Genomic DNA, 288,358 nt, shown 5'->3' on the forward strand with positions numbered 1-288,358 from the left:
TGATTCCTGGGACATCATAATCTACATGAGCATTGACTGAGTTTCCACAAAATGGTGGTGCTTTAGAGGAGCATCTTTATCTTTCCCTGCATCTCATCCAGTCTCGCAGGCTATGACAGTACCAGCGGACATACCAGCCTGGCTAACCTCCACCTAAAAAGTACTAACTAGTATAGGCAACCTACCCCCTCTCCATCCATTAGCCTCCATTGAAGTGCATGCCTGCTTCTTTATTTATTTTATTAGGTAGGGATTGAGGGGGACACTTTCTCTGAGGACTATGGAAATGTGTGGGTGAGGTACCGGAGAGGTCTCAGTTCCTAACTTTCCAGCTTAGGATTGTTCAGTCAAGCAATCCTCATTTATTATATGAAAAAAAAGTGTTTATGTGATACATTCAGAAAAACAGCAGAAAGAAAGCAAAATCACCTAGAACATTAGGAACGAAATACTCGAAGCAAGTGGGAAAGAACTCCCGCCATCCACAAGTCTCCAGACTCGATCATTGTCAGACTCACCTCCCAAAGGAGAGCATTGCTAAGAGTTTGGGGCAAAGCTCTTACTGTACGGATCTCTGTATCTATATCTACATCTATATCTACATCTACATCTCTAGCTCTATCTTTCTATCTATTCACATATATAGTTTTGAACACTTTGTACAAATACACAGTTATAAACAAAAAATGGGTGCCATTCCGTACGGCTGAAATCTTTTTCTCTTAATTCCACATTATGAAAATTTTCACTGAGCATATATTCAACAAATATTCAGCATCACTTATTCAGCAAATATTTACTGATCACCTACTATGTTCTAGGTGCTGTCTTAGCCCTGGGGACATAGTGGAAAACATGACAAAGTTCCTACTATAATGAGTCAGGCAATAAAAATGGACTTTATGACATAATATCCATTGTATGGAAGTACCACACTTTCACTTACCAAATGACCCACAGACAGGCATTTTAGACTATTTCAATTGTACCTGTTTTTACAAAAAAACATTATAATGTTTTGTAGTGAACATTCTCAAATATATATCTTCACATACTCAGGCTAATATTTCCGTGGAGTAGAAACTTACCCCTAAATTGAATTAGTAGCTCACTTTCAGCATTAAATAGATACTGCTAATTTACCATCCATGATATTGTACCAATATTTTTTCTTTTTCTTAATTTTTTTAATGTTTATTTTTGAGAGATTTGAGAGGCAAAGAGATCTTGAGCAGGGAAGATGCAGAGAGGGAAGGAGACACAGAATCAGAAGCAAGCTCCAGGCTCTGAGTTGTCAGCAAAGAGCCCGATGCAGGGTTCGAACTCATGAACTTCGAGATCATGACCTGAACCAAAGTCGGCCACTTAACCAACTGAGCCACCCAGACGCCCCCTGTACCAATATTTTTAATAGAGTTTGAATCTGCCCTCTTCACCCTACCCTCTCCTGCATTGAATGTTAGCAGCGTTGGGTTTTCTTTCCCCACCTTGAAGGTGAAAAATAATATCTCACTGTTGCTTTTATTCTTTAATAGTGGCAAGCCTGAGCACCATTTCACATGTTTGCTGGCTGAATGCATTTCTTTCCTGAATGGCTGCTCATGCCTGTTGCTTGTGTATTTCTTCTCATGACTTCATATTGAATCCCTGGTTTTGTGAACATAACAGATAGATTCCTTCATAGAGTCCCGCAGTCCAGCAGGAAAGACAGACCTTGGACAATGGTCAGCAGAAGCAGATCCCTGCATGAAAGTGTTGTATCAGTAGGGGCACATGACAATCTTGGGTGGGAGTCAGCAGGGAAGGCTTCTAGATAGAGAGGATATTGAATAGTAGATTTGGCCAAATGAAAGCATGTAACAGACTTAACTTTCAGGATAAGGATGCAGCAAGCATGATAGCAATTAGGAGCCTCAGGTTTGGCTTTATTATTTACTTACATATCTATATAAATATAAGTTCTTGTACTCACAGACTGATGAGACCGGGTGATATTAAAATTGCAGACTAGGGGCGCCTGGGTGGCTTAGTCGGTTAAGCGTCCGACTTTCGCTTAGGTCATGATCTCGCGGTTCGTGGGTTCGGGCCCCGCGTCGGGCTCTGTGCTGACTGCCAGCTCGGAGCTTGGAGCCTGTTTCAGTCTGTGACTCCCTCTCTCTCTGACCCTCTCCTGCTCACGCCCTCTCTCTCTCTCTCTCTCTCTCTCTCCCTCTCCTTCCTAGAAATAAAAAAAGAATTGCAGACTAATTAGTCCTCAATAATATTAATAATAGTAGTAATAACAACAAACATTACTGTCATCTAGTGATGTTCCAGCTTCTCCTTTGAGCACTTCTCATGCATTATCTCATTTAATCTTCCCTTAATCCCTCTACTAGGTACTATTTTATTATTCCCATTTCACTGATGAAAAAAACGGAGGCACAGCCAGGAAGCTGGGAGGTCTGTTCTGTGCACGTGTATAGTAGGCACCCCTTGAGTTGGGAAGTCTCTATTTCTGTTGTTTTCCCCTTTGGATCCACTTGAAGACCTGGGGCTTCATTAAGCTTCCATCCTAATGGAATGGTGATGTTGGGACCAAAACAGTGAGCTTTAGATTTTTCTTCTGTAAAATAAAAATACTTAATATATTAAGTATACGATAATGATACTTAATATTGACAGACCACTTTCTGTGTCAGTTAGGTAAGTCAGCTTATATTTCAATTTAAAAAAGTCTTATAATCACAAAGGGTTACTCTTGCTCATACTATATCATATATTGGCTGGGAGCTCCATTCCACATCTCCTCTCTCTAGGACTTTGGCTGCTGGGGGTCCATCATGGCATCGGTGTCCACGGTCCCTGCAGCAGGGGGAGAGGGCACTACAGTGTCTTCCACTCAGCAGTGGTGCCTATTCTTCCTCTTTCACTTCATTGACCAAAGCAAGTCATGTGGCCACACCTGAGCCCCAGCACTCACTAAGGGAGCCCAAGTCACATGCCCAGAGGGAAAAACAGGACCATGGATCAAGTACCACAATCCATGCACCAACTCTGTTTAAGTGTTTTACTGTAACAACCGACTTGCCAACAACCTGGTATAGTAACTGATTGCTGTGCCCATTTTAAAGATGAAGGAGTTGAGTCACAGAAATGAAACTTGGCTCTTAAGTGATAAAGCCAAGGGTCAACCCAAGCTGTCCGTCCCCAGATCCCATATTCTTAAATTTTCTATTACACTTACCCTACAGGGTTATTGGAAGAATAATAGATAGAAAGGACTCGAACAATGTAGATGACCATAAGGAGTATTTGCACTGTTGCTGCTGCTTCCACGGTGTTCTGGTCTCAGCAAATCCTCAGGTGAGGCAATTGACTTGACTCAGCCCCTTCTAGCGGTCTTCTCCCTCTCCACCACCCAACCAGAAAGACACAGACTTTTCAGGAAGCATTGCTGCCTTTGCCATGAATGAGTCCCGCCCAAACAACCCGGCACACAATCTTTTTCCAGTCCAAGGTTCCATTAACCTAAAAATCTCAGGCAAGTGTGGTGAATCAAATGAATAAATATCAGTCACCAAAGGGCCGGCTCCGTGAATAAGTCATGTAGCACAACGTAAAGTGGGATAACACGTTGTAAATTAATGTTGTTAAAATGAATACTTGATAGTAATCCCAAGGAAGGCTATTTACCATCAGCACTTGAAGCGACGGGAGCAGCATGGAAGCCAAAGCAATTTGCATCGCATGGAAACACTCAGGTTTGCCACTGCTGATGAATTATCAAACGCTTTGGCTGTTCTCCATGCAGCGCTGTTTAATGTTTACCTAAAAAGCAATGGGGCAGGGAGATGCTCTGTGTGCCTCGCAAATGGGGAATGATAGAGGTCAGTGGTAATGCATGAAGCAAAGCAAAAGAAATCTATTTGAGTAGCCATCCCCTCTCGCCTCCCCCCCACCCCACACACCCCTTGGGCTAACACATGTGGCTTTTATCCTCTCTTGAATTGAGTAGGACCAGTCCATCCCAGAGCTGCGTAAAAAGAGACACTGGTCAGGACATCACCTTTTCTCTGCGCTCTCTTTCCCAACCTCATCTTCCTGGTGTGGTTCCTCCAGTGAGCAGCCTCCACCTTATCAGGTTTCCATAGGCCTCAGCAGACAGCTAAAGGATGGTATTTTCTATTAGCATAAGTCTTGGGTAAAAATTATATGTGTCTGGGGGCACCTCGGTGGCTCAGTCAGTTAAGTGTCTGACTTCGGCTTAGATCATGATTTCAGGGTTCATGGGTTTGAGCCCCGCGTCGGGCTCTGTGCCGACAACTAGCTCAGAGCCTGGAGCCTGTTTCAGATTCTGTGTCTCCCTCTCTCTCTGACCCTCCCCTGCTCACACTACCTCTTTCTCTCTCTCAGAAATAAATAAAACATTAAAAAATTAAAAAAAATATATGTGTCTCTTTTAAAAATGACCCAGGATCATTTTTAAGTGTGAGGTCCAGGATCCCTGCACTTACCTTGAATGCCTCGGGTGCTGCATAGAAAACAGCACTTAGTGTTGTTGACCTTCTCTCCTCCATCAAAACCTAACATTCCCCTGTACCATATCCTTAGAGTCCTAATACTATGTACCTGGCTGATCCTTATGATAGACATACTTATCTGAGGAGCATTCAACTAGAAAGGAGGCAACAAAAAGGAGAAAAAGACAAATGTAATGAGGGCTGGTGAGCTCACCCACACATCCACTTCGCATGAGAGCTGAGACGATCTCAGCTCCTGCTGGCCTCTCCAATACATGCACAGCGCTCTCTACTGAATGTGAGGTCTAGCTTTACAGATAGAGTTTGTACAGAACACAGCCCTTGACCTCTTCTTAAGGGATTGCGAGGGCAATAACTGACTTGTTATCTAAAAGAGGTTGAACCTGCATCCCGTGGTGATGGAGGAAATTACAGTAACAAGTTAACACCATTTCAACCCTTTCTTTTAAACCTAACTTTCAACAGATTGGGAGTTGCACCTTTTGGGAGATGTACCAGAAAGGGCAAGTGCTCCTTCTCCATCATCCCACCTTGAAAGGAAATCCTTGTAGTCTAGAGAGGGTGGCCCATTGTTTGATTTCCCTTTGGTTGAGACCAGGATTGCCCACACATGAGTAAGACATAGACTCAGTTTAGAGGCAAGTAATCATCATGGACCCCAATGAGAATATACATTATTTTTATTAAAATGTTAATATATACATGTAAAATCAGATATAAAATTGTGTGCTTATTGTTTAAGCCAGTTATGAAACCAAAACATATTAGAACTTAAATACAGACATCACTGCAGATCCAATAAAATTCAAATTAAGACTATTAAATATAATGAATCGCATTCTTTGGCTGAAATGAATCCTCTCTTTGTCGCACTTTCATACGTGGGGTTTGGTGCTGGACTCTGATCTTTCTCTTTCTCATCACTTGGCATGAATTTATCATGTGATTTATGCATTGGATCCTTCTCTGTTGTTTTCTGCAGAGAACAAAGGCAGTTGTGCTTGGCACGTCCGTGGCTGTCAATAAAAGGTGCAAAACTCTTTTCTGAAATGGTGTGGCTGAACTTGATTAGAAGGTGGTCATCCAACGATGCGGGGTGAACCCACAATATGCTTCTATTGATTTCTTTTTGCTTGACATTGAAATTGCATGTGACCATAAAAATTTCTTTTAGAGAGAATAATGTGGGTGGACCTTTAGGGGCTGTGGGCTCTAGTTTGAGCACAGTGTTCTAGATGAATATTTGTCTAGAATTTTCTCTCCCTGCCAGCCATCTCCTTTTGCCCGACGCGCTATTGGAGTGTGTTCAATTTTAAAAATCCCAAGTAAACAATCAGGACAGTAGGGGTCTAGGTGTAGTCCTAACTAGTTTAGATCCTGGCCAAGTCTCCTCTCAGGTCCCTCCATCTCTACCAGCCCAAGATAAGCCACCATCATGTCCTGCCCCAGCTAGAATGGCCTCCCAACTGCTTCTATCCTTGGTCCCTGTCCCACCTACTCTTCATCTGCCTCAGAGGTTGATCTCCTTAGATTGCATATTAATCACGTCACTTCTTTGTTGAATACGCTTCCATCGGCGCTCCAATTTTACTTAAAATAAAAACCACAACCTACCAAACTGTATGTGATCCCATTCGCCCTCTCAGTTTCTGCCCACACTTTACTTCCCCGCACACCCCCATCATGACCCAGCCCCGGGCTTTCCTTGTAGTTCTTCAAACGGCCTCAACTCTTCTCGACATCAAGCTTTTAAATGGGTTTCTCTCTACACGGAACATTCTCGTTGCTTCCACTAGTCACCTTCTCTCTCTCTCTGGTTTCTCATTATCCTTCAGACTTCAGCTTAAATCCCTGCTGTTTTGGGTAGATCTTTTCTGATCGGGCTGCCTGGATTAAACTCCCACATTCTCTGTCTCCATCTTGGGTTAAACCTCAGCACACCACAATTTAGTTGTGTGGTGTGGGTGTGTACTTTCCTTTTTGTGTCTGTCTTCCTCCCCTAGGAGGGCAAGAAAAGCTGTGTTCCCTGTTATCCTGGCATTCTCCACACCCAGGGCACCACTGGCAGAGGGTAGATATTAAACTATTTAATTAATGTTTCTGAAGGAATGAAAGCCTTCTTTGGGATCATTTCTCTGGGCTTCCTTTTTTCCTTTTTTTTTTTTAGCTGTGAAGTGGAGCTAATAATACCTACTTTATTTGACATCATTCACTTAACATGGAAAAGCCGTGTTTCACAGTCAGACCACGTGCTAGGTACCAGGGACACAGAGCGTCTTGAAAAAGTTCAAGGGGTCTTAAGGAGAGTCAAGTGCTGGAGGCTTGGTGTCAAGAGCTGGGTAGGTGTGGAGTTGGGGCCGAGTACCGCCTGGAGAGCTTTACCTCTTGGGCACTAACAGCCCAGCACCCCAGGTGCCTTGTCTCCCTGACTCCTGATGAGGCTGCCTTTGATTCAGAACAGAACGTACTTTAAAAGTGCTTATTGAACGATCATGGCCACATACCTGGGAAACTCTTAAGTCTCTCTACTACCTTCTCACTTTGCCTCTTACGTAACCTTGCTTCTTGTATATCCTCTCCCCATGTTCATTCTGGAGATCTCAATGGAGTGAATGTAGTTTGGTTCATCAGTTCATTCATTCAGTGAACACACAGCGAGCACCTACCATGTGATGGAGAATGTTGCTTCTGCTGCCTCTGACCCTAACACAGCTTGGAGTTTGGTGTGCTCATTGCTTTTCTGAAACATATGTCCCTTGCAGAACGCTGTCATGTAATGACCATGGGATGAGGTGCAAAGGACCCTGGAGCACGACTTAGAAACTTTACCTTCTTACCTCGTTCTACGTTAACAGTGTGACCTAGGCAGGTCTCTTCAGCTTGCTAAATCAAAGACTTCCTCTTGTGTCAGACAGGTTATAAATTCCTGCTCCATCTAATATTTTGAGTTCCTTCCAGACTTGAAAAAGATAACGAATGTAAGGGAGCTTAGATGAAGTATAGAGCAAAATGAAAATATAATTAACCAAATTATCCATTTTATAACCAAATGGCCGTAAAATGCTAAGCAGAAGTAAAGAGAAAGAAATTAATGTGGATTACATATTTATTGTGTAAGTGAGGCTGCTCCAGCCACTTACATACAATACTGACACCTTCACACACCATAAATATCATTTTGTGAAGAGGAAACTGGGACCAAGAATATTTAGGTCACTTTTTCAAGACTGTGCAGATAGTGAGCAGTGAGGTCAATTTTCAAACCAGATCGGGGTGAGTATTAAAGCCAGGATTCTTACCACTCCAGGCAGTCTAAGGCAACCAAACACTGGATATCATTGTAGAGGGTCATTCAGCCTCTACTTAAATGTTTCCATATGGTTGTGGTCTGGCTTCTTTGACGTCCTGACCCCGAGGACAGGTAGGATGGGACCAGTCAGAACATCTCTTTATGGGTAACGTTAGATCTTTTGTCTTCCCTCAATGCAACTGGAAATGCCCTTTGGAAGTCATGAATTTGCAGGCAATGGGGAAGCATCTTGACAAATCAGTTTCTCCCTTCAGACAATCCGGGTTCCTCCAGCTCACTGGTGTGGGCTCTCAGGCTCAGACTTCCAGGAATGCCTCCTTCTCTGCTGGGAACTCCATCACATTGATAACTGCTTTCTGAATTCTGAGGACAGCTCCCCATTCCATTGGTTTAGGACTGACGGGGTCACGACTGCATCAAAGAGACAAAGCCTGCAGCAATTTGGTAGCTGCTAACACCCCAAATACCCCCAAGTTTCATCTGTATTCATTCTCCCCCAGTGCCGTGGATGGCTTCTGCAGGCTCGAGTTTATCTCAGCCTCAAAGCTAATAGAGTTAAACCAGCTGGTCAATTTAAACATGAACAGAACCAGTGAGATGTTACTGTATTCTGAGGCGGTGCTAATAAACTTTAATAGATTTCAGCTAACAATTTGGTATAAATTAGACATTGCACTGCTGCTGAGGTAATAACTTTTGGCACTAAATAACAGAAAATCAAGCTCTGTGATGTGCTTCAAAAGCACCTTCATTGAGCCTCCGAGATTCAGGCAGATTTCACTATTGATTACCGCTTACTCTTCCCCAAGCTTTAAGAAAACAGTAAAGTGCTCCAAAATGCAATCCCAAAGGAGCTCAGGCTTTTTCTCCCACTGGCTCAATAGCTCATTTTGGAAATGGTTTGGGAAAGGTTTGGAATCAAAATGGGGGACAAGATGGCTGGGGGCCTCTCATGGGTGAGTCAGGAACTAAGAGATTAGATGATCCTCTCAAGGACATGCAAAGTTTTGTTCAGACTTTTCTGGAATCTTTCAGAATGTTGAGCCTGAATTCATTTCAATTCGATCCTATTTAGCAATAGATTCTGTAATTAGCAAGCTCTGTAATTAGCTTGGGTTAGGCTCTCGTCAATTGGGCAGGTAGTAAGAGGTCTGGATGCAGCATTGGAAGAGCTTGTTCAGGTCCTGGCTATGGCACTAATTATCCATGTGACTTTGGGCAAGTTGGGTAACTCAACTAAACCTAGAAGCATTTAGCTTCCCTCACCTGCCTGGCTCAAAACATTGTGCTGAGGTGAAAGGAAATGTGATAATCCCTGTGTTGTAGGTGGGAAGGGCTATCCACACATTAGCTGTGAAATGCAATATGCCACACAACCTTACACAGAGGTTCTGAAGTTCAGTGGTACCACCGTGAACTTCAGAAATGGCCAGGGGCGCATGGGTGGCTCAATCAGTTGAGTGTCCAACTTCGGCTCAGGTCATGATCTCGTGGTTCGTGGGTTTGAGCCCTGCGTCGGGCTCTGTGCTGACAGCCAGCTCAGAGCCTGGAGCCTGTTTCAGATTCTGTGTCTCCCTCTCTCTCTGCCCCTCTCCCACTCACACTCTGTCTCTGTCTCTCTTTCTCTCAAAAACAAATAAACATTAAAAAATTAAAATAAAAAAAAAAGAAATGGCTAGAACGTTTCCTGTTATAGACACATTACCCTTGACCCACGGTTCTGGCCATCTACCATTCTCCCCCTCCACTCTGTACCCATGGGACCTTCATCGACACGGAACCAAGCTCAGGGCGAACGCCATTACTTCTGCGTTGGTCTTCACAGGAATCAGATTTCGCCAACAACACAACTCTGCATGAGGGCATTATTATTGAAACATTTGCCATATCTCATTGCATCTAAGACATGCTTTGTTTCCTCACACTTTAACATCTCTGGGGTGGGAAGCGTCTCTCCATCAGGTGTCAGGTCAGAGTTTAATTCGTATCTTTTTCTTTCTTAGTGGGTACACAGTGATGATGCATCTTACAATCGGGACCATCTTAAATGCGATGATATGTGGACTCCTGTGCCTGATAGGAGTGAAACTCTCTTCTGGGTGCTACAGGGAGTGGGGCCCGAGGCACTCCCTCAGGGTGTTGCCATCTTACCACAGTGGAGTGGGGCAAGCCAAACAGCCATCTGTTGGACAGGAGAAATTCATATAACATTGTTCTTTGGAACAACTCAACAGGGGAAAATGATGAAGAATGCCTAGGGGCTTGGGCTGTTATAGTGGGGATGGTCCATGAAGAGGTCTCTGGGGAGATGAGGCTAAGTGCAGGAAAGGAGGCTACATAAGATTTGGGATGAGAGCCTTCCATTGTGAGGAAACAGCCAGATGTGCCTTGAAAGAAGAATAAGGTTAATGGGACATTGTTGGCATATATGTCCCAAGTGTAACTATCTAAATGTGTGCAAATAAAAAAATACATGGGGGCACCTGGGTGATTCAGTCAGTTGAGTGTCGGTGCATGATCCCAGGGTCATGGGATCAAGCCCTGGGTCAGGCTAAGATTCTCTCTCTTTTTCTCTCTCTCCCTCTGCCCCTCTCCCCTTCACATCTCTATGTAACTTTAAAAAAAGTCATATATGTTCTCAAAGACCTTGTATCTCTCCTTGATTTTTTAAAAACAATCCTCTATCTTTACCTTCCTCAGGGACTGTACGAGTTTCCCAGTGCTGCTGTAACAAAACCCCACAAACTTGGATAGCTTAAAACAAGAGAAATTTAATCTTTCTACAGTTCTATAGGCTATAAGTCTGAAAACACAGCATGAGAAAATGCTGAATATGTTGTAATCAATTAGAGGGGTCTCGCAGGTACACAGGATAAAGCAGGGTCTGCACATGGGCTGTGCATTCCTTACCTCTGGACACTAGTCATGATATTCATAATGTATACCTCGTGAAGACAGAATTTCTCATTTTCCAGGGAGGAGATTCCAGGGCAGTTGTCAATGTTTTGCACATTCCCTGTTTTCTCCTCAAAGCTCATCATGGCTTCGTGAGTGTCATAAAATGGGATGCTCACTACTTCTCAGCTATTAGAGGAAGAAATATAGACAAACCCATGGGGATCTTCTTCTTGTCTGACCTCACTCCCTCCTGTTACCTTCATTGAAAATAGATGTCGGCATCATTTTTGCCCCCTGGGGGAAGTCCTTCTCCCTATGCTCCCTGGAGCCATCCTTTTCTCTCTCTTGCAGGAATTTGATGGCAATCATGCAGCCCCCTCCCCCATGTTTGGGACCTCAGCCTCCAGCAGATTTTTAGGCAGAAGAGGAGCACAGGTGTGGAGTCTCAGGATGAGCTCGTTTTGATGCTCCTGCCTGGGAAAACTGCCCTCAACAAACACATTTGTTGCTCATACATTATCCGTTGGCTATCTACCCATGTGCCCATCTGTTGAGATGGCAATGAGCCTGATCCCAGGCCCCAAAGCCAGCTCTAGTAAACCTATGTGCCAACCACCAGCGAGCTGGCAACAGGAGACTTCGCCCTCTGGGGGACCCTTTCTCCTCACCTCCCGTTAAGACTACTGTGCCTCCAGCGTTCTTCTGATGTTCTCACCTGGTTCCTGGCTGGAGGCACAGCTCCCTTTGGAGACCCCTGGTTGGGATGAAAAAGGCTTGTCTCCCGGATGGTGAGGCCCCATCTAAGTTGAGACTCTGTGAGGAAGGGAAGAGGTGGTGAAATTGAGTCATGGGCATGAGTTGGGTGGGAGCCTGCCTCCCTGGCCTGGGAGCAGAAGCGGATAAAAATGTAGAGTAATTGGAACTACATCCTTTTCACTGAATCTCGTGTGTGTGTGTGTGTGTGTGTGTGTGTGTGTGTGTGTGTGTGTGTGTTGGGGTAAGACTAAATTTATCCACCTCGTCAATGATAAATCAAATGTCTTTATTCCATTCCCTTGTTCCAAAATGGGTTTGAAGAGACAGAGAAAGTGCCAAGTATCTGTAAAACCTACTAACAAGGACACATTCCCATCTCCCATGATACATTTAGGCCCCAAAAGGCACCTGGCGGAGAGAAGGAAGATGATTAACTATGGGCTGTGGCTGGCATTATATCAGGCACATAGTAGACACTCAGAGAAAGCTGTTGAATGAATAAATGAATAATGGAGGTCTCCTCACAGAGTGGTGTGTGAATGAAATGTGATGAGCATGTTTACTTTACTTTTTGAAAGCCTGCTAAATGCCAGGCACCATTCTAGTCTATGTGGAGGTAGGTATGATTTGGTAGAGCTTATCTTCCATCAGGGAACAGACAAAAACAAACAAATGCACAATGAAAACTGCAGAGCTCGATAACTTATCTTTTGCTCCTGTGGAAAGCAGCAAAATGAAGGACCCTTGCACGCACGTATATGGTAAGGGCCATTCACCTGTATTTACTAGATGGTTTCCAATAAAACTCCCCTTCCATAAAGACATACTCATGCATATAAATGAACACAGTCTCACACAAACACACACACACACACACACACACACACACACAATTTTTAACCCAGAATGCTCTTGAATTACACATTATTTTTTTCTATAAAATCTGAAAGCTACACACCCATGTGGCCCGACCAGGGATCTGGTCAAGAATCCAGAGGTCTCAGTTTGTTTGAAGCCATTGTCAGGTCACTACTTCAAATCAGAGCATACGGTTATTACTTTTCAGTCCCCAAACCTGGGTCTGATTCTGGCCACATCTGGAAAAGGATCATGGTTTCTGGATCACGTTATACTATGTATCTGCTCTAGAAAGCTACAGAGATGGAGAATTATTACTATAGAATCAAGGTGTATGAAAGATGGACATTGGAGAGATTCCTACACAGGAGATGGGTTTACTCCATTTCCTCTATGATCTCATCTGCCTTAGAGATTCTGTGATCCCTAGAACATTCCAGAGCTCCGATACCCTTGGGCTGGTCAGGATGGTCAGGAGTCGAAGAGTGGACCCTTGTCCATATGGCTAAAGTTATTTAGGTGTCAGAGAGAGAAGACCATCTACAGTTGAGGGTCTCTACTCAGGAAAACCTCATCTCCCATGATGTGAAGACTGAGTCTCTTCTCTAGCATATTTGGACCACTGTGATATGTCTAACACCCAAATTAAAGCCCATTACAGGGTTGCCATGGTGACTCTTTCTCACTATTACAAGTAAGATTAAAAAAGACAATGTCTGTAAAGATCCCCATGGCTGATGAGGGAATACCAGTGTGAGAGAGAAGCAGATCTGTTTCCACAATGTACTGGGATGGAGTCAAATCCTGAGTGCAGACAGCCAACTATGTGAATATGGTGGAACTATCTGCTCCATGAAGACAGGGATCTTGTCAGTCTTATCCATCCCTATTTCATTGAGAGCTACCACAATACTGGTACAAAGTAGGTACTCAATATTAGATGAGTGAACAATGAATGGCTGCAACAGTAAAGGGAATGTTGAGGAGCATAAGTACGGCTACTAACCCTGGTGCAGAGAAATCGATAGTGTTGGTGGTGGTGATGGGGAGACTATACTCATCAGTCAACTAAAAGATAACACGCTGCCGTGGTGTAGGTTGCAAAAGTCCAGCACAGATCAAATTGTCAACCATAAAAAAAAAAAAAAGTCATCAGCAGTGTGTTGAGAGTCTACACAAACCACTTCCTGCAGGTTTCATAGACACACAATCTGGTACTGCGTCTCTGGAAAAGAATGTTGGAAGTAAGTTTCAAAAAAAATTTTAAATCTATGCAGTCGTTTGGGTGGGCCCAGCCAAACCGGTGTACATAAACTAGGTTAGCAGTGTATCCTAAGGATAAATCTGAGGATATGCATGAATATGTGTTTACCATGCCTTGTTTAACCCAGAAAAATGTCAGAAATAGCTTAAACATCTTACCATAGTGGGGTGGATGGATGGGTAAGTTGTGGTCTTTCCCTGGCCTGGAATGCCATGCTGCCATTTATATGATGTTGCAGACATGTTATTTTGTCAACACAGAGGCTTGTGCACTCATGAGGATTAGGGTAAATTCTAGTAACAGACAAAAAACTGTTTTAACAAAAGAGGAGTTAGTTTCTTTCGTATGTGAAAGTTCAGGGCTATCATGAGGCACTTTCGTCTTCTAGAATTGAGCTTCCGGATTTCTTCTGCATGAGGTATAGCTATCAAGGAGCTGTAAATAGCACACGGCTTTCCTCCACGTTGGTCTGTCTTATAAAGATGCCTGCATTTTTCTCAACAAAGTTTGGAGTGGTTCTTGTTTCTATGACTTGTACAAACTCAGGCAGTGCCTAAGACTCGAGACAAAGGTGTTGGGAATATGAGACTCCAGATGGTCCTAATGCTGTCCTGTTGATTAGGCTGCTTTAAATTTTTATTGGCTCTTAGGTGTGCCTGGGTGGCTCAGTCGGTTAAGCGTCCAAGTTTGGCTCGGGTCATGATCTCCCGGTTTGTGAGTTTGAGCCCCACATCAGGCTCTCTGCTGTCCCTCTCCCTCTCTGACCCTCCCCAGCTGTGTGCATGCTCTCTCTCTCTCAAAAATAAATACATTTTTGTTGGCTCTTTCACTTCTATTATATTCTCAATTAATAGATAGTCAAAGTTTAGGGAAACAGATTTTTTAAAAACTTTGATGCCACAATACTAAACAAAAGGTTTATGTGCGTGTTAAGTCAGGTTTATTTTACTATTTCTCAGCATCCCCCCAGTGTGATTATGGTGGGTGATCTCTGAGACATCAAGAAGTGTTTGTAAAGATTTTCTTTACATGCGCACATTTGCAGCCTTCTATGAAATAGAGGCAGCACTTGCTCATTAGGATGGACCCTGTAGCAAAGAAAACATCACCAGTCTTACTGGAACATTCAATTCAATCAAATTAGGTAGGAGAGCGGGACTTCAATACCAGCTTTGCAAGGCCATGGCCCCAAGCCAAAATAACTGGCAGTAAAGGTTGACTATGATTACTTCTGGAAGGCAACAGAGTTCTGGGAATCTGGGTGGGGTATGGGAAGTAGGAGGTCCCAAAGGACTGAAGTCCGTGGGAATATGGTGACATATTAACAGCAGGCAAAGCCCAAGTTAATGGGTAGGAAAGGCTAGGCACAGCACTGGGTTTGATGGAAACTGGAACAGTCTATCACTTTATACATGTTCCCCAGTTTTATTGAGATATAGTTAAAATGAAGTATTATTGAGGCGCTCAGTTGGTTGAGCATCCAAATTCAGCTTAGGTCATGACCTCACAGTTTGTGAGTTTGAGCCCTGCATCAGGCTCTGTGCTGACAGCTTGGAGCCTGGAGCCTGCTTCGGATTCTCTGTCTCGCTCTCTCTCTGCCCCTCCCTGCCTCAAGTTCTGTCTCTCTCTGTCTCAAAAATAAATTAACATTAAAAAAAAAACATTAAAAAATTTAAATTAAGTATTATATTAGTTTAAGGCACACAACATAATGATTTGATATATGCATACCACAAAATGATCACCACAATAAGTTTAGTTAACCTCCATCACGTCTTATAGTTACAAGTATTTTTCTTACGATTCAAACTTTTCAGGTTTACTCTTCTAGGGATGTTCAAATATACAATACAATATATTACCTATATAGGCACCACAATGCATGTTACATGCCCAGAACTTATTTATCTTATAACTGGAAGTTTGTGCATCTTGACTGCCTTCATTCATTTCTTTCACTCTTTACCTTTGGTCTCTGCCAATCAACAATCTGTTCTCAGCTCACAAATTTTGATAGCAAATCCCATTTATTGATTTTTCATAGATCCCTTACACATGCATTTTCACTAGAGGTGTTCAAACCCAAAATGGAGAGAAGCCAATGATGAGAGTGCTATATTAGGGGTCCACTGGGTTGCAAAAAATGGCAACCAAAGTGAGTGAGTTTATGTACAAAAAACCTTTTGTAAAAGAATCAAAAGTATCCTGTAAAACCCAGAGTAACAAGTATGGTCCGGCAACAAGAGACTGTTGCCAGGAATTGTAAAGCCATTAGGAGTCTGGTGAGCATGACTAGACAGCTCTCTCTGGTTGCTGATGGAGTACAAAATCCAAGATGGCTGCCACAAAATGGCCGCCCTGGCCACCCTTCAAGTCTATGGAATCCTACAGTTTCAGCACACAGAGTTAACTGATACTGTTTTTTTTTTTTAATGCTCCAATTCAGATATCTAAAAAAAAAATAGATTTCTGTTATGTGTCCATCTATTGCCCAGTAAGCTGTAGTAGAGGGAGGAGGATCATGTGGGGGTAAGGGAGAAGAGTCTTTGAGAAAAAAAAAAAAAAAGGACAAATGATTACCAGAGAAAATGACTTGCCTGCCTGCCTTCCTTCCTTCCTTCCTTCCTTCTTCCTTCCTTCCTGCATTTCTGCATTTCTAATATATTTGCCCAGAAGGAGAAACAAAAGTGTTGAGCTCAAAGTCTAGAGGGTAGATTCCTGAGAGACAGGAGTGCATAGTCTTATTTTTCCTCCTTGTGGCTTCTCCATTTACTTCTCTACCACTTTTCTAATTACTACCAGCAGAGAAATCAATACCAGGTTATCAACAATAGAGACAAGTTAATTAAGATGAGCAAATTAATCAGGTAATTAAGTGGCCTTTCCTGAGAAGGTGAGCCTGTTGAGGTGTTAGTGACATTAGGTCACATCAAATTGTCTTTATGCCAGTTCTTGTGAAAAATGGTAACTGTGGATCATGCCAGACTGAACCAAAAGTTCCTTATCTTCCTTAATGACCACACCATTTCTCCAGTCTTATTCACAATAAGTCCATATTCCAATACCAAATCCTAGAACCTTGGCATCATTCTCACTGTATGGGCCATTGGTTTCAACGGTAGACAAGGGTAGTTAACAATTCAATACTTAGTTTAAGGGGCGCCTGGGTGGCTTAGTCGGTGAAGCGTCCGACTTTAGCTTAGGTCATGATCTCGCGGTTCGTGGGTTCGAGCCCCGCGTCAGGCTCTGTGCTGACTGCCAGCTCAGAGCCTGGAGCCTGTTTCAGTCTGTGACTCCCTCTCTCTCTGACCCTCCCTTGCTCACGCTGTCTCTCTCTCTCTCTCTCCTAGAAATAAATAAAACATTAAAAAAAAATTCAATACTTATTCTTGCCTTTTACCCAATAAACAAAACTCCTGTCTATCCCTGGTGGCCAGCTTGAGGACTACATTTCCCAGCCTCCTTTATAGCTAAAAAATATCCAGTAAAATTAAATTTGGAAATCACTGAATTCTGGGGTTCTTTGAGGGTACTGACCCAGCTGGGAGATAAGCCCTTTCTAGTTCTCTTATTATATTTTTCAGTCTGTAATTTCCATTTTTTAAAACGTTCTTTGCTGAGATTTTCTATTTTTTTCATCTTTCAAGGAAATTTGTGGTTGATTATTAAAGCATTTTATTGATGGCTGCTTTATTTATTTTTATAAAAAATTTTAATGTTTATTTTCAAGAAAGAGAAAGAGAGAGAGAGAGACAGAGAGCAAGTAAGGGAGGGGCAGAGAGAATCACACACAGAATCTGAAGCAGGCTCCGTGCTCTGAGCTGTCAGCACAGGGCCTGATGCGGGGCTTGAGCTCAGGAACCATGAGATCATGACCTGGGCCAAAGTTGGACACTTAACCAACTGAGCCGCCTAGGCGCCCAGTGATGACTGCTTTAAAATCTTTGTCAGCCTGGGTGGCTCAGTTGGTTAAGTGTCCAACACTTGACTTTGGCTCAAGCCATGGTCTCATGGTTCATGGGTTCGAGCCCCGCATCAGGTTCTGCAGTGATAGCTCAGAGCCTGCTTGGGATTCTCTCTCTCTGCCCCTCCCCTGCTCTGTCTCTCTCTCAAAATAAATAAATACATATTTTTAAAAAATCCTTGTCAGATAATTCCAGTGTCTGATTCATCTCAGTGCTGGTGTTGGTTGTCTTTTCGTATTCACATTGTGGTTTTTCTTGGTTCTTGGGATGATGGTTTTCTATCATATACTGGATATTTTAGCTGTTATTGTTAGGAGACCCTGGGTCCTATTTAAACCTTTGATTTTAGCAGGTGGTTTAGATTCAGCACACAGGTCTTGGCCTGCTTTTGTAGGCTGGCAAGGGATGAAGTTGAGATATGATCTCAAGATGAACATGTCCAATAGCAATTTAATTTTCAGAGCCTTTGTGGAATTACTTTGATCATTTTATTTTTTTAATGTTTATTTATATCTGAAAGAGAGAGAGAGACAGACAAAGTGCGAGTGAGGGAGGGGCAGACAGCATCCAAAGCAGGCTTCAGGCTCTGAACTGTCAGCACAGAGCCCTATGTGGGGCTTGAACACACGAACTGTGAGATCATGACCTGAGCCGAAGTTGGATGCTTAACCAACTGAGCCACCCAGGCACCCCCTTTGTGGAAATATTTTGATTTGCTTGTTGTATCTGGTGCTGCTGGGGCTCCCATTGGTCTCTATGGAGCTACCTGAGGGTGCAGAGGGCTTTCCCCAGGCCAGCAGAAAGGTTGCACTTGACGGAGTAGGAGAATCTCAAGTTCCCAGACATAGAGGGATCCTGGGCTGGCCCACTTGTCAGGGCTGGATATCTCTTAGTGGGGTCAGGGAGTTTCAGGCCCTGTGTGAGGAAGGAGAACATTTCTCTGGACTGCTTATTTTTAGGGACAAAAAGATAGAAGAAACCTTGTTTTGCAGATTGGAATCTACCATACCAGCACTGGATTAAACTTCTTGACTCATTCCTTATGAAAGAGAAAGCAACTCATTTCAGCCACTGTTGTTTGTGTCGTCTGTAATATACTACAGGAGTTAATCCTAAGTGACATAGTATCTAAAGGAGGGAGGGACTGGGGCTCCTGGGGGGCTCAGTCGGGTAAACTTCCAACTTCGGCTCAGGTCATGGCCTCATGGTTCATGGGTTCGAGCCCTGTGTTGGCTCTGTGCTGACAGCTCGGAGCCTGGAGCCTGCTTGGGGTTCTGCGTCTCCCTCTCTCTCTGGCCCTTCTCTGATCACACTCTGTGTTTCTCTCTCAAAAATAAATATTAAAAAAATAATAAAAATAAAAAAGGAGAGAAGGACAGAACTGGTGTTCCTCAAAGTCGGCTAAATCCCATTCTTCCAGACAGAACAACCTGCCAACCCCATGTCTGTGACCTATGCTGTCCTCCTTGGTGACAGGCATCCTCTCCTCTGAAGAGCACTTTCTTGAGTGAAGGGACAGAGTGACCATGATGAAAGAGCTTAGAATCTGATAAGCTTGAGTCTGAATCCCAGCTCCATCACTTTCTAGCTTGGTGACTCATGCAGTCACTTGAGTTAAAACCATGAAAGAGGGATAAAAATCCCTGTCATTCAAGGTTGTTGTAAAGATTAGGAAATATAATGCACATAAGACGCCTAGTCCGATAGTTACTTGATCATCATCATCACCATTACCATCGTCTTCTAGCCACAGTAAACATTAAAAGTAATTTTCTAAGAAATGAGTCACATAAAATGCAGGCTATACATAATCAGAGCTAACATTTACAGAGTGCTTTCCATGAGCCAGACACTGGTTACACACCTTGTGTTCATTCATTGAATCCACACAAACCGATGAGGCAATTATCATAATCATGGCCATCAATACTCCTTCAGTAAGTTGAAGAGACTGGAGTTCAAAGGCTGAGAATTTTGAGCAACACAAGGGCAAGAGGTGGTGTTGGGACATGATCCTGGGTCTAACTCCGGAGTGAAAGATTTCATCAAGTTGAGTGTAGAACCAGAAGAGGTAGCTCAGCGTTTTGGGTTTAAACAATTTAATCATTCATTCATTCATTCATTCACGCAGTAATTCAGATAGCATCCACTGATTTCTTACTCCATGCTAGTTCTATATCAGGCTCTATACATACAAAAGACAAAGAATGGCCATGTCCTAAATGGGCTTCTGGTGTGATTGTAAAAGGCAGACATGTAAAGAAATATGCGCCCAAAAAACTGAGTTGTGCTGACATGTGTGTGTATAGGGTCGTTTGGGGGCACACAGCAGAGAGCAGTCTATTCTCGAGGAGTGAAGGAATGGTTTAGCCTTATAGCTCAGAGAGCCCAATTCTGCATTTCCCAGAAGGGCTGTTTGCTAATAGAATTTTGAAGGATCTCTATTTTTCTGCTTTGCTTGTGGCAAAGAAGCATGAACAGCACTTCCCAAATCACACCTGAAAAGGACTTTTGTTAGTTGTGAATGGAAGAAACTGTTTGCTGTCAGTCTGAAGCCAGAAAGTCCTAGAAGGTGCTTTAGCAGGCATGATGTTTCCCTTCCTAGAGGTCAGAGTATGTGCCAGGGTGCATTGGGCTTTGTTTCTGTTTTTGCTATGGCTTCCTGGCGGCCCATTTGCCTTTTCTGCTCACAGCTTTCACCAGTAGGCACCAGTTAGTTAAATTAATGAGGAATAGTGCATGAGACAAGAGAGAGAGAGAAATTGAGTCAAAAAAACCCCAGAGGGTAAGTTGAAATTGAAATGATCTTTGATGATCCTGAATTCTCATGAAACACCACCGGTCATTTCTTTTTACTTAAAAGCAAAATAAGTGTAAGACTTCTGCTTTTTGAAAGACACTGTGAAGAAAATGTAAAGAAAAGCCACAGGTGGAGAGAAAATGTTACAATTCATGTAACTGGCAGACATTAGTATCTAGAATATATAAAGAACTCCTACGACTCAATAATAAAAGGGGCACCTGGGTGGCTCAGTGAGTTGAGCACCTTAATGTCATTTCTGGTCATGATCTCACAGTTTGTGAGTTTAAGGCCCACAACGAGCCCTGTACTGGCTGTATGGAGCCTGCTTAAGATTCTCTCTCTCTCTCTCTCTCTCTCTCCCTCTCCCTCTCCCTCTCCCCCCTCTCTCTGCCCCTCCCCTGCTCTCTCTCTCTCTCAAAATAAATAAAAAGCTAAAAAAATTATAAGAGGCCAATATTTATGCAATAAAAAGTGAACAACAGACTTGAACGGGCAGTTCACAAAATAAAATCTGCATATGGCCAATAAACACATTAAAAGATACTCAGATCCTTAGCCAATAGGGAAATGTGAGTTTCAGCCTACAGTGACACACCACTGCCTATCAACCAGAAGGGCTAAAATTTAAAAGGCTGAAAAACCAAGTGTGGGGATGGATGTGGAGGAACTAGAATTTCCATCCATTGCTGGCAGGATTGTAAAGTGGTATAACCACTTTGGAAACCAGTTTTGCAGTTTCTTATAAAGTTAAATATTTACTTCTGCCATGAGCCTGCAATTCTATTTAGGGATATTTACCTATGGCAACAGAAAACATATGTCTCAAAAAAACCCCCACAAACCTTGTACAAGAATTTTAAATATTGCCTTTATTTATTTTTTAAGAGAGTTAGAGGAAGACAGTGTGAGTTAGGGAGGCACAGAAAGAGAGAGAGAGAGAGAGAGAGAGAGAGAGAGAGAGAGAATCCCAAGTAGGCTCCACACTGTCAGTGCAGAACCCGATGTGGGTCTGGAACTCACAAACCATGAGATCATGACCTGAGTTGAAACCAAGAGTCGGACACTCAATCAGCTGAGCCGCCCAGGCGGTCCTCGCACAGGAATTTTATAATAGCTCTGTTGATAATAATGCAAAACTGGAAAAAACTCTACGTATCCATCCATTATCTGGTGGATGGATAAACAAAAAGTGGTAGGGCCACACAATGAAATATCACCCAGCAAGAAAAAGGAATCGCCAACAGATTAGAGTAAATCGTGGACTAATCTATAGATTCACACACAACAAGGATGAATCTCAAAAACATCAAGACCAAATTGGCACAAAAGAGCCAAACATACATACTGTATGATTTCATTATATGAAACTCTTTTTGAAAAAAATACTATAGAGGTATGTGTGGGGCTCAGTCAGTTTAACAGTTGACTCCTTTGCTTCGGCTCAGATCGTTGTCTCACAGATTGTGAGTTCAAGCCCCACATCAGGTTGTATGCTCACAGTGCAAAGCCTGCTTGGGATTCTCTCCCTCTCTCTGCCCCTCCCATATCTCTCTCTCTCAAAATAAATAAATGAACTTTAAAAATACTATAATGTCTGTATTGGTTTGCTAAGGCGGCCATACACATACCATAGACTGGGTGGCTTAAACAACCAGAAATATATTTTCTCACTCTTTTGGAGACTTAGAAGTCTGAGATCCAGGTAGGGGCAGGTTTGGAATTTTCTGTGGCCTCTCGGTTTGTCGATGCCTTCTTCTGTCTTCATTCTGCGCATGTCTGTGTTCTAATCTCTTCTTCTTTTATTTCATTTACTAAATTCATTTAATGTTTATTTTTGAGATGGAGAGACAGAGCACTAGCAGGGGAGGAGCAGAGAGAAAGGGAGAGACAGAATCCGAAGCAGGCTCCAGGCTCTGAGCTGTCAGCACAGAGCTGGATGCAGGGCTTGAATCCATGAGCCATGAAATCGTGACCTGAGCTGAAGTTTGGACTCTTAACCAACTGAACCACCCAGGCGCCCCATCTCTTCTTCTTATAATAACAGTCGTATGGGGACAGTGCCACCCAAATGACCTCATTTTAACTAATCTGCCTCTTGAAAGGCCCCATCTCCCAATAAGTCACATTCTGAGGTACTCGGGGTTTGGGACTCCAACCTATAAATTTGGGACAGACACAATTCAGCCCATAAAAATGACAGAAAGTTACCTTGGAGCCAGAGGAGGTGAGAAGTTTGACTAGAAAGGGATCTGAGGAACATTTGAGGGTAGAAATTATGTAGTAATTCTATATTTTAACTGTTCTGTGTCTTAATTTGTCAACGACATGGGGTACATGGATTAGTCAAAACTCATTGAAATGAATACTTAAGACGAATGCATTTAATTATATGTAAATTATACCTCAAGGCAATCAATTTAAACTGAAAACCTACACAATATTTTTAGAATTTTGAATCCTAAAAATAATAGTTGTTCATTGTAGAGCATTTACATTACAAGTAAAAAACAAACTATAATTACCTAGAATTGTACCCTGCCATAATTTTGTTATGTCATTAAGATATATACATATTACATATTTGTACATATGGATCTTCTAATGGCAAAATATAACACTCATTTTTTTGCAACCTGTTTTTTCTTACTTGCCAAGATCAACGTTATTCACTGTCATCTTGAGTAATTTCATAAATGGCGGACGATCATTTAATTAGCTGGTCTCAAGTGTTTGATACTTAGGCCATTTGATTTTTCTCTTCTTATCATAAGCAAAGCCATGCATGTTTATGGTTAAATCTGTGCACAAATCTATAATTATTTTCGTATGCATTCTAGAGGTACAATTTCTGGGTCAAAGGTTAGATTTTTAAGGCTTTTGATATCTATATTTCATACATAGAAAATTGTTATCCGTGGCATCACTTCTTGTTGGAAAAACTTATAGGAAGTATAAAAAGTATAATTAAATGAAGTGTTTAGAAATATGTTTGCTAATTGAGGAGAGGAAAATGGTAGCCCACTGCCGCTCTGTCTGGCATTTCTTTGAATGCTTCCACCACCCTATCCTTCCGGTCTCAGCTATGAAGAGATTGGACTCAAAATTTTAACATGACTAAGTTCAAAGGATGGAGCAGGAGCAAAGATGGATGACTTCTGACTCTCCAAATCTCCCTGCCCCGGGGTCAACCTGCTAATATTGACTCTGACACTAAACAGATCCCCAGGCAAAGGGAGTTTCTGAAGCACATCCTTAGTTCAATTACAGCCCTGGCCAGTGGGTGGGCAAAATGCCTCCGTGCCCAACAATCCTGGCCCAACTCCAGGCCGTTAACACCTAGGGAAAGTGAACTCATTCACACTGAAGGGATATGAGCTAGTATGGCCGACACCCATTCCATCATCATCATCTCCTTCTCAAGCATAGAGATATATTAACACTTCCATCCCATTACTGAGCTCTCCCTTGGGGAATCCACAGCCGCAACAACAGCAAAAAGAAAAACATCGATAGTCAAGGAGCATTACTCCAAAATGAAGGAAGAGTGAGACCAAATAAATGCTTTTTATAACGTACAGAAAAACAAAGCACTAACTGGTCGGGAGAGGAACAGATTTTTCTTTTCTATAACATTCCAAGCTCTTGCTCATGCCCCTGACTTTTGCTCCACTTTCCTGATGGGGGGGAAAGTCTGTTCATCCTTCAGTCTGAAAGAAAACCTTGAGACTGGAAGTCTCCATAAAGGCAGAGCTCCTGGTGCCGGTAAAAGAACAATGTCATGTATTGTGAACATGAGAATTGATGAGGTCAGAACCACCCCAGGGACATGAAAATATATATTTATGTAAGAGGCAGTAAAATTTGTCTGCAATTAAGTTTTACCAAAACCCTCAAATCTGTTGTTTGGTTTTAAGCAGATGTTGAAAAGGTTTATCCTGGATTCTGTCTTTATTGATAGGATGTCTTTTGATCTGCAGCCAAATAAGAAATCTGGATGTTATTTTGGATTTGGAAATTTCCTTTAAATAAACATATTAGTTAAGTATGTAAATCTGCTTATCATCACTTCGGGCATATTGCCAGAGTGGGAAACATCTGGGGCCTGGTGTCAGCCGACTTATTAATTCACACTTAGAGTATGTTTCACCCACGTTATTGCTGAATAATGTTATCTTGATTGCCTAAGTCAGCTGCATCTTGACAACAGTTCGTTGCAAGTTGGAGGTTTAAATTTTGACTCATGAGAAATCCACCAGGCAAGGCCTGTCTGGGCCCAGCGATTTGGGCTTCCAGCCCCCTTCAGGATTGATTTCGGAAATTAATTGTTAACATTTTGGATTATGAATGGTGGAGATCTGTGTTATTTATCTGAACTGGCCAGCATGTAATTCTGGGAAGGGATTATATGACCTCCTCCTGATAAGCACTGAAGTGGGGTCATTAATACAACTTTCTGCTGTAAAGCTCTTGCCACTTCATGGAAGTGCCTTTCCCTCCAGTTAAAGCGATACTCTGTCGACTTCAGCCTTTAAGTCTAGAGTGAATCATTTTGTCTGGTGGGCTGGTGGATGATGAACGGCTGCAGCCCAGCATTCTCACTAATACAGGTAACAGAGCGTATAAATCCAGAGAGTGCTGGGATCCTCACACACTTCCAGGCCAGGAAATGAGCACCAGGGAATGGATGTGTTTGGAGAGCTTCCTAATGAATGATGACTTTGTGCTCAGCAGAGAAAATGGTTCTAGTCATTGGTTGATGGAACAGCTGGAATTCATGTTCCAAGGTCCAGGAGAAGTGAATTATGGGAAAGAGGAATTTCAGAGAAGCTGTGATTATTTGTGCCTTCTGGTTGGTCCTTCCAAACCATCGGCAAGACTTCCTTGGTGTATTAGCTAGGGCAGGTAGTACTAGCTACTGTAACAAAGAGCCCTTCAAATTCAACAATAAAAATAAAAAGCTTATGGGAGGCAGCAAAAGCAATAGTAAGAGGGATGTTTATTGCAATCAATGCTTACATTAAAAAAGAAGAGGGGCACCCGGGTGGCTCAGTTGGTTGAGTATCGAACTCCTGATTTTGGCACAGGTCGTGATCCCAGGGTTGTGGGATTGAGCCCCGTGTTGGGCATGGAGCTTCCTTAAGATTTTCTCTCTCCCTCTGCTCCTCTCCACGTGCTCTCTCTCTCTAAAAATTAAAAAAATCTTAAAAAAGAAGAAAGTTATTGAATAAAAACCTAACTTGACAGCTCAAGAGCTAGAAAAAGAAGAGTGAACTAAGCCCCAAATTAGCAGAAGGAAGGAAGATGATTTTAGCTACTGTGAAGTACAATGAAGGGGAACATTCTAGAGTAGTGAGGTAGGAAGTGATGGGCAGGGGCAGGCCTATATTGGGTGAGGCGACCAAGGATGACCTCACAGAGGAGCTGCTGTTTGAACTGAGACTTCACAGATGGGGAGGAGCCTGCCATGACAGGAAAGAAAAAAAAAAGCAAATGGCAAGAGCCAGAGGCAGGAACAAACCTGACATGGTGGAGGAAATTAAAGAATGCCTGTGCAGCTAGGAATAAGGGGGAGCCCTTCTAGGGAAGAAGTTGAAGGGACAGGGGGTGTCAGTCACACAGGGTCATAAGATCATGTTATGGAGTTTGCATTTTATAATACAAGAAAGGGTGCGAGTGACAGGAAATAAATTGAAGCTCTACACTACTTCGTACCCCCTTATCACCCGAGTTTTCGTTACTGCCTCCTTTGCTCTGTCACTTTCATGTCCAGTAGCTTCAAGCGACTGTTCTCCCTCATACACAGATTTCTGTTTCTTCAGAAGGTACCTGCCCCTCTCCCTTCTACCCTGTTCATTTATTTACCTTGTGAATGTCTTCTCTTTGGCATCCAATTTCCCAATATGGTGTTTTCTCTCCTCTGAAGACTTGCAATCTAATGAGGAAGGAAGGTTTGAATGGTCCGGGCCTCATTCTGACAATTGGCAATTGTCAAACACCACACGAGTTGTCTAGTTGGAGGAGATCGACCAATCGAGCCCATGTCTTTCTTTTCTCATGAATGGCATTCAGTACCTTGGACTTTCCCTCTAGCCTTTCAGGGGAAGAGATGAGCCTATGAGTGAGGAGGAGTGAGAAGGAAGAAAGGAAAGATTAGATGCTGGTGAGGCCTGGGAGAGTTTAGAGAGAAGAGAAAATGTCAGCCAGATATGCCCTCGCCCGACCTCTGGGCTGAGAGAAGTTATCTCCGGCCACTGAGTATATTTCTCTTTTCCATCCTCAACAGGATCTTCCTTCTGACCTTTGTCCGTGGATTATAGGGGAAAAAAACCAACAACAACCATTTAGGAACTTAAAATGTAAACTCACTTAGGGTAGAGAAAGTCCGGTTATCCTTTGATTAAAGAATAAAAATAATGGTGTCCTTTCTCTCTGTACACACACACACACACACACACACAATTTGTCAATGGCTGGTAAGAATTGGTTGCTGGATTTCACTCTGCTATAGGTCAGGTACATTCTATCCTTTTACTGGAGTGGAATGTAACGTCTCTGGGGTTTTCACTTTAGTCTTTCTCTTTCTTTCTTTCTTTCTTTCTTTCTTTCTTTCTTTCTTTCTTTCTTTCTTTCTTTCTTTCTTTCTCTCTCTCTCTCTCTCTCTTTCTTTCTTTCTTTCTTTCTTTCTTTCTTTCTTTCTTTCTCAAAGAAAATAAATTATAGGAATAATGCAGCAAGTCATAGCAAGGAACGGATGGAGTCCTAGAGGACAGGAAGGGTAGGTGGATCTGGGCTTCTTGCCTAGAAAAAGTACATGCCTTTTATCTTAGAAAGAAAGAGTTGACACTTAATTTCAGGTTTCTATAGCAAGGAGGATAGAATCAGCCCCAGATTTTTCCAGATTCCCTTGAGGAAGATGGCTCAGTGTGGTTTCTTACATGCTGAGGATACCTTAGATACTCAAGCTTACTTGTTTTCACCTATTGAGATGGTCGGAGGTGCCTCTTACAAAGTCCTGCTGAGGAGTTAGGCCAAGTGAAGCAAAATCCCCATACAGATGACTTCGGGGACTCAAGAACAAATATAGCCTTTGCTCTTCAAAACGTGATTTGAGAAGCAGCCAAATATTATGCAATCATTAAGGATTTATTGATCACCCACTCACCATTGGATCCATATCAGACAGATGGGATCCCTAACAATGGTATATCTAGCTGAGGAATGGAGGCACAACTTTGTTGTGTTAGGATTCCTTTCATCTCAAATGATGGAAAACCCAATCCTAACTGACTAAAACAAATAATAATAATAATAATAATAATAAATAATAATAATAAATTACTGATATGCATAAGTGAAAGACTCAGGGTTAGGGTTGTGTGTTATTAGTTAGTTGTTGATGAATGATAGCTCCCCTCAACATATAGTAGCTTAGCACAACTACTTATTTAGCTCAAAATCTGTGGGTCAGCAATCAAAGCCGGGCTCAGTTGGATGGCTCCTCCAGTCTCCACTGGGCTCCCTCATTCATTTCAGTCTCCACTGGGCTGGTAGTTGTGGATGGGCTTCTGACGGCTGGCTGGGATGCTGGGCTGTCTGCCCCAACATCCCTTGCCTTCTAACTGGCTCTCCCAGGTCTGGCTGCATGGCTGCTGGATTCTGAGATGGAGGGGTAGCACACACCCTCACTTACGCTGCATTGCATTGGCCGAAGCAAGTCACGAGACCAGCTGGATTCAAGGGGGTGGGAAAAACATCTCCATCCCTCGATGCTCTCAGTGAGAGAATGCACAAAACCACAAGAGGTTTGGAGGCAAAGTGTAGAAACTTGATTATATTTTCCTCCAATCTATCTCATCAAGGTTGGCTTTAGGTAAGGTGGTCCTGGGGGCTTGAGCAATGTCATCGTTCTACGCTGTTGACTTCAGCCCCAGGCTCCACCATACCTGTAGCAGTTCTCCGCTCCCACATTCAACTCTAGGGGAGAAGGACAGCCCATCCGATCCTTTACCCAGTCTCAGTCTTATCAGTTAACTGTGCACGTAACTAAACGAATCTGGGTGGCCGATGCATTGCACTGCATTGATTGGCTTGGGCCTGGTCACGTGTTCCATCCTTGCACTGGGGATGGAGCCCTATGGAGCATGTAAAGTCTTCAAAACTGGTGGCTCTTGCCCAAGGAATAAAGGGTGCTGTGGGTGATAGTGATAAGGGTGTAATGAGAACAGACATCCATAGCCTGCCCATCACTGAACACGATACATTTGCTGGAGCTCCATTTGCTGTTCTGTAGGATAATGCAGAAGGTTAGAAGTTCAACACATCCACATCTGAATCCAGATCTTTAGATACCAAACCCTACATTTTGGCCTGAATTATTTTTCTCCTCAACACAGGGCATAATTCTACCTGATGATGGTCCTGTCTGGAGGGGCTTTTACTTTGTAATAGAAACATCACCCTGATGGCAGCTTTGGCTTTCTGCGATCATCTTCTACATGTCGTCGGATCAATACACTTTCAAACACTTGCCCATTCACCAAGGCATTATCTCCCCAAACTTCTTTGTCCCTGCTTATATTTGTCAACTTTACAATCCTTTTATTACCAGCAAAAGCTTTGGGAAGCAACAAATAAAAGCAGGGATTATAAAAGAATTCTTATTAAAGCATGCTTTCTTTGAGGCATAGAGTACAATGGCCTCCGTTCTCCCCTTGTGAAAAGATGTGTTTTCTTGTTTAATTAGAACAGACCTCCATTCCATCAGAAGAGGACAAGTAGGGCAGCAGCATTGAGACTCGGGCCCCAATAAAAAAAAAAAAAAAAAAAGGTTTATTTATTTCAGCTCCAGCTCCAGCCAACTTTAAAAGCGTATTGTAACTTGGTGAAATATTCCATCATATTTGGGATGAATGAATACATGTAAAGCACCACATCCCTGCCACCTAATAATCGGTCATAGTCCCCCCTTTCTATTGTTGGTTTTGTTGTTGTTGTTTTTCCTTTGCAATTAGAGCTTGTGTTGGAGAAATGCAAAGCCAAGTGCATCAATTAGGGCCCTAGCAGGAAACAGATGGCACACTCAATTTGGATAATTCGAAAGGAGCTTAGTAAAGGAATTATCTGCAAAGATGCGAGCAGGGTTAAAGGAAACCACAAGGGACAGTGCTGTACCCCAGAGTTAGCAGCGTGGGGAACTGTCACACTTAGGGCAGGGGTTGGCAAACTACAGCCCGTGGACCAAATCGGGCCCACGACCTGTTTATGAGAATAAAGCTTTATTGGAACACGCCTATTGTCTGCAACTGCTTTCGCAGTTCAAACGCGGGGTTGAATAGTTGCATCAGAGACTGTTGGGCCTGCAGCACCTGAAATATTTACTCTGGCCTCTTACAGAAAAATGTTACATCAGGATTGGACAATGCATGGACCCAAGAGTCACAGCTTCCTTAACTTTGGCAACTAGCCACCTAACTTGGCTTAGTCTGAGCCTGATTTGCTGATCTTGGGTGCAGAGAGTAGTTATACAGAGAAGGCCGCTTGGCGGGAGCTGCGACTTTCTAGAGAGAGACGCAACCAGTACAAGGCAATGGTGCAGATGAGGAGATGGTGTAACAAACCGTACAGTCTGCCTCCAAACCCTCAAATGGCCTCATTCGCTTGGAAGGAGCAGGGCCAGGAAGCCGATTGATGGGGTCCATAAAGATCAGTTTCCTGGGGAGCAGGGTAGGTTGACGAAGGGTGCAGAGCACCTTCTGGGGCAAACCTGAGGACAGGAAAGAAAAGAGGTAAGTGGGAGAACTTGCTCCAAATCCTAAGGGGTCCCAATAATCATTCTGCCCAAAGAAACTGCACTAGCAACACATCTATACAATCGTTTTGAAATACACAATATACACAATTTTGATTTGTAAATTACACCTCAATAAAGCAAGAAGCAAAAAAAAAAGACTGCATTAAAAACTGGAAGGGAAGCTGCTGGCTCATTTATTCAAACACTTATTTTACCCTTCCAAAATAGGAAACCCATCCTAGTGCTGAGTTATATGAAGACAAGGTGAACCCTTTCCTCTCCAGCCACGCATCATATGTATCATGAAGTGACAATTCTGTGACTGTGTATTTAAAGTCTGTTTTCCCCACTGTGGGCTCTACCATTCACCGATCTATCCCCACACCGGGTCCGGGGCTTACCATACAGCAGTAGTTCAATAAACGTGTGTTGAATCAGTTCACTGAAGACAGAATATGTCAAATACTTTGCACCTCAAAAGGATAGGATGTTTACGGGATGGAGGGTATATGGGCAAATGGCAGACATGAAAAGTAGTAATGTGAAGATCCTCTTATCAGAAGCAATTGGGACAAACAGGTAAAGTTGAAATTTGGAATGATTAAAAAATACATTCCTTAAATTCCTTAAATATTTAACATTTTCTCTCTCTCTCTCTCTCTTTTTTTTTTTGCTTTTTTTCGAGCCCTGTGTCAGGCTCCACGCGTAGAGTGCCAAGCCTGCTTAGGATTCTCTCTCTCTTCCTCTCCCTCTCTCTCTCTCTGCTTCTTCCCACTCGCACACTCTCTCTCAAACTAAATAAATAAATTTTTTTTAAAAAAGAAATGATACGTGGAGAGTCTTTAGGAACAAAGAAAATTGACAAATGTCTATTTCCTGCCTCAGTTCCTCAGTTTCTCCTTTTTCTTCCCTCTCCACGTTTCTAAACTTTCCCTGAAAGAAGGGTTGAGAGTTTCAGGGTCAAGTGTGGGGCTAAAGAGAGAAACTATTTCTGCCTGTCCTACATCCCCTACTCCCAGCCATATCGGGTGATATGCCAGTGGGAGCCGGAGTGAACCCTGATCACTCAAGGTCACCTCAAGGTCATCTCAAGGCCATCTCAAGTAGTTGCTATGAGAACTCCAGAAAAGCATCCCCCTGGGGGACTTGTCTAAGTCTCTGCAGGAAAGGCAGTGTGATATCCAGCCGGGCCAATTCTTCTCAAACTTCAACCTGCATCTGAATCACCAAGGGATCTTTGTAAAATGCAGATTCTGATTCTTTAGTTCTAAAGGGGGGTCCAAGATTCCATACCTCAAGTGATCACAAAACTGCCTCTCTTTGGACCTTACTTTGGGTACTGAGATTCCAGGGGGCGGGGACATGAGGATATTGGGACCGTGGACATAAGTGACAATCCTGGATCTACTACCGGGGGACTTTCAAAGCTTGGGCAGAATGCTCATCGATTCAAAAACTCCATTTCCTCATCGATTGAAGCAGCAACAATAATCATACCAGCCCCCGCGATGTTGTCACAAGACTTAAATGAGATCATACACGCGAAAAACTTTGTTAACCAGAAAGCACTGCGAAGTATAAGCTGTTCATAGCTCTTCCGACTGAAAACGCCAGGCTCTCTCTCTCTTTCCAACAGAAGAGAAGCATTAAATCTAGACCACATACACGTATGTGTGGGCAGAGAGCTTGATGGGAGGGTTGGGGGTGTCCCCAAAGCTAGAGAAAGTAGGTGTAAACGGTCGGTGTGAAGGCATCTTAACCAAATAGAACTTGTTAAACCAGGCCACAAAGCAGTGAGACCCTACTTCTTCTTCCGGGATGCGGTGATAAAGAAATTACATAGTTATTTGAGAGGAACATAAATAAAGATTAATAGGTTAATGAGTTATTTTCCTTTCATTACTACACTATTGTACTTTATTATAATTGCTTTGCACTCATTTAATTAAATTTGAACTGGGGCCAACACAAGATAATTTGTTTTCCCTGCACTGAACAATGAGTATGCAGATTGGATGTACTGAAGCAGTAATCAGCCCTCTGTTTGCAACACTTTCCTACTCTGAGTAGACATTATAATTGATAATTTGATTGTTGCAGCACTCTGTGCAATATATTTTAAAGCAACATTAACATAATGGAAATTATGTTGTGAGCTTAATCTCAGTTTTTCACTGAGCGGCTATCTGGCTCCTCGTATAAACCAGTGAGGGTCTGACAGCAGCAGATCTAAGTCTGTCTCTGTCTCTGTCTCTCTCTTTTTCTCTCTTCCTGCCTCTCTCCCTCCTTTCTTTCTCCTTTCCATTCCCTTCCTTCCTGCTCCTTCCTCCCTCCTTTCCATCCTTCTCATTCCCATACTTCTTCCATTTCCCCTTCCCTTCCTTTCTATTCCTTTCTTCCCTCCTCCCATAACCACATCCACCTCCTTCACTTTCTTGGTTCTCTAGATCTACCGAAGAAGGTCGAAGGATGACATGGGGGGTGCTGAAGGCTGAATTTCCCCAGCCGCATTTCCTAATTTTGACGCTTGCACACGTCTGGAACATTCAGGAAAAGCACACAAGGGCCTTTCCCAGAAACAACCAAATGAGAAAGTATTCAAGGTGGTCAGCGTGAAAGCCAGCCTTAGACTCTGTGCTGTTGATGCACGTAATGGACCGTTCACAAGGTGGCCGTGCACTCTTTGAGGGCATTGCAGCAAGTTTGGGCAGATCTGGGGGAAGAGCCACTGACATTCCTAAAATCTATTCTTCCCTCGGAGCTGCAAACACTTTCTTCAAAAGATGTAGCATTTACTCTTACGAATACATTCTGGGAACTCATTCTTTCCGGCCCAAGGGCTTCCTGTCCCACAATGGAAACTAGGTGTGACATTCTGTTTAATAATCCCGGGCCAGATAGCTTGAGCACAGGTGGGGAAGCCCTGTGTCCAGGTGACTTCTGTTGAATTTTCATGACTCTGTAAATGTTTGTTTCTGTGTTTGTTCTGGGATGAAAAACACCTGCAAGTGGTTGGAAATGACCGCGATGGCTTTGGAAGAGCCTCAGGAGGGGAATCTGAGTGCTCTTTGTCCTCCTCCAAACTGTCCGGGGCCCTGATTTTGTTACAAAAACCAAATCTCTTCGAAGGCAAGCCTGCTCTTTAATCTCCTCGCTCTTTCTAGGGCCCCTGCACACACACTCTGGTCTTCTTTTATATTTTGAAACTCCCGGTCAGTGTGGAGGCAAAATGCCATACCCGAGAGCATGTTCCTTTGGTGTGGGCACCATTGTGGAGAAGGCAGACGTATCTCTGTAATGCATTCGCCATCTCCAGTGAACGCTGAGTTTCAGCACGGACTCTGAGTGTCTTGTGAGGGTTCCCCCTTCTCTTTCTGTGTATTTATTTTGCACAAAAACTTGCACTATTCACATACCAACTACCCAGTTCAGAAGGAGCACTCCTAAATTCTATTTTGCGCTCACTGACTCCTGATGTGGTCTGAGAGGGCATCTTATACATAGTCTCTCATTTGCGTGAGATGGACTTCTCTTGGTTGGGTTTACTGTTCTAATTATTACTATTGGGTTTTTTTATGTTTTTTTTTTTTTTTTACAGAAAAGGGGGCCAAAGACTGATGTTTTTACATTTCACCCCATTAAAAAGAAGAAGGAGGAGGAGGGGGGGGAGGGGGAGGAGGGGGGGGGGGGGGGGGGGGGGGAAGAGGAGGAGAAGGAGAAGGAGAAGAAGACACAGAAAGAAGAGAAAGCTCCAATTTGCCTGCATGGAGTGTGCTTCCTCTCGTTCAGATGCCGTGTTTACGTGGTGACAGCCACACGTGGGATGTGGCCCCAGCCTAGAGACACAATCCTGGCTTCTTGCATCAGCCCACCCACAGCTCCCAGCCTCCAGGGACATTGCTAAGGAAGCCGGCTCCCAAACAAGGACCCGTGGGCGGATTCGTGGAGCGCACATACCAGGTCTTCAGGTGGGGGGCAGTTTCCCACTATGAGAAACCAGGGCAAAGGGGCTCTCGCCGGGTCCTGGCCATGGATCCTGGCATCTGCTGCCTTTGCAGACATCATAGCGCCTTGGGTTATTCAGCTTGGCTCCTCCGTTTGTATCTCTCATAATTTGGTTCCTAAGACTAGGATTTAACTGCAAGGAACTTCTTTGGAGATGATCCCAGTGCACACCAGGAGGGGAATGAGGAATTGCGACAAGACAGAAGGACGATCAGTGAATGATGTGTCACCAAGCCAGTGGGCAAGTAGGGCTCAGTCCTGTTGGGGAACCCCAGGAGCACTGCAGAAGGGGCACTGTGGAGTTATCCCACTGAGGAAGAGGGAGCAGGCGGCTATTTATACAGATGCTCTTGTCAATTGCTGGTCGAGGGTTATTCCTTGGGTGGGGGCAGGGGCGAGGGGAGCCATTCATTCTCTGAGATGTGTGCCCTGCTGAACACGGGGGTAGGACGGGCTCTGGATGCCTGAGAAGTATCTCTGGGGAGATGCATATGACAGCAGTTGGAAGGTGGGCCATTGCAATGCACACAGGACACAGGGTGGGTTCTAGTAGCCTCTGCTAGGGCTTCGCTAGGTAACAGCTCATGTGTATTCTGCCTCTGCTTAGATCGTACAGTAATCCCCCACCCCCACTCATCCGCACTCGCTTTCTGAGTTACCTGTGGCCAACCGTGGTTCCGAAGCATATGATGCTCCTTTTGACGCAGATTCAGAAGGTCAATGGTAATGCTGCCTCAGGTCACGTGCCTACGTCATTCCCCAACTGCATCTCCTCATGTAGGCATTTCATTATCTCATGTCATCGCAAGTCACAGCAGGATGTGCGCTGTAAAACAGGATGTTTTGAGAGAGAGAGACTACATTCACTTATTACAGTAAATTGTGATCATTATTCTACCTTATAGTTATTATTGTGAATCTCTTCTTGTGCCTGATTTATGAGTTACACTTTGTCATAGGTATATCAGTATGGGAAAAAACATAGGTTATATACAGTTTGGTACTACCCTTGGTTTGTACGCATCCACTGGGGGAGCCTGGAACGTACCCCCCACACGTAAGGGAGGAGTCCTTTGCCTAGAATGACAAAGATGTGCACTGAGCTCACGCAGCTGTGTTCCATAGTGCCCACCTGGACAAGAATATTTATCATCCGTTCAGCCCTCATGGGTGGATGTATGCTAAGTGCACCACGACGTCAGCCCCCTCAGTCTTCACAACAATGTCACAAGGTAGGTACCATTATCTACACCTCACACATGAGGAAGGTGTCGAGCAACTCGCTGAAGTGGTAGAGGCAGGGTATTCAAACCCACAGCCTGGCACCAGATACTTAGCCTTGGGTAGCTGTGCTGGACTGCCTCTCACAACTTTCCGGTTAGAATCTAGAAGCTCTGGAGATCATGGCTCCCCCAACTATCATTTATTGACTACATCTCCTGGATCCCGTCCTCTGGTAAAGGCTTTACTTTCGTTATTTTGTGTCGACTTCCTCACTGAGGCTGAGTGATATGCATTGTTATCCCCATTCTAGAGCTCAGGAAAGTGAGGTTCAGAGAGGTGAAACTGCACAGCTGGGGAGTGAAGAGTCAGGGTTCAGAGAGAGGCAGGTGCACACCTGACCCCCGAGTCAAGGCTCCAAGACGATGCGCTTTTCACCTGGGCCACTGCAGCAAAGGCAAACAAGCAAGGAAGGAAATCGAAGAGAGTAGCACCCCCTGACTCGCCTCAGAGCAGGCCCAGGGGTCAAGGGCCAGGCAAGAAATGAAGATCATGAAGGAAATCAGAGACCCTCCCCCCACCCCACCCCTATCCCGAATGTGGCATAATGAGGCGAGGTGGTTGCTATTTTTTAACCAAGCTTGATAATATCCAAAGTGCTTTACAATCTACTTCCCTTTCACCTGGCACACCAGCCAGACTACCGGGATGGAGCTGAGCCCGCCAGGCTGTCCGAAGCCACTCCTCCAGCACTTTTTTGAAAACCAGGAAATCCGGACCCCTGGCTGTAGAGCCAGCAAGAAATGAAAGATGCCTCCTCCAAGGCAGGCAGCCCTGGCTCTGTGTGTCTGTTGCCAACCAGCCAAGCAGCCGCCTTCTTCTCTCTAGATTTCAGCTTCCAAACTGTAAGCACAGGGAAGACGCACTAGATCAGGGCTTCGGCCTATTTGAAAAGACAATTATTTCCGATTGTTCACAATTACAGTAAAACCTTGGTTTGTGGGCATAATTCCTTCTGGAAGCTTGCTTGAAATCCAACGCACTTGCCTATCAAAGCGGACTTCAAGAACTATTGGCTCGGTTGTGATCATGTGACATTCGGGGTCGTGTAGTACTCGTATTGCAACACATCGCTGGCTAATCAAGTTAAAATTGATTAGAAACGTTTGCTCATCTTGCGGGATATGCGCAGAACAAGTTACTCACAGTCCCAGGTTTTACTCTATTTTTGAGCCTGTACTTTTCAGATAGTTCATTTTATGGTAAAAAAAAATGTCGAGATTATTAACCTTCCTTGAAAAAATAGATCTGTCCACACTGGGCATATGGTCTTCATGCTAGTTGTGTGTTGGCACTGAGTTCCTTTGCCTCTTTTAGATGGATCATGTGTTCACCACCCAGAGCTCACAGTCATTGGGTCTCACCCCCACCCTGCTTCTGGGTTTGTTAGAGGCTGGGAAAAGCTAGAGCCCATAGGCACCTCAGACACTCCTAAATATGCACATGGATAGGGAATTTCCAGGTCTTGCTTTCTGTGTGTGAGAAAGGCTAAAAACAAAACAAAACAAAAGGCTGGCCTAACCTGACAACTGAGCTCAGCCGGTGGCGGAAACGCTGTGTCCTGCGCAGTTGCACAATTTTCAAGGTGTCTTCACACATGCGGAGCTCCGGGATTCTCCGACCTGGGGAGGCGCAGGCGCCAGGTTCCTGCGCTGCCCATTGCGAGATGAGGGATCTGAGCCACGGGGAGGGCAGGGGACGCGCCCACAGTCACAATGCAGCTATTGTCAAGGGCTGAATCGAACTCAGGTTTGCTCCCTCCTGCCCTGCGCTCCTGCCCCTCTACCGGGAAGTCTCTCTGCCTCAATTTGAATACTAGCTGTTTCTTCACTACGTTATCCATTTGGTTTCTCTAACAGCTCACCAGGTGTGCCCGGCAGCTGCTACTAAACACATTTCAACAGATGAGGAAACTGTGGCAGTGTGGTCAGTGGCCTAAAAGCAAAGCAAGAAACTCTCCCTCTGGTGTAATCGGAAGGAGAATAGGAGGGATGGGTCTCATTCTCTCCTCTCCCCTTCCCCTTTCTCTCTCTCTCTCTCTCTCTCTCTCCTGGTGGGGGAAGGAGGGACCCTATTACTTTAGGAAAGATTAAAAAGTACCAAGCACCAATCTTACTCACTTTGCAAATTTGGAAATGGCAGTCTTGGATTCTTTTCTCTTTACCTTTCCTCCCTTCCTTCTTTTCTTTTTACTATGAAAACAAAGAATTATCTAACAGCATTTGAGCATTTCAAGACCCTGCATGGATTTCTCAGTGGTTCTTACCCAAGTAGGTAAAAGGCAGAGTGGGATGATGGGTTGTACTTCCCAGGTTAGCATACTGAATCCGTGATACAATGAACAAGTCCTGTTTCACCCACTGGCTTAGAAACGACGCTCAGAGGGAGCTCCGGATCACTTGGGATTCTAGAGCGAGCCAGGCTAAGAAGACGAATTGTTGCTCCGGTTTGGGGAACATCTACAAAGTGCCAGGTATCTGCTAGGTACTTTATAGACAAAAATCTCACAAATCCACACAATATTCCCAGGAGGGCATTTGTTATCTCCATTTCCCCCACTGAGGAATCTGAGGTGGGCCAAAAATGTCTCGAATGCTGCCCAAGGTCATCCCATAAGCCTGGGTCTGACTCTAAAACCTACACTACCTCTACCACACTGAGTTTGCAACAGGAGAAAAAAATGCTCCCCCTCTACCAATAATCCTGTGAGTCGGGGCCTTTCCTAAATCTTTTTATCCCCAGTGACCCTTCCTGGGTGTTTGGGGGCTTCCTAGAGGCCCTTTGGGGGTTGTCTGAAGGATAGATCATGTTTGGGCTATTTAGCCATCAAATAAACTTCAACAGTATAATCAAAATCCTGTAGAGTAGCCAGCAGTGTACTGGAGCCAGCTCTTAATTCTCCACCCATTTCAGGCTGGCACTTTCAATGTCCCTTTGGAAGGGATAAAGCCAGTTTGAACTAAGTAACGAACATTCAGGAAGCAAAAAGCCCATGCCACACCCTTGACATGGTGTACTAGGGAGGAGGGAGTAAACATTAACCAGAAAGCAAATACGGAAACATCAGAGAGGTGGTGCAGGGAGCAAAAAACAAGCAAAACCGGGTAACAGTAGCTAAGCTCATGGACTTGGAAATCAGCCAAAGTCTGGGTTCAAATCTCTCCTTTGATACTTACTAGCTGCCTGGTATTAGGCAAATTACTTGACTGATTTTAGCCTTAATTTTCTCTGTAAATCTGGGGTGATAATGATACATTCCTCTGAGCCTTGTTATATAGATTAAATGTTATAATGTATAGAATATGTTTGGGAGAGTGCCTGGCATTATTATTATGGGCTCAATCTTATTATATACAATCAAACTGCAATTAACCTATTTTCAGGTTCTCTCCTCTCAAATTTCGTTGCTATGTTCATATTTCAAGGAAAAGGTCACATCGAGGTTTTATTTATTATACTATTATTTTAAAATAGTATAGAGCATGTTCTGTTGTCAGTACAGATTTGAGCTAAATTGCGCACAATATGAATATTCGCCGTAGCAGTAAGAGTGGCTCCTCAATGAAAAGCAGGTGAGACTCTGTAAGCACAGAAGAAAGAGAGCGATGTGTCCATTGGACTCAACCTGTGGAGGAAAGCAGGCAGGTAGGAAGCCAACAGGTTTTGAGAAATATATGCAGAGCAGACTTTCGGGAGAAGGCCAACTATCTACCCACTCACGCCTAAGTCCTGTGTGGGGGTTCCCCAGTCAACTGATATCACACAGAAATGGAAACTGGCAGGGATTGGAAAAGAGCAGCCACAAGACTTAGAGAAAAATAAGCCCCTGGTTCATCAGAGGCAGGATGAAAGCTGATACCAGTCCTTCCTGAAAAGAGAAAATGAGGGTATCCAATAGAATGGTGCGTGATATCTGCAATCAGTGCAGCGACTCTGGCTGGGCACAAAAGTCTACTGTGGCATTTTGGATACCCTATTATGAAAAGGATACTGTGCCCTTAGTGAGGCCCAGTGCAATAGAGCCCGAGTGATCAGGGGGCACAAAGATCCATGGATATTTTAAAGGGGAAGTGAAACCGGGCTGGCACTCTCCAGGAAACGAGACACAGAGAGGTGGGGATTCACAGAGGGACATGGCATTTGGAAGTGAGAACAAAATAAAAGCTAAAAAGGATATTGGAGTTCCTTGGGCTATCTCCCTGCCTAACTTCTGCTTCCTCTGAACCTATGTTAAGGCAGGACGGTCCGAAAGAGGTCTATATTAATGAGGGCATTTAAAAAATACTAAGCATTGCCCTGGGAACCAAACAGAGAACAGACAGGAGGAGAATGATGAGTTATGGAATTAAGGAAAGAAGTACCTACAACAGCGCACCTGGGTGGCTCAGTTGGTTGAGTGTCTGAGTCTTGATTCTAGCTCAGGTCATGATCTCACGGTTCGTGAGATCAAGCCCCGAATCGGGCTCTGTGCTGACAGTGTGGAACCTGCTTGGGATTCTCTCTCTCCCCTTCCCCACTGTTCTCTCTCTCTCAAAATAAATAAACATTGTTTAAAAAGTGCATTCCAGTGACTTTGGAATAGCATTAAAGAGCTGGAGAAAAGGAGAAAGGAAACCAAGAGATACTGAGCAGTTGCTATGCTTCAGAACTGGCTTTGAAGTCAAGCACCCCAACCCTCACTCAGTAGCTGTAGGACTTCGGGCAAGTCCCTCAACTTCTCTGGGCCTTGGGAACAATGCAAGCCCCAACTTGATTGCAGTTTTGTGGACATAAAAAATAATAATGTGTACGAAACACCTAGAATAGGGCCCACCATGGAATGGGCCCCCACAAAGTGGTGGTCATTGTTACCGTTATGATCAGTGTTGCTCTACGCAGCACCCCGGGGAGAAGGGCCATGTTTTACATGTGAGGGAATCAAGGCTCAGAGAGGGTAAATAATTTGCCCCAGGTCGCACAGGCAATAAATGGTGGAGCTTGTACTTGATCCCTGGTTTGTCCGACACACTCTCTCCCTTCCTGCCCCATGGCACCTGATAAAAGGAAAGATGAAACCCTTGCTTAATCCATGCTTCCTCCACAGCTGATACATTTTCTAGGAACCTAACTCGTTGCCACATATTTATATGGTTTCTACAGCTCTGAGGGCTCTGCAGGCCTCAGTGAAAACTTGACTTATATTTGGGGGATCCTGGGGAAACGAACATTCCCAGAAGCCTAAATGGGTGGGGCAATGGGGATGGCATGCATTACAAGTGGATAAAAATAGCAATTAAGACAATGGTTTGGAGACAGAGGGTTCAGTTATTTGGAAAGTGACCATATAGCATCTCTGAAGACTGATACAGCTTCTGTGCACATGGCTGTGTTCCTGCCTTCAGCAAGCTTACTCTCCCTATGGGACCTCTCTTCCTCTTTTCTTGCTTCCCAGCTCAGAGCCTAGGTTTTGTTCAGGACAGTTGAGCTCTACGAAAAGATCATGCTTGGCCTCAAGCAATCTGGACAACTCATTCTCCTTTGCCAGTGGCCATGGTCTTTGCTAGGCCATGGATGGGTGTGTGGCCCGGTTTTAGCCAGGAGATGTAAGCAAATGTCTGCATGAAACTTCTAGGCTCTCTTTCTCTGGTGAGAGAGGCATGGGAGAAGCGTTCTTCTGCTATGCCTGCCTTGTTCCTGCTTGGCATGCTGGTATGAAGATGTGATGCTTGGAGCCGCAGTAGCTGTCCTGCAGCCTTGAGGGGAGACATTACTGATACATTGAGAATCGCTGATCAGGAAGACAGAATGAGCCTAAGTTCTTGGTGACATCCTTAAACTGCTGGGCCAGTCCTGGAACCACTTGCTTCCATATACTTTGCTCTGTCAGTAAACTAATTTTTTTATTTATTATTTATTTATATTTATTTATTTATTTATTTATTTATTTATTATTTATTTATTATTAAGAAACAGAGAGAGACAGAGCATGAGCAGGAGAGAGGCAGAGGGAAGGGTAGACACAGAATCCGAAGCAGGGTCCAGGCTCTGAGCTGTCAGCACAGAGCCCGACGCAGGGCTTGAACTCACAAACTGCGAGATCATGCATGACCTGAGGCAAAGTCGGATGCTTAACCAACTGAGCCAACCAGGTGCCCCTACATGTTTTATTGCCTAAACTACTGCTAGTTGGCATTTCTATTACCAGACCAATAAAATGAGAATACCTCAGGATGGGACCAGGTTATGGGTGTTTCAAATATTCCCACATCACCCTAGTAAGGTTAGGGTTCAAAACCACTTTTCTACCCCCCTGAAAAGCTTAGCATCGTGAGAGGTGTTCTAGCTATTCAGAAGAGGTAGAGACTTCCTTCTGGGTGGATTATCAGTGAAAACACTGGGGAGAAGGTAGCATTTGGTTTGACCTGGGCGGGATGAGTAGGATCTGAGCCTATGAGGATAAAGGAACATGGTGCTCGAGGGAGCAAAGCCCTGAGAAGCACGGGCTACATATGGGGAGGCTCAAGTAGCTCAACTTGGCTGTATCACAAGGCATGATAAGTAGGAGATGAGGCTGGTGAGACGGTTTGGGGCTGGCCTGGGTGTTGGGTGGTGGTTTTATGCCATGCTAAGGTCTTGATGCCCAAGACTGAGCTAGTTGCTATAGACGATGAAGGAGAAGTTTAAGACCTAGCCTGGACCCTGAAATGTGTCCAAAGTAGTTGAGATGTCAAAGATTATTCATGTGAAACTCTCAGGAAAACAGATGTGCCACATGTAATTAAGCTCCCCAGGCGATAGCACAGAGAGAAATAGCCTTAGGATGTCAGAGTCAGGAGAGAACGGCGTGGGGCAGAATAGAATCATGAAGCGGTAGGATGTTAGAGGTGTAAGGATACCTTACTGGCCCAGTGTCTCACTTTGTAAGTGATACTGGAATCCCATCTATGCCTCTCCTGGGAAGTGAGCCCTTGGACTCTGTATAACTAACCTCTTCCGGCACAAAGATTTCACTAGTTGGGATCTATTATTAGACAGTTTCAATGATCATCCAGTTTTTTATTACAACATACCAGAATCAATCTTTTTAAAACTTTAGCCCACTGACCCCCGTTGTGCTCTACCCAGTCTAGGGTGAGATGAGTTTGAATTATTGGTTCTACTATTCTCTAATGTTAATGAGTTCAGTCCCTTCCCACAGTCTCATGGTGAGTAAAGTATATTTTCCTGACCCTTGACTTTAAGATGGTTCGATTCGAGCAATTGGGATGCTGGTGGATGTAATGCCCCCAGAGGCTCTTCATGTGTGTGTCCATTTGGGAAAGCCCTTTTGTACTCTTCAATCACCATGAGAAAAATATTCCCGGGGGCACCTACTGATTTCCAAAGAAAAAGAAACACATGGAATAAAACCAACCCAAACCATGACCTGGATCCAAGCACAGCAGAGACTGCATCGGGTCAAAGTCCAACTCACCTGTAGATATGCAAGAGGTAAACAGATGTGGTTCTAAGCATGCATGTGGCAATAGCTGACTAAGACATACAGTGACAAAGAACACATTTGCTTCCTTCACACCAGAATGCTCTTCAAATAGATGGAGGTCACTATCATTCTCCGAAAATATTATCATTTTGTTCTCATATATCCCAGTGCTGATAACCATTTCTTGTGTGGCTTGCCTTCCAAACCTTCCTGAATGTAATTGCTCACTCTTTCGACCAGAACTGAGCACACAGTACTCCAGACGTAATATGCCCCTCGCAGAACCTATTAGGATCATCACTGCCTTTCAACTGAAAATAATACTTTATTACCGTGCCTAAAATTGCTTAAAAAAGAAAAAAAAAAACTTCCATTGTTGGATCACATGGAGTTTTGGGTTAATTAACCCTCTGATCTTTTCTGACTCAATCACTGTCAGTCTGGCTCTCTGAACCTGTGCTTAACATGGCCGACTTTTTCTGATGTTAAATGCAGATTCTATTACTCTTAAATTGTAGATGGCCGTTTCCGACCTAACCATGTGGTCTGTCAGTACAATTCGAATTCTTATTCTGCCATCAAACCTATCAACTGTTCCTTTCTTACGTAGGCCATCCGTAAGTTTGGTAAGTAGGCCTGCTATGCCCTCCTCCAAATCATCACAAGAACGAATATTGAACACAACAGTGGTAAAACAAGAACCTTATGGCATATCTCTAGAGGCTTCCAGGTTGAATACGAGTAGGTTGGTTGACATTCAACAACAAATCCCTTTTTAACTGTACAGTCGCCCTATCTGTGTTTTGACATGTTGCCTACAAGAATAGCATGAGTGACGTGGCCTGAAGCCTTGCTTAGATCAGTATATTATCAGTGAAGTAACTTTATCAGAAATGGAAATTGGTTGCAACAGCATGATCTGCTCTTGGAGAACTGATAAGGGGTCTTAGTAATTTAGCTCTTTCTTTTCTGTGCGCTTATCAACATTGTTTAATAATTTCTACCATCTAACTGTCAGGAGGCAACATTGGAATAATATCTCCAGTCTTGAGAATCTATCTTTAAAAGTTTTTTAATGAAATTTCTCATTGATGAGTAGTGTAATTTGGTACAGTGTAGTCTGTGTTGATGTATCTTATCAGGACACTCCCTCTGGACTTGACCCCATCTTTCTCATTGTCTTGGGGACCCAAGGTATTGTGCACCATCCCAAAACCAACCTGGCCTTGCTAGCAGCCGGAGGGCCCCAACCTAGACATGTACTGTTCCCACGGTTATGAAGCCAGGTTCCTAGAGCTTCTGCCGTGTTATACACGAAAGCCCTGCCCCCCCCCCTTTGGTGGTAGCTACAGATTCAGGAATATCAGGCATTTCCTCCCCCCACCCCTATATTATGCATATCCCATATCCTGCCCCCGGGTTGCCATTAAAGTGCAAGACCACCACGACCACCAGGACATTACTAGGCACCTTCTTTCCTCCTTGCAGAGGGATGGTGTGGAGACGAGGCCGTTTCCCATGGTCCCCAAGAAGACATCCAGCAAGACAAAGCAATCATCTTGACAGGAAGAATACACTTCCCTGTATGGCTTCTCTCCTTTGCTGCCTCATACGCTTTTGCCACAAGCTTTGCTTTCTAGGTTAGCCAAAGCTCACAGCCCCCTGTCTGTGGCCCCTTAGCACTCACTTCCTCTATCTGCTGACAACTTCCTACCACCAGCACTTTCTCTTGCGTCTCAGCCTACACGTCGGGAAGACTGGATGCACTGGAGAACCGGTGTCCCCAGAGAGCAGAGGATAAACCCTTATGATTCCTCCCACTTCAGGTGGGACAGTTCTGAAGCATGTTCTACCCCGTGTCTCAGAGGTCCCCAGTGGGACTGAGCCCCAGCTGCCTGCAGTGCTAACCCCTGACCCATGTCTTATTGATTCCCTTCCCTTCCTTGTCTCACTTCCTCACGCCTGTTTTTGGTGCTTCCTGGAATCATCTCCCAAATAAGTGATTTCCACTGAAATCCTTGACTCTGGATTTACTTTTTTGGAGACCCAACCGAGGCACCAGGAGACCTGAGATCTTCTCCCCTGATAAGAACCCTTTTCCCATCAAGGTCTCCCATTCTGATGGGATGAGTGACAAGGGTATGCATTAGCCAGATAGATTTCTAAGTTTTTCCTATATTCTTGTACACTATTTCTATGTAAAATTTAGCTAAAGACTTAAATCATCAATGTTAACAGAATAGTGTGTTACCAGAGCATTGCAGCTTGTTATCTGCACCATTATGTTAGTAGTTCTAAGTTTTGTGTTGTGTTTTTGTCAAAATGTTAGTTCAGTGGTTTGAAAAGGTAATAAATGGGAACATGGTAAAAAAAAAAATATATGTGCAAAGGGATGGATAGCGAAAGTAAGTTTCTCTCCCTCATCTTAAGTCTATTAGTCTGTTACTAGTTTCTTCTGCACCTTTCCAGAAACATTCTATGCATCAACAGTCACACACACTCATGTTCGTGCACACATGCTCACACGCAGGTACACATGCTTATCTTCCTATAGGACAAGTGGAATCCTGTACTGTGCTCTGAGGATTCTTCTGAATGTTGCTCTCTCATATGAGAGTAAGTTTTGGTGGTCATCTCATGTTAGAAAGCCTGACTTGCCCTATTCCTTTAATAGTGGGGCTGCTGTTCCATTGCACACATTCGTTTCTGATGCTGTACCTCAGTTTCAGTGGCTTTTAGGTAATCTTGCTCCTTTACCATCATCCAGATACTAACATCATCTACAACCTTTAAACAACTGTTTTATTTCCTCACAATTCTACAATGTGAACTGAGCTCGCCTGGGTAATACTTCTGGTCTTGCCGGTGGTTGTCCCTGTGGATGCGTCCAGCTTGGCAGGTGGATTTGGGGCCGGGATGGCTGGGTCCCTTGCTGTCATTCTGTGCCATCTCAGCGTCTCTCTCTTTCCTTGGGAGCTCTAATGGCCTCTCTACATGGTCACTCCAGTAGAGGGACTGGGCTTATTATGCAGCTCTTCAGGACTCTGGAAGCTGCCAGCCTTCTTAATGCTTAGGCCAGAAACCGGCCTGTCCTCACCTCTGTTGCATTCTATTGGTTGGACCACGTCATGGATCCAGCCAAGATTCAAGGATAAGGGACATCACAAAGGTGTGGACATAGGGAGACATGGTTCATTGGGGGTCACCAATCTGATACTACAAGGAACTTCAGGGGAAACTAACTAATTAGGGGATCAGGGATCACAACGGGTTACATCTCCTTGATGGGACGTGTGACATTTTGTTTGAAAATGTGATTATATAACTTTTAGTAATGGTAGCACATCACCAATTTGTATCATGGAATTGTAAGAGGATTTAAGGAGATCATCCAAGCCTTCTCCTTCATTTGGCCAATGAAAGATCTAAAAACCTGAAAGGTTAACAGTCAAAAGGATGACAGCATTCCCCTGACTCGTCGTCCCAGAACCAGCCCCAATTCTTTATCTCCGTCCTTATTCGTCGTGCCCTCCATGGAGTCCCCCTCTGTAGGCCTCGGCCCATTCAGTTCCTGGTTTAACAAACATGTATTGAGTACCTGCTACATACCTGCTGGGCACTGTTCCAGAAGGTCATCATTTCAGAGATGTAGTAATTTTAGCCTAACATAAGTGGTGGCCTAGAGCTGGCTTGAACCATCACTTGAGACCTGCTTGTGTGCATCTTCAAGTCCACGTTTGGAGACATCATGTTGGTAGCTTGAAATCAGCCATGCTGGGAATATTTGCAGCACAAAACTTGAGAGACACTACAATTCAGGACTTTTCTTTTCTCCCCACAGAGTTGTTTCTTAAACATTTACCAGCATACCCTGGACTTAGTCTTAAACCACACTCTCTCTTAGGCTAAGAGGGGTTTCTTTACCACAGTCCAAGCTGACCTACAGGTCTCTGATTTGTCATTCATGGATTCACCCAATCAGTAAATATTAATTGATCAACAACCATGTGATGGCCTTGCATCAAGAAGGTGACCTCTGTTCTTTATCAGATGATTATCTGCAAGCAGGAAAGCAGGCCTGGGGTTGCTAGATTTGCTTTAGAAACAGAAGTTAGTAATCCAGATATATATGTGGAATTGCTCAAATTTTAAATGTAAGCAAAAAATTCCAAAAATTTACAACTGGTGTCTGGGCCAAATTAAACATATCTTTAGGTTATATTTGTTATGAGGGCCACTAGCCTATAACCTCTATTCTTTTATTATTATTATATTATTTTTATCTTAGAATGAGAGAGAGCACACAAGTGGGTGAGAGGGGCAGAGGGAGACGGAGAGAATCTTAAGCAGGCTTCACACTCTGCCCAATGTAGGGCTTCATTCCATGACCCAGAGATCATGATCTGAGCTGAAATCAAGAGTCCATTGTTCAACCCACTGAACCACCCAGGCAACCCTGTAACCTCTAGTCTAATCCTCACAAAAGTGTGCGACATCAAGGCCTGGACTCCCCACCTCTCCACGCCCACCGCTCTCGCTGGAGTTAAACCACCTGGAAATCCAAGCATATGCAGGGCACTCCACCTCTCCCCGATATTTAAAATAAGATCCTTTGCTTATGGGTCTTAGTTGTGTGGCTGCCAACTAATCACCATTTCTTCGGGTTCACATTTCACTCTCTACTCAGCTACACTGGCCTTCTTTTAGATGCTTGAACAGCCCATGCTGCCTTCTACCACAGGGCCTTTGTACCTGCTGTCTCCTCTTCCTGGAACACTATGCTTTCACTTCATTAACTCAACACAAAGACTATTTTCTCAAAGAATCTCTGTTCTGTATTTTTAATTATTATTATTATTTTTAACATTTATTCATTTTTGAGAGACAGAGTGTGATTGGGGGAGGGGCAGAGAAAGAGAGCAGGAGACACAGAATCGGAAGCAGGCTCCAGGCTCCGAGCTATGAGCACAGAGCCCAACACGAGGCTCAAACCCATGAACCGTGAGATCATGACCTGAGCCGAAGTCAGACGCTCAACCGACTGAGCCACCCAGGCGCCTGGAATCTCCATTCTTCTAGACAAGCTCAAGTCCCTATAATTGATCTACCACTATGACCAGAGTATGATCTTTTGTAGCATTGTGATGGCCACAAGAATGCACTTCTTATTTTTTTTGTGGATGGGAGTCTAATTGACTGATAACCCCAGCTGCTCTTTCCGGACCACCACCCCTCTCTGGGGCCATACTTCCCAAGGGCCGCTCCTAGCCCATAACTGAGCATGGCAAGAACTCTAAAGCAGGTCTATTCATCAGAACATGAGACTCTTCTGGTGGGTAACTTTGGCCTGGCCTGGATTCCCTTGGAACCACCCTGCAGAACAAAACCACCATCTCTCTCCTCCCCACACCTGCTTCACCATCTGAAGATTGGTGCCCCCAGTCTTCTCTGGCCTCCTCCCTATTCTCACTCACAAATAAATCTCCTGCATGTTTAGTCCTGTCCTACTCTCTGCTTCTTGAAGGGCCTAAACTAGCGCAAGCATCTATTACGGGGATAAATTTAGATTTATAAGTGCAATTACTTGATGCTTGTTTACCTCCCAGACTCAACTGTGAAAGCAGGGATTAGTTCAGAGATATATTTGTCCTTGGCTGCCCGCTAAGTCCCAGCCCTTCCCCCCAGGGCCTGGCGCACAGTGGGAACTCAGTAAACACTTGCCAATTTGACAAAAGAATGAAACCACTGAAAAAAAACAGTGAGTTTTGAAAATGAAAGGTCTGGTTAAATGTAATGTATGCTTGTCCTAACTATAGGCTGTACTAATTTCAACATAGAAACTGGAATTGGGGAGTGCCTCCTGGAGAATAAGGTCAATGAACGTAAGACAGATTCAGCCAGTCCAAGTAGTTCGTGTGGTGATTTCATGTCAGATGGGATGGCATTTTGATGCATTTGCTGAAGGAACCTCTGGTTTCTCTCCAAGGCATGATAGTTTGGTAAAGGAGAACAGGCTAAAAGAATCAATTCAAATACCGCCCAAGATGGACAACCTCAGAAGTGGCACACAATGAAAGCAGTTGACAAAGGGCTTTTCAGAGCTGACGAGCTTGTAAACTACAATGACCTGGCTAAGCATCTTTCTCTCTCCAGATTTTGATGTTTCCATCTGTACCATGAGGGGGTGGCTTTGGGGACTCGGGAACATTTCTAGCTTGGGCAAACCCTGCATTCTAAGTGGAGTGGAGAGATATCTACCAAAGGGTCTGGTACTCAGGAGGCTCTCAATAAATCTTGCTCAAATGCATTAAGGAAAACATGAACGGAAGACACCCCCTCTTTCTCTTGGGTACACAAGGTTTTGGGGCCCCAATCTGTGTTAGCAGTGGAGGCAGGAAGCAGCTGTTTACCTTGGAGGGAGCGGCTGGGTGATGTGCCTGTGCAAACAGCCATTTACCCGGGTGTCAAGAGGAGGGACAGAGAGAGAACACACATTTATTCCTTTCCTCACGGTAATGATCCAGAAACCCAAACCTGACTCTCTGCATTTTTCCAGGCAGTGCTGGAGTGGGGGCCTGTTGTTTTCTGACCAGGCTTGGGGCCAAGAAAGACTCCCTCCCTCGTTATTCCCACTTGTACTCTAAGTCACTCTCTCTCCAGCAACACTCCAGGGCAAATATCAGCAAGCAAAGTTATCTTATTATCGGATGTTGTTTTCTGCTTGCTATCTGTATCCCTCCACTGGAATAGAAGCACCTTGGGAGTGGGTCATTTGTCTTCATCATTGCCCTATCTTGGTAGCTGGAGGGGTGTCTTGGACTTGGTGGGTCTACTTAGTAAGTAGATGTTGACTGAATGATGGACTGGAGAGGTGTGCTCCAAGCCTGGTCCAGTGAAATCACCAGGCTGGAATTCCCACCATTAACATCACCTCATTGGGCACGTCAGCATCCTTGGGTCTATCATGACGATCATTCTCACAGTGTCTGGCTTACTTCCTACTCTTACTTACATTTCTTACTCAGTATATTTCTCTAATTCATCTCTTCTCTGTAATTTAAATAAATTTATCTAAACTATACATTGTATGTCATGACTATAAATGGAAACCAATATCACTTCCCATAATGAGAAAGTAATCATAAATATGAGTACAATGATTATAAACCTCAGTGCCAAGGGGATGGCGAATGAAACACTATTTCAACATATTTCATCCTTTGTAAAACTAGGCATTGTATTGTATGCATTTACCAACCTTATACTGATACAGGGTCCATAGGCTTCATCAAACCTTGTAAAGAGTTTATGTCATCTTCCTTAAGAGCCCTGGAGAAGAGATATCAAGGTACAGTCTGCCAATGGTCCAAGTTTGAGGTCTTTTCTTTTCTTTTTTTAATAAGGAAAATCCAGCCATGTTAGGATAATGTGAAAGACATGTTAGCCCTGAGCTGAGACCCTCTATGACATAAGGACTAAAAGAAGACAGAAGGGAAAGGACTTTTGAGATGTAACTTAGTGTCTGTGTGCCACATTAAGTCATCTTAGTTTCCTTGTATGAAGGTAGGGTCTTCAGAAATCTCAATAAATTGTGCAAAAAGTATTTAGTTTTCAATTTAGTCACACACAAATTATTTAGGGTCAAATTCCAAGCCCATTGCTTTGGATTAATTTATCAGTTCATGTCGCTAAATATTTGTTGTATGACTATTATTGACAAAGCTGTGCAAAAGGTCATGTACTAAATAGCCTCTGAGTAATTGGGGAAGAATGGTTATGTATATATGTGATATATATGTATAATACATATGATAACATTTAATATCTCTCATGGTAGGTGAATCCCAAGATGCCACAAGACTGATGAGAAGGTAACTCAATCTGGTGTTGGATGGTGGGGCTGAGAAAGGATTCCTGGGTCAGTAAACTTTGAGCCAAATCCTAAAGGAGAGGCCCTCTTTCTATTATTCAAAATTGCCTGGTCATGAGAACTCCCCCTGGGACTTGTTAAAATACAGATTTCTGGGCTCCATTTCAGACCAGCTAGACCGGAATCTCCAGTAGAAGGACATGGAAATCTTGGAAAAAAAATAAAAAGTACCCCAGGTGATCCTTATTAGACGAATTTGGAAGCCAATGTGCTACCTAAGTCAGTGGCTTGCAAACCTGCCTGTGCATTGGTAGCCTATATTTATCTTGTTTGAGGTCAAAGTCCTTCTTGGATCTGTGGATTGAAGTCTTTTATTTGTCATGAAAACTTTTTTTTTTTTTTTACAAATAGTTTATTGTCAAATTAGTTTCCACATAACACTCAGTGCTCATCCCCAAAGTGCCCTCCTCCATGCCCATCCCCCCTCCCCCCCACATCCATCAGTCCTCAGTTTTTGTCAGCATTCAAGAGTCTCTCATGGTTTGCCTCTCTCCTTTTCCCCCACCATTTCCGCCCTTCTTTTCCCCCTTGTTCCTCAGTAAAGTTCCTCCTAATCCTCATATACATGCAAACATATGATATTTGTCCTTCTCTGCCTGACTTATTTGTCATGAAAACTTTTTAGTCATTGTTTTTCATGTATTATTTTCCACCCCGTTTGCTTTTTCTTCTTCTTTTGTGATTCCAATTACATACTTTTCAGAAAAAAAAAATGTCTGTATTATCATAGACTCTTAACTGTGTTCGTCTTTCCCTCTTTTGCTTTAGCTCAGCTATTTTCTTCTCACATAGCTCCTTGTTCTCTCTGGCTAATCTACTCTCAAATTAATCTGATTTATTAATATCAATGAGTTTTCAGTGATAGAGGTTTCATTTCACGTTTTTATAGTTTTCAGTTTTCTGCAGAAATTCCCTATATTACAAGTCAATTTTTTTTATTTTTAAAAATGTTTATTTACTTGAGAGAGAGAGAGAGAGAGAGAGTGCGAGAGAGCGAGCAAGAGCAGGGGAGGGGCAGAGAGCGAGAGAGACAGACACAGAATCCAAAGCAGGCTCTAGGCTCCAAGCTGTCAGCAGACCTGTCAGCACAGAGCCCGACATGGGGCTTGAACTCATGGATCTTGAGATCATGACCTGAGCCAAAGTCAGGTGCTTAACTGACTGTAATACCCAGGAGCCCCAACAAGTCTGTTTTTTAAGGTATTAATCATGGATATTTTAAAGCCCAAGTCTAATAAGTTCAATATCTGTTTCTCTTTCAACAATTTCCATGTAGTTTTGTCTCCTAAGATGGATGCTAGTTTAAAAATAGATGCCAGATAACATAAATTGACCTTTGAACAATGGAGGGGTCAGGGGTGCCAACCCCACACAGTCAGAACTCCATGTATAACTTTGACTCCCCCCAAATGTAACTACTAACAGCCTGCTACTGACCAGGGGCACTACTAATAACACAAAGTCAATCAGTGCATATTTTTATGCTATATCTATTCTATACTGTATTTTTATTCTTATTCTCACAGTAAAGTAAGCTACAGGGGGTGCCTGGGTGGCTCAGTCGGTTGGGCGTCTGACTTTGGCTCAGGTCATGACCTCACAGTTGGTGGGTTCAAGCCCCTCGTCAGGGTCTGTGCTGAATGTGTGCTTGCAGCCTGGAGCCTGCTTCGGATTCTATGTCTCCTTCTCTCTCTGTGCTTCCCCTGCTCACGCTCTGTCTCACCCTGTCTCTCAAAAATAAATAAATGTAAAAAAAATTTTTTTTAAAGTAAGCTACAGAAAAGAAAATGTTATTAAGAAAATACACTTACATTGTACTGTATTAATTGAAAAAAAATCCACAGATAAGTGGATCTATATAGTTCAAACCTTGTTATTCAAAGGTCAACTGTGTATATATAAAATTAAGATCACTTGAGACTCTGGGTAACTTTATTCTCTTACAAAGAAGATTTACTTTTACCTGTAGTAATCAGGGTAGAGGTAAATCACCGAATCCTACCAGAGATTGAGTTTATTCAAAACTGGACTTCCAAAAAAAATTACCTTGTGGCACCTGGGTGGCTCAGTTGGTTAAGTCTCCGACTTCGACTCAGGTCCTGATCTCATGGTTTGTGGGTTCAAGCCCTGCATGGGGCTCTGTGCTGATGACTCAGAGTCTGGAGCCTGCTTCGGATTCTGTCTCCCTCTCTCTCTGCCTCTCCAATACTCATGCTCTGTCTCTCAAAACTGAATAGACATTAAAACATTTTTTTAATTAAAAAAAGTTATCTCTTCAAAGAAAACAAACCAAAAAAATGGACTTCACTCTTTATGAGGGTTGGTTTATTCCGGTTCACTCCCCTTTCTTTACTGGGCTCCATTTTCCCGTCAGTGTGGCAAGATTACCAGAAGTATTGCTCGATTCTCTTGCTCAGTCACTGCTTGTGACCCAGATAATGGTCTTGAGGGAGAGTAGGAGGAATGCTGAGCTCACTGGTTTGCCTTTTCTCAAGAATCTTACCCCCTTAAGTCCTAGAAGTCTTGGTAGCCCTTTCATGCCTTCAGAACTAATCAAATATTTTATCTGGCTTTTCTAGTTGTCCTTGGCTGATGGATTGGTATACAGCAAATAGGTCTACCATTACAAGCTCTAAGATATATAATTACAACGGAAAACAAATTTAAGAAGAATACGTATGTGGAGTGCCTAGGTGGCTCAATCAGATAAGCACCCAACTCTTGATTTCTACTTAGGTCATGATCTCACAGTTCATGGGATCAAGTCCAGTGTCAGGCTGTGTGCTGACAGTGTGGAGCCTGCTTGGGATTCTCCTTCTCCTCTGTCTGCCTTTCCTCCACTCATGCTGTCTCTCTTTCTCTCTCAAAATAAATAAACATTTTTTTAAAAAGGAGAAGAATATGTATTTGATCTCATATTCTTTAAAATAAAGATATTGATAAATTGTTAGAACAGAATGCATAAGAATATCATCTGAAAAAGGAGTCGTCACCTATTTACATTGGTTACATGCTATGCAGTATTTCATTTTCTATACTACGTATATTTATAATGTCTGGACTCCAGTTTTCAATGAGGATATATTCATATATAAGAGGAAAATAATAAGGTCTTTTCAAAAAATTGAAGAAATAGTAATGGCATAATAGATAAAGTAGCTGGAAAGTGAGCTTGTCTTTACTTCTGTTCCCTAATTTGGGAAAGCTGAGCTTACAGAATATTCACCTATATATAGAGAGATCATGGTTAGACTTATGCTGTATTTTAGCAAGTTTCCCCTTGGTAAGCTTCATTACGGAGGGGTTTCTTAGTTAAGAGATTTTCCAGGTTGATGAGTTACCTGTGGGAACCTGAAATTACTTACCAGGTCTTGCTATCTACTTGATCTGCAAATAAAAGGGCAACCAAAATTATAGGAACCCTCCAACTTTAGGAAAACATTTACTTAACCAAACTAACTTTAGCACACAACGAATTAAAAAGGAATTTCTTCTTGGGAAGGGAAGATGCAGATTTACAGACTGCTACAATTTATAAAAGAACTCAATTTGGAAACTCCCCTCCCCCCCCCATTGTTTTGCTGGTGAACACTGAACTCCAAACTTGGGAGTTAATACTAAGCTGAGCTAATTCTCATCCTATTCATTCTACCCATGTTTCCAGACTTTCACGATCATTTTGAGTCTGAATTCTGTCTCCAACTGTATGAAGCGACACTTCCATCATTTTATCAACTGAAAATTCAGTAGGTATGTCTTCTATGTTCTAAGCTAAGTTATTTATTAAAATTTTGGAAAAATAAAAAAAATCGGAATCAAGGATGACATAAAGCAAGAGTTTACTAAAGGCTTCTCTGCATGTTGTCAATAATAAATCAATGCCTTCTGGGTATGACTGTTTTATTTATTTCAAATCCACCTGATACTGTATAAAGTTATCCATATTTTCTTCATTCCGCTAGGACTGCCAATTATTTCATTCCCATTTAAATCCTCTCCTTGGTGAACTCACTTAGTCACAGCCCCTAAAAGCTAGCCCTTATGTACCTGGCCACATTAGTTTGGACCAAGGGTGAACTAATAAGCCAATCAGATTTTCTATCTTAAGAGGTTGGTAAAGACTTGATAAGGGAGTAGATCTTAAAAGTTCTCATCATGAGAAAAAAAATGGAACAATGTGAGGTGATGGATGGCAAGTAAACCTATGGTGGTAACCATTCTGAAATATACACATAGATCAAGTGCTTATATTGTGCACCTTACCCAATTGATACAATGTCATATGTCAATTACATGTAAATAAAACTGGGTGCAAATGAAAAGAGAAATGTGACATGCAGTCTGAGTCTGCTGGCTATAGGGAGCTAAACAGGGGGGTCATGTGACTTAGGGGCTGGGGCCACCATCATGGGGTACCATGATGGGCCACGTACAAGCAGAAGAGTAGGGGCTGATCCGTAGGAAGAAAGAAAGAACCAAAACATACACACTGAGAGAAACAGAAATTTGAAACCAGAAAGAGGGAAAAAGATGAAGAGAGTAGCTGTCTGTTGGCTTCCCAGTTCCCATGAGGTGTCTAACTTTATAACCCGTACTTTGATTCTGTGAGTTTTTCTGTAGTTTTAAAATTAACTCCCTTTTTGGCTTGAGCCAGTCTTACGACTTTGTTCCCTCCAAAAGTCATATGCCGAAGCCCTAACCCTCAGTATCTCACAATGTGACTGTGTTTGGAGATAGCGCCTTTTAACACGTATTGAAGTTAAAATGAGGCTGTTGGGGTGAATCTTAACCCAATCCGACTGATATACTCCTGAAAAGAGATTAGGCCAGAGAGAGAAACCAAGGGATGAATGAGGCCAGAAGGATGACGACAGGAAAGTGGTCATCTGCAAGCCGAAGAGGGAGGTCTTGGGGGAAATAAAACCTGCCGGCACCCTGATCTGGGGCTTCTGTCTTCCAGAACTGTGAGAAAATATATTTGTGGTGCTTAAGCACCCTGCCTGTGATATATTTATTGCATGGAAATCCTGGCGAACTATTACAGCAAGTTCAAGTGAGTTTCAGTGCTTTTAATTGTATGAAGACTTAGACCTAATTGGATCCAAGGATAAGAACATGTATTACTTCCCATAACTAGAAACCAGGAGGAAAAGAGCTCCGGGGCTGGTTAGTTCAGAGACTCATGACATTGGCAAGGATCTATGTTCTTTGCATGTTTCCACTTCATCATTCTCATGGCGGTATGTCAGCTCTGACCTGGGGCCGGGTCCCTTCATGTTCACAAGACAGGCGCATCATTGCCAGACGTGATATTGTCTGGAAGAAAAAATTATTATGCCTTTTTGAATGTTTGTTTTTAAGAGCAAGGAAACCCTCTCAGAAGCCCTGCTATACTCTTGTTTATGTCTCACGGGCCCACGATGCATAACAGCCAATGAAAATGGGGCTGTCATGATAGCACATCCTGAGTGAATATGGCCCCATGGAGGGGGGTGGGACCTACATAAAATGGAAGTAGTATTGCACAAAGAGAAGGGAGAATGAATTTGGAGTGGGTAACCAACAGCGTCTTCCAGGTTCCTTTTACCAAGATTTCCTAGACAGCAATTATATGCACAAGACTATCACGGAAAATTTTGACAGACGTGTATGGCTGAAATAGAGATCCTTTTTTTTAATATCGCTCAAATGACTAAAGGTCACATGACCCCTGGCTTACATTAGAGATATAAGGCAGTAAGATCATAGAAATCCAGGGTCAGATTATGAGGACCTTGAGTGTTAGGGGGAGGGAGGAGTTTGAGATTGAAAAATATCTAGTAAAATCTTAATCTAATATGAGGCAAAGATAATCTAGGAAGATTGATCGACCACTGATTTCGGAAAACAATTCACAGGTTGCTTAACTAAACAGCATACAGAGACCAGGCTCCATTTTGGATTCATTCACTTTCCTTCCGCCAGTGTCTACGGAGCCTATGCCATGTGGTAGCAGCCGCAGAAATCAGGGAAAGATATGGTGTTTCCTTATGTCACTTCATGTCAGGGGGATCTGTACTGATCTGGATGAAGTAGGCTGCAGTAACTAGTAAACACTGGTATCTCCGGGCTCCACACCATGGAGATATATCTTGGGTCATGTACATTCTGAGGCTTGAATGGCTGTCCTCCGTCTTCTACCTATGGCCTCTGGACTATCTGGTCACCAAGGACACCACAATAGGACAAGAGAGGTGCATAGAGAAGATGGAGGAAGCACACCAGCTTTTAGTTGTCTCTGCCTGGAAGAGAACACACGTCTGCTCAGAGTCCACAGCCCAGAATGGGTCCCATGGCCACTCATCTCCTGGCAGGACAGATTGGGAGATGCCTGGTGGGGGCTGGGGAACATTTACTAAGCGACTGTCTCCACCACAGGATTTTATAATAAATATCTTGTTTCTTCTTCATTCACTTCTGAAGTTGTACTAAGCAAGGGGTGGTTATAGAAACATCATTTTAATGACGAGTTCTGCTTGAGGAGAAAAAGGATCATGTTAACCTCGCTTTCAGACAGTGGGTATTAGGAAGAGATAAAGAATAACAGGTCAGTACTAAAGCAAGGTGACACTTTTATTTCTTTGCCCTGCAGTGATGCAGTGGAAAGAGGAGACCTCAATTTGCATCTCCGCTCCTATGTGTCACTTTTGTGTCCTTAAGCGAGTCCATTAACCCCTGTGAGTCCACTTCTTCAACTGAAATAGAAGGGGAATACGATCTATCTCATAGACAAGTCATGAGGATTAAAATTAAAAAATATATATATGCATATGCAAATGTCTCCATTGTACCTCAACTGGCACAGGGTATAAACTTGTAAAATGTTAATGAATCTACTGTAGAGGAGTGACAGCAAACCTGAGATCAGAGCACGCAGCTGTGCTTTTCGCGTCCTTCTCCAGCAAATCTAACTCGGCTGCCTGGCCCTCAACACTCCAACATGCTTCTCAGTGTCCTACGATCTATTCCCCAGACAACTTCCTGGCATCTCATTTCACCAACCCCTTCTCTTCCACACTCACTCGCTGCCCCAGCTAAACAATTTGACTAGTTTTCAGACTTTCGTTAGGGTTCTAAAAACAAAACAAAACAACCAACGCAACAACGACAGTAATAACCAAACCTCTTCCCGTGTCACTGACCGCATTCTTGCAAAATACAAGCCACTCCCTACAGGGGGATCATCCTTTCTGCCCCACTGGCATCAGGCTTGGCCATCTCACTGGCTTTGACCAGTGACGGGGGTGGGAGCAATGTGAGCAGACACTTGGGAGCGCCATGGAGTGCTTTCACAATCGCTTTTTCTTCTGCCACAAGACAGCTTCGGTCCTGAGATGAAAGTGTGGAGCAGGGCGGCAGAAATGTGGGTGACCAACAGCCCTTGGTAGTGGTAGCCCACTAAGGTATTAGGGGGCATTTGTTACTGTATCATAATCAGTCCAAGAAATGGCCAATATGACCTCATATCCCCTACATCCATATGACCTCTTCTCTTAGTAACTGTGTTGGAAACCTCTCTTCCCCCAGGGCACTTTTTCATCCCCCTTGCCTCCCCTAAATGCTTTTTACTTTCAAATGTCTTCTCCAGGAAGCTTCCCCTGATCATCCTGATCATAAACGATCTCTCCTTTCTCTATGCAACATCCCAACATGTCATCTGGAATACCCATAAATAGATGTTTGCTGACTCCATCAAGGAAGGACTGCTTCTGCCATGACATGAGGAGAAAATTTCATTATTATAATACTTTCCACGTGTCTTAAAATCTTCAGGGTAGACAGTGATCATGCTTTTTCTTTTTCCATCCTGGAACCCTAGCGCCACATCTTACTCAAAGGTAGAGTCAGAATGTGTTGAACAATAACTGACATGAGTTTCAGTTTTGGGTAAGATGGAGGAATCACGGGCTTAGACCCTATGTCTCCCATAGCGGAAAGCAGCTATAATACTTGGTACGTCAAGCACAACAGTGGAAACTCATTTGGTAATGTTTCTAGATTACAGGCGCTTAATAATCTTTCAGTGAAACAATAGTGGACATGTGGCTACAGACTGCAGAATGGGTTTCTTTAGGCCAATTAAATGCAAAACCTTCCTTCTCTGGGCCTGAGAATTGGCCAGTCCCATAGATGTTAACCAGAAGGTTGGACCTTTAACGGTTATAATTTTGTTGTGTTGGGTATGTGAATGACCAACAAGACTTTGTAGTGATCTCTCCAGGTTTCTGGCTGCAGCATCGCCAGTGAAAGGTGGGGAGGGGCACATGATGAAAGATCCCAGGGGGTCAGAAGGAAAAGAAAAGGTGAGGAGAGTTGGCCAACGATGGTCAGGAGAGTGTTTGCATGGCATTTGGCATACCTTGTGAAACTGGCTTCATTTCAGTGAAAAGGGTATTTTTGAGGAACAGTAGAGCCATTCTTGAGCAAACAGTCATGTATTCCTGGAGAAAAATAAGACAGTTAAAGACATGGTAGCACCGGACAGGTAGGAAAATACATGAACAACTCGAGGAGAAAAAAAAAACCCAACTACCTGTAGATTTTATTTTATTTTATTTTATTTTTTTAACGTTTTATTCATTTCTAGGAGAGAGAGAGAGAGAGACAGCATGAGCAGGGGAGGGTCAGAGAGAGAGGGAGTCACAGACTCTGAAACAGGCTCCAGGCTCTGAGCTGGCAGTCAGCACAGAGCCCGACGCGGGGCTCGAACCCACAAAATGCGAGATCATGACCTAAGCGAAAGTCGGACGCTTAACCGACTAAGCCACCCAGGTGCCCCCAACTACCTGTAGATTTTAATTTAAGGACTAGAAGGATCCAGGACGCTCATGGAATGTGTTGTGGGGGGATGAAAGAGGAACCCGAAAGGGGAAAAAGAAGGCAGTAGGTAGTAGCAGAGGCCAACCTTAGGACCAGCCACGCAAGTTATAAGGGTGTTCCTCGTTCCTAGTGATTCTACCTGAAGATGTTTCCGTAAGACACTGGTTCTGAAGAGTTGCGCAACCATCATGGTTTTCACATCCTGCCCTCGCTGGGTTTCTGGACTGTGTGGATTGATGTGAGCTGGGGGACTGGAGAGGGAATGACGGGACTATTTCAGTGCACAACTCTAGGGGGCACGATCCACACTGCATTTCTGTAACATAAGGAAGTTGTATCCTCCTTTCCCACAAGTAGCGTACACAACTGGGAAATATGATGTTTTCCCTGAACCACGTGCCAAGCCCACCTTTTGATTTGAGTTCTATTACACATTTAAGGAATCTTGGGGCATCTGGGTGACTCGGTTCGTTGGGCATCTGACTCTTGATTTCGATTCAGGTCATGATCCCAGGGTCGTGCGATCGAGCCAAGCATTGAGCCTCACATTGAGCCCTGCATCGGGCTCCTTGGCGAGTGTGGAGGCTGCTTGCGATTCTTTCCCTTTCTCCCTCTGCCCCTCTCCCCCTCTCTCTGTCTCTCTCTCTCTCATACATAAATTCATTTTTTAAAAAGGCATTCTTCAATTCCCAAAGCTCCCTTACAAAATCTTAAATATTTTCCTTTTCTTCAACAAGTTGTTGACACAGGACACACGGAGTAGATAAAAACTACGTGATTTTACGGGCTGGCTTTAAAAAGACAAGCTCTTTTGCTAACTAGCCCCACTTCTCTACACATGCTCTTAAAAAAAGCGCAAATCCTCTGATCCAACTTGTAAAACATTTAATATTTTGTATATACGGCTTTAATGACCATCTAAAAGTCAGGCCGGCTGGATAATGGGGAAGCTGCTGGAGTATTATTCATCCCTTTACAAAGCCATGAGGTGGCTCTTTCTCCTGGGTCAAGAGGTCAAGCTCCACAGCATTAATTTCGCTGAGTTTCTTTGTTATAAATAACAAACAAGGTCATTTATTTTCATTTTCTTGTTTCTAATTGCATGCATGTACTCCCAAGGATGAACTCCATAAACAGGTGGCGGGAATGCTGAGGAGAAAGCTCGAAACTGTTCCAGAAAAAAAAGAGGGCATGTCCTGCTCTGGCGAAACAGTTTGATGAGTTAGAGATTTCGTCACTGCAGGATACGCACCTGCACTGTTACTCGAAAAGCAAACATTCATCTGTTTGGCACGCACAGATCTATGTAAATTAGGGGAGATTATTTTGCTGCTAGTCCTTGGCTGTCTTGTGATCAGATGCATTGTTTCTCATTTCTTAAGAAACAGAATCTCTATTAGGCTCCATTCTTTCCTCGGTTATTTTGACCATTTTATTCTTTTCTGTGGTTATTAATAATAACATGCCATATGAATTAGGCCTAGAAACACGGGTCCCTATCAAAGAAAGGATGTCGTCAGAGGCTCCAACTATGAGCGATATGTATGAGCAATGGTAGACAGACCTGTCATGGGAAGGTTTAATTAATATCTGCTTAGTAATTTTCTCCCCTTAATGCTCCTTTAGCTGCACCTTGGTGAAGAATAAAAAAGGGACCCCCCCCCCTTCACCCATTGCTAAGAGAGTCCTGACCCTCAGCTTTCATTGTTTGGCAGTGGTTTTTGTGGGCCATACTGCAGGGCCCCTTCCTGCTGGGAAAACTCTGAGCTTCCCGATTTTCACTCCTGTATAAACCTCCTCCCCCATCATTACCTTTGTCTCTTTGGGGGTGAAAAAAGGATTTTCACTTGAGCAACATAAAAACTACCCCGTGTTTGTTTCTGGAGTGTAATTATAAACTTCATTGTACATTCTTCCTGGCTTTGATGCTTATCTTGAAGAGTTCAGTGAAAATAAATTGTTTTTATGAAAGCAGAGAAACCATTTGATAAACACGCTGTCTCTGAAAATTGTTCCTGCAAAAGAGGTCATTCTTTCACTTCAAAAGAAATAGAATATATTTCAGAAAACAGGCAGGACAACGGTTTAGGATTTCTGTGAATACAGGATATTTTTTTAAAGGCAGGGTGTAAACACACTGAAAATTGCACACCTCCTGATTGTGTCGAGTGTATTGGTTTTTAAAATAGCTTTATTGAAGAGCTACTTAGGTCACGAGCAAATACTTGCTGCATTTCATATTTCTGGGAATGAATTCTCAGCTCAGTACGTTTTTGCTACCAGGGGCTTGGGGGGTTAGCATTCCATAATTACTATATATCTGTCAGAACCTATGGGTGTATCTATTCTTAGTAAAAGTAAGAGTCAACTGAGAAAATGACTGGTTTTTCTAAAGCAGTTCTTGTGCCTGGTAGTACAGAGACCAATATGTCTAAACTTGGTGGTAGTAATGTGAGAAGCAACCTCATGCACGTATACATATATACACATATATATGTATTTATCATATATATGTATTTATATATACACACATATATACATATGTATATACGTATATATGTATATACGTATATATGTGTGTATATATAAATATACATATAAATATAAATATAAATATATATACACACACATATATATGTATTTATCAAGTGAGCTTATTTTTTCCCCCAGTTTGCTCATGTTTCTATATTTTTTGACCTAGGTAAAAATATCAAAATAGTTCTTATTTCCAGACCTGAAAAGTTTGGATTCACTGAAAACTGAGGCTAACGATGACAATGAATGGGGATTTCACCCCATTCTCCCCCCCCCATAGTTCCCATGTAGAACTCTCTCCTGGTGATTAGTTGTAGAGCCTGCGCCAGAGATGTGTATTGAGGGTCCAAGGCCTCCTGTATACCATGTGTACATTCACTGTTGTGAGAGCCTTGGTAGGTCTTGACTTGATTTTATCTGCAGCTGATTTAGGGTATGAATGTCAAGTGTCGATTCTCTGACATGAAACTCCAAATTTCACGGAGGTGAGTTATACAGATACTAAGAATCCATGCTGGATAGAAACGCTATGCTTTATGACATGAAGCCAGATTCAGACATAAAACCAAATATAAAATGTTTTACCAATATGATACATTAGCTGTTACTATGGGAATAGGAAGAAGAAACTTGAGTAGTTCTGGCCTTGTTAATTTCCATTTGGAGCTGCTGTTAATTTGGCTGCATTACATATTGCAAACAAGGATCATAATATTTGGATAGGGCTTTTCATGACCAAAAACTCAAGAAAATTACCCTGTATATAATGTTTAATGGTATCCTCACCTCATCTGATCAAGAAACTCGCAGAGGGGTTAAATTACTATTCACAGATCCCGAAAAGCTGGGGTCTCAGAATGATCTTTGGGTATAAAGTTCGGCAGGTTTAACACAGTCCTCATGGGAACTTTCCTAACGTGGAGACAGATAAAGTAGAGAAAGTTTTTGAGTTCTGTCAAAACGTGAGGTAGTTTTCTCATGCTCTCTCTGCTTTCATAAAAACAATCCATTTCCGTTGAATTCTTTAAGATAAGCTGGTTAATTCCTCCCCCCCATAGTTTTAGAGGTTCTTCGATGATACCTACTGTTCAGTTGGAAACATCAAGCTAATAAGACTGACGGTTCTGATCCAAATCATATGAAAACCCGACAGAGATTTTCTTATGCCTAGAAGTTGAATTTGGTTGTATAATTGATTCTTGTACTGCCCTTCTAAATCAGTAACTGTTAGCACTGTTCAGCATGAATTCAAAGCATGTTTAAGATACGTTCTCGGAGAGTTCCTTCAAATTCAAGGCTAACCTAGTACAAAGGAAACCTTTGTGGCATTTCAGAAACAAATGCTGACAGACTGAAAAAGGTGACACCCTTAAGAATGACAAATAGCATGGCAGTCACAATTGCATCAATGTTTTTAAAAGCCTCATTCTAAAGTTTTTAATGGATGGGTTTCAAATCCGCTAGAACCCTTAAAATTAAACGGTAGTCTGGACGCAATGGAGAGTTGACTCAGATCAGTCTAAGTGAAATAACATATAATTCCAGTTGTGTTGTGTATAAGAGATCGAAAACAGCAGGGCGCAGAAGACCCCGTCTGCACCCCCACCCTCCGCACCTGCAGGTAGTTTGTTCTTATTCACATGATAGGTCTTGGGTTCCCTCTTCCCAAATCTTCCCTTAACCAGGTTCCCTGGAAATGCTTTTCTATTAAAACATTCATTTTCCCTCCCCCTCTTTCCCTTTCTCCTTCTCACTTTCCCTGCTTAAGTAGATATTAATTTATCACCAACCACCTAAGTACCAAGCATGGTCCAAGGGTCTTGGGATACAGCAGTGATCCAGCTCTGGCTCTTCAGCGCTGTTACAAAGAACCATGAAGGCGCATCCCCTCCCCACTGCATGTGAACTCGTTTGTTTATCAGATTGCTTCTCTCCATAGCAGCGGTGGTTGTGACAGGACTGGATCGCCGGCCAGGTGAGTGGATGGGAGAGGGCATGTGTACATGTGTGCATATGAATATGTGTGTGTGTTCGCGCATGTGTGTGTGTGTGTGGAGTGTGACAGGTCCAAATCATGTAGCCTCCTTTGAGGATTTCCACGTGTGTCATCCAGGGATCCTCCCTCTCATTCGCAAGTGCCTAAAACAGTGCCTGGCACAGAGCAGGCAAGCAAAGAATAGCTGCTGAGTGCCTGGAGGCTGTGGGCAAAGCCGTCAGTCAGGTTGGCAGCCTTCTCGAATGACCTGTTTCTGCGCTAGGGATCTTTTTCATTTGAAATGCCTCAACATATGTTATCTTCGGACTCCTCAGTCCCCCCCACCCCCGCCCCGCCCCGCCGCTTTAATAGAGATCTACACTCGGAAACCAGTTATCTAAATCGTCATCCTAATAACATAGTGACTGATGAATATTGTCTCCTTCTCCAAGGTATTTGCATCTTAACGGGGGGAGGGGGATTTTACGAGGAAAGCCCTTTGAAAACAAGGGCCAAGACGTAGTGTTGGATAGCATCCAGCATGCCTAACTCCTGGGAGCCTCCTGGGAGAAGGTTCTCGCTTCGCTTTCTAGTGTGTACAGCTCGGGGCTCCATGCAACTCATCAGCCCACATGCAATTCCCATCTTGGCAGCTAGTGGGGTTTCCACTGTGAATTTTTGTATTCTTGATGCTCAAGGTCTGATTACAACTTCAGGTTTAGTCTCTGTGTAACTTTGATTATGACTTTCCTCCATCCTGTGTAATCAAGCTCAGATTGCCCCGGAGGCACAACAGTGAGAAACGGGAGTGTGCAAAGAAACACTCTGCTTCCTAGCCTTTTGGGCTCCTGTTAACTATCTGGGAAAAAAAATAAATAATTTCCTTTTTGGTACCTCAGATCGGCAGGTCGTCCCTCTCCTGTGGCCAGAGGCTGCGCTATCCGCCATTGTTAAGGACTAATAGTGAAACTTAAAAGATGTTCTCTTGCGAGAGACAACAGGTGGCCACTGCAACCTCTCGCTCTGATTGGTGGAAAGGCCACAGGCGCCCAGTGGCCCAGAGAAAGGGCCTCCACTTCTGCGTTTCAAGAACCTTCTCAATGGGGTGTTGTCCTGATAATATCTCAGCTCGCTGCCAATTTGTGCAACCCGCTGGGCCATTAGGGAGCGCCGCTGGGTTGTCAGCGTTAAATGGAGACCTGGGAGAGAGGACCTAAGCTTTTTTCCGGGGGGGAGGGGGGGACTGGAGTCAACCCCGGGACAATGTGAGCGGTTGTTCCTTTCCTGAATACACACGGCTCTCTCGGGCAGTATCCAAACACACGTTTCGGCTAAGAGAAGAGCAAATACACAAACTTCCACCTAAGTGACGTTTATTTTTCCTGCTTGGTTCCAGAAAGATAATACTGGCGGAAGGTCCAGATGGAGGTGTCACCAAGCCGGAGGGGCTGCTTTGGAGAACAGAAGAAATGAAAAGTAACCCATTTGATGCTTGTCTGAAAAAAAAGTTCAGGCCCTGGTCCAGCCAAGTGTGATCAGGGGAGGGAAGTGTTAGTGAGTGTCCGCTAAAATATTTGAATATTTCTCCCTTCCGGTTGAAGCAGCTTCTAGATAACCAAATTGGGGAGGGTGGGGGGGGGAGCAAATCTCACCGCCTCTCCCTCACGTTCTCATCTAGCAATAAAGTCACTTCCCTTCGCCAAGGCTGAGGGCCAAACTCTCAAATTAACCCGAAGCAGTAAAGGGGGAGGGGGGATTGGAAGGAGGGAGGGAGAGGGTGAGAGAGAGAGATAGCTTAACGAAAGAGAAAGAAATAAAGAGGAGGTGGGTGAGTGCAGTCTGAGGAAGTTTAATCACCCAGAACCTTTTAGGAAAATGGGGACATTTTCTCTCCGAGGGCAGTGAATGATCCGCCTAGATCCAGTTACTCAAATGCCTTTCGAATACAAACAACAGCAAAGGGACTACGGAGAGAACCGACACGAGGCTTAACCCGGGAAGCTTCAAGTCTGCCTACCTGTGAAAGGTCAGGCCCCAACACCCCTTCTGGAAAATACCACAGGTGTACATGGGGTCCCGGCTCCCGGGGGTGGGGGCTGCAGGTTAGCTGCCAGGATAGGTACCTCCAAGCAGAGGACATTCGTGAGGGAAGAAGAGGAGGGTAGACGGGCCGGAGGGCCCGCACCACGAGGGACGAACGGGGCGGGGGGGGGGGGGGGGGGGGGGCAGGAAACCCATGGAACGAGGGGTGGCAAGGGTACGGACGGCGGGGGGATGCCGGTGGCAGGGGCCGGGGGCCGAGGGAAGCGGGGATCGGAGAGGGGGTTGGGAGGGCCACACCGGGCACCGGGCTGGCTGGCGGCGGGCCGGCCGGAGCGGGCGAGGAGAGGAGGGGAGCGAGGAGCGCTCCGAGGCATCGGGGACAAAGAGGACCGGAGGGGGAAGGGGGGCGAGGTGGGGAGAAGAGGGGGCCCCGGGAGGGGGAGGCCGCGGCGCGCGCGCCGGGCACCGGAGGGGCTGCGCGAGGCGCGGGGTGAGCCGCGAGGGGCCGCGCGGGGCAGGGGCCGCGGCGGGGCGGGGTCGGCGCGCCCGGGGGCGGTCCGGGCCGAGGAGCGCACCGGCGGGGCGGGCGGCGCGCCAGCTGCCCGCGGTGGGAGGGGCGGAGCGGCGGCGGCGCGGGGAGGGGACCGGCGGCGGAGGCAGGAGGGGGAGAAGGAGGGGAGGGGCCGGGCCCCTTGTCTCCGCGGCTCCTCTCCTCAGTCCGCCCGGGGAGGAGGAGGAGGAGCGGGGCCAGCGCCGCCGCCGCCGCCGCCGCCGCCGTCCCAGCCTCGCCCCGCGCACCTGAACTCGCCGCGCCGCCCGGGCCCCCGCGCTGCGCCCCGCGCCCCGGGCGCCCGGCCCGCGCGCAGCGCTGCCTCGGTGCCCCAGCGGGGCGCGTCCCCCGGGCCGCCTCCCGCTCTCCCGCGGCTCGCGTGGCCGCGCCTTTGTGTGCGGCGGCCGCGGCTCCCGGGCTCCTCGGGCTCCGGTCGCGGCGCCCCTCCGGCCCCGAGCCCCGCGCGCCGCCCCCGGGCGACCCCGGCCGGGCGCCCCCGACGGTGGATCTAGCGGCTTCGAGGAGACGGGCACCGGCCCCGGCGAGCCCTAGCCCCGGTCTCCCGGCCCCGGGCCCGGCTCCGGCATGGATGTGAGGTTCTACCCCGCGGCGGCCGGGGACCCCGCCGGCCTGGACTTCGCGCAGTGTCTGGGGTACTACGGCTACAGCAAGGTGACTGGGCCGGGGCTGCGGCGGCGGGGCGCGGGCCACCTCCCCATCCCGGGCGCGCCCCGCGCCCCAGCTCCCGGCCCGCTGCACTTTTCTCTTCGCTCTCTACTCCTTTCTCTTTGCGCCCTCGTCTCTGTCCAACTCTCTCGCTCTACTCTTTCTGCCCCCTTCCCACCCTCCTTTTTTGTCCCTCTGCCGGCGCTCCAATCTCTCTCCCCCCAGCCCCCCTCCAACCCCGCCGACTCTCCTTTGCCTTCCCCCAAAGAAGCCGAGAGCGGCCCAAGGACCGAAAGTAGGGGGCACGCTTGTGATTCTTTGTTGTTATTAGTAAACACGATAGCAGCGCCCCGGAGTTGGGGGGGGCGGGAACGCAGCAGTGCGTGATCTCGTGGTCCGACGACCTCGCCGCCCCCCGCCCCCCCCAACCCCTCTTACCTTCCCCGCGCACTCGAGAGCTGGACCCGGGGCAGCTCGGGGAAGGAAGGGAACAAACTTTTGAGCGTGCCCTGGGTTGTACGGAGGTGGGGGGCCGCGGAGTGTTGGGACCCCCGCAGGTGGCCTTTGCTGCCCCCTCGCCAGGGCGCTTTGGGCCGCCGGGCCCCTCCCTGGTTAGCGCCAGTGGCTTCTCATCTTTCATTTTTTGGGGAGGGGTAAGTTTTGCATATCGGGGAGATCAGGCTTGGAGACCTCCACGCCACGCCCTGGGTCACCCTCCCTCCCGCCCCTGCGCCAACTTCGAGGACCGAGCGTTTCAGGTGGGCGAAGGTGGGTCTCAGAAGGGCAGCTGGCGCAGCTCGGACCGGCGAGTCGGTGCGGGAGTCCCAGCCCTTGGGCCAAGGCGGCGAGGTCCCCCCTTCTCGGTCTTTCCTGAAGCCCCCAGGGCCAAGCTTTGGAGGACACATCCCCCCGAGGGCGATGTTCCGAGAAAGAGCAGTGCTCTGGATGGCCTGTGCCTTTTGAATGTGGTTTTTCTTTCTCCTTCCCCCTGCTCCTCCCTCCTCCCCCCTCCCCCTTTCTTTCAAATCGTAGTTTGTTTATGATTGCTTGGATAACAGAGGAAATAGGGAGCCGCTGAAAGAAAGGTGCTATAGAAAACTAATGAATAAATAACAGGAAGAGAAGGAATTGTATCAAGAGTGAGGAACAGTTTGCTGCGCCCCGTGGCTGATGCAGGCTTCTGTTCCTTTCTATTTGTTTACACTCCGTTCCCAACTCCAGGGCTGAAGTTTGTGAAAGACCATTGGGGTCTCTCTGCCTCACCCGTGTGTCCTCGGCGTCCAGCCGCGCGCCTGGCACCGCGGGCCTCCCCACGAGTATAGAATGAAGGGACATTATTCAGTGTGCCTTAACCCTTTGGTGGTGCTGGGGGGGGGGGGTGCGGGACGGAGGGCGTTCTTGCTCTCAAAATTCCAAGAGTGGTACATTGAGCATTGAACGGGAAGAGGAAAAAAAAAAAAAAAAAAAAGAAGGCGGCCTATGGCGGTAGCCAGGGTTAAGGTTTTAGTTTCTGTCCTCTGATTTTGGATTTACTCAGGTTATTAAATGCTTTAAAAAGTCTCCCTTGTATGCTCGGTGAGGGACTTAGGCAGCCTGATTAAGTACGTCGTGTTTCTGAGAACCCACCTAATTGTTCCGGTGGGGTATTATTTATCTCCTTACAACTTAGCCTGTGTACGGGAGCCTTGGATAACTGGGCATGCTCTGATTTTTGGAAGCCATTACCTTGCTTAGTGTAACTACTTCTCTCTCTGATTTAAGATCAGCAACACTCCAATGACACCAAAATAGAAACCTTTTGTACTAATCCAGTCACTGCAATGCGTGGCAAATCTCTCTGTTCACTGAGATCCCAAGGGTACTTCAAGGGACCAGAGGAAATTGTGGGTGTTGTGTGTGTGTGTGTGTGTGTGTGTGTGTGTCCTTTTTTTTTTTTTTGAGAAAAGCTATTTTGAGTCCATTTAAACTCAGAGCATTTACTTCAAGGGAGGGCATAGAAAGCTTGAAAGCCTATGTTACTTATTGAGATGCTTGTTCAACTTCAGGAGTGAGGATGCAAGTTGGTTTGCTCTCATATTTTCTTAATGCAGCTTGTTGCCTGAAATAAGTTGTTTTCTTAGTAAATCAGCAATTAAGTGCCCTGTGTACCCAATTTGCGAAAGTTAGACACCGCCCCAGCCCTTCGTATTGGTAGAAATCAAATTGTACTCATTTTAAGGGATGTTTGCATTTAATCCCTTGCAGATAAATGTATAGTAATCTTTCATTTGAGCCCCAGTCCTTCATTTCTTACTCTTAATTTCAGCAGCGAAAAACCCAGTTTATTCCCTGTAATTTTTCTTTATAGGGAGAATGTAGTAGAAGACGATGTATTAACTTTATGGATATAGAACAGCAAGTGCTAATTAAGGGTTTATAGCATTTTGTTTCACAGCTGACTTGTGTGTTTGAAGTGGTGCTGTTGAATATAGATCTGTATTGAAAATGTAAAAACCAGCATACAAAGACCTACGTTTATTTCACTTGGAAATACCTGCAATTATTAATCTCTTGAGACTTAACTTCTGATATCGTGTATTATCATTCTGGATGGGAAATGATAGGTTTCAAAGAAAGCGTGTTTCTGCCCTTTCTTGTTTTAACGACCATCTGGGAAACTTTAGAAGAAATACAGAACCCTTTGCTCCAGGCTTAACAAGTGAAGAGTTAGTGCTTATCTTTAAATTTATTTACAAACCGTGAATAATAGGGGTTCATTCATTTCTGTCTTTAACAAACGACCAGAGTCCTTTGTATAAATTAGATGTGTGTGTATTATCTTTACATTCTGTGAGTATATGGGTCCTTTTTAAATGTCAGCGCTCAGAAAGTGTACTGTCTACGGAGAATGGATGAAAGAGTTTTGAGGGTTCAAAAGTCCTTGCAAGTAGGAGAGTAACTTCAAATAAAATATAGCCAGGATCATTAAAATCAGTTAATAATTCATGAACCAGCCACTGATGTATAAACTTACAGTCATCTCTGTTTTCTAAGGGCTAATTTCCATTTTAATTTCAAGTGGAAAATCTACTGTTTGAACATTTCTTTTTCTGATGTGGCTAACAAATGAAACTGACACCTATATTTTTTAAAAGGGGAGGGGCCTTATGTTACTCAGGCAAATTAGTGACCCATTGTCTATATGTCTGGAATTTTTCTTTCCCTGGGTTCAGTTTGTCTTTTCGCCAGTAATAAGACAATACGCAACAGATCAGTTAGCATGGCATCAGAAGTCTGCCACCCAGAAATAAACTATTATATTTAAGGTGGGTGTGCGCAAGGAGAAATCACACAGTGGGTTAATAATGAAGTTGGACCAAACTCAATATTTCATAGCTTTTTCTGCATATTCTCAGGTGAGTTTTTTTTTTTTAACCACCCCCCCCATTCAAAATCTGGCTGTTGACTTCATGTCCTATGCAGAGTCTTTTGTTGTTTTTACTCCATCAGTCCTGAACCTTCCTTTCTAATTACTATATGTGTTATTGATCATTCTACTTAATTAAGACGTTCTGATGTGAGTGCTTTCATTTCACCTCCTTGGACTGGCCTCTACCTTGGCTAGCATGAAGAGTGAAGGGTAATTTGTCATTTGTCTATCTGCTTCAAGACCATGGTTCAACTTGAGCCTACACTGAGAGGATTTGACTGCAGCTCTTCTTAAGTTGATACCTTGCACTGGCATGAGAACTAATGATTTAATTGTAGGGCCTGCTGTATGGGGGTGTTGAATTTTGAGAGCAGGTTGAGAGATTTTTTTTTTTTAAATATAATGTATTGTCAATTTGGCTAACAAATAGTGTCTACAATGTGCTCTTGGTTTGGGGGGTAGATTCCCATGATTCATCGCTTAGGTACAACACCCAGTGCTCATCCCAACAAGTGCCCTCTTCAATGCCCATCACCCATTTTCCCCTCCCCCAGGTTGAGAGATTTCCATGTGAGGTCTTCAAACAAGACATTGAAGCCACATTGTGAAAGAGATGTAAGGTTTTTCTAAGGACCTTGGACAAGGGGTCATAGACTCAAAATGCCCCTCGGGACAGCCAGTTTAGGCTACAAGGTAGGGTTTGTGATCTAGGGGAGAACATGCCCCATGTAAAGGGGCAGCCTTGTTCAGCATTTGGGGATTGTTGCCATGCCAACATTTGGGCCCAGTATCTCCACATTTTGCAGTTATTTTTCTAAGAGAATGATAATCTGAGATTTATGTGAGATATCCTGAATTTTAAATGTTGGCAGCAAATTCACACATTATTGAAATCCTTACGTGGGACTCTTAAAACATGCTTGTGGCTTGTGTACTCCTTCTTTGCGGTTTTTGTCTTAGGTAAACTCACATGCAGATGAGGTTAAAAATCAATTTTTAATAAGTCATTTATGGTTTATGGTCAACTATGTGGACAGTGTGGACCATTCCACTCTCCTGTCCGAGCATGTGGACAGTTCAGGTGAGTGAGCACAGGAAGTAGAATTCAACCACTTTTAGCGTACTTCTAATTGAAAAATTTGAATTCTATCATTCATTAATTTTAGGCCTCAAGTCAGTGGAATAGTTCTAGATCAGAGGCTGGCCAATGGTGGCCCACATGTCACATCTGGCCCACTGCCAGTTCTTGGTTGGTTTGTGAGTTAAGAATGGTTTTTCTGTTTTTAAATGGCAGAAAACCCAAAAGAAATATAATCCTCATGACTGAAAATGACACGACATTGACATTTGTGTCCATAAATAAAGTTTTATCAGAACACGGCCCCACTCATTTGTTTCCATACTGTCCATGGCTGCTTGAGTGCTCCAAGGTGAGTAGTTGTAACATTTAGTATCTGTCCCTTTACAGAAGCAGTTTGCTGACCCCTGCTCTAGAGAATCAGAGCAGCAGATGGTTCCAGGATTTTCCTTTGTTCCAAGATGTGGTGGGAGAAGGAAAATCTAGTTAACAAGATGGTATAACTAGAGAGATTACTATTTCAGAGAATGTTCCTCAGAATGCTTCTAAAACAGTGAGAGTTTAGCCTTGACTCTACTCTAGTCCTAACTGGTGGGAGGAAGCTTGGAAGAGATACTCCAGCTCAGCCTTACCTCAGACCAGCTCAATAAGAATCTTTGGTGATGGGAACCAGGCAGCAGTGTTTTTAAATCTCCCTGGGTGATTCCAATGTGCAGCCATGGTCGAAAACTTTGTTTTAGGCTAGGGATCCTCCTTTAGAGTAAGTAACCCCGAGGGGCAGTCGAACTGGGTAAAGACGGTTGTGATTGCTACGAAGTAGAAAAGACTTAATGACAGATGGTTGGTTCTAGGTTGACACTCAGGGCCTTTTCAGGACCTTGGCGGGTCCTAAGCACTGTTAATCTGGCTCCCCTCCCCTCCCTAGCAGGTGTTAAAATGCAGCATCCGTATCCTGCACTTATTGTTCTATGATGAATTAATATACGATATCTGAGTTGATGCTGATTAGTTGACTTAGTTTGCATTTTGTCAGCGTCTGTTAGTTTTAATTTTGTAGTGTGTGCATGTGTGTTGTGTGGCCAGTTAATTTTTTTACCTCACGTCTTAAAACATTTTTGTGTGCCCTTGAGAAGCTTGTCTTTCTAGGTGACCAGTCTTTGGTGACTCATGGATAAAACAGTCCAGCTGACACTAATTAAAGGTCCCCAAACTTACCATTTTGACACCCCAGACAGTGGAATGTTGATGAAAACCTTGTGCTCAGTAGAGACTGGTACACAGTAAGCCAAAGACCATTACTTTTCGTTGTTTTAGATGAAGTCAATGATGGTATGTGGCCATGACACTCAAAGTATGCGTGGCTGTTGTAAGAGCTATCTGTTTTGGGTCACAAACTGTCAGAGGGATGCAGAATCCACTTGAGGACTTGCTTTATCTTATTTGTACGGATAATTAAAAAAATTCAATAGTTGTCTGTATCTAAAAATCTTTGCATATAAATCTGGATTTTCAGCCTTTCCTCCCTCCCTCTCTTCCTTCCTTCTTTCCCTCCCTCCCTCCCTCCTTCCCTCCCTTCCTCTTTCCTTCCTTTCCTTCTTTCTTTTAAGAAACAATAAATTTGCTAATCCTGGACCTGTTCCCTTGCAGGGAAAATGTTCCTCTCCACTCTAATGTCCTCATATTCTGCCCTTGGTATTCCTCTCAAGTCTTTGAGGAGGCTTTGAGTTTGAAAACTTCAAGAAGAGACGAAGTTAAACATGCGACAAATGTGATGGTCAAACCAGTGAAGTGAGGTTGCTGTCACTGGAGAAATATTCCTTATGGTATATAGGGTAGTAGGTGAATGGAGGAAAGTAATTTGTGATCATATTATCAGCAGCGTCTCTCAAGCCTCAGCAAGCATGGGAATCACCTGGAGATCTTTTGATAACACAGACTCTTGGACTTAGCCCTAGAGATTACGAATCCTGGGGTCTAGGCTGGGGCTCTGGCGTGACGCCCTGTGAGTAGCACATCACAGAGGGCCTTCTGGTGGTGAGGTAAGGAGTTTGTTCTTTGTAAGAGTTTGTTTGTCAGAATGCGTTGGGCTGCAGGAAACCGAACACCCAAGAAACAGTGGCATAAAGCAGAAGGGCATTCGTTTACTTACAGAGAAGTCGTTAGTTAGGCAGGCTCAGGCCATTTTGGATGAAGGCAATCATGTCTTCAAGAACCCTCTTTTCTTTTCATTCTGCCATTCCTGAAGTTTTAGCAGTCTCCTGAAGGTCGCAGCCTGGCTGCTGTCGCTCCAGACATCACACCCTCCCATGATAGCATGTAAAATGGGAAGCAAGGTAGTGGTGGGGATGGGACCGATAGCAAAAGTTCTGCTCTGCTGTACCTCTCTTAATAAGAAGGAATCGCTTTCCTGGGAACAGTTCCATTGGACTCTTGTTATTGATCAGAAATAGATCACATGCCCACCCTGAGCCAGTCATTAACAAAAAGGGAGATTGCCGCGATCAGCTTAGATCCATCCCATGTCATCCCATGTCAGCATAGATGATCTTTTATGCTCTATTAGCAAGGCAGAAGGCCATTGGAAAGACAGCCGGCTCTACCACTGAGCGTATTTGAGAACTTTGGAATGGGCCAGTGGTGTGGTTGGAGTTGTACATTGTGAAGTTGGATCTGACCTTTGGACAGATCACTGTAGGGCCTGCCAAGAGGTAGGGGGACCAGGGAGGATGAGACTGCCCAATTGAGATAAAGGCGTGTGAGGATGTGACCCAAGGTGATGGGAACATGGATGGGAGGGAACTGAACAGAGCATCTCTGTCACTTAGCAGGGAGAGAGAGAAGGCAGAGGTGACTCAGAGTGTTTTTGAACTTGGGCGCCGGACACATGGGAGCAGAAGCAAAGAGGTCAGAGGAGAAGCTGGTTTCGAAGGAAAGATAAAGCTGATGTTGGAGATTTTGGTGGAAGAGCCCCACAGACATCAAGTAGGCACTTGGCACCAGTGCCCTGGGATTCAAGAGAGAGCTCAGGAGGGCCAAGGGACCCAAGTGGGAGTCCTCCTGTGTGCAGTGGAGGGATAGAAATGAAAATGACTCCTCCTAGAAGGGGGGAGACCTTGCTGGGACACCTCCTTGGTTTGAGGTTTCCTTGGTGTGGTGTTTGCAGACTCAGCTCCCCAGGTAGCCGGGCAGTATTCCCGGAAGTAATGTGTGGAACTCAGAAAACTTGGAAATCCTGCCGTACCAAGACGGTGGTATAAAAAAGGAGTACGTGTGGGCGCATCTCTGTGCGCGCGCGAGTGCATGTATGCGCATGAGTGTGTGTACGCGTGCGCATACATGCCTGATGGTATATCCTTTCTATCTCAAGAGTTGTTCAGAAAGACGTTTTTCAATGGTTGCTAGTAAAGGGAGGGATGACGCAAAATTTATAATAATGTAATTTAAAACCGTATGAGCATTTATGAATGAAAATATTGCGCGTTTTCTTCTTTAAGTAAAAAGTGCAATTTCAAGTTGCATTTTATGACGTGTGAGTGAGGTCGTGAGTATCTTGGAGAATCTGTTTTGGTTGTGCTTAATAAGGAAGGACAGGATTTTTGCTAAGTATGCTTATAAATAAAATGTTTTGAAAGTAGGTTGAGCTCTCTAAAAAAAATCCCAGCCAAAACCCTATTTAAAATAGACGTAGAGGCTGGTACTCAAGGTCTGCAGGAGCTTCTGATCAGTTTTATTTTCACCCTTTGTAGTGCATTATTTTCTTATCTTTGGTTCCTGGGTTTGTATCTTTACTCCCTTCCTCAGGCAAGTAAAGTGTTCTCTTAAATATGTTCTATGCTTGTGTAAAGCACATCAGCCTTTGGAAAATGGCCCTTCTTGAAGGACTAACATTCTGTCTTTAATCTTAATTTGATTTTACTTCGTTTATAAAAGAATCATTTGAATGTCTCAATAATCCAGAAGTCAAACAAACTGGCCGAGACCAAGAAGTATTTGGATTTCACTCTACATACATATTCGAATGATATGGATTCCTTCTTTTGGAGAAGATATTTTTTAAGCTGGGCCTTTCTCTTCCAAATGTTGGAAGGTGAATGTGGCCTTGTCTACATTAACTGACTTGGTTTTATGGGAGAATTATATTAAATGTGGTGTTGGAGGTGAGTTTTATGAATATTTCAAATTGAGGTGATGCCAGTGACTGTATCATATTGTGAAAATTTGCAGCAGTTTTCCACCCAGTTTGTAATGAGCAAGGGATTTGATGTGCTGTTGAGCAGTAATAAGTCTTACATTTCGTTTTATTTTTTTTATTTTTTATTTTTTTAAATTTTTAAATGTTTTATTTATTTCCAGGAGAGAGAGAGAGAGAGAGAGAGAGAGAGAGAGAGAGAGAGAGGGAGTCACAGACTGAAACAGGCTCCAGGCTCCGAGCTGGCAGTCAGCACAGAGCCCGACTCGGGGCTCGAACCCACGAACCGCGAGATCATGACCTAAGCGAAAGTCGGTCGCTTAACCGACTAAGCCACCCAGGCGCCCCTTACATTTCGTTTTAGAAACCATCTTCGTACAGGAAGTAGAAGTCCCTAATGCGGACCAACTAAAAAGTTCTCTGAAGTTGGTATGGTTGGTTGTAACTTGATTTTCTTGAAAGGAGAAAAAAAGATGGATTAAACTTTACTAGCAGTATTGGACACTTAAGGATACTCCATCGGTTTTGCTACTTCTTTATGCATGTGTGTCTTTAATGAGAAACTCAACCCTTATGATTTGGCTTTTATATAAATTCCAATACAAAACGTTTAATGGAAAAGCAGTTAAAACTGCTGTATTAGCGAAAATTCTTTTGATTGCAAGTGGGCAAACGTCCTTAAACTGACTTAAGTGGAAAAGGGGTAGTGGGGTTTGTCTCCGGCACGGCTGGGCCCGGAGTTTCCAGGGCTGTTACCAGCACTTCCTCACAGTCGCCCTGCTCTCATCAGCTCGGTTTTCCCGTCCGGCCATGTCCACCCGGTGGTGGGAGGCTGTCCAGCAGGAGCCACAAGGCACATCCGCACAGCTCAGCCTCCCCGCGAGGGACAGTCTCTTTCCTCCTCGTTTCGGAAACTTCTGTGGAATGTTGGACAGACTTAGGTCTTCCGTCCAGGCCCAGGGCCGCACACCCATCTCAGGGGTGGGTACTGCTGTCCCCACAGAAACCACGTGGGCTGGAGGGATGCTTCCGCACAGGGAGAGCAAAGTGCTGGCCTCACCGGGTGGGGCAGTGGGGGGGGGGGGGTGTTGGAGAAAAAGTTCACTTAAATGCTAAATGAAATGAAGCCTGCCGATTTTGATGATTTCTGAGGATATGTTGTCCGTGCTTATTATTATTCTTTGTGGAAACCAGAAGTAGCCTGTGCTTATTGAAGATATAGGAGATATAATAATTATATATGGGATCTAATAACTGTCATTTGTTAAGTACTACTTATTAGGAATGTTCTTGTTAGGGTTGACATTAGATGTGGTCCACCTTTAAGAAACCTCTAGTTTGGTAGGAGAGCAGGTGTGTACACATGAGTGCTCATGCGTACACGAGTGTGTGTATGTGTGTGTGAGAGAAAGAGAGAGAGAGGGAATATATGCGTACCTAAGGGAGATACTCAAGTAGGTGAAAGTGCTCCGGGAGCAGATTGGACAAGAGCAATGGTTTCTGAGGGGTGGCGTGGTCAAATTCAAGGGCTCACAGAGGCTGTCAGGCTTTTGGAGAGGGCAGGAGAAGGAATTCTGGGCACGGCTTCTGCATGAGTGGGACACCCTTGGAAAGGTTGCCATGGAGGCCAATGCAGGATGATCCCATGGGGCCACGTACAGAGGAGAGTTTGCATCCGTGTAGAAGTTTTTCTTTTGGTGGGAGATGCAGGTGGGGAGGCACTAGTGTGTCCGGTGAAAGACCTGAGGTTTTATCCAGCACATACTAGTAAAGTATGTGTGCATGGGTGCGTGTGTGGGTATGTACATTTGCATGTGCTTATATGGATGGGTTTCCGTGTGTGCGCGTGTGTGCACCGGTCTGTGGGTGTGTGTCTATGTACGTAGGGGGGACTGTTTGAGTGGAGGGAAGGAGGCTAATGAGGAGGTATTTCGAACACCTGAGAATGTTTGAAGGCGAGATTAAAGGGGCACAAAGTGAGAGAGCGATGTAATGTTGAGCGGGATGGGTGGTCAGTTGGTGTTGGAATAAAGGCTGTAGACAGAGGGGGATTGGCCTTGAAAGTTGGGTAACCCTTTCTCTGAGATAATAAGGCAGAAAGAAAAGATGGCTGAAGATTCAGTTATACATTTTAGTGACACAGACAGTGGGGGAGGGAGAGAGAGACAGAGGCAGAACAGGAGGGAGGGAAGGAAGTAGGGAGAAAGGGAGATGAGACTGTGGAGGAGGAATGGATGGAGGAGTTGACTGATAGGCCCCAGATCCGTTCCTGCCTGTTTCTCCCTCACTTCTTGCCCTTCCCCCCTCCTGTTGACTTTCTGTGTCTTACCAGAGGAGAGTGGTCTGATCACTTAAAAATATCTGAATGTTTCAAATCTCCCCCCCCCCCAGTCCTCCAGTCACTATCTCGTTATTCATGGCCTGAATCCCTCTTTGAAAAAAATTTAAAGTTTCTTATTTATTTTGAGAGAGCATGAGTACGGGAGGGACAGAGAGAGGAAGAGAGAGAATCCCAAGTAGGCTCCGTGCTGCCAGTGCATGAGATCATGACCTGAGCCGAAATCCAAAGTCGGATGCTGAACCAACTGAGCCATCCAGGAGCGATCCCCGCTCCATTTGAATTTTTTGTTTACTCATTTATTTATGTGTTTTCGGTTTACTTCTTTCCACTAGTATGCGAAACTCTGTGAAGGTAGGGACGTTTGATGACCCTTTGATGACGCTTTGCACAGAAAAGAAAATCCAATAAGGAGTGAATTAGAGATGAGTAAAAATATTGCTGAGTAGATCTGGTTCCAGTTTAATCTTTGAATAAACCCACGTCGGACCTACTGTGTGCCAGATACTCAGAGGCAATGAGAGTGCAACGGTGACGAGTCAGTGTCCAGATCTTAAGGAACTGGCCTGGGGCTGTAATGATGATCCCTGTTCGATGTTTTTAAGTTTACATTTCATTTCACGTTTTTGGATTTCATGTACTTCATGCACTGCCAGCAGGGACCGGAGCAATGGGTGTAGGGATGAGGAAGTGAATCTTGCTCAGGCAGGAATAAGAGAAGAGGGGTGGAGAGAAGGGGAATTTGAAATGACTGTTTTCAACCCAAGTATGCAGGCTGGTCAGGGGAAGGTCAAATGGCCGAGGACCGGGAGACCTCGGTAAAAGGCAAAGAGTATGTTACTTAGGGTTGGCCAGCAGAAAAGAATAACTTGAGTAGCAATGGTGTAAGTGAGGTAGATGTTCATCTCTCTTTTCCCGAATGAACTCTAGAGATAAGTAGTCTAGAGCTGTTACTGGGGCTTTGCAGACAACTGGGGGCCCAGCTTCCTCCAACTTTCTTGTAACCATTGACCCTTCAGGCTAGAACACCAGTCATCTTCCCTGGGCCAACCAGGAGTATGGTGGTCAAGGCGAAAGGGAGGTTTTCAGGACCTGCCATGTAACACTTGCTTATTTCTCACTGACCAGGACTGAGATGTGCGGCCATGTCTGTAACTTTAAGGGGTCCAAGAAGTGTGATCTCTATTGTGGTTTGCAGGTGTGTCCAGCGACATACTCCATTGCTATGGAAGAAGGGGATGAGTGGATAGGCAGGAACAGAATAAGCATTTTAGCAGGTGCATGGGAACGGATGATGGGCGAGGTCCAAGAAACCCTTCTTGGATACTTCCATGCTTGAGGTTTTCGCAAACCAATTACAGCACTCCGTGTTGGTAAACCTTATTCAATATTTCAGTTTGCATTTGCTCTTTGGAGGGTCCCTTTTAGGCAATGTGCTGTGATAAGATAGCTTTTCAAGCTTTCACTTGGGGGGTTTTATTTGGGGCATGCTTAAAAATACCGTGATTTATGTTCGTCTTCGCAGGATCTGCAAACCTGTATGTCCTGACTTTAATTCATTACCCGTACTTCAGGCCCAAATTTCTCTTCTTTTTCTGAAATACCTCTTGAATTTTTACACCATTTCTCAAGTTCTGACTGTTGGTAACACAAGTTTTGAGTACAAGTCAGTCTTAAGTCAGCATTTTTAAACTAGACTTTTTTGGCGGCGCCTGGGTGGCTCAGTCAGTTATGCGTCCGACTTCGGTTCAGGTCATGATCTCACGGTTTGTGGGTTCGAGCCCCGCGTCGGGCTCTGTGCTGACAGCCAGCTCAGAGCCTGGAGCCTGCTTCAGATACTTTGTCTCCCTCTCTCTCTGACCCTCCCCTGCTCACGCTGCCTCTCTCTCTCTTTCTCTCTCTCTCTCAGAAATAAATAAAACATTAAACAAAATTTAAACTAGACTTTCTCTTTTAATTGACAACTTTTCTTTTTGGATCAAACCCAGCTTACCTCTGACCCTTCGTATCCCTGCATCCACTGGACCGTCTTCCCTAGAAACATGAAGTTCTTTAAGCTCTTCCCTCCTCATTTCCTCCCCTGGCCCATCCTTGTTAGACCCTGACCCTTCTGCAGCCTTGGCTGCAATGACATGTCTGCTGTCCTCAGTACCACAACCTCTCCAGCCCCCTTCCCTCTCAACGTGAGGGTTGCTGAACACGATGAACGCTGTTGGGGGATACCTGGGCCTTTGCTGTGTCATCTTTTTGTTTATCTTTGGATTCTCTTGGACCTTCTCCACAATGGACAGCCCAGGACTTGTCTGGCTGTAGTCCAGCCCGCCCTACCCTCATTCCCAGAAGACAGCTCTGATCTCTCAGTTTATGGGGAGCGTTGATAATTTGCGGTCCTCACTTGTCTGGAAACCAGTTCTCTCGTTCTTCCAGACCCACGGGAGCGCAGTTCCTTGGGACAAATCCTTCCAACGGTGCCTGTCCCTTTCTGCCTGCTTTGTATTCGTGGCTTTACAGACACCTCCCGTCTCCCCTGATTTGTTCCTTTCTACCTACGGATGTGCTCACATGTCTTCTGACACCCACCACGGATTTTCTAGTCTTTAGCTTCTTGAGTGCCACCTCCCTCATGGCAGCTTTTGCCAAGACCTCATTCCATCCACATTAGGATACGCTTCATGTTTTTTGTCTAACTCCCATTTTTTGCCCCAGTAGATAAATGAAGAGCACCCCAAATGGAAAATCCTGTCACTTCCCTTACAGAGAAGAAAATCCTGAAAATAAACACAAGGGGAGTAAACACTTATCACCAAAAGCTCCCTGGAGACCTCACTTACCTAAGGCTTTGCCCTCTGTTTGTTGAAGGGGAGATTTGCAAGTGTGCGGAAGGTGTTGAAGGCCCCTTAGCACCAAACTGAGACCGTGTCTTTGATTTTCTCTGGGGTGGGAGGAGGGCTGGAAAGGGAATTCAAAACAGGACGACTTTCTCAAGATGCCATGAAAGGCTCTTTGGGTTGTTGTGTTGGTGCCTCCTACAGCTGTGCTTCTCCAATGTGGGTGCAAGTCCACTGGGCTTTTGGATACAATGCAGGTCCGTGGGTCTGGGGTGAGCCTGAGGACTGGCATCGCTCACACGTTCCCAGGGCATGGTGCTGGCTGCCAGCCGCTGGCCTCACTCAGAGCCGTAGAGTCCGAAAGAAAGGACCACGTACCTTCACATGTTTGCCTGACCCCTGTTCTAACCCGTCTTTGAACAGTTCCTCAAACAAGAAATCTTTACCTGGGGCTCCATGGCTTTCCCACCCAGGCTCTCCTCAACACCCTGCACGCTACTTCCCTTCTTCGTTACATTACCAAAACTATCTTTCCACTTTTCCCCAGGGAGCTCCGCCTTGCCAGACTGGACTCCATCCATTGTTATGCAGGCCTATGGAGGGTCTGTTTAGGCTAGATACTGCCCTAAGCCCTGGGGTTACACTTTTCTGATGACTTCTTGAACTCCCCTATTCCCACCCCATCCCTGTTTCCCTAACCTCCAGTACCGCTGATTCTCTAATATCGACTGTCTGGATGCTTCTGATGGCTTTTGCTCTGTCATCTTGTCCACTCTCCCACCCCTTCCCGGCACTGGGGCTTCCAAAGCTTGGCTTCTTACTCCTTTGGCTCTGTATTCTTTTCACTTTGTGTGTGTATCTTGTTTTCTGCCTTAAGCTATTCCCTCTCTGGGACTGTTTGTATCAGTCATCTATTGCTATGTAACAAATGATGCTTTGAGGCTTAAAACAAACAAAAGCCACATTTCCCTCGTGATTCTGCAGGTCCACAAGGTAGGCTGGGTTCCCTTCTGAGTTTGCAGTCAACTGCAGGTTTGATTTTGCTTCCAGATCTTGGCTAGCTCTCTCTGGGACCCCTCGTTTCTGCTGCACGGACCCTCTTGTCCAACATGCCACATACGCAAGAGCCGTCCTGGTGGCAGCATTCCAAGGGGTACACTAGGGCCCTTGAGCCCAGGTGCAGACCTGTCACTCTTTCTTCTACTACATTCTACAGCCCCAAGCAAGTCTCAAGGCCAGCCCAGATTCAAGGGGAAAGGAAATAAAAGATTCCATTTCTTCCAGAGAGGAGCTTCAACAATCACATTACAAAGGGGCATAGATACAAGAAGATGTTAAGAATCGCCTTCCTTTTTCCAGTTTTCCCCAAGGCCTCAAGTCCTCACTCCTCCCTTGATCTGTACCTCTCACCTCCTAGATGGCCAGTAGCTCTGTGCAGGAGGCTACCCCTTCATGGTCTGCTGCCGGTTCAAGTCCAAAATGAGCCCCGTGGCAGCTTGCTTTCCTTCCACTTCCAAAACTCATCTTCAGGTTCTTGCCCTTTCTCTCAGTGCTCCCTGTGATTTCCAGGTACAAAAAATTAAATTTGATTACTTGTCCCCTTTCATTCCCTTAGTGCAGTGAGTCTTCATATTGGCTTTATTCTGCCTTCTAATGATCTCTTTTGTGTCTGTCTTCCTGCGTTCATGGATCCCTTAAAGGCTCTGCTGGAGCCTTGGGGTCCTCACTGACTTTCTCTACTCTGGATTTCTCGTATCTCCAATTGAATCTATGCCCCAATTCTGCTTTAATCCTCAGGAGGATATCCGTCTAAGCTATCATTCTCCTTCTAGAAACACTTCCAGTCACTTGTCTTTGTTCATGGCAGTGCCTCCTCAGACTTACCACCTTCATTTAGGCCACGTCTACTCATCCATTTATTACTATTTATTTCAATTTGTTTACATTACTCATTTTTAAATTTATATCACTGTGGCCTAAGGCAACCTTGTATGGCTCACAATATATAAAAATAACCCATATAATAAATGCATAACTATTAAAATTTTATAAGTCTAGTTATATATGAATTAAATTAGGCCGGCATGCATAATACTGAGAGAATTGGCCTACAGGATAAAGTTGCAGTGTCTCCAGTTCGATATTGAGGACCCTTCATATCTAACACTAAAGTTACTACATTAAGGAAAAATGAAATTCTTTAGCAAAAAGTGAGTGAATTTTCTTAAATTTTAGAGTTCTGCTCCAGGTCATTGTAGTGGTTATAGATCAGCACCACAAAGTAGGATTGCCTGCCTTACTATTTTTGCATGGTGCTAGACACATTAGTTGCTTTGAAAATATTAATTTGAAATGGTTATTTTTCCTGTCCCTCAAAGCCCAGTTGTTCAAAATAAATAACTTTCTTTGTGACATAATAGCCTTGCTCTGTCTTCATTAATTTGTCAGATGTCCTCTTCAATTCTGGCTTTGGCTTTAACAGGTTTCTAACTGCCAGTGGGCTAAAATCATGTACTACATATTCCCCCTTGTTATGCCTTACCTCAACCTTAGATTCCTAGAAAACACTGTAGTTGTGATATCTGCTGCTTTGATAGTCTGGACTTCTCTTTGTAATCAGGCACTGTGAAAATACTGGCACTTAAGCAGGTATATAATGGTGGTTTACAGTTACCATTCCCCTCCCTCGGCATTTCTTGACACTGCATGCTTATGTGGGAGACACTTGTGGAAGATTCGAGGCAGAAACCAAGGGAAGCCCAAGTTAAGTTAAAGGAATTCCAATAGACTAATAAGAAGAGTGCGAAGTGATAACAGAAGACAAGAATGAGTGACAACAGGTGAGAATGCTCTAGAAGATTCTTAAGTAAGGGTGAGAGATAAAACAGTATCAGTTGTGGAGAGGCAAAAGAGATGGTATATTTTTAGGAAATGAGGTCAATTCAACCTAAAGTGAGCAGACACTTTACCTGACAGTCTGCACCTCCTTGCCTGGTTATGGTTGCTTAAAAAATTTCCCAATGTGACATAACCCATAAAGGTTAGAATTCAGCTCCCTGGGAAATTTTTTCCTGATGATAAATATTGCCATCATTCCTAGTGGTTGACACAGAATTTTTGTCCTTTGGTTTCTTATAGCAGAAATTATGGTCTTAGAGACTGCTGCTCAGTCCTTATTAAAGGTAAGAAATAATGTATTTATGGAGAATGGCCTGAAGAAGATGCAGTGCTTCCGTTCATCCAGATAACCTACTCTGATGGGAAGCTTCTTCCAGACTGAGAGCTGAATGCTCCGGATGGTGCATTGTTGCAAACACCCCTTCACACTTGCCTTTACTGGGTCTCTCACATGTATGGAATTGGCACAGTCCCTTTGCAGTGAGGGAAATTATGAGTAATAGTTTTGTGTACATCCTTTTTTTTTGGGGGGGGGTTCTGTTTAGATACAGCCTCTTAAATATCCGAGTGTCCATTTTTATGACAATTTACCAAAGAGTCATCTCAGTTTACTATATCAGGAAGAACTGAAAAAGAAAATCACTTCGTTTTATCTTATGGGTATTATTAATCTTGTCATTCTCATTTATTTCTTGGCATCACCTTCCAAAAAGCTTGGAGTCCAGTGTGAAACCAACATGTAACTGACCACAAGATACATACGTTCTTGTCCTCTGACCATCGTGGCTTTATAGCTTTCTTAATCTCATTGTTTTCTTTGTGTTAATCCTTATGAGTCTTACCCCTCCTTTTAGAATCAAACATACTTTAAAAATTGACCCCCGATTCTTCTGTGGAGAAAAGCAGGTTGTGAATAAATACTTACAGTACTTGTAAATGCAATGAATATGTTTGTATAGTGTCAAGGATACTTTGCTTATCTTTCTACAAGAGAAATTTCCACTTAAAAAAATTTAAGTCTACTTGTGCCAATATTATAAAGCTAAAAAACTTAACACTTCCTCTTTTGGTCTTTAAGGATGAATCTAACTCTCAATTTATAGCACTTCCTTGAATTTGTTTCTTATAGGATATTTCCCCTGGTATTATGTAATCTACTGATATGACAGAAACTTGAGAAATTGGTACACTCCCCAATCCTTTAAATTAACGTGTGAACTCTCTTATTATTTGAAAAGTTCACTTCGCTCCACAATCGGCATCTATCTATCTATGCAGAGTCAGACGCTAAGACTGAGCCAAGATGAGCCTGGCATTGGGGGCCCATCGATTGGAGCAGTTAGTCATGCACGCATCCCAAGACCCATGAGCTGGCTTCCCAGTGGTTGGAAAGAAGTTTCCGCACTTACCCAAGGCATTTGTCCTTTGAGGAAGCACTGATGGCTTGGCGGGGAAGCCTGCCTAGGGCTTTGTGAACCCAGCTCAAGTTAAAAGAAGTAGTTAACTTCTTGTAAAACCAGCCACCCTCTTAGATTGCTTTCAAGTGACTCAGGGCAGTGCAAATAGTCTGCACCATTGTCTTGGGGCGACTGTTTTGTTTCAATCCGCTTCCTGAAAAGTGGAAAATTTTATTTTGGTAACTTTGGAAAGCAGCCCGATTGATTCTCGCTTAGGTTGTTGTTGGTTTTGTTTATCTAAGGTGAGGCCCAAGAGGGGCCATTGGATTTCAGTGACTTCACATATCCAGTGGTTGGCAGGCTGGCGACCACAGAAGCCTGGTTTGAACCAGTTTCCATCACTAACTTATTGGCTCTGTGATCTCCAGCACGTTCCTGAGCCTCTCCGTGTCTTCGTCTCTTAAATGGGTGTTTGACTCTGCTGGGTGCCGCCGGATAAACAGTGGTGAATGAAACAGAGAAAGTCCCATCCTATCACGTTTAGATTCTGGGGAGTTATAAACCCACCTCCTACATAGGATATTATCCCTGTATGTCTAATAAATAGGCTTACTGTGCAGAGAATCATAATAGTATTTATAATATAGAATTGTTGTAAATATCAACTAGAAATCTCTGTACAAAGTGCTTCATTAATGTTAGTTACAGTCACCATCATTATTATCCTAAGATCAGGTAAATTTCTTAACATAATGGATGGGTTGCTGAACATAAGACTATTGAAAGAAGAATCATGCCTCTGAACTCTTTGGGGGACTTTTCACCTTGAGCATTGATAGGCAGACCCTCCTCTGTTCTTTACCTTAATGTGTAACTTGAACAAGATTTCTCAGCTTCAGCACTTTGCCGTGGGGGCTTTCCTGTGATTGGGGTATGTTCAGTGGCACCCCTGGCCTCCACCCACCAGACGCCAATAACATCCACAGCTATAACAACCAAAAATGTCTCTAGACCTTGCCAGTGGCCTCTGGGGACCAAAATCGCCCCTGCTTGAGAACTGCTGAGTTAAGGGATCTCTTGGAAAACTTTCTGGTCTTGTCATTTAGAGAGCGCTAACTGGAATGCGTTACTCCTTCGTTACAAAGGGCATCTGTCTAAATATAGGCCAGTTATTTCTCTAGGGTCCAATGGAGCTAAAAGGAGCCACCATCACTGTGTTCCTCAGCACAGCTAGGAAGGCCGGCATCCAGGGAAGGAGGCTCCAGGACCAAGTATACGAATCTACGCCTGTCCTGGCACCTGCCAACTGTCTTCTTTCATTTTCCTTCTCTCGCTTTCTGTTTGGGAATCTCTCTGAGTTATTAACAGTGTCTTGAATTTTTAAAGCTGTGTGATGTAGAGCATTAAGAGGAGAAAGTCTGCGTATATTAGAGGGAATAATGGACCATCAACTGGGGAATGGGTTCATTAAGGGTCCACCTGTATCTCTAGGTGCTTGAACTAAGTCAGCCCCATAACTATTTGGGATGAATTTCAAAAACACCCATGACCAGCTGGTGACCAGTTCTGTGCGATGATTGTCTTAGAATAACAGACAGGACCTGGATGTCAAGAATTTTAGCTTCTCATCCTATCTCTTTTCATTTGGGGACACACCCCGGTTGATTATTTCCTGTGTTTGGCCAATCCCAGTTTATCTGCTACTAATTTTTTATTTTATTTTATTTTTTTAAGTCTTGAGTCACCTGAACCCTAAGCAAGTCTCTTCTTCATTTCTTCCTCAAATATTTATGGAATGGCTAGTGTGCGTGGTATGGCATGCATAGAAGTTTAAGAAAGAGCTTTGGCCTTGAAGCTGGCTTCCAGAGAGGAGTGACCATTTCTGTTTTGTTCCGTGCTGTCTTCAGTGCCTCACACTGTGCCTGGCATGAAGGACATTTTCAACATAAAACCAACAGTAAGATTTTTATGCAAATATTCGGTGCCCCTTGCCTAACGGTTTCCTAGGCTGACTACACATTTTGTTTTCGACCACTGGCAAGATGCCTTAAGGAAACCGTAGCAATATGTTTGAAAAGACAGATTCCAAAGAACACATGGGTCCAGCATTTCCCAGGCAGTAGACTGCGAAGTCTACCTGGTTGATCTTTCCCAAAGCAGTTGTCGCCATGACCCCTTCCCTTTCTACCGCGCCTGGTATTCCCAGAGGAAAGGGGGAGCGCCCGCACACAACAATGTCCACTCTCTGGCTGTGATCAGAGTTTTATTGTCAGGAAATCCCCCTTTTCAGGGCCTTCATTGTCCGCATCCTCTCGTCAGCCTGCTCCCATCCCCCCAGCCCTCCCCCCCCAACCCCAGCCAACGATTTTAAAGGCTTTATGGAAATGAAAAGTTGCTCTTCTTCACAAAAAAAAGATTGGAGAAGATAAAGTGATTAACACTTATTTTGTTCAGGAATCCATCCGAGCTACCATCCTTGAACACTCATTTGGCTTGTTGGAAGGGTAATCTCTTTCAGAAACATTGGACAGAATTGACCAATTCATTATGTATGTAAGTCTGCTTAAGAATGTTTAATTCAGTGAGCCCTCATCTCCTGGCTTCGTAATCTCCTGCCTTGGCTATTCTGTTCTCTTTGAGTTTCTGCAACTCATTTCTCCCCTGATTATTGAATCTTTCCCTAGACATTCCAGGCTTGGTAGAATCTCAATGAATAGATTTATGGGGAGAAAAATTCCATACTCTTTCAGATGGTTGTTGGTGACTGAATTGTTCCGGGGTAATTAAATTTGGAGAACTACAAATGTAGGCAGAAAAGTAGGAGAGAGTGCCCCGGCCAGCGGGGACGTTGGAGAATGTTTTAGAGGTAGTGGGAAATTTTTGTAAAAAGTAGCTATTTGGGGCCTCATGGGCAGTTTCTGTAGAGCCAGTTCTGGATCTAAATGAAAACAAATCAACATATATCTCTTTATGGCAGACCAATATTTTTGCTATTTAAAGGGAAGAACAAATAAATTCAGATAATTTCATGGGTATCTTGCAGTGGGATATATTACACATTTTTATGTATTTTTTAAAATTTTGTGTGTTTATTTTGAGAGAGAGAGAGAGAAAGAGAGAGAGAGCATGAGTGGGGCAGAGGCAGAGAGAGAAGGGAGAGAGACAATCCCAAGTAGGCTCCACACTGTCAGTGCGGAGTCCGAGGCGGGGCTCGAACTCACAAACCGTGGGATCATGACTTGAGTTGAAATCAGGAATTGGACACTCAACTGACTGAACTACCCAGGCGCCCATAGTACACATTTTTAGATTTTCTCTTCCTTTTGGGTTTGCCTGGCAGGTACATATCACAGTATTACTGCCTCATCCCCAGCAGAAAAGAAAGGAGTGGGTAAAATATAAAAATACTGGAAAACATTGTTAGGGTGTGTGTGTGTGTGCGCGCGCGCGTGCGTGTGCACGCATGCACATGCTCAGGTACCTGCACTCCCTGGGACTCACATGGACTTCCTAGTGGGGGGGAGGGCGCACGCAGTGAGGAGCAAAGGCTGAAAAGAGATCCTGCTTTTGGTTGCTGCCTTCGTAATCACTGCCCTCACTATCTCTGATAGCAGAGAAACAATGAGATAAATTCATAAATGCTTGACAGTAGCCACTGATTTCAAATTAGTGTTTGCCCCGTAGTAGCTGGTAAAGTTACTGATGGCAGAACGCACGCCTCTTAGCAAGGGGCTGGGATGCCTGAAGTAGAATTTGATTTATTATTTTATTTTGGAGGTGCTCTACTGTCTTAGTAATTTAGGTAGGTACGCTGGGCTCCAGATTAGTTTTTCCTTTTTTTTTTGTTTTCTTTTGCAGTAGGAAGGCTTCAGGCGAAAGAACAAAAGAAAAAGAAAAAGGAAGAAATAACCCCGCGAATGTATTCAAACTTGTGAATAGCCCCTCCCCAGCCATCAGCCACTGCGTTCATGGGACAGATTCTCCGGTCACTTTATCTACTGCATCTGCTGTATTTACAGCGTGTGCAGTGAGATCAGCAGAACCACTCCCATCAGGTCCTGCAATTTTATTTAAAAAAAAAAACAAAAAAAAAAAGGGGGGGGGTTTCCACTCCTCAGATCTCATCCTTTTTAGATTTTTTAAATAATTTTTTTTAATGTTTATTTATTTTTGAAGGACATAGAGAGACAGAGTGTGAGCAGGGGAGGGGCAGAGAGAGAGGGAGACACAGAATCCAAAGCAGGCTCCAGGCTCCAAGCTGTCAGCACAGAGCCCAACGTGGGGCTCGAACTCATGAACTGTGAGATCCTGACCTGAGCTGAAGTCAGTCCCTCAACCGACTGAGCCATTCAGGCACCCCAAGATTTTTGAAACCAGCACAGGACAAAGTAGAATTTTTCTTTTATAATCATCACTTCCACTAAAGCATCTAGGGGAAATTTTACCTCCATGGAAGAACATCAAGGTGGGTGTGCCAGCAGCATCATGCAAGGCATGGGGACAGGAAAAGGCAAAAAGGGGGGAGGTTCTCAGAGAGGAGGTCGGGGAAGGAGTGTTGAGGCCAGATTTTGGACAGCCTTGGGCTGCCATGGATTCAGAGTTTAGGTTTTATCTTCCAGGGACGTTTTAGCTCAGTGGGCATCAAGGGTCATGCTTCGATTTCTCTTTTGGAAGACAGGAAGTGGGGTGAGGAGCACATGGGAAAGAGGAGAAGAGAGGGCGGAGTGGCCGTGTTCTTGTCCCAGGAGCCAAGGCCCTTTTGGGCCTCTGTGGGAGGAGGAAGGGCCTGGAAGGCTCCATTCCCTTTATGTCTTGTTCAGTGAATGTCGACGTCTTCTGAAATCTCATTAGGAGACTTTGTGATCATGCCCACGTACCCGTGGTGATTTGACATCATTTGCATTTACTGCTCCATACATGTAAATCATAGTAATTTTAGGAAGAAAAAAAATTGCAAACATCTAAAAAATTCATTTGGATTCATTTCCAAATTCCATCATTAATATACCCTTCTCTTTCAGGCAATCTAATGTCCTACCAGATTGAAAAAAAACAAAACAAAACTGAAACAGACCACTTTTAGGCCCTATTGCATTCAGCGAGTTAATAAATTTCACATCATCCTAGGTTTATTTTTTTCTGATGCCATAGTTCAAGATAATGTTTTTTTAATACTACATGCAGAATTCCAGAGATTCATAATAGCTTATGACATCTTAATGTCCACAGTGACATTCCACTGGTCATATCCAACTGTGATAAACAGCTCTATACTCCATAAAGACGACAGTCACTAAGTAAAATGCAGGAAGAGGCAAATAGTCCCTCAATCTTATGAATAACGTTACAGATCCTGAATGTTAATTTTGAAGAAAACACATACTTAAATTTAAAGTTTATGCCTTCAATTCATAGTCCTTTTCTTCTTCTAGGGGGAAAAAATATCAAGCAGCTATACTTTAAATGAATTTAATGAACTGCAAAGACTGACATTTTCACTATAAAAGTCACACTTCATTTAATGAGTAGTTAAATATTGATGCTATATTAAAATACAGGCAGAATAAAAATGGCACAATGGATTTCAAGATAGGAATTCAGGGTTCTTTTATGTTGAAAATTTCATGAACGGAAAAAAAAAAGTATCGTTCATCAGAATGTCTTCATAAACACAAATATTCCAGTGCAACTGCATAGATGCCTGTGGTACATAAATCCCAGGGGAGGAGCTGAGGTCAGTCTTTCATTTCAACTAGCTTGTTCTGTGTCAATCTTTGTTGCTTAAGGACCCTATGACGTTAAATGTGTTTTTGATGGGCAGGATGCTGGAATTCTAGAAGGGGTAGAATCTACTTTCCATGAACTGATTTGGATATGAAGAAAAGACAACCATATGTTGAGGAATATTCTAGAAAAGCAATTGGGCTAGCTACTGTCAGTCCTGTTACTCCTCTGCTCAGAGCTCTCCAGTGGTTCTGTTTCGTCCACAAGGTCAAAGTCTACATGGAGGCTTGCGCAGCCTTACCTTGGTGACTGCCATGATGTCCTTGACCATGACATTTCTTCTAGGCAAGGCTCCCTCTTACTCTTGCCACATGTCGGCCCCCTTGTTGCCACTTGAAACGCTAGGCATGTCCCCTACCTCAGGGTCTTTAGTTTACCTCTGTTGGCCCCAGACCTTCTTCTTCAGATATTTCCATGTCTCCCTTCCTCATCTTCTCAGGGTCTTTTCACTGGGAGGCCTTTTATGACCACCCTGTCCAAAATTGAACTCTTTTTCCTTCCCTTGATATACTCCACTCCCCTCCTCGCCTTCATTTTTTCCCAGGTACTTGGTCTTAAAACATACCCTGTATTTATTTTATCTCTTCCATGTTGGACATAACCTTGTGAGGACAGAGATCTTTGCCCCTTTTCTTTGTTGCTTTATCCCTCTCGCCCAGAATTGTGCCTGCCATGGAAGAAGCATTCAGGCGTTGATTGTTGAATGCACAGATGAATGGAGGAAAGTGTTTTGGGGGGCAAAAGCGGGATTTGCAATGGAAATGTTCCCCATGGTAGTTGGAAATGGGGCCCAGAATGCCAGGAGGGACACCTGAAATATAGATCCGGTAACCATATGCATGGGTGGGGGACTGCTGTGTTCTGAGTTTCTTGCGACTTGCCCAGTTTTAGCTTGAAAGACCCATGCCCGGGGAGTCCTTTCGGTCTTGGGCAGGGTGGGACAGTTGGTCACCCTGTTCACAGAGAGTATACCGGAAACTGTTAAGAGTTTGCAGGAGGGCAGGGCTCACAAACCCACGGGTCATAGACACCAAGAAGATGATACGTGGCTGCCATTGACCTGCTTGTGTATGAAGTGAACAGGAGGACACGGGCCCCTCTGAAGGCAGTGGTTGCAACTCAGGACGACAGTAGCTCTGGGGGATCGTAGGCTAGTGTCTTCTGAGCTCCTTAGTTTTTAAGAAGAATACATTTTGATTCTGTGATAGTTTTTAACTTATGAATGTTGGCAACCAATCTGGACCGGTCTAAGGATTACATATGGCCTGAGGGCTGTGCGTTGGCCACCTCTGCTGACGTAGACCTAGCCTTCAGTTCGTAGGAGAGAGGGCCAGGGCCTGTGAATCTTGATTTTTAAAGCAGTTGGGACGCCTGGGGTGCTCAGTCGGTGAAGCGTCCGACTCTTGGTTTGGGCCCGGGTCCTGGTCTCACGGTTCATGAGATCGAGCCCCACATTGGGCTCTGTGCTTACAGCATGGAGCCTGCTTGGAATTCCCTCTTCCCTCTCTCTCCACCCCTACACTGCTTGTGTGCATGAGCGCTCTCTCTCTCTCTCTCTAAAAAATAAACTTAAAAAGTGTTTTAAGTGATAAATTAAGAAGATAGTTATTAAATGTCTGTATTGTTTGGAGAAAATAAATGTCATTATTAAACGTAGGTAAAGATTTTACGTAGCTGCGTGGAAGAATAATGAGATTTGTGGAATATTTCCAGGATCTGTTCTGAGCACTGTTATGTGTATTCGTAAATTTCATCCTCAACAACTCTGAGGCAAGTGCTAGTAATGTCTCAATTTACAGATGAGGAAAGAGAGGCTTGGCGAGATTAAATAACTCATTCAAGGTCACAGGCTAGGAGGTGCTAGATCTGGGACTTAAACCCAACCTTCCCAGGGCTGTGCTTCCCCACCCTACCCTCCTCCCTGCATCTCAAATTATAATGAGCATCAGAATCCCTCAGAGGGCTTGTTACACTCCGGAGTGCTCGGGCCTGCTCTGCCACTCTTACTCATAGTTTTTGATTCAGTGGGTCTGGGGTGGGGCACAAGAATTTGCATTCCTAACAGGTTCACAGATGATGCTGATGCCATTGTCCTGGGATATCAGTTGGAGTACTGCCGCTGTGAACCATGCAGAGGCCTCCGAGGGGCCTGAGGACCATTGCACAGAATATACTGGCGTCCACAGGAGCTGTGCACACGAAGTTGTTCTCAGCTGCCACTGCATATTTTGGGACTTACGGTGTCTTCCACACAGGCAGCCACAGGCAAAGGCAAAACATATTTAATAGGCACCAAATGGGTTTTATGTGAAATGAAGCACTTCCTGGTTCCGTGTGGCCTTACACACAGGTATACTGAATACTGGAGACTCTGGGAGTGTTTCTAAAGGTCTGACAGAGAAGGCCGGGCTGGCCAGGGTCATGAGCAAGCATTGCGATGCATGGTGTAGGGGGAGAGGAAGGGAGGTCCTGTGAGCTGCTACCATTGGTAGTGTGTGGTTTGATTTTTAGCTCTAAGGACGAGTCATTTAACCATATTGAATTACATAGAAAGTGTTTTCTTTCCCTTTCCCTTCCAGTCTCTCTATTACATCAACGAGAAAAATCTCAGTTTGGTGCCAATATGTCTTTAACACCTAACACTTGCTGATCTCTTTTTTCAACAGAGAGATTGAGAGACAGAGGAAGAGAGATGAAAGGGAGAGAGGGAGGGAGGCTCTGGAGAGAGAGAAGGAGAGAGACGGAAAGAAATGAGGGAGAGAACACAGGACTTGGTTACAAATCCCTTCTGTGGCCAGTAGTTTGGTAGAATGAAATAGATTATTTTACTTTTATTGTATTTCTTTTGGTGATTGTGTTCTATTTATGGTGAAGGATACTGTTTTTTTCCACTTCAGATACCAAGTTTCTTTTTGTTAATAAAAAACACAATTATTTTTATTCAAATGGCTGGCTTAAAGAGAAATAATAAATTACAAAATTCTGAAAGTTCTGAGAAACAAAGTTTAAGAAAAAAATAAGTTTATGGTGACACATTTGTAGCAAAACCTGAGCTGAACTCACATGAGGCTGTTTTTGTTCTGTATTTATCCCCCTTTGTGCAAATATTGAGACATTTTGCCTCGGAGATATTTGTGGGTTATGGAGTGCTGCCGTAGACCACTAGAGGTATTATATGATAGATGGGGTATTGACCCTGTATTACTTTCCTAAGTCTTAAAAAAACTCTAAACTGTAAAACATATTCTGACCCCAAGGTTTTAGATAAAGAAGGATGTGGATCTGCTTTAAATTTTTTTAAATGTTTTGTTTATTTTTGAGAGAGAGACAGAACATGAGCAGGGGAGGGGGCAGAGAGAGAGGGAGACACAGAATCCAAAGCAGGCTCCGGGCTTTGAGCTGGCAGCACAGAGCCCGACACAGGGCTCGAACTCACAAACCATGAGGTCATGACCTGAGCCGAAGTAGGACGCTTAACCAACTGAGACACCCGGGCGCTTCTGCTTTAAGTGGCAAAATAGAGAAAGGTGACGTACAGATAACTGAAATTGGGCAGACACTGATCTAAGGTGAAGAGCTGTGATTTGAGGTGAATATATTAACATGAATGGAACAGCGACATCTGATAGAGTACTAAGCTTTTGGTTGCCATAAACAATTGGTCGTGTTTGCATCTCTGTGTGTTAGAAGATAACTGTCTTCTGCATATGATAAGGTGCTAGTCCTGCTACTAAAGCTGATCTTAAAATAAAAGCTTTTCAGAGAAATTATAGTATAAAAAATTATACTGCTTTCATTGGAAAACTGAAGACATTCAACCAAGAGGCAGTTTTTAAATAGATTTAGAGGTACTATCTCAAGGTGTTTTGTTTTGTTTTGTTTTGTTTTTGTTTTTGTTTTTATCTGTTAATACACTGATTTCTCTTATGAATCTTCTTTTTATGTTTGGATTTTAAGACACCAGTACGTTATACAGTTGCGTATATCTAACATGTGATATCTGCATCCATATTTCAGTCTCCATTGGCCATTTTACTACCTCTTACTTGGTAAGAAGTGCTCTCAGGGGGGCGCCTGGGTGGCTTAGTCGGTTGAGCGTCCGACTTTCGCTTGGGTCATGATCTCGTGGTTCGTGGGTTCGAGCCCCGCGTCGGGCTCTGTGCTGACAGCCAGCTCAGAGCCTGGAGCCTGCTTCAGAGTCTGTGATTCCCTCTCTCTCTGACCCTCCCCTGCTCATGCTGTCTCTATCTCTCTCCTAGAAATAAATAAAACATTAAAAAAAAAAAAAAGTGCTCTCAGGTATTTAAGCCCATCTTCTTACCAGAGAAGAAAAATGGCTGATTGCCCAACCATCTCTTCCTTTCGTCTTTTGCTCAGCTAGGATTCACTTCTTTCACCCAATGCAATCCAGCAGAGGGACAGAAGAGGCAGAAGTGGTAGAGAAGAAAGACTCAGATGCTCCCAGAAGATACCGGGAGGGCTGATTGCCTAGCTCAGGGAACACAGCATGTTGACGTGAGCCTTGGTTACCTGATAACCACCTATCTGATAGCGAGACCAAACCTTATGGTAAGGTTGGCTATTGGATCTTGGTGGGCCCAGTGGCAGTGTGTTTTATCAGTTTGCGTGATGAATGGACCGGCCCTTACATTTCTAGTTTCAAGAAGATGAAAGTGATTGGGAGCAATAAGGTATACATTTCAATAAAACCCGTGGGAGCTAATGTCGATTTCGTGGGCTTGAAACAGTTTGTAGCCTCCAAAATATTTGTAGATAACTCAAGACAGCTTAGCCCATCCATCTGCCATGAAGGACATTCAGTGCTAGCAGACGCTGGTTTTACATGCCTCGAGTGATACTGTTTCCCTTTGATCTTCTTGCCTATAGTTGTCCTCACTGCTAGGAAGGATTTCCTGATAACCGACGTTCTGCCCTTCTGTACTGTCTTCCTGTGCCTAAATCCAGGCTCATCAGTCATTGTCCTTTGTGTTTATGCTCCAGTGTAAAGTTTGGTAGGAAAAAAATGAAATGATTTACTCAACCACAGAATATTAATGACCAGAGAAATATGATTCAAATCAGAAACATCCTACCATGGAAGAGGATGTTTGGGGAAGCAGTTCATTGCTCATTATGCTTGAAATCTCTGAGAAATATATCAAGTAAAGTGGTTGTTCTTTTAGTTTATATTATGCAGGTGAACATTAAGCATCCTAACTTATTATAAGGTACTTTTCATCTCTATGCCAGATAGTATTGCCACTGTTGCCTTTTACCAGAGTAAATGTGGATATTTAAGAAATATGTTGCTGACGGTTGCTGTAAATATTAGAATTCTGTGTGGGAATATTGATATTAAAGCTGTATTAGGACTGATACCATTAGCAGCAATATAGAGAAGATGTTTTATTAAATACTAATTTCATATGTTATTTAACAAGTAGCCGGCTTTGAACACATTAATCTCTCTTTTTAATTCAAGGTTGATGGTCTGGGTCTTACATATTGTATCCCTGAATAGGCCATTCAATAACTATGCAAAATATCTATTTCTCCCATGGGTATTTGTGCTTTGATATATTCTGATCCTTATTAAATTTAAACAGGATCAAATTTATACAGCTCTGGCAGAGATTTATTAAAATACACTGAATGGACAGCTTGTGGGAGTGCAGTGTACTGTAATAACATATGCCTTTTACCAGAGAATAGTAATTATTGAGAATCAAATAAATCTGTAGGAGGTTAAGTATATATGGAAAAGATATCAATTGCAGATCTTCAAAACTGGCCTGAAATACTATTTGAAGATGTGTTACTGTACAAAATAACAAACCTTGTCCTTTTAGACTCTAAATATTTAGCAATATTTGAAATGCAGGTTTTTAGGGCTGTTGGAAATTCCAGAAGCAGGGGGTAGGGTGGGGACTTGGAATTATCAGAGGGGTTGCATGTGTTTAGCACACTCCATCTGTAGAGGCACCTGCTTTTTACTTTGCCCTACTTTTTATTAAATAAAATTGAAAGCACATGTATCATACAGTTTGTAAAAAAACTATTTTTTTTTTTTTTTGGAAGCAGAAATCTGTGTCTCCTTTCCTTGGGGGTTTAGAAGAGGGATCACAGATGGATGAAATGCAAGTGGCTTCTGACTCTTAGTAGTTTATCTTCTTCAAACATGATATATTTTGTTACTTTTGTGTTTTCCTACATACTTTCAAAGTGGTCTTGGGTGTGTTCACTCTGACTGAAGAGATCACGGTATTCCCAATTTGTTAGTTTTTGTGGCGGCACTGTAGAGAACAGTTAGATTTTTAAATACTGAACTTGTACATAAGACACATGTAGCCTCTGTTCTTCCACAGCTCCCCGTGGCTCTAATATTTTATCCTTCATAAATTATTTAATTACGTTACAATAGTCATTATTAGTGCTCTTCTCTTCTCCTTTATTTATAGACACTCTTGGGGGCTGGCGCAGGGCACCTGCAAGAAGGGAGTGATCAGTGGGGGCAAGAAGAGATTTTGCCATAATCAACCCTGCCATGCTACTACGTCTTTCTCCTTCGGCACTGGCATTTCTTTCTCTGCCTGGCCCTTACTAGTGTAGGGGTAGAGGCACAGGTATAGGTGAGCCACTCTGTTCCCTGGTCAAAATAATTATGAGCGTCGAGACTAGACAGAAGTGTCTGGAAACCCAGAGAATCTTTGAGGGGTGGGTATCTAGAGAAAGTGAGTTAAGACACTTCTGGAAATCCCCCCAATTCTGCCCTAAATTACACTGAATATTATTACGGAGTAGTTTGGACAAGGATTGGGAAATCTGTTTTCTGCTCTGTATTATGGGGTCTAACTTAATGTTTGTACTTATTACCCCTTAACGTATAATGTGTGTGTAGTTTTCCAAGAGAACACTATTTCCTTTATGCATGCTTTGTAGCATTACTTTGGGTCATAGTATTTGTGTGTACATAATGTTCTAGGTAGATAAACCACAGAAATTATTCTTAGGAGGGTAGGGTACCTCAGGGTTTGGGATTTGGGGGAAGGCGTAGGAGTGGAATTCAGATATATTGAGATATTACTTATGTCTGATAAAACTTGCCAATTTTAAGGGTGTAGTTTGATAAGTTCTGACAAATACAGTTGCGAACAACCGCCACCGTGATAAAAGAACGTTCCTATTGCCTTAAAAAGTTTCCTTGTGTCCTACGGCTTACCCCCAACCACTGATCTGCTCTCTGTCTACATGGTGTTTGTGATAAACACTTATGCTTAAGCCAACTCAGTTAAGCCAATAAGTGTGTAAATGTTTAAATATATCTATATTTGTAAACCTTTAAAAAGTTTAGCATATGTTTTATTTCTTCATTCTCTTGCTACTTTTGGTAAAGTTGAGTGATTATCAGAAAGAAGAAATGTCAGAAATTTTAGTGAAGAGTTTATATCAATTATAGAAGAAAAGATTTTTAAATGTCCCACGTTGTTTGTCTCTTGGAAAGTAAGGATAATTGTCTCCATTGCCAACCTTTCTTTTTTCATTATTGCTGATGATTGAGATAGATTTTTCTAAAAGCATGTAAGTGATGCATTCAGGTACCTTTCTCTTATAATTATAAATTTTCATTTATATATTTTTATATGGGGAAATACTATAATTTTTCTATTATAGTCTGTTGTACAGGGCTAGAGAGATCTAGTTCCTGAAATTTGAAAACTGATAAAAAATTAAAGGAGATGATATTTTAATCTAAATGTGTTAATGTTAATAATCATTTGGCTGATTTCCTTAACTGTTATATCCATGACCATGTTACACATCTGTGAAATCTGAAAGTTATTTTACATTTGAGATAATCTGCAGTCCTGAGTTTGGACCAGATGAACTCAAATGCCCTTTCAGTCCTGAAATATATAATTCTATGAGGGTTTTTCCCCCAAATATGTGTGTGTGCTGGATATGGTGTGTATATATACAGACTCCCCCGCCCCCATACACACACGTGAATAATAAATGAGAAAGAAAAGAGAAAAACCCAAAGCCATTGTACTGTTGGTATTTTAGAGATATTGGTTTAGAAGATTGATTATAAAAATAATTAAAATAGTTTAAAAACATTCTAGACGTTGATTGTGTCAATGAGAAAGTGAAGAAAATGGAAAGCTAACTAATATAGTTTGCTATAGGTATTCTTACTACCAAAAATAAGGAAGTTATAAGGGCAAAAAGAAAAAAAAAATCAGCTTAAGCTACCCTTCTTTTACCTCCTTCAAATTGAATGTAACATGATCACTAGCTCCATGAATGCCAAGCTCTTAAATCCTTTGCAGTAACAAGGGCATGTTTTAGTGTTGTCAGAACTTTTGTTTGCACCTGGTGTTACACTTGATCACTGAATAATTGAGTGATAATGACTGTTATTTTTAAACTGAAGTATAACATCAGGGGAGGATGAGAAACACATACCGCCCAACTTCCCAAAGGGAGTAGGGAAAATATTTATAAGTACAGCATGATAGAAGTGTTGAAAGTACATGCAGCCAGCAATGCAAACTAAGAACAGAAGTCAGGGAATGATTTGTTCTACAGCTCAAAAAATCAGATTCTTTTCTTTATTTCATAAAGATGAAAAATCAAACTGAAAAATCTGGTAGAATCTGGACACCAGTGAATTGGGATTAGGAAACAATCCTGTCTAACCAAACACCATTATTCAGGACCAAGGACAGGGACACAGGCAAGTCTCTTCACTTAAAAGTTTTTTTTTTTTTAAATAAACTTCATAGCTGTGCTTTTAAGTTATTTATTTATCTGCTTCATTTATTTATCCAGCAATACATAGTGAGTATTTACTGTGTGACCAAACAAGACAAAACTCTGCTTTCATGGGACTGCATTATAGTGTGTCTCTTTATGAAGTTTGTTCTTTTCTATAATTATATATGCTCATTCTCTTTTTCTGGGGCTTGGCTCTTCCAAGGTACTTCGTATCTCCCATATTAAAACCTGTTCTTAGACTCTCAATCTACTTGTCTTCTTCCAGCATACCTATCCTCTCATAGGCTTCTAGAGCCTTCTATCTCCAGCTCTTTTGAGCTTGCTAGAACCATTCTTACCTCAACTTTTACAACCATACTGTGAAAACAATACCTGTTTCCCCTTCTTTTAAGTGACTGTTCCAAAGGTGAATGAAATGTGCTATCAGCAGTGTAGGGTTTAAGCGTCAGTCTGGATCTTGCTGAAGACCAGTCATGTGGAGTTAAATTAGAAAGCAGTGGCTCTTTGATTTATTGTTGCAATGATACCCAGAAACACAAAAGAAGACATAAAGTGTTTCATTAAAAAATATTTATTTAGGTCCCAATCATTTGGAATTTGTTAAATTTGTATGTCTGAGAGGCGATCTGATATGGCAGACAAACGCCTAAATTTGGAACCTAAAAACCTTATGTTTGACTCCCATGGAGTTGCCACTTACTGGCTTTGTGCCTTTGTTAACCTTACTTAATATCTCTGAACCAAGATTTCTTCAGAAGTAAGGAGATTGTACTACTCACCTCAGTTCCACTGCAGAGTTTAATGTATGTAAAGCATCTAGAAAAATATATGTAAATTCCCTGCCCTTCTTCTAAGTCGTTTTAATGAATCAAATAAGTAGCAAACTTATTTGGAATGTTCTACATTTTAGATTTTTCAATTTTAGATTGGCCTTTCCATTGCAGTTCTAGGTTACTCTGCTTTTACTCAGTAGAGTTAGCTTTAGAACTAGAGCAGAAGCAGTACAGAAGAAAATCGTGTCCCTTTGATTTTGGAAAGGAACTAACATTTACTGAACCCTTATAGGATCTTAGGTACTCTGCTAGGCGCTTTGCATATATTATCCTATTTTAACTACAAGAGAAATCGTTTTCAGGGTTTTTTTCAATTTCTGTCTCATCTAGGCTTCTGTGATTTTCACTCATGCCTTTACTCCTGCAACAGCTCCAGTTATGTGCATGTTTGGGAAGAATGTGCGTGGTCCTAGATATTTCTGTATGTTGAGCATACAAAGAGGAGATGGTTATTTATCATCCTTGTAAGGAATATACCGTAAATCTCTGGTATCAGAACACAGAATGTTTGTAGGACACAGGTACCATTGTATATATATCTGATTACTTGGAAGGTTACTGGTAGTGATGGCTCTCAGTAGGCATGAGTGAAAATGGAGAACCAGTTTCCTTTTCTATAGCTTATGCCCTTACCAGTGTTTGCTGAGTAGGGTTGTGATTTATTCAGCCTTTTGTATTGGTGTCTCCACCTCTATTTTCTTAAGCCCCTAAAAGAATCAGTTGCTGTCTATGTGTATTATAGCCATTCTTTCCTTTTGATCCACTGCTATTGTACCCAACGTGATATGATACTACATAGTGCTTGGAATTGCAGAAAGAAAATTAATCAACTTTTGGATGTTAAGAGTGATATTATTTATTCTTTTTGCTTGCCTTGCTTATATTAGGCTCTTTAGTGCCTTCCTTCCTGCCTGTCTGAGCTCAAGTCATAATATTCCCTGGCATTCACTTTGCTGAAGCCATGTTAGTTTCCCTGCTTTACTTGCTTGCTTTTTTTTTTTTCTCTTTCCTTCCCTTCCTTTCCCCTCCCCCTTCCCTCCCCATTCCCTTCCCTTCCCATTCCTTCTCTTCACTTCCCTTCCCTCTCTCAGGCACATTCATTCTTAACTCAGGGCTTTTGTACTTTTTCTTTCTTCTGCAAGGAATTCTTTCCCCAGCTCTTGGTTAAGGCTGTCTCGTATGTGTCTCAGTTCAAAGTGTCACCTCCTCCAGGGAGCCTTTTTTATTCCCCTTTCAAAAGTATCCTTCTACCAACTCAGCTTAAGTAATACAATCTTGCTGTATTGTCTTCATCTGCAGTTCTTATTGTTTGTCCTCTGTCTCTGCTGTCCCCACTTGTCAGGCTCAGGGACATTGTTCTCTTTTGTCACTTGCCACATCTTCAGCACATAATAGCACCTGGCATATGTTGTTATAAATGGGCATATTGAGCAGTAGATATTCTCTGCGTAAATAGAAAACAGAGGGCTTCATGTTGGTTGGAATATCCCTGGAGTAAAGTTCTGGGTTCTAGAGCATTTGGGGTTGGAATCACTTTGAGGGGGTTGACCACAGTCTGTCACCTCTGTAGTGTTTCCTTCCAGAACCTTCCTGGCACTTGAGCAACTGTTCCTGAGGCAAATTTTTATCCCTTTGATTCAGTCAAAAGAAAATCAATTGGAGCTAATATTTATCTTTTCCAGAATGAGCCCTGATTTCTGAAGCATGGTAATAGAAAATATCTTATTCTTTTCATGGTCAAACTATCTCCAAGATGAACCAACAAACATAGTCAAACAAACACGCGCCGCAGGGATTGTCACTTTAAATACATTATTTCTCATTTGATTCTCTCGTTTTCTCTGAGCAGGGAAGCAGGGCAGGCATTAACGTTTTTGTAAACTGGGAAAGAGGTAGAGTGGTGTTTGAACCTGGACTATCTGATTCCAAGTTCTCCCCTGTGCTCTGCTGCCTCCCTCAGGAGTTCCGTATTTATCCAGTTAGTCACTGTGTTGCTTGCTTTTAACTATTCTGTGAAATTACAAAGTCAAATGGGATTTTGTCCTAAAGAATTTATTTTTAAGTACACCAAATTGTTTCTTTGATGTTTATTTATTTACTGAGAGAGAGTGTGTGTGAGCAGCAGAGAGGCAGAGAGAGAGAATCCCAAGCAGGCTCTGCACTGTCAGCACAGAGCTCGATGCGGGACTTAATCTCATGACCTGAGCCGAAATCAAACGTCGGATGGTCAACCAACCAGGCGCCCCAAATACACTAAATTTTTAAGTCATGAGAGGGTGGATTAAGAGTTCTCAAACTTCTGACTTTTTAAGATCACCCTTTCGACTGTTGCTGGGAGTTGAAGGCATGTTTTCTCCGAACATATCTTACTTTTCTGGAACTATTGGGATTACTAAGCGTTCTCGTATTTGTTCTTTTGTACAAACATAACATAATGAAAAAGGCAGGTCTATACTTTATAAAGAAGCAAATGCTTGATAGAAGAAACAACATTCCAAATCTATGACCCCTTCACCACCGATTAAAATTTATTTTAAAATACTTTCTTATCCTTACTCTTCTTTGTATTACAAATAACCTTTTTGGTGTACTTTAACTTTTCTATTTTTTTTTAAATTTTTTAATGTTTTATTTATTTCTGAGAGAGAGAGAGAAAGACAGCGTGAGCAGGGGAGGGTCAGAGAGAGAGATACAGAATCTGAAACAGTCTCCAGGCTCTGAGCTGGCTGTCAGCACAGAGCTGGATGCGGGGCTCAAACGCACAAACCCACAAACTGTGAGATCATGACCTGAGCCGAAGTTGAACACTTAACCTACTGAGCCACCCAGGCGCCCCTAAATTTCCTATTTTAGTATCCTGAACTCCGAGCTTTTTATAAGATGTACCTGTTGTGATTAATTACACTCCATATTCTTTTTTTTTTTTTTAATATTTTTATTTATTTCTAGGAGAGAGAGAGAGAGAGACAGCATGAGCAGGGGAGGGTCAGAGAGAGAGGGAGTCACAGACTCTGAAACAGGCTCCAGGCTCTGAGCTGGCTGTCAGCACAGAGCCCGACGTGGGGCTCGAACCCACGAACTGCGAGATCATGACCTAAGCGAAAGTCGGACGCTTAACCGACTAAGCCACCCAGGCGCCCCATAATTACACTCCATATTCTTAACGCTGCTTCTCACACAGTCACAGTGCGAGCTGTGGGACTTCCTCCTTGGCCCTGTTTGTCAGCATCACCCGCCCCAGGCATTCCTGAAAGCATTTTTTGTTTTCTGAGAACCATGAGAAGTTCCACTCAGTCTTGATTTTCTTCTGTTCCAACACTTGGAATCCGCTATTCTCTGAGGAGCTCGGATTCTTTTGAGTAGAGAAGAGTATTAGAGCCCCAAGTTTGGCTACTGTTCCAGTCAAGTGCTTCTGGAAGGAAGAAATGACTTCTCCATTAGGTCATTTTAAGGAGAGAGCTGAAAAGATCTTTTTTTTTTTTTTTTTGTTAAGGTCACAAGTTCAAACAGCTATTTTCTTTTCTTTTCTTTTTAATATTTTTATTTATTTCTAGGAGAGAGAGAGAGACAGCGTGAGCAGGGGAGGGTCAGAGAGAGAGAGAGTCACAGACTGAAACAGGCTTCAGGCTCTGAGCTGGCAGTCAGCACAGAGCCCGACGCGGGGCTCGAACCCAGGAACCGCGAGATCATAACCTGAGCGAAAGCTGGACGCTTAACCGACTAAGCCACCCAGGCGCCCCTCAAACAGCTATTTTCAATTTAAAGCCAGCATTACTAAATCCATTTTTTATTTTCTTCTAATATAAATGTTTATATATATATAAATATATATGTATAAATAAATATATACATATATATTTATATAAATTTATGTGTATATATATGTTTCTGCTCAGCACACCTACTCTAGATATGTAAGGCCCTCATGCTAAGCACTTTTATTTCTTTCTTGCTTTCGTCTTTCTGTCCTGTGTATCACTTTACGGACATAAATATTTTGAGATTATCTCAGGTTGTCATAAGAGAAAAGGGAAGGACACGTAAAAGAGAACCTTGAATATTATCTTGAAAGTGGCATCATTTTTCTCTTTCTTTCTTTCTTTCTTTCTTTCTTTCTTTCTTTCTCTCTCTCTCTCTCTCTCTCTCTCTCGCTCCCTCGCTCCCTCCCTCCCTCCCGCTCCCAGTCTCCCTCCCTCCCTCCCTCCCTTCCTCCCTCCCTCCCTCCCTTCCTTCCTTTTTTACCAAGGCTTGTATCTTTGTTCTTTCTTTTGGAAATGCAAGTATATTTTTTGAGGCACAGGGGGAAGAGGGTGGGTTTCCAGAGATTGGAGGAATATAGCTGATTTTGTACTTCGAAGCTCCTTCCTCACTGTAACCAGTGACAAATATCTCTGGTTTCTGGGAGGGGAGAACTGGGGGGTTCTTTTCGATTTGCAAATACCATGACTCACCATTACAGCATGAGCTGGGGAACCGTAGCTACGGACCTTAGACTTTGGACTTGCCAATTCACATTTAAAGGTTAATTTTATTAATAGAACTGCTACTATCAATCATTATTATCAATGTGTAGTAGGTGGTATGTTAAAAATCTATTTGTTTGACCAGTACCTAGCAGTTAATGTTTCTATGTATCTAAGCATTATGTGGGCTGTGTGTGCACACGGATACACACATACACACGCACATTAGGCCATGCTGCATCATCTGGAGGAATTGTGCGTGGGTGTGTGTGATTGGCAAGTGTGAAATTGAATTTAATATGAGATTCTCTGTCTTAGGTAAAATATTTGAAAGAACGTTGATAGCATAAAGCTGTCTAGCTTTGGAAAAAAATGGCTTCTGTGTTTTGGGAGCAAGAGATCTGAATGTTAAAATTGCATTTAGCTGGCAAAACACTTCCAGGACTAACTGAAGAATTTGGCTTTGGTGGGAAAACTTTAATTTGCCTATAACATGAGGTACAAGTTATTAATTGCACCAAAGATAACACACTAATTAAAAGGTTCATGTATAGTTGTCAGAGGTTACCAGTGCACACTGACAGACTTGGAATAGAAACTAATTATATTATGTTCTCTAAACGGAGTATTTTTACCCGCTAATGTAAGATACCTTATTATAGTGCTGTGTTTTTTTTTTTTTTTTCTTAGCTTGGAAAGAAATCTTTTGGACCTTCTTTGTAATAAAACTGCAATGATAAGCATTCAAACCAATGATGAAGCTGTATAAATAGCTTTCCTTGCAACGTTGGCTTCAAGCATAGTTATAGAGATAATCCCAAGTAAACATTTATTCATACTTGCAGCTCAGAAGAAAGATCCACAAAAGTGGAACTTTCCTGAACTTGCTTGTCCTGGGTTGAAGGAACATCACAGCAACCAGGATTTTTGGCAATACCCTAATGCTTCTTTTTTGAATTATCTTCTCTATAACAATCGTCTTTTGATTGTTAGGATGCCACAGATTTGGGCTTGTCCACTCGGCTTGCGTTTTAAGCCTCTTAATTGTTAACATCTGTAATATATACATGTATACAGAGCTATACATGTGGATTTAAATAATGAAACACATTTGATACATAAGAGTACATTTAATGAGAATATTTAAAGAACAATAATAAAATGATCACCTGTTTACCCAGCACCCAACCGAATTGGAAGTTGTCAGGGATTTTGAAGCCCTTGAGGGGTCCTTTTCAGTTGCAACTCTCCCCATCCCCACCCCCAGAGGTGGTCACCCTCCTGAATTTTACATTTCTCATTCCCTTGTTTTTCTTGATGATTTGGCCAGACACCTGGTGATCCCTCGACTATATGCTCTCTGGTTTTGCCTACTTCTCCTCTCCGTAGCAGTACAATTGTACCGTGAATTTTCTTCTGTGACTTGCCGTTTTCCCCTCGGTATTATTATTGTGACACTCTAATTTGATGCACGTGGCTGTGCGTCCTTGGCTTTCACCGCTCTGTAGGATTCCCTTGTATGAAGACACCACCACTACTGTCAGGGGGCACTTGTTTTGTTCTGAACATTCTGCCATTAGGAACAGCGTCCCCACACAACATGCAAGAGTCTCTTTCGCCTCTTTACCAAGGGGCAGAACTCCTGGGCTTTCGGGCAGGATCACTGGCTTAGATAGGTCATGGTGAACTGTTTTCCAGAACGGGTCTACTAGTCTGCACTCCCACCCGGAACCTATCTGTGCTTGACATCTCGTCCAAATCAGTTGCCATAATAACATTTCCAGACATTTGTGGGCTTGCTTATTTCTCTAATTAAATCAAAGGGAAACTTCTTATATAATGGAAGCTTAGAGGAGGTCTGCCTTCATGGCATATTTCTTTGCTTACAGTGCGTAGTCAAAAGTGCTCAATAGTTTTGATCAAATATTTAACATGTTCTGTAACCAACCTGAAACTTACAATGTTGTTTTAGGTACGCAAACTCCATAGCTTGTTGGGATGTAGCTGAATCATAGGATTGACTTTCAGTCTTTCCTGGGCTTTCTTCTGCCACACAGTGTGATTAGAAGTCACTGTTTTCAAAGAATACAACCTGGATACCAAAAAGAGTGAAAATGAAGATAGTGTTAGCCCTTGTAAAATGTAATTAAGATCATAGATAAACTGTGAAAAGTCTGATGTATTTCATTTCTTAGGGTATGACTTCTGGACTTCAGTACCGGTTCCAGATTAACTCATCTCTTGGGTTATCGGTGGCATTCCTTTGCTCCACTAACATGGACATACTGAGTATATATCATTGTCCTTAAAAAATACTCTTTGACATCATATTTTTCTCACTATGTCTTTTCCTTGTTTATGGCTTCATTTCTTACTACACTATGTGCAAACAATTAAGCATAAATGTTGAAATGAAAACGTCAGTGACTTCTGAAAGATTCACTTTCCTGACCTTTATCACAGAAGCTCCCATGGTGACAAAGAAGGTAGAGAATTCATCTTCTTCAAGGTCACTCAGTTGCTCAGCAATTCTTTATTTTTAAAAAATTTTTTTAATGTTTTTATTTATTTCTAGGAGAGAGAGAGAGACAGCATGAGCAGGGGAGGGTCAGAGAGAGAGGGAATCACAGACTGAAACAGGCTCCAGGCTCTGAGCCGACAGTCAGCACAGAGCCCGACGTGGGGCTCGAACCCACGAACCGTGAGATCATGACCTAAGCGAAAGTCGGACGCTTAACCGACTAAGCCACCCAGGCACCCCGCTCAGCAATTCTTTAAAATTCCCTGTGTTGCTGTTGTTGTTTTTTAATGCAGATTTTGCATCCTTTTATGTAGTGACTCTGTGTTCACTATAATACACGAGCCATGATTCCCTAAATTGATTCTTTGGGAAACCGTCACGTTTAGTCCTTACCTCTGAAAATGGCTCGTATGTATCCCAGGTGTCTGTGCACCACGGTAGTGGAGTGCCTCACATCACATGTTTCAACAATAAATAGGACCTGTATGAGACTCATCACCTTGAGGGTCAGTGGCCACTTTTTGGGAAGCTTTGAACACTGAGCAGAATTCACATCGCTGTGAGTGACTCTAACTAGGGCCCCCAGCTACTTATAGTCTCCATGATCACCTCCTTTGAGAATCTTGACACAAACAATACGACACTATAAATGGTAGCACTTCTTAGATGAAGTAGATTTAGAAGGACATTCTAAAGAAAGGCAGAGTTCTAAAGAGGAGAGTGTTATGAGGTGACTTAGTCATGTTCTTGAATCTTTGCAGTGATTGTAAATAGCATCTCATCATTGGAGTCCTCTCCAGTCAGCCTTCTCCCCCGTCCCAATAAGAGTCTTCTCTCCTGTATCTTGTTTATAGCTTCTAAAGGGTCCTTGTTTCTTTATGAACCTGACTGGTATGCTTATGGTAATGAGCATCTTATGGTAGGGGACTGGCCACCATGAGCCTGTGGTTATACCACTGTCTAGAAACCCTCCTTCTTCAAAAGAAGAACTATGAATTCATGAAGCCCTTGAGCTGTATACAGCAGCCACTCTATAAAGCCTCTAATCCTTCTACAATCCAGTTTGATATATTACTTGGTGGGTTGGGTTGAAATGAAGGCACCAATGACTATGTGTTTTGAATTCTTACCTGTAAGAAGTTGTTCACCTTCTTGTTCCAGCCCCTTTCTTCACCTTGGACTTGACTTCTACCAGCTGGGGAAAACGTTCCTCTTTATCTGTTCTGTTTGTTATTGTCTTTGGTAGCTAAACCTTTCGGTGTATGGGTATTAGAACTTGAGCATGCAAGTGCTTTATGCATTGTTTTTAGCATGAGAAGTTTGAATTACACTGCTCCCTAAGCTCTTAGATGTAATTAAAATAGCCTAAGAGTTTAACACTAAGACCCTTCTCCTCTGGTATTTGTAATTTTGACCAGAAGTATCAGTTCAGGGCTAAGTTAATAAAATTTATCATTGAGGTTTCAGATAGGGTTAGATAAAAACTGAGACCTTTCTGGAGATTCTGAATTCTTATTGTGATAAGAAATTATTAGCACATTGAATGTGATTTTGACTGTTTTGCATTCTCCAGAAGGAACTTGGGGCTTATCCATGAGGCCATTCTTTGGACGCCAAAGCAGTTAGTGATTTTTGTGGCAAAATCCAGTCAGCAGCCTCATGCAAACCCAATCTAGTTGTATTGTCTAGCATAATCTGTAATTATTCCCGTGCTTCCAAATTATCAATCAATTTGTTTAATGCTTAGTTTGGAGACCCTGGCATTCAGAATTTATTATAGCTAAGGAAACAAGCAAATAAGTAATCCCTCTGAAGCAGGAGATCAGCCAGATGATGATAGTTGTTTGAGAGATTAATAAAATCAGAACTTTTGGTGGCATCTATTAATCATTATACCTTAGCGCATTGACTAAAATGGCTACTGTCATTTTAGTGGTAAGACTCAGGGATTCCTATCCGGGCCTTTTCTTGCTCACATACTGCCCTCCTTACCTGATCCTCACTATCCTGCTTCTTTCAAGGTTTTACATCTTTAGTACATTACCAGGGACTACTGTCATCTAGACTGCTTTCGTCTCCTCTTCCCATTTCCCTAGATCGAGCCCCTCGTCTTGCCTTGGCCATCTCCACAGATGTTTAGTCCCTTTATTCCCTCGTGAGGCAAACCACATGTCTTCCCCTCTGCAGATCTCCCCTGGGCTTTGAACTGCTGGCATGCGAGCAAGAGAGAAAGTAGAGCTGAATGTGCCCTGTAGCTCACGTGTGTACATGGGGGGCTGTGGGCACATTGACCTTTCCTCATGCGCCCCATTTTAGAACGTGAGCTTACTAAGGGAATGTACTTTTTCATTGCTTCTCAACAACAAAAAGGATTGCACAACTCGGTTGACCTATGCTGGCCTCATGTTCAATTTTGCTAGAAGAAACTCCTTAATCCTTGTGTTTTCCTGACCTGTTACTTGTTAAATATCTCATCTCGTGCTGCAGTGAATAGGATAGTGGTGATTCTGCTGGGGAACAAATACCAACATATGACCACTTGATTTGAAAATCAACAAAGCCAACTTCAGAGCGATGTGTAATTGTTGGGCACGTTTGTTCTTGGAGTATCACTTTGTGCTGCTCCCCCAAACGCAACATTTAGTTCAGTCCTGTTGTGATATAGCGGCTCTGTTCATTTACTTTTTATGTCTTCTTCGGGTGTGTGGGAAAAACAAATTGTATGGAATTTTCTCTAGAAAACCCATCGATGCAGTTCAGCCATTAACTATTATTTTCTGTTGTCTTTCTCTTCTGTAAAACATTAGGAGTCTCAGGTTTTATTTCCATTTGGAAACTAAGGCCAAAATTTGCCACCTCCCTCCCTGCTTTTACCATTTTCATTTGCTTGCTTTTTGCATCTGAGTACATCTCTGCTTAGTTATGTTGGCATTGGGCTGGGTGTTTTTTAATATAATCAGAGATAAGTTAGAAGAAAATTGATGGCAGTAGTTGTGATGGGGTGAGTGACGGGGTTATGCTTTCCACATTTACTTATCTGGTCCTCACCATGAATGATACAGGATGGTCATCATCTCGACTTTCTAAGTGAGGACAGTGGCACTTTGAGATGGTCACTAGCCCGGGTTCACACAACTCGTGTGGAACCTCGCCCTTTGTTTGACGTCATAGTCCAGAGTTCTTTCTTCATCCTGCATTTTTCTACTTTCCAAATTTGTTAATGAACAAACATAATTTTTATGATGTAAAGAGTGTGGTAAACATTAATCTTTAAAAGAAACTAAATACCTATAAACAATGGTTTAAACAATGGGTCAGCCAACTAGGGCCCAAGGGCTAGTTTGCCTGTTTTTGTCAATAAAGTTTTATTGGAACGCTGCATGCATGCTCATTCATCCATGTACCATCTGTCTTTTGTGGTTGCTTTCATGCTTCATCAGGCAGAGTGGATGGCCCACAGAGCCTAAAATATTGACGATTTGGTTCTTTAAGAAAAAGTTTGCCAATCCTATTTAAAGTAATATGAAAAAATGCATTGTTATCTTTATTAGAAGTATTCATATTTTACCAGCAAGCCAATGTTATACTTAATGTAAGAAACACTATTGTTTGACAGTGTTTTCAAAACAGTGTTTTCAAATTCCCAGAAACTGAGTTACTAAGATTAGTCTTCAGTAAGATATCATGGAATTCTTAAGTTGGTTTCTCAAGAAAAAATTTTTTGTAGTGATTGTAGAATACTTCCTCTGCTCTTAGTTTTGTTAAAAAGCTGCATTTGAGAGCTCTTTGTAAAGTTCTGCATTTTGACTACAGTGTAATTAATTTATTTGGTCAAACTTCAATACTAAAGATTTTCTTAGAAACCTCACTGTTTTTCATTAAACATGGCAGCATGGATCTGAAAATTGTTTCCTTTTCTTGAAGATCTGTTCTTGGAGGTTTGGCTTGTATTTATTGCTGCTTATCTTATTGGAAACTGGCTTTCTGGCTAATATATAAGGGAAGACATTTTAGAAATAAGAGTTAAGCTTGAAGCATGGAAGACTGGGGCTTTTTCCACTAATGTTAGATATTTTCTCCTAGTTTTTACTGTGAAATCTTGTTCCTGAATGATTATCGCTTTTGTTTTTGTACTCCTGGTACTCCTCATAGGCTGGCAAACAATGGGCACTCGAGAGATGCTTAATTATTTTGTCTTATGGAGGGTTGGAAGGAATGTTCAGGAAAAAATGGACTTGTAGTATCTCAGGATATCATGGATTGATAAACCACCTGGGGGATGATTTCCCCCTCTCCCATCGCTGATAGGGCCCAAATAGTATTTGGGGGGGATTCAGATGACAGGAAACTGCAATATTCTCTTTCCCTTTTCTGTCACTTCCGAACTCAAGTAATTGTAGGATTTCAGTTGAGAAGCGTCCATTCTACCCCAGGAAGGAAGGCTGAGGGTACCTCGGTTGGTGGCATGATCATTTCTTACAGATTATTCTAAATAGGCGAGGTTGTCAAAAGGACTCCGTTTAGATGAGTGGCTTGGGACAGTGGTTTCCCCAGTTTGGTTCCTGGAGCACAGGGGGTGACCTTTATGACTGGAGAAAATGTTAGTAATTCTGTATTTTCAATCATCCTTTCTTATTACAATATTTGAGGTTTTAGAACATTTACCAGAGGATAGCAGTTGTGTAGAGAATTGACAAATAAATCTGCGTGTGTTGGGGGTGGATGCCCAGTTTTGAGAGAGCCCATACAGTGGCTCACAAGAGTGTACACTGTGGAGCCCACTCGTTCATATTACCATGCAGCTGTGGCCAAGGTGCTCAGTTTGTTCTTCTGTAGAATGGGTATAATGACGGTACCTGTCTCCTTGGTGGTTGTGACGAATTAATGAGTTGCCTGTGGAAAGGGCTTTGGACTGTGTTTGGCACGATGGCAGGTAATACGAAGGTGTTAACTATTATTATTTATATGAATGTCATTAGTAGAGGCATGTAATGAAAATAACTGGAGACTACTTATTTAGAATTTAGGATGTCAGAATCCAACCGTGCCTAGTTTGAGCACAGAATTTCTTTGTGTGTGATTGTGAACAGGTGACTTAACCTCTCTGAGCTTCGATCTCTGAGCTTTAACTACAAATGAGAATAGCAATAATAATAATAAAAATAGTAAAAATACCATATTTCATTGACTAAGGCCCACATTTTTTTTTTCACATTGTAACATGTCTTTAGTTGGACTTTTATCTTACAATCAATGGTGTCTTAGATTTTGTGAAATACGATAGTTTCTACCTCCTAAGATACTGGTAAAGGGTAAATTAGGAATGGGAGGTGATTCACACAATGCTTAGTGTACAGAAGGGGCTAAGTAAATACTGTTATTAAGACACATTGGCACATGGATTATTCTAAAAGGAAAGTGCAAAAGCAAAAAGCAGTGGCAGTGAGTGGAGGGTTTCGGAGATCAGCCCTTGATGTCTAGTAGGAGTGTAACTCTCAGCCTTCACGACTCTTGGAAATGCAGCTGCGGTGCCCTGCATGAGAAAGTTGGCAGCATGTAAATGCTCCTGAACTCTTAGCATTGGTTCGTGCTGATCAAATACTGCTGAGATAGTACCAGTACCAGTCAGTTAGCACGCTATTTGTTGATGACAGGGCTGCGTCAGGAGTTCACTGCCTGTGCTGAGCGGGTGATGTGCATGGGGTGTACCTGTTTTATTTATGCAGTCCTTGGTTTTTGTTCACGTTGTGGTGCCGTCTCCTCCAGGAACAGATGTTTATATTTTTTCTTAAATAGTTTACTGTCAAGTTGGTTTCCATTTAACACCCAGTGCTCATCCCAACAAGTGCCCTCCTCCATGCCCATCACCCCCCTTCCCCTTTCATCCACCCCCATCAGCCCTCAGTTTGTTCTCAGCATTCAAGAGTCTCTCATGGTTTGTCTCCCTCCCTCTCCCCAACTGTATTTCCCCTTCTTCTCCCCCATGGTCCTCCATTAAGTTCCTCCTAATCCACCTATACGTGCAAACATATGGTATCTGTCCTTCTCTGCCTGACTTATTTCGCTCAGCATAACACCCTCAAGATCCATCCATGTTGCTAAACATGGCCAGACTTCATTCTTTCTCATTGCCATGTAGTATTCCACTTGTATAGATAAACCACATCTTCTTGATCCCTTCGTCAGTTGATGGATGCTTGGGCTCTTTCCATGATTTGGCTATTGTTGAAAGTGCTGCTATGAACATTGGGGTCCATGTGCCCCTATGCGTCAGCACTCCTGGATCCCTTGGGTAAATTCCTAGCAGTGCTATTGCTGGGTCATAGGGGAGTTCTATTGTTAGTTTCCTGAGGAACCTCCACACTGTTTTCCAGAGGGGCTGCACCAGTTTACATTCCCACCAACAGTGTGGGAGGGTGCCCGTTTCTCCACATCCTCGCCGGCATCTAGAGTCTCCTGATTTAGGAACAGATGTTTAAACACGCAAAGGGAATATGCAGATACAGGGTAAAATTTGATGTGATGTGGCTTCCTTTGCTAGCTGAACATTAGCAAGTTATTTCTCTTAGGTCTCTTAAATATAGCAGAATCTCTTTTATTGGGAGAAGGAAAACATGTCCTGCCAACCCTTCTCCAGTTCCAGAATGTTCTGTCTTTGCAGAGGGGGAGCACTTCTGGCCTACATAAAAGTATTCTTTCTTGAGTTAAGCCAGAAGCAAAAATTCAGTTGTCACTTTGAAGCCAGTGCCTCTTGTGTTGAAGCCAAAGATTGATGCTTGCCTTGGTTTTCGCCTGTCTTAGACATCTCATGCACCCTCAGAAACTGGAAAAGAAGTGATTCGGGAAGAGCTTTTGTAAAGGGCCTTGCATCTTTATCTCCTACATGGGAGGAGGGGGAGAGGGACAATAAACATGGTGTCCAGCAGCTTCTCTGCCCACGACCTCTACCTGGCCAGGCAGGTCTCTGTTTGCAGCACTAGGGAAAGTGTATATTCAGCTCGGTAAACCCTCAGGTGCAGGTGCACGCTCTCTGCCTGCTGCACGTATCCTGAAATGGGTCTTCAATCCTTCCAAGACTGCAAGGGAGGAGGTTGGTTTAGAAACCATCATGAGGTTTACACCCTTTTCGTTTGGGGTGGAGGACAGGGAAAAAAAAGTGGGGGCGGGGCTTTGACCAGAATCCTGCAGGCAATTGGACTTCATCATTTTGTTTATTATGGATTTTTGGAATCCACCTGGTCCTCCCTATCTGGTTCCAAAATTGATGGATCCTTCATACTTACCGTAGCGTTCTGTCATTTATGGCGCTCTTTGAATCAGAAAGCGGCACACTGACGCTACCCTCGAATGTGGCTTCATTAACACCGTGAGTCTTTGCAACACAAGCCATCAAGGAAAACGAAAGGAATACCTCTCCAATAATTCACAAGCACTGGGTTTGGGATGTCGATCCAAGTAAATGCCGCCTGGCTTCGTGTAAGCAGCTGCCTGCCTTGCTAAGACTGGTGAGAGGGAGCCCCCTGATTCCCTTCTTGCCTACTGGCTTTCTAATTTTTCCCCTGTGATCGTAGTTATAAAACCTAATTTCCAGGGGGTCTTGTGAATCATATTAGTAGCTTTGTGTTATAATAGCAATTTTATATTGCATCGGTATTCATTTTCACTATTACGGAATAATCAAATCAGCACCTCTCTTATTATGCCGTTGAAATAGAAAATAATGGGGCTGTAATGTAAAACTGCTAATGTGATGAAACCCGCTCATTGTGTTAGGGTAAGAATGCCCTCCTTTCTTGTTCCAGCTCACTTGAAACTGTGATTGAGGAAGGAAATGGAAAGCATTTCTACATCTGTGATAAGGCCCGCATATATCCCTTCATTTGGATACCTAATTTTCTTTTTCCCACCCCACCCCGCCCCGCCCCGCCCCGGCCCAGGGGATGCTCATCCATCGGTCCCCTCGGAGGCCTCCCCTGCCACCCTGGCCATGAGCTGGCGAGCAGGGAGCCGCACGGACCTGCCTTGCAACCGTGGTTTCCCTTTTAATCATAAGTAACGTTTGATGTCTCTTTGCATCCAGAGGAATTGTTCGCACCCTCTTTCATGCTCATTGAGGGCCTTCTTCTGGGTTTAGGGGAAAAAAAAGAAGAAGAGCACGTTTAGGCTACATTGTTAGAAAGTACAACAAGCCCCCCAAAGGTTCTGATTTGACAGGGATGTTGGGAGGCAGGTCAAGTGACTGCCTAATGAAGATGAATGAAGAAAATTGCTGGTACCAGGATCAGGCGGGGGCTCCAGCCCAGGTTGTTGAAAGTGTGATGGAATCTCATCGCTCCATTTATCAGTGTCATATTTGGGCTAAAAGTGAGCAGTATTGTTCTCATTTCTCCCAGATGGATAGGTCAACTTTAATATTTATTGCTCTTGTAGAACATTTGTTTGATGTATTTCCATTAGCTAGGCAATAATAGAAAAGCAGTGGAGAGAAACATAAAACAGTTCCCTTCCTATTCAGTTGAAATACAGCGTACACTAATGTGTAACTACGGCTTGAAGTGCCATTGATTTCCCCCCTTTTGGTTGATGACATGATTGTATATATTAAAGATTCCCATGAAAATAATGGGGAGGCAGCATGAATGTAATATACATTGAGAGCAGCTGGCGGGGTATAAATTGTGTTGTCTTTTGATTTTTCACGATTTGGCCATATAATTGGTGAGTTTCTCGTGGCTATATATTAAACTCGTAGCCCGCCATCATCTTTTAGGATTGGGAATAATGTACAATAGATCGCATCGTCCTCCGGATTCTACGGCGAATCTCAATAAGGCCCGTGTTTTCTTCCCATTACTGAGCGAATTGTTTTCGGTCTCTGAATTAGGTTGATTTTTTCTTTATAGCTTTGGAGGAGAAAACCACCCTTGTTGTAAAGAGTATTTTCCCTTATGTTTTGAATACATTGAAGATAAGACCCTGAACACGCCAAAGAATTGGCCCTGCAAGGACATCTACCTCCGAATCCGTTAGCTGAGGCTCACGTTTTGCAGGAATCTGAACATTGGGGTATTATTTTATACCACGGAGCAAACCTAGCTCTTCGTGAGGAAGGTGTTGTCTTAAGTGCAAAGCAAACATCCTAGCCATATGTTTCTATAATTTAAATTAATTTGGTACAGTCATACTGTTAATCTTCAGTGACTTGTTGATTGGCATTTTGCAGACATATTTCTGGAAGGCTCCCAATACCATTTTCTGCAGCCTTCCTGGCAGTAGCAAAGAGCAACATTTCCACAAATTGGAATCTTGTACAGCACTGGGAAGCGAGCCAAGATTTAAATTAGACAATAACCTCTGCTCTGTATATAGCTTCTATTCTCCAGCTTGAGGCAGAGTGATTTGTTAATACAGTCAGCCCTGTAGCATATAATAGACTGATATATGAGTCACTCCTTGGCAATGTGTGTTTCTTAAATTTATATAGATTGAACAACTGGTTGGTAATGTACTTGGTTACAGTTGTACAAACAATAACTATTAGCAGGGCCAAAATGGGCCCGGAAAAGGCTACGCCGGGCCGGTGTGTGCGAGGGTGCTGAAGCATTGCCGAATTTCAGAATAATTCCCCTTTTGAGGCTAAGGGAGACTCTATTTCATAAACATGAGTGTGCTTTTTTTAGCAAAGTAGCAATAAAAGTTTTATGTTATAGTTTTCCTGTTTCTCATTTTCTATTTGTTTAAAATTGAATTGGGGAACCCAATTTGCTTCAAAAATTAAAGTTAACATCAGTTTTCGTGGGACAGGATAATTTGGTGGCAGCGTTCATGTGTTTGTGCCTGTGTGCCTGTGTGCGTGTGTGTGCGTGTGTGTGCGTGTGTGTGTGTGTTTAGCATTCTCCCTTTCTTTTAAAAGAACATCGGTAGAAATGCGGATTCTCCATCCTCCCCACCCCCCCAGGTTGGACTGGTGCTGGCATTAACTGTTTGCAGGTTGAAAGAGATTTTTCTGGACAGCAGCGATCTTTTCTTAAGGGAAAAGCTTGTGCTCCAAGTTCAGTTCATGTTTATTTAAAAGATTAAAATCATTAGACCAGATCTCACTTTTTTGTCCCCAAGAAAATTGATTTTGCTCCCTGTAAAAGTGGGATCTGAAAGAGGATATTCAGGGATACGCAAATAGAGGCGATGTCGAAATCTGTTTGTGCAGCTGAAGAGCAATTCTGTTTTTACCGCCGAACATTTACTTAGCCTTGGTGTGAAGATTTCTGGACAGAATCGGCACCTGTGTGTAGAGAGCACTTCTTTTCGAAGGCAGAGGAGATCGTTTTGATCTGAAATGTTCTAATGTCTTTTTTTTTTTTAACTTATGCCAACTCGAGCATTTATAAAATAACACACCCTGTAAATATTGAACAATACAAAGACATCTTTCAAAACAGTTTATAGTATGTTGCGTGTGCTCGGTGGAAACCAGGCAGTCGTTAGTGGCAAATGATATGCCAATCAAAAATTATTATTGCGAGTATAACCTGGTATAATGCAGTATCTTATCTGGAAGTGTCAACTTGATGTAAGCCAACTCTTTGTCTTTTAAAGTTAAGCTCTTGTTTGCCCTCAGTTAAGTCTGTTTCCCAAAGGCTCATTTGAATTGCATAAAGGATAATCTACTTGACAGTTTTATACATTTAAACAATCTTGATTATATGGTATTTTACATGTTTTTTTAAGCTCCCAGTTACTATGTTATGTAGGCTTTTAAGTCTTCAGTTAAAAAGAATGAGAAAAAAACCTCATAGGTAGGATTCCGTACTCTTTTGTGAGCAGCATTTAGTAAAACGGGGTAGAGGGCCTCTTTCCACCAGCCTGCGGTTCACGGTGGGACTGTCTGACCATTGTTGATGATGGGGTGCGGGTCGTTGGCAAAGTCTCTCGGGGCAGAATTGTAGTGAGAATACATGGAAGAGTGTGATACTCAAGTTTCACTATACTGAAATAGAGATTTATGCATAATCTTCTGCCTTCCTCCTCCTCCCCCCCACCCCCCCATGACAATCTAGAGAATTTCTAGGTGAATTTTGGGAAAAGTTTTAGGACCCAGTGCCTTGCTGCAAGAATCTGGAGATCATAGATGTGCCAGCTGGGCTCTGGAAGGGCAGGGGTGCATATGAACACGGAGGTGGTTGTGAAGAGCGCACCATCTGGCAAGAGACAAGCTGCCTTCAGTCACATGCGCGTGTGCTGGGTGACTTTTGAACAAGCCCCTAAACTTCTCTGAGAATCCGCTGCATCTGAACCAGGAGAGGTAGTCGTACTTCCCTCATAGGGCTGTGGTCAAGGCACAGTGTCCTGAAACTTGCCAATAAACGTCGCCATTTGTATGGTCTCTCCCTTAGATGTTTTAGAGCCAGTGAGGTTTGGAAACGCTGATTCCAAGTGCGAAGTTTGGTACCTAACCTTCCTGTCTCTGCCAAATGATTTGCTAATTATTGGTGAAGAGTCACATGGCTATTCTCCGCGTCTCCGACAAACCTGCTCTTCAAATTCATCTCCAGTGCATCCTGAAGAGAACTAAGGCCCCCAGGAACTACATTTTGAGGCCTCGGAAGACCCCCCCCCCTTTCCAGAAGCACTTTCTCAAGTCTTGACTCATTGGAAAGACCGTATGATTGACGTCTTCGAGATACAGGGGGTTTCTTCTCATCTCTTATCAGCTGATGGGCAACAGTCTTGTAAGGCTAACTTCAGTATTAGCTCTATTCCATAGACAAGGAAATGGGAACCCAGAGGATTTAAGGAACTTGGGAAGAGCTTAGGTCTCCCCAGCTGGCAGGTAGGATTTGAACCCGTGTCCCCCAGACTACCCACCTTTTCAACCACAGAAGGATTTATTAGCTACCGCTTCTTGTAAGGTACTAAGGACGACGTCGTCATAAATGAGCTAATTAGACCCTGTTGGCCAGTGGACATAAACTCTCGCACCCACTGTCATGTGACCCAGGCAGATGGATTGTCCCAGGAAGTGAAGCCAACTAAAAATAACCTCCGCTCTCCTCCAGTTATCCTGTGATCAGGTTGGCAGAAACTTTGCATCTGATGTTAAGTACTGAATAAATATTTGCCGAGGGAGGGATCGAAAGATTGATCTAACCCGATGCAAGCGAATGGCAACGTAAACAATATATGTGTCCAGAGGATGATTTTCGCTGGCAGTTTTTATTAGAGAGATGAATTTGGCCAGAGACTTGAATGACATGAAGGCCACAGGATGATCTAAGTAATGTAGAACCATTGGGATGGCCCCAGAACGTACGAGAAGTAGGAGTAAACAGGAGATGGCCTCCCCGTGGGAATAGCCCAGTGGCTGTAACAGATAGACCCCAAATGGGTAATGAGGTACGCATAATAGAGGCGTATTTCTCATCCACGTGTACAGTTCAAGGTTGGTCTGGTTGGTGGTAAACCTAGGCTGATGGAGGCCCTGCTTTTTTCCCACCAGCTGGGATGGAAAGTGGGAGCCACCCTGTGCTTCTCAACTGCTTTGGCCCAGAAGTGCCGCACATCCTTTGTGCCCACACTGCAGCGGCAGGAGTGTGGAAGGGAGCTCTTTGCACGGCCTCACCACAATGCAAGGGGCTCGCCAGTAGTTCTGCCCAGTGGACCGCGAGGAGCCTGACTTTCAGAAAATAATTAGCTGTGGCCGCCACAAATGACAAGCAGATTTGTTTGCTAGTGTTAGAGGATCCTTTGGGGAGTTGGGAGAAGAGACTGTAAAATTCTTCCCAAACCTGTGGATGGAAAGGTTCTCGGGGAGTTTTGGATTATCAGTCAGGAACTGTCTGCACTCCTAAGATAGAACATTCAAGCCTTTCCGTGTTGCTGGAGATAAATGTTTAAAGAGCACGTGCCTGCAGGGAGAGGCAGAAACACCAAGAAAGCATCTGAAGTATTGACATTGACTAGAAGGGGTGTGGCGATGACTGAAGGGCCCCGTGTAGATAATTATGCTCTTAAGTGGACGGGAGTTTGGGAGATATTTACCGCCTTTCTTCCAAATTAGGGGGAGGGCTTTGTAAGAAAGGTGGGGTTTCAAGAGGCAGAAGCCAAGGCGTCGGGTGTTTGGAAAAGAAGGCAATGCTGTCCAACCAAGGCACAGCTGTTAAGAAGATTCCCTGGTGGACCGGGATGAAAATACAACACTGAGGATGTTTCCTTGGGAAGAAAAGAGGGGTTGAGAAGGACGAAGAGAGTATTTGAGGTTGTCCAACATGGATAACCAGGGGTTTCTGTTTATTCCTGCCAGGAAGGAATTCTCTTCAGATGATATTTAGTATAAAATGTGCTTACTGCTTTTCATCACCCTGTCGTTTACTGATAACGTATATTTTTTAACCTCTCCTGGGAACCCACCATTACTACTTTTACTTTATGGTCTACTTTACGGATATGCTGAACGTGTAAAGATTGTAGCTCTCACTCTTCCAAAGAGCCGGGTTCTCAGAGGGTCGGTGGTGCATGTGGGCTTGAGTGTATCGGGGTGTCCAAGGTTAAATATTTCTTAATGTTTCCTTAACATTTGTTTCTTCCCCTGCACTTTATTCTGCGTGAGTTGCCGGGAATGCGGCTGCTGAGTCCCTGTCCCTTTTGCCCCAGTGAGAAGTCACCGGTTTACGTCCCCTTTTCCTTTGCAAGTCCGTGCTGTGCAGGTGTGAGCATTTAACGAAGCATCGAGAAGCTCGGTTCTGTCCACTTGTTCTGTGTTCAGTGAAAGTACAAAGTACATATTTGTTTCGCTTGTAGGTATAAAGGGGAAAAAACCCACCTGTTTTGCCTTCAGAAAAATTCTTTTGATCTGACTGCTCTCAGAACAAAAGCTGGGGTGAACTTTTTTTTTTTTTTCTCCCGGTTGGGTTGTCTGATCTACCTTGTGCCTCTCATGCAAACAAAATTGAGAGTTGAAAGACTCCACTCTCGAGGAAGAAAAAAAATGAAGATGCTTTTCATCATTCTGCAAATCAGAAGCAAAGATACGGCCTTTTATTTTTCTTGTCATATCCGATAACACCTGGTAACGTTTGGAGCCCCGACTCAGTTGGGAAGGGGAAGAGTGACTTAATGTTGATTGGCCATCTGTCTTTGGTCCCAGATACAGTATAGGAAAATGCAGCTTCTCAGGAGTGTTCTACATCAAAGGAAAACTAAGGATTTTTTTTTTGGTAGTTTAAATTAAAAAAATGTTTTTTTAACGTTCACTTATTTTTTAGGGAGAGAAGGAGACATAGCACGAGTGGGGGAGGAGCAGAGAGAGAGGGAGACACAGAATCTGAAGCAGGCTCCAGGCTCTGAGCTGTCAGCACAGAGCCCGACGCGGGGCTCGAACTCCTGAACCGCGAGGTCTTGACTTGAGCTGAAGTCGGATGCCCAGTCGACGGAGCCACTCAGGCGCCCCTTTTGTTGCAGTTTTAAAGGTGACTGGCGTCAGTAGGTCCTTTAAAATGTTTTGAGAATATTGCCAGAATAATTTGATACCCAAATTCATCATACAGATCCATTGCTCAAAATGGCTCTGATTATAAGCCGGGAACAACTGAGGGAGTAATATTTCAAGGACAGTCTTTGTCATGTCAAAGGAGCCTCTCCGAGCCGTTCAGATGGGGACTCTTTCAAAAGCTGAACTTCCTATTGCTCCCGGCAACGTGGCACACAGCCCTGAGCACAGCTTGGCATATGGCCGTGGGTGTCTTCTTTCGTGAGAGACCAGAAACATTCAGAGAAGTTGTTAGGGGGACATTGAAACATACTGGCGCGTCATCGGATTTTTGATGGGAAGCCCCAACCCAAGCGTTTGCGCTTCCGTTTCCCCTCCTGAAGGGTGAAGATTACACTGTTAATGGCCTCACGGGGTCATTTGTTCGTTTATGCAGGAAATATTTATGTGGCACCTACCACGTTCCACCCAGCGTGTCTGGGATTCAGAACCGAATAGCGAACAAAAAGGGAAGCAGTTCCAGTGTGACATTTACAGCCGACGGGGAGGGGACAAGCGCGTCAGGCAAATAATTATCCAAGAACGTAGGAAACCACAACTGAAGCTCAGACAACATCTGACAAGGCACATACTTACCACTCAGTTCATTTGAGCTCTTGTTATAGTAAGTATTACATAGTAAGTCCCATGCGGGGGACACACCCAGACGAGAAACCACTGGCCCCACTTATTTGACACAGATGTGAGTCTTTAGCTGTGCAGAAGATGACGCGTCTCATAGAAGGGCTCACACGCTAACCAGGGAAATGGACACACAGTCATAATGTGAAAAACACACCTGGGCATCTGGGCAGCAAGATCTGTAAGAGGGGAAGGCACTGGTAGAGGAGGGACTAGCAGAACCAAGACGTGAAGGATCATGGGAGTAGAGGGGGTAAGGTTGACAGCGGGGGAGGGGAAGGGAATGAGGCTGTATAGATAAGGTGATGTCAGTTCGTGAATGGCTTTTTTCCCCTACTGAGGGAAAGAGCTTGAAATCAGTAAGCCTTGGGCAGCCTTTGGAGGATTTTTTAAAAATAATTTTTTAATGTTTATTTGTATTCAAGAGATAGAGACAGTGTGAATGGGGGAGGGACAGAGAGAGAGCAAGACAGAATCCGAAGCAGGCTCCAGGCCCTGAACTGTCAGCACTGAGCTCGATGTGGGGCTCAAACTCACAAGCCGCGAGATCATGACCTGAGCCGAAGTCGGACACTTAACCGACTGAGCCACCCAGGCGCCCCTGGAGGATTTTTAAGCCTCACAAGGATACCCATGATCAGATTTCCATTTTGGAGGACTAACCCTACAGAGAACTGATTATGTGAAATATGCCATGCCCAGGCCTTGGCATACCCTGTAGCTGTTAAAAGTCACATCTTTAGGGGCGCCTCGGGGGCTCAGTTGGTTAAGCGTCCAACTTCGGCTCAGCTCACGATCTCACAGTGAGTGGGATCGAGCCCCCGTCGGGCTCTGTGCTGCCAGCTCAGAGCCCGCTTCAGATCCACTGTCAGCCTTCCCCTCTGCCCCTCCCCTGCTTGCGCTCTGTCTCTCTCAAATAAACTTAAAAATAAAAATCGCATCTTAGAAGGTAACAGCGAGGAAAATGGTTGGGGAATATCTTTAAGTCTAAAAAGTACTAAATAGACACTTTGGTCCCCATTTTACTTTCAAGATTACGGTATACATTGTGGAGAGGAGAGATAAGATACGCAAGCATTATGTGAAAATATTAAACGGTCCTACTGGGCGGGGGTGAGAAATGCTTTTTCTGAGAGTCCTAGGCTTCAGTATTGTCCACTGTTCTACCATGCGATAAAAATGTCTAGAAGATGAATTGAGAGAAAGGTAACTGCAGACAGAGATTAGAAGGGATCTAATCTGGACTGGAATCTGAGGGCTGGGTGGCGCTGGGAAGTTGAGAGAGCGGTAGTCACGTGAGGAGAACATGTCTGCGATTGGTCAAGGAGTCTCTGCTTTGGGTTTGTTGAGTGTGAGCTGTTGGGTGTGAGTGTTGAACGCCCGTGGCGGTTTTCAGAAGGAGTTGGAACGTCGCAACTCAGCACGACGACTGGTATTTAGACTGGAAGAGATCTGGCGGTGGTTGACACATCGGCCGTGATGAATGATCTGAGCATGTGTTAAGAAGAAACTGAGAACCCTTCAGGGGGCTAAGAAAACTGTCTGCGAGTCACTGGTTCCAAACGAAAATACTCTTTCATAAAAGGGATGGTTGAAAATGTCAGAGGAGGAAAAGCGACCGTTCGAGACCCGAGAGATTGCGGGGAAGTGTCCGTGGGATTCGGTAGTTAGGAGTCCACGGTGTGCTTAACGACACGCAGTTCATTAAACGGAGGAAGATGGATGGCAGGAGGGGTAGGGGTGAATGAAAGATCAAGGTGTGGAGGTGGAGCTGGGTTAGTGGGGATGGGGGAAGGAGGCGGGACTAATGTGGGAGAGACCCAGTGGTCCCCGTGGTTCCCCCTCCCCCCGGGGATGAACAGCGTTGGAACATTTTTGTAGACTGAGGGAGGAAGCAGCCGGGTGGGAGAAGCTGAAGAACCAAACGAGAGGTGAATTGATGGAGCCTGTCTAGATGGGGGTGGGACTTCGAGTAGCCCTGGAGGGACGCACTTTTCCTGGCAAAGGAAGGAAAAGGATGATTCCGGGTGCTGGTCTGGGGGTGACAGTTGAAGAACTCAGCTGATGGCCTCTGTATTTCCCGGTGAGGGACAGAGTTCTTTAGCGGAGGATGGGACAGAATGCTGGAGGGGAGGCGGGGGGGGGGGGGGGGGGGGGGGGGGGGGGGGGGGGGGGGGGGGGGGGGGGGGGGGGGGGGGGGGGGAATTTAGTAGAGCTGCTCTAGGAAATGCATAGGAGGAGTTACAAGGGATTGCCGAGTGCTCGCCGGGGCTCTTCTGAGATCAGAAACCTANGGGAGGAGAGAATTTAGTAGAGCTGCTCTAGGAAATGCATAGGAGGAGTTACAAGGGATTGCCGAGTGCTCGCCGGGGCTCTTCTGAGATCAGAAACCTAATAATAAAGAGACAGATCATGCCTTTTGGGACATACACATTATTGGTGCTCATGTCTCCAAGGCTTATTTTAATCCTTTGCGTGTATATATACGTGTGTGTGTGCATGTGTGTGTCTACTTATATATTCTGTAACGAAGGCTCAGTGCACCTTTGTCAAATCAATGCGTCAGTTGTAGATTTGCAGACCATTTGGGGCAGGGAGGGGGTCTCTTTCCTGGAACCCAAGTAATATAATGTTAAGACTCGAATCCCTTTCGCTTGTTACGTTTCATTTCTATGACCTTTCTTTTCTTTGTCTTCAGTCGGTATTTCCTCTTCCGCTTGAAAAAAAAAAGTTCACGGAGAATGAAAAGATACATCCAAATGCTTAAATTGTGTCCCTCTGCTGATAAAGCATTGTACGTAGTTACTCCCCGCCAAGAGTCCCCGGGGACAAGATGGTCCTTGCCCTTAAGCTTCCAACGTAGTGGGAGACGTGGGTGGTGGGGGGACGCCGAGGAAGAATTCCTTATAATCAGCACATGCCACAAAAGAGATGGAAAGGAAGGGCTTTGAAGATTCTAAAGAAGGAGATGGCAACTCTGGTGGCCTGAGCTGAGAAGGATTTCTGCAGGAGGAGGTGTTTGCATTGCCTCTGGATGAATGCATGGAATTTCAACTGGGGGCCCCTGGCTGCAGGCAAGGGAGGGTTGCATTGGGGCTGGGAAGAAGCATTTCAGGGAGCTTGACGTCGGGAGAATGTGGGGTATGTTGGAGACAGAAAATACAGAGCCGGAGGCCACATGAACAGAAAGTATAGTCTGCTATTTCCTCAAGTTTAGAGGGTGGAAATTTCTCCTCTTCTTAATAGAGCCGACAGGACAGCAGTTGAAAGGGAAAGAGTCCGTGTGGATGAATTTCATTCTTTAGACAGATCAGAGTCAGGGGTGGGTAGAATGCACTTTTTCCTATTAATCATTCTTTTTTTTTTTAATATATTTTTTATTTATTTCTAGGAGAGAGAGAGACAACGTGAGCAGGGGAGGGTCAGAGAGAGAGGGAGTCACAGACTGAAACAGGCTCCAGGCTCTGAGCTGGCAGTCAGCACAGAGCCCGACGCGGGGCTCGAACCCACGAACCGCGAGATCATGACCTAAGTGAAAGTCGGACGCTTAACCGACTAAGCCACCCAGGCGCCCCACCTATTAATCATTCTTACTTTTTTTTTCTTTTTGACTTTATTTCCATATTTTCTTCATCATTAAGTTTTTCGTTCTTAAAAATTGTAGACTTGGAGAAATTCACATGGCCTCGCAGGTTTAAAAGTAGCCCCAACATGAACAGTAACCAAAACAAATTGCTTTGTGAGGAGTGAGTTCAGATTTTATTAGAGATTTCCTCAAATGTTCACAGTTACTATTTCTTGCATTAACCCTAACTGCAAAATCTAGTCTGACTCTCTTGTTTTTCTGTTTTTTTTTTTAAAAACGATGTTGAGGGGGTGCCTGGGTGGCTCCGTTGGTTAAGCGTCCGACTTCGGCTCAGGTCATGATCTCACAGTTCATGCGTTCAAGCCCCGTGTCGGGCTTTGTGCTGACAGCTCAGAGCCTGGAACCTGCTTTGGATTCTGTGTCTCCCTCTGTCTCTGTCCCTCCTCTGCTCATGCTGTTTCTCTCTGTCTCAATAAATAAACATTAAAAATATTTTTTTCTCAAATAGATAAATAAAACCATGTTGAGAAGACACGTGGTAGCGAGTTTCTGGCTTCCAAGTCTGTGTGGCAGAGACAGACAGTGCTTTTAATCCTGTTTCTTCTAGTAGATGTCGGTTTCTTCTGAACACACTGTGGACGTTCCTCAAACTTAAAGTCAATAAAACTGGAGATGAGAGGTATTTCTTGGTAACACCTGGATGTAGCGTATGGATGTTTAATTTTGAATTGATTAGTATTCAGTCTTGAGGTTGGAGTCAACCTATAATACCTTTTCACATATGACCCTTTCCTCGCAGTGAAAGAGTATTGGGAAAGCTCTTCTTTGTCCCTTTTGTGCCACTATGACGAAGGGGGTGGCTTTTTCTTTGTCCTTATTTGTCATCTGTGACTCAGCTACTCCAGTGGCCCCTGATAATCCAGGCAGTGGGGAGGGATGTGAGGTAGCTGTGTGAGCACAGAGTGGCCCTGTGCTTATCACCGTTGGAAACCAACCAGTTTCCAGAACATACAGTGCTTACAGTTCATAGACAAGCAGGACCATTCCACTAATCCCAAATGGTATATCTCTGCTTTATTGTAAGAAAATCTCTTTTGTCCATTTGTTCTAAGGAATTTTCCTGTTCAGACATTTTCAGACTCTTATTTATCTATTGAGGATAATTTATATGCTAAGGGCATAATGTCTTCTCTCCCATAATAAAGCAGGATCATGGAGCTCCTGGGTGGCTCAGTCAGTTAAGCGTCCGACCTTGGCTCAGGTCATGATCTCACAGTTTGTGAGTTGAAGCCCCGCATTGGGCTCTGGGCCGACAGCTCAGAACCTGGAACCCGCTTCGCATTCTTTGTCTCCCTCTCTCCCTGCCCCTCTCACGAACACACTCTGTGTCTCTCTCAACAATAAGTAAACATTAAAAAAATTAAAAAAATAAATAAACAAATCAGGATTATATGATGGGTATTTATATTTCCTTTATAAAGTTGACCCTTGAACAATGTGAGTTTGAACTGTGTGAGTCCAGTTTTAGTGAATTTTATGTGAACACAATGTGTTCAGAAGAAACCGACATCTACTAGAAGAAACAGGATTAAAAGCACTGTCTGTCTGTGCCACACAGACTTGTAAGCCAGAAACTCGCTACCAAGTGTCTTCTCAACATGCTTTTATTTATCTATTTGAGAATTACAAATGTCTTAGGATTTTTCTCTTTCTAATCTACTTTGTTTTTTAAGAGTTTCTTAGAGAGAGAGAGCAAGCGAGTGAATGTGAGTGGGGGAGGGGGAGAGAAAGGGAGAGGGAGAATCCCAAGCAGGCTTCTCGCTGCCAGCACAGAGCCCCACACAGGGCTCGATCTCACAAGCCATGAGATGATGACCTGAGCTGAATCAAGAGTCGGAGGCTTAACTGACTGAGCCACCCAGGTGCCCAGACTTCCTTATGATTTTCTTAAGAACATTTTCTTTTCTCTAGCTTGCTGTGTATGTTGAAGAATACAGTATATAATACATCTAACATACAGAACACGTATTAATTGACTGTTGGTTGTCGGTAAGCCTTCTGGTCAACTGGAGGCTGTCATGAGTTAAGTGTTGGGGAATTATTAAAGTTATGGGGATTTTTGACGGTGCAGCAGTCTGTCCCCGTAACCGCCACACCGTTCCAGGGTCACCTGTATGTGTGACTTCTCCTTGGCCACAGTGTGCCCTTTTGGCTCCTCTACTTTTCTGTCCTTCCACCCAAACTGGAGATACTTAAGTATTTGAGTTTCTCTTGGATACGGTTCCGTGATGTGGCATGGACGTCTATTGTGTCTTCACAAGTCCCAGGGGGCCTTGGGTCCTGTCCCTCCCTTGTACTTCTGTTCTGTGCTTTTTGTCAATGGCAAAGTGTCTTGGTGTCGCTAAAACAAACAGATGGACTTCAGCCTCATCACACGTCAAGTTTTTTCAGTATCTGACATGCCTCATCCCTCTCTTCTTCCTGAGGGCTTCTCCTAACGTCAGGAATTCCACCCTCTCTAAGCTGCCTCTAAAACCCTTGTCACTTTCACAGGCTCCTTTCTGGATCTACATCCGGGTCCTTAAATACTGAAGTTCCTGTGGATTCTGCCCTAGACCTCCTCTCGCCCCACTCTATATAGTCTCTCTCCCCAGTCTCATTCATGCTCATGGCTTCATCAAACATCTGCACCCATGCCTCACACGTACAAAATCTCTATTCCACACTGTTCCCGTAAACTACAGACATCTCTTGGTGCCTCAATCCCCACACATTGAAAAGGCACCCATGATGCAGCCCGCCTTCCCTCAAGATGAATTCTTTCCTGCTGACTCGCATCCAGTTATGGAAGCTCCAAACCCAGCTCTCTTCCCTGGCAGTCCCTTCTCGCTCTCGCCTCTCGACTCGTCAGCTCCTCCACGGTCAAAATCCCAGGACTCCATCCACTTCTGCACTTTCCTCATCACTTCCTTAATCCATGCTACCGTCATCTCTCACCTGCTCTGTTGCTGTATTTTCCTAGCTGGGCAGCCCAGCGCGCATTCTAATCCATCCTGCACCCTGTGTCTTTCTTCATGGCATACTTCACAGGTGACGTTTCACTCTATTATTTTTTAATTTTTAAAAATATTTATTTATTTTTGAGAGTGGGAGGGCTAGTGAGGGGCAGAGAGAGAGGAAGACACAGAACCCAAAGCAGGCTCCAAGCTCTGAGCTGTCAGTACAGGGCCCGATGCGGGGCTTGAACTCACGAACCGTGAGATCATGACCTGAGCCAAAGTCAGACACTCAACCGACTGAACCACCCAGGTACCCCTTCACTGTATATTTCTATAATCATTTGGTTGTTTTCTTCTTTTCCTGCTCAGGGCTGTGTGTTCCATGAAGGAAGGGACTTTTTTTTTTTTTTTGACTACGTGGTATTTGTCCTACTTGAGCAAACTGCCTGGCAATGTAAAGGTTATCAGAATATATTTGTTGTTAGAATGAGTAAATGCATGAACAGTAAAAATTGATTATTGCTGTGTTTTTATTTTCAGGGTTTTTATATACTTACGTGCTTTATGCTGCTAGAGATTAGGGAACTCCTTTCTGGGCAGTTCCATTGTAAATATTTTTTTTCTGATTGCAGAAGTACTAGGTGCTAACTTTAGAATGCGTACAAAAATAAAAGAAAAATTCTGCCACACTGTGTATAGTTTTGAATCATGGTGTATACACCATGTCCATTTTCCTGTGTCATTAAAACCGCTTCAGAACCATTTCAAATAAAATCAATAGGTTCGAGACATACAACCCTTCTAGCGTGTTTATACCTGATGCTCTTAAACTCCTAGGAAGACCTTGCCCAGCTAATGAAGTTTCTCTCCACTACGGGAGTCTGTAAGGTTTGATGAACAGTAGGCACTTGTGAGAATGAGCACTGGGCGTTGTACGTAAGTGATGAATCACGGGAATCTACCCCCAAAACCAAGAGCACACTGTATACACTGTATGTTAGCCAACTTGACAATAAATTATATTAAAAAATAATAAAAATAAAATCTATACATATTACATTGTGTTTAGTGTCAAAGATCCCTTTTCTACGTCATTGCTTCTGCTACTTTGTAAAACTCCCCTGTTCTTACCCAGACCTTCCATCATGAACATCTGTCAAGAGCAGGGTGTTGATACCTCGGCCACTCTTTGTCAGAAAGCAATACTTTATATAGTTCCAGAGTGGACCCCATGAAACATCAGCGTCAGGTTCCGCCGCTAGAAATTAAATCTCATCTCTCTGGTAAAGTTAACTTTTCTTGTATTAAAAACTGCCCGGAACAACTTCTAAAAACTTTTGGCCAACAGTAGATGCAAAGGTCCCTGAGGGTTGGTTTCTTTTTACTTTTCGCTCCTTTTCGACAGGCACACGAGGGGAGTTTATAATTGTTGGATGCTGGAACGAGATGAGAGCTTGGTATTTTCCCGAGCTCTTAATGGTCAATGCAAGGGTCAAGAATGTTGACTTGGGGGGGTGATGGGCATGGAGGAGGGCACTTGTGGGGATGAGCACTGGGTGTTATATGGAAACCAACTTGACCATAAACTATTTAAGGAAAAAAAATAACGTTGACTTTATATAACATATTCCCTGTTATCTCTGGAGGGTTTATTTTTCCTATTGGGGAAATCTGATCTTTTACATTGAGTTCTCCTCTACATGTGCTTGTTTTTTTTTAACCAGTTGTCCACTAGACTATTATCTTTATCACCTGAAGAAATTTATTAAACCATAAGAGTGAAGCAGTTTGGGCAGTAAGCATGGTTTTTGAGGGCATGGTCTTTTCTGTGAGCACTGACTTTTGGTATTGAGTGTTTGCACAGCCCATTGGGGAAGGGAGCCACTTCCGGCCAGTACCAGATGGGCCTCCCTCCAAGAGGCTGTTACTTACCTCAGGAGACCCTATTAGACAGGGTTTGTTTTCTGTATTAATCTTGATATGAAAGCAGCTGCAGTTCTTTTACAAAAAAGATCATACCTCTAACTTATTTTTATGATGGCTGAAGAAATTTATAGATAGGCTTTATAGATGGATCTTACTTTTTCCCCTCCGTTATTAACCAGCCCTGTGAAATGTGGAGCAATTTTTTCCTTTGTGCCATATATATTCTTCCACTAGTAGCAATGAGGGGGGAAGAAAACAAAAAACAAAAAAAACCCAACATCCCTTTCTAGGAATAAATGGAGTCAGGACCAGTTGGTCATGCATGCACTTTGTAGAGGAGTCCCTATAAAATGGCACTAACGTTTTATTTAAAGCTAAGCAGTTTGTCCTAAGCCAAGCTGTCCTCTCCAAATAGGTTGCATTTATAACTGTGGCACAGTAAGAGGTTGATCAGGATTTAGGTAGTATTCATGTACCTTAGCTTATGACATTTAGACATTCATATATGTCTTTGACTTAAAAGGCAGCTCCACTAATGATTGCGTTAAGATGTTTGCATCTGTTTTATCTCCTTTTCGGTCACTCTTGCATTTACAACTTGATCCAGTTTTCCTTCGCATAGTCGAGTTACTCCTCTGGAACAGAATTGGAGTTTTGCTGAAGTGGGTAAAATTTGATATATGATTTAAGAAAAAGAGCTGCTTACAAATTGCTGTATAATCACGTATTTTTGAATTCATGCAAGGAAATGTTAAGGTAATCTTGAACGTATTAGTCAAGAATGACTTTTTGGGATTCTCAGAATAAAATGCCTCTTTTATTTAGGAATACTTGAATTCATGGGTATTTCATATAACATGCTAAAGTAAGTTTGAGCTGTAGACCAGATTAACATCGACATCTTGACTGAATCCCATTTTTTTGTCTTCAGGATGAAAGCCAATGGCCCCTCCTTTGAAGGGATTTTATTTTACGGTTATGTTTAAGAAACCATTAGCCTCCTACTCAAAAGTAACTAAAATATAAGTCTACGGGGGAAACCCTCTCTCTTTTTTTTTTTTTTAAAGTAAACATGTTATGAAATCTGAAATTACAGATTTTGGAAGAGCTAGTTGGGAGGAATGTAATTCTGCTCTCTCTTGCCCCCAGACCTTATCAGAAGTGGGATTTAGGGTCTTGGGGGAGCCCTTTCCCAGTACAAGATTTTAGATTAAAAAACAAACATAACTGGTGAGATACAGAAAACTAATGAAAGCAGTACGATCACCCATCTGGCAAAATGTTGTCCCTGCAGAACTCAGGCAATCATAAAAGCACAGAAAGATGTGCGTAATCAAGATATTCTTGCAGTGTGAGCAAAAGTTCCCTGACATTAGGCTGTAAAACTCTCGGCCTGGCATGTTTCAATAGCCAGATCAGTGTTGGTGGTTTCTTCCATTATCATCCTTATCAAATATCTGAGTCTTGTTCTTAAACTTTTGGAAGTGATAGATGTGAATTCATAGACATTAATCCTGTTGGATTTAAATGATTATATTTTATATATGTTTGGAATCTTCTTATCGCTGATGATTTTTGAGTGAAGCACCAAGTATTCGGTCATCAAGTATGATGGAGACTGGAAAATAAACACATGAAGTCGTAGTGCGTCAGGAAGAATTTATAGGTTTGTTGCTCTTTTTTTAAAAAAACAGTAGCCTTAGAATAACATGCTACACTATTTCTATTTCTTGATTTATTTGCAGCAGGAAAAAAAAAGTAACCGAGTATGTAAATGGAAAGCTTCCTCACTGACAACCAACTAGCTGATACATATTTGAAGACACATTTAAGACAATCCTTGGTTGCAGTAAATAATCTTAAAAGTAGGTCTATCTGAAGTCAGCATAAGGCCCACATGACGACAGAACTCTGATTGTGTTTGGATGGCGCAGAAGCAATAATCGTGTAATATTTATTTTAAAACACTTCAAATATCTTTTGTTTATGCTTAACGTACGAATTGGTCTATATCAGGGCTTCTCAGTCTTGCTACTATTGACATTTCGGACAGGATAATTCTTTATTGGGGAGGCTGTTCTATTGTCGGATGTTTAAGAACATCTCTGGCTTTTACCCAATAGATACCAGAAGCATCTTCTAGTCAGGACAGTAAAAACTGTCTCTAGACATTATCGAATGTCCCTTGTGGGGCAGAATTGTCCATGGCTGAGAATCCATGACCTGCCTATCTCTCTGCTTCTATCTGCATATCTACATCTATAGCTTTATCTGCATCTCTGTATTAAGTAGCCTATTAGCACCTGAACATGATACTGTTTAAGAGCACTACGTTTTATACTTCAGAGATCAAAGAACGGAAGCCCAATCCTGGGACATCATCGATGCTTTGAAGGAATTCATAACAAATCATAATTGGAGGGACTGAATTACAGAGCACCAAGAGTTTTACTACCGGCGAGGAGAGTTTAGTTACGAACTCGAGAAATGCTGGGGTTGGTTAAGACATTGCCATTGAAAAATACTCAGGGCTATTCGGCCCTTTTTCACATTTGAAATTTCATACGGTTGTGTAAGAAGGGAGGCCCAGGAGACTTACTGAGGGTATTCGGTATAAATAGGTTATGTCATTAGAGACCTGAAAGTTTGTTTTCAGTGGAAAGTCTCCGAGGTCCTTAGTCACGTGATTGTGGCATGAACTACAGAATCTGGAAGTATGAGGATAACAACTCCCGATTTGATCTTCTGTGACTTCCCATCTCTGTTTTGTTTTAGGCTGTGCAGTACTTTGGTGGACCATAGCAATGGTTCCCCTGAATTCAGTGTGGACTGAATCATGCGGACAGAAAAATAAATAGCTTTGTTACACGTTTTTCAAATCACACCGAGCTGCCAATTGCAAGTACCCCTGAGCCCGGCCCTGGGGCCCTGTCTTATCAGCTGAGTACCTACTGTGTGCCAGGATATGGTGCTACAGAGGTCAGTGAGGCTTTTACAGCCTCTGCCCTCGAGGGAGAGATGGATGGGGAAATAGATCACTTTAGCACCGTGCAGAGTGACACACAGACTGCTCTGGAGGTTGGCGGAGGAGAACCCAGTGCAGCCAGAGGTGGGCAAGGTGGTGCCAAGGAGGGCTTTTCCAAGGTGTTACTTTCTGACTGCCCTTGCAGATGATACCTACAGTATGTATCCGTGGATCTACTTACTGTAAACGAGTTCCCACTGAAGTGCCCTGAACAGATGAGAGCTAAGTTGTTATTCCTCTCAGGAATATTGGAATTTATCAGGAGACACAGCCCTTTCTAAACCCAAGTGACGTACGGACTGCTGGTGATGGAAATCTGCATTTGAATGTCAAAACTTTGGGGGCCAGGGGAAGGGGTCTTTCTGGTTCTGATACTGACATCAAAGAAAGCAGCCCCCTTTTCCATCCTGACTAATAACTATTAGCAATCATTTCAGCGCTTTTCAAGAAACCAAAGCAGACCACGCACCACTGTTTTACAAGTTGCTGTCATTATATAAAAGAAGACCTCAGTTTGCCGAAAACCATAGAAAACACACAGGATAGACATCGTTCTTACTTTTTGGAAGTTACGCTTTGAATCTTCTCTTCTGCTTATTGGCGGCTGATCTTCCTTCACTTTTGTGTTTTCTCTTTCCTCCACCTACAATTGTACATGTCGTAGGTCTCCTTTTATCCATATAGCATGTTTGAGCTCAACTTCTCCATAGTGTGGTCTGTAAACCTCACCAAAGTCCAAGTGTGTACTTGCTGGCTCCCATTTCAACCCTCCCTCTGTCCTCTCTGCCAAGAAGGCTTGTGTCCCAGTTTCTAGGCCAGCCAGGCCCACTTTGATGACAGTAGGGCTTTGCCAAGTAGTTCTCTCTCCCAGAATGCTCTTGTCTCACAGGCAAGCTCCTACACATCCTTCAAGACCCCACTTAAATGGCTCCTCTTCTTTGAAATCTTCTACTGATGTTTCATGGGGAGTGTTTTGCATATATCCATACAGTAGCACCTGTTATGTATCTATCTTTCCCATTTGAGCCCTTCTTAGATATAAACTGAATCTTCCTCACATATTTTTACCCAGTATCCACCATTATCTCTTTCATACTATAGACATTTAATAAAGACTACATAAAATGTAGTCTGTGACCCAGTTATTTTTCTCAGGTTATCAAATTCCTACCTTTGCAGGCTCCTCACTCTCAACTTCCTGACATTTACCAAGTGCCTCTTCCATACAAGGCCATTTGCTGAGGAGCGGGAGGGGGGGCGGCTTTGTGTTATCTCCCTCCTCAAGCAGCACCCCCCCCCGCCCTCAAAGCTCTATTCTTTCGTCCTTAAAAACGAAGAAACAGAAATTCAGAGCGGTAACATGAAGCCACTCGTGATGATATCGAGCTCCTAAGTGTGCTAGAGCTGGGATTTGAACTTGGAACTCTCTGGCTCATTCCCTCCCTCACCCATTCAACAAATAATTCCTGAGCACCTATCTTCCACGGGCCACCCACTGTTCCAGGGCCAGAGGAAACCACAGGAACCAGACGTGAAGCAGAACCTGCGTAAAGCAAGGAGAGTGGAGGGAGCAGTCGGGGTCAGGAGGATGGCAGGTGCAAAGGCCCAGAGGAGAGTGGGGAGGAGTCAGGGCAGTGCTTGGGGCCTAGTGCGCAGGAGCGACCCTCTGAGGAGGGAGTTTGGAAAAGCAATGAGCAGCCAAATCCTACAGGAACTTGGATTTTACTCGAAATATCCTTGGGAGCCACTGGCATTCTTCGAGGAGTAAAACTAATTCTCGTGTTCTGCCAGGAGAAGCCATGACAGCCTGTGAAAGAGATCATGCATGGTCTGCTTTGGTTTCTGCAAGGCTCGTTGAAATGTTACATAGCCATTAGTACAGATAGAAGAGATGGCCCCTTAGGTACAACCCTATTTAGTCCTCAAACCCTCCCCTTGGATGAGGCAAACTCTATTCTTACTCTCTTATCGTCGATGGGGGGACTTCAGTGCACAGAGGCTCAGTGGTTTGTACAGTTAGGGGATCAGCTGGGACTTGAACTTGCACTTAAAGACAAGATAGACAACTTGCCTACTATCCCGCAGCTAGCGTGGCAGGACTGGAGTTCAAAGCCAGGTTCGTTCGACTCGAGATGAAGTGCTCTCTGTATCCAATTCTTCCCACTCCTGCCTCTGCCCGGTCTGGATGCCTGGAATCTCGTGCCAACCTTCAAGTGCTCTTAACTGGTCTTGCTTCCGGTTTTTCCCAGTACCGACCTATCTTGTCCACCTCGGACTCTCCGTGACCTCAAGCGTGGCTTTTACATCTCTCTCTACTTCTTCCCTCCAACAAAATCCTTTACAGGCTTTCCGATGTAGTACATTTCAGGATGTTTAGATTGGCCGTCAGGGCTCCCCAGAGCCTGGCTGCCGACCATCCCCCCGAGCTTACCTCCCCTTCTGTCAAACCTGGTGCCTCTCTGCAGCCACACTGGCCTCTGCTTCTTTGAATGAAGCCTGTGCAGCTTCATGCACTGCCTCCTTTCTGACTGGACACCCCCTCCTTTTGCCCCCTTCCTGGGTTCCGGACGTGTTCCCCAGAGTCACCCTTCCTTTTTGGATCCTCTCCCGAAAGTGTGCACCCCTCCCAGACCTGGCCCTTAGGCTCAGAAATGTTCTTGCCCCATCACCCTAACTGGGCTGTCATCCCTTAAAAGCAACAGCCCAATCTCCTACTTCTTGACGTCTTCGGAAAGTTAGATATAGTCCCCAAACATACCCTACCGGTTGGCATCCAGTAGGTGCTGGGTTCAGGGTCTTAAGTAAGGCTTTGGAAGAAAGGGGAGAGATGGGCCAGAATTACACAAAGATGTGGCCACTTAACAGCACGTGCATTACCATTGGCTTCTTCTCGCGGGCGTGTGCGTATGGTACATCAGGGCTTTCTTTTGAATATTGGTGACGCTTGCTTGCTGGGCGGGGCCCAAGGATGGCTCCATTTTTGTTAAAAAGAAAACTTGATTTGGGAAGCTTAGTATCTTCCCCTCTGCTTCTATTTGTTTTCCTGATATTAAACAAGTGCAGTTGGGTTTGAGAGGGTGGGGTGTGTGTGTGTGTGTGTGTGTGTGTGTGTGTGTGTGTTTCTTTTTGCCGCCTCTAACGAGTCCAGATGGTTATGCAATTTGCAGACTCAGATGCGTCCAGATCATGAAAATCCAAAGGCCTCTGTGTTTGAGTAGAGGCCATATATTTAGGCATTGTTGTTCCTTGTGTGGGCCCACGGAAGTTGCTGAGAAATCTAAAACCTGTATTCTAGAAGTCTAGAGTATTCTAGAAGTGTAGAACCTTTATTCCCTCCTTGGTCCGACGTAGGACATCCCTGTCCTTCCTTCTGCTCACGAGGGTGGGAGAGGGGCCAATGGTGCCCTCGTGCGTGTCTTCTGTTTCCTGAAAGTGAGGAAGATAAGAAGAGATTAAGAGATTGGAAACAATTGAGCCAAGCATGTACTGCTCTGAACAAAAACGGCTTGTGCTCTTTCAGCGTTTCAACCAGATCATCTTCAGATGTATGGAAGGCTTTATTAAAAGAAAAAAATATCTGCGTTAGTCCAGGATGAACCAGGCTAGTCGTTTTCAAATGTTAGCGCGTTGTAGAATTCCTGAGAAGCTGGGTAAAAAAACACAGATTTTAGCCCCCCCCGCCGAGAGTCTGCTACAGTAAACTTTGGAGAATCAAGTAATCTGCATTTTTAAAAATTTCATCTGATGAGTCGGTGGCCCCTAGCACCACACTTTGAGAAACTCTGACGGAGCTTTTGAAGCAAAATTTAAAACCAGAATATTTTAAATCAGAAAAAAAAATTAACTGTCAGATTTAATGCTCAGATTCTTGGTCCCTCGATGTTAGATTATTGGCTTTCTCTTCTCCAGGCTTTTTGCCTGCAGGCCAGAATCGGTGTTTTCACCACAGCCTGTTTTCAAACCCCAAGGCACCCACCCTTAATGCTCCGCTCCCACCCACCCAGGCCTCTGTGTCTTTTCTATCAAAGGGCTAGTGCATTTTCTAGAATGAAGCATTTTTTTTCAAGCGAAGTATCTCTAACATATAAAATATTAATTTTATTAGAATCTATAACTCTTCCCATCACCCCTTCGCTCCCATAGGTGTGGCTTGTGCAGGACCCTGGTGATGGGTGCTTGGTTTCTTCTTTTTTTGCTTGAATTTCAAGTGCTTTTCTGGTGCCCTCCTTGGCTTGGAGAACAGTTCTGCGTACCAGCTCTTCACATCTCGAAATTAATTTATTTGCTCATGCATTCAACACAGATTTGTTGAACACTTACTATTTATCAAGCTCTCCTGGGCACTGGGATGTCAGTGTAAACAGTAGATGACACATACTTATCCTCACCAAATTTACATTCTAGGTTGGGCGGAGGGAAGACAATAAATATGTTATGAAAAATGTTATGAAAAAAATCAAGGTGGGGAAGAGGGCTAGAAAGTGCTGGAGGGGGAAGAGGGCTGCAGAGAAATTTTAGAGAGTAGTCAAAGACTCGAAGGAAGTGAGGGGCGCCTGGATGGTTCAAGTCAGTTGAGTGTCTGACTCTTGATTTTGGCTCAGGTCATGATCTCAGCATTCGTGAGTTTGAGCCCTGTGCTGGGCTCTGTGCGCACAGTGAGGAGCCTGCTTGCGATTCTCTCTCTCTCTCTGTTTCTCTCTCTCTCTCTGTCTCTCTCTCTCTCTGCCCCTCCCAGGCTCACATGCATTCAAGCCCTCTGTCTCTCTATCTGTCTCTCTATCTCTCTCAAAATAAATAAAAATTAAGAAAAAAGGAGAAGGAAGTGAGCGAGAGGCTTGAGGACATTACAAGGAAACAGCCTGTACAAAGGCCCTGAGGTAGGACTGTGTCTGGGGTATTGGAGGAACAACAGAGAAGCCAGCAGGTTAGGGGAGGAGAAGAAGGGGGAGAACAGTGGCCAAGGGTCAGAGAAGAAACATGGGCCCATTATGAGGCCTTGGCTTCTTTCCCAGGGAATAGGAAGCCATTGGAAAATTCTACTCAGAGAAGGGATATGGCCTGACTTAGGTTTTCAAGGGCTCTCTTTGGCTCTGTGCTGAGAATAGATTGGTGGACAGTGTGTAGGGCCAGTGAGATTTGCCAGGAGGCTGCATCATTGACCCCAGGAGGGGCTGGGTGGCCTGGGCCTGGTGAATCCAGTGGAGGGAGTGGACCAGTGGTCAGTGGTGGGTTTAACTGGATTGAGGAGCCAGCACAACCTTTGATGATATGATGGCAGAAGGGAGAAAGTGGATTCAAGGATGGCTTTGGGCCTGAGTCACCAGAACTGAGTCATCGCCCCATCAAAGGAGTTCGTGAAGGCTGTGGATGGAGCGGGTTTGGGTGGGGAGAAGATGAGGAATTCGGTTTTGTGCATATGATTGGGACGCCTATTGACATCCCGATGCAAATGTTGTAGGCTGTTGGGTATGGGAATCTGGCGCCCCTGGGAGATAATTATCTAGGAGCTTTTAGCATATGGAAAGGCAAATAATATTTTTGAAAGTTTATTTTCTTACAAAAATCTTGCTTTATATTTGAACCTGTTAATATATGTGTGTGAATGTGTGTGTGTGTAATTATACATATGTGTGAACATAATCCTCTCTCTGTATATAGTTGCATATACATAATTAGCAGAATTGTGTGTGTCTGTGTATGTGTGTGTGTGTATACTCCCTGCTCATTATATGTCTTAGTCCATTGTTTCCAGTGTTTTGTTTCCAGACTGTTGAATGCGTAGCTTTTGGTATGGACTGTCTTTATTCGCTGCATCATTCTATGTTCTTGATACGGAGCTCCAGATCTACCCCTGTTAATCACCAGTATTTATTGTCACTTGCCATATTGGGCTTGTGTCCCCTCTTTGGGACTCTAAATCCTGAAATAGATTACCACTGCTGGAAATGGTTAAAACCCGATTATCTTTGGTAAGTTCTTTTCCACAGGGTCGTGGCCAGAGCCTTTAAGAGTGTGCAAACTCGGAGGCCCCGCCTTCTCATCATGTGACTGTCCTTTGGCACACTTGATCCATGATGGGCACAGTTCATCTGTGTAGGCAACTTGACAGATGTCCTTACTGAGACATCAAATTGGACGGTGTCTGCTAACAAACCTAATGGGAACAAAGGAAAGAGAATTCGAAGGAATTATCTTTTTTTTAAGGGTTAAATTTGTGCCATTTAGCTGTTTGATGCCCTATAGTTATTGCTGCTTTATGAGAAGCCTACATACAATTCTTTACATGGGTGTCAAAATAAGTTCAGTGCAAATGATGTTGTGTGGTGGACTCACCACACCGAAGCATCCGTTTTGTGATTACAGACGGGTTTTGTTGGCGCTGGTCTGCTTTCTTCCAAGCCTCTTGCCGGACAGGCTGGAATGAACAACCTCCGTTAATTTACTTCGGCACCTCACATGGTGAGACAGGCCACGAACATGATGGTCTTTCATAAATTTCTTTCAGCAGGCCTGCAATGGCCCTTTTTAATTGATGCCCTTCATAAATTGTATTTGCCGAAGCTATAATTATTCACCAAGCCCGCAAAAGCAAATCTACCTCCAGGTACAATGAAGATGTTCTTTTGTGAAATCAGGAAGGTACAGAAGTTCGACATGCAGAGTAATTTAGTTCTGCTTTATAATTATATCTTTGGGGATTCTATCTTTGGGGATCACATCTATTAGAGCCGATCAAAGTGGAAAGGACCGATCATCACCAGTGTACTTCATAAATGCCCCTGCCTCGCAAATGACCATTCCGCCAACGTGTAAGCTCTTTGAAACCGTTGAATTGGCCGGTTTCTTTCTTAATGTCTTTATATGCTCTTCGCAGTAGGTAACTCTGTTTCACCCGATGTTCCTTTGGTTTATTTGAAATATTCTGCGTTGCCTCCTGAAATCACGTTAAAGGCCCTTACGTGGTGGTATTAGGGGCTTCTCCAAGGAACATCAGTGGAAAGCTACCGCCTAGAAAGCTTGGAAGTCGGCCAAATTAAGATGACCCAGAACAAGTGATTTAGAAATTCTTATTTAGGCGATTCGTAAAATGCGTCAACTTTAGCATGGGGCGAAATGAGGATATTAGCTTCTTGTAAGAAGTATTCAGGGAAAATAAAAGACTATTGTCAATAAAGAGTTTGGAACAAGGTTTCCCAAGGTGTTCCTGCAGACTGTTGTGAGGGAAACCAAAAGAGGTGTCCCGTGGAAAATTTGGGGGGAGGGAGGAGGCTTGCCGTCCCCCGCTCAGAGAAAACTGTAAGCTCCGTCCAGGTTGGAGCTTTGTCATGTTTCTCAGCATTTTGTTGCCAGAGCCTAGCACAGTGCCTTGCACATAGTAGGCACATAAATGAACGTTTGCTGAATGACTGCGCTGCAGGACTTCTCAGAACGTTTCACCTGGTGTAGAGCGCACAGTGACTCATAAAAGAGGGACAGTGGTCTGCAGCCTTGGGCTTTGCAACTCTGCACCTGTTTTCTTGGGGTGCATTCTGCTAGACTGAGGTAGCTGGAAACACCACCAGGGAGACCGTAGCCTCGAGTAAGATGATAAAACGATAAAAATCGAGCTTTAAACTTGAATTCATCACTGAGTGAAATATGCAAGGTTCCGTGCCTATTGAAATGTAAGTGATCAGGAGGGGTGCCAGATTCCAGGGCTGACCTGTATGCTTAGGGGCATGGAGCCCTCGAAACCTCAGACTATTTATCTATAAAATAGGGCTACTAATTTTTTTCCCCCTAACTTGTTTTTGGGAGAATAAATTACATTTAGTCCCGCTTGGGAGAGTTAAATGAAAAAATAATGTATGTAGCAGGCCTCTCGGGGAAATTACTATTATTGCTATCATTATCATTCTCGTTATCATCATAAAAAAATAAGTGATGCAATCGCCCCAGTTAGGATGGGTGATTACGAGACAATGAAGTTAAAAGTGTGATCAACCTTTCTCCCCTTCCCTCTGTCTTCAGCAAGTGTTGGAGCGCTTATTACGTGGCGGGGGAATCGTTGCTAGTTTGGGGGGAGACAGCGGGGAACACAGGGAAGGCCCTTTCCCTCGTGGACCTGGGGATTTTTTTGTAATATATTGTGTTTACCAATGTCGCCGTCTCTTAGAACATAAAGTAAATTTAATTGTACACAATTCAGTTAAAGCTAATTGTTCGGAGGTCATTATATTAGAGATCTGCCCCCAAAGGATCACTTTTTCTCTCAGAATCAGATCTGTTCTTACACAGAACGAGTAAAGCAGGATTCATAGGTCACATTTTAAAATAAAACAAATTAAATTAAGCCAGCGTTACGAGATAAGGTAAATCAAATGGAAAGTGGCATCCCTGTCATTGTGATCAATTTAACGATGCTGTAGGGTGGCCAAATTTAGCAAGTAAAAATACACAATAGCCCGGTATAGTTGAATCACAGATAAACAGAGAATGCTTTTTTCTTTTTTAAGTATAAGTGTATCCCAAGTAGTGCATGGGACATACTTATACCTTTAAAGTTGTCTATTTGAAAGCCACATTTAACTGGACAACCTCTATTTTATCCAACCACCCTACCATGCTCAAGCAGGGACCCAGCCACCTGTGCTAGAGGAAGCCCCTTCCCTGCACCAGTCAGTATGTGAGGCCAGCTTTGTAGGGGAGATATTTTACCCCCAATGGGACGGCAGCCATTGGCTTCCGTTTGAGATGATATATAACTGTTCCCGCCCGATCGCCAAGTGTTTCCAAATGAAAAGCCATTAATTAAGGCCCGCTATAGATACAGAAGATATGGAAGGAGTGCTTTGTAATTCCAGCTCAGTACTTCAGGTGAGAGCTTTTCAAATTACGTGGACCAGTGGAGCCACGTGCTTGACTAAACGCAGCGTGGCCGGCGCGTGGTTCACGGGCACACCACGGAGCCAGCATTCTTACTGATTTTTCTCATTTCTCCAGGGCAAATACTAATTAATGGATACAATTCACAGCTGATTAGCTGTAGTTTCTCCAGTAATTACATTCGCATCCTAACTGTTCAGAAGAGGATTTCTAACCCAGTTCTTATTTTACTCGAAGCTTAATTTGTTTTTTGAATTGTTTAGGCCCTTAGTTTAATAGCCATTTTATTTTTCTTTGTGGTTTTAGGTGCTATTAGGTAATAAGTGAGTTTAATCTTAAAAAAAAATACTCTCTGATAATGAGCTGCTCTCCTTAAATGGATTTCTAATTCCCCAACAAAACGTACATTTAAATAACGTTAAAGCTGGGTTGCGGGCTGCGGGTCGCTTGCTGGAGGCATAGGAGGAGGGGAGCCTGGAATGCACATCGGGACCCAAGTCCTCATGAACATCCAGAAAGGTTGGTCAGCATGGAGGCCCGAGATGTTATTCTAGGATCATTAATTCATCAGAAATTCCCAGCCAGAAACCTATGCTTTGGCTTGCACGTGTTTAATATTGTAGGAAAAGGTGGGGGGAATATGTCTGTGGATGTGGGCGGGGGGGGGGTATGGGCCATTTTTTAACTTTAAAACTATTTGAAAAGCACTTTATTGAGGTATGCTGGACCTACAGGTGACGCCTATTTGATGTATGCACCATGATGGGTTGGGACATAAGTATATGTTGGCGAAACTGCCCCCACACGGGTTTGGTACCCCATGCCTTCGAAACACTAGATAAAGGTCTCCTTTGATTGCTAACAGGTACATCTTTCAGAAATCCTTAGAAAGATGTTTATCCAGAGCAATCTGTGGGCCCATTGTGTGAGTGTGTCTTTAGGAGTCATTTTACAGGGTGGGATTTTGCTTCCGGAGACCACAGCCCCACTCTGGAACCATTCGAACCTTCCGCGTGAATCCGCTTAGTGCTTGGATCCTGGTATGATAGATAAAGTGTAGCGTGTCAGTCCAGCGTCTGTGCACGAACCCAACAAGTTCAGAGCCAGGGGCCCAGAGCGCCCTGGAAGTAAGTGTTGGCAGGTTTACTATGAAGAGGATTCTGTGGATCTTCCATATCCATGTGTGTCTATTTGTTTTCTACATGCATCTCTCTGTATTTCTCTTCTCTCTCTCTCTCTCTCCTTGGGGAAGTTATGCCTTTTACTTTATTTTTCTAAAAATTTTTAAAGTTTATTTATTCTGAGAGAGAGCAGGGGAGGAGCAGAGAGAAGGAAACCCAGAATCCTAAGCGGGCTCTGCACTGTCAACACAGAGCCCGACGCGGGGCTCGAACTCCCAAACCATGAGATCATGCCCTGAGCTGAGATCAGGAGTCGGGACGCATAACCGATGGAGCCACCCAGGCGTGCCCCGCCTTTTAGTTTAAATAATTAAGTAGCTCTATTTATATGAGAGAATGGATGTCTACATTTCACCCTTTGGATCCCAAGCCTGTGTGTTATTTTGATGCACTAAAAGGAAGAGACAATACACAGTACAAAAAGACGGGCGTTCTTTTACCACTTCATAAAATTGTGAAAATAATATAGCTCCAGATAATTAGGCTCACAGAGCCTTTCCATATTGCCAGACTGATAACAGAATGTTTAAAGCAACAAAACATGCCTCCTTATACCATCTGAACCTGAAAATACGTTCTTGGCAAAATCCGAGTTTTACATTTTGATAACAGGTCTCCAGCAGTAAAGAGCTTACGCCTGAAATGCTGATACAGTCTTATTTGCGATGGTATGAATGGGCTATTGTGTTAGGGAATTAAGTAAAAATTGCTGTGTTCATAGGATTCCGCTTATTTTTCAAACCTCTTTGCACTTAATGTTACATCGGGAGATTAAATATCACTGTTTTCAACAGCTCTGATGGATACAGATACCGTTTTCAACTCTGTTTGGAGATTTGAAAAATATCCTTTAGTCTTATTATTTATTTATATCCATGCCACACCCCATTCACTAGAAAATAGAATTCGAGGCCCGGGAATTGGATTCTATTCCCTTTAATTCACATTTTAACCTACTCACACTTGTGACATCTGTTCTTGAAAAGTAAGCTATGAAATCTCAACATGCTGTAAAAAATGTGTCAAGGTGATTTTCTTGGAAACTTTTCCTTCTCCCCTCTCACAAATGCCAGTGCCACTAGTGACCGGGGTGGGGGGAGCAAAGGTTCGCAGTTGCCTCCCTTCGCTGTTCGTCTTGATGAGAAACAACCCCGTTTTCCAGAATTATCAAGTTAGCTCGGCTCTGTGCTTTATTTTCCGAGGGAAGCAGCCGACTCCATGTCGCACAAAACCAGTCACAGTTCACATTCGGTCCGAGTGAAACTACCCTTTTAATTCATGACCCCAGCATTCCGTACAAATCCCGTCCGAGTTTTCAGCAAACCAGCCGGGATTCTTGGTCTGTCTGCATATTAACGTAAAACAATCTCTTTTCTTTCAGTTTGGGAACAATAACTACATGACCATGGCTGAGGCCAACAGTGCTTTCTTTGCAGCCAGTGAGGTAGGCATCTGTCTTCATGTGTCCGTTCATGTTTCGTGTGTTATTTAGATCATTTAAAAGGCTGGAAGGGAAAAAGCAAAGTATCGAATTTATCTCTCTTACGTGGCGCAAGGTAACGACTTCGGAGGAGAAAAACCTTTTGGAAAAGAAAATGACCTGACAAGTCTGTCACTTATCCGGAGGCTGTTACGAACGTTAGTAATTCACACGCATCTCTCGATGAAAAGAAATGTATATGCCAACAAAAGTAAATGTGTAAGACAGCACATAAAATCTATCTATCCAAATTGGCATCGAAGCAACTAAGTGGTTATTTTGGAAACTAGGGGGTGGAAGGGACTTTTAATAGAAAGTATTTCCACTCCACAAAGCTCCGGGGATAATTTCATTAAGTTGCCATGGTTTGGGGAATGATGAGGGAGAAGAGTATTATGGTTTCTTTGGTCTTCAGTGGAAGTGATGTGAAGTGAGTGTTTTGTTTCCTTGTTAGATCCCCATAGACTTTTACAGTACCTGGCACATAGTAGGTGTTCAGTAAATATGTAGAGACTGAGTGAATGAAAGGGCATGCTCTAGGGCTTGGTCATAGCAGGGCAAACTGGAGGATGGCTCTGGGTTTGTCTACAGTTTTCTGGTACAAATGGAAAAGAAAAAAACAAAACAAAACATCTTCTTGTTGCTGTTTTACTGCATTCCCTCCTCACTGACTTAGGGCTGCTGCCCGAGCTCATTGGCCGCCCTCCCAGAAAAACCTTGCCCTTGATTAGATCAAGAAAATGGTTTCCTAACACATGGCAAACTGGGAGACTTAAGATTCTAGAACAAGAACAAACAGGTGAAATTGGTCCAAGTGGAACATTTCCTATTGCGGTCCCCGTAATAAAAAGTCTTCATTTTCCAAATACATTCACATATAGGCAACTGGACTCGCTCGGCCCCAGAGGATGGAAACCGTCATGGCTTTGTAAATGATCTTGGAACAGGGAGGCAAGTGGCATGAAAGAAATGCGGTTGGCAAAATTATTAGGAAAAACAGGGAAGTGAGAATCAAGGATATTCATAGATTAATCATCTCCGCAATGGCCATCGTCTCTCTAACCAGAAAGACCGCCTACACCAGGGATATTGTCTGGCGCTCGCTGCCGTGTTGTCTGTGATAATGAACACAGACCCCCATCTGTAAGGACAACATGATGCGTCATTCTGTAGGATTTTTTCCCTACATTTGAATCAAACATTGATGAAAGCTCTACTGCCAGCAGCTGTTTGGAGACAATTTAATTCCAGCTGTGATAATTCACCGTGTCAGACGCTGGCTGTTATATGTTGATACAACAGTTCTCCAGATTTGCATTTTTATCAAAAGGAACAAATGTTTTGAACATTTCAGTACAGATGGTATTTAACCATGTACATGCTATTTTACCATGTTCAAGGTAAACACTGAAAAGTCAGTATCTGTAAAAAGTAATCATCGGAGGCTCTAAACGATTAACCTGATATCAGTCAGACGGCAGAGTCACAAAAGCCAGTGTCTTTTTTGTTGGTACTGGTGCGGCGCGTGGTTATTTTTATAATCTCAGATTTATCCAGGGTTTGGGGTTACTCTTTTCTCTAAGGAATGCTTAACTATATATGTGCACATATACACACACATACATATACATACAGATATATATTGATCTCTCTTTTAAAAGGAGTTTATTGCATTTTCTTGATGATTTATTATAATGTCATTTTATTAGGTTATGCTCCAGCAATATACTCAATTCTAACTTAAAATGGAATTTGTTTTTGACTCTTTAAAAGATGTTTTATTTATTTTTGAGAGAGAGGAGAGACAGCGTGAGCAGGGGAGGGTCAGAGAGAGAGGGAGATATAGAATCCGAAGACAGGCTCTAGGCTCTGAGCTGGCTGTCAGCATAGAGCCCAATGCAGGGCCCGAACCCACAAACTGTGAGATCATGCCCTGAGCTGAAGTCAGATGCTTAACCGACTGAGCCACCCAGGTGCCCCGAATTTGTTTTTGAAAAAATTACACTGTAGGGACATATTATTCATAAGACAATGTTCCTGAACAAAATATAAAAGTGAAAGCCCCCTTAATTTTGACCGCCTAGCATAAGACATGCTTTACATTAGAGTTTAAGAGCTAATCTTTCGCAGTGATTTCACTGTACGTCTTTTTTCGAACACAAAAATAAAGCCCAAGTAAATGTTAATGCACCACATTACAGCGTGTGCCTAATTTCCCAGTCATTGCGTTAAAAGTAAATTTATTTGGTTTTTTAACATTTTAATGAGTGCAAACTACTTCAGGAAGACTTTAGGTTTGAATGCTGTGAAGTCGAAATCGTGCCTGAAACCAATTCCCTTCCCATAGATATTGCCCCGTAGATAACGCCACAGGGACTGGAAGATTCGGAGTTGGAAATTCACACATTTGCTTTATGTTTTCTGTCTGTGTCCTGATTACCCTGACCATTTTTAAAGTACTTTAAATATTTATTGAAATAATATTTCAAGTGTTAATTACAGTGGTAATGAAAACAGCAAAATGCCACATATCAAGAATGAGTGTTTATCCGTATTGTTAATGTGATATGTTAGATTTCATTAAGCAGTAATGGGGTAGCAAATGAGTCACAAATTACAGTTGCATCTGTTACTAGACCACATTAGTGCCAAAATAACGGCAAATGCAGCCATAGGGTTACATTCATTAGCCAACCACGTTTGTGGCCAACCCGTCCCTTTGTGTTTGAGCGCTTGGGGTACCACGGTAAGAAATTGACGTCTTTGGGGCGTCGGTATTAGAATCAATACGTCAGAGAACCTAATGCTTCATTCTAGGTTTCAGGTATGTTTTTATACTATAATGTTTTTGCATATATTGAGTCTGCCAAGAACTTCAAGATGTTCACCTTGTCCGCCATAGATTCCCATAACATGTGACCTCTTTATTTCTGGCGAGATGCCGTTAACAATGGACAGGTTCTATTTGCACAGATTTTTTTTTTCCTTTTTTTTTTTCCTTCAGTTTCTTTTTTTATTTTTTCTGAAGTGATTATTATGTTCTATATCATCATCGATAGTTTGAAGAATGATGGTTTTCCGTTCTTAATTAGTTCTCTTAACCAATTACAGCAGATTCAAACGATCTTGCACCAGTTAATTCTTCAAAAAATACTACGAATAATGAACTAGAACTTTGATCCTCTGAGCTGGAAAAAAGAATATCTAACACCTTCACCCTACCAAAAAGAGTATCCTAGACCTTGACCACGCCACCCCCATGAAATCTGAGTTCTATTTTAAGAAAGGTAGTTAGTTTGGTAGACAATGGCAGCCCTAATTTACATCAAAAGGCCTCATTTTAAAACACTATCTTTAAGGATCTAAGTCGCACTGACAAAAGTAGTGCATTATTTACTTAGGTCTTGAGAGATAGCATTTGCTTAAGTAAGTGAGCAACAGCAATAGCTTTCCTACGTGTATATCAGTGTATCTCTGTGCTCATTCTGTAGATCATCTTTCGAAGTTGAAGACCCCTAGAAATGTTCAGATAAAAACGTATTAAAGTCATCGTAAAAGAGAATCCCTCTCCTTACAGTTTAGATAAAAGCACCAGGACCTTTTAATATATGCTCTGACAAGCCTTATATAAAATTTTACATTAGGAACCTTAACAATTTCCATAGAAGCGTTCTCTGCGCCTGGGAATATACCAGTAAGGAAAGTAAAACGGCAAAATATTAGGCGTTTGATATGTTGCGGCAGAAAGTAAACATGTGTACTGTTCACTCCTGGATTAATGTTGTGTGTGCGCACCACAAAATCGTCAGCACTTTATGCAGCACGTGGATAATGTAAGCGGTTTGAGCCGCTTCGCTAACATATCAATAAAGTGGCAATTTGTTATATAGCCAAATCTAATGTCGCTGGTGCGCCAAGTAAGAACGAAGACAGATGTTGCTAATTAAGTACGCATTAAAAAACTGTTAATACTGATACTCCATTAAAACCATATGATAATGAGACTTAAATCTTTAATCAGAATGATCAGCAAAACTTTATATATGGAAATCTGTGTTTAAGATGTTTTCATTTGAGAAATAAATGTTTGGCCTAGCTATGCAGTGTTTTCATGCAAAACCTTCCTTTTTCCCCTCCGAGAGAAATAAGAGACTGGAACAGAACGTGAAGACGTCTCTGTTTTGTTTCCTTTTAGCAGACGTTCCATACGCCAAGCCTCGGGGATGAGGAGTTTGAAATCCCACCTATCACGCCTCCTCCGGAGTCCGACCCTGCCCTGGGCATGCCCGATGTTCTTCTGCCCTTTCAAGGCCTCAGCGATCCGTTGCCTTCCCAGGGAAGTGAATTCACCCCCCAGTTTCCCCCTCAAAGCCTGGATCTTCCTTCCATCACCATCTCAAGAAATCTCACGGAACAAGATGGCGTGCTTCATAGCAGCGGGTTGCACATGGTAGGCACTACATTTATTGCTTGAAAGTGTTTTTTGTTTCAGTCGTTTGCACTTCTCACGGTAAAGACCGAGACTCTATGTTCTGAAACGTGCTTCTTCTGCCCATCTACTGATGGACGTGAGGTTTGTTCTTCCTAATGCCATTTTAGTGCAGGGACCAGAGAGTTATGGGTTGGTTGATGATCACCTAAAGGAAGACGAGACCCAGCAAGAGCCTTCCTGATTTGAAACGGTTTTCAATGAGTCTGATTCATTGGTTTGGAATTAGCCGATCTCCCCTTGGCTGTGGTTGACCACAGAGATGTCCTTGAGTTAAAAGTTTGCCCAGGAGAGATGTTAGAAACGGAGGCCCTTCTATGCCTTTGTTGGATTATGACATGATGTTTATGGTGGTACATGTTCTGCCCGTATGTCAAATGAAATCTCAGACTGTGATACAGAGAAAGGGAAGGCGAATAATTGCTTATACCCAGCAGAGGAAAATAGAGAGTGGGTTAGTGTGTGAAATATACCTAATTGTGTTATTTATTGTCATAAACATGGAAGAAAGCACTCCAGAGAGGCAAGATCACTAATGTAATCATTTCGATTCCATTTTTCTTAGTGTGCAATTATTGTCAGCAATCACCGGAGTAAATCTGCTTAAGTATTTTAAACTATTCTGCTGGGATTGTTGGGTTTTTTTGATTTTTTTTGTTTTTGTTTTCATTTTTGTTTTTGTATTCCCATCATAGTTTATAATACATTTGTGTTGATCTAGGTGAGGTACTAAGCAGACATTTTAAAACAAGATTAATAGTTTAGAGGACTTTTTTTTTTTTAGCCCTGATAAAATGAAACAGATGTGTTGGTATAACAAAAAGCAAATCCTACTGCTTGTTTACATATTTCTCTGCACATTAGGACCATGCCAGTGATGTTTTTTGGTTTCGTTGTGAATTCCCCAGATAGCAACAGTATGTACTGGATTAGCGGTGTAAAGATTCAGCGTGCTCTCTGAAATATAAGATTACTTTCCCAAATAGGATTGACGCGGCATCATTTTCTTTTGCTTGTGATCTCTTGTGTTGGAGCTGAACATCGGGGTGTTTAGGTTTCCTTTTTTGTCAGAAAAGAATGCAGGGGACAGTCGGGAAGTGGTCATTAAGTATTCATAAATGTGCCTCGCCATCACAAATAATTGTTTCCTGTGGACTTCCTTACTTTTTTTTTTTTTTTTTTTTTGTCCCTTTGACACTGGAAATGGAGGGTTCTGTCCTCTGTTCCTCTACAGCCAGGCTTGCCGTGCTGTTTCTGGAAAGCCATAAAAATAAAAAGGGTGTTTAGTCACCAAGGGAGTTTAGCAGGGCTCACCATTATTCACAGACGCTCAGCGAGGCCGATTTAAGTTGCAGAAATAGTTAAAAGGCCATATAATGCATGCTAAAATGTGTATTTTATTAAATTGGTAAATATTTATTAATAATATAAGAATCTGCCTTTAAATTAAACATCTGATGAATTACCTTGCCTTAAAGCTATAAAACTGTTATTGCTGCTATAAAAAAGTGTAAAGGAGGCATTTTGACTATGAAATTTCATTTCATGGTCAATTGAATTTACTATATTGGAAAGAACTAAAGATGGGATCATAAAATAATTATGATATTCACATACACTTAAAGAACAATGCTTTCACGGACTGGCCTTGGGAGAGAGGACTCAATTTTTAATGCTTCTTTTGTAATGTATTGCTAATCACTAAAGCAGTTGAATTATTTCATTGATTTTTAAAAGTATAAGTACTTTAGCTAAGTGCAGGCTGTTGTCATGGTATTTACATGGACCTCATCACATTTACTGGTGCCTTTCTGAAGTTTTGCTGAACCTGAGTGATATTTATTTTGGCTCGAAACACACTAATCTTGTTGAAAATTCTAGTAGAATTTCACCTTGAAGAAATGTCATGGGATCTTAAATCACAAATGTTGGAAAAAATAAAATGTACTTGGACAGAATTATGATGAATACAATGTGTCGTTGCCTTTGTTCTATGTACTACCTGACATGTTCACCTATAAACTTGAATTCAGAATCGCCAGAGGCATGGTTAAAAATAGGCTATGTCAAGGTTCTTCTATATCTCCCTCCGGGTACCGAGTTGGCTGTCTACATCATAATACTCCACAGCAGCTCCTCAGAGATTTCCCTTTGGAAGGTCACCAGCAAAATAATAAATAATAGTTTATACATCACGCATTCGGCTTTTCAGTGTGCGTCGGTTCTTCCACACCTTATGCAAGTAAGAAGTTTTATTATCCAAATGAATATGGCTGTCTGCTAAGGTTTGCTGTGGTGAATTAAGACTCATAGAAGAAGAAAAGCCAGCTTGTTTATGTTGTATCGAACCAGCTTTTCTTCAGAGCTTCATTGCTTTTCCTTTAGAAAAGACTGACAGTTTTGTCACGTTACTGATTAGCCGCATTTTTGTTGGCAACAAGCACGACGTGTTTATCTTCCTTAAATTTATGCCATTATACTTAAAAAACAGAAAGCATGAACAAAAAGGAGGGATTAAAAGGAGTCCGATGATTAGCATTCACATTTCCAAATATGCAAATAATGCCCTCGTAGTAGGAAGCAAATAGTTGAAAAATTGAACGTCGGCGCATTTGTGAGTTCAAAGCACAACCTTGATTTGCTTTTGGCGGATGTGTCTACTTTCCAACAGGATGTGGTTGGCAAGTCAAAACCAACAGCATTATTTCGGTTAAAAAATCTTTACCTCTAAGCGTTATTGTCAGTTCAGATGATCATCTGGAAATTATTTTAATCTACAAAAGATTGCGATTCAAAAAAAGTCTACAACCTGCGCTCCAAAGGGTTGTGTTTTTTTTTTTTTTTTTTTTTAACACCTCTCTATAATCTGCCCAGCCTGCTGAGTAGCATTGACATCAGTAGTACATCAATTTCAGAAAGTGGATTATTTTTACTCGACAGCTATTGTGACATATTGGGTCAGTCATAAATGAAAGATATTCATGCAAGCATGCAATACTTGTAATGAAGTCTCACTCTGACCTTCTGTATGATTGATTCTGTAATTTAGTTTTCTCAGGCAGTGCCTGAAATGAAATGAAATCATGTTGAACAAGTTTTGAATACCCACAGTGCACTAGGAGAAGAAAAATCTGCAGCCCCAGAGGCTTGAGAGAGAGCAGCTGAACGATTTATCTCTGTGCTATTATAGCCTTTGCCAGCGTTCAACATTTCTTCTTCTTTTTTTTTTTTTTCTTATTTGGCTTAAGTACTTAATTCTGCAGGTAGCTGTAAATGGGAAAATAAAATGCTGTTCAGATTTAAAATGACAGGACAGGAGTATGTGCAAGGGACTGATAAAATATCTTGAATAGAACTGACCTTTCATGTAGCTGAAAGTTACTGGGGGATTCATCCTCATAATTACCATATAGATTATTTTTATTTCTTTCCTGCAATGAAACATTTCAGAGAGCAGTAGTGCTGATTGAATGAAAATTGAACTTGTTAACATTCTTTTCAGCTTAGCCTGTTGTACATAACAGAAGGTTAGCTTTGATGAATTTCAAAATTCTCTTTGATATCCAAGAAACAGACAGTAAAATAATTGTCTCTAGTCTGATAGTTTGTATGCCCCCCAAAAGAGAATTTATAAAACACACTGATAATTCATATACTTTTTCTTCATACATTATATTTCATGTTTAGAGGACTGACATTTTCTGTTTGATACTGCTTTGGATTTAATTGTGATACTACCTATTTATAGAAAATGCTACTCTGCTCGCTCTGGTAGTATCGAACATAGTGTGATGGAACTAAAAAGGATAGAAGAAAGGGAGGTATATTTGAGCATGACAGTCTCCATACCTGGTAAGGAAAAAGAAAGAGAGGAAAGCCCTACGGAAGAAACGCATGCCGAGGAGAAAATTAAAGCTTTTAAAATATTCATAAGACTCTGAGGTCACACTCTAGACAGATCTCATTTTTGACCAGAGAAATGGGAATGTATCAAAAAACAACACATCCGAAATTACCAGGCTTATTTGCAAAGTTTTGCTTTTGCACGCCATCGTTCGTTATGGCTCTCATTTCGAAGTTGAATTATTTTTGTTTTTACGAAATGACGTTCATGCCATTTGTATACTTTAAAAAACCTTACATTTCGAGAAATAGCAGACTTTCAATTAATGCATTGTTTTAGCAACGTTGCCTAATGTGTTACAGATAAAACAGTTATTTCATGGGTCATTAATGTGTTTAATGCGTGGAACGTTCTATTAAAACAAGCCCTTATTATTGTTATGAACATGTTCATTGCCATTGTCAATAGAGTCGCAGAGCTGTAGTCCACAGGATGGCCTTGCAGTCGCTGGAGGGACCTACAGTCTCATACACATTGAATGATGGCTTCATTTAAATTTATTTTTGGTCAAGCGATGGTCCAAAAGGATTCTTATTCTAAGTTAACTTAGAAGAGGCACAACTTACCTACGCCAAACACTCACTTTGAGTGGAACTATTTAAGTCCAGATTGTAAAACTGAAACGGTGTGAACCTCTAACAGACAGTTGCTGAGACCCACTGAGTGCCCTACGTTGTTCTTAACCGTTAGAGATTGATGACACTGTTTATAAAGTTGTTTTCTTGACCACCAGTGTCTCTTCCATGTAATATGAGAACCAGAGTCTGATGACTGTTTTACAGATGTTTATTGCCCAAAGTCACTTTAAAAAATTTTTTAATGTTTTTAATTATTTTTGAGAGAGGGGGAGAGGGAGAGAGAGAGAGCACAAGCCGGGAAAGGGTGGAGAGAGAGGGAGACGCAGAATCCGAAGCAGGCTTTAGCCACCAGCTGTCAGCAGAGAGCCCGATGCGGGGCTCGAACCCACGAACCGTGAGATCATGAGCTGAGCTGAAGTCAGTGCTTAACCGAATAGGCCACGCAGGCGCCCCCAAAGTCACTTTTAATTTAGCTGTTACTGCACCTTGACAGTTGTCTGCCAAAAATGCACAGAGCGCACACGGTTTCATGGGCTGCCTTTCTCTGTCGAGCAAATAGCCTTGTACCATACACAGCTTAAAATAAATACTCTTTCTTCTTGGCCTGTACTTACTGACCCTGAACATGCGAGTGCCGTCTTTAAGGTCTAGTTAACTTTAGGCTCATCTGTTGAAAGAGGGTCATGTCCCAAACTTTCCCGCCAAACCCGCTTAGCTTGTGTGAAATGTGACACACGACCACTTGTTTGATTTATAACATTCAAGGAAACGTGGTGTTAGAAAGTTATACTGTCATTTATTTCCCCGCATCTGGGGTTTCGCAGATCTAATCTATAGCCACCTACTATCCTGCGGTATTGCCAGTACCTCCCAGTGGGTCGGCGACAGTAAAGACACCACTTTCCATCCCTCAGATTCCCGAATAAAACTGGCTTGATGGCTCAAACGTTTTTTTCAGAGGGATGAGTTTTAGTCTTGCTGCCGTCCTTTGACTTGTGACACCTGTCGCCCTTTGAAATAGCCTCATTTGCTCGTTCACATCCTGTCCCCTCTTGTGTGTGCGATGTGGGCTGCTGTCAGGCTCGGACCCGGGACAGGGTCTGGGCTGGAATATACTAGGTTCTCAATAAATCTGTTATTTGTTGGCTATATGCGTGAATGAGAGAACAGTGAAAGAATATTTGCTCTTAAGGGCGTACCTTGACCACTAAATAAAAAGTGGAAGAGAGGGAGTTTGAAGTCATAAACAGCCGTAAACAAGGAATTCCTCTTTAAACTTTTCATGTAGACCTGAATAAAATAAGCAGGGAGCCGACTCCTTGGTAAAACAAAGGAGTAGCAGGGTGTATTGCTGAAATACCATTAAGTGTTTTATGGTAAACTCTTGGAAATTTTGTTTTGCTAAGAAACCATTCATTAGCTCTTGGGAAGGCTGTTTTTCACAAAACATTCATGGGTAGGTATGTTTGATTATAACCCTGAGAGTAGCTATTAAGGAAAAATTATCTATTTTGGCGAAGTTCAAGTTTGTGGTGTGAAGGTCTGTAATTAGCATTGGTATGCATTTGTCATACCTGTGTTTGTTTCAGGGTTTGCTGGGGTTAGGAATACACGAGCAGAGCTCTGCGTGGCAATTGCTCTCTGTTCACTTAGAAACAAAGTTTTAACATCACAAAGGACGTAACTTACGTAATTGAGCATAAAATTACCGGACCTGAATTTCATATTTGTAGTTCTCTGATCTTTAATAATACGAAGCAATTTTTTAGCAAATCTCTTTAAAAAAATTTTTTTTAATGTTTATGTATTTTTGAGAGAGAGAGACAGAGCATGAACGGGTAGGAGGCAGAGAGAGAGGGAGACACAGAATCTAATCCGAAGCAGGCTTCAGGCTCTGAGCTGTCAGCACAGAGCCTGGCGCGGGCTTGAACCCATGAACCATGAGATCATGATGTGAGCCGAAGTTGATCGCTTAACCGACTGAGCCACCCAGACACCCCTACGAAGCAATTTTTATTACTGATAATTGTTTAATTGCTCCATTTCTCAAGAAATACTGACTTAAAAAAACCCACCACGGTGAAAATGCATTTAGTCACACTCACTAATATATTTGGGTTATTTGTTCCCTAATTAGATGCTATCCTCTATTATGAAAACTTGACATTGGATCATTACAGAGAGTATTTATTTGCATGGAAGGTGCTTATCAGATGTTTGGAAGCCCTTTATGATGGAAACCAACTGGACAATAAACTATTTAAAAAAAAAAAAAATCAATCCAGACAGAAATCAGCACCACTGGCATGCGTAAAAAGAAATAAAACAGAGTAATAACATGTGATTTTTAAAACAAGGTATCAGTTTGAAAGCATCGATCTTGCATTTGCACAAGACCCCAAAACCCAATGCTAGAGGATGTGTAGGCATGTACTGTTGAGTGAGCAGCACAGAGATAAGATAATAAATACCAGGCATGGGAGGAAGAAGAGTCCCTATTGATGCACCAAGAAGATGCCATAGAGGGTCCAGTCGGACCCTTGCTACAGGCCTGATAGGATGAGTCAAGACAGATTTTAATATGTAGAGCAGGGAGAGTTTTGTTGGCTGAGCAAGTCTGAGCAAACTGCCTGTTCCCACCTCCACCCCCACCCAGAATCCCCACATATCTTTACATGAAGTATGACAGGGGTAATATCCCATCGTGATAGGGCATTTTTCACCTTGCCAATCTCCTTCAGTCTTGATTAAGTCTTGGTTTGGGGCTTATAAGTCTTTCACACCTCTTTTATCATTTCTAAGCGAGAGAAAAGCAAGGCTCAGCCTTAGGCATGCCCCATACTTTGACTGTAAAGGTGAGGTTTGCTTTTCTTGCTATTTAGTTGGCAGTCCATTGATCCGGGTGTCCCCAGTTTTTAATTTACGCTAGGGAATCCAGAGTTTCCTTTTGAACCTATATTATTCAGACTATAACGGGTCACTCAAATAGCTAATGTTCAACAATAGACTGGAGTTCAGGCAATTTAAGAAATTTGGGGACCCCTACCAGAAATCTCCATTCCTTGGTTTCCTGTATAAAAAAAAAAAAAAAAAGACAAGAGGCTCTTTTATCAGGTGGAGGGAGGAGCGAGTCTTCGCTGAGCACTCTGGGTACCAAGGCCTACACAGGCCACGAAGCCTTTGTTGAATTGTACTTCCGGGCAAATAGAAGACAGTGCGCCTCCTATTATTTCGTGACGTCCTTGGCCTGCCCATTCAGAAAGAATCGGGTACGCTTCCAAACGTAGGTTAAAGTGTTAGGATATACATTTCTATTTATGTTGTTTATATTACAGTCAAATTGCCCCCCACCAGTTTCGATGGGTTGCCCATGAGGTGCAATCAGTTACCGTCTGTTGGAATAAATAATCCCCCCAGAAAGATACAATGCGTTTAAATTTATCACGACATCCTTCTACACTGCGAATAAAATCCCAACTTCCTAGCATAGACTATGGGACTTGTCACGTTGTGGCCCTTCCTTGCCTCTCCAGCTTCAATGCCAATCTTGCTTTTCCTGGCCTGGTAACACCGGCCTCTCCTTTCCTTCCTCAGGCGCCAGGCCTTTGCACACATTCTGCTCTGCCTTGGGTGCTCTTCCCTCTTTTCTAGCTTAGAAGCTTCTCTTCTCCCATTACACCTCAGCCCTGGTGGGTCACCTCCTCAAGAAGCCTTCCCTGATTACCTCTCCTCCCCGCACCATCTGGCTCCTTCCCACCTCCCCAGTCCACCAAATGTCATCTTCATCCTGTCTACGCTGCTCCCATCTGCACTGGCATCCTTTCCATTTCTCAAGCGGGGGAAGCTCTCTCCCACCCCAGACTTCGCACATGCTGTTCCCTCTGCCTGGAACATGATTCCCTCCCCCTCCTTTCCTGGCTCGCCCCTCCTCAGGCTCCAAGTATCCGCTCACATGACCTCACCAAGAGGCCTTTCATTACCGACCCAATCAAACGCAGACCTTATTCTTGTGACAACTTATTTTCTTTAGCCTATTTATTTTCCTCACAGTATTTATCACGATTTCTGTCTTGTTTATGCAAACGTTTTCTATTCTTACAGGCAAGACATAGGCTGCGGACACTCCCTCCATAACCAGGAAGATGGTTCCCATTATATTTGTCTAATGAAGTAGTTCTCCAGTGAGGGGGGTTTTGCCCACCAGGGGACATTCACCAGTGTCTCGAGACATTTTGGCTGTCACAGCCCGACTGGGGAGTGGAGGCTCCTGATATCTAGTGTGCAGGAGCCAGAGATTTATTTCTAAGCCGTCTACAATACACTGGGGCCCCCTCCCCCGACAAAGAATTATCCAGACCACAGTGTCTGGCAGTCCTGCTGAGGTTGGGAAACTCTTATCTAATAACATCAGAGGACAGAGTGAGACCAGGAAGAGAGAATGAGTTTTTCCCAAAAAATGAACTGTTTTAGGAAATGATACAAGTGAATCCTGGATATAAAGTGTAATTGTGAAAGCTACGAGCCTTCAGCTCGTATATAATCGTGGCAATCTCTAATAACCTATTAGTTTCTTGGCTTTCAGTGATCATTGGTAAGACTTTTAAGGCTTAGTTTTAGAGGTACCTGGGCAGCTCAGTCGGTTAGGCGTTAGACTCTTGATTTAGGCTCAGGTCATGATCTCACAGTCCATGAATTCAAGCCCCACCTTGAGCTCTGCACTGACAGTGTGGAGTCTGCTTGGGATTCTCTCTCCGTCCCTCTGCCTCTCTCTTGCTCCCCCTCTCTCTCACTCTCAAAGTAAATTAAAATATTTTTTAAAAATTTAAAGAGACTAATTTTAGTAAGTGAGAGGTAATGATTTTCAAAAAAGCATTAAATTTCTTAGGGCTGTATCTGTGGTTATACATTTCCTTTTTGTGTCGTGACTACCAGGAGAAATAGCAAGCTATTTTTGAGGAGTATATATGAATTATTCTTGCCTACACTTTGTCAGAGTACATTTATTAATCCATTCTAAATCTTGTTTAATTTGGGTAATGCTTAAAAGAATCGCATGCTAGTTTTCTAATTTTTAAGGATCTGAGCATTGGTATATTGTTTTCTCTGGCCTGGCACATAGCAGGTGCTTAATAAATACCTTCAGACTGAGCTGACGTCTTTCTTTTTTTAAGTGGGAATCCTAAGATCAAAGGAAGTATCTTTCAAAGGGTACCTTTTTTTTTTTTTTTTTTTATGGAAAATGATTGGAGCTGTTAAGAACCAACAAGTTCTCCAAGGCAGTTGGTAATAATTGGTGGCCCTAAAGGAACTTGAATTTCTAGAGACACTTTCCCCACTAATCTTCTTGTTCCATAGTCCTCATACATAGGAATTTATTACGGCATAATTGTGGACCATGGCAAATGCTAGCACATTTTGATGCATCAGTTATGTGGTTTGGGGGTTACTTGAAAATGTTTTAGAGGCCCTTGGTGCATTGTGCTGTGGGAGATAAGAAAGATGGCAGGCACCTACATGTTTGGGGATCTGAAGGCTATGTGGATGGCTCTAAGTTTTGGCAAGGCTTGGTCCCCACCACCAGTGTGTTTCAGGAGTAGTCTTCTCTCTGTCCCCATTGCAGAAAACCCCTGTTCTCTCTCTTTCGCTCTCAAGTGAAATGTTATGAGCACTCTCAATTTATAAAATAAATGAATATATAATGCTTTCATTAAAAGGGGGGTGATGCTAGTAGAGAGCCTGGGGCCCCACCCCATTCATTTCTTTCTGTCACCGTTCTCCTATCCAGCTTGCTCTGTGACACTGCAGGTAAAATTTAGAAAGAGCCGACGAAGCCAAGAAAAGTTAACTTCTTGGCCTTCTGTTTGACCAGGAGATCCAGTTGAAATGCCGTGGATGTGGGATAAGTCAATCAATATCTGTATGTGCTGAATTTCATAGGCATTGGAGCAAAGCAACTTCTCTGTTCATGAGAAAGTTGCGTAAATTAGAGAGCATCATATTTCATGGTCATGCCAGTTAGCTAATTTGTTATTTTACAGTCAGCATTAAGATACTTAATTCAAATGTAATCTGGAAGTTCCTTGTAAATACTTAAAACATCTAGATTTAAATAAGTCTGAAAGGACTTTTAAAATGCTTTCTGAAGGACACATATGGAGAGTGGAATTAAGAATAAGATCGCTTGGGCGCCTGGGTGGCTCAGTTGGTTAAGCGTCCAACTCTTGATTTCTGCTCAGGTCGTGATCAAGATCTAAGTTGGGCTCTTTGCTAACAGTAGGGAGCCTGCTTGGGGTTCTCTCTCTCCTTCTCTCTGCCTCTACCCTGCGCACACTCTCTGTCTCTAAAAATAAAGAAAGAAACATTAAAAAAAAAAAAAAAGGAATAAGATAACCCAGTCGTCAGTAGTTGGTGGGTAGAAGCGACATAAACAAGCAATGGCGGAACCTTAGAAGAGCATGGAAGAGCAGGTAGGCGGCTCGAATTTTTTAGGAGGAATGGCTAAGTGAGTGGTGGAATGCTAATCCAAAGAAAAGAATTAGGACACACTGATACTGTAAAATCCACTTTTGTGATACAGGTCTGCAGAGGGACACCTGCCAGTAGATAGAATGTAATATTTTAGGATATTGTCAGCGAGACCAAGAGGTGTGAGATTGTTCTGGTAAATGTGACACATTTGTCCAGGATTCCACAGCAGTTCAGGAACTCAGGAATTATTAAGAAATGGGATGATTCTACATTTAAGATAAAATCCTAGCACTTGGCCCACTGTTTAAACCACTGTTTAAACCACTCAGACCTTTTTAGCTTTTCCTCACTAGTATGTTTGTTCTGGTTTTTTCATTCATTTTGTTTTGTGGTTTTATAGATAGAAACGTTTAAGATGCTCTTCTCTTCCCCTTCCAGTTCTTTCTCTTATAATGCAAACATCGTTAAAAGTTTAGATGATACTTAAAAAAGGGGAGGGGGACTATACTCTGTAATTATTTTACAACTTGCTTTTTCAATTTCTATATCTTGGATATCCCTCTAGGCCAGTGGTTCTCAGGTAGGAGAAATTTTGTCCCTCAAGAGACAATGTCTGGAGATATTTTTGCTGGTCATGACTGGAGGGGAGAATGAGAAGTTGCTTCTGGAATCTAGCAGAGGCCAGTGTTGCTATAAAAGTCCTATAATGCAAAGGACAGCCTTACAACAAAGAATTATCTGCTCCAAAATGTCAATAGAGCCAAGATTGGAAACCCTGTCCTAAGTCAATACACATAAACCTCACTCATTATTTTAAAAAGCTTCATAATACCTGTAGGATGCTAGATCATCATTCATTCAGCTAGTTTCCTATTGATAGTAATGCCTTCTTATTTAGTGATATTTATATATTTAACATTAAGAAACCAAATGCTCCAGTTGGGATATTTACAACTCATTTGTTTCTTTAAAGAGCAAAAGTCAGTCTTCTCAGAAAGACTCAAAAGAGGAGCAGTTAAGAATTTATAGGCTCTTGGGGCGCCTGAGTGGCTCAGTCCGTTGAGCGTCAGACTTCAGCTCAGGTCATGATCTCATGGTTTGTGGGTTCGAGCCTTGCGTTGGGCTCTGTGCTGACAGCTCAGAGCCTGGAGCCTGCTTCTGAATCTGTGTCTCCCTCTCTCTGTGGCCCTCCCCTGCTCTCTCTGTCTCTCTGTCTCTCTCTATCTCTCTCAGAAATAAATAAAACATTAAAAAAAAAAAAGAATTCAGAGGCTCCTGTATAAAATTAGATTCTGGGTCACTGTGAGTCGAGAGAATTTGGTGTCAGTAAAAATCACAGACTCAGACTAAATGACAAGTCTTAAAGAAGTTGTTTAAAAGCATGTCTTCATTTTTTTTGATTCTTCAGAATTAAGAAAAGCAGCAGCACCAACTAACTCTAAAGCCTTTGAGATGACTGCTCACAGCAGAAGGCTACTTTAGACGTGACTGCAGTAACTTTCAGAGCAGCTGCTTCTGATGAGCTCTACTTCCTCCTTACATATATTTTTAAAAATCCATTAGTATCTTAAATCACGGCGGGGTGAGCAAAAGAAAACAAAGCAGGTTTAAGATGAAGAAAGTGATATCCAGTCCTAAAGGCACTGAATGACTTCCAGATGCCATTGACAATGTAATTCAGAATTGGAATGACCCTCTGGTTAACCACAGAGGGTTTTATAGAAAGGGTGCCCTGAAGCAAACAGATGTTGGCTCTGTGCCTCCCTAACCCCCGCCCCCCTACTTGTCAAATGCGTTCCCGGAAGGATAAAGTGAAGACCGGATTCTCCTGCCCTTGCAGACATGGGTCTGGGGGAATGGTACCAGTAGTGTGTGTGTGTGTGTGAGAAGGATAGAGACCCAACGGATAAGCTGGAAGAAAGGACTAAACCTCTGCTTCAACCTTTTCTTCCTTGTCCGTTTCCTCAGTAAGAAGCAGAAGTTGGAAGTTTATCCTTCTTTGCCAGTAGGCTTTTATTATTATTTTTTAAAGCCATTTGGTGACAGTCCTAGAGTGAAATAGACGAGGCTGGATAAATTGGGCTTTGTGCTTTTGACCCTTCAGCTTTGGGGCAAGAGTCCTTCTAGTGGGTGAACGACTGGGGGCCGTCATCCTGGATCAGGTCACACCTGCCTAAGGAACTGCTGACATTCTCGGGGTGTTGGTATGTGAGAGCACTAAGAGCTCCCTTCCTTGTTGTCTGTTGCCTGTTTAGGACCAGAGCCACACGCAAGTGCCCCAGTACCGTCAGGATCACGCCTTGATCATGAGGTCCATCGTCCACATGACTGATGCTGCTCGCTCTGGGATCATGCCTCCCGCTCAGCTCACCACCATCAACCAGTCTCAGCTCAGTGCCCAGTTGGGGTTAAATTTGGGAGGCGCTGGTATGCCTCACACGTCTCCTTCACCTCCAGCGAGCAAATCGGCAACGCCTTCCCCTTCCAGCTCCATCAATGAGGAGGATGCTGATGAATCTAACAGAGTAAGTCTGCCTTAGTGCGTCACCTACCCAGGAATTTACAGGCACCTCATGCTGTGTCTTTGAGTTTCATTCATGGTAGTACCTTCCTTCTCTTCGTGGGTTTTGGCTAGCATTTCAATTTATGATGGTTTGATCCCCCCCCGCCCCCCCGCTTTTACTTACTCATTTTTTGTGAAAAGCGTATTCCACAGGAAATTGGGAGATCTGACTTCTCCTACTGATTATAAAGCGTCAAACATGTCACTTAACTCACGTGGGCATGATTTTCCCAGCCGGCAAAGGGAAGGCTTACAGTAGCTTCCCCAGAAATTTTAAAGTGCTCTGGTTCTAAGTTAACGTCCATGTGGATAAGTTTCACCCGGTTAGTTGGCGAGCGACCATCACATTGGACAGCCTTACTCCGTCGATGATGCTTACCACTTAGTAAGTTCTAATTGTTCCACATTTCTGCTTTTGTCATGGAGAGTGATACTCAAATACGCATGGTTTGAAATAAAAACTTAGTTGCAGGTGGGACTTTTCTGAATGCTTAGAAAGGTATTCTGTTTCATTCAAGTTACTTATCCTAGATACACAGTTACTCCTTCCCTATTCAGTATGTGTTGTGTCCCTACTCTGTGCTTTGCATTTCGCTTGGTTCTGGTGACATAAAGATTTATAAGAGAATTACTACCTCTGGGACTCCCCACTGGGGATGAAAAGCAATGTTTAATACTAGCTCCAGGTGTGATTAGTAGTATAATTGATGTATCTGGTGGGCTAAGATTGTAATCGATTCTGCTTGGGAGAGTGATTTGAGGAAGACTTTATTGAGAAGGTGATGTTTGAATTAGGTCTAAGAGGATACATAAAAGTTTGTGAGGCAGAAGAGAGGGGCCGGCATTCTGGCCGTAGGAGCAGTGGAAGTACATGCCAATTTATGAGTATCATGAACAGTTTGATATGGGGAGGAAAGAACTAGGAATTGAAGAAACTAGGAGCTGAAATGTGGAAGCAGGTAGTTGAGAGCTGATTAATGATTTGCATAGCCGAATGGCATACGCAACTTTATGCTTTCAAAAGACGGCTTTGGCTGTATATGGAATGCATTACAAAGGGAGGGACTGGAGGAAAGAAAACGGATCAGAAGATCCTTTTGTTACAAAGTGTTTCCTTTGAGCAAAGGAAGGAACTGACAGGAGGTACCAGCTTAGTGAGACATATAAGAGAGAGGGTCATAAATTTTGGTAATCCACTGGGGTTTGAAGGAATCAAAGATAAATGGGGGTTTTAGTATGAGAGTAAGCATGGATATCAGCAAATGAGAGAAACGGCCCAGAGAGAGAAGAGTGTTACTTTTTCTCCCATGGAAAAGATGAGAGTTTGGCACAGTACGGGTTGAATATGAAGCATCCATGTTTGAGCTACAACTCAGTTCACTGGAGGTACAAGAACATATTTGGGGACCATCACCACGTAAATATGGAGACATGGAAGTAATCAGGATTTCTCAGAGTGTGTGAGGAGCCCTGAGCATCATTAATTTTTAAGTAGCAAATGGAAGAAGAAGAAGAGCTAGAGAAGGTTGAGAGTGATGATGGAAGAGGGAAGGGAGGTTAGAATATATTGCAGGGATTTAAAGAAGGAGGGTTTGATCTGTCCTGACATGTTAGCACTCCACTGGACACAGATTGGGTAAATGGATTACCAGTCTCTGCTCACACTTAAAAGGACTTCTGTAAGGTGAAGTGAGAAACAATGATTATAAAGAAACTCCAGGGATGGGAATAAGGCACAGCTAAGTTACAACTGGCCATGACACCATTCAAATGGATTCCTTTCATTTCACTCACATTTCCACTGATCTGATACTCACTTTTGTACCACACTGAAATTGTCATGGCTAAGGAGAACCTTATCTGTGACTCCTAGCTTACTCCATTTTCAGCAAGAGTCTAGGTTTTGTGTAAAGGCAAGGAATCCAATTTGTTCTCCTTTAAGCAACTGAGCAGAGAAAGAAAGATTAAAATTATCATTGATTGTGTCTCTTTTGGGGAAAACCATTTCTCCACCTTTCCCAGCCTTCTTCAGTCAATCACATACAGGTTTCGGTAGGAGAATTAATTCTGGGATTTTTATTTAAACTGTGAGATTCTTCATTTCAAGTTTATTCTTAAAAGGTAACCATGATCAGGGCACATCATGATTATCCAAGGAAGATATCAAAGGTTGTCAACATTTGAATGCTATTTTACAGGAAGTGAGATTGAGCTCTTCTCTGGGAAGAGCTGCCCTGGAAATCGCTTTCACCTTGCCATTGGTCAGGGCATTGTTGCTGCAAACAGTGCCAAAGTTTCTTCCAGGAAAGGTGTATAGTTATTGGACTCAATTAGAAAAATCTGTGTTATATGCAGATATTTTTTTCCTTGGGGCCAAAGCAGTATTTTTTCACTGAAGGAAAGCTTGGCGCCCATTGAAGCTCTAACCGAAAGGCATCTGACTGCCTTACAAGTTCAGATTCATTAACTAGAATTAAGCAAGTCGCAATGATTCTGAGAATTTAGGGGGAAAAAAGATGATTGAAAATTAATGAATTAATTGTGTGAGTCATGAAAGCTGGCATTTTGGAGAAGAGGTGAGATGTGGCTCACCAGCATCTGAAGTGTGTAAACTACTTGTATGAAGTACAGATGTTGTTATCACTCAAATAGTGCGTGTGATAGGCCCACCGAAAAGTGGACTTGTGATTCCCCAACACATCAAGGGTCCAGAGCACTCAGAAACAAGTTACTTACCATTTTTCTCCCTACAAATTTTAGTAATTGGATTAAGTTCCAAATGACTGTCATTCAGAAAATAATGATACTTTTGGAAAATTTGAATTTAGGATTCAAGACTCAAGGCCATTAAAAACCAATCTGTCAGTAACTTGAGCCTATCTCTGCTGATCTTCCCCATGGCTGGCTTTTAAAACCGATTTTGTCAAACATTTCAGCATTTGAGCCTATCTCTGCTGATCTTCCCCATGGCTGGCTTTTAAAACCGATTTTGTCAAACATTTCAGCATTCTTGAAGTTAACTGCAAAATGATCTTCAGTACAGTCATATTATAATGTAGGGGGTTAAAACAGGGGTGATGCATCTCTTCTCCTGCTTCTCTGAGAAGGACATTACATGATTAGATGATGGTAGCAGCAGGTGAGTCTGGAGCTCATTGCTATATAAATATAGGGAGCTATACCCATGGCATGTCTGTGGCTTTGATCTCAGAGGGCTCATATGGTAAGTATGTGTAAAGGACTTACTGTCTATATGACAATATTCTTCTGGACAGAGTCACTCACTATATATCATAACTCTTTTCTTATCAGTCTTCTTTATAGCCTAGGTGATTTTAACCATCAGTTATTGCTCTCATACAGGTTTGTTTTCATTTTAGTGAAGAATATCAGTTTCCCCCCAGTTAAGGGAGTTTTGACATTTTTTTAACGTTTCTTGTTACCCTATTCTTCAGAAAGTTTTAATTGCATAAAGAAATAAAGATGACCTTTCTTTTACTATGTGAGCTTAGGGATTGTAGCTAATTTCCACCGGCATTTCTGGAGACCCATTAGCAAAGGAACATTCTGGTAAGATAAAACTTGATGCTTCAAAAAATCGATTCAGACTGATCATATATGGCAGAGGACTCTGGCAAGGGACCTCAGTTTAAAATATCTGAATATGATCTGCATCCTGAATCATTATTTAAAATCCTTCTAAGACCTCTGAAAATGTAAAATATTTTATGTGTACACATGTAATGCACACACACACACACACACACATATGCACATACTTCATTCATTGCCTGGTATCGTGTTCTGTTTTTCATTACTCATAATTGCTATTTAGAGCATATGTTATGAATGTATTGAAGATACTTCTGGGTCTCATTAATCAATGTTCTAAATGCTAATCTTTGCTGTCCAGTTAACTCTAAGAAAACTTACCCCTCCCCTGCTTTTGCCGGTGATTCATCTGTTGATGAATCTGCTTAACAAAACCTTCAAAGAACAATTGCGGATCTGGTTCGGTCTTGCCACCTTCGCTGTGAGGACATTCGAGGCAGTGAATTTTCTTCCTGCTTTGCAGGCCATTGGAGAGAAAAGAGCTGCTCCAGATTCTGGCAAGAAGCCCAAGACTCCAAAGAAAAAGAAAAAGAAAGATCCCAATGAGCCCCAGAAGCCAGTGTCAGCATATGCCCTGTTTTTCAGAGACACACAGGCTGCAATTAAAGGTCAAAACCCCAATGCAACCTTTGGAGAGGTCTCAAAAATCGTTGCATCTATGTGGGACAGCCTTGGAGAGGAACAGAAGCAGGTGAGGCAACGATCCACCGCGACCATACTCTTAAAAAAGTTAGAGTATTTCTCCCATCTTCTCCGAGTGAATGTTCACCTAATGCGACTGTTTCTCAGGAAGGCCTTTTCTAAGCTGTGGGATTTAGAAACGCAGTTGTGTAAATCTAAGCCACTCTCCCCAGTTACACGGATTCCTCAGGCCCCCTTAAGGGTTTGTGTTCGGAACCCATTCCGTGGAGCAGTGGGGGAAATTCAGGCAATATCCTGTAAGCGTACACTTTTGATGATCATCTTTTCGCTTTAGATAATGCGGAACTTGCCCCCTTGGCTCAGAAAGGGCACTCCAGAGAGATTAGGACCCTCCCGCTTGCCTTTCCTCTGATCCTGTCTCCGAACCCTTGTGCCATCCTGTCCTGGTGGGTTTCCAAACTTTGAGGCCGCCTCTGTGAGTCTCATTACTGTCACGGGGCGCTTGAAATTTTCTTCCAAGTTCATTCGAAAGCTTGGCCATTGCATTGGCCAAGAAGTATTGAGAGATGAGCCAAGCCGGTGGGAGATACTTCCTTAGGGCCTCACCCCCAGAGTTTCCCCTTGAGGCTCCTCCCGCACAAATGGAGGGAGGAATGGCTTCCGTACACCTTGTGTGAAACTCCAATGACCATCAATGAGATTTAACTTTACGTGCACTCAGAAGACTTGACCTCTCTTAGTAATGATACAGAATAGCCATTTCAGGAATGAAGAGTGCAAACCCTCTTGTTTTCTTTTACGAATCGTGACCTCATTCCTCCTCGCTGCTTACTCGGGGATGGTGCGGCTATAGATTTTTGCCCGTTTGCGGTGAGCTTATTGTTGTATGCGGTGCACTGATTCTCTGTCCCAGAAATGTAATCCTCAGGGACTGGCAAACCGCTGCATCTTTTAACTCTGGAGAGAAAGGCAGTTGCGCTTTGGTCTCACACACAGCCGTCAGACACTGTTAAGAAAAGAAAGAGCAAATCACGTTTTGTATAGTGGGATTTATTTATGTAACTCGTTGGCCTCACTAATGGAAATTTCCCATCTTTTAACTATTTCTGAGGGTTTTTTTCCTTCAGAAGAAAACTAAGGTAGTTTCATCTTTTCTCTTGTGCCTTCCCACACCATACCTGTCATTGGTGATGTTTTAATCCCCTTATTTGGTGCAGGTTAGAAATGGGGGAGGGGAGGGAGGAAGACACTGATGGAGAAACTCGTTATTTTCTGTAATTTGAACCATTTGGAGCAAATTTTACTCTTCTTGCTACCCCATCTAGCCCTCCACTGGTTCTCCTGAAATCTTTTTTTTTTTTTTTCATTTGTAATCGTCAAATGAAAATCGTATAATCAAAATTGTGCTCCAGTGAGGACAGGAGGGTTTTGTTTTAATGTGTGTGGGTGTGCGGGTGGGTGTGTGTTCACATTAAAAACCAAAGCCGCCGAAACCAGCCTTCTATGCGAGTTACAAGTCTTGACCTAATTTGTGCGGCCTGTCCTCTTATGGCTGAGAATGTGTATACTAAAGGCGATGCTAACTGTGTCTTTTAATAGGTTTATAAGAGGAAAACGGAAGCTGCCAAAAAGGAATACTTGAAGGCCCTGGCCGCTTACAGGGCCAGCCTCGTTTCTAAGGTAAACCCGTGCGGGAACGGCCAGCCTCAGAGTTAGCCAGGTTGACACCAGCGCAGAGCGCAGAAAGCCTACAGGCAGCTCCTCTCAGAGTGGGCCAAAAAAAAAAAAAAAAAAAAAGGCATCTTGAACAACTCATCAGCTTATTTGTTTCCATTGAAGATGACCTCAATGATAGCGTGAAAAATAGGAGTTCACTTATTTATGTTATTTTTTAATGTTTATTTATTTTTGAGAGGGAGAGAGACAGTGCAAGCGGGGGAGGGGCAGAGAACAAGAGGGAAACACAGGATCCGAAGCTGGCTCCAGGCTCCAAGCCGTCAGCACAGAGCCCTACTCGGGACTTGAGCTCACGAACCACAAGATCATGACCTGAGGCCGAAGTCAAACGCTTAACTGCCAGAGCCACCCAGGCACGTGCCTCCCCCCACCAACAGTTCATTTAAACTGCTGCATCGAAATTGTTTCCAGAAGATTCACTGCCCTCTCTTTATGTATGTTGAGACTATTTAACAAAACACAAATATTCAAGACAAATCTTGAATAGCCTCTCACTTTTGCTTTTCATCAGGGACTGAGATCGTTGTCAGTGTCCATCCCTTGAAACTGGGCGGTATTTTGGTCAGGTGGTTTGGGACATCCTATCACAAATTCTCCAGTGCTTCTATTATTGTCGTAGGAGATGTTGCATTTTTGACCAGACTGTTCCACATCATATAAATAAATAAACCTCATGACTTTTTAAAATAAAATTATACTCCAAGTACTTAAAAAAAAAAAAGGACGTGTATATGTATTATACATAGAGTAGAAAATGGGCCCTGATGTATTATAAAATGCACCAGCATCCCAAAGCAAATGTCACTCTGGATTATTATTACCTTGATACAAAAGGAGCATGAGCTATTACGTTGCATTTTAACATTTAATTAATTTTGTCTTTAGCCTCTCTAGAATTTTGAGAGGCTTAGGGGAGAATCATTTGAACTGATGTTTTTGCTATTGATGTATTTCGCCTGGTGATCAGGGATTCATTTCCATTGTCGTGCTTGTTGCCAGAAGTACCACACAAGGCTGCAGGGCATGGTGGGTGTTGCTGGCAAAGCCGTTTAAAAAGGATCTAATTCCGGGGTGCCTGAGTGGCCCAGTCAGTTAAGCGCCCAGCTCTTGGGTTTGGCTCAAGTGATGATCTTGAGGTTCGTGAGTTCGAGGGCCGTGTCAGGCTGCAGAGCCTGTTTGGGATTCCTCCGTCTGTGCCCCTCCCCTGCATGCTCACTTTTTCTCTCTCAAAATAAATAAACTTAAAAGAAAAGTTAAGAAGGGCTTAATTCCTTTTTTCTTGTCTTCACCTCAATTGCTGCTTCTTTATATTAAGCTCTACGATGGGCAGCCACTCAAATCAGATCAAGAGGGGTCCCCTTGTTTTGCTGTCTGCTGTTAGGACACCTTCCATGTTGTTGGAAGGAGAACACAGACGTTCATCAGGTCAATAGTGAAACCTTCATCCGAGACCCTGGAAGACACACATTAAAGGATGTACCAGTTCTGGACTCAGATCGGCATATTGGTAGAACACAGCCAAACGTGTAGGCTACCGATGTTAAGAATGGAGGGATGGTTGGCTAATGAGATAGAGTGGTCCAGCTAGAGGAGCGGTGTATGTGCACTTCCTAAGTGGATCATTTATTCATTCATTTACCCAGAAGCAGGCATAGGTGATCTTTGTGCATTAGAGCATGAATAAGCAACCACACGTGGATTTCAGCCAAGAGGCAGTCTCTCAAAAGGCATTCAGGAAACAGTAACCACGATTGGGCTCATCGAGTCTATGACTGATGTAGAAGAGACACCGTAAAAGTTATACATTGAGGGACTTGCATCAAGATTCAGAAGTATGTCTGAGTAAAATTTAGTAGATTCCCAAAAACCAATAGGATGGAATTTTAAAAGAATAAATCTAAAATAGTGTGTGTTTGGGGTGTTTGGGTTTTATTTTATTTTTTTGTTTTGTTTTGTTTTGTTTTTCATTAAGTTAGGACAGGCTGAGAGCATCCTTCATTTATTTTAAGAGTCCTGGCAGGTAACTAAAATAGTCCGTGAAGTAGAAGTTCAGAATAATTTCAGTCCAAACCCAAAGCTATTAAAATAGCTTCTAATGTGATGATGATTAGACCACATCTGAAGAATTGGTTCCATTTTGGAGCCCACATTTCAAAGGGGCACGGTAACCAAGCAACCAACAAAAATTAATAGGAGCTTACTATTAAAATATAAGGGAGTAAACCTGGCAGGCCAGCAAGAACTCTTTCCACTCATCTACCCGTTTCTCTTCACCACTAGTGGAGTCTTAAAGGCACACTGGTGTGATTGGCCAGGTGTCTAAATACAGACTTCCCTTGTAGTTTCATCATTAAGACTAGCTGGGTGATTTTTAAATATTAGGGTATATACAAATTGTTTCCCTGTTCATATGTAGAATACTGGGCGTATTCTACCTTATGGGAGATTTCATGGTTTTTTAAAGATGATTAATGAGTCTTTGCAGGCTTCTTCTTACCCTAAGACTTTAGAACATGAACCTCCAGGAGGCACGAAAGCCCACCTAGCTTCTGTAAAAAACCAGAGAGCTGTCCACCGATAGACGGTGTTTCACCCTGATGATGTGTTCAAACATAAGCCATCCACAATGGCTTCTCCTCCACTGAATGACTGTCAACATAAGGTCACCACTTATAAGATCCTTCTACTAGTAGATTTTAGAAGTGGGAGTCATAAAAATCTGGAAGTAAACATTCAGTATCATCGAAGAGAGTGGATGCCAGCGTGATGCCTCCAACGTGCTACCACTACCCTCCTCTCTAATTTGGTGAAGAACAAGAGAAGAAAATAGCCAGTAAGAGCAATCAGTTCGATCACGGTTACGTCAGTAAAAGAATTTACTTTGATAGAGACGATTACGTATTTTTAGTGCAAAATATAATAGCAGCGTCTCTCCATGCGGAGCCTCAAATCAGATCAGGTGTTTATCTTACAACAGACAGGTTATGCAGCCACCCAAGTGCTGAATGTTCTCCCCCGATCTAGGACTCCTGCGATAAATTCTGGAAATCTTTGAAAATATCGGGTAAACTCAAACATTTCTTAAGCCATGAAATACTTCCATGGAGTATCTCTGAGGAATTCTGTCACATTACTCCTGTTTTCAAGTGGGCCCTGTCATACACTGTCGGAAAATGCAGGGCTTTGACATTTTCTGGTAGTAGTTTTCTGGAAATAGTAATTGTTAATTAATAAAAAAATAACTAACATTTACTAAATCCATCCCCTGGGCCAAGCGCCATTCTAAACGCTTCACAAACATGAAGTAATTTAATTCTCAGAACCTCTGTGAAGATAAATACCGTAACACCCCATTTTATAGGTCAGGAAACTGAGGAACAGGTGGGTGAATTAACTTGCCCAGGGTCACAGAGCTGCCAAGTAGCAGAGCACCATTTGAACCCTCGGGCAGTCTGTACTCTCTTGTCTTTCAGTATGATTTACAGGGATGGGGGTTAGCTCAGGCTTAACTGCTGGAGACGTGTTGTTCTTGAACGCGTGTATCAGTTATCTTTTGCTACATCGTGCTGTGTAACGCCCAGCCACAAAGCCCAGTGACCTGAAAAGACAAGCATTTATCTCAGAGGGCGGCAGTGAACTGGCTAGTTCTTCAATCTAGGCCAGACTCGTCAGGATCCACTGGTCCTGCTCATTGGTCCGCAGTCCGGGTGGCGGTTGGAGGCAGCTGGGCCTCGGTCACGGACAAGGCAATTGGCCGGCTGGCTTTGGAGTGGAGACTGGGCCATGTGCCCCTTATCACCCACATGGTGATAGCAGATGCCTAGACAGGGTACAAGGCTAGCCCAATTCAAGGGGGAAGGAATTTGACCCTACTTCCGGGGTAGGGGAGCTAAAAACTCTTAAGACAGGAAAATTGAGTCCAGGGAAGAATGAATAGTGGTGGTCATTTTTTTTTACTCTTAAAAAACAGAGTAGTATTTTAACTACTTGGGGATTTTAGTATCTGGGGGTTTTCTCGCCCCAAATGCAGGCTGCTGCCGAGTCAGCAGAAGCCCAGACCATTCGCTCCGTTCAGCAGACCCTGGCGTCCACCAATCTGACTTCCTCGCTCCTTCTCAACCCCCCGCTGTCGCAGCACGGGACCGTATCGGCCTCACCCCAGACTCTGCACCAGTCGCTCCCCAGGTCCATCGCCCCCAAGCCCGTACCCATGAGACTCCCCATGAACCAGATCGTCACGTCGGTCACCATCGCCGCCAACATGCCCTCGAACATTGGGGCCCCGCTGATCAGTTCCATGGGGACGACCCTGGTGGGCTCGGCGCCCCCTGCCCAGGTGAGCCCTTCCGTGCAAACCCAGCAGCAGCACATGCAGAGGCAGCAGCAGCAGCTGCAGCAGCAGCACCAAATGCAGCAGCAGCTCCAGCAGCAGATGCAGCAGCAGCATTTCCAGCACCACCTGCAGCAGCACCTGCAGCAGCAGCAGCAGCTGCAGCAGCAGCTGCAGCAGCAGCTGCAGCAGCAGCTGCAGCAGCAGCTCCAGCTGCAGCAGCTGCAGCAGCACATGCAGCACCCGCCTCAGCCCTCTCCTCGGCAGCCCTCCCCAGTCACCTCCCAGATGACGTCCCCCATCCCCGCCATCGGAAGCCCGCAGCCGGCCTCTCAGCAGCACCAGTCACAGATACAGTCCCAGCCACAGACTCCGGTATTGTCACAGGTCAGTATTTTCTGAAGGCGCCCGCGGCAGGTGCACCTGGAGCGGCGCGCGTGCGCGGTGGCCAGTGGCAGAGGAGGGTCAACGGAACGCGGCCCGAAGCTTGTAAGTTGCTGTCGGTTATGCCGAAATGTGTCACAGATCACATGGTCCTCTCAAGTGTCTATTAGATAGGCAATAAGAACACAGTGTAGCCGAGTATCACCTTCTAGCTGACTGTAAATCACTTTGTTTTTAAACAAGAAAAGCTGTGCTCTTTTATGTGATGCCTTTTTTATTTATTCAGGCTATACCTACAATATGTGAATCAAACCGTTTAATGAATCCTGGGACGTACTGAGGACTATAAACTGGCCTCTCTGAGTCACAGAAAACGGCCTTATTTCTCCAGAAGTGAATAAACCGCACTTCCAGGCTATTTGAACTCCCGGAGCCCTAAAAATAAAAAAGCACAGTGGTAATTACCTGACCTAGGAAGATCCAGTTTCATACAAACATTTGTATGACGTGAATAGTTGATGGCATTTTTTTGTCATGAAAAAAAAAATAATAATGTAAATCACAGACTTTTGCCAAAGCTCTTATTTTTTTTCCCTAAATCTCTCCAGAAAAAAAATACAAGTGATTAGATTCAATTATTGACTTATTTCCACTTTTTTAACCCATGGCTTCTCCAATTCAAACCACAGTATACGTTGTAACAATATCTATGGCCACTGGTAGCCCATTACGTTCATTCCAATTAGAAGAAAAGAATGTGAATATTATATTCTGTGTTTTGAGTGACAAGTTTCGAAAAATAAAAACACTGTATTTTTAAAAGGGAAATGCACTTAAATGAAAACAGTTATTACAAAAGTTAAGATTTAAAAAAAATGCAAGAGTTTTTATTATGATGTAATACCGGTAGAATATTTAAAAGGCGCACCACATCTGAATAATCAATGTAAATATTTTCTTTCCAAGTTGTAAGTTTTCATATCATGTGTTGTAAAGTTTTCATAAACGAGGCTTTAACGTAAACACTGGTGTCATAAACCATTCATTGCTACGTTGCTTATTGTGTTTTTATGCTGTTTTATACTTTTTTATGAGTTATGATAGCAGCGATTAAGTTGTTTGTATTTTGCTTAACTAAAACAAAAATGCTTTTATCTTGCTATAGAATAAACACCTTTCAGTAAAAACTGTGGACTGTATTTTGATGCAACGACCAGGAAAATGTTCACTTTTCAAATAAAATGATATGTCAAATGTCACTTTCGGTTCCTTGAATACATGTATGATGGGAAAATACGCCACATACTGACTTGTCTTGAGCCAAAGCATCATATTCTGTTTCCAGTTGGAAATAGGATACTCACTGCAAAGAATTCGGGTTGCAGGGCCCACCCCCGGGGACCTCTTAAAAAATAGAAAATCTTTTTTTAAGGATCGTTTTGTTAAGATGCAAGTGGCAGGTAAGTACACAGGAGAAAGCAGTGGTCTTCTCTCTGGGGCCAGAACTTGCCGGCAGTGTGTTGTTACTGCTGTTAAAAAGGATGGCGGATGCTGGTTCTTAAGCCAAAATAATTATTTCGGTGCTCATTTCTTCCCCCCTTTCCTTGCTCTGTAGTGGCTCCTCTTTGAGAACAGTGTGACCAGTATCCCCAGTTGCCTTGCATGATTAATTACAGCATCTGTCCTGTCAGAAGCTATAATGAAGAGGTCTTGATAAAAATTGCAAATTACCACTGGCAACAGTCTTAAACTGTTTATGATAAAATGAAAATTAAAAACAGCAAGTGTCAACCCTGACCAGAATCCTAATCTGGAAAACACGAGGGTGTGCGTTTGGGTGTCCGTAGCTCCCGTGCGCAAGCCACTCAGACATAACGGACTGTGGGGTCCTCAAAGTTGTTGTATTTTCAAAGAATTATTTACTGTATGTTGTGGGCTATGAATAATGAATTCAGCTTTCAATATTTCATAGTCCTCTCCTACTCTGTATTATGTACAAATATTGAACAGCAAGAGATTCTAATTATAAATTTATAGATTTCTTGCTGTAGAAAAATTTATGTCTAAATTGAAGCTTTTCATAAGATGTATTAGTTGACAGGTATCAGTGTTCAAACAGCCTTAGAATGATGCCTAATCGCATCTACAAGGAGGCAATTGTGTTCCACAAAGAAATGATCGGCTTGCCTCAGACCCATCAGAAGCAGAGCTGATGGTAAGAGAGTTTCTGTGAATTGAAACTAACATTACATAACAATAAGAGCCATTTTATATTCTGTTGTGAAACCTTTAGACAAATGTCTTCAAAATTAATTGCTAAACTACATGTGACAGTAATTGTGTATTAGTTCTGTCATTGTCATTTTGAAAACCCATGAAGTAATGCTTGGAAAAAAATGTCACTAGTGATAAGACTTAATTGCAAGCGAAGTCTGTTTTCAACTGTTTGCGGTTAGAAGCAGGTGTTGTAACATCTATTAAATGATTTTGTAAATCTTGGGTTTTATCACATTTGATTAAATGCTGCTGAGCCACTGACGGTCAATTTCAAGGCAAAAAAAAATAGCTTAATTACGACAGTTAAAGAAAATTAATCATCAGGCAAAACTGTATGTTTAAAATGTCAAAAGGCTTGAATCATGAAAAGAATTCTCCAGCCTTGTCACCAGATTATTCTCAGGATTCACTAAGGCATATTATGAATCAACTTGTATTTCAATGTATACATGTGACTGGCTCCTATTCCCGAGATGTCAGTAAGGACTTGCTATACTTTGTTTTGTTACAGGGCAGAAATAAATCAGGGTCATGAGAAATAGACACGGGAAGTGTGGTATCTGATTAGTGGGATTTCTAAAATGGTCTGTGTTCCCTCTTACGTAGTCTCAAGATGTTAAGGAGGCCCCTCCGCACCCCTGCTCCACCTCTATCACGCACACCTTTTCACTCCCCCTGCCCGGTGCGCGTTGTTTCATTACTGTGGCTGAATGAGTTCCCTTTTTTGCATTAACCTGTACTGCCGTACGATGGAGGAACATAAGGAGTTTTCATTTTTAGCTGACACGGGGTCATCAGTTCCCAACTCGAAGAACAAAAGCTTAAATGCCTTCGTTGCAGCATAATTTCTGCCATTTATTACCACCTGACGGAGGTCCGAAGGCGTTCTAGACAGATGGATTAATATCTCAGGCTTAAGTAGAAGTCCTCTGCTGTGTCCATTCAGACATCTGAATGGTTTCTTTCCCGTAACTCACTTCATGGAGCATTTTTCAGCACTGGACTTCAATCTAACCTTTCCTTCCTCCCCCCCTCCCCACCCCCTTTGTTTGGCTTTTGTTTTGCAACAGCTGTTATTATCGTTTTTGGTCAGCTGTGATTGCTGGAGGCAAAATAGGACCAGATGGTGTTTTGCTATGCATGAATGGCGAGTTAGAGGCGTTGAGATTGAATAGGCCAAGTTTGAATGGTGTCTGTACACCACCTGCCTGCCTGGGCTGTGGCACACACATCACAGTAGCACGATCCGCCACCGATCTCCCAGAATCGGATGGGAAAGTGGGGCGCTGGGGTGGATTGTCCCCATATTTATTGATCTTCCATGCACTCACAGAATAATGCAGTGTACAGTCAATTTGAGTTAATTGGATATGACACAGCATGGGAATGTAATCTATCACTCTAGAATTCTGGTTTGCTTTAAGGATTTCATTGCTCACACAGACACACACATACACACACACACAATAAGAGCAGAAATTAATGGGCTAAGTAGACATAAGTTTTAAAAAAAAACAAGTCTGTCTAAAATTATAGACTTAGAAGTCTGAGGTTGAGGCTTTGAAAGGAGAAGACCTCTCATGATTTGTGTTAGCTAATCATGCAAGGGAGAGGAAAGCCAATCATCATACCATGATTCTGGTATGTTTGCAGAGCCCTCCTGTTTGTCAGCTATCCATCAAATATTGCAGATTTATAAGAAATGTGCCTTGGGAGGAAAACCACACAGATTCACAACCAGATTAGAATTCTTTTGGAAAATCCTCCTCGATAGGATGGTCTCTCCCCCCCAAATATAGTTAGTTTTGCTGACCATCTGAAGTAAATTTAAGGAGAAACACTATCCCTGAATAGGATCCTACAGGTGTGAAGGTTTTATGTGTGCCAGCGCGTTGGAGGAGAAGCTTAACCACCCACAAAACATGGAGTCAGATATGCAGACAGGCAGCCTCATTTGCCTGCGGCCCTAATTACTTAAATTTACCTCTGCTACATGCAGAACACTGTGATAGGTCCCAACGGAGATGTGAAAAATAAACAAAGCCTTCTGTTTACTTTGTATATGTTTGAAATCTTCCCTAGTAAAGGTTTAAAAAAATAAACAAATAATAAGCCATCTTCAACATCAGGAGCTTTTTTTTTTTTTTTTTCTCTAATTGCGGTGGAGAAATGTACCCACCAGACAGAATGATGAACAGGACAATAAGACACAAAGCAAATTAAGCAAAATTGTTCTGGGTGATTGTGTTTTGTTTTTGTTTTTTGGGTTTTTTTTGGGGGGTAATCTAAGAAATTGAAAATTTCTTGAGAAAGGGAAGAGATTGTAATTGGTTAGGGGTATTAGGGAAGGCTGCGTGGAATCATTGGTGTTTGAGATGCGCCTTGAAGTTTGGGTGGGATTTCAGTGGGCCGAGGTGGAAGTCCTCCCCTGGTAGAAGAAAGCGATGACTCCAGACAATGGGAAGCAATCTCAAGCTCCATCAACACAGCCACAGGCAACGTAGCAGACTGGATACACCAGGCTTCCGGGGAGGCGAGCAGGAGAAAGTTCTAGAAAGGAATTTAGAAGTTGGATTTGTAGAAGGTCTTGCAAGCCTGGTGAGGGACTTAAGAAGCACTGAAGTTGTCCATGTGAGGAAGGTATGATGAAGACTGATTAAACGCATGCAGGACTGTATCATCTGACTTTTGAAAAGGGGGCATCCAGTTGGCTATAAAGCAGAATGAGAAAACGGAACAAGATTCCCACGTGAAAATATATCTCAAAATTTTAAATTGTTCGTATACCTAAATAAAGCTATCACTTCATGCTTTCTCACCTCACCCCTCTCCTATCTCCCTGGTGTAAGAATACACCAGTGACAGAGCCAAAGGAAGGCATTTTTGGCGACAACTGTAGAGTAAGCCTTATCCCTACATTAGCATCAAGAGGGAGATCATTTTTCTATGTTTCTGCTGTGAAAAGAAAGCTATTTTCACCACTGGTAAAAAGTACCTCTCGGTGCTTGAACTCCAATGTGATGCATGATGAAAAGAAGCCCTTGCTTTGTGGCCGAGTAAAACCTCAGGCAGGCGGCACCGGGAGGGTGTTGCTTATGGTCTCAATTTAATTTCAAAGAGGAACCTTCACAGATAGAATATGTGAATGCGGCTGTACACTTCTTAGCAGAGGAATAATCCTCTTTTGTAAAACATCTCATTATCCTGAGCATCTGTACAGTGCTCTGCACTTTTCAAAGCCGTTCCCTCACTAGATGGGGCAGGTGTTAACCTTCTGTAACAAATTAGGAAACTGAGGCACAGAGGGACTTGTCACATGTTCTAATCTCTCTGCTTACAAGAGGCACGGTCAGAACTGGAATGGAAATATTCTCATGGTATGTCTGTTATTTCATCTTTTTTTAATGCTTATTTATTTTGAGAGAGAGAGAGTGCGCGGGTACACGCATAAGTGGGGGAGGGGCAGAAAGAGAGGGAGAGAGAATCCCAAACTGGCTCCACACTCAGTGCAGAGCCCGACGCAGGGCTCACTCCCACAAACCCTGAGACCGTGACCTGAGACGAAATCAAGTTGAGAGCTTAACCAGCTAAGGCACCCAGGTGCCCCCCTTTTTTAATGTTTATTTATTTTGTCGTCTTATAATATTTGTATATGAATGCCATATCTAGGGCATATATTTATATATGTTATATATCTGTATATATACTACGTAAGTAAATATGTGTGTGAATAGATAGTAGATGTAGATAGAAATCAGATGATAGATAGATAGATGATAGATGACAGAAATCCATCAATACAAAAAAGCATAATTAACCCCTGTTTTCCTCATGGTTGGACAGCCTGTAAACCAGGGTGAATGCCACCTAGCCTGTGTTCTCCATGGAGCGTAATGCCACATGGCAGTGTTTTCAGTGTGAATTCTTTCCAGTCTAATTGTTTCCTCTACCAAGGTATCCCTGGAACTATTTTGTATTTGGCAAACAGCTTTGACTAGTGGTGTTCGAGTGTTAGGGCCGGAGGTACCACAAACGTGCCAAAGCAGACTATCACACTGCATGCGTAAAAAGAGAAAAAAATTAGGTTTTAGGGAAGATGGAGATGGATGAACATCAGGTAGATGTGGATTGTTATGCATTATTTAAGGCATCCAGTGAATCAATATTGAGCATGGGAAATCAATAACTATGTAGGGAGTGCATCTCCTTAGGGATGATGCAGTAGCGACCCTGCCGACTGCTTTGTGAGTTACCACTCCATTTCCAAGACTAACAGCCCCTCCCCCCGGCTAAGTGGGGTGTGTTCTACCACAGGCCGCCACTTGTTAAAGGAAATAACAGGGGTGAGGACCTCTCTAATCCTTTGTCCCCTAACTGCAAGATTTTATTATTGCCTTAACTTTAAATGAACATGAACAGAGCTCTAAAGCTACCTTTGCAAACAGTCACTGGCTAAGAATGACTAGTAATGAATGACATTTCTAACATATTCACCCAGAAGACCAGGCATGAGCATTCTGGTGAGTAAATATGACTTTCACTTGCCAGGTGTTTGAGTGACTGATACGGAGTCAACAGAGTCACGGTTATTTCGAGAGCCACATCTTAGGTGTATTTTCAGATGTTTGCCCTACTTTTTTCTGTCTGATCAGTTTGCCTCGCGTTCAAGGATCTCTCGCTGCCAATAGATTCTTTGTGATAACAAAAAGATTCTTTTTGAGAACAATGCTTGTTATGTGTCATCCCTCTGACATGGAGAGGGAGTCTTGATTTTTCACTTTGTCACAATGAGTGAACCTGATGTCATGTTCTAAACCTGCCTTAATTGGTGATTTGCAAATTTGATACAAGATCTTAGTCCAAATCGTTCAGGCCTCCTGTCTGCTCATTCTTAATCTTCTCCTCTGTAATTGCTATTGAGTATGTAGAATCCCAGGGGACAAATAATAGCATCTGAGGAAATTACCTACATGTAGTCTGACCTCGCATGTGCTTTTTTGGATGCCAAATTAAGACATCCATCTTCGGATATTTGGACAGTTAGACCTGCAAGGATGGGCACCATTTTCTCCGTAATAACATTTTTATAAATTGTGTCCAAATGCTGGCATACCTAGCATGGGACTTCCTAATGATGTTCAGAATATTTTGGCCAATGAACATGAGTACTGCTACATAGTTCTTTTCAAAGCAGGACATAATTCCCTGGGGGAAATGTGCTATCCTTTTCTACGTAGAAAATAAAATCATTGTTGCCTGTGCTATTTGGAGGTAGAAATTTCTTAGCAAAAAGAAAAAGGATGTTTTCTCACAGTTTAAATCCTAAAATCCTAGCAAGAAAATTGGGACTATTACCAGGAAATTTTTTCGGGATTTAAATGTGCAAAGAAAAGGTGGCAAAGATATTTGCTTCTAGACTATCAAGGGCCCCAAAATGTGCTGCTTGGCCTCAGTCGACTACTAGACAACAGCAACCAATCAAAGCGGATGACTCTTTAGAATGGGTGCAAATTATCCTTTTTGGAGTGGGCTCACTTTCTGTGAAGAAATTTATTTCTAGGTTGTGCCTGAAGTTTGTTTCCTGATGAAGAACACTGCTGTGGACAAAAATAGGTGCTTCATTGATATTTTGAACAAAATAGGAAGGTCAGACTCTTGAGAAGGTTAGGTAGCTTTCTACAGAGGTCTAAATCGTGTGAACCTAACACTGGTCTAAGCTCAGAGTCCCGTTTCTTAAAATTGTTCTCTGGGATTACGGAACATTTTTACGGAGTGAGGGGCCTCTTCAGGGGCAAACCTTCATTTGGGGATATCTGGAGGAGAAGGCTGGTGCCCCATGACCTCACTAGCACTTAACCAAGGGAAATTCAGGAAGCACCAGTTGGCCAATGTCAAGTGCTTATTACATCACCACCACACATGCCGGGAATGATGGAACTCCGCAGAGCATATTAAGTGTACTCAGTGTTACACAAATACTCTGACAAGTGTCCACCACCTGCAAACAACCTACTTACTCCCAGGTAAGTACCCTGTAAGTCAACGACACAGAACACAGCCCAGGAAGGAGGTGATCGTTGGATTCCTGCGGTTTGGGGGCGGGAGGTGCCTTGGGACCCAGGCAGCAGCCATGTAACTGCTCGGCCCCAGAACTAATAAGCTGCATTTTGTACGCCTGTATTCTTCGAGCAACTAAGAGTTTTATGTTTGATACAGATGGTGTTTATATGGAGTATACGAGCTCAGCGTGAGAAGTAGTCATAAAACAGACTGGGGTTTGGTATAATTATTCACAATTACTATTGTATAATTGGATGCCGTAACTATTATATAAAAAATATTTTAAGAAGTAGACTCTGCTCCTACTTTCATAATAGTTCTTAACAATAAGAGACATATGCTGTAAACATCGTAACATATTTTATGGTGTTTACAAACTTCCACAAGCTTTGGCAAAGTCGCAAATATAAAAAGGCCAGGTTCTCTTTCTTGGATTCTTAGGAAGATGGGTTGCCCTGGTCACTTCGAGCAGCAAGCCCCCCGGGGACTTCAGGAGTTAACTGCGCTAGGCCACTCGAATGGAGAGTTATGGCTAACGGTATTTCAGCAGTTAAAAAAAAAAAAAAAAGGGAAAAATGGATCTGTTCTGCGGAAAGTACCCAGTTCTTCAGGTTTTTTCTTCCCAAGCAGAGTTCTGTTACTTCGCATTGTCACAACTGGTGCATTGGCATAATGCTTATTTTAATGTTTCTAGATGGAATTAGTGAATCTACAGACATGAGATCATTATACACATAAACTCTTATGTCTTCTAATAGGAAGAAAAGATGAGCCTATGTTCCCATCCCCCCCCAAGCTACAAAACAGGCACGAAGAAAATTCATTAGCGTCTTCAGCGAAACTTCATTTTCTTTTAATTGCATCTACAAAGCAGGTCTGTGTCCATGAGCACAGCGGCTCTTCTCACCGGGAACAGTAGAGCGTGGGAAGTAAATTTCAGAGCGAATGACTTCGGTGATAGTCTTGTTTTCCAACGCATGGGTAAGGACACTGAAATCAGTGCGGTTCTCCGGGTTCCCCCTCACTCCTACTCATGGGGGACATCCATTGCTGAACCTCTGGCCGATTCTAGAGGGTAATGAATGCCCTTTGATGACTGGAGTCTTTATTACAGTAGTATCGGGGGGTTGCAGTGTTCCTGCATTATCGTCAAGAAGTGGGAGGCATCTCTACTGTCTGGACACCTCTCTAATTTCCATGATTCCTGGCGCAGAGGAGTGGGGCCAGGCTGGAGACCCTTACTCGTATAAGCTCACCCCGTTGCTACAAGGGTGGCCCCCTTGAGTATCTACCTGCCAGGTGACAACAAGCGTGACGTCTTCTGGCTTAGCAGCCAGGAAGAGTGGGGGTTAGCTCCCTGGTTATGTCGGAGCCCAATACTTAATGCGCCTAGCGTGGGCGTGGACTGTTCTCGGTATGGCTTCCAGAAGGACCGCTTCCGGGTGTCCTCCTAGGCCTTGCGGAGGGAGTCGGTGAAGAATGGCTTTGGTACCCGACTGTATTATGCCTGAGGGTGTGGCTCCAGCCTTTCAGGGATTCTCAACTGTCCTGATATTTCCTGTGCTGGGAAGATGGCTAACAATGCTTCTTCTGACTCGGTGAGAACAGCAACCTGTACAATGAACTCCAGGACCAGGTTCTCCTGAAAAAGAGAATAGGAATGCTTAGCAAGTGAGGATGCTTCGGATTTTGCTTCCTCGGACCTGCCCTGGTACACCCTATTGTTGTTGTTGTTTAATATGGATCATATAAACATGCATGTGTATTTACGTGCTGCTAAGCTTAACCAGTATATCACAACTGTTTCTTTTATTTGACTCTGTGGTATCACTTGTTGCCAACCTGGCTTCATTCCCCCAAGGAGACTTTTAATAAAAGGGGACACTTGTCCTTTCTGATGTTAGCCTCAGAGTTCAGGATTTTATTTCCAACATCCTAGCGTCCATTAATAGCTTATTGTGAAGGTGCTTCCTATCAATTATTCTCATCTTCTCCTATTTACGAATTTCATGATTTTTCTCTGAGCTTTATGAACTAGAGTATCTATTGATTTGACTTCTTATACCTTATCCCATCATCTTATTGGCGTGTTTGGGAGGCATGATATTAATAATACTATTATTATCATTCATTCATGCATTTGTTCAGCAAATATTTACATGGTGCCTTCTCTCATGGAGTTCTATTCCAATGGGGAATATGGTTTTATTAATTCGTTAAGTAATTGGTTACTTACTAAAGTGCACTGGAGAAAAATAAGCAGAGGAATAGGGTTAGGGAGAGTATGGAGAGGTTGGTAGAGTACGTACTGTAAGTTTGAATAATCAAAGGAAGCATTATGAGAGAGTGACAGGGGGCAGGGGGAGGGGCTGTGTGTCCATCTAAGACACAAGCATCCAGGCAGAGACACTAGCAGAATGACCTGTGCACAGAATCCGGGCAGCCAGTGTGGCTGGAAGGGAATGAGCGTGGGAGAACACGGGTGAAATCCAACTGGGAGGCAGAGAGGCAGGCTCTGGGAGGCAATAGTTCTCAATCATCACAGTGGACCACATTAGTCATTATTTTCCTTCCAGAGTTGTGATCATAATATTGTGGTTATGTTTAAAAAAAAAAAAAAAAAAAAAAAGCATCCTTAACTTTCTGAGCCATGTCCTGAAATATTTATGGATCAGAGGAAATGATGTCTTGGATTTGCTCCATAATAGTGCAAGATGGAGGAAGTATATGGGGATGTGGAGGGAGCAGCCTTGGCCGTGGGTTGAGAGATGTGCGGTCTGAGTGTTGGGTATGTGGAGGTCAGTGTATCATTTTGTCTACTTCTGCGTATGTTCGAAATTCATCGTAATCCTAAAAGAAAAAACAATCGCATGGGGAGCCTTTAAAAGTAAATAACAGCTCCAGTAATGGGTGTAATTGGTTTGAGGTACAGCATCCACATTGTTTTGTTTTAAGCCTCCCCAGGTTTTGTTAATTTCCTGTTCATGCGAGAACCATGGGTGTGAGACCATTATTAGGACACAGGCTTTTACTCTGAGTGAGAAAGGAAGCGAGAATTTTGAACAGGAGAATGACACAGGCTGACTTATACCGAAGAAGATCACTCTGGCTGCTGGGCTGAGAATAAACTATAGGGTGGCATGGCCAGAAGCAAGGAGATTCAGGCGATTATGGACAAACGTAGCAAATAGTGCAGTGAGGGCTGTGACGGAATGTTGGGCACATAGAAAAGTAGACTGAACATATATATTCTCCCTCCATCCCAGCCATTCCTGAGCAAAGAAGGACTTTTCAAAATCTGCTGGGATGCTGTACTATGAGAGGATAATGGTATTTCAGGTCTTGGATGGAATATGGTGAGGGAGAGAGTAAGATGACCCAGGGAAGTGCACAGAGCTAGGCAACATCACTTGCCCTTTAAGACTTTTGACTTCCTTGAAGTAATTACGTTGCAGCTATGTATCCAATCTCTGCCCTGATTGGCTCTTAATGGGCGGGACAGGGTTGGGAAGGTTAGAAGGAAAAAATGCTTCCGGGGTCCAACACACAGGAACTTAGCATCTCCTAAACCATCTTCCACTCACTTGTGAGCATACAGGAGGCTTTGAAAGTCCAGCCAAACCAACCAAACCAGGCTTTCAGTGACAGTTGTGGTGTGTTTTCCCATATGGAGGAATCTTAGAGAAGAAGCAGGGTATTCCCACTCCCAGCCCCCTTCCAAATATTACTCTGAGACATCTTCTTCAACAAACGTTGTTTAATCTACAACTATATATTGGGTGTGCCTTTTGTAAGGCCTTGTATTGGACTTAGTGGGGAAAAAAATTGCCCGATATGTAAACTTTGCCTTTAGAATTGTCATATGTTCTGGCCATCTCTTCTTTTTTTCTTAAAATTTTTAACATTTATTCATTTTTGAGAGACAGAGAGAAACAGAGCATGAGTGGGGGAGGGGCAGAGAAAGAAGGAGACACAGAATCCGAAGCAGGCTCCAGGCTCTGAGCTGTCAGCACAGAGCCTGACGTGGGTCTCGAACTCACAGACTGCAAGATCATCACCTGAGCTGAAGTCGGAGGCTTAACTGACTGAACCACCCAGGTACCCCTCTCAATCCCTCTTCTTGAACCAGTCTTTCCACTTTAGTTAATCCACAAATAGGCACTTATTGATTATCTACTTTGTTGTGTACTTTGCTACTGGAAAATACAGTAGCTCATGGAATACAGGGTCTTACATATAAGCATTCATAGTCCCCCAGCACCAAGGAAAGTACTGGATCCACAATGGATGCATAAAGATGTTGGTTGACTGATTTTTAGACAATTTTCATGTGAAGCCAATAATAAGACCTTATTGATTTTAAATAAAAGAGTCCTTAACTTTTAATCAGTATTGACTTTATTAGTAAATCTTTAGTTTAAGAATAGTGCATTTCCTAACAGTTATTGCAGGGGATGGCAAACTGACTTTGGCTGATCCAACCCAGCCTCTGGAGCACTGGGATAGTTCCCAAATCCAGCTTAACAAAGAGCACATGAGACGGGGAAGTTGAATTGGTTAGATTTTCCCGTGGCACCTAAGAAGATTGCAGAGTTGACCATGACTCTCAGTGTTGTCTCAAGCTTAAATCCTTTGGCCCGGGCCCATCTGGCTAAGGGAGAAGAAATGCCAAACTTGACACTGAGCCAGGTGATCTCACTTCCAAGAAAACCCAACCTCTGCCTTCTACTACACTGATCTTTCTCTTTGTATCACCTCAACCCTTTTGTGTATCATTCGATACACAAGGCTTAAATCTTCATATCATTTTAAGTAGAAGTAATTCTGTACCTCGTGCATGTATGAACATCATCTCTTCCTTGAGCGACTAAGCAACGTTTGGTGGAAGAACAATGCTTTCTACTTCTTTAGAAGCCCCACAGCAGGTGCTCGATAGACAGTTTTTAAAGAAATAGAATTAACAAAATGCATTATTGTGCTCAGTCCTGTTTTAATTAGGACTCTCAATTGTGGGAGATTAAAAACCCAAATCAAATTGGCTTAGGGGAAATAAGGGAATTTATCTGCTCATATAACTGAAAAGTCCAGGGACAGAACTGGCTTCAGGCACAGCTGGTGCCAAGAGCACAGACAAGTCATTAGGCTCATTTTCTCTGCCTTCTACTGTGCTATCTTCATCCTCTGGTTCCACTCATTGAATCCTGGAAGTACTGGCTTATGATATCCTTTCTGCTGGCACTCCCAGCAGAAAAGAGAATGTAGTCTCTCACCAACCGAGTAAAACCTCATTGTGTTCGGTTGGTTCTGATTGGGTCTTGTGTTCAAGCATAACCAGTCATGGTGGGCTACGAGAATGTACCGCTCTGATTGGCTAAGCGCAAGTCACCTGTTCATCCCGGGAAGGATGGATTCGGTTCCACTAGAAGTACATGAGGTTAAGAACAGGGACAGGTTGATTCCCTGTGGAAAATTAAAGAACTGTTACCAGAAGAGCGTGTGGGTTCTAGGGGGCATTAACAGTGCACGTAACATACTTTCTGCAAAGGAAAGTCCTCTCAGAGAATTACAAAGCATCTAATAGGAGTCTGAGAAAAGGGTAAACTTGCCTTTGGTGTGTGCCGACACGATTAGTTTTGTGGCTTTGCTCTCTGTTGCTCTCAGCCTGCCTTTTAAGCGAGGCCGTTGCCTAGAGTCAACTCTTATAGCCCGTTCCTTAAAGTGAGGCCATGTGACCTGGCTACAGTGTGTATTCCCTATCTGTGGTTTGACGTATATAAAAGAAAGAGAGAAATTCTTCTCTGCAAACCCCACCAAAACATCCAAGCCCACTTGCCTCCTGTCTTCAGTTTCCCTGGGCGACTGTTGAGTAAATGATTGAACATGGGACAACGCTTCTTTTCCCAACAATAGCTCTGCGAACATCCAACACTGTCAGATGCTTTGCTGGCATTTGAAAATACGCCTGCAGCAAAACCATCTATTGAATGTTCGCTGTGACTAAGACCTTGTGGACAAAGAAGGCTGTCTGTGAAGCTGCCATCATTTGGCAAAATCACTCTCTGTGGGGCCTCCTGGGGAAAGAAGAGCAGAAGACATGGTAGGTAATGCCCCAAAGCCAGCCAAGAATGGGGTGCTGGGGACTTCCCAAACTCGTACACTGTCTCGATGCTTTCCATGGAGCACAGCTGGGGTGGACTCCAGTTTGAGGGCATTGCAGGGTGTGGGCCCGGGAGTTGGGAAGAGGCGTTGGCCCTCCTCAGCCTAAGTGATGGCCCAGATGTTGCATTTGTCGCTGAAAGACTCTGTATCTTGACTTCTTTCCACTTCGTGCAAACTCCTCATCCAGACTGGGATTGCCAGTGGGATGTTCCCTGTAATTTTCCAGTACGGCGATGTTTCATAGTTTTAAAAACTGTTGACATAATATTTCAGAACTCTAAGTGGATTGTAAAGATCTGATCATGAATTCTGCACAGCTTTGGCTTATTGTATTGGGAATTGGCACCACTTCGTGGTGATTTCCCTGATCTTTGTGATTTCTCCTCCTCCGATATGTTGGACAGGGTCCTCTGACACAACCTTCTGGCCATAGCTGATGGACCAGGGACACCTGTCCTTGGGTAAGCCAATCAGATTATCCTTTCCTGGTACCTGCCAATTGGTGGAGAGCCTGAGGGCCAATGGAGTGGAATTAATGTTAACCCTTTGTAGTGTTTCTCAGTCTTTTCTGATAAGTGTGCAGATTCTAGGCTACTCCCTGAAAAATTCTGATTCAGTACATTTGGACTAGAATCAGGAATAGGTCTTAGCAAGCATTCCTAGATGCTTCCTCTCATCATGTTGATTTGGAAAAAAACATGGAAGTCTAGAAATTTCCACTCTGAGTTCTCCATGGTAGGTTGGTTCTTCCTTTCCAAGTTCTTACGAGTGTTCAACTCTTTATTCTACAAAAAACACATTCTTTTCGTCTTAAATTGACCAGAGTTAGTTTCTATTGCTTGTAATGAAAGACTAATTTGGAAATGTCCCATATCTTGAGAGAATGGCCTAAGAGCTTTGCATGTTGAAATAAGAAAAGGCAAGGAAGGGGCTACAGATGAGTATGGAAGCAGTAGATGAGCTCATTAAATAAAGCCACTAGCTGGTTGAAGAAGATCTCATACTATGGAATGCCCGACATTCAGTTGTTCTGGGAAAGAGAAAAAGAAAACATAGCAAATGGAGGACTTGGACCCTTTGAGCAAATGAACAAATTGTAGCTCTTGCTTTCGGAGATTATGTGATCTGTGATCACATATCTTATCTTGCTTTCTAACATTTTATGTTCAGAAAGTGCCAACACTCCAGGCTTTCTTGGTCAATACCCCCTTTGTGTGAGAATTAGGTGTGCATCTCTGGAGGTAACACTGATATATGAGATAAAACTGTGGCTAAATTGAACACCATGATCCCCTGCTTGACAACTGGGTCAAGAATTTGACCAGCCCACCAGTAGGCCAAATGCTTTTTCCTTAGCATTTCCATAGTCAGTGAGTTCTACTTTCATTCAAAGTCTCCTAATTCCCGGGCAGTGGTAGGTTGCTTCTGCCTGCTTAAGTGAGATGAGTCTTTGAAATGCACCTGCATGTTCTTACCAAAGGACCAAACTCCAGGGGTCATGTTACTTGGCCAGTTTTTTACTTAGAAATCTCTAGCTCTACTTTAGTCTTAAGCACTAGGAGATTTGCAACTCCATGCTGTCCAAATTAATAGCAGTGGACAAGCAGAGGGCTTCCAAAACAGATATTCTTCGTAAGAAGGAATCTCTTTTGGGGCGCCTGGATAGCTCAGTTGGTTGCACATTCGACTTTGGCTGAGGTCATGATCTCATGGTTTGTGGGTTTGAGCCCCGCATGAGGCTCTGTGCTCTCAGCATGGAGTCCACTTGAGATCCCCTCTGCCCCTCCCCTCTCCCCCACGTGAGCTTGTTCTCTCTCTCTCTTTTTATGAGGGATGTACGTATACATATTTTAGGGTCCCAGAGTAAGGGATAAGTGCAAAAAAAGACATCCATTTCTTGAGTTCTACAATACTAGCATACTTTCTCTTTTCTCTGTCTCTGAGAGCCAAACCTTACAAAGAGCTTTCACCACCTGGTCCCCAATATTTGGCATGTGGATGGGATTCTAAGTCACTCTAGATTTCCCTAAAACTACCGGTTTGGGGCTGTCTGACAGTGTGATTGTCGGCAGCGCAAGATAATTTGATATAGAGTAACAGTGTCCACTATAATATATCAAACCTTCTTATTTCTCCATCCTGAACTGCCTTTCTGTCCCCTCTCGCACTGACAGCCTGCTATCATTCCAGCCGGGAGAACACAGCCTGGATATTTGGCAGGTAATTAGTTGGCTATAAATCAGCAAGAGTTGGTCATTTTATTAAATGTGTTCCCATCTTGTTCGCAGTTCCTCACCGGGCTCCATCAGCATCATGGCAGCTTTCATTTACTCATCTAATATTAAGTCTCTCAGGTGATGAGGAATTGAGAAAGAGCATTCAAATGGAGCCACGTTTTGTGTTTGCATTTTGGCATTGAACTTCGGGTACCTAGTATCAGCTGTGTGACCCCACTGTCAGGGGGAGCAGTGCCATCTTATTTTAATTTTAGTCCCTACCCTACTCCCCTTAAAAGTGTCATCAATGAAAGTTGCTCACAAAATACCAGAACGGTATTAACACCAGGAATTCTGAAAAGCTTCCAACCTTCTTGATGCCTCCCCTGTATAACGAGACTGCCCTTAGATCCCCGCTTGTGGCTTCCCCCAGTTTTGCTGCTGGTTTGACAAGGTTGATGTGTGCTTTAGAGTTAATGAAGACTTACCTAGGTCTTGTGTGTTAAACAATGATTTCACCTATGGACCGGGCTTGCCTGAATTTTGGGGTCCACCTTCTACTCTTCCCCCTATTCAAGTGAGGTAGAATCTGTAGAGTTGTTTGCCAACCTGGTATCCATGTCTCTTCTTTTGACACCTGAATCCTGGTTCTTCCTTGTCTGTGCAGCATGGGTATTGCCAATTCCATTCTTGGCGCAAAGTTGAACATGTGCACCAGGCCTGGCCATTTAGAGCATCACATCTCGTGAGCCATGGGAATAGATTTCAAGACAAGCGCGGGACCCAGTCATACCCTAGATCACCAGGGAAGGGAAAGTCTAATTGTTCCTTAGCTCGCCCAGGGGCCAGCATAAGGTTATCACAACAAATTAGGAGAGACACTCCCATCGGTGAAAATAGAATCCAACAGAGGAAGGTGAAGCCAAGATATGCAAGAATAAAAAATAAAATGCAAGAGTCAGGGCGCCTGGGTGGCTTAACCGCATCCGACTCTTGGTTTCTGCTCAGGTCACCGTCTCATGGTTTCGTGAATTCAAGTCTCGCATCGGGCTCTGCACTGACAGTGCTCTGAGTCTGCTGGGAATTCTCTCTCTCCCTCTCTCTCTGTTCCTCCCCCAGTCTCTCTCTCTCTCTCTCTCTCTCTCTCTCAAAATAAGAAAATAAAAACTTAAAAAAAAATAATAAACCCGAGTCCGGTGACATGAAACAATGATTCTTGCCTTTTCTACATAAGCCACAGAATAGCGTGAGTCCCAACCAGTACTCTTACCTCTTTTCATCCATTTCATATGCCTGCTTTGCCTTCCTGTTCCCACTCCCTTATATGCAGCTCTGCCAAAATCCATTCACCCTCTCAGATTGAATTCATAAGTCCCTGCTTCCCCAACTGACTTCCTGATATGCACCCTGGTCAAAATGAAACACTCCCTTCCCTCTTTTCTTTCCACCTAAAACTCCCTATTGGATTTTGCATGTTCACAATTCACATACACATCTCCATTTACAAGAAGCTGTCTGGTGATACCACGTCCTGAACACTTTCTTTGGGAAAGGATGGACTTGGAAGGTTGTGAGCACTTTTGCCTTCTTAGGAAACCTGATGAATCCCCAGAACAGCATTGTCCAAATTGATCTGTGGATACTGGTCTGCTTTTTAAGATACTTGAGTAACAGGTGCTCCTCTGTAAACAGATCTTATGTGCAAATAAACCCGGGAGCCTAAGTTGCACAAAATTGACAGTTGGTGCTTCTTGGAGCCTTTATCACACTCCTGAACAATACAACACCCCAGGCAGGATATGGGGGATGTGGATACAAAATGCTATAAGTACCAGTCAGGGTCTAGTCAGGAGACAGAAATCATATAGTAATTCAACCCGGCAGGGTTTAATGTGAAGTAATTATTAACTGGTACCAGAGGACTGGTTACCAAGGAATAGAGAGAACTCTAAAGAATACAGGAAGGAGGGGCACCTGGGTGGCTCAGTCGGTTAAGCGGCCGACATCGGCTCAGGTCATGATCTTGTGGTTCGTGGGTTTGAGCCCTGCGTCAGGCTCTGTGCTGACAGCCAGCTCAGAGCCTGGAACCTGTTTCAGATTCTGTGTCTCTCTCTCTCTCTGGCCCTCCCCTGCTCATGCTCTCTCTCTCTCTCTCTGGCCCTCCCCTGCTCATGCTCTCTCTCTCTCTCTCTCTCAGAAATAAATAAAACATTAAAAAATTAAAAAAAATAAGAATACAGGAAGTAGTAGATTTGGGAGAGGGCCCCCTCCTCCCCAAGACCGAGATTCATACCTCACTGCAGAGGGTACAGCTCAGCCCACTGGATGAAAGACAAGTTCACTGAGGCTCCACAGCCCAAGGCTGCAAGCGGGAAATCACCCACTGAGATGCCAACAAACCTTTCCTGGAAAGCACCCGGTGGGTAGTCTTGAACTTCCACCTCAGATCTTCTGTCTGAGGGAAAGGACTTGTTATAGTCTTACTTTGAAAACTGACATGTTTTAATCTTTCTTATTTCAGATGTGCATTGACAACCACCAGTAAATATTTTAAGTTGCCTGAAGGCAGAGAACATGTCTTATTATTTATCTCTCTGGGTCTCACAGTGCCTTGAAGAGTGCCTTGTATATTTTGGCTTCTTGTCCAACTTTACACTGAAGTAGCTACATTTCTTCAAGGCTCTTTTTACAGTTTACCTTGCATGAATTATATCAGAGATTCAACAGAAATTCTAGCTTAAATGCTATGCATTCTACTAAGACTTCCAAGACTTACCAGCTGGACATTTTATTTCTTATTACCTATGGTTAACTTTTAAAAATATATTTACTTAAATGGCATTGCTATTTGTTTACGTTCCTTAGCCTCCCCGTTCAAGGGTAGTCGTGGGCATATCTGACTGACTTGACATCTCAGTAGGCTTGACAGTGTCTGAGCGATCACAGCTGAAACCGGGAGAAAATTCCATCACACCGGATTTAAAAATGAAGACATTTACTTCTCTCATGTAATAGAAGTCTGGAGGTCCATGGCTTCATGTTAGCTTAGCTATTTAACAATTGGTATAAAATCTATAGAATCTATGCCTTCATCCATAGTCTCTTGGTTTTCTTTTTATTTGTTTGTTTGTTTGTTTGTTTGTTTGTAGGTGGGGCAGAGAGACAGGGAGAGAGAGAATCCCAAACAGACTCTGTAGGGCTCAAGCCCAAGACCATGAGATCATGACCTGAGCTGATAACAAGAGTCAGGCCCTTAACCCACTGAGCCATCCAAGCACCCCACACACATATGGTTTTCACACTCAGACTTGTCACTTCAAATTCACAGGATGACTAATATAACCTAAGGATCAAGTCTTTACACGAGAATATCCATGTAAGGAAAGGACGGAAAACTAATGTCTTTCCTACCAAATGTGCATCACAGAATCATGCCCAACTGCCGGGGAACCTGGGAGAATAGGGAATGGGCATTTGTGGCTCTGTCACGGGAAGTGGGGGGGGGGGACCGTGACACCTGTTGAAAGGCAACCTATGGTGTACACTCAAGTGGATGCTCATTAAACATTCGCTGAGCGAATGAATGATTGTTTTTAGTGTGCACTTCTTTTTTATTAAAGTAGAGTTGACCTACGATGTTGAATTCGTTTCAGGTGTACAAAATAGTGGTTTGACAATTCTATATGTTACACAGTGCTTGCCATGATGCATGTAGCTACCATCTGTCACCATACAAAGTTATTACAATATTATTGACTATGTTCCCTATACTGTACAGGCTCTGCCCTGATAGTGTGGGACCCATTGGGGTGCATGATCCCACAAACTGTGAGATCCCGACCTGAGCCAAAATCAAGAGTCAGACACTTAACCAACTGAGCCAATCAAGTGTCCCTATTACTATGTTTTGCCTACGATGTTTAGCAGATATATTTACCTTTTCATAGAAATGGTAACAAGGGAGAGGCATAGCACTGTGGAAAGCTTTGGGGAGAAGTACTTTGGGTTATATTATGAAACACAGATAGCTAATGACTCCATTAGAGTGTAAGCTTCACATAAAGAGCAAGTTTTGCTATTCTATCCACCATTGTTTCCCTTGTGTCTACAACCATAGTGACCACTCAATAAATCTTCGAGTGGATAAAAAAAGTAAATACCTGGGGCACCTGGGTGGCTCAGTCAGTTAAGCTCCCGACTTTAGCTCAAGTTATGATCTCATGGTTTGTGAGCTTGAGTCCCACGTTGGGCTCTGCGCTGACAGCTCAGAGCCTGGAGCCTGCTTCCGATTCTGTGTCTCCCTCCCCCTCTGTCCCTCCCCTGCTCATGCTCTGTCTCTCAGTCTCTCAAAAATAAACATTAAAAAAAGTTTTTATACCACCTGCCCATCAGAGGCACCCCCACTCAAGTCATCTAGGAAAGCCGTTCCCCAGAGAGGATTAGTAAGAAGTAGCCTCAAGCAATTATTAAGAGGGAAAAAAAGGCTCAAAACTGCACACAAACATTTGACATAGACTTTACAAATTGCCCCACTCTCCACTATATCCACCATTGATAAGCATTGTTACGTATTCATTGAAGGCAGCAATATGGTATATGTGCATATTAGTCCCTTTGATATTTCTGGGAAAATAAGAAAACGCAGATGATAGAACTCTGTCTAGGGTAGCGAGCAGTTTCTGACTCTGGAACGTGATATACTGAACATGATATAACTGAAGTTAGAATCTGAACCCTGCCTTCATAAGTTACTAGGTCTGTGATCTTGCTCAGAGCCTGTTATGTCCTTATCTTTAAAAGGCAGTGATAATCTTTTCTCTGTAAGGAGACTGGACAGTAACGGAGATGTAGTGTACCAGGCACAAGGCTTTGCTCATAAGGGTTCAGTAGGGCCTTGGTCTCATTATTTTAATGAGATCGAATGTTCCTTCTGCTTTATTTAAACCTCGTATAGCCTAAGACTCCCAATTCCTTACAATGACCTAAAAGGCTTTATATAATCTGGCCTGTGACTAGCTCTCTGTTGTAACTCACTGCCACTCTCTTCTTATTCACTAAAGAGGCCATGTTGGCCTACTTTTTATTCTTCCCATATGCTAAGCTTGTCCCTGCCTCAGGGCCTTTGCACTTACCACTCTGTCTGTATATTGTGCTCTTTGAAAAACTGGCTCCTATTCAGCTAAAATGTCATCTCCGTAGAGGCACCTTCTTTGACCTATCAAATGAAGCCCCCATCCCACATCACTTTCTATTAAATCACTCTGGTTTATTTTCTTCATGCAACTTAGCACTCTCTGAAATGATCCCATTTATTTATTTGTTTGCTTGGTCATTGCCTGTCTCTCTCCACTAAAATATGGGGCTCCCCCAAAACTTAAACTACATTCAATTTAGTTTCTGCTGAAGCCCTAGTTTGTAGAATAGCACCTGGGATATAATAGGCCCAGGAAACATTTGTGGAGTGGATGAATTGCAATTAGTCATTATCTTCTCTTTCTGACTATTTGAACAAGCATAACTAAAACCTTCGTTTATCGTTGAGGTCTGAGCATAATATTGAGAGTTTCACAAGGCCCAGATGATTTAACTGAAAATTAAAGGGCTAGAGATGCTCAGAAAGAGGAAGAGTCTAGAAGAAGAAAAATCCCCAAACTCTTTTATCCCCCCAAAGTAGTGCAACCGATTTTCAGTGTTTACTTCAGGGTCCCTTCTCGGCATTCATTTCTTTCCCTCCATCATCAATCATTGTCAATTTGAAAAAGTACAATACTTAGGGTCATTTATCTAGACCTATTGGAGTCTAAAATTATGCAGCTTCAGTCAAATATATGTGAATAAAGACTGTCATTTCTGATTAATGACATGTGACTTGAATGTCTCACAGAATCATTTGTGGCATCCAAGCTTTACAGAAAGGTTATTATGTAAGGTCTTCCCCTAATGTTTCTGCCTTCTCCCTCTAAGAATCCTGGAGGATCCAATTTCTCAGTAGGAGGAAAAGCAAATGTTTAATGATTTCAGTTGTAATTGTCACTCAGGTCCTTGGTTTGCTGGACCTGGAGTATTTTTCAAGTTGAAAATTCGCTTCCACTGGATGGTTAGGCAAGCTTATGATGTTGCTATTTTGCAATTTTTGTTGCCAACATAGTCTTCTCTATTATTGAAAAAATAATCCATGTAAGACACTAATCTTATTCAGTTGATGCAGAAAAAAAGAAGAGCAAAAAACATGCCAATTCTTTGTCAATTATACTTTCCATGATTCATCAACTCTCCCCTTGAAGCATAAAATTCCACTTCAGCATAGTCCCAAAAGCATGGAAAAGAAAGATTTAGAAAGCAAACTTTGAAAGAGAAAAATCCAGGACTGAGAGAATTAAAAAAAAGAAAAAAGAAAGAAAGAGAAATTTTTCATATGAAGTAACTTTGGGTCTGCCACTCGATGGTATCACCCAGTCTTTCAGACCATTTCCACAAAATCTCTTTGGGAATTCCTTGCTATCACAAAGAGTGTAAGAGGAGCCAGTTCACAACCGCCAGTCACATGCTCCTAAGGTTTGACCAAGGTCAGTGGCTAGGGGCACACGTCGAGGGATAGGAATGTTTCTTCCTTGCCCTTGATGTTTCTTTCAAGGCGGAGGTATGTGGCACTCTGGTTTTCTTCCCTTCATCCTTCCCTTGGGGAGTTCTGGTGATCGTAAATATAAGGGGAATCGCTGAGTATGGTAGACTCCAATCTGGCGTTATTTCTCTTGGGGTGAGCTGTCCACGAGAAACGTGATTTTTCTGCTTCTTTCACTCTGTGGGAAGCCTCTCTGGTCTAGTGCTGACAAGGCCACATACTTAACTCTTTCAGGTGTGGGCCCTGGTATTAGTAAACTCACGTGACTCTCACTCCTGATGAGTCACCTACCTTGGTTCCTATTCTTTTAGTAACTAGGTTTTGGCCTTTACATTTTTTCTCGGTTTCTTCAAATGACATACAAACCAGTGGAGGTTTCGGGGGCAGGGCCTCTATTTTCAAGGACCTCCCTCAGAGACTGATATAGGTGTGTCATTCTGGGTCACAGCAAAAAATGACAGAAACTCACATTATAGTTGAAAAGTGCAATAGCATCTTGGGACCTTCTTAAGTACCTGCTGCATAATAAGCATCTCTACTTCTTTGTTACTTTCTTTTTTTTGAGAAATGTCATACCATAAAGAAGGAGTTCCTACTATGTGCTAAGCTCCATTTCAGGTCTTGATGTGAATACAAAAGCCCCATGAAACACGGCCTGTGCTTGCAATATTGTACTTTCAGTTAAAAGTCTTTTTTTTTTATATTTTTATTTATTTCTAGGAGAGAGGGAGAGAGACAGCGTGAGCAGGGGAGGGTCAGAGAGAGAGGGAGACACAGACTCTGAAGCAGGCTCCACGCTCTGAGCTGGCAGTCAGCACAGAGCCCGACGCGGGGCTCGAACCCACGAACTGCGAGATCATGACCTAAGCAAAAGTCGGACGCCTAACCGACTAAGCCACCCAGGGGCCCCAAAAGTCATTTTTAAAAAAGGCATAGTAGGTCATAAACAGATGAATTGCTATGGTTTGGGGTTTTTTTTAGGTTTATTTATTTTAAGAGAGATGGAGGGAGAGTATGACTGGGGGAGGGGCAGAGAGAGGGAGGGAAAGAGAGAATCCCAAAGCAGGCTCTGCGCTGTCAACACAGAACCAGACATGGGGCTCGATCCCATGAAACATGAAATCACAACCTGAGCCAAAATCAAGAGTTTGTCACACAACCAACTGAGCCAGCCAGGAGCCCATGTGCTATGTGTTTAGAAGAGAGGAAAAAAGTGAAGACTACGGCAGATGGAGGAAACTTCTTGGAAGAGATGACACTGAGACTTTCAGAATAAATAGAATTAGAAGGATAGGGGAGCCATATTAGCCACGGTTCTCTTGGTTGCAAGTGACAAAATCGAATTCAGATTGGTGTCAGTGACAAAGGGAATGCCTTCGGGGGCAGAGGTAGCACCATGCTTGGGCTTAGCTGGATTTCCGGTGGTAGGCTATCTAGGTAGTTGAGTGATATTCTCTGAGTTTGGTCTTATCTATTCCACCTCTTGATTTATATCTGCTTTACCTTATTTTGGCTTCATTCCCAGGATGGCTGTCTCTTTGGTAGCAAGACGTATGCCAGGATTTCCAGATTTAAATCCCATCAGCGATCCAACAAAAACCAAATTCTTTCTGCCAAATGGTTCCAAAAGTCCTAGAATTGAGCCCAATGGACTCTGATTGGGCCATATGTCCATCCCTGAGATGATCATCGTGGCTGTCTGGTCTTGTTAACCAGAGCTTAAGAGTGTGTGGATGGCAAGTGGGAGGGGTATTTCTTTATTGAAATTTGGGGTGCCATTAGCAAGATGCCTGGAGGAACAGGTGTGAGACAGACAAATGTAAGACATGGCTGTTAAGAGGTAAACCAACAGGTGTATGGAGGAGATGGTGTTCCATCAGTGTTCTATAAGCATGAAAAAATACGGAGGTTGATTATGCAGTGGGAGTTAAAGTAAACCCTGATTAGAAGGACATCACCGGGGTGCCTGGCTGGCTCAGCCGGTTGTGCTAACTCTTGATTTTGGCTCAGGTCATGATCTCACAGTTAGAGAGACTGAGCTCCACATCGGGCTCCGTACTGACAGAGCAGAGCCTCTCTTTCCCTCTCTCTGTCTGCCTCTCGTTCTCTCCCTCTGTCTCTCCAAAATAAATAAATAAACTAAAATGACAAAAAGGACATAATCAGATGGGAAAATACTGTGTTCACAGAAGAAGGGAGAATAAAGACTGATGAGAACATAAAATGATCCTGGAAATGGTCCTTAAATAAAGTTAGAGAAACAGCGTGGACCCCAACATAAAGGGACCAGAGGTTATCTAGAGCTAGATTTCACGCAGTAGGTGAAAGCAACCAGCCCTCGAGTGATGTTAAATATCTTCTGTAAACATTGCACACACTACTTGCTCTGTCAGTCTACTAAAAAGACCTTCCTATCTGCTTTTCCTTTTGGAGGGAAAGGCAGTTGACTCACCAATACGCATTCTCTCGGAATGTCGGTGTAAGCCAGCGAGGGCAAGCCCTTTTCCTTGCCCAGGGACTGGGTCAGAGGTGGGCATGGGAGTCAACTCATCTCCTGAGAAGTGAAAAATTTGTTGGAAGAATTTATGAACAAAGCGTTCTCTCTCTCTGGAAAGGAAGAGGCTATTCTTCCCCAGCCTGAGGATGAAGCCCCATTTCAGGATGATGTGAGAACCTGTATCATTGATGTCATTGTCAGGCTGGCCAAAATTCTGCAGTATACTCTACTTTGGGCTTTCTGTTGTGTGGCATGATAAATATCTTTATTATTTTAGCCAATTCGAGTTGGGTTTTCTGTTAATTTGCAGCAAGAAGCAACCTAAAATAGTTGGGATGAGCACTGGGTGTTATATGGAAACCAACTTGACAATAAACTATTTAAAAACAAAAAAGAAGCAACCTAAGATACACTTCAAGAAATTATTTTTAAATGTTAATTCATTTTTGAGAGACAGAGAGAGTGCGAGTGGAGGAGGAGCAGAAAGAGAGGGAGACACAGGATCTGAAGCAGGCTCCAAACTCTGAGCTGTCAGCACAGAGCCTGATGCAGAGCTTGAACTCACTGACTGCAAGATCATGATCTGAGCTGACGTCAGATGCTTCACCGACTGAGCCATCCAAGCACCCTTAAGATATACTTTTTATACTGAAAATATAGACATAGAAACCCTAATTATAAGTTATTTCTATATTCCTTTATTTTTTAAAATGTTTATTTATTTTTGAGAGAGAGAGAGACAGAGTGCGATTGGGGGAGAGTCAAAGAGAGAGGGAGACGGAGACATGGAATGGGAAGCAGGATCCAGGCTCTGAGCTGTCAGCACAAAGCCTGATGCGGGGCTCGAACCCTGAAACCATGAGATCATGACCTGAGAGTAAATCAGACACTCAACCGACTGAGCCATCCAGACGCCCCTATTTATTCCTTTATCATCCACACAGAAAAATCTTCATTAAAATACAAAAGAAAGAGTTTCACTATCACGCAAGGATTTTACATATATTGTTACCACAATCTCATGGAGAAAAAAGTCTAGAAGGAAATTGAACCAAATCTTAAGAAGTCACTTTTAGGGACACAAGTATGGATGGTGTGAATTATTTTTCTTTCTGTTTTTTTTCTCAAATGATATATTAGAAAACTTGTTACTTTTATAAAAATTAGAAAATATAAGTATGTTTCCCCCCACAAGCAACCCAAATTCAATTAATCTGAATTTTGAGTAAGGGACTCTTTTTGATATTTTAATTTTTCAGTAATTCAGAACACTTTAGAGTTCAAATGTGCTTAGAAACTATTCTCAGATGTATGAGTCACTTTTCTATCATTGCAAATTGTGTAGTAACGGGAATGGAATTTTTCTTTACTGATGGCAAATGTCTCAGGCTTCGGGTCATTTTTCTGAAGGTCAAGGCCTGCAGATATAGAACGAGCTGGTGGTGGAAATTAAGCTTAATCTATACTGACTGAGTACTGCCCTGGAAATTGCCTTCCTGCCCTGGCCTGTGAGTGAGTACCTGAGACTCATTTGTACTCTGTTATTTGAATGATTTACTTCATATTTCTTTTTAAATCAGTTTACTTTCTTTTTAGAAAAAAAAAAAAAAAGAATTGGGGCACCTGGGTGGCTTAGTCGGTTAAGCGTCCGACTTTCGCTTAGGTCATGATCTCGCGGTTCGTGGGTTCGAGCCCGCGTCGGGCTCTGTGCTGACTGCCAGCTCAGAGCCTGGAGCCTGTTTCAGTCTGTGACTCCCTCTCTCTCTGACCCTCCCCTGCTACGCTGTCTCTCTCTCTCTCCTAGAAATAAATAAAAAAAAAATTTAAAAAAATTTTTTAAAAAGAAAAAAAAGAATTAAAAAGAAGTTTATATCACCGTCATAGGGTGAAAGCCAGTATCATTTCAGATAAATAGAAACCAACCTATAAGGAAACCCAGATATAGATAATGATACTAATATAAATAAATATAACGATAGCAATCATGTTCTATCTTGATGCTGTTGAACGCTCAAGGCTCTAAGCTTGGATCCTGATCTGTCTTTATTTAAAAGGGAGATTATCACATGTTAGAGGGATGGTTAGGGAGTCTATTAGTACTAAACGGAATCTTCTTGAGTAGGGAGAAGGGTTGCAAAGGATTAACTTCTTCGCTAAAGAGATTCAGTATGATTTGAAATCGCATTCCAGGGCCATTTAAAATCACATTCTCAGGACCACCCAAAGTGAGTCATCTTCCACTTAATTATTTGTGCGTCACCAGTGCTATCTGCTGCATTCCACGTTTTAGGAAACAATGAGCTACATCAGTGGCTGCATATTAAAAGCCGCCGGGGTGGCGGAGGTGGGGGTTGCGCGGGCGCGCATGCGCACGTACGGTTCTCGAACATGCGTGTGCATCAGGTTCACGCGTAGGGCTTGCTGGACCACCCAGCGTCTGACTCACCAGGGGTGGCAGAGAGCCTCACCTTTTGCATTTCTAATAAGATCCCAGATAGCACTGCCAGCTGCAGCCCAAGGCCACACTTGGCGGGCCGGGGTCTCAATGACAGAAGCACCTACGTTATGACTAACTTCACACTAGTTTTGCCTCCTCAGTGTTGTTGAACCCAATGCATGTTTGCATGTAGAGTAAGGAGAAGACGGGCAGGGTTGAGATCCAGATAAATTAAGATGCACACATTTTTTAAGCTTTCCTTCAGCCAGGGGTACATCAATTCCTATACGTTGAACTGCAACATCAAGTGAATAGATCCGCTCTGAGAAAAGGTCAGTACCATGTTTTGCTACAATCTAATTTCACCCTATTGCCCTATGCCCTATTACTCACTGTGGTGCAAGAGATACAGTGGTGGAAAAGCTTGAATTTAATTGTCTTTCCTCGACTAAAAGCTTCTCGGCTCACGGAATATTCATGAGGGCTAAACAGATGAGTTAAAGAAGGCAAGCCTGTCCAGCCACGGGATCGCAAGCAGCCCTCCTCTGAGATTGTTTCTCCCCTAGTTGCTGCTGGTTTTTTGGGGTTTGTTGTTGTTGTTCTACAAAACTTTATTGACGTTACGAGGAACATTTTCCTTGTCCAAGTAGATTTCAGTGTAAAAAAACATCTGATCTGTTCTGTCCATGACAACATCCTAGTTGTGATAATATGCTACAGTTTTGTAAGACATTATCATTGAAAAAAACTGGATAAACATGATCTCAAGGGGCGCCTGGGTGGCTCAATGGGTTAAGCATCCAACTTCTGCTCAGGTCATGTGGGTTCAAGCCCCGCTTAGGGCGCTGTGCTGACAGCTCAGAGCCTGGAGCCTGCTTCAGATTCTGTGTCTCCCTCTCTCTCTGCCCCTCCCCACTCACGCTCTGTCCTCTCTCTCTCAAAAATAAATGAACGTTAAAAAAATACATGCCCTCTCTGGTATTTCTTATAATTGCCTGTTAATCTGCAATTACCTTAAAGTAAAAGTTTATTGAAAAAATGCTTATCTAAAGATTGTATTCATTCAGCTTGCCCATGTAGGACCATCCCAAAATGTATTCCTCCAAAGAATGTTCTGTGGTGCCAAATGCTCAGGGATGGAATTTGAGGTACTCAAGGGAGTCTCCATTTCCTTCTTCCTAGTGTTTGGGAGAGGGTTCCTTTCACCTTGGAAAGCAGGCCCCAACTCTGTTTTCTTCCCTCTTCACTCAGTGCGTGCCATTACCAAGCACCAGATCCTAGGACTTACTTTCAGAAAGAAGCTTTAGGGGCACCTGGGTGGCTCAGCCAGTTGGGCGTCCGACTTCGGCTCAGGTCATGATCTCACGGCTTGTGGTTTTGAGCCCCGCGTCGGGCTCTGTGCTGACAGCTCAGAGCCTGGAGCCTGTTTTGGATTCTGTGCCTCCCTCTCTCTCTGCCCCCTCCCCCCCCCAGCTCACGCTGTCTCTCTCTCTCTCAGAAATAAATAAAACACATCAAAAAAATTAAAAAATTTTTTAAAAAAGAAAGAAAGAAGCTTTGAACCCTTACTGTGGTGCACTAGCTATTTGCCAACCCTTCTGCCGATTACGGAACTGTGTTTAGTTTCTATGACTTAATAATTACTTTAATTTCACTTCATACTGTTCTGAAGAACTCTTTTTGAGTGAAGGACACTCAGCGTACTCCTAGTGCTCGCCTGGAACAGACACAGCTAATCAGAATGTGTAGAATTAAATAAAAGAGCAATTATGGGAGGCTGTGATGTGTTATAACAGATGTACCAAACAAGGCTGGATCAACTCATTGCTCGGAAGAGAAATAATTTATTAAGGCAGTTTCAGCACAGATCTTGCAAGAACAAGTGGAAATATTTAACAGGCCAGAGGAGAAGAGAAAAGCTAAAGATTTGAAGCATGGGATTTAATAAAACAGTCCCATAGATTTCATTTATCCCGTGTGCTAATTTCCACTCAGGCGCGTCTTCCCTTATTCTTTGGTGTTCAATTCTGTCTTGAATTGCTTGTCTGAGGAAACTGGGTTCCTTCTTGGTTCAGATGACCAGGGAGGAAAGGTCACTAGTGGGAGAGTCCACTGAGAGATTTCTCCAGCCTTAATTGGTCAAAAAGTTCTTCTCCTCTCCCTGTCTTTGGAGGCGGTTCCTGCTGAGCCGAATGGAAGAGCAAGGTGAGAGCACGTGAAAGTCTGCTATTAGCGGTAGCCTGGATTTACGACGTCTTGTTTCCCCAGCTGTCCTCAGGGCCCCATCTACTTCTAAGTTATGCCAGCCTCTCAGGGAATGCTTTTCTTAAAATGGTTAAAGCAGCTGGGGTCCTAGAGCTCATTAGCTAAATTAGATTTATTTTGAAACCAGTTTGATAGGACTTCACTTTTGCTCTGGATACAAACTCTTGCTAAAGGAGTGAGGAGGGGAAGAAAAGGTAGAAAAGAAGTTATCTGTCCTCCGGGGAGGCTTACGGTGAACTAATAAAGACAGGACAATCCCATGCACTTCCAAGTTTGAGAACAATTCCACTATGTCATTAACTAATTGCTACCAAAAAAAAAATTGTCTAATGGTTCATAAACAGCCTAAAGAGTAGAGTTCATGTGATGCTGTTGGTAGGACCCAAACCTTGACCTGACCTGCGGAAACCCCTGAATGTCAGGTGATTTGCTGTCACTCAACAGAGTTGACTTGGCAAGGAGGGTTTTTAAAGATACCACCTTTTTTTGAACCCTTTCTTCATTTGTCCTTTGTACAATTTGTGTGGTATTTTACCACAGATTATTACGGCCACTTTCTATTTATTTTGTCTCACGTTCTTTTAACCGTGTATCTATCTACCATCCCATCAAAATTTTTATACAGTTTCTGGGGCGCCTGGGTGGCTTAGTCGGTTAAGCGTCCGACTTTCGCTTAGGTCATGATCTCGCGGTTCGTGGGTTCGAGCCCCGCGTCGGGCTCTGTGCTGACTGCCAGCTCAGAGCCTGGAGCCTGTTTCAGTCTGTGACTCCCTCTCTCTCTGACCCTCCCCTGCTCACGCTGTCTCTCTCTCTCTCCCTCCTAGAAATAAAAATAAAACATTAAAAAAAAATTAAAAAAAAAAAACAACAAAATTTTTATACAGTTTCTAACTGGGGTGTCTGGCTGGCTCAGTCAGAAGAGCATGTGACTCTTGATCTCAGGGTCATGAGTTTGAGCCACAGAGAGAATACATACATACATACCTAAACAAACTTTAAAACCAAGTATTAGAGAATTGTAATTTTTAAAAAATTTGCAAAAACAGAGATTATTTTTTTCTCCAGTTTGTCCTGAAGCCACAACGAGGTAGCCAGCCTTTTAAGGATGAGTGATATTCCTCTCTCCCGTGTCTCTTACTAGGGTGTTTAGGACAATGTTTTCTTTTTCCATAGAAGCAGTAAGTCCGCTGATGAAATATAATGGAATATAATGGCCTTGGCTGTCTAGGTCAGAAGTAGCACACATCTCAAGTATGGATAATGAGCAAAGGCTTCTTCTGTTTATTTTTTCTTCTTTTTAATAGTCAGACTGGCACAGAATGAGGTCAGAGGGGGTGTGAGCGATGTGGCTGTTGTGAGATGAGTCGAGGCACAAGCCATACCAGAATGAACCTGATTTTCTATCCAAAGAGTTGGCCTCCAGACCCCATGAGCCTGTACCCAAGTTGACTCCGGGAAGCCCTTGATCACTTGGGTTGCCAGGGACCCCCTCCATAAAACAGCCCCGAGAATAGTATTTACCCTCATTCCACGCGTGGATTTGGGGGGGGGAGCCCAATGAAATAATATGTGAGAAACATACAGAGTCGTTCTGATCCTGTACAAATAAATAGAAATTGTTGTTTATGATCATAAAATGGAGAGAATGGAGCACACATTTAAACCAGCATAAACCAGTTTGATCAAGTCCAGACAGCTTGGCAGTTTCAATAAATCTCATGGCTTTGTAAAGTTTCTATTGTTTACTTGAGAAATCATAACATTTTCCAAAAAAACAAATACAGGCCTCTTTAATTTGGGCTGCCTCATGGAATGAGTACAGATGGTTACCAAATGGGCCGGTGGATTACTGAGAGGCAGCTAGATTAATCGGCCCTTTCATCAGGCTGGGCGATCTTGGCTGGAGAAAAACAGGGTTGTCCTGTACGCGCCCTGTACCTGCGTGTGCCTGTCGAATGCCACAGGCATGAGGGGATCTAGAATCTGCCCTCAGATCTTCTTTCTGCTCCCAACCAAGCTCTCGTGAAAGCGCAGAAAAGGCGAGCCTGGTCGTTGGTGCTTACAGAGCATTCTGCTGAATTTTGCTTCCGTGTTTTTCCCTTGAAGAACTGCCCTACTCTCGGCTCCAGGCAAGGTCATGTGACCCAAGCCAGGCCATTTGGAATCATTGTACTGGTCTGGCTCTTAGGGACACCTCACTCAAGGCAGGCCATCCAGGGTCAAAGAGACTCCATTCCAGAACTTGCGTCTGAACTATCAGAAGAGAGAGGCCTTCTTTCTGTTGATGCTAGAGGGAGGCAGGATTGGAGCTCCTGGTAGCCAGGCACGTGGGAGAACATGCCTGACAATGGCGCTGGGGCTGAGGAAAGTGAAGCCAAGAGGTAGGGACACCTAACTGACTGTCTTGTTTGACATCTGGATGTAGCCAGCCATTGGCAGCTCCCTCCTTGTTCACAGTGAGAACACAGCCGACACCCATTTCTGAGGCAAGTGAGACAGCAATGAAACAGAGGAAACGGTGATCAGTAACGAGCCTTATCTACTCGGACGTGCTTTATCCTCCTCAGAGAAGACAGCCTCCCCAACTCCACATCGCCCATCCCTCCAAACTGGAGGTTTTCAATAGCTGTTTGCTATTTGCTCTTGAGGTCATTTCATGTCTGAGTTTTGACTTCCTAATGGATTGACTTATCCTAGAGGGCAGGGTCTTTTGGGGACTTGTTTTGTCCCTCATCTGGCATACGGAGCGCCTAAAGAGTACAGGCTCAAGGGGCACCTGGGGGGCTCAGGGGGCTAAGCGTCTGACTCTTGATTATGGCCCAGCTCATGATCTCACCGTTCATGGGTTCAAGACCCACGTTGGGTTCTACGCTGATGACACGGAGCCTGCTTGGGATTCTCTGTCTCCTTCCCTTTCTCTGCCTCTCCCCTGCTTGTGCTTTATTTCTCTCTCTCTCTCTGTCAAAATAAATAAAATAAACATTAAAATTTTTTTTTTTAAAAAAGAATATGGGCTCAAGATTTATCTCTGTTGGGACGACTACAGGAACGGAGATATGTATTCAGCTCTCAGAGGACAGTGGTTTCTCCGTGGGGCCTGTGCGTGAGCCAGAGTGGACAGGTTGCTTGGCTATAGCAAAGATTCTTCTGTCTTTGAGGAACTCCTCCTGAGCGTCTTAGGACATCCCTGGCTTGAAGGCAGGGAGCAGGGAAGGCTATGTGTCCCAAAGAGCAGGTCCACTTCCTTCTGCCTTTCCCATCTTGTCAAGGGTTACATCACCTCCTCTGTTTCATAAAATGTAACGTTGTCAAATTGTCGGTGCTGCTCTGGGCGTGCGGAGAGGTGGGTCAGAGAGGACAGGGCCCTTCGACAACCTTGTGCTCTCAGCTCTGGACCAAGACATTCACCCAAGGGTCGTGGGCTCACGATCTTTCAGTTTCTCCCCATTTCTCTTTCCACGGGGCCTTCCGTCAGATCATTCAGGCCGACAAGGGGTCAGCAGTTCTGTCATCACCCCATCACCAAAGCCTTCTTTCTCCTCTTCCCATCAACCTCCTACCCTTGAATCGCTTCCTCTTCCTATGGCCAAACAGCAAGAGGTTTGTTTGTAGCCAGTAATCCTCCAGAGGAAGCAACCAAGTTCTAGGTTGCCCCTAGCCAGGCCATTGTGAGCTTCACTGCCATCGTAAAATGGACATTGATTATTAGTTTACAAAGTGCTTTCACATGCATGGCCTTTCTAATGCTTTATAATGCTGTGGGGAGTTTATGAAGGACAAGACCAAGTTTAGAGGAACATTCTCCCCAGGGTGCCAGTCCGTTGAGCATCTGACTCTTGATTTCGGCTCAGGTCATGATCTCACGGTTCTTGGGATTGAGCTCCACTTGATACTCTGCACAGGAGGCATGGAACCTGCTTGGGATTCTGGTTCCTTCTCCATCTGCCCCTCCTCCACTCACACACATACTCTCTCTCAAAAATAAACTTAAAAAAAAAAGCAGAAAACATATTTCCTAACTGTGTTTTAAAAACTTTTTAAAATATTTATTTATTTTTGAGAGTCAGAGTAAGAGAACGAGCAGGGGAGGGACAGAGAGAAGGAGACATAGAATCAGAAGCAGGCTCCAGGCTCAGAGCTGTCAGCACAGAGCCTGATGCAGGGCTCAAACTCATGAACCATGAAATCATGACCTGAGCCAAAGTCAGGATGTTTAACCGACTGAGCCATCCAGGTACCACTTAACTGTGTGGTTGTATAAAATAATTTCTGTTTCCAAAATACCAGCTTTTGGACCAAAAGATGGAGACCAAGCTCAAGCTTCCTCAATCCTTATAACTTTCGTCTTTAGTTTTTCTGGGTGGAAACAGAGCCCCTTCTTACCCTGTTTCTTCTGTGGAACTTTGAGTCATTTGGGCTAGAAATTCAACCCAATCTCTACTAGGTACACAGATAGGGCCCCAGAATCTCCCTCCGTGCTGATCAACCCCAGCGGTTCCCAGGACTAGAGGAGAAGGCTGTGGTGACGATGGGGCCCCGGAAGTAGAATTCTTCTCTCACCAGATGAGTTGTGATTATTACGAATGATAAAGAGGCTCAGTGCTTTATTATTTTTACTTTTAAAAATTGTGAAGCAAATGTTTCTCTCTGCACCATAACTGATCATTTTAATTTCCTTGCTTTTGCTATAATAAAAATTGACGTTAAAGAATGCCTGAGGCAGGGTAATGAGAAAATGAAATTAGTTTTTCAGTTGACTGATCAAAAGCATTTTATATGTGATAATAAACAGTTTATTTTACTCTTTTGCTTATGACATAATTAATGGCAAAAATATTTTCCTGAAATTCATATTGTCTGCCGAATTCTCCTTCCAAGTTCCAGGAAACTAATATTTTTGTAACTCTCCAGACTGGGTGAAAAAAAATAAATAAACTTTACCACTCCCTGCTGGGGAGAGTTTATAATCTTTGTTTAACCCTTTGTGATTTGTGGCTACTCTTGGACCAGTCAGGTCAGGGAAAATGCTTGTCTGCTGTATTTCCTTCCTAGAGTACAGCACTATTTTTCTGTTCAAACTGGAGTCAGCCCTCTTTCTTTCTTGTTTCTTTCTTGTTGGAACACTCTTCCTTAAAACCTGTCAAGCCCGGATTTGTGGTCAGGATTAAAAGGTACAGATGTTTTAAAAGTGTAGACTGATTGCAACGCAGCGAACTGAATTTGAACTTCTTTGATTTTTGACTGAAATACGCGCTGCTTTTCTTCACGAGCAAGATAAGACAATGATGGCTTTGAATAAGTGTTGAACTGGGATTTGAAGGCCTCGCTGCTCATCCCAAATATTGCCTTCCCCACATAAAAGTTTGGTATTTCAGTTTCCTCATCTGGGCAACTTCCTAATTCACCTTTTTTTTTTTTAAACATGTTTTTTCTTTAATGTTTATTTACTTATTTTTGAGAGAGAGAGAGAGAGCACAAGTGAGGAAGGGGCAGACAGAGGGAGATAGAGAATCCCAAGCATGCCGTGCACTGTCAGGTTGGGCCCAATGAGAGGCCTGAACTTACAAAGTGTGAGATTAAGACCTGAGCTGAAATCAAGAGTCAGACACTTAACTAACTGAGCCATCCAGATGCCCGAAATTCACCTTTTTTTTTTTTAAGTTTAATTATTTATTTTGAGAGAGAGAAAGAGAGAGAGAGGAGAAGACAGAGACATAGAGAGAAAATGGGTAGCAGAGGGGCAGAGAGAGGGAGGGAGAGAGAGAATCTCAAGCAGGTTCCACACTGTCATTGCAGAGCCCAACTTAGGGCTCGATCTCACAAACAATGAGATGGTGACCTCAGAGAGAGGAGAAGACAGAGACATAGAGAGAAAATGGGTAGCAGAGGGGCAGAGAGAGGGAGGGAGAGAGAGAATCTCAAGCAGGTTCCACACTGTCATTGCAGAGCCCAACTTAGGGCTCGATCTCACAAACAATGAGATGGTGACCTCAGCTGAAATCAAGAGTCAGACGCTTAACCAACTGAGCCACCCAGAGGCCCCAAATTCACCTTTTTTTTTTTTTAGTTTAATTATTTATTTTGAGAGAGAGAGAGGAAGGGGCAGACAGAGAAAGAGAGAGAACGGGTGGCAGAGGGACAGAGAGAGGGGGAGAGAGAGAATCGGAAGCAGGCTCCACGCTGAGAGCACAGAACCCGACTTGGGGCTCCATCTTGAAAACCATGAGATCATGACCTGAGCTGAAATCAACAGTTGGATGCTCAACCAGCCAAGCCATCAGGCGCCCCCTAAATCATCTTGGTAACAGTAAAAGCACCAATTACGAGGACATTGCTATGTGCCAGGTGCACCAAGGTGTAAATGCAAAGGCATTTCCCAAAGCACCGTTTGTAAGACCAGAAAACTGCAGTCAACCTGTATCCCCTAGCTTTTGCTGCCCAACACCTACTTCAAAATGTAATGGCATAAAACAATGACCATCTTATCTAGCTCACGATTCTGCGTTGGCCAGGTGGCTTTTCCGGTCTCAGCTGACTTGGCTGAGCTCTGTTTGGCTGTCTCACATCTACTGGTGTTTCAGCTTGCAGCCGGAGGGATCAGGATGGCCCCCTCGCAAAGCTGGGTGTCAGCAGGCTGAACAGTCAGCTGGGACCACTGGTCTCTGCTCTAGGTCTCTTATCCCCTGAAAGGTTAGCTTGAGTTTGTTCATGTGGTGTTCGCAGGGTTCTAAGTGGGGCAAGAGAGAGAAGGCCGAGGATAAAATATTTTTAAGTGTCCATTTGAATCAACATTTGCTATAATTCCATTGGCCGAAACAAGCCACATGGCTTACCCTGAAGTCCATACAGTAGGGCACTACCCAAAGGAAGGGAGACCTTACAGCCCCTTCAGCAGGAAGCCTACCGCATAACCTAAATAACCATCAACACCAAGAATGATTGACTCAGTTAAGATTCATATTTGCTGTTTACATACAATCTTTGAATATGCTGTTCTTTTTGTTTGGACCCTGGTTTGTTGAGCAGGTCAAATCCTATCTCTAAAGCTCTCACAATATTATGCGCTTTTCCCTGTAATCCTTCCCACATTTGCAATATTACATTAATTTGCATGACTATCTAACAGGTAACCCCGCTATACTGCAAGTTCAAAAACACAGGGACTGTATCTTTTTTTTTTTTTACTTAATGTTGAATCCTCAGCCTGCCAGAGAGTATGACCTAGAACAGAAAAGTATTTGTTAGGTAATTGCTTTCGATTATCTTTAATTTCTCTCAATATCACGTAGTTGTCACCAAAGAAGGCTTACATATCTCTCAAATTTATTCTGAAGTACTTGATGTTTTCAGTAGATATTTTTATAGTTTTTATTTACTTTTGAGACAGAGACAGAGCACGAGCAGGGGAGGGGCAGAGAGAGAGGCAGACACAGAATCTGAAGCAGGCTCCAGACTCCAAGGTGCCAGCACAAAGCCCCGATGAGGGGCTCGAACCCACGTGTGATCATGACCTGAGCCAAAGTCGGATGCTTAACCGACTGAGCCACCCAGGAGCTCCTTTTTAAAAATTCATCTTTTTCTCTGTTGATGGTAAATGGCACTACAATTGAGTTATGTATCAACCTTGTAAATAAAGACCTTGCCAAATTCACTAATTACTTCTAAGACTTTGTATATTCTTTGGGATTTTTTTATGTGAAATTATGTCATCTATGAATAATGTCTATTTTATTTCTTCTTTTTTTTATTTCTTACCCCTTTTATTTTCTTGACTTATTATAGTCCCCAAGACTCTCATTACAATGTTCATTAGACGTGATATAGGGCATCCTTATTTTGTTTATGATTTCAGAGGAAAGGATTTGGTAATTCACCATTAGAATGAGGCCTCTTAAGTATTTCTTTTTATTTATTTCTTTTTAAGTTTTTATTTACTTATTTCTGTTGACAGAGACAGAGCATGAGTAGGGGGAGAGGAGCAGAGAGACAGAGAGAAAGAATCCCTAGCAGGCTCTGTGGTGTCAGCTCAAAGCTCTACCCAGGCTCAAACTCATGAGCTGTGAGATCATAACCTGAGCCAAAATCAAGAAATCAGACGCTTAGATGACTGAGCTATCCAAGTGCCCACTATTTCTTTTTACATTTAACCATTAAAGGGACGCATGGGTGGCTCAATCGATTAAGCATCTTATTTTGGCTCAGGTCATGATCTCATGGTTTATGGGTTCGAGCTTCACGTCAAGCTCTGTACTGACAGCTCAGAGCCTGGAGCCTGGTTTGGATTCCGTGTCTCCCTCTCTCTCTGCCCCTCCCCTGCTTGTGCTCTGTCTCTGTCTCTCTCTCAAAGATAAATAAACATTTTTAAGAAAGTTTTAAATTTAACCATTAAAGAAGCTTTCAAATCTATATCAAAGTAGGAAGAATAGTGTTATAAGCTCCATGTACCATCACCCGGCTATAACAATTGTCAACATCTTACCATTCTTATTTATCTATAATCCCCAGTTTTTATTTCTTTGCTCATAAAATAAGTACATTTGGAATAAGTAAAGTAATGAATGCAATGGAATTCTGCACAACCATTAAATATATAGTAGATCAATCTGTATGGATATAGAAAAATGTCATATGGTAAGTAAAAAGAAATACATATACATACACACATATCCTATGTTTGCATTAAAGCTACATATGTATACTCCCTCTATATGTACATGCATAGAACAGAGAAGGATATTCACCAAGCTAGTAACAGAGTTTATGTCTGGAAAGTGAGAAAGGGAATAGGGGATAGATGGTGTTTCTTTTTCTTTATACACTCTTATGTTATTAGAATTTCTCTCAATGAGCACACACTGCTTTTGCCATTGAAGAAAACCAATAAAGGAAAAAACGTATTCTTAAACAGCTAGTTTGTGAACATTGAGTTAAGAAAGTAATGATCCAGGAGCTAACAAGCTATGCAGAACTAATTTCATTTCTTTCTTCATCTTTTTAAAAAATACCCTTATGAGACTCATAGTTTAAGAGAATGCAATAGCCTAATCTATCTTCACATCCCTTAACCTGGTTTCTTGTGATGCCCTTTTGGAGAAGTTCGAGACCTGAAGGCTGAGGACTGTTCGGTCATCCATCAGTGTTTGCTGAGAACCTGTTCTACACCAAGTGCTCTTCTAGGATATGGAGCCTAGCGCTAAACAAGTGAGACAAGATCCCGGTCCCCAGCGATCTTCCATTCTAATTGGAGGGACAGTTACTATATAAATGAACAATTACGCCTCAATACGCCATCTCCTCTGAAGGGATTAAAGTAGAGAATGACTTGGAGAGCAATGAATTGGCTACTGGGTGGTCAAGGAGAGTCTGAAGAAAATTACTCTTAGGCTGAGATCCGAGAGCTAAGAAGATCCATCGAGGTGGAAACCAGGGAAAAAAAGTCTACATTGCAGGTCTATGTGGTGCAAAGGCCATTAAGTAGGTAATGAGCAGAGTGGGCTTGAGGAATGGCATGGAAATCAAGGAAAGTGAGGGTGAGGAACAAAGTGGGGAGTGGAAAAAGGACCCGAGGGCAGGGAAGGAGGCAGGCTTTAGGTTAGGTGAGGCTGTGAAGTCAAGGTAAGGACTTGCATATGGAAAACCATTGAAGGATTTTAGGCAAGGAAGTTCCATAATCGTCTGATTTTTGTTTCTCTGTCATGTTTTGTTTTAATCGTGCTGGTAACACTGTTGAGAATGGATTGGAATGGACCAAACAGAAGAGACACCAGAAGACTGCTATTCTGAGCCAAAAAAAAGGAAGATGTTAGAACAGTTGAATTCGTGATACACGATGGGAGCAGAATCTTCTAGGATTTACTAATGGATTGGATTAGATTAGGCAAAGAGAGGAATCCAGGGTGACTTGTAGTTTTCCTGCTTGAGAAAATGGCAGGGATATGTTTTATTGAAATGGAAAAGACTGGGAAGTTCATGAACATGTTAAGTTTAAGATGCTCCTCGAATGTCCAAGTGGAAATATCAATCAGATAGCTTGATAAACAAATCTGGAATCTCCAAGGGAGGCCAATATTTGCTGTCGATTTGGGACTCTTTGGCAAATAGATGGTATCCAAAGTTGGTGATTTCATCGTCTGTTGACAAATCTGTCTCTGAAGGGTATGGATTAATCCAGGACCCTGCCACTGTTCTACCCCTTTCCACACACGCATTTGATAACGGGGAGAGAGAAAACTTGTTCTGATCACATTTGCGGTCAGTAGTCTACCTGGGGGAAAGCAGACTGGATGAAAGAATGGAGATGCAAAAATGGTAATGGGTAGGCATGACTCAAGATGACAGGGATATGCATTCACTTTATTTTGAGTCCCCCAGCTCAAGAGTGGAAGACTGTTAACTGACTAGGTAAGTCCTTCCTGTGGAAAATGACCCAGGTTGCCATAGGTTTAATATGTACCAATAGTGTGTTAGAGAGATTTACACCCATGACTAGGACCGGAACAAAACTTACGGGCCACTAAGCAAGCTCATGAGAAAAACCTCGTTGACATGTGTCATGTAGGTAGAGACCTAATGAGGCTAAAAGAGGGAGCTGTGCAGGTGTCTGAGAGAAGGGACTTTCATGTGTCAGGAACAGCAGGTGCAAAGAAGTGGAACCTTGTCACCCTTGATTAGTTCCATACTCCCCGTGCCCAGACATTGCCAGGTACATAATAAACAATAGGTGTTTCACAAATCTTTAAAGTATTTATTTATTTAACGAAAGAGTGAGAGAGAGCATGAGTGGGGAAGGGGCAGAGAAGAGAATCCCAAGCAGGTTCTATGCTGTCAATGCAGAGCTTGATCTCACAAACCATGAGATCATGACCTGAGCCAAAATCAAGAGTCAGATGCTTAACTGACTGAGCCACCCAGGCACCCCATTAGTAAATGGTTATTGAATGAAAAAATGCACTTTTACTAACATTCACATGGATCATGATCAATAGGGAAGGGAAGTCCCCTCCTCCCCAGTTTTTTTCTTTATCCCTTCCCACACTGAGATTCTCTGAGCCTGGATGATCATTATCATCCAAAATACATTCCTGAGTTCTTAACGGCAAATGAGGCAGTGCTGAAAAATGTGCAAAAAGACCCTCCTACATTGTTGGTGGGAATGTAAACTGGTGCAACCCCTCTAGAAAACAGTGCGGAGGTTCCTCAAAAAATTAACAATAGAGCCAGCAATGGCTGCTGAGCCAGCAATAGCACTGCTAGGAATTTACCCAAGAGATACAGGAGTGCTGATGTACAGAGGGCACATGTACCCCAATGTTCATAGCAGCACTCTCCACAATAGCCAAAACATGGAAAGAGCCTAAGTGTCCATCAACTGATGAATGGATCAGGAAGATGTGATTTATCTATACAATGGACTACTACATGGCAATGAGAAAGAATGAAATCTGGCCACGTGTAGCAATGTGGATGGAACTCGAGGGCGTTATGCTGAGCGAAATAAGTCAGGCAGAGAAGGACAGATACCATATGTTTTCACTCATATGTGAAACAAGAGAAAGTTAACAGAGGACCATGGGGAAGGGGGAGGGGAAAAATAGTTAAGGAGAGGGAGGGATGCAAACCATAAGAGACTCTTAAATACTGAGAACACACTGAGGGCTGATTGGGGTGGGGGAGAGGGGAAGGGGGGTGATAGGCATGGAGGAGGGCACTTGTTGGAATGAGCACTAGGTGTTATATGGAAACCAACGTGACAATAAACAAAAAAAAATGTGCAGAAAGGACCATATAGACCTTTCTAATTGTGTAATCTAAAATCTACTGGTGTAGTTTGGTTGAAGAACACACGTAAAATTGTGTAACGCAGTGCTTGGAAGTGGCTCATACAGCAAGTGCTGGAAGCAGAGTCTCTTGTAAAGAAAACAAAAAAGGATGGTGGGTAGTTAGATACTCTCCAGGTAAGGGGTAAATGTAATGAAATGTATTGAATGGTAAGTTCTACTTATTCATAGAGTGATTAGTATGTGTTTGGCTAAAGGAAGTGAAAAGAACGAAGACATACTGAGTGCTTAGTATGTGTCAGGAATTATGCCAGATACTCAGGTTTCATTTCTTCTGAAAACAGTCACAGGAGATGGGAATCATCCTAATTTTCAATTGTGAAAATATTACAGTTGATTCACATAAGGACACAATCTTTTTCCCTCTTTGGCAGTATTAGCAATTGGCTAATTCTGTATACTTTTTAAAAGTTCTTTAAAACATTTATTCATTTTTGAGAGAGAGAGAGAGAGAGAGACAGAGCATGAGCAGGAAAGGGGCAGAGAGAAAGGGAGATACCAAATCTGAAGCAGGATCAAGGCTCTGAGCCTGATGTGGGGCTTGAACCCACAAACCCTGAGATCATGACCTGAGCTGAAGTCGAACGCTTAGCCGACTGAGCCAGGCACCTCTAATTCTGTACACTTTTAATTTCTGAATCAGGTAAGTCTCATTTGAATAATTCCTTTTGCATTTTAATCTTTTATTTATGACAAGTTTGCTAAAGAGTATATGTTACTTGCTTCATTTTAACAAGTCCAAGGAAATACCCTAACTTATGGCCCCTGTAGAAAACCCAGTGTTGTATAGGATTGTCTGACTATATTCTACACATCATTTTTTTAAACAATTGAGTGATATATATAAAGTCAGGTGGATAGAAAACTTTTTTTTAAAATTTTAAAATGTTTTATTTATTTCTGAGAGAGGGAGAGAGAAAGCATGAGTAGGGGAGGGTCAGAGAGAGAAGGAGATACAGAATCCAAAAACAGGCTCCAGGCTGTCAGCACAGAGCCTGATGCGGGGCTTGAACCCACGAACTGTGAGATCATGACCTAAGTCAAAATCAGATGCTTAATCGACTGAGTCACCCAGGTGCCCCGAAAACTTTTAAGTCCACCGCTTTAAACTGATAATGTTGGTATATTTGCTAGAAACAAATACTAGACAACAGACTAAACAATAAAACACTAGATAATACCAGTAAAATCATGAGTAAGATAAAGATATTGGCAATCACTACTCTTATTTAACATTTTGAGGTGTTAACCAATAAAACAAGACATGAGCTAGAAAATGAGAGATAAACATTGGAAAGAATATAGTCATCATTTTTATGATATGATTGTCTACATAGAAAGGTGTCAAAAAGAAATCAAATGAAAAACTACCAAGATTGTAATAGAGTTCAATAGGAACACCAGACTAGTACAAAATTGTGCTTTTTAAATTCCAGAAGTAATCAGTTAAAATAACAACAATAATCCACATTAACAAGAATACAAACACCAAAAGTAAATATAATAATTATTTTGGTTGAAATGTGACCTTCATGAAACTTTTGGCAACCACAGAAAATAATTTTATCTAAATTGTTTTACAGTCAGCTTTTTAGAAATAAAATCATGTCTTCAATACTTTTTGAAATCGTCTTGATTTTTCAGCAATTTACACTCTATCTAATGTGGTTTCTGTGTAAATAATTTCACTATAGTTTTAAGTGTATATGTGTGTGGGGGCCGATAATTTTGTATTGTTTTGTGGATGGAAAAGGAAAACAGTTCAAGCTGAGAAAACTATTCTTGAACACCAATTTTTTACACATGTTTTTAAAGAATGTTTTAAACCACTGTCAAAAAATGCAAGCTCTCTATAGGAAAACTGTAAAATTTCATAGCATAGCAACTTTGTAGTTTAGAAATAATGTGAATGGATAGAATATCATACCTACTCCATAATGAGAAGATTTGATAAAGTTCAGTTTCCTCCACATCAATCCATACAAATTCCTACGATTTCAATGAAAATGCCAATAAGATCTTTTGGTGGGTATCTTCTGGGGGAGGGGAAATTCAGATTGATATTACCCATTATTGGGAAGAGAAAACATACAAGAACAACCCTTTAAATGATTGAAAAGGAAGCTTAATGAAGAGGACAAAATCTAACAGATATCAGAATTACTTAAATAGAGCAGAGGGGCCCTGGGTGGCTCACTCATTTAAGCATCTGATTCTTGATTTCAGCTCAGATTGTGACCTCATGGTTCATGGGATTGAACCCTGCATTGGGCTCTGTGCTGACAGCACTGAGCCTGCTTGGGATTCTCTCTCTCCCTCTCTCTCTGTACCTCCCCTGCTCTTATTCTCTCTCTCTCTCTCTGTCTGTCTGTCTCTCTCTCAAAATACATAAATAAGAATTTAAGAAAGGTAGCAGAATAAATAATGGACAAGTATTGACTAAAGTCCCACTCTGTGATCACCCATGAGCCAATATGATAAGATTGTGATGTCCCATCATTAATCTCTCTTCAAAGGCAGTGTCACCAAGTTCTACTTCCTTGGTCCTCTTAGCATCCTTATTTAGTTTCAAATCTCTAATCCAGAAATCAATTTACCTGTGTCTCCTTATAACTTGCCTCCTTAAGGGCAGAAATTTTGTCTTATTCATGTTTTATCCCTAGACAGAGCACAACTTTTTTTTATTCAACTTAACTGAAGTGTTACTGTACCTTGGGCTAACGAGCAATTTGAATGGCCATGAGATTGCCTTCTCTTCTCTTTGATTAATCCAGAAAGGCTTCGTGGAATAGGTTAGATTCTAGACTCAGATGGAAGGGAGGTAGTCTAATTATACTATGATCTTCTTGAGAAGCTCAGCGGGGTCTGGGTTATGGTGGTGTTTCCAGAGAAGTGGCCACAGCATGGTAAACACTGAGAAATGAGTGACCCGTTGATGCTGCTCTGGCCCTTGCATAATCATGAGTCCAGGAATGACATTATATACATGAGGGAGAAGGGGGAAACCCCCACTGCTTTCTTTGGGAGAATTAGTGGCCCTGGTAGACACCTTCTGGTGGTTTAGTAGTGGATTGGGCTCCTTCTGCTCGCCATTTCTCGTGGGTTCCTGACATGGTGCCAGGCACTGTGGCCAGAATATGTGGAACAACTAGCCCTATATCCGTTTCATCCAACCCACCATCATTGATCACAGAGAGACGATTAGGTGATTTGTTGTGACCTAGACATTTGTATTTTTTCCTTATTGTGCAGTACACCCCTGGGAATGTGGAAGGGGACATGGGTGGGGTGGGGGAGGAGGAGAGTGGCAACCCTCACATTCTGGTTTATTTTCTTTCTTTTTTCTTTTAATTTTTATTTATTTCTGGGAGAGAGAGAGACAGCGTGAACAGGGGAGGGTCAGAGAGAGAGGGAGACACAGACTGAAACAGCCTCCAGGCTCTGAGCTGGCAGTCAGCACAGAGCCCGACGCGGGGCTCGAACCCACGAACCGCGAGATCATGACCTAAGCGAAAGTCGGACGCTTAACCGACTAAGCCACCCAGGCGCCCCTTTTCTGGTTTATTTTCATAACGACAAAGACGGGTTGAAAGTCGAAGAGTTTATTATTCACATGTATAAAGAACGTTTGAATAGATGAGGCACAGTCAGGAAGATGATTCGAGCTCAGTCAATGACGATGAGCTCGGCTAACCCCCAGTCTTGTCTGGCGGGTAGTGGCGAATGATGGCGGGGATCTTTGGGGCCTGGAGATCTTTCATGGAGATGGGTGAGAGATTCATCTTCCTCTCTAGCTCCACCATCGAGGGGACACACGTCACGATCTGGAGGACCTGGATGTGTCCTCAATGCCAATGAGTGGTATTAACTTGTCTTTATGCATCTCAGAAGGTTATATGGCATACCACACTCACAATAATAACTAACTGTAAGTGAAAGTTGCGCACAGGCAAATTTTGGCCAGAATTTTCCAGCATTAGAATTCCTAATGCTAATGGAGACCTCTAAGTCAGCCGATCCAACACCACCAAGGGATATTACAGAGGGAAAGGACTGGGTTACTTCACTTTCAAGGGCCCTGCCAGTGTGAGATCCTGGAGGCAATGAGAAAGCAGAGAAGAAAATCCAGGACACTTGGGTCAGGCACTTGCTGTGTGATCCTAAGTTGGTCACTTCCCCTCTCTGAGCATCAGTGTCATTGTCCATGGAATCAGAGGAGTGATCAAGGTAAATGCAGAATCAGAGTTTTCTTGAGAAACTTAGTTTTCTCTGGAGATCATGGGACAGAAGGAGATGGACTAGAGTTCCAGGCTCCCCACCCCCCGCCCCAGTGCTTACCAAGGTAATTCTGCTTCAATCTGCTTTATATTCATGAGGTCATTCTCAAGATTTTGTCTGGGGAAAAAAAGTTCCATGGTTTTTCTGTTTGTTTTTGTTTTTGTTTTTTTAATCGAGGGGCGCCTGGGGGGCTCAGTCAGTTAAGCATCTGACTCTTGATTTTGGCTCAGGTCACGATCTCACGGTTCATGAGTTTGAGCCCCGGCTTGAGCTCTGTGCTGACAGCACGGAGCCTGCTTGAGATTCTCTGTCTCCCTCTCTCTGCTCCCTTCCCTGCCTACTCTCTCTCTCTCTCTCTCTCAAAATAAATAAGTAAATAAAAATCGAAACTAAACCAAATTCCCTGACCTAAGTAATAATAGTTAACATAGACTGAGGGTGGCTACTCTTCCAGGCATTTTATCATTCCAGGTATAGTATCATCTAACTCTTATATAATAACCCTATAATGCACCTAATATCATTTTTTTAAATTCAAGTATAATTAACATTCAGTATTATATTAGTTACGGGTGTATGAGATTCTGCAGTTCTATGCATTACTCAGCACTCATCGTGGTACGTGCAGTCCTAATCTCCTTCACCTATTACCCCCATCTGCTCCCCCATCACCTGTAACTACCATTATTATTCCCATTTCACAGATGAGGAAACTGAGTCTGAGAGGACATTAGTCTCTCACTCAGAGTCATACGTTTTACATGGGGAGTGCTTACCTGATTCCAGAGCCTGGCTTTGATGCTGCATTGGCCCCCAAAGGCGAAGGCAGGTGCCCACACGATTTCCAAGCCTCCTCAGATTTGGAAGGTTGTATCTATGTTTGCCATTCTCGCTGCTCAACGTTCATTAATTCCGTCACTGAACGAATGATTCTTGAGTACTCACTACGGACCAGGGTCTGGAAGCGGAAAAGCAGAGTGCTGCTTCTTGCCTTTGTGGGGCATCCACCTGCTAAGGCAACTGCAGGCACTGCCCAGGAAGTTGTGGCAGCTGCATCCGGGGCCACTGGGTTGTCCTGTGGGCTCTGCCTTTAATGGGCCTGTTCCTCATCCTTCAGTGACCACATGGCACAGTTATGGAAAGCACAATTAATTTTTACTCACTTCCTGTCTGCAGTAAGTGCCCTATGTCTCTGAGACCACCGGGCCACTTTGATGGGCTGTAGAAGGTCTGGGGCAGCACCGAGGAGGTCAAAGTTCCCATTAGGTCAAGGTTTCTGCTGGAGGGCAGAGATAAAAGGATTTGAAACTCACAGGAACAAGTGATGGACAAGGACTTGTGGTCAGCCAAGCGGGACTGAAATGTAACATCATTTGAAAATGTCAACAGATCCGTTCAAGTCTCCTCCACTCAGGGTTCTTTGAGACTCACCCGGTGGGAGATAATCAATTCCAGAAACATCAGGGATCACCAGGTACTCAATATAGATAAATATAGGTTAATGAGGCACATTTAGTTAGATGATTTCATAAGCACTGCTATGCGGATCTATTGATGGGAAGGAAGAAAAGCACAGTTAAGCTCTCCTTGGAAAGAATTCTCCCCCAGTGTGTGTGCCCAAGCTTTACTCAGTAGTTTGGAAAAAGGAAATCTGATGAAATGTAAAATTACCCCATTTAATCTGAGTTTCTCATGCAATGTGTGTTAATATTTGTCTTCTTTTTTTTTTCTTCCTTAAGTGGCTCAATCGTTACCTTTTCAATCACAGAACCACTGAATATGCAAGATATAAACCACAGGCAATTAAATGATAGCTAAGGTAGTAGGGCTGACTTGATTAAGCTGGGGTGTTATTAAGATTATAAACACAGCCCAGCCCAGCCACTGAATAAAATATGTGTTGGCTGAGGGTCCCTTTTCTAAGAGACAGTTAGCTAGTGCCTTGGGTGCTGGCAGCCAGGAGTGTTTCTGGAGTTTAGAGGCATTCTCCCGAAATTTCTCCCTGCCATTTGCTACTTTGGCTTTCAGCATGGTGGTTTCTGGAGACATCAATTAAAATATAAATTTGATACTGGGGACAGAGGAAGAATCACAGGAACGAGTGCATGCATGGAGATTCCCCTCTTCCTGCCTCGTTGATGGCTCCTTTTCCATTTCCTTCAAAAACTCCTTGTCTTCTGTCTGAATCTGGAACGTAGTGGGTCCCCAGTTTGCCTTACAAGAGTTGGGAGCCTAAGGGAGGGCGTTGAGGCAACTCAGAGAGCATCAACAATAGAAAACTTGCACCACTCGTAGGGTGAGAGTAATAATGGGAGCAGGGGGTGGTTCCTAAGCCCCCAAAGCCAAGGCTACTCATGGAAGTGGGACCCACAGCAGAGACTTTCTCTGCCCTCTTATCTCCTTTAGGGTCCTCCACTGGGTGAAGCCAGGCAGGAGCCAGCAGCCACTGACACCTGGGAAATACGGTATAAGGAGCAAGGAGGCAGCGAGCCCGGCCCAGGACTGAACAGAAACTCCTCAGCGCCCCCGTAGTGTCCCCCACTGGGGGGCGGAGGATCTTACTCCCTTCTGTAGACAGGTGACCCTTTTTCCAGCCCGGATCTCTCTACAGAACTTTAGACTCACCTGCCCCCCATTTACTGGACGTGTCCATCTGGATCTGCCCAAATATTTCAAGGTCACTTGAGCAGGACTAACTCATTATCTCCCACTTGTCATTTCCCATTGTACGGATTTCCATCTTTGCCTCCTCGGCATCCCCCCATCCACTGGACCTTCTTATTCTGATTTGCTTACTGAGTCATTTGTCTTAACTGTTGATTTTTTTGGAAAGGAAAGAATACTTGGATTTACTTCTGATTTCACTGTCAAGGATTTATCTTATGAATGGTGCTTTTACCTTTATTATTTCTATTCTGCTGTTTCTTTTTATTTCGATGTGTTTCTCCTTTTTTGAGGTGGGACTTTGTTTTCATGGCATCACTTTATGTATATAAATATCTAAGGCTCTGAATTTTCCTCTGGTCACCACTGTCATTGTACATGTAGAGATTCTGACATGTTTTCTGCAATTTTCCTTTAGAAGGAAATGTTGGTTTACCTTTAACCTTTCACCTGGAAATGTTAACAGGGGTGTTTTTAAATTTCAGAGAGGACTTAGTTTTGCTTTATGGTTAATTTCTTGTTTATTGCACGAAGATCTGAGCACGTTACTTGTGTCTTTTTATTTTCTAGAATCTATTGTGTTTCTTCTGTGAAATAGTATATCTTCCGTTGTCATGAATGATTCATTGTGTGCTTGAAAGGAAAGAAAAGTCTTTCTTATTGGGGCGTACGTTTCAATGTTTACCCTCAAGATCTGATCTTCCTTATGCTCATGCTATTCAAATCTCTTATATTGTAACTTATTTTATGTCTACTTGACCACTGGGATTGATCTGTTAACATCTTTTATTGTGGTTTCTATCTATTTCTGCTTGCCTGTCTAGCAAGGACAATGTGAAAGTAAACACTCCCTTAGAGTGGGCATTTAGGTTACTTAAATTATGATATCCATTCAATAGGACGCGGTATAGCTACTAAACATGATAATGAGGAAGAATATTTATTTTACAAGATATATCATTGAGAGGAGCAGACATTGCATTATGTGATCAACATTTTGTTAGAAAGCATTGTTTCAGACAACCTAAAATAAATCTACATTGCTTAAATTTTCTATAAGAAATGTGTATTATCTATTGAATTAAAGAAAAGAAGACAAAAACTTGAAACAAACGCAATCATAGATGAGTGGAGCTCCAGGGTATTTATTAATTGTGTAGAAAAAAAATGAGCCAGGTGTGCTGCAAGGGTGAATGAAACACAATTCCTGCCCTTAAGAAAGTCACATTCTAATGCCGAAGGCAAACATACTTGCTTGTTTGTTTTTTTTAACAATTGTAACATACAACAATAGAATAAACGAAGAAATTGTTATCCAGAACAAAGAGTGATTAATTTACTTTTGTTATTTTTTTTTTTAAAGAGAGAGATCGTATGTGAGCAAGGGAGAGGGACAGTGGGAGATAGAGAGAATCCCAAGCAGGCCCCGCACACGGTTCAATCTCACGACCCTAAGATCATGACCTGAGCCAAAATCAAGAGTCCAGCGCTCAATGGACTGAGCCACCCAGGTACCCTGAGAGTAGTTAATTCTTAGTAGGCTAGAGAATGAGGGGCTCTTCAGAGAGAAGATACCTGATAAATCAAACTGGAAGGGGATAAATATGCATGTTTCTAGCTTAGGACCATTCGTGTATATTTGAATACAAAGCAAACCAACAATGAGATGATTCTTTAATTTCCTAGTGGGGAGATTAAAATAACTTTTTGTTCTTGTTTTTTTAAAAATATTTTTATTTTATTTTTAAAATGTTTTTATTTATTTATTTTGACACAGAGAGAGAGAGAGAGAAAGAGAGAATGAGAGAGGCAGAGAGAAAAGGAGAGAGAGTTCAAATAGGCTCCACACTGCCAGTGCGGAGCCTGATGTGGGGCTCGATCTCACAAACCATGAGATTTACAAACTTTTAGAATTATTTAGAAATAGTCAAATGTTTTATTATATTCATTTTATTAGTCTAGTTAGACATGTGTATTTAAAATCATGAATTCATAAGATAATACAGCTATGTAGAAATATTATGACAGGGCGCCTGGGTGGCTCAGTTGGTTAAGCGTCCAACTTCAGCTTAGGTCATCATCTCACAGTTTGTGGGTTCAAGCCCTGCATAGGGTTCTGTGATGACAGCTAGCTCAGAGCCTGGACCCTACTTCTGATTCTGTGTCTCCCTCTCTCTCTGACCCTCCCCTGCTCTCTCTGTCTCTCTGTCTGTCTGTCTGTCTGTCTCTCTCTCAGAAGTAAATTAAAAAAAAAAAAAAAAGAAATATTATGTTTTGTACTCGTATTTCAAGGTATGTCTATGCTAACTCTTCATTCAGTTTTAACTTCAATGTTTTATCATCTCTATAACCACAGTCTGAGATGTATCAAATAATTTTTAGACCATCATCCTTGCTACTATGTTGTTTGAGATAAAACACCATTAGTGGTTGAACTGTGTTTCCTGCCCAAGTTCATATGTTGAAATCCTAACCCCCCAGCTACCTCAGAGTGTGACTGTGTTTGGAGGTGGGGTCTTTACAGAGGTAATCAAATTAGATTAGGTCATTAAGGTGGGCCCTACACCAGTATGAATGGTGTCCTTATAAAAAGGGGGAAACTTGAAGATACATGGGCATAACAGAAGAAAGCATGTGAACATGAAGACGACTATCTTCAGGCCAAAGAGACAGACCTGGAATAGATCACATCCTTCCCTCATGGCCCTCAGGAAGAACCAACCCAGCCTACATTTTGACTTCAGACTTCTACCCTCCAGAACTGTGAGACTATACATTTCTGTTGATTCAACCACTCAAGCTGTGGTACTGTGTTATGGCAGTCCTAGCCAACTAAGGCAAGCACTTTTCATTCCTTCCTGAAAATACTAGCATTTGTACATCAAGGACAGACTCACTCTTACTCCTCAGTTTGTGCCATACTATCATCTCCACTTTTGGAAAAATACTTTTGTTTTTACCATACTTTTTATTATTTTCTGCATCATCTGGCATCTCTAGTCCCATGCCCCTTTTCTCTCTAGATGTCTGTGCTAATTTATTTTTGAGAGAGAGACAGAGAGACAGAGCACGAGCAGGGGAGGGAACAGAGAGAAAGAGGGAGACACAGAATCCGAAGCAGGCTCCAGGCTCTGAGCTGTCAGCACAGAGCCCAATAGGGGGCTTGAATTCACAGACCCAAAGATCATGACCTGAACTGAAGTCGATGCTTAACCGACTGAGCCACCCAGGCACCCCTGTGCTAATGTCTTGAATACACATACTTCTAATTCACCTTTCATTTGTTCATGCATAGGTAGCATGCATCCATGAAATCGTGGTGTTTTCTTCCATTTGTTTTTTTTTCAATTTGCATCATCATATTATTTGATGAACCTTATTCTACTTCTAACCTGGTTTACTCAACTCTAGGATTCTGAAGGCTGTCTGGTGTTGCTGTGTCACTAGAATTCATTATTTCAAACTACTGTGTTGTATTCCATCATCCAATCACATACTTTACCCATCTCCCTGCCAAACTATGGATATTCAGAGCTCCTTACTAGTGCGAACAATGTGATGAGACACTTCTGAACACATTCATGACCCTCTTGCTAAATACGCTCTGCGTAGGAGGATCCCCAAGTAATGTTTTAATAAAATAACTCTTTGCATTCAGATGAGATATTATTTCTGCCCAGATGTCTTCATCTTTGTCATGTCACTGGATACACTAATTATTCCGGTAAGGTGGGTAAGGATGAAATTATTGAATTTATTCCACAGATTCATAAGCAGGGTCAGAGATCTGGAGATGTTGACGGCTTAGTAAGTGATCAGTGGTAGATGAAAAGGGAATCCGACCCTTTTCTGGATGGAGGCGATGGTAGAGTTGGTCTATGAGGAGAGTGGGAGGGTGGATATGAAAGCTGAGTGTATGTGTTTGTGTGTGTGCACGTGCACGCATATTCCCATGATTTGGCTACTACATTTTTTATAAGAATGGGGGAAACAGCCTTTAAAAATAAGTACATAAAAAAGAATATTTATTTCAAGAGTTATTTTGTGTACGTCTCTTAAAACAGTTCCCATTTTGGTCCCCTCGCGATCTTGTCATGGGAATTTGGTCCTGCTATTACTGCAGTATCGGGTATAGAGTGAGAGCCCATATAGGTCAATGGGATGTGCTGACCTTCAGGGCTGACCTTCCTGTTTTCTGAAGGTGGAGACAGTGCTTGGCTGTAGAGCATGTTATACCATCAAGGTTGGCCGATACCTGTTGTGGCGATTATTACTTTTTATCTGTTTGGGTTTTTTCAACATATGCATATTGTGTGTTTTCTATAGGCCTGGCTGTGTGTAAATTCTAGAGATAGTCCAGTGAAGACGGAAGAGTTCCTCCCCTCAATGCAGGGAGAATCCCGTCAGATAGACTGTTGGCTACTTGGCCTTGGAGGGTGAAGGGTGTGATGGGGACACAGACATGGGGACAAGGTTTAGTAGAGAGATCCCTGATTTCCAGATCCTTTCCCCCAACCCAATGTAACCATGCTTTCTTTTTCCTTCTAATTTCTTAGAATTTGAGGTAGCATATGAAAATTAAGCCCTCCCTGTCCCCAGGAACAGTGGAATCTATGTTTGTGTTTTGAACATTCGATCTTTAGGTTTAATGGACAACCAAAGCCTATCATGAAAGGACAAAAAGAAGGGGTGTTTTAGCAAAATGGTGAAAAGCTATGGGGAGGAAAGTCATGGCCATTGCCCTGGCTTTGGATGGGAGGAGAGACCTATGGATATACTGAGAAGCTTGACCCAAGGGAAGCCTGGGCCAGCTCTCTAAAGAGATGGACAGGCATCAGCGGGTAGACTCCCATAGTCTAAGGAAGGAGGGAAGGGCTCTCAGACACTGTTAACTCCGTCACAGACTTCTCATGGCATGGAAATGAAGAGCAATAAGACTCCAAGAGACCAATGGAAAAGCCAAGAGATGACCAGTAAAATACACGGTGGGCCAGGGTCTAGAAGTCTCCCCCTCCTTCTGTTCTACCACTCCAGCAAAGACTGAGAAAAGATTGCCCATTAGCCTCTTGCCACTATTGAGGAAGAGCCACGGCCTCTGGCCACATGCTCAACCACTATGATGGCTCTTCAACTCAACGTTTGAAGGACGCTTATTTTTTTTCTTAATTCACAGGGTAATTGCTGGTTTCTCTGCCACCTCGTCCCATAGTTCATCCAGGAATTTCAGGTGCTCCCATTGGTGGTTTCCAAGGAGAAAGGCAAATTTTGGAGACTTAGGCTCTTCACCCAGGGAGCCGGTGCAGCAGAGGAGCCTGATTTTCTGGCAGGAGTTACAATGTTACCATCCCATTAATGGGTAATATGCGCAGGGATAGGTTAGATTGCTTCCATTATTCAAGGAGCTCCGTGTGCCTGGTAGCAACAATTACCAAGACGCATAAATACAACAAAGTTAATTAAAATGTTAGCTGATATAAATAACCTAAGGTTATTGAACATTGTTCCATTTTAAATTAATAAGTACGCAAAGGTAATGTTTATAATTAAAGCTATAATTTATCTTCATGCTCTGTTTATTTAATAGCAGTGGTAATATAACGCTACATGCAGAAATGTAGTAATAGATTTGTTTAGCACTGACATTATAAACAAATGTCTCAGTCTATTTATTCTAAGTTATGATACAGATTCTTTTCACATGCATCTGATGGCCTTTAAACCATTTAAAATGAACTGCATTAACGTAATCTAATCTTGATACTGAACATAACATTTCAGTTTGAATTATCCTGAATCCATGATCCATTTTATTACTCACAAAGCACTTTATACATTTATGATAATGGCAAACCTTGCTCTGTTATTTAAATCCCATTTCAAAAGGGATGTTATTTTAAAAAAAATAAATAAATAAGCCCCACACATTTGGGGTAGTAAAGTACAAATAAGGAAAAGTCAATGCCCGGCAAGCCCTTTAACAAAGCCAACAATTCAGATTTTTATGACATTAGCAAGTAATAAAGGGAAGGACTGACATTTACAGTTGATGAAATTTTATGTTATAACAGATGAGGAAAATGGAATGAAAATCACACGGAAAAATGTATCCAGGAGGTTCAGCCATTCTGAGGAAATCTTTACCTGTGGACTGTCTTTGGGGACAAGTTTTCTGACTTCAACCTTTATTCATCCCTTGAAGAGGTGACCCCTGGGAGTGGGAGGTTTGCCCAGACAGCTGAACAGGGCCAAGCCCTTCTCTGTCTCCATTCGGTTGCCCCTCCCTTCAGCCTGTGCTCAGCTCTCCCCACTCCCCCCTGCCCTCCATTCCTTTCAGGGGACCCTTATTCTCCACCCTCTAATTTAAATGATAATAGGCAACCTGCGGCTTCCCTCGTCTGCTTGCTTGAGGTATCCAGGAAAGAGGAAGAGAGTTTGGCAATCTCTTTCTGGTAGGCTTTAGCTCCTTCTTTTTCCCCGCCCCTCCTGGTTTCTCTCTCTCCTTAATCCCTTTTAAAATAAATGTTTCTTCTGCGTTTATTTGCAGGCACTGAAAGAAGTTTCACTTTGTTTTAGTAGGAATATTTTATCGGATCTCTTAGAAACGGTTGCCCCTTTAGCCAAATAAACAACAAAAATATTTTTTTTTAAAAAAAGCATTTCTTTCCTTCTTTCTTTTCAGGGAAGTTAAAAATGTAACAAGCCTATTTTTGGAGAAAGAATGGGCTAGAGAGTTGTTGTTGTTGTTTTTTTCCTAAACAGATTACACACTTTGAAAAATCCTAAAAGGATTTTGATACTGGAACCTCGGAAAGTCAGGAAGGATTTAAATTTAGGATTATAAGTTCTCCCACCGCAAAATCCTTCTGTGATCAAATATCACATTTTGGGAGATGACTGTCTTTTGTAGCTGCCACTCAGGCCAGTTCTTCTCATTATGTGCTGTATTAATAAAACAAGAAGACTGTAGGGCTCGGGGCAAACTTTGCAGCTGAGGCTGCCGGCTGGCCCACTGTCAAAGGCCCAGGCTTCAGAAGAAGTCAGAGGGCTCCAGTCCCCGCGCAGGCTCAGAGGGACTGGGGGGAAGCAGATGCGGGTGCTGGTGTGGGTAGATCTAGGCTGCGAGCAAGTTCTGAGCAACAAGACATGGCATGGGATCAGAGGAGGCCCGCTTGTGAAAAGAGGAGATGGTGAAAACCCCAACCTTCCCCTTCCTCCTGCAAATTCAGGGCTTCCTGGCGGGACCTTCTTTTTAGCCCTTGCCCCCAGGGGGTACCTGGAGGTTATATACATAAAGTGAAGAAGGGGTGGGGTGCCTGGGTGGCTCAGTCGGTTAAGCATCTGACTCTTGATTTCCACTCAAGTCATGATCTAATAGTTCCTGAGTTCGAGCCCCAAGTCGGGCTCTGCGCTGACGGCTTAGAGCCTGCTTGGGATTCTCTGTCTCCCTTTCCTTCTCTGCCCCTCCCCTGCTAATGCATGAGTCCATGCTCATGCACTCTCTCGCTCTCAAAAATAAACATGAAAAAAAAAATAAAGTGAAGGAGGAATGGGTTGGCATCCTATTCCAAGATATGGCACGTCGGCATTTGAAGCTCACAGAATTTGAGAAATGACTGCCTGACCTTCCCCTGAAGCAGGTCAAAAGATCCTCATAGGAGAGGTGCTCTCCGTAGACTTGGAGGAAAGAGCGTCCTTATTTCTGGAAGCAGAGGGACACGGAGAGGATTCTGAAGGAACAGACGTTGTTAAATATCCCTGAGTTTACTCCTCGAAGTTTATATCCTTTTTTTTTTTGTCTTCTCACTTTTTTTTTCTACAAGTCTCTACTCTTCCTAAAAACATAATTAGCATAAAAACACTGAAGTTTAACTATTCAGGTCTCAGTTCCTTATGAAAGCACATGAATGTTCTTGATAATCTGTCTTTTGTTGGGGACTTGGGGGAGGCATGCTGAGAATTTGGGGGGACAGAGGAATAAGCTTTCTTTTCCCTTCTCTGTAGGATTCAGTTCTTGCCCTCTTTCAGTCTGGGCACTAGTGGCCATTAAAGTATGTTTGCACAGGAAATTATTTCTATCGTAAAGAGTTTTCTAGAATGCTGGAGCCAGAGGGTTCCTTGATGTTATCTGGTCTAAATGTTTTAAAACTTTAATGGCAGTATACACACTGACAAAGATTCTTTCCTTGATCAGACTTTAGTCAGGCTCCTGAACATTCTCTTGGGTCCATTGGTACCTTTCCCTGTAAAACCCAGTTTTAGCAAGAATGCTGCTAAGTCCGTTTAGACACCCCCCACCTTGTATTCTGATAACTCTTATGAGACCTCATCAGGTTCCTCATCATCCACCAAGGTGATGTCTGATCGCCCTGGCCTGTTTGCAGTGAGAATCCTGTTAGACTAGTTTCTCCAGAAGCCCTGTGCTCCTGATTCTCCCTTTTACTAATCTATCCACTGCCCTCCACCTTGCTCCTTGACTATAGATTCCCATTGCCCTTGCTGTATTCACAGTTTGGCCCAATCTCTCTTCCTCCCACCCTGGAAAGTTCCATTGCAGTGGTTATACCTATAAAGTTCTCTCCAAAGTCTTCTTTATTATCCTTTAACACATGTCATTGAGTTGTTGTTTTTTTCTTTAAGATCAACAACAACACACACACACACACACACACACACACACATCTGATGTTGAAACTTTGGGAGTTAGGGGTACAGAGGAAATTTGACTTAGAAGCCCAGTATGTAGACGAGGTAAGAGAAGGACACCTCTCTTGACTTGACATTTGAGCAGCAGCCTCCTGATCTCACATTTTCTCTTCTCTCCCAAGGGGGTGCCCGCAACACCTTCATTAAACTCTAGAAATCCACACAACAGTTGGAAGACCCTTATGGGGCCCACCCCCTTCTTTTTCTGCTCTCCCACTGCAGGCCAAACAAGGAAGACGTGCCCATGGAGGGTAGGGGAGTCACCCGACGGCACCCAGTGGCCCAACGGCAGATCCGGGCCGCAAATCCACTTGTCCCCACTCTAAGTGTAGATGCTGTTCTCTAAGGTTGCATGAAGCATGGTTCACTCTTGCTCTCTGTATGTACTGTAATAAACAGACGACCCCAAATTGGGCCTAGACATGTCTAATAAATTCAGCTATCAAATGTAGAGCCAGGAGATTTGATGGGGCGGTAGAAACATGTAGTTTCATATTGATCCACAGAAGGCAGGTCAATTCTTTGGACTGGGTGAATCAGAATCATCGTGCAGGTTTGATAGGGAGCGCCGTGGAGCTCAGGGGCATGATGGGTTGTGATACTAGAGGTAAAGTTCTCCTGACTCACTTTGCCTTCAGGTTACCATCTCTTCATGAAATTGTGTTAGCATTAGTTCCCTACCCTCTGTGATGCCCCAGGGTGCTCACCCCGGGGTGATTTTGCCCACCAGGGGATATCGGGCAATATCTCAGATATTTTTGATGCTGCTAAACATCTTACAATCATAGGAGGTTCTCCCAAAGCAGAGATTCATCTGTCTCCAAATGTCAGTTGTACCCCAGTTGAGGTAACCTGCTTCAGAATGAGCGATCATTCTCGAATACATGATGTCATGATTGTCCAACTGAATCCTTACCCTCAAGGTGATTCTCAATATAATTCAAACAGCATTAAGTTGGACATTAGGCCATAAGTGGGTACAGCAAACACGGTGAAGGGCTCCAGGCTTTTGGGGGTCCCGTTCTGATGGGAGAAGTGGGCGAACTGGGCGGTACAAGTGACTGTTACAGGCAGAGGGAGAGAAGAGAATAGGGGCGTCTGCATCTCTGGCTCTTTGCCTGTGTGGGAGGGGTAGCGAATGGCGTGTGTGCCAACTTTCTTTGTTGACTTTTGTTGGAGATCAGATGAGTCAGATAATTGCTTGGCTGTGATGGGGGGGCGGTGGCGGGGGAGAGGCAGAGAGGTAAAAAACAGGGAGCAAACCCATTTAGTTACGTAGGACCAGCATGGAATAAGAAAGGCAGAACGCCATGGAGAACAGATAGGGTTTTATAAAGGTCCAGGGGTAACCTGGCCAGTCCTTTGTTAAAGGCACAGGCCAGCAGGGCCATCATCAGATGAATGTGGGAGCTTAAAAGACTCCCAGAATCAGCCCTCACTTTGGATCTTATTTTCCAAAAGCATTGCCCATTGCCTTGAAAACACAGCTTCCTTCTCTGCGAGCCCAGGAGACAAAGAGCAATGCTTTACAAAATCCATAAAACAAAAGACTCCAACAGTGTCAGGCCTCTTTAAACAATCACTTGTGCTATGAGGCAAAACAACAGAGACATCCGGATAAGCACTGCGGTGGTATTTTTCATGTTGATTGCAATAACACCATCAAAGCCATGCACATTCTGTGTAAAATCAATGTCTGCTTGTTGGATTGTTGGAGGGGGTGGGTAGGGGAGAGGCCTGGGGATTTTATCTTGTAAGGCAGCTTTGTAGATAATCGCATGCCTCGGGCTTGGAAAAAATTGATGTCGGATCAATGGTCAGAAGCATGAACTGGACGCATCTGTGACTGTGCGGTGCCCGGTGTTAGCTGGGAGACTGGGGTGATGGGGACAGTACCTTTGAGTGGGCTGGTAAAAGCTTGGCATTATCTGCAAGGTAACTAGAAGGATCACTGGGGAAATTCAGGTGTTAGAGAAGACAACTTGTAGTGAGAGAGAATTTCCAGGGGCTGTAGGACGATCCTAACCAATAAGGGAGATATGTGTGTGTGTGTGTGTGTGTGTGTGTGTGCATTTGCATGTGTAGCCCTTATGCCCCAAGGGGAGGACAAACTTAAGTTTGTGTCAAGGAAACTTTTACAAGGTATCTATGTCCTGGTCCAGGGTATTTGCTGGTTCCTTTGTTTCACAGAATAGAAAAATACTTGCACTGGCTCAGGCAGGTTGAATTTTGAGTTCAGTCTGGTATCAGGCTCCTTATGTTTGGCTGAAGGGATTTTTACAGCTCTTCTTTATAAATGGAGAAGGAGAAGGAAGGAAGGAGTGCGTGTGAGCAAGGAAGGGGGCAGAAAGACAAAGAAACTCTTAAGCAAGCTCCCTGCTCTGCATGGAGCCCAATGCAGGACTTGATCCCATGACCCTGGGATCATGGCCTGAGCTGAAATCGAGTCAGATGCCCAACCAACAGAGCCATACAGGCGCCCCATGAAGGAATTCATTTCATCCTCAATGGGTATCAACAAGAGGAAGCAACTCATTCTGCCATCAGTGGAAGAGAATAGAGACCACTTGAGTGGGAAATTTGGGGGAAAAGGGTCCACTCCTATCAAAATCTCATCTGGAGCCTCCTTCCTTCCTTCCTTCCTTCCTTCCTTCCTTCCTTCCTTCCTTCCTTCCTCCCTCCCTCGCTCCCTCCCTCCCTCCCTTGCCTGCTCACACGCACCCTCTCTCTAAAATTAAAAAAAAATTAAATTAAATTTAAAAATGAGTTCCTTCATGTAACATACTTAGCACTACTCAAGAAAAATTTCAGCTACTATGTTTTCATTGTTTTTGCTGCCTACACCTCATAGACACAACAACCAAGAGAGGTTCAGATAGTTCTTCACTTGATATTTCTGGGGATAAAAATCCAAATCATACAGAGTCAAGATGGGATGGGAGAGAGATGGAAACCTGCCCAAGGGGTTGCCCCCACTTATACAGGCCTCAGGGTCACAGTGGCCTCACCCAGACCTTGGGCCAGCTCATCCCCTCTGGATTCCTCCCAATAACCCCTTCTCTCGCCTCCTCACTTCCTCTGCTCTTTGAACTTTCTTTCCTCTAGAATCCTCTACTTCCTCCAATTTGTCCTCTTTTCTGGTTTTCTGGCTTTTCCCCTAGACGTCATAAACCCCAACCCTCCTCTGGTGCCCACAACTCTTCCAGCCTCCTGTTCATACATTTCCCTTTCTAGAGGGTGTATTTCGAGCTCCAACTGTCGATGAGGCAGGAAGGATGTTGAAGGCAATGCTTCACTCCGGATGTGCAGTTGACTTTCTATTCCCCTTCAGTATTGCAAAGAATCTGGAAAAGAAATTCATCCTATATGACTGCTTAATGCCCTGTCTGAGCCTATGTATGGTCCCACCTAATCTATCCTTAGCTTTATGAGATATTTGTCTTTTTTATGTCCTTTGTGTATACAACAGACTCATCTTGAACGGACTTGATGCTAGGAGACACCTTCCTACTGCAACAGAATGTGAGATGCAGGTGCTACAAGAAAGGTGGAAAATAGTGCTTTACCAGATGATAGTCAGTGCTCACTTAACTGGACAATCAAGCTGGCATTGTTATCTCAACTCACATTGAGAGCACTCTCTTCTCTGAAATAATGGCACCTTGTTTACTATCTTGCATCACTCATTGATTTGTTACTGGGTTTTGTGTTTATCTCCCCAGCTAGATTGTAACCTCCTGAGGACAGTGGCTCTTTATAATCTCCTTCAGTGACTCACAGGGTGCCTAGCACAGTTTGGGGCTCTCGTGAGTTTCAACACACAGCATGCTACTGCACTACTGTGCAAGGGAGATTCATGCATTAAAATTGTTGGTGAAATTTACTAGTGATTTAGTTTGATACTTTTCTTTCCATCTTGAGAAGCCTTTCTTTCTTGGGGCCTGAGACCCCATTAAAGCTTATCTACACACCCCTGTCTCAGCATGGTCTCTTTGCTTCCCCTCATTTAATTATTGGAAAACGATGGTCTCAAGCCCTTTAATTCCAGATGAGATCATGAACCATCTCTGAGAGCAGGGCTCCCGTGCCATCTCTGAAGCCAAGTTCTCTTTGTTTGTAGTAATAATCACCACTAAATATGTTTGTCTTCGGAGAGAAATTCTTGAGAAGTTAAACCCTGAGAGAGAGATCATGTGATTCTGGAGAGAGGTGTCAGTTACACAGTAGTTAATTACAAATCGCAAACTAGAGGGACTCCCTGGTTTCGTGCAGAAGGTCTCCACCAAACGTTCTCTTTGGTTTATATTTTGAAAGTAGATGCAAAGTGGGGATGTGGGGTTTGTGTCCCAGACGAGATGAAGCCAAAGTTCATGCAGCATTTGCTCCTGTGTTCCAGAGACTGGGACCTAACAGAGCATGGTGTTGGGAGTCAGCCACTGTGGTCCTAGACATACTTGGCTCACAGAAGCTGGCTGCCCAAGGGAGAAAGGGGCTCAGGAGGTGAGCTTTGGTTTTAACCTCAGCCCAGAGGTAACCCAGCTGTGGGACAGGGGACAGGTCACACAGATCCTCTCTGAGCCTCCCTTTTATCAATATATAAATACATTGGGATTAAGACTGGGCTTTGGGGACGAGGTGACCTATAAAATGCCTTCATTGGGAACTACTAAAAATGTATGCCCAGCTGAGCCTCTTGAGAGGGACAATGTGACACAAGGCTTCTGTTAGAACTTTGGCTCCAGTAGTAACTCCATGTTATTTTCATGGAGACTTCTGGGTTGGGAGAAAAATAAAATAGATTATTTATGGATCGTTTACTATAAGATTTTTTCACTAAAAGTTACCCAAAATCCTATAAAAAGTATTCTTAAATTTGGAGGATCAAAGATCTTTTTTTTGAGAGTTAACAACTATAGATGCTCTGTCTAGAACACATGCATTTGCACACACACACACACACACACACAGGCACACACACACAGAGGCACGCGCACACACACACTTTTACATATAATTTTGGGGGAGTTTGTGGTTTTTGAGAGTTAACAACTATAGATCCTCTGTCTAGAACACACATGTATGTGCACGTGTGCACACACACATACACGGGCACACACACACACTTTTTCTTATAATTTTGGGGGAGTTTGCAGACTCTGTAAAGGCACCTGAATCCTTGTAGAAACTTTGTTAAGATGCCTGCCCCAAGGGCTGGACATAAGGACAATCTCCTTTCTGCCATGGCAAATTGTTACTCTAGGTCTCTGCCTTTGGGTTGACTCATTTGAATTCAGCTTCTTCGTTCAGTTATGTCATGGAGGACATGAGTAACGGATGAAGTACAGGAAGTTTCAGTGAGCTTTTGGAGCTGTCCAGAATGAGACTTGGCCAACTTACTGAGCCTCAGCTTTTTCATTGCCAAAATGGGGATAACTGTATTTATGCCATAAGATTATTGAAAATTACCCAGAGAGTAACTAGCATGAGGAACTGAGGAATTCTTGCAGGGCACTTAGCACAGTACCAAAAGCTCGGTGACCAAGAGAAATAATATTAGAATGTAATATTTTTAAGCATTTAAGTCAATACAAACAATCCATGATGAACACACTATGAATTTAAGTAAAGACAGGATTGGTATCACTGGTTATTCCTTTTACCCCGTGTTGCAATATGGTGGTAGAGTACTATCACTGATCCTAAGAATCTAGTGGCTAAAAAATATCTGGACATTGCTAATCAAATCCAATTTTTATCTGGAGCCTTAATGTTGTCTAAAGCACATGGCTCTTTAAGCTCCCTGGCAAATTACTGGGGACAGAGCTAAACTCATCTGGAAGCCCATAGCTCTGTGACAATCCTGTGGGTCTTATTTCTTCCGGGATAAGCATCCTGGAGCAGTTACTTAAAATTCGTTCGGCTGTTTTTCACTTCTCGTCAAACCAAGAGGTCCTAAAGTTGGCTAAGGTCTGCCTGAAGGTAGACCCGATAACTTAGCATCTGTATGATCTGAGGACACTGAGGGCAGGTACTGTGGGGGAAGAAATAGCCAGACTTGTCTTCTCCTTGCTTGCAAAGCTTAAAAGCTCGCTTGGAGGAGCCCAGTCTTCGAGACAGTGCAGCTTGTGAGCTTTTTTCCTCTGGCGCTACCTTCACGACATGCCTAGACAGTCATATAGAGGTAATTATGATCTGAAGTGAGTGTGAATTATGATTCTCGATGATTTGTCCTTGTGATTTGTTGCAATATAAATAATGGTGATTTATGGCGGCTTCACCAACTGCTCTGTTGGTGATGGATCATAATAGTAGATCGTGATAATTACAAACTCAGCACAGAGCTGTTTTCCCCTTGTAATGCAATTGTAACACGGCCGCCGAGGCTGCCGAATGTCACAGCCTGTCTGCTAGATGCTGGATTGTGTTCAAGGGGGGTGATTTGGTCTTTCATGGAATTCATGGCAGTTCAACTCTAATAATTGTCCAGGTGGTTGTAATATTCTAGGCTGATGGCATCTGACTGGTTGATTTTTATTCTAGAAGCAAATTAAAATTCCAGAGTTGGCCATTCCTAGACCAGCAGAATGAACAGGGAAATGTTGAAGGTCAGAGGTGGGTTGGGGGTGGGGGGATACAGTGAGCAGGTGATAGACTCCAGATCCCTCTCCTCCCCTTTCTGCTGCAGCCCCCTCCCCGACTCAGGCCTGGGCTATGTCATGCAGACTGTGTCACCGTGTTTATTAATTTTTCTGATTTACACGGAAGAACTTTTTCTCCATAGAACACGTGATGCTTGTCATTTGGGCTCTGCGTTGAGCCACTCTAATCTATAAAAGTCTGCTTCATTTAAAGCAATCATTTCCCAAACTCAGTGCAAGAATGCTCGACCCAGTGGGTCTGTGAAAAAAAGAGTCCTTGGGGTCCTTTCCGCTAAGGAAATTGCTACCTTAATAAAAGTGAAAAGTAGGCACAGATATACATAAATAAAAGATGCCTTTTTGAATTTGAATTTTTATTTATGTCTTTAAGTAATCTCTACACCCAACGTGGGGCTCAAACTCACAACCGCGAGATCAAGCATTCATTGCTTGCCTAACAGACTGAGCCAGCCAGGTGGCCTATAAAATACATTTAAAAAAATGTTTACTTATTTATTTTGAGAGAGAGAGAGAGCAAGAGAGAGCATGCACGAGCAAGTAAGGGGCAGAGAGAGAGTCCACAGGAGGCCCTGTGCTGTCACCCCACGGTGACAGTGTCGGGGGGCGGGGGAGAGGTGAACTTGAACCTAAAAACTGAGAGATCATGACCTGACTGAAATCAAGATTCAGATGCTTAACTGTCTGAGCCACCCAAGTGCCTCAAAAGATACATTTTTTAAAAAGCTAAGTGACATCATGTTCCTTGCTGCAAGACTTCTCAGATACTTTGATAATGGGCACAGTAAATATTTATGGAAAAGCCATGGCGTCCAACGGTCCCTTAGCTATGGTCTGTGTGGTGGATAAAAGAAAACCATCAATTCTTCACCAATGCTCCCATTACCAGGTGGAGTCTAATTTACTTATCCTTGAATCTGGGACGGCTCCGTGACTTGTTTTGACCAATAGGTTGTGGTATAAGTGATCCTGTAATTTCATGGCTGTGCTTACAAGATCTGCCACCTGACCACCATGTTGAGGAAGGTCAAGCAGCCTCATGGAAACGCCTACGTGGATGAGAACTAAGCCAGCCATGTGATTAAGGCCACATTGGAACTTCCAGCCATGTCAGCACCCCAGCCGATATCACAGGAAGCAGAAGATCCCTCTAGCCAATCAACGGAATTGCGAGAAATAAGAAGTTGCTGTTATTTTAAGACACTGAATTTTGAGGTGGTTTCTTATACACAAGAAATAACTGAAATACTCTGCCTCTCCTTCCGTGTTTTCTTCTATCATAACACGCAGAGTTTTGCACAACTTGCTTGCTTGTTTAATTTTCTTTCCTAGTAGAAGCTCTCAGATTGTAGCATCCGTATTTACTTTGTTTACCTCTGTATACCCCCACTGAGCCCAGGGACGGGCACAGACTTGACCTTCACTAAGCAAGTTGAATGAATAAGCGTCTTTTGGAAGACAGTTTCCAAACACCAGCTTAGTGTACAGGCAGAATTAGGGGGCTGAGTAATGGCATAACAGAAGGCTCCTTCACTAAAGCAGAGATTAGCAAGGCTCCTTTAAATATTAAGGCTACATGATACATCAAAAATAGGATTCAATGCGAAAACCTCAAATTGCTGAAAATTCACTAGAAAATGAACTGGACCTAAAGGCAGTCAGGTAGTATTCACATCAGAAACGACAAAACTCTTACTCACATGCCTTCCTTTTCATCCCTCTCAGGGGAAACAACATTCTGAGGTTATTGAGTATCACCACCAAGGTGTTTTTATTCCTTTAGTACATAGGTATATAAATGGAAAGATCTGGAATCAACAACATATATGGTATTGCACGCCTCTTATCCATTTGCTTTTTAAAAAACATTTTTATTTAAAAATGTTTTTTAATGTTTATTTTTGAGAGAGAGATCGAGTGTGAGTGGGGGATGGGCAGAGAGCGAGGGAGACACGGAATCTGAAGCAGGCTGCAGGCTCCGAGCTGTCAACACAGAGCCTGATGCAGGGCCTGAACTCATGAACCGTGAGATCATGATCTGAGCTGAAGTCGGACGCTCAACTGATTGAGCCACCCGGGTGCCCCAAATTGCTTTTTGTTTTCTTCACTCTGAGTGTTTGAAGGTTATCCATCCTACTATATATATATATATATATATATATATAAAATTTCTTCATTTCAACCGAGGTAGATGCTTCCATTTTATGACTAAACATCAGCCTATTGTTTACTCTTCTACTGATGGATAGTTAAATTATTTCCCATATTTATATGGTGAACCAGGCTGTAATGGACATCCTCATGTACGTCTCCCTGTGCGAGGTAAGAGTTCTGTTGTTGCCCTTTTCCAGGTGAGGCACTTGAGGCTCATAGCACTTAGGAGACTTGTCTGATGCCAATCTAGTCAGGTTAGGGCCGGAATTCAGATTCAGACCATGCGCATCATTTGCTGCACTCAGCCTCTCGCAAGCTGGAAGGTCTTGCAGACAGGGGTGTACTGTTTGGAGGGGGATATGAGAAAGGAAGGAAGTCTCATGGTTGCTTCATGACATTGAACTGAGACTTGCTGCAGTTTCCTGGTGCCGGTCACAGAGCAAAGATACTCCCGGAAACTTGATGATGTGGAGACCGTACAGGCTCAGCCACCACCAGTCACAGAATCAAGACTCAGATGTGCTACTTCCAAGCTGTGCAACATGGGGGCTGGGGCTTAACTTTTCTGAAGGTCATCTCTACAGTGGGGGGTCTATCTCTCAGCACCTCGTAGACTGGTTGTGAGCTCAAGGAAAGCAGTATGCAAGGAAGAACCTTGTGAATAAAATGTGCAGCATTTGTGGACATCTAATTGGTTAAATCCATTGATGGACATTCAGAAAATGTCACTCGACAGTTTGTCTGATGGAATAGGTTGCATTTATGGTCAGATGTGCTCTGGCTGCATTGAGCAGGCAAAGCCTGAGGTCTGAGAGCAGGAAGGGGTGTGTTCTTTTCTTTTCTTTTTTTTTTTTTTAAAGTTTATTTATTTATTTGAGAGAGAGAGAGAGCACAAGCAGGGGAGGGGCAGAAAGAGAGGGAGAGAGAGAATCCCAAGCAGGCTCTGTGCTATTGGTGCAGAGCGTGATATGGGGTTCCAACTAATGAACTTTGAGATCATGACCTGAGATAAAACCAAGAGTTGGACGCTTAACTGTCTGAACCACCCTGGCGCCCCATGGAAGGGGTGTTTCCTTGGGGACTGGCAGCCTGGAGTTCTGTGAGGCATGAACCAATAGCTCATACTTCAGGGACCTCTGGTCTGGCTTGTGATAGAACCCCGGTCCAGGCAGCATGGGAGTATCTAATTATGGGGATAAGTGGCCACGGTTCTGGGCTTTGTTCATGATCAGATGAATGTGGGTCCTTGTTTCTTAGCTTTTAGAGAGGGGCTTAAAGAAAATAAACACATTTGCCAATGATCTAGGTCTTGTGTTCTGGAATGTGTGAGAGGTGAGCTGGTAAATTAACAGAGGGGAAGAAGATACGTGCCAGGGATTCTGAAGTAGCAAGGGGAACTTGGGGGGCTGCATGTCTCCGGAGCCCCAAGGTATTTTGGGTTCTGCTGAACTTAGGGATAGGTGCTGTTTGGCATGTGACAGCCATCCAGTGCCACCATGGTGACTTTGGCTCTTGCTTTCCTCCTGTTACTCTCTTCAGCATGCTACAAGGTGATCCTGAAGCCCCCGCCGTTCCCCCTTAGCTGGGTGCAGGAAGGGTTTAATGAGTCCCTCAGCAGCTTTATTTGTCTCATCAGAATGGACCTGGCCTTGGGTGGCTCCACGTGCATCCAACTCCTGCAGCAGCACTGGAATGTTAGACAGTCATCCCTCCCTCATTTAGCAGATGAAACTGTAAGGACCAGAGTGACAGAGAATCACTCGGGATCTCACAGTCACCGAACAGTACGAAGAATCAGCACCAGGTAGTGGTGCTTCTTTTTGCTCTTGGGTCAGACTGCCCACTCCTGCAGATGCTATCCAACATGCCCTTCACTGGGAACTGGCTCTTTCTGTCTTTGCCAATAGCCGGTGTTTTGGTGTCTCCCTGGGCAGGGTGAGGTCAGTTAGGGGTCAGACTGTGTTCTGAGGGCCCCTCCGAAGTCTGGCCAAGGAAGAAAGAGGTTTCTTGTCTACAGCTGCCTCCATCCCATTGGCCCGATTTGGAAAGGGCAATTGTTTATGTGTTGGGGGTCTCAAACCACTCACTTTGTCCAGCTTTTTCCTCCGACCGGAGATAGCAACAGTTGGTAATTCCTACCCAGAAGACTGTGTTGAGAATGATTCAGAGGCTGAGGTAGATCTGCAATCCATTATTGCTGTCTGCCATGAGTACAGGCATGGGGAGTAGTGCGGTATGTGGCGTGTGTTTACGTGCCTGCCTTCCTCCTTGCCCCCAAGTCTCCAGAGCTGTCTTGGGAGATGCAAAACTGGGCACGTGCAGCCTTGCAGTGGTTGTTACAGAAGCCACCAGGAATTTCTTTATCAACCCCAGGGTGCATACTAAGCCGACTATGCACCCCTCTTGCCTTTCTGCTCCCCCCTCGCCGAGCAGCTGACCCAGCTTCTGCTACTGAGATCCTGACTAATTGTCGTCCCCTCCAAGCAGACCTTCACTGAACCTTGGAAGCAGAAAGGCTCAGAAACAAAAGCAAGAAATAAAAGAGCTGTCAGAAAGAATCTACATAGAGGCCTGAAGTTGTGTTTTCATAACTGAATAAATAACTCCTTGAGCAATAATTTGTTTGCAAGCTGTTAATTAGCAGCATAATTAATTTCTGCGGATTATAAATAACAGAGCACAAAGTGGCATTCCCGGGATAACCAATGAAAAATTACCTAAACCATTTTATGATCCAAAAATAGTTCACAATGTAACAGATTTAAATGAGCTCGAGAATCTGGATGGTGCCACTTTCTTTTTCCTATCGGTTAAGAAAATAATAAGAGAAAGAGAGGGAAAAAATTCCCAGAAAACTCAACAGCTATGAGCTTGTGTCTGAAGTCAGAAATTTATTGGCGAAAAGCAGAGTTTCATTAATCACTGTGTTCTCTCTTATGCCTGGCATGTCAAGAAGGAAAAAAAAAATTCTGTTTATCTCTGCTTCAAACAAACAGCCAAATAGATTATTCCCAATAGAAAGGTTTTCCCTATGCTTTAATCTCAGTGCAATCATTCACTGCTCTAAATGAGCAGTTACTTAAAATGTTAAGAAAGGATGCTAATTAGTTCAAGGAAATCCCTGCCAAGTATTTAATTTTCAGAAAGCAAAATAAAGATAGGGAAGACCTTTCAACCTTCTGCAACCTGAAGCCATTGTTTCCTATCACATCACTGGCCTTGAGTGTCTTCCTAGTTTTAGCATCTGCACTATGGAATGCCAGCTGAGTGGAATGAGTTCATCTCCAAGTTTAGAAACTCGGAGGTCAGCGTATACTTGAAGTTTGAAAGGAAAGATCCTTAACTTTATTTAAAACCCGAGTTATTTTCCAAAAGGATTTGAAGGGACCTACCAAAGACAAAGCATTTTTAAAAAGTGATAAAATTAATTCAGGAAAGACTGAAGTGGATGGAGGCTGGAAGGAAATTGACCTAAGAGGAATGAGATTGATATATCGGTAACAGCAGTCAGCAGATGCTATGGTTCGGCAGATTTAGCTCTGAGCTTCCTAGTAGCCAAGGTGAGGAGGGCAATGGGGTGCTAAAGAGCTCTTCTTTTCTGAAAGGCAAAGGAATGCTAAAGTAGAATTGATGGCTGAGGCCTGGGCTCTCATACCAGGTGAATAGCGGTTCACGTTGACCTCTTCATATACAAACTCTGTGATCTGGGTAAGCTGCCTAACCTCCCCATGTTATTATTTTTTATTTAAAAAGAAAACAACCACAATTTTATCTGAAATCGTTTTAGAGCCGTGAGGAGTTGTACGAATAGTACAGAGAGCTCTGTTGCCCTCTTTACCCAGCTTCCTCCAACGATAGCATATTAAATTCAATAGATTCAATTAGATTCAATTATCAATGTCAGGAAATGGACATTGATGTGACACAATTAACCAAATTACAGGCCTTATTCAGATTTTACCAGTCCTAGCTTTGGATTAAAAAAATACATATGTATTATAATAATAATAGTAATAGTAATAATAATAGAGCTACAGGGCCTTGGTAAAAACTACATGGCATAAAACACGTGACTCACTTAACTGGCCTCATCATACACACGCAATCAATGGTAGCTACTACCTTCCTCTTTATTACTGTATATGGGTTAATGAGAAGAAGGTCATTAGCCATAGCAGCTACATGTTTCTTAGACACTAAACGTGTCTAATCTTTGGTTATCAGCGCAGCCTTCAGTGGGAAGAGATATATTTGCTCAAGTATGACAAGGCTTCGACCATAAAGAGGGTCCTTTTAAGATTGTGTAAATGCAAACTGGCACGTCTCATCAAGGTTCTGGTGGTAAAATGGAAAGAATCGAAGGATCTTCAGTTCTGTTTCAGACGGTGGGTTTATTTTCTGCTTCCCCAGCCACCCAGAAAGTAAGGGCTCCTTTCTCATCCCTCCGATATAAAAAGAACAAAATGCCTAATTATAGATAGTGCTTTTCTGAGATCCGAGCCAATGCTGCAGAGGGACCGGGTATGAGTTCGCAGTTTTATTGTTTCCTCTAGTGTGTGTTTGAATATTTCTGCAGACGCTTGTGCTATTCTATTCAATTCCATTTGACATAGCTAAGCTCTTATTATACATGTGCATTTCATGGTGTTTGCTAGGCACTGCAGGAAGCACAAGATTGAAAAAGAGACAACTTTTACCCCCAAGGAGCTTATAATCTAGTGAGGATATGATGGACACACACTTTAATAATATTATTCATCATTGAATTTCTGTATTGCTAGCTATTTTATTCAACTCTTGAGTAATACTGTATCAGTCTCAGTGAATAGACTATAAAGGAATATGTGCTTTAGAAGTTGTTGCCCTGAAGCTTCTAATCTTTTTGGAGGAAAAGGAAACACATTACTTATTCACTTAGTAAGTATTTATTGAGTGCATACTATATAATTTTCTACGTGTTAAGGTTTAGCAATGAACCAGAAAAACAATATTTCTGCTCTCATGGAGTGTATCTTCCAGTAGAGGAAGAACATGGAAAATCAGGTAAACCAAGGAAGAAAACAGATTGAAGAGTAACTGGTGGAGGACAGGATGCGATTGGCAGGTAATGATCAAAGAAGACCCCTCTGCAAAAGCCACCCTTGATGGGACACCTTTAAGTTGGGGAGGATCCAATCGTGTGAAGTCGCAAGAGAGGTGGGAAATATGACAGACAGAGGGATCTACATATGCAAAGACCTGAGCGCAACCTTATGTGATATGATCATAATGCTTTGTGCAATGTCGGGACACAGTACTTACGTGTGGATAGGCAGAAGTACCAATGAGCGTGCTTAGAGGGTCGAAGACAAAAGGTGGTTCTTAGGTGGTGAGAGTGAGCGCCCCAGAAGGAGGAGATATTTAACTTGGCTTTGAAGATGAAATCCTCTGGATAGATGGAGAAAGGATGGCCTTTTCCTGAGAAATGCAATGAACGAAAAGCCCTTCTGTGAGAGGTCTTATTTGGGACAATGTGAAAGTGGGTTAGAAAAATGGTGAAGGCAATGATGGATGCTAGAGAACATCTATTACCATTATCATCATCATTGTTATTATTACTTCTAATAGGAATTATTGCTATTCATTGCTTATTATTCTTAATATTAAAATATGCAACAATATTGAACATTTATTAAAAGTTTACAATGTGCCAAGGCCTTTGATAAATATTTCATCTTCACTGTCTCATTCTTGTCCACATTTCACTTTATAGTCCAAGAAATTGAGGGTCAGAGAAGTAAAGTAACTTGCCTGCGGTCACATAAGTAAAGGACAGAGCCAGGACATGAGCCCACGTCTGTCTGAATGCAAAGATCATTCTGTGTTACCTGAAAATGTTTTTTCATCATTTGCTGTTGAGTGCGTTTCCCCAAACCACTCCCTCTGAGATCCCCGAGGAACTGGCAAATGCTAACTAAATTTTACGGCACAGCAAAAGAGTACTGATTAGTTAGATAACTTTAGTACCGTCATCAGTGGCCATGATGTCCTTTCATATCTATGCTGTTATCGGGCCCTGTGGTGGTTGTGGTAGCAACAGGATATATCATGGAGGGTTAAATGGTATCTGGTAGAGGAAATAGGTTGTACCGAGCTTCTGGTTTTCTTGCTTGGCTCCTTTTGTGATAAGGGCAATGCTTGGCTGTGGTGGAAAAGCATGGTACTTCTCACTGATATGCTGTGGTCCTGGAGCAAGTTTTTCTGTGCCAAGCAAATGGTTCTTGTACATGGCTCAGGTTGTCAACTGACAAAGTATGGCAGATGCCTTTAAGAGTGCCATGCTTTCTGGGTGTGATCCAAAGTCATAATGCTAAAGGAAAGTGTCTGATTCAAGCGTAGAGGTAAGAAGAGCAAGACTGTGGCTTTCATCACACTGCACCCATGACCTAGTTAACACCACTTAGCCGCTGGCCACAACAATAGCCAAGATCTTGGCACTTTGTCATGTGTACCTGTGCTGTTGGCCATAAAGGGCACTGATCAAGAGAATAACTGATTCAGCACACTCACAGGACCTGAATTCTGTTCCAAGATAACATGTGCAAAGCTGCGAGCACAGTGCTTCAACTGACATGGCACAAATGCACTCAATAAATTGAATTTCTTTTCCTTTTCCAACACTCGCCCTGCCCCACTCTCCCTGGCTCTGGGGCTTACTTCTTTTGTGCTATTAAACAACCCATTTCCCCCTCTGAACCCTCCCTTTATCATCTCCAGAAAAAGGTCGGCTCAGGGAGGCAAATTGTGTTAATTTCACATAGAAACTTGGATCTGGTTTTAAGGAGCATTGAATACAGGAGAATTTTAGAGCTGTGACCAGGCTCAAAAGGAAAGAGTTCTGTGATTGATTGGTGATGTCTGCCATGGATATAGGGAAAGAGAGTGTGTGTATGTATGCACATGCTATGTATCAACCTTGTTGGTTTCTAACTTTCTACCATGTTTTATGTTCTCTGATTATGTCTCAACAACCCATGTGGGATGAGTTCTATGTCTCAACAACTCTACTAGGGAGAGGATCGGTGAAATCAACTTTACCTTTAAGAGTAGCATGTGGGTATATCAGCCTAGACAATGTAAGAGAAATGCAAGGCTTGGCAGCTGTACAAGGGAGTGGGCCAGCCTCTCACAGTCATTACAGATCCTTTTCTCCTGAGACTCTGCTTCTTGCCAGCTGTGGGGACCACACAGGCAGTCTACCTTTTAGCTGTGCTGTGGAAAAGCAAAGGAGTGATGATCTGGTCCTCTGCGCGGTGTGGGTGGTGAGATGCCCCCACCATGGTTAAAAGTGGTGAACAGCCTGGGAGGCACAGGAAGGGTGACCTTTATAAAGCTCTGATTCACTCCAGCCCTTGACTCGAAGTCTGGGCAATACAGCCTTACGTTGAGTCATTATTATTTAAAGCTGCAGCCTCTTCTTTTCTCTTCATTATTTTCAGTTCACATTTTCCATTATGTTTTCCTGTTTGGAATGAACAAAAGTTTATCTTCTCCACTGGCCTTTTGGGGGGTTCCCAATTCTTCCCAGGTATGTTCTGTGTGGGGTGGGAGGGATGGGGAGGTTAGAGACTTCTGAGCAAGTCAACCAACTTTTTCATTCTTCTCCATGCTGTGTTCCATTATCTGAGGGTAAAAGTTTGGACTCATAAAGACCTTCTTAGAGTATTATAGGTAGTAACCATTTTATAGCAAAATGCTGATATGACATTAACATATATATGTTATATATATGTTGCAGATTTTCCTAAAAGAGTACTGATCTTGCAATTTTGTAGATTGCATTTTGGGGACCATCAACTTAATACAACAGGTGAATAACTCAATAGAGTTACTTAGAGAAGAGGGAATCCAAATGGCCAATAAGCATATGAAAAGATGTGTAAGCTCATGACCAATCAGCAACATTCCTAATTAAAGATATAATGCAAGCATTTTAAGTGTGTTATCACCCGGTCCTGGTGATGTGCCAAGGGAAAGGGGGAACTCACATTCAGAACTCCTTTCTTCTACATCCACGTCCATATTCACTTTGCTTCAGTCAGCACCTATCTTGTTGAGGTTCATCTAGTGGGTCATTCATTTCTAGGGGTTTGGTAGTGTTACCAATTTGTTGCTTCTGGAATCTTTTATTCATTTTTGTCATGGGAAAGGCAGCACCAGGAAACTTTGGATTCTCCTATCACTTTCCTTCACTTCCATTATGCGGCAGAAACACTCTTCATAGCAAAGATTGACCGTCTTAGCCAACACTTTCTTCTGAGGATCATGAAGTGGCCAATAGGAAGTCTCAGCTTCATATTGAACAATTGTGCCCTTTGTGGAGGAAGACCTCCTAAATCAGCTAAGTCCAGAATTATGGAAATAAAAAGGAAATACTCATTTAGGTGGTTTATTATTAGTTGTGACAGTCAGAGGAACCACCAACTCTCTCATTTGTGTTTCCTGCCCCCTTATATTCTGGCTGTAAGAAGAATGAATCCACTCTGGGAGGAATATTGGTGTCTGATTTGCTCCGAGCGTATATTACAGGCTATCAGACTATTATTCGACCTCTCAAAATGTTGTCTCCAGCAGTGTTGTCACTCTATCATTTTGTAAGACCAACTATTTATGGATGATGGGGACATGGAAAGATAAATAAACCCCATGAACATTAGATACTGCCTGATTTCTTTTGCTATAAAATGAAGAAATGGTGTTGTATGAGATACCATGATCTCGAACAAAGCATTTAGTGATTCCATGCCTGATGGGCAAACATGGTGAACAAGGAATGTGCAACCATGTAGAGAATGAGTATCTATTCCAGTGAGGACAAATCCTGTCCCTTCATGTCCACTATAGTCAGTTGCTACCAGATAGCAATTTGGTCCTCAGACAATGAGGCAGAACTTAAGACTCTAGTGTACTGAACGATATGATAGCCAGAATTAATTTTGTTACTAAGCCTACGTATCACTTTTTCTTTGCCAGTCACCTCATAGAAAGAGCTGGGGTTTTTTATTTTTTTGTTTTTTACAAATAGTTTATTGTCAAATTAGTTTCCACATAACACTCAGTGCTCATCCCCACAAGTGCCCTCCTCCATGCCCATCCCCCCTCCCCCCCACATCCATCAGTCCTCAGTTTTTGTCAGCATTCAAGAGTCTCTCATGGTTGGCCTCTCTCCCTTTCCCCCACCATTTCCCCCCTTCTTCTCCCCCTTGTTCCTCTGTCAAGTTCCTCCTAATCCTCCTATACGTGCAAACATATGATATTTGTCCTTCTCTGCCTGACTTATTTTGCTCAGCATAACACCCTCAAGGCCATCCATGTTGCTACACATGGCCAGATTTCATTGTTTCTCATTGCCGTGTAGTATTCCATGGTATAGATAAACCACATCTTCTTGATCTATTCATCTGTTGATGGACACTTAGGCTAGAAAGAGCTGTTTCTTAAAAAGAGGCCTTTCCTACCAATCTCTGTTTGCAACTATGATCCTCCTAACATTTCTTTCCGCAAGCCTCATTTAGCAACTTGATCAATTACAAATCCAACATCATTGGATCTGAGGTATCACAAAAGCCAAATGGCTGAGTTGGGCCAGCTGGAGAACATTCTCTTGCTCTGGACTCCTCTAAATTGGTAGCCTTATGGTTACTTAATCGTTACTTCTGGTATTTTCTGCAAATCGGGATACAGAAAAATGCATTAGACAGATCAGTATCTGCATGCTAGGTGCCAGAGGCTGTATTGATTTGCTTCACTAAGAAGACTACATCTGGAATACTAGCTGCAATTTAAGTCAAATCTAATTAAGCTTAGAATAAGCCACTCTAATTCTCCAAGACCCATCCATATTCTGCACAGATTACATAGGCAAACAAAATGGGATTGTGATAGGGCTGATTTTCCAAGTCTTGGTTAGTAGCATTAATCTTTGTACCCTTATAGGAACTATTATTGTCTTTAGTTTACTATTTATGTATGGAGGAAAGTTCCAGGAGCTTCCTTTTGATTGAACGTAGGAACTAGGGAAAGAACTAACATGGGTTCATGTAGCCACTGAACTAATGTTAGATGGTTCAGGCCAAAACTCTCCTATCAGCTCCATTTCGACTTTGGTCCACAACTATGTTATGAGGTCCCAAGAATTAGTGATAACAGAATAACGCAGTTTACTGATGCCATAAAGTCTATATATCTCCTGTTTCCTATGCATGGCTCAGGGCCACTATTTCCTTTGGGGAAGACTAGAAAGGTTATTTGGAACATACAGTTGTGATATTATTGCAGGCTCTCTGCTTGGGGACAGGGTACTAAGTTGGTCCTCTTTTTTTCAAGGAATTCGGGCTCAATTCTGAGATTAAGTGCTCAGAATTGGATCAGACCATGATCCTTTGTCATGCTGATGTAAGTCAAGCTTCTGTTTACCAGTTAGAGGTTTTCAAGATGCGGATCAAGTTGGACTTTAGTTAGCTGTCTTAAGGACCACAGGATAGAGACCCTTATGGGATCAAACCATTCGGATTGTCTTTTCAACCATGAGGCCTATCATGCTTGCTTTGCCTCTGGTGTTTGTGGCAGCCTATCAACACCACTGAAATCAGAAAGCCCTTTTCAATGGCAGCATCTAGAATTTTCACTTCTAGCGTAGAGTACAGCCACTACAGTGATTTTCAAAGACTCTGTCACCCCTCTCATCAAACTATTTCTGAATTCTTTGGTAAGAGATTGTTTTTGAACCCTCTCAAAGGTGGGTGAGTGGATGGATTACAATAAATTTACTCCGACATTCTTTTCTCCTTACTTCTTTTCTCCCTACATTGTATTAAGGAATTACATGACTATTGAATTTATTTATAAAGTCAGTAGGCCACCCCTGAGTCAAGATTTCTATCAGCCATTTAGAACCACTCCCAGATGCCTGAGTGAGCCCATTGATTTCATTTATTTTTTTAAATTGTATTTATTCATTTATTTATTTCTGGTCAAAATCTTGTATTTTTCATAGTTCAGGCTTGTTTCGAGAAGGGGCAGCATTTTTATTCATGGTTTGGAACAGACTTTCAGCTATATTAAAAGATGGAGGGATGAACTGGTTATCTTACCAAAGTTAAATCAAGAAGATTCAACTCAAAAAGTTAAATCACAGGTATTTCCTACCACACCAAAAACCAGCACCTACTTGGTGTTGAAGGCAAGAACTCCAACAGGGAAATGCCTTAGGTCAGGAAGTGGGCAGAGTCTACCTGGGGGGCAAAAGGCCTAGAAGTTTCCATAGTCTGATTCTACCCATTTGCTAAGCTCCGCTAGAAAACAGGGACAATGGATTACAATATCGTACATGCCTCTGACTTGTGTTTTCCTAAACATCTCACACAGTAAATTACCATGCTGAACATAAGGTATTCAATGTGGGATCAGATAATCAAACCCTAGTTCAGTTTCTTGGGGCTGTGGGCCACTCCGATCTGAAGAATCTAGGAACCCAGTCCCCATTTGGAACATTCCTTGTGATCCTTACAGACCAAGAGGCCAAACTCACAACTACGAGGGATAAAACCAAACAAAGAGCCCACGGAAAAAAAAAACACAGCATAAAGGGAAGCAACTTTAGGGTGCAGGTTAGGCATGCTGCTGAAGGATGAGTCAATGTCCACAATGTGAAGGTCTTACCCTCTTCACTAGTAAGCAGTGGGAACAGTTGAGGCTGGAATCCTAGCCCCTATCTGTCCCTCTCAGGGTTATCAGAAAAACTTCAGTCCTGGTTAGAAACCCTACTGTTTTATGTTATAAGTATCCAAGAGATCTAAATAAGACTGTGTGGTTTTGAAGATGGATAGAATGCACTTCCTGGTTTGCAGTATGGAGAAAATGACTATCCATCACTGAGGGCCAGGAACTGCAGTCATCAGCAAAGTGCTGTAGCATACAACGTCGGCTCACAAAACACCTCCCTCTCCCTAGTCAGCAGCGGACAAATAGTGGTGGCACTAGGGTTTATTAATCTGCACCTTAGTCCAGGTCCTGGGGCTTGCCCATGGTGCTGCTCTTGATGTATAAAGCCTGGACATTCCTCCAATTCTTCTTGAGCAATGACACCAGGAAATTGACAGCTGAGTGGATATTGTACACAAGCTTATCATCTGTCATCTTCAATGGCCATCGGCCACTGCCAGATGCAGCATCTTTTTCATCTGGAACTTGTTCATGGACTTCACTTCATCCACGGTGGCCACCATGTCCTCATTGTGGGTCAGCAAGGAAGGGAACTTGCCAGGCTTATTCAACCTGGGCCCAGGATTTGTGGGATCTCCTTAATCAGAGGTCTTGAAGCCCGGAGGGCATCATACTTCTTGGCCAGCTTCTTAACTAATTTTTGTATTCCTGTTGAGTTTCTTCAATGTCCATGTGGGGAATATCCACAGTCTTGGCCTCATCACAGTGCTGCTGTGCCTCCAAAACACATAGGGTAGGAACTTGGGGTGGGGAGTGGATTTAAACCTGACTATGCCCAAGAAGCATTTGTCCTTCTGAGGATCATTGCTCTTCAAGATGATCTGCAGCTCCACCATATGTAAAAACTTCAGGCACTTACACTAGCTCCCATGAAGGACTTTCCTCACCACCTTGTATAAGGTGTCATGGAAGACTTTGCTGCTCATGGTGCCAGATGCTACAGTAACTGGAAAGAGAGTCATGAGCCCATTCTGGTAAATAAACTTATAGCACTAAATTTAGCCTCATTCAGAAATATGTTACTCTCTTCAGTCTATGATCTTCTCACATATGTTGCCCAAGCTTGGCTGATATAATTTAGCAAATCTTGTAGTTCTTTGAGTGTGCCCCTTCTTTTATCAGTTACAGAGTAACTTATACCTCAGGGCATGTTGTGATCAGACTCTAGTTTTAGGCCTGGAGCCTCTGAGAGGTAGGGCATTGAGGCAGGGGAATAATTGGTATTTCTGTGACGATAACTACCTTGATGATATCTTTCTTGGTTGTTCTACTGGACAAGACCAGCTTCATCAGATAAAGAGGGACTTCTTCCATTGGCAATAAATTTCCATTGGCAGATTTGGGAGGTTAGATGTCCTCAGAATCATTCAAATCCTCTCAAATTTCACCATTTTTATTTTCAACATCCTATTCTTTCCAATCAGTGCTATAACTTGTACACAAGAGGTCCAATGAGGCTGTTTATTCCATCCATGTTAAATTTGGGGCAGCCCACAGAATTGGACTCGGCATCTGATTTTTGTAGCCACCTTCTATTAAGTTAATCATAGAAACTGACTCTCTGGCTATGTCTTGCATTGAAAATTTAAATCCTCAACCTGTCATTTTATTTTTTAAATTTTCCAAAACAGTTAGAAGTAGCCAACTATTTTGGTTACCTATTGCTGTGTAACAAACCACTGCAGAGCTTAGTGACTTAAATAATAACCCAGTTGTTATCGCTCACAGTTTTGTGGATTGACTGTATTTAGTGGAGACTGCTAAGATGACAAGCATCAGAGGGGCTACAGGGCCTGGGACATTCAAGACAGATAACAAAAATGGCTGGTAGTTGATGCTGGATGTTGGTTGGAGATTTGGGCGGGGTCGTCAGCTAAGGATACCTTGGTTCCCCTTCCTGTAGCCTGTCTTCATGGCTGCTTGGGCTTCCCAACAGCATGGCGGCTGGATCCCAAAATGGAGTGTTCTACGTGATAAAGGATGATACTACAGATCTAAAGCCCTGACTCTGATGTTAGTTACAAAGATTAATTTTGCCTTTTTCTATTCACTGAATCAAATAACAGGGATGGCCTATGTTCAAGGGAAAGGGAAGGAACAGATGGATGAGTGACAAAAAAAAAAATCTGTGACCATCTTTAATTCGTCAAGTCAATCCACTTCCCATACAGCAGCAGCCACTGGGTCCACCAATGCCTACATTCTAATGCTAACTAAATCTGCATTGATTTCAAACTATAATCAATCTCACATTCCCATCTTCTTGAAGATTGATTGCCTATAATCATTTACTCTATTACTTAGGATCCTTAATTGCAACCAAATACTGCACTCTAACTAGTTTAAGCAGAAAAGGATTTATTATAGACCATTAAGTCACTTACAAGAATGTCTTGGAGGGCCAGGGAAACAAAATTGAATGCTATGCAAGTAGGAGCAAAGAAGTCATGGGATACTTCCAGTGGAAGCCTTGGTGTGGCTAACACTTGCCCTTCAGGATCTAGGGGTCAGAAAGTAGACCCAGAACCACTCGCAGAAGAATGACACACCCCCGCCAGTAAGTTTGCAGGAGGTCATTACAGCCATGGTCTCATGGCTCTGACCTCTGGTTTCCAGTTGGGACCTTGTGTAACTATAGCTGCAAATATATCTTGGAAATATGGTCTTGTTGTCCAGCCTCTAGATCAGGGTTCCCAACCTTTATATTATTGACATTTTAGGCCCGTTGCTTTGTTGGGAGAGAGAGAATGTCCTGTACATTGTAGGATATCTAGCCACATCCCTGGCCTTTATCCACTGGATGCCAATAGCACTAGCCTGCACCTCTTCAGTCTTCTTCAGGTTGTCATAGTCAAGAACGTTTCTTGTTATTGCCAAACGTCCCTGTGGGGAGTGGCCGAATGGCCCTCTGTAGAGAATACCACTCTTGGAATCATAAAGACATGATAGAGATGAGTAGGAATGGGGCTAAGTACTGCCACACAAAATAGATTAATGCAAGGTTAGCATAGGAGAAAAAGAAATTCCATGGTCTCAAGGCAGGCTCAATGACAGAAAGAAGAAAATATTGTAGATATACTCATACCTATTCCCAAAGTGGAATGAAAAGATCCAACTAGACTGTGGTGAATGAGCTAGAGGTAAATCCAAGACCATTTTTTTCCCCAAAGATGTTGACAATTGGAGTTTGGAATAAGAAAAGCTCTTTGAATGTGGTTGCCTTCAGATAAAACTCACTTTACAGCCCCTTTCCTTGAGGTTCTGGCAGTTTGGCAGGATCGTTCTTACTGTGCCTGTGGGTGAATGCAGGGTGCCATCAGTCTGTCTGCATTTCTCACCATGGAACCATCTTGAAAACCCTAATATGACTCCATAAATGCAATATTAATATCAGTGTCGTCTGACACTTCTTCACAGTCTATTCCTCACAACTTTTGTTCTTCAAATCCAAGTTCTACTGTGGTTATTTAACATTTTTTTTTAACATTTATTCATTTTTTTTAAGAGACAGAGACAGAGCACAAGTTGGGGAGAGCAGAGAGAGAGAGAGACACAGAATCTGAAGCAGGCTCCAGGCTCTGAGCTGTCAGCACAGAGCCCGACGCGGTGCTCCAACCCACGCACTGTAAGATCGTGACCTGAGCCGAAGTTGAACGCTTAACCAACTGAGCCACCCAGGTGCCCCTACAGTGATTATTTTTAAAAAGTGACAAGAGGAAACTGGTAGACTAGAGGAGAGAGGGAAGAGTTTCTACATTATTGTGGACAAGGAGTTTGTATTCTGTGCAGTTATAAGCATGTCAGTCTCATGGGAAATTACTTTTGATACGGAATCCCTGGAGAGCCAGATGTGGAAGAAAGTACTATTATGTTGTGGGGACAGGAGATAGTGAGGATGCAGTTGGTCAGCCAGCTCTAAACTTAACATTAAAACAAGTCTTGTGATGGGACAGAAAATTGAGTTAACAGGGTTTAATCTGCTCGTTCCTGATACATTGGTTGGTGCTGTTATATTTATTAAGCACTTACCATGAGCTCAGTCTATGAAAGATAAAAGAAAAGGAGAAGACACTGGCTTGCCATTAACAATCAATTTTTTTTTAATTTTTTTAATGTTTTATTTATTTCTAGGAGAGAGAGAGACAGCATGAGCAGGGGAGGGTCAGAGAGAGAGGGAGTCACAGACTGAAACAGGCTCCAGGCTCTGAGCTGGCAGTCAGCACAGAGCCCGACGCGGGGCTGGAACCCACGAACCGTGAGATCATGACCTAAGCGAAAGCCGGACGCTTAACCGACTAAGCCACCCAGGCGCCCCAGCCATTAACAATCAATTATTCATCATTGTTTCCATGTAGGAAGAACTCACAACATGCCAAACGTTTGTTGAACTGCTTTCTGTGTATTACTCCATTAAGTGTTTGAAATAAACTTGTAGGGGATATATTTTTATTGTTTCCGTTTTAGTTAGTAATACGTTGTGATCAAAGTCTCATCATTGAGCTACACTTTGAAATCAGGTATATGTACCTAACCATCTGCGTTGACTGTATAGGGAAGCCAAAAAAGTCTAAACTGTCGGTAAAACCTTAGGTAGCAGTCTCCATAGTTTCCAGGTCTGCTCCCACCAACCTCAAGTCCAGCTCAAAGAGAGAGCCTCTCTTAATAACCCTGTATTTCCCAATTGTCCCCTCAAAGTCCCAACACTGAATTATCTCGGATTGATTTCAGCCCTTTCTTGAACAGATCACTGGTGGGGAGGGATCAAATTACAGTATTTGGCCAAGTCCAGTGGCAATCTGAATCTCCACTCCATAATCTGGCAACATTGGGACTCAAGAAGGCAGTGTAAGTTGGAGCTAGTCTGCGCTCCACTCTCCCCGATTCTGGAGGTCATTGGGGTTTAACGAAGAGCTGAACTTCCCCCTCCAACCCACAGCAAGGAATCTCAATGAAGCAGTGTGAAGCAGGGCTACTTACTCAACACTCAGCTTTCTGCACCTGTCTTCTGAGCTGCCATCCCTTCCCCCCATGCCTTGGCATCAACAGGCAGAATGAGGTGGTGAGAGGTGGTGCTCATTGACACTTTACTCCCACCCTTCATGAATAGGGACCAGTAGGGAGCTGAACGTCTACCCCTTCCACAAAATGGTATATCAACCCCTTGCCTTGTAGCCTTCATCCCGCATCACATCAGTAGGGAGCTGAGCTTACACTCCCACCTTAACAGAATAAGTCGGAATTGAGTTGGTGCACCACTCTTGCAAGAAAGGTGTTGATGGCTGAGGATGAGACTGAACATCTACCACATCTATCTGCAACAAGGTGATGTGATGGAAGTCATTGCTCTACTTTTTGGAGATGATGTCAGTGAAATCTCAGTCAATACACCCAGCCCTCACACTACATCAAAATAGAAGGACTTCCTGCTTAAAAAAGGAAGATTGAATAGAATCCAGAGCCTCATAATATATCCAAAAATGTCCAGGATACAATAAAAAATCACTCCTCATACCAAGAAACAGGAACATCACAAGTTGAATGAAAAAAAAAGCACCATCAATGATGCTCACACGAAGATTAATAAGAATTGTCTGGCAAACATTTTCAAGCAGCTATCTTAAAAATGCTTCAGCAAGCGATTAGGAATCCTTTTGAAACAAATGAAAAAGTACAAAATCTCAGCAAGAGAGAAAAGTTATAAAAAGAACAAAGTGGAGATGATAAATTTAAAAAAATAAAATAACTGAAGATAAAAGTTCACTGGATGAGGGGTGCCTGGGTGGCTCAGTCGGTTAAGCTACCGACTTCCGCTCAGGTCATCATCTTGTGGTTCATGGGTTCTAGCCCTGTGTCGGGCTCTGTGCTGACAGCCCGGAGCCTGGGCCCTGCTTCAGATTCTATGTCTCCCTCTCTCTGACACTCCTACGTTTTCTCTAGTGCTCTCTCTCTCTCTCTCAAAAATAAGTAAACATTTAAAAAAAATTTTAAATTCATTGGATGAGTTCAGCTGTGGAGCAGAAATGACAGAGAACGGAACCAGTGGACTTGAGGATATGCCAGTACAGTTTACCCAATTTACCCAATTTAAGTAACAGAGAATAATGTTTCTTCATGTCTTCCACCCATTTTTAAACTGGATTATTTGGTGTCTAGGTGTTGAGTTTTAAAAGTTCCTTACATATTTTGGATACTAACCATTTATCAGATATGTCATTGGCAAGTGTCTTCTCCCATTCCATAGGTTGCCTTTTAGTTTTGTCGATGGTTTCCTTCACTGTGCAGCTTTTTATCTCGATGATGTCCTGATAGTTTATTTTTGCTTTTGTTTCCCTTGCCTCAGGAGACATATCTAGTAAGAAGTTGCCACAGCCAATGTCAAAGAGGACACTGCCTGTGTTCCCCTCTAGGATTTTGATGGTTTCCTGTCTCATATTTAGGTCTTTCATCTATTTTGAGTTTATTTTTGTGTCTGGTGTAAGAAAAGTGGTCCAGATTCATTCTTTTGCATGGTGCTGTCCAGTCTTCCCGACACCATTTGTTGAAGAGACTGTCTTTTTTTCCATTGGATATTCTTTCCTGCTTTGTCAAAGATTAGTTGACCATATAGCTGTGGATTCATTTCTCAGTTTTCTGTTCTCTTTCATTAATCTATGTGTCTCTTTTTGTGCCAGTACCATACTGTCTTGATCATTACAGCTTTGTAATGAACAACAGAGAGAAAACAGACTGAAAGAAAAGGAGCAAAGCCTCAGAAGCCTTTAGTACGATAACAAAAGAGCTGACATCCATGTTATTGGCATTCCAGAAGGAGAGCAAAGAGAAAGAAGTATTGAAATGTTTGAAGGAAAATGTCTGAAAACGTTAGAAATTTGGCCCAAATCATAAACCTATTCAAGAAACTGAGCTAACTTCACACAGGATAGATACAAACAAGGCCACGTCAAGATTGTCATAAATGAACTTCTGAAAACTAAACATAAAAAGCAATCTTGAAAGGAGCCACAAAGAAATGAGGTGTTACAGACCAAAACCAATTGGATGATAATGGATTTCCCATCTGAGACCATAGAGGCCAAAGGATAATGGCACTACATTTTTCTTCTTAAGATTTTATTATTGCTATTTTTAAATGTTTATTTTATTTTAATTATAAAAAATGTTTATTTATTTTTGAGAGAGAGCGAGAGAGACAGGGTATAAGGAGAAAGAGGGAGACACAGAAGCCACAGCAGGTTCCAGGCTCTGAGCTGTCAGCACAGAGCCCAAAGCGGGGCTTGAACCCATAAACCGTGAGATCATGACCTGAGCTGAAGTTGGATGTTTAACCCACTAAGCCTCCCAGGCACCTCGGATATTTATTTATTTTTGAGAGAGAGAGAGGGAGGGGCAGAGAGCAAGGGAGAGAGAGGATCTAAAGAGGGCTCTGTACTGAGAGCAGAGAGCCCAGTGCGGGGCTTGAACTCACAAACTATTAGACTGTAACCTGAGCTGAAGTCGGACGCTTAACGACTGAGTCACCCAGGTGCCCCGGCGCTACATTTTTCAACTATTATGTTAAAATAAAATAACTCTCAACCACAAATTCTAAATCTGGTAAACTCCATGGATTTAGAGAGAAGGAAAGAGATTTATACACAAAAGTTCTGTTAACAGTCGAAGGGCGTATGGCTACTGGGGAGACCAAATGAACACATGTCACTTCAAATATAATGAATAATTACACCCGTTTTCCACTGTAACTAAAATATTTCTGCTTCTTATACTTTTGTGATTATGGCTCTTTCTTCATTCTTTGAGAAAGAATATTAGGTGCCTTCCACTGTTGACAAATCTTAAAACATTTACATTATGCTTTCTCTTCCTCGTTCCTTCCAGAGCTACTAGGGAGTAGCTCTGACCCAAGCCAAGTAGACAAGAGTGTATTAGGAATGAATGTCTCTTTGTGGCACCACAGAAGGCATTTTGGGGATGAAATCCTTGACCTGTCTTTGCTCTGACCACCAGGGATTACTTTTAGCAAACCACGTTTCTCTGAAAAAGAGGTTGGATTGAATTGAGTTAGATAGTCATAACGCTGACACTAAACTCTTACCAAGATTAGACCTTTGCCATTTAGTGGGAATAGGTATTTCGTTATTGAAAACACACACAACAGTAGGCTCATTTGACCTCCCTCATGCAAGAACTCTAACAGATGGGCCTAATGGGAAGAAGGCAGAGCCTCAGAAAACAGACGTGTGGAAGAAGCCTCGAAGTGTTGACCAGCAGGAAAGACTGGAAGCTCTTCCATTTCCTTAGATTACAGGCTCCATCAATGCCTGGATTCTCTTCCTGGAAGTTTTTAAGCACCTTTAACCGTTCCAAGTTTTATTTAGTAGCCTTAATCTCACTTAATATTCCTCCTATTCCTTAAATAGATTGGCCCCTGTACAATTATACCCATTTCTTAGATGAGAAGATCACTGTACAACTTTTACAAGGTGCAGGTCACTGGCACCTGGATCTGAAAACTATTTCAGTATTCTACCTGCTGTACCATAGACCTTTGCTGTAGACTTAAATCTCCATGTGACTTAAATAATTCCCTCTATTCTGGTCCCTCGCTGACAAGTGGGCTCCAAATAGACTTTGTCACTCAGTGATGAGGAGGTAATTCTGTCATGACTAAGTGGGTCTCGCAAAGACTCATTGAGGAGAGGCCCTTTTCGCTTGGGAAACCACAGCTTGAAGGCTCAAAGCTGTGAAAGATAAATTAACCTTCCCTCGGACTTTGTCCAACCTGCCAAGCAAACTGGAAGTAATTATTTTATGTGGAATGCTTATTGCCATTACGGCGGCAGGGACGTGATTTCACCATTTAGCAGACCCATCTGTTCTTTCGTTGGCAGGCACCCTGATCACATGTCACCTGGGGACCTGGCATTCTTGGGCCTTGACTGCAGGGCATGTCCGAGGCTAAGATGTGGGATAGAGAGAGAGTGAGAAGACCTGGCTTCCACCCTCAGTCTAGCTGAGGAGATGGGAATAAGTGTGAAGTGACAAATACCCTCGGAGACTTACTATTACCCAAGGAGTTGATCAGGTAGTTCGTATTTCAAAAATGAGCAAGAATGCACTGTGGTCACTGCCCAGGCAGTGCCTCTATCACTGGCTAACTCTTGGGCAAGTTACATCACCCCCTCTGTGCCTCAATTTTATCACTCACCAATGGGCATGATAGTGCGTGCCTCATTGAGCACTGAATGAAAGAGGTGTAAAGTGCTTAGCACCTAATATATATTTGGTAAATGTTAGCTTTTGTGATATTGTTCAGAGAAGAGAGAAAGCTTCGGGGTTGATCAAAAAAGGCTTTCTTTGGATTGGAAATCGTGTTTTGCCTGTTCTGCATCACTCCCACCCCCATTTCGCAGCCATGTCTGCCTCCCTGGTCACACTTGGCTGGTCTAAGCGTGGTCGCGAACGACAAAGGAGCCAATACGCCTTCTTCAGAAAACATGGAACTGGAAAAGTCTTCACGCCCTTGGTGGCTGAGACAGTAAGAAATAAAACGTGGGGATGGTGGCCAAGTTTCCTGCCATGTGGGATGAGGAACACTTTGAGTCCCAGCTAAGGTTGTTGGTTCTTTTATTTGGTGTTAAAAAAACAATAAAAAACAACAGAACAAAACAAAACAAAAAAACAGGCATTAGTGAAAGTCTCTGGGCAAAGACATTTTAGGGACAACTATCCTTGTCCTTCAGTCCCAGGTAGTCTGTTTTCTAGAAAATACTGGCTTTTTAATGATGCCAAAATTTAGCACTGATGGTAGTTGCCGTAAAAGTTTGTATTCAGGGGTTACTAACATTAGTGGCCTCCAGTCTAGAATATCTACAGTATTTTTCCTCGCTAGGGAAGTTTCTGCAGTCCTTGTGCTTTAATTACCTTTCTGATTGACCCAATCTAATTTTTCAGACTAGACAATTACCTCTTGTTTCCTTATGGGGAGAAGTTGCCAACGATTTTTATTTAGAGCAGGAGCCATTTGGTGTCAGGTACTACACACCTGCGTGGAATGATGGGCAGCTATGAACCATCGTTTAGGTTCTTGCCGAGATGCCGGTGGTGTCATGATGAGGGTTACACATTACAAAACCGGCCTTACATCTTTATACACAACAAACCAGTTGTGACAAATGGCCCGCCACTGTGTCCCTGGAACTCCGATTTCAGACAGAGACCCTAAAGAGAAGGAAACGGATCTACCATTGGTCTGATTTTATGTGCCAGGTAGCCTGGCCCGTGTAGCCAGCCCGCCTTGGCTTTGACGCCATTTCTCTCTCTACCTCATGATAGCGTGGGGAGGATTAGCTGGTGGAAGGCATCAGGAAAGGGTCTGGCACCGGATAAATGCTTGACAAATGACAGGAATTAGCGTTATTTTTAGTGATAGCTCTCCCGAATTTGCTAATTCTGTCCTTTTAGCTAGATCACAAATCTTCTTAAGCAGGGATGATAACACGTTGGCATCTTCTGAAGTCTTGGATTATTGATCCTGTACCATTCACTTTATTTCTTCCTTTTTTGGTGTGCTTTTAAAAAATGTGTGTGTGTGTGTGTGTGTGTGTGTAGGTTGACAACACATTCATACAATCATGTGACTACCACCACAATTGGAATTCCATCACCCTCCCCCCTCCCCAGAAGCTCCTTTGCAATGATCCTTTGCAGTCAAATTCTCCCCCGACCGTCGGCAAGCATTGCTGTTTTCCATGCCTGTACTTCTGCCTTTTTCATAATGTCGTTATCAATGGAAACACTAAAGTGTAATGTTTTCAGATCCACCGGTTTATTTCTGTACTGTCATGTCTATTCCATTTATCTGTATGCCTATCCCCATGCCAGTACCAGGGACTCATCATGAGCACTGTAACTTTGTAGTAAGTTTTGATATCAGGAAATGTGACTCCTCCAGTTCATCTTTTCTGAATCCCTTGCATTTTTATACGAGTTTTAGGATCAGCTAGTCAATTTCTGCAAAGAAGTGATTGATAGGGATCGTACTGAATCTGTAGATCAGTTTGGGAGTGCTGACATCTTAAGAAAATTACATCTACCGATCTATGATAATGGAATGTCTTTCCGCTTACATCTCTCTTTCACTCCTTTCAACAATATTTTGTAGTTTTCAATGTATGTGTCTCACATTACTTTTGTTAAATTTATTTGTGAGCACTTTACTCTTATCAATGCTATTGTAAATGAAATTTTCTTCTTCATTCCGTTTTCATATTATTCATCACTGGTGTATCGAAATACACTTGATTTTTTTAAAAATATTCATCTGAGATCCTTGCTGAACTCATGAATTAGTAGTGCTAATGATCTTTTGGGTGGATTTTTAATATAAAAAGTTCAGCCATCTGTAAATAGAGACTTTTACTTCTTCCTTTCTGATCTGGATACTAAATGTATTTTTTTTTTTTCTTACTTAATTGTCCTGACTAGAACCTCTAGCGCCATGTTGAATAGAAGTGGTAAGACATTCTTGCTCTGTTCCTTACCCTAAGCCTAGAAGGGAAGTTCTCAGTTTTTTATGATTATGATTTCAGCTGTGGGTTTTGTCATAAAATGTCATTTGTTGTGTTGAGGGAGTTCTCCATAGTTTTCGGAAAGTTTTTTTATCATGAGAAGGTATTGGACTCGGTAAGCAAAATGCCATAGTATTTTCTTACCGAACTTCAGCCACCTTTAGTTAATTTTGTATAAAATGTGAGGTTTAGGTTAACATCAAGTTTTGGTATTTGAATGTCTAATTGTTCCAACACCTCTGTGGAAAGTCTATCCTTCCTCCATTGAATTGTCTTTCTGTCTGTGTTTAAAACCAGTTGGCCATATTTGTGTGGGTTTCTTTATAACCATTGTATTGCTATTTACCTGCACCTTTCCTTTACCAGTACTGCACAGTATTGCTTACTGTAGCATATAGTGGTCTTAAAATGGGATGGTTTGAATCCCCTCCTCTAAATTATTTTTCAAAACTATTTTTGGATATTGGGGTGCCTGGGTGGCTCAGTTGGTTGAGCGGCCGACTTTGGCTCAGGTCACGATCTTATGGTTCTTGGGTTCCAGCCCCACGTCAGGCTTTGTGCTGACAGCTAGCTCAGAACCTGGAGCCTGTTTTGGATTCTGTATCTTCCTCTCTCTCTCTCTCTCTGACCCTCCCCTGCTCATGCTGTTTCTCTCTCTCTCTCAGAAATAAATAAAAAACATTTAAAAAATTTATTAAAAGAAATTTTTTTGGGTATTGTAATTGCCTTGCCTTTTTATATAAATTTTATAATCTGTGTATATATATATATACATTACCCCCAAATATATCTGTATGTATATCATATATACATACATATATATATCATATATATGCATATATATCTGTAATGTATATATTACCCCCAAATATATATACATATGATATATATACACATATATATCTGTAATATATATATGTCATATATATATTATATATATATATATATATTACCCCCAAATCCTAACAAGTATTTGATTGGAATAACATCAGATCTATAGATCAGTTTGGTGACAAGTCACATCTCAACTACACTGAGTGTTCCAATCCATTTATATGGCCTGTCTCTGCATTTACTTAGAGCTTCTTTGATGTATTTCACAAGCATTTTGTAATTCTCAGTATACAGAGTTTGCACATGCAGATGTCCACTGGAGTATGTCATATTTGAGAACTATTTTAAACTGTATTGATTTCAGTTTCCTATTTTTGATTGATAATATATAGAAATTTGATTTTGGGGGTAAATTTGCCTCTTAATTTTGCTAAACTCTTTTATTATTTTAGAGAACTTTCTCCTAGATTTATTGCCTTGTTTTTGAACAACATAGGGATTCAGTGTAATCCCTATATTATAGATAGATGGACATGTTGTCTGTGAATAGGAACTATTTACCTTCTTCTTTTCCAATCCGTATGCATCTTATTAATTTTGCTTGACTTATTGCATGGTGAGGACTTTCAGTATAATTTGAATAGGAGTGGTGAGAGTTGATATCCTTCTCTGTCCTTCATCTTGGGAAAAGAATCCAGTCTTTGTCCATTATGTTGTCAGTAGTGGTTTTTTTGTTTTGTTTTGTTTTGTTTTTTGGACACTCTTTATCATATTATGGATGTTTCTTTTTTTTTTTTTAATTTTTTTTTTTTTTTGAGAGAGAGAGAGAGAGAGAGAGAGACAGCGTGAGCAGGGGAGGGTCAGAGAGAGAGGGAGTCACAGACTGAAACAGGCTCCAGGCTCTGAGCTGGCAGTCAGCACAGAGCCCAACGCGGGGCTCGAACCCACGAACCGCGAGATCATGACCTAAGCGAAAGTCGGACGCTTAACCGACTGAGCCACCCAGGCGCCCCATATTATGGATGTTTCTATTCTAAGTTTGATCAGAGGTTTTACTTAAAATGACTGTGAGTCTTTCTGCTTTTCTGAATAATTTTATATGTTTATGTGTTTTTTGCTCCTTAGTCTATTAGCATGGTGGATTTCATTAAATTATTTTCATATGTTACACTAGCTTTACATTCCTGGGATTAACCCCATTTGTCATGGTGCATTATTCTTTTTATGTATTGTTGGATTTGATTTGCTAATATTTCGTTAAGGATTTTTCCTATGCTCATGAGGTGTATTGGTTTATGCTTTTCTTTTCTTTTACTGTCTGTCTGGCTTTGGTGTGAGGGTTATGGTAGCCTCTTAAATGAATCTGTGCGTACCCTTTCCTTTCCTCTTTTAATGTCTGTGGCTCTGTAGTGAGAGCTCACCTTTCATTTCTGATAATGAAAAATTTATGTCTTCTCTCTTGGTTTTTCTTTGCCAATCTTCTTAGAGATTTATCAAATTTATAGATCTTTTCAGAGAACCAACTTTTGTTTTTACTGACTTTTTTCTATTGGCTTATCATTTTATTTATTTTTAATTTTTTTAATGTTTACTTATTTTTGAGAGAGAGAGAGAGACAGAGTGTGAATGAGGGAGGGACAGAGAGATGGGGAGACGCAGAATCTGAAGCAGGCTCCAGGCTCTGAGCTGTCAGCACAGACCCCGATGCGGGAATCGAACCCAGGAACTATGAGATCATGACCTGAGCTGAAGTCAGACGCTTAACCGACTGAGCCACCCAGGTGCCCTGGTTTATCACTTTAGATGTCAGTGATTTCTGCTGTTTTATTTCCTTTCTTCTGCTTGCTTCGGGTTTATTTTTCTCCTCTTTTTAAAATTTCGTAGGGTGGAAGTATGCGCTGTTGATTTGAGATGTTTCTTATTTCCTAATACAAACAGTTAACCATTAATTGTACTCAAAATCTTGCATTAGCTGTTTCCCAAAGATTTCAGTATGTTGCATTTTCATTGTTTAAAAAATACTTTCCAATTCCTTTTGTTAGTCACCTATATATTATTTAGAAATGGATTGTTTAACTTTCATGTGTTGGGAGAATTCCAGTTATCATTGCATTATTTATTTCTAATTCAATTCCATTATGATCAGAGAGAATAATTTATATGATCTCAAATCTTTTAAATAATTGTTAAGGTCTGTTGTATAACCCAAATACAGTCTATGTTAGTGATGGTTGCATAAATGCTTGAGTATTCGGTGTTTGATGTAATGTTCTATAAATATCAATTTATTCTGGTTTGTTGTTTGGTTCTTCTATATACTAGTTGATTTTTCTGAATACTCTTTTTACTGATTACCAATAGAGGAATGAATGTTGAAATTTCCAACTATAGTTGTGGGTTTGTCTGTTTCTCCTTTCAGTTATGTAAGTTTCTGCTTCATATATTTTGAGTCTTTATTGTTAAATGCATCCACATTTAGGGCTGTTATGTCTTCTTGGTGAACTGCTGTTTTTATCATTTATAATGTCTTTTTTATCCCTGGTAATTTTTATTGCCATAAAATCTTTGCCTAACATTAATTAGACCCTCCAGATTTACTTTAATTCGTTTTTTTCACATCACTTCTTTTTCGATCACTTTACTTATAACCTAGCTCTATCATTATTTTTAAAGTAAGTTTTTTACAGACAGTATGCAGTTGGGTCTTGCTTTCCTTTCATCCATTCCAGTAATCTGTGCTTTTTAACGTGCGCATTTAGACTGTTACGTTTAATGTAATTCTTGATCTGTTTGGATTTAGCTCTATCATTGTATTATTTGTTTTATGTTTGTTTCATTTATTTTTATTTCTATATTTTCCCTTTCCTGACTTCTTTTAATTATTTGTGTATTTTTAGCATTCCACTTTAATTTGATTTATTCAGCTTACAACCATATCTTGGCATAGTTTTTAATCGTTGCTTAAGGGGTTAAAATATACATATTTAACTTCTTATAGACTACTCAGAATTAATATTTTCCCACTTTAAGTGGAATGTATAAACCTTACCACTGTATAAAACATTTTATCTTCCTCCATTTAAGTTGCGTTATTCAATGCAACTATGTATTGAACTATGCATCTACTAAAACATCCAAAGTCCTATTAGAAAATGCTATAATTTTTGCTTTCAACTGTCATATCTATTTTTTAAAACTTCAGAGGAAAAACAATATATTCCTTTTACCCAGATATTTACCAATTGTGTTGCTCTTCTTTCATTCCTGTTGTTTCCTATTTCCCTTAAGAACCATTTCTTATATTCTGAAGAACTTTAGTTCTTTAAAAGAAGATTTTCTGAAATGAATTTACTTGATTTTCCTTCACCTCAGAATTTCATTCTTTCATCTTTATTTCTAAAGAATACCATTGCATATAAAACCATGAGGTTGACAATTTTTTTTCCAGCAATGTAAATATGTTCCACGTCTTCTGGCTTCCATGGTGTCAGATGAGAACTCTGTATTCCGTTAAATAATTGTTCCTTTATATGCAATCCCTTGTTTTTCTCTGGCTACTTTCATTGTCATTATTCTCTAGCATTTTGATTACAATGTATCTAAGAGTGGAGTTTTTCCTTTTCTTCTTCCTCTCCTTCTCCTTCTCTTTCTCCTTTCCTCTTCCTCTTCTTCCCTCATCCTCGTCCTTCGTCTCCTTCTTCTTCTTCTTCTTCTTCTTCTTCTTCTTCTTCTTCTTCTTCAATTTGTTTTTTAGTTTGGAGTTTGCTGAGCTTCGTAAATCTGTTCGTTTCTCTTTCTCACCAAATTTGGGGAATTTCCAGTTATAATTTATTTTATTTTATTTTATTTTATTTTATTTTATTTTATTTTATTTTATTTTATACTTAGCACCACATTCTTTATCATCTTATGGGATTCTAATGACATAAATGCTAGACCTTTTGATATTGTCCCACTGGTCTCTGCAACTCTGTCATTCTTTTTCCCCAACCTTTTTCCTTTCTTTATTTGGCTTCAATATTTCTTTTGATCCTTCGTTAAGTTCACTAACTCTTTCTTCTCTCATTCCCATTCTTCTATCAACCCAACAAGAAAATGTTTTATTTTGGTTGGTGTGTTTTTTAGTTCTAATATTTATATTTTGTTCTTTAAAAATCTTTTATTCCTTCTCTTTATCTGCTGAAACTTCCTGTTCTTCCTTCCTTCCTTCCTTCCTTCCTTCCTTCCTTCCTTCCTTCCTTCCTTCCTTCCTTCCTTTCTTTCTTTCTTTCTTTCTTTCTTTCTTTCTTTCTTTCTTTCTTTCTTTCTTTCTTAGAATATTCACTCTTACTGTTTGGATCATGGTTAAATAGAACATTTAAAACCTATATCTGATCATTCCAGCATCTCTATCATCTTTAGATTAGTATTTGTTGACTGTCTTTCCCCTTCCCAGATGATCAGGTTTTTCTTGTTATTTGTATGCAAGTTAATTTTGAATTTTTTTTTTGAATATTATGTTAGGAATACTCTTGCTTTTATTAAATCCTATGGAGAATATTATTTATTTATCAGTTAATCACCCAGATTTTATTCAGGTTGTACGTTCCTACCCACTTCCTCTGAGTTATTGTCTTGTGTCAGTCAAGTTTCAAAGCCTTTGCAGTGTGGTTTTGGCCTATGTTCTGTGAATGTCATTCAGGTGCCAGTCTGGGGATGAGGCAGTGGTCTCCACCATATAGTTCAGCTCTTAAAGTTGTTTGGCATCACATCCTTGTCTGCATAGCTCAGGGTGAGTAAAGGAGTTCATACAAAATATTCTGGCATCAGTTTCACTAGCTCTGTGACCTCCCAGGCACTAATTGGAATTAAGAATTTCCTTTCTTGGTCTTTTGATTGGAAAGCTGTGATTTAATTCCTCCTCTCTGTCCATGCCCTTCCCACAATATGTCTGCTTCTGAGGCTAAGTGGCAATAGGATGCATAGAGAAAAAGAACAGTGAGCATTGTCCCTATGTTCTCTGTCAAAAAGAAGGATTCCTTCCTTCCGAATTTAGGTATCTGCTCAGCTTCTGGCTCCATCAGTACCACTACCATACCACTGTGTGGGTGTCTAGGGCTGGGTGAGAGAAAATGGGAAAAATGGGATGTTTTTCAACTCTCTCTTTTCCAGAGGGCTTCCCTTTTCTACTTCTTAAACTATAAGTTGAGCTTTCTTGAAGCTCTTCCTGTCTCTTTCCACTTACAGTTCTAGGTTTCAGGATGTCTTTGAAACTATGTCAGGAATTACTGGAAGGGGAAAAGTGGTGAGCATACCATATATATAGTTTGACTTGGAGTTTTGGACTTTTTCCCCTAACCTTCCTGCTGCCATTTATTTTTAAGAATCCTTAGCTGGCTGTTCCATGCATTTTGTCAGGGTTTTTAGTCTCATTGAATGAGAGAGACAGAGTTGAATGTGCCTACTGTATTTGGAACACAACCTCAACTATACCTTGACAGAGGGGGAAAAAGGGTCTTCTGAGGCTTTAGCTAAGCTCGTCCTTTTGTCTTTTTTAAGTATAAAAACTATCTAGAGTGGTACAGAACACCTGCGCTCTGGAGACATATGCTTGGGTTCAAATCCTTATTCCACCACTCTCTAGAAGTACAAACTTTAGTAAGTTACTTGATAATTGTGATTCAAAGAGATATCTTTGATAATAGAAACTACTTCATAGGGTTAATATTAAATGGGTTAATATTTTATAAAACATTAGAACTGTTCTTGTCACCTAGTAAGTGATATACAGACTAATGTTTATAGGCTCCGTAGAATATAAGTGTCTTTGAAGGAAGGAATATCTCTTCTGAATTACCCAGTTTCCTTGGTGTCTAACTTATCCTTAAGTTTGCAGAAGGTTACAGAATAGGGTAAAAAGTTCATTGGGCATTAGAATCAGGATGACCTGAATATAAGTCAGGTGTAAAATATCTAGCCCAATGTCAGTCACATGTGGAGAAAAATGTAAATGTTCCCTCCTCTGTAGTTTAAAGAAAAATGTATGGTGTTTGCAGTCCGCCATTCTTGATTATGACCCTAGCCCTCCTTCCTCATCGATTCAGCCATCTTCATTTGTTTGTTGATTCATTAATTCAGTCACCTATTTCTTTTTTTAAAGTTTATTTATTTATTTTGAGAGGAAAAACAAAGAGTGAGAGAGTGAGGGACAGTCAGAGAGAGAGAGGGAGAGACAGAGTCCCAAGCAGGCTCTGTGCTGTCAGCACCGAGCCTGACGTGGGGGTTAATCCACAAACTGCAAGATTATGACCTGAGCTGAAATCAAGAGTCATAAGCTTAACTGACTGAGCTACCCACGTGCAGGTGCCTTGTTTATTTATTTCCATAAAGTATCTTAAGTACCAACTTTGTGCCAGTCCAGGTGCTAAGTACCAGGGAAATAATAGCAAACAAAATAGGCATGATTCCTGCCATCATGGAACTTCCATCCATAGAAGGATCATCTGAACATACAATTACAGATTATGATGGGCATATTGAAGAAAAAGCACATGGTGCTTTCTGAACGTGTCACAGAGGGATCTAACCGAATCGTGAGAGATGAGAGAAGAAGGTGGTCAATAATGGCTTGAACCATGATCTGAATAAGGACTGGAAACTCAGTTGATGGGCTGGTGGGTAGGGCAGGGTAGAGGAAGAAAAAGAGGGTTCCTGGCAGAGAAGACAGCACCTTTAATGGCCCTGTGATGAAACAAGAGTGCATATTAAGTAACAACAGTTGGTGACAGATGAGGTGGTAATGAGCGAGTCCAGAATGGGTGAAATAAGATGGAGAATTCAGTTGGTCGAGGCCTCCGTATTTTAAGAATAAGATGAGGAAAAAAAAAAAATAAGATGAGGAAACTGAGTATTTTTCACCGGGGAGAGTGGGATAGGAGGGACAATTATGTGATCTGATTTCCTCTAGAAAATGGTACCAATGATCACCTCCATTTGGGGAATAGTTTGAAGCCTACGGTCACTGTTCCTAGTCAAGGTTTGCTTGGACAAAACTCTTCCATGATTACTTCCTCTGGGCTCTTAGGGACCACAACCTCTCCAGGATGAAAGTCAAAAAGCTTGGCATCAGCCTTCAGAAATATGGCTGGTGATGACATCTGCTGCCTAATGCTCTCCCCACACCTTCTGGTTGTATTTTGTTGGTTTAGGCAACTCATTGTCCCCCAGAAGCTAACATCAAAAACTTTAGGGATGAGTTCTCTTTTTGTGAAGAAAAAAGAAGAAAGAAAAGAAAAGAAAAAGAAATAGATCCACCGAGAGAGCTACAAATGGGAAATGAGAGTTCCCGTGATATTTGAGTTCCTGGATCGGGTCAATCCTGAAATCTCTTCCACTCCTATTTTTTTCCATGGTTTGGGTTTCCTGGGTCAACACATTTCTTTTTGTGCTTGCACCGACTTGTAAACAAAAGAGTCCTGTCTAACGCATTCTTTTGAGAAGTTCTCAGGGGCCAGGTTTTGCTTTGAGCACTAATTAATTTAATCAAAGATTAACTGGGGTCACCCTGTCCTTTGGATTTAAATAAAGCTTGGCACAATCTCTCATGCTACCCACAGAGGGAAAAGGCAATGTTTTCCCTTCATGTTTGATTGTGTATTGGGGGGGGCAGGAGATAGGGGTGGGGGGCAGGAGATAGGGGTGGGGGCAGAGGGTGTGTGTGAAAGTTCTCTGCCAGCTGGTTCTGCCCTCAGTGGACTCCCAGCCGTATTCCGTTCTCATATTTGGCTGCTCTCCTCTTTCTCTGCCTCTCAGATCAAGAACAAGGCCCCATTAACCTCAATCGCCCCACGCCATTCTCCCCAGGCATCGGTGCATTGGGTAAGACTTGCTCCAAGTCTTGGTGACAGAGATGTTGACAGTTCAAAACTGCAGACAACTTAAAAGTACACGTTAGACATCAAGTCTTCTTGGAATATGCTGGAATTCCTCAATGTCTGTCATCATACTGTTCCTACCTTACCCCTTGCTAAGTTGCCCTAAATCCTTTTGAACTTCTTATGCAGACAGGTTTCTTATCTTCTGATTCCACTGTCTCCTTATAGAACCTCCCACGCTGAGTGGCCTGGGACCACTGATGAGTACAGTCCCCTTCTTATGGAAAACTCCTTGTTGGCTGTTAAATAAAGGATTTTTTTCCCACCTCAATACACCATCTATCTCTACTCTCTGTTTTTACCTCTTTAATATCTCCTTTACTTTCTATCATTTTTAAAAAAATTTTAATGTTTTATTTATTTAATTTTGAGAGAAAGGGAGAGCACAAGCAGGGGAAGGGCAGAGAGACAGAGAGAGAGAGAGACAGAGGGAGAATCCAAAGCAGGTCCCAGGCTCTGAGATGTCAGCCCAGAGCTGGACGTGGGGCTTGAACCCACAAACCATGAGATCGTGACCTGAGCTGAAGTCAGACACTTAACCGACTCAGCCACCCAGGTGCCCCTCTATCATTGTTTTTGCCCCCTCCTCCCAAATGCAGCAAAAATCAAACCAAAAAAACAAAAAACAAAAAACAAAAAAAAAACCAACCAACCAACCAACCGAACAAACAAACAAACAAAAAAACAACTCTTGGTGTGATTCCTAATGGTGTGCTTTACTCTCATTGAGCAAGTGTTTTCAAAAAGATCACTTTCCCTCATCTGCTGGGATGTGGGGAGAAGCCCCAGCCGTCCCTGCTCCTGTAACTAACTCATTCTAAGGCACCAAGTTGGCATCAGCTCTGGGCAGTCTATTTCATGTCATGCAACCCTTCCCCTCTCCTCCCTCCCTCCATGCCCGATGGGAGCTTTGGCAAAAGAAAAGAAGAAAACCAACCTGAGTGGATTCCAGCTCCTCTCTTGCTTTTTTTCCTCCCAAGTCTCATGCTATTTGAATGAGGGGCTCTCTGCTGATTGAACCTCCCGGGCTCAGCTTTTTTTTTTTATTTTTATTTTTTAATGTTTTATTTATTTCTAGGAGAGAGAGAGAGAGAGAGAGAGAGACAACGTGAGCAGGGGAGGGTCAGAGAGAGAGAGAGAGAGTCACAGACTGAAACAGGCTCCAGGCTCTGAGCTGGCAGTCAGCACAGAGCCCGACGCGGGGCTCGAACCCACGAACCACGAGATCATGACCTAAGCGAAAGTCGGACGCTTAACCGACTAAGCCACCCAGGCGCCCCCCGTGCTCAGCTTTTTAAGCTTCCCTCTCTTCTCCTGCCATGAGAAAGCTTTCGGGGACACAGGCATGTTCCCTTTTCCCTGGCACGGAGGTGGGACGACGCTCCTGGTTAGGTCAGGCTCAGAAGGACAGGATCACTCAGCCTCTGACCCCGCAGTAGCTGGCAGTGGCACTGTCCCCCACAGATTGTCTGTCCGTTCATGCACCTTGTTTCAGGAAATGCCAATGGTGGTGGCTGATCTTTCATCACAGGAGACAGAAGCCCAGAGGGAGCAGAGCGGTGGGTGTGCCTTCTGCAGCACAAACACATGGCCGAGTAGATTTTCTGAGCAACCATGGCCTGAAAGAATGCCTGTAGGCCACAGAATAAGTCTGTAAATGCCCCCTTCACCTTTCCTTCTTCCCTTTAAACTGTAAACTGTAAATTCCCAGTGTTATGCATTATTCCTGCATACCATACAATTCCTAGCCTGTACATTCCAAATGCAGATTGTAAAAAAAAAAAAAAAAAAGGTTAAATCCAATAGAAAAGGTGCACAGATGTCTGGTGTCATGAATAATGTGAGTTATCGTAATGGATCATCGTTGACATGATCACTGTTGATTGCGCACTTAATTACACTTTAAGTACTATGGTGGTGACCTTCACACGGAAGGTCTCACTGAGTCCCTCTCTCTTTCTTAAATTTTTTATTTTTTTAAATGTCTTATTTATTTCTGAGAGAGAGAGAGAGACAGCATGAGCAGGGGAGGGTCAGACAGAGAGGGAGACACAGAATCCGAAACAGGCTCCAGGCTCTGAGCTGTCAGCACAGCGCCTGATGTGGGGCTCGAACCCATGAACCGCGAGATCATGACCTGAGTTGAAGTCGGACCCACAACCTACTGAGCTACCCAGGCGCCCCTCACTGGGCTCCTCTTAACAAGCCTATGAGTTAGATTTGATCATTCGCTTCATCTTATAAACAGAGGCAGAGAGGCTGAGCCATTAAACTCAACAGATTCTTAGCGGAGCCCGATTTAGAACCCAGAGCATCTGCACACTTCGTGTGCCCGATTGCACAGCACATTCGTGCATGTTATGAATGTGCTAAGTGGTCTTGGTTCTTGCTGGATAGTCTACAGTTGTTAATGAGAAAATTCATATCTGCACAAGTAAAAGCAAAGTGATTTTTTCCCTCTTTGGATGTTCTCTGATTTGTTCTGTCCCTATCAGATTTCTTTGGATGATTTCAGCTCATGCCACTCTGAAGCCAAGTAGACTTTAGGAATTCAGACCCTCTGAAAAGTGTCTCCGAAGCTAAATCAGTTTAGAGATTCACTGTCTCATCACCAGTACTACACACGTGGGTTTTAAGGAACAGGAAGGCAGGGCTGAGGTGTGCAATAAAGAAACGCTCAGCAGAGAGCTATGGAAACATCCAGAGTTTGGGTATTTGAAGGGAAGTAAAAGGCTTGAGGACTCCTCACTGCCAAAGGGATTTCCAACACTCTCATTTGGCCAACATCCAACGACCGTGGGCCAGGCGCTGTCTGTGGGCTGATAGCACAGTGTGACAGCCTGGTCCTTTGCCCCCTGGGGCTTACAGCTTAGTAGAGGTAGACAGAGGGACACAAACACATGTAGGGTGTCAGGGAGTGACACATCAGTGCCATGCAGAGAGTAGAGCAGTGTATCAGGAGGTAGATTGGCTCTACCAAGTTGTTTGGGAAGACCTCTTTGAGGAGCTGAGGACCATTTAAGGAAAAAGAGCCCACCCATGCGGGGTGTGGAAAGGCCTTCAGAGAGGGAGTGCAGCACTCACAAAAGTGATAGACCAGGGATGAACTTGATGTGTTTGAGAAACAGAAGGAAGGTCAGAATGATGGGAGAAGAACAGAGGAGAAGGGTAGTGAAGAGAGAAGAGGGCGGGGCTAGAGAAAGCAGGGTTTGTAGGGCGCTGAGGGCAGTTTGGGAAGCCTTGAAGGTTTAACTGCAGGAGACTGACACGAACCAATTGACATCGTTAAATGAATTCACTGGCTGCTGTTTGGAGGCTAGAGTTCGAAGGGCAATCTCGGAGGCAGGGAGAACATGAACGGCCAATCAGATCCAGCCATGGAGGAAATAACCGGCACTAAGAATATGGAAATAGCAGAGGGGAAATAGAGGAGAGGACAGATACAAGATCTTTTGCCATTTTTTTCATTGGGTTGCTTGATTTTTCTTATTGAGTTTTGAGAGCTCTTTATATATGCTGGATACACACCCTTTGTCACAGACCTGGTTGCAGATATTTTCTCCCAGCCCGTGGCTTTTTCTTTTTCTTTTTTTTAAATGTTTTATTTATTTCTAGGAGAGAGAGAGAGAGAGACAGCGTGAGCAGGGGAGGGTCAGAGAGAGAGGGAGTCACAGACTCTGAAACAGGTTCCGGGCTCTGAGCTGGCAGTCAGCACAGAGCCCGACGCGGGGCTCGAACCCACGAACCGCGAGATCATGACCTGAGCGAAAGTCGGACACTTAACCGACTAAGCCACCTAGGCGCCCCGACTATTTTCTTTTTGTAAATGGTGTCATACTTTAAACTTAAAAATGTTATTTTTTAAAAATAACTGGCACCTTAACTGGGAATTCATTGGCCAAATAAAAATGAGAATTTGACATAAATTTAAGGAATNGGAGAGAGAGAGAGAGAGACAGCGTGAGCAGGGGAGGGTCAGAGAGAGAGGGAGTCACAGAATCCGAAACAGGCTCCAGGCTCCGAGCTGGCAGTCAGCACAGAGCCCGACGCGGGGTTCGAACCCACGAACCGCGAGATCACGACCTAAGCGAAAGTCGGACGCTTAACCGACTAAGCCACCCAGGCGCCCCATGCTTTTTCTTAATTCTCTTATTAGCATCCTTTGACCAGTAGAGCTTTCTTTTTTTTAATATAATTTATTGTCAATTTGGCTTCCATTCAACACCCAGTGCTCATCCCAATGAACAGTAGAGATTTTTAATTTGAGAAAATCCAATTTACCAAATTTGTCCTTGATGAATTATGCTTTCAGTGTCATAGCTAAGAAATCTTTGCCTACCTTAGAGTTGCAAAGATTTTCTCCTCTGTTTCCTTCTGGAAGCTCTATAGTTTTAGTTTTTATATTTCAGTCTATGGCCTGCTTTGAGTTAATTTTTATATATGGTGTGAGGTATGAGTCGACTTATTTTTTTTAATATGAATATCCAATTGATAAAGCACCATTTGTTCAAGACTAACTTTTATCTACCAATGTGCATTTCCACCTTTCTCAAAAATCAATTGTCCATACATGTGTGGGTCTATTTCTGGACTCTACTTTGTTTTACGTTTTGTCTAAATTTATGCCAATGCTGCACTGTTTTGATAACTGTAGCTTTATAAGAACTCTTAAAGACAGGTAGGATTAGTCCCTCTTTTGAAGAGATTTAAGTAATAAGAAATATATTTATTAATATCATTACCATTTCCAGTATTCATTATTCCTTTGTATAGATCTGTATTTCTATCTGGTATCTGGTTACTTCCACCTGAAGGGCTTTCTTCATGCCTGGTAGTGCACATCTGAGTCTTGAATTTGAATTTCAGGTGGTGTTTTCTTCCCCCCCCCCAACTTTTTTTTAATGTCTGAGAGAGTTTTTATTTTGCTTTTGGTTTTGAAAGATATTTTGGTTGCTCTAGAATTCTAGGTTGATAGGTTTTGTTTCTGGAACTTTAAAGATGTCGCTTCACTGTCTTCTAACTTGCCTTGTTTCCAGTAAGAAGTCTACCATCATCTTTATCTTCCTCCCTGTGTACATATTGTGTCTATTTAATTGGGCTTCTGTTAAGATTTTCTCTTTTTTTCAGTTTTAAGAAATTTGACAATGTTGTGCTTTGGTGCATATATATGTATATATATCACATTTCTTGTGCTTGGTGTTCATAGAGCTTTTTGAATTTCTGGACTTCTAGGTTTTATTACATTGGAAAAATAGTCAACAGCCAGCTATGTAGCCATTATTTTTTTTCCAAATGTTTTTTTCTCTGTCTGTCTTCCTTTAAGCAAAACACACATACATTACATTGCTTAAAGTTATAGCACAGCTCACTGATGCTCTGTTCACTTTTCTTTTATTCTTTTGTCTTTATTTCATTTTGGGTAGTTTCCATTTTTGTGTCTTTAAATCCACTAATCTTCTCTTCTGTGATGTCTCATCTGTCATTAATCCCCTCCCACACGTTTACTTTCACACATTCTAATTATTTCTCCAGGTTCAACTTGTCATTTTTTTTAAACTTGTCCATATTCCTGCTCAGCATGTCCAATCTTTCCTCTAGTTTTGTTTAATATCTACAATGCAGTAATAATAATTTTAATGCCCTTTTCTAATAATTCTAGCATCTGGGTCAATTCTGGTTTGGTTTCAGTGCATTGATTTTTCCCCTCATAATGGATTCTATTTTTTATCGTTTTTTCATGCCTGGTCATTTTTTATTGGATGCCAGATATTTTCCAGTAATATGCTGAATTCTCCAGGGGAGCTCTCTCCAGATCCACAGAATCTCTGTCTGTGTCACTCTTTTCTCTCTGGTCCTCTGCCCTGTGAATTCTAGTTGTCTTGATCTCCTTGGACCCGCACCTTCATATCCTCAATCAGGGAATCTGTCTAGCTCCAGAGGGACCTCCTCTTCCCGTGCTGTGGACTGGAAACTCAGTGGAGTGAACTGGGGCAACTGTAGGGTTCCCCTCACTGGTTTCCTGATTTTCAGGCACCACTGTCCTTTGCTGACTGATGCCCCATGTCTTGAAAACCATTGTTTCACATATTTTGCCTGTAATGGGGCGATTTCAGGAGCCAGGGTCCCTGTTACTACACCTCAGCTGGAAATAAAAGCCCTGAAGTTTATTTTTTAATAAATGACTTACAATACAGGGAGGTTACTAACACTACATTATCCCTCTGACTTTCAAATAGCCCCTGGGCTAATTTAGCACAGTAGGTGAAGGCATATTTATTACATATTCATTACAAGAGATAAGGCACATTTTACTTTTTGAATGTTCTAACTGTAAGGTGCAAGATGTGTGAGTGTAGCCGTAAAGCATTTGAATACGGATTGACTAATCCTTCAGAACTCTGGGAGTTAAACTTGATGCAATATCAGTGAAGGTGTTCACAGTACACAGGACAATTACTGATGACAGCCCATTTATGATGCTAGTGAAACAAATAATGATTCTGTAAAGTTTTAGAACAGATGGACAGTTATTCGTTTCTACAAAGTCGATGTTCAAGATAAGACTAAATTAATTTTCTTCTAACCAGGGAATTTTGTTGATGATTTGGGAAAAGTCATCCCTCATAAAAAGCAGAAGTTGTCATTGACTTAGAGGGCCCAGAAGATTCCCAGGCAAACGATAATCACTTTCATAGGTATTTTTTATTAATATATTTTATTAAGTTTATTTATTTATTTAGAGAGAATGAGTAGGGGAGGGGCAGAGAGGGGGGAGAGAGGGAATCCCAAGCAGGCTCCACACTCAGTGTGGAACTCACTGTGGGGCTCGATCCCACGAACCATGAGATCATGACTTGGGCTGAAATTGAGAGTCAGATGCTCAATTGACTGAGCCACCCATGTGTCCCTCATAGATATTTATTGAACCGAAAATAAATATTATCTCTCAATTGCAGGAGTAGCAAACTGGTGGCTTATAGGTAGTATTTTTCCTGTCTGCAGAGCATTTTTAAGAATCAGGAGATTTCACGTAAAAAACCAGGTTTGGGCTTTCTCTTTGATGACAGAAACTCCTTATTAAAGTTGGCCCCTTTGAGTTGTTCGTCTGAGCTGCATTGCCTGTGTACTCCTTTGAGTTTGCAAGCCTTTCCTCAACACTTCATCCTTCTTAATCTTTTCCATTGAAATATCTTCCTAATAAAGATAATGCCTAGAACATCGTGAGTAGTAAAAGTCAAGCATTGAAGTAGGATTGCTCTAAGAAGCACTTTAAAGTTATTACTTCTGGTGATGGTTTAAAATAATGACCGCAAAATCTTTGACATTACTCTCATTGAAAGAAGAGATTATGTTCTTTCTCTCTTTTTTTTTCCCCCTCCTGGAATGTAGACAGGCTTATGACTCAACCGGAACTCACCAAGTGTGGCAGAAGTAACACCATGTGACTTCCTAGGGAAGGTAACAAAAGGCCACACGCTTTCCATCTTGTTTGATAAATGATCCCCCGTGGGGTCTAGCATTGCTATTCAAGCAGTTCAACCACCCTGAGACTACCCTATCGTGTAGATGCCCAGGCCACACAGAGGAGAAGCCAGAGCCAACAACTCCACCCAAGGACCCAACCAATGGCCGTCGTGAGCTGCTAGATAAGAGTGACGATGCTTCTAGCTGATTCCCAATTCCAGCCACCATGTCCTCCTGAACCATCACTAACTCCCAGCCAAAGCCTCAGACATGATAGGTCAGAGATGCCCTGTTCCCTCTGGGCCCTGCCTGAATTTTGACTCACAGAATGTATAAACATGCGGGAAAAACGGTTTCGTAAGCTATGGGGCAGGTTTGCAACCAGCAATAGTAACTGAAACAAAAGCTTTTCAAAATCTGTCTGAAATAAATCTGTATTATAGGACACAAATACGCTGATTTGCACCTCTCTGTCAAATGGGGATGATAGTTTCCATAAGATTGCAGGCATGAAAGGATGTAATATGTCAATCTCTATGCCTGCATACAATTATAGGTTCTTGCTTTTAAAAATAATTAGGTTGGGTGTTCGACTTGGGTTCAGGCCGTGATCTTGCAGTTTGTGGGTTCGAGCCCCCTGTTGGGCTCTGTGCTGACAGCTCGGAGCCTGGAGCCTGCTTCACATTCTGTGTCTCCTACTTTCTCTGCCTCTCTCCCGCTCATGATCTGTCTCTCTCTGTCTCTCTGTCTCTCAAAAATAAATAAATGTTAAAAAATTTTTAAAATAAAAAAATTAAAACAAAAGTAGTTTTGTTTTTGCTACTGGCTCTAAAACAGCAATTTAGAAAAAATACTAAAAGTAAAATCATTTTATCTTGTCCCTGTTGGTACTTCTCATCCCCACCCACACCCCCCGCTAAATCCTAACTTCTCACAACAAAATGAAACTAGTTCCGGAGAAATTATTTGCATTCTGGGTGAAGAATCTGATTAAATGGAAGGAAGACATTACACAAAAGCAGCATTCTAGGAACCTTCGTGACAGAACAAAACATACTATTTTTTATCCTTTAATCAAACTGTAATGGATTCGTAGGTTTCTCAGATAGTCGTAAAAGTCAGTTAACAGGAATCAGAAAACATTAGATACCTGGGTCACCTTAAACTTTTTTTTTTAACCAAACACATCCACACCACCCCCCATGAATATATAAAGTACAATTTATCATCTTTTTCTCCTTGGTCAAGGCCTTTTCTTTACGTGTGGGCTTCCTATTTGGATTTCATACCGCCTTCCTTGCGTTAAACCATACCTGTGGAATACTGCCTGTGATGTTTACTTGAATTCCTTTAGAGAGGAAAGAAAACTTTAATGGGGCTCTCAAGAACCACCTGAATGCAGACTCCTTTTATATTCGTGCAGATTAATCAAATAGACATTTTTAAAGTCACCTATCACTTATTGATTCTGTTTGAAGCATTTATTTGAGTTTTGAACACTTATTCTCTTTATGCACTTCTATCATACAGGTAGCTCCACTTATCAATTAGTCATGGAAGCTTCCTCAAGTTCCTTATATCCTTGTATGTGTATTATTGTTAAATTCTACTTTCAGCTTTGGTGTTGAGAATTCTACATTGCCACTTTGGTGTGGAGAATAAATCATCCAGGTTCTCTATCCCCACCTCCATTTTGGAAGATGCAAAGTTGAGTTAGTCTTGAAAGCTCATCTCCGTGCTGGATTCACTTCCCACCTCTAGTCCCTCATCAGAAAAGTAGAAAAAAGTGAATCTCCTTATGTGTGTTGGAGGTCTTCGCTTGAAGAGGAAGTCACGAGAAAAAATAAAAACTGGGGGTGGAGGGGCTTACGTTTATTTATTTATTTTGAGGCAAAGAGAGAGCACGAGCAGGGGAAGGGCAGAGAGAGTGGGAGAGAGAGGATCCCATGCAGGCCCCGCACTGTCAGCACAGAGCCTGATGTGTCTTCAACCCACAAACCCTGAGATCATGACCTGAGTTGAAACCAAGAATTGGCTGCTTAACCAACTGAGCCACCCAGGCGCCCAGATGCCCTCTTTTTTTTTTAATCTTTATTTATTTTTGAGAGAGAGAGAGAGAGAGCAAGTGGGGGAGGGGCAGAAAAAGAGGGAGACACAGAATCCAAAGCAGGCTCCAGGCTCTGAGCTGTCAGCACAGAGCCCGTGGCAGGGCTCGAACTTGTGAACCACGAGATCATGACCTGAGCCAAACGAAGACAGACACTCAACAGACTGAGCCGCCCAGGCAAACCCCCACCAGACACCTCTCTTTAAATAGCCCTTCCCCACTTTCAACACCCATTTCCCCTGGTGCTGCTCATTCTGTTAGACTCTGGAAGGAAAAAGACACTTTCTGGGGAGTTGACAGAGAGGAGGCGCTTTCTCTTTTTCTCTTACAAACATGGGCTGATGGAGGCCTTGTCACCATGTGGAGCGGCTTCCTGAGCTGGAGGTCCCCCACACAGGTGCACACCTTCACTTCATCTTCCTGCCGGCTCACAACCAGCTGGCCGCAGGCCCTGCTTTGGCTGATGTCTGCCCCTTCTCAGCCAGGTGCTTTTCCAGCATGTAGAAATCTGTTAGGATGCATGCGAGCATGCACTTCGGTGTCGCGTAAAAGGTTAACTAACTTGTTGGAAATCTGGTTCCTAACTGCAGGGGTTACCATGACTCGGAGAATGGGATCATTAACCATGGCAGAAACGTGGCCAAGAAGGCATTTGTCCTCCCACCGAACGTTGGACCACCTCCCGTAGTGTAAGGGCTGCTCTAGGTCCCGGAGAGAGAGCAGTGAGCAAATCCGGGAAAAATTCCCGTCCCCCTGGGAGCCTACATTCTATTGAGGCAGGGAGACAGATGATACCTAATACAGTAAATAAAGCATAAAACATATAAAAGCATGATAAATACTAATGAAGAAAGAGATCAGGGGGTACAGGAAATGGGGAAGGGGGAGTTTGAAATAGTAGATAGGGAAACCGGGGAAGTCCTCCCGATGAGGTTACATTCTAGGAAATAACCAAAGAAAGCGAAAGACCAGACCATGTCTCGGGGGGGGGGGGTCCCAGGTGAAGGGCACAGCAAATGCAATAACCTTGAGATGACACATTCAAGGAGCAGCCAACACGCCACTGGAGTGGAATGGTCTGCTCCGCCATAGTTGCTGACTTTCACATTTTCTCTGTATAGTGGAGAAGGCTTGACGTCTGACCTAACAGTTCCCTATACTTGCTGGGTTATCATTAACTCCAGGGAGTGTTTAGAGAATCTAGGTGCTTGAGTCACTGTCCAAGCTATGCCAATGAAATGGGTCTGGGGTGATGGCCAGGCAACTGTCTTTGTAAATAGCTTCTCTTCTAGTTTAGATGATCTGTAAGTCAGGGGATCACTTATAGAGCCAATCAGCCATGACTTCTACTTTCACCTTGGCTCTAGCATCTGTGGGTCCCCTCTGCAGGGCAATGAGACATTGAGGCCAATACGATTAGCGTTGGATTCAGTTTTTTTTTTTTTTTTAAAGAGTTCTGTTTTATTTTATTTTATTTTATTTTTTATTTCTAGGAGAGAGAGAGAGACAGCGTGAGCAGGGGAGGGTCAGAGAGAGAGGGAGTCACAGACTGAAACAGGCTCCAGGCTCTGAGCTAGCAGTCAGCACAGAGCCCGATGCGGGGCTCGAACCCACGAATCACGAGATCATAACCTAAGCGAAAGTCGGACGCTTAACCGACTAAGCCACCCAGGCGCCCTGGATTCAGTGGTTTTATCAGCGGGGAAAAGGCATAAGGCACAGTGATAACAGGCAAACGTTTTTGTGTCTGATGGTCAGGAATTGCAACGCCATGTGGGGTTTCCGGTGATTTCCAGTTCCACTATCGATTTGTGCCGTGCTCTGCTTCCCTTCCCTGAGACCTGGCCTTTGTCTTCAGTGAGCCCTAGTTGCTCTATTCCGTCTCCCTGCATCCAAGGAAGAACTAACTAAGCTAACCGTAGGTAGGTAGGAATATAAATAGAATTCACCAGGAACTTGAATCTACGTTGAAATAATCTGCTTCTTGTGTTTTGCTGTTCTCTGCCTTGTGTGCCATGATTTCTGCAAAGTAAAAAATATGGTCACTCCCAACTTTTAAGTTTTATACCTGAGAACTTCTGCCTTGAGAGAGGGTCTGATCTCTCTTCTCTGAGTCTCACGTCTAAAAGATTCCCAGGAAGGAGACTCAGTGGCCTGTTCCCGGTCGGATGCCTCCTTTTGAGTCGTTGGAAGACATGGTTTCAGGTGAGAACATGGTGACTCTTCTGGTAGCCATCCATGATGGCAGATGATAGTTCCCAGGAGGAAGATGGGGTATGGTACATATGAATACTTCTTTAGACGGTCCCTCCAGATCTGAAATTTGCCTTTGAACTTTCCTTCTGAAATTGATTTAGAACGAGGCAATGCAAAACCAAAATCTTTATACTTGGATGAATGTCCATACTAGACCTAATTCCCTGTTACTACTCTGCAAGTTCGTCACTGGACATCCTTCCTGTGCTTGTGCCACTCCGGCCACACTGATGTCCCCAAGCAAGGTCTGAACTTGTTGTTACCACTGCTTGGAAAAGTCCTGCCCCAGAAAACTGCATGGCTCCCTCCCTCACCTCCTGAGCTTTGCTGCAATGTCATTTTCTCCGGGAATCTTTCCCTGCACATGGTGTGTAAAATTGTCCTTTCCCACCCCAGAGTTCCCAGGATTCTCCAGTCGTTTTATTCATAGAACTCATTACCATATGACATACTATGTCTTCCAGATTTACTGTCTCTTTCGTTTGCTACAATATCAGCTCCATAAAACCAGGGATTTTTGTCTGCCTTGTTTGTCTGCCAGTGCCTGGCTCATAATAGGCACTCAGTAAGGAGTGAGTGATGGGGCACCTGAGTGGCTCAGTCGGTGAAGCGTCTGACTCTTGATTTCCGCTCAGGTCATGATCTCACGGTTTGGTGAGTTTGAGCCCTGCATTCGGCTCTGTGCTGCCCGCTTAAAATTCTCCCTCTCTGTCTGCTCCTACCCCTCTCTCGCTTTGACTGTCTCTCTTAAAATAAATAAATCAATTTAAAAAAGATAAATAGTGAGTGGCCAGTAAAGTTCATGTATATTTTCTTGGACATCCATAGTCATTCTTCAGCCATACTTTTCTGTGACTGTCCATGACTAGGAACCTCCAGGTAGGGAGCATCACCTGAGCCTCCTTTGGGTTGAATCCAGTGATGATTCCAGAAGACAAACAGAAAAGCAAGAAGGCTGGTGTTGGCAAAGCAGCCGCTGAGCTGGGAAGGGGGCAGCATCTGCATCACTCCAACGCAGCCGCCTCCCTGGGGAGAGGGCAGCCCTGAGGCTCGGCAGGTCTTTTCAATATCTTGGATTAAATGAACTGTGAAATATTTGTTTTATTAGAAGAGCTCGGGTTTGTTTCGAAGGCCCTAAATTGTGTCTGTTCTGGGCACCGATACGTAGCAGAGAGGAGCGGCCGCAATGTTTAGAGAACTCGCAGGAACCTCTTTCGTCACTTGGGGCCCATTTCCAGGGGCCTCTCTCATTTCTTCCTCCGCGACCAGTAATCGCCCTGTTGGTACAAAGCACCGGAGAATGGAGAGGTCACTGTCGGTACAGGAATGTGGAGATGAGCCTGAGCCTCATGCAGCCCTAAGTCAGAGGAGCTTAGGAAATTCTTTTGCCTGGAGGGCTGCAGCCCACAGGATTTCAGACTGGGGCAAATGCATTGAATGAGGTCAGGATTGGGGGGGTTTCTGGAAGAGGCAGTTCCTAAAACAAATAGGAATTAGAGAACTTTTATAGGAAATGAAAGAAAAGCCCCTCATGTGTCCAGATGTGCTGAATACAGTTTCGCAGCATTTCCTGCCAAATGTGTGGCTCTTAAATACATTTTCCACCTGTGTCTAAGAAAGCTGAGGATCTCTGAGCTTGGTGAGGGAAGCCCTCCTTTCTGCGTGGGGAATGATAAAACCCAAGCCCACGATGAGTTTCCATGGTGAATGGAATGGGAGCCTTCGCACTCACAGCTGTGAATAGTGAGCTTCTTTCTGCCTGTAACAGATTTGTCGTTAACTTTTTGTTTGCGTGTGTGTGCATATATGTGTGTATTTGTGAATGGATGTGTGCATATGCATGGATGTACATGTACAGGCATGTGTATGCGAACATATGTGTGCAGTTGTGAGTGTGTTAAGTGCACGGGAGAAGTTTGGGAGCATATCCTCTCCCGACGGTTAAGTGTTTAAGCCTGGGAAGGAAAGAAAGAATGAGGCGGGGCGAAATAAAGGTGGTGGTGGGGTTTCATGTTTAGCCTGATACAATTCTAAAATTTCTACAGCCTTTTTTGCTACCAAGATGTACCCATGCATTATCTGTGTAGTTTTAAAAATTGCAAAAAATCATAATTGACATATGACGGTTTGGATGATGTAATCAACCAGAGATAAATTGACTGATGTTTCCTGCTCTGCTCTTGCTCCATTTCCTGCCCATTCCAAATGACCACAGCGGTAGTGAATTGGAGAAGGAAGTCTAATCACATCATGTAGGAATCAGTGTTTCCCTAATGCCACTGACCTGTTTTCCTCAGATATGCTTTTTTTTTTCATGCTGTCCATTGTACCTAGAATGCATCCTTCTATATTCCTTAGTGCCTTCAATTACCAGATTTTGTGCCTCTTTTAAGATTGGATTAAAACACCTGCGTAAAGCTTTTTCCCATTTGTTCATCACCCATCTTATTCATCCTTCCATTCATCCATCCAACTATTTAGTAAATGCCTACTGAATGCCAAACATTGTGTGAAACTTCAGGTACTACGGATATCATTCTTGCCCTCTTCAAGATAACCTTATAAAGAGAAGACACAGAAGATATATAATCGAGCAAACAAATGAATATAGAATATAAAATTTAAAATTGTCATGAATGCTAACTAGAAAATAAACAGGGTGCCTTGATGGAGGCTGGTAAACAATACCTAAATTAAATAAGGGG

At 42.9% G+C, this 288,358-nt stretch overlaps 1 protein-coding gene, 2 long non-coding RNA genes and 1 pseudogene across 5 annotated transcripts; 1 reads left to right on the forward strand and 3 right to left on the reverse strand.

The window, feature by feature from the left end:
- Nucleotides 1–5,439: 5,439 nt before the first annotated feature.
- LOC120237832 lies at nucleotides 5,440–12,628 on the reverse strand. The gene is made up of 3 exons (XR_005530052.1): nucleotides 12,446–12,628; nucleotides 11,447–11,544; nucleotides 5,440–5,499 (listed from the first exon to the last, which is right to left on the reverse strand). It is a non-coding gene; the product is annotated as an uncharacterized LOC120237832 (long non-coding RNA).
- Nucleotides 12,629–25,530: 12,902 nt separating this feature from the next.
- Nucleotides 25,531–37,099, reverse strand: LOC120238393. Of its 3 annotated transcripts, XR_005530209.1 has the most exons (4): nucleotides 36,976–37,099; nucleotides 34,832–34,998; nucleotides 26,240–26,489; nucleotides 25,531–25,560 (listed from the first exon to the last, which is right to left on the reverse strand). It is a non-coding gene; the product is annotated as an uncharacterized LOC120238393 (long non-coding RNA). The 3 variants fall into 3 exon arrangements; XR_005530206.1 differs by lacking the exon at nucleotides 36,976–37,099 and having other exon boundaries at nucleotides 34,832–35,279; XR_005530214.1 differs by lacking the exons at nucleotides 34,832–34,998; nucleotides 36,976–37,099 and adding an exon at nucleotides 29,995–30,110.
- Nucleotides 37,100–67,392: 30,293 nt separating this feature from the next.
- Nucleotides 67,393–174,991, forward strand: TOX3 (TOX high mobility group box family member 3). The gene is made up of 7 exons (XM_039242345.1): nucleotides 67,393–67,479; nucleotides 146,119–146,181; nucleotides 150,413–150,667; nucleotides 163,912–164,181; nucleotides 168,295–168,522; nucleotides 170,073–170,153; nucleotides 174,241–174,991. The coding sequence occupies exons 1-7, from the start codon at nucleotides 67,393–67,395 to the stop codon at nucleotides 174,940–174,942; spliced, it is 1,686 nt and encodes a 561-aa protein (XP_039098276.1). The 3' UTR covers nucleotides 174,943–174,991.
- A 78,797-nt stretch (nucleotides 174,992–253,788) lies between these two features.
- LOC120238055 lies at nucleotides 253,789–254,438 on the reverse strand (annotated as a pseudogene).
- Nucleotides 254,439–288,358: the final 33,920 nt, after the last annotated feature.

This window comes from Hyaena hyaena, unplaced genomic scaffold (genome assembly GCF_003009895.1).
Source record: "Hyaena hyaena isolate Hyena2069 unplaced genomic scaffold, ASM300989v1 scaffold_7, whole genome shotgun sequence".
Taxonomy (NCBI): Eukaryota; Metazoa; Chordata; class Mammalia; order Carnivora; family Hyaenidae; genus Hyaena; species Hyaena hyaena.

Coding starts and splice junctions, on each gene's coding strand:
- TOX3 (XM_039242345.1), top strand. CDS start 67,393: ATGGATGTGAGGTTCTACCCCGCGGCGGCCGGGGACCCCGCCGGCCTG. Junction 168,523..170,072: donor TTGGAGAGGAACAGAAGCAG/GTGAGGCAACGA, acceptor GTCTTTTAATAG/GTTTATAAGAGGAAAACGGA. Junction 170,154..174,240: donor GGGCCAGCCTCGTTTCTAAG/GTAAACCCGTGC, acceptor CCCCAAATGCAG/GCTGCTGCCGAGTCAGCAGA.